This window comes from Heloderma suspectum, chromosome 2 (assembly GCF_057233095.1).
Source record: "Heloderma suspectum isolate Gila_16-S chromosome 2, 16-S_ref, whole genome shotgun sequence".
Taxonomy (NCBI): Eukaryota; Metazoa; Chordata; class Lepidosauria; order Squamata; family Helodermatidae; genus Heloderma; species Heloderma suspectum.
The window spans coordinates 336,051,844-336,340,201 of NC_139459.1; the positions used below are offsets into that span (position 1 = coordinate 336,051,844).

The window sequence follows — 288,358 nt, forward strand, 5'->3', positions numbered from 1 at the left end:
AAATGGTTGCTTCAGACACCAGGCAGCCTCTTTTCTTGTGCTCCGAGTTGTATTTGGGAATCAGGTCCACTATTTTTTTTTTTAAAAAAAAAACTGATGTTTTATTGGTTATCTTATTAATCTGTTCCTTAACCTACTGTTAGGCTTTTTTGTGTTGAAAGGCAGGATATAAATCTCTTGACAGATAGATAGATAGATAGATAGATAGATAGATAGATAGATAGATAGATAGATAGATGATAGATAGATGGATGGATGGATGGATGCCAAGGGATGTCACTGATCAAGCAGCATAGACAGAATATTTGGATTACCTCCTATCATCCCCTCAAATGCAGAACTTCATTAAAGACGTTAAGTTGTGGATCATCAGTGTTCCTGTACAAGCCCAAAATGTAACATGAATGGACAAAGGCAACAAGCAGTAAAGAAATGTGTGTGTGTGTGTCTGTGTGTGAGTGTGTGTGTGTGTGTATTCTCAGATTTTTGCATGTGCCTAGTTTAGCCAGACATAAGAAGCTGCCTTATACCAGATGAGGCTATGAGCTTTTCTACACAAGGCTGTTAATCAGCTGTTAATCTGCTGTATCTACTTTTGGTAGATACATCACAGAATTGAGACCAGAGCACTATATGAATAGCATTTCCTTTCCTGCTTTTCTGCTACATAACCTCTAGGTGGCACTGTGGCATAGCAGAAGAGCACAAATACACTAGAGCAAATTTTACTTTCTTTCACTTTTATAATTAAATGCTGCATTTTCCCTGCTCTAAAAAAACTCACTGAAAATGCTGGATAGACATAGAAGTGAAACTGGAGGGTCACAGTGTCATCTAAGGAATCCATAAATCCATAACCAACTGTGAGTAGGGTGTAAAAAAGCCCCGTTTATCCATCCAGCCCACCATTGTCTAGTCTTGCAGGAACTCTTCAGGGTCTCAGGCAAAGAAGGGTCTCTCCCCCCCCCCCAAATCAGCTGCTAACTCATCCAATCCTTTTTACACTGGAGATAGCCAGGGAGAGAACCTGGGACCTCCTGCCTGCAAAACATGTGCTCTACCACTAAGGGCCAAACTAAATCTTTTCCTAATCATGCATAATGCAGCTATTTGTGATAGTTTTAATTACTCCTGTGTAAATGCGTGCAGGCTTATGGCACTCCAGGAGGGATGGGGTTAATGCTCTCCCCCACCTCATTTCCCTTCAGGATGGTGGTGGTAAAAGGAAAAAATCTCAATTGACTCCAATTGAAACTGAATCTACATATAGCAGTTATACTGTTACACCATTATCATAACTATAGGTACATATGACACCAATGGGCACCAATAGTTATGATAATACAAGCTGCAGCTAGTACAGAACGCGGCGGCTCGCCTGATTAAAGGCAGCCGCCGGCGAGATCACATCACTCCAGTGCTGAAGGAGTTGCACTGGTTACCAGTTGTTTTCCGGGCCAAATTCAAGGTGTTGGTTTTGACCTTTAAAACCCTATATGGTTCCGGCCCAGCCTATCTTAAGGAGCGCCTCCAGCAACACCAGACAGGCCGCTTAACAAGATCAGCCTCGGATGGCCTTCTCTCTGTCCCATCAGCCAGGACAGCTAGACTGGTGGGGACGAGGGAGAGGGCCTTTTCTGTGGTGGTCCCCACTCTGTGGAACTCCCTCCCTAGGGAACTCCGTCATGCCCCCTCTTTAATGAGCTTCCGTCGTGCATTAAAAACGTGGTTGTTCAGGCAGGCATTTGGGGTGGGTTAGGGTATTTTAAAAAAAAAATTATGGTAGAATTTTATTGTTTAAAATTGTTTTATGGTGTGTTGTACATCGCCCAGAGTGGCTGGGTGACCAGCCAGATGGGCGATTAATAAATTTAATAATAATAATAATAATAATAATAATAATAATAATAATAATAATGGTATAACTACTATGGGTAGATTCAGCCCAAGTCTTTTTTCTTCTTGGGGTGGAATGGGGAGGGTGTGGGGGGAAGTTTTAAACCTTCTGCATGTGCCTAGTTTTACAGTTTAAACCTCTCTCCCACTCTTGGAATGCCATGGTCCCAATTGGAATCAGGGCCATGCATGCTTACACAGGAGTAAGTAAAACCATTATGCATCGCTACACTAGGCGTGAGAATGTTTACTTTGGCCCTGAGCTTTGGTCCAACCCCAATATAATACACACACAAGAAAAGTCTCAAATGCTGATCCAATGACTGCCATCTCTAAAAACCCAGTCTGCTGAAGACTCTAACCTTTGGCTTGCTTTTGAAATAGATACCCTTTTGATTGCTGGCTTGTTCAATATACTCACCATGCCACGTCTCCAGAGAGGCACATAAATGATTAACATAGTTGTGTCCATGACCGCTTTGACTTTTCAGTCAATGGAAGTGACCACCAAATCAATATTTGTTTGTTTTTAAGATTCAAGTGCCAGCTGGCCACAGTCTGATAATCTGGCTTAACTGTGTTGCACATCAAGGGGGCAAATAAAGTAGAACCTCTTTCTCCACTGCTGTTATGGACTCATGTGGCATCAGTCTCCCTACAAACTTCCTGAGATGTCCCTAGGGCAGCATATATAGCACCCTTCCCCAAACCAGCACCCTCCAGATGTTTTGGATGCTTCTTATGTCTAGTTCAACTCCCAATCTGCCCCAGCCAGCACAACCATTGGCCAGGAATTTGGGGAGTTGTAGTCTGAAACATCTGGAGGACACCACATTGCAGAAGGCTGACATATATGGCAGTAACCAATGGTATCATTCCACAAACGCAAACAGCGCTAGCGGATCTTCTCTTCTCTGAATCTTTCTACAGCACAAATGGTATCCCATTACGCTTGCGCAACAGTTTGTGCAAGCAATTGTGAAATACAGTGGGGAAAGGTTGATGGGAGTTGCAGCCCAACTGGAGGGCCACATGTTCCACAGCCCTGAAATAGAAGGAGACAAGTGGTAGCATTCAGTGGTAGTCCTATGTTGACCAGACCCACTAAAATGAATGAAACTTACAATAGTCACAACAAATTAGTCATGACTAATGTTAAGTTGTATTCATTTTAATGGCTCTACTCTATGTAGGACTAATGTTGGATACTGCCCAAGGATTTAATTGCACCTACTCTGTGCTCCTATGGTGAGAATTGTGCATTTTCCAAGATAACATCACATTCCACCCTAAATTGATCAACATATTGGAAAAAGGAAGGAATCCCCACCACCACTTCCACTGGATCAGGCTGAAAAATGATTAATCATTTACTCTATTTTGTTTGGCAACTCCTTCTATAACACATGGTAACTCCCATGTTTGGCTGAGTAATCAGATGCAAAGTGCTCAGTAGGTGTGTTTCTCTGTGCCCACTCACATCTGGGGAGACCTGTTTGAGCTGCTAGATCTAGGGAGAGTTAATTAACCACTGGTACGTGGAAAAGAAATCAGCTGTATTTGACCTCTTGAGCCCTAATTTAACTGATTAAGCAGCACCCACGATGCATGGTCTTGATCTGGATGAACTTCAGCTTGCAAACTTTTGACTCCAAATATTCTGGTACCTTAGGTGAGGCCAAGCGCAGGATGGACCCAGAGTAGAATGATCAATAGCACACTCATGCACACTCTGTAAAATGACACCTACCACCTTGATATGCTTTCATACCATTAGGTGTGCCAAGTGTCACGTGGCAGTGGCAGCAAGATTCAGGCATGCCCAGTACTTAATAAGTAGCTGATGTGAGTCTGGCACACAAGTGCTATTAAAAATTTTGAAACCAGGGGGATAACCCTTTCTTTAAAACCTTGGCCTTACCAACAAAAATCCAGGTAATTGGCCATGATCCCCAGAGGGCAGGACTAGATTTAGGGCACGATCCTATGGAGACAGTCTGCAGCCTCCAAAGTCGGAGGCTGCCAAGTATCCAATGAGGGCAGCTGGGGCATGGAGGCGACCTTTGCCTTCATGCTCCGGCCGCCCTGCATTTTTGGCTGGACTGATTATTTTCCCTGTCTAGCCACGGCTTCAGGGAGGAGGAGGGAAGGAGGCCACACAGTGCATAGGAAGCTGTGTAATGCGGCTTCCTCTGTCTCCTCCCCACCCCGCCCCCGGGATTGCCCCCTTTTCCTCATCTCCATGCTCCGTTTCCGAGTGCGGAGACATAGCCGGCGCAGAGAGAACTGTGCCGGCTATGAGGGGGTGGGAGCACAGTTTCTGGGAACCAAAGTTGGAGCCCTGGCTCTGACCTCAGTTCCCAGAAACCGAAAAACTCCATGGCCCTCTAGGCAGTGTCTAGTGGCCATAGGGTTGCTCCCTCCATGTGCTTAAGTTACAGTAATTTAGATTTTGGTTGAACATTAGGAGAATGTTCAAGAACTCCCTGTCCATGAGCTTATGTCATCTTCCTCTTTATCTGTTCTCCGTCAGCAAAGCATTTGCCTCTGTTGTTTAATGTTATTTGCTGACTGCTAGTTTTGGTTCTTTGAGTTTCTGTCTTTGCTGTTGCTTTTAGCCTGTTGAAAATATATTTTACTTACTGTTTTTATGTTTTTTATACTTTATAAGCTGCTTTTTTGGAGGGGAATGTGAGGTTTAAATTTCTTAAATAAAATAAGAACCACTCAGCAATGGAACCCGTTATCTAGAGAGCTAGCAGGCTCTCCATTCTTGGAGGTCTTCAAGCAGACTGGAGAGCCATCTGCTGGGATAGGCTGGTCACTTCTGAATGGCCAAAAAAGAGGAAATAAATCATCCCCCCCCCAAAAGGGCACCAATTCACATATAATTTATATATGCTGATTTATATGTATATATGCAATTATATGTATATATGACATTTTAGAATTTATTATACTTTAAATAGAAATACTGTGACCAGGTGACCCTGTGTGCCTTGTTCAGTCTGCTGCCCGGGTGCTAACAGTTGATGGGCAGCTTCAAAGCCCAGTTCTTCCTTCTGATGGCACTTTATCTTTAAACCGGACTTGGACCGGACAGCCCTTCCAAACAGAGGGCACATCAACCTTAGTTGAAGATGCTGTAGCTTTGGATGCCCTGCATTCAACAAAGGGGTTGACTAGACGTTCTACAAGGCCCGCCCTCAACTCTAGCCTTCTATGAAAGTATGAGAAATGTCCTACACCCACAAAAACAGGTGACCCTTGGCACCCCTACCCTCCCAGAGACCTCCATGAAGTTGAATCTGAACAAGTTTCATAACAGCTGAAAAAAATCCTGCAAGATGAGCTCTCTGCTATTTATATTACAAAACTATTCATCACTGTTTATTCCCTTGTTGAATCCCATTATTAAATGGCACTTGCTTCCACCTGCCTTCATCTGAATCCAGTGTTATGAAGACATAACTTTGCCCTCTTGTGAAATGGCTCAGGTTGCCCTGGTAGGAAAATGTTCTGAAGAAAAAAATATTTTTTTCCCTTGGTTTTTAATCACCATAAGGAGCCCAGTGCACTGTTTCCACCTTAGAAAGGGGGGATATAAATTCTCCTCAAAATAAATTGTGGAGGGAATGGGGCTCAGGACATGACCCGTTGTATGAGTACTCAGAAGTAAGCCCCATTGAGTTCAATGGGACTTACTCCCAGGTAAGTGCATAGATAGGATCACAGCCACCATCTCTCTTTTCGGAAAGACCAGGGGTGTGTTTCCACTTCACTTTGTTTGCAACTTTGTTGCGATGTTTCCCCAGCCGCATCTTCTCCTTTTCCTCTTGCCACAGTCCTTAAAGACCTGGTTTATCATCGCTGAAGCCTGGAGCTCTGTGCTGTTTCCACGGAGCTCTAATCAGATTATTTTCTTGATGGCTGGGTGGAGTCCAGGTTGGATCTGATTACCTCATCAGTGTTCCTGCCTCCTCCTCCTCTTGCCGATTCCCCCTCCCTCGCCCCCTTGTACTCTGCTCCAGTTAATGGCTGCCTCCCTACTCCCCACTGTTGTTGCTCTTCCCCCTTATTCTGGCTTCCCAACAACCCTGCGAGGTGGGCTAGAAGAAGAGATAGTGGCTGGCTGGCTTCCCAGTCGAAGGCACTTTTAATATCCATTGAAATCCTAACTGCCAAGCCTTTCTCCAGCGTGGCTGAGAAGGGAGATCCCAGGTAAATGCATTGAAGGAGATGCACTCCTATGCACGCCTACTCAGAAGCAAGCCACACAGATTTCAGTGGCACTTACTCCCAGGAAAGGAAAGTCATACAGTCAATGAGTTTACTCAGACGTAACACCCCAGTGTTACTAATAGCTACTAATAGTTACTAATAGTCACATAATAGTGACTATGTACTTTGCAGCCAAAGATGGAGAAGCTCTATAAAGTCAGTAAAAACAAGACCTGGAGCTGACTGTGGCTCAGATCATGCGCTTCTTGTTGCAAAATTTTGCCTTAAATGGAAGAACGTAGGGAAAACCACTAAACCATTCAGGTATGACCTAAATCATATCCCTTATGAATATACGGTGGAGGTGAGGAACAGATTTAAGGGATTAGACCTGATAGACAGAGTGCCTGAGGAACTATGGACAGAGGTTCATAACATTGTTCAGGAGGCAGCAACTCAATCCATCCCAAAGAAAAAGAAATACAAGACAGCAAAGTGGCTGTCTGATGAGGCTTTACAAGTAGCTGAGGAAAGAAGGGAAGCGAAAAGCGAAGGAGAAAGGGGAAGATATATCCAACTGAATGCAGAGTTCCAGGGAATAGCAAGGAGAGACAAGAAGGCCTTCTTAAATGAACAATGCAAAGAAATCGAGGGAAACAATAGGAATGGGAAAGACTAGAGATCTTTTCAAGAAAATCGGAGATCTCAAGGGAACGTTTTGTGCAAAGACGGGCATGATAAAGCACAAAGAAGGCAGGGACCTAACAGAAGCGGATGAGATATAGAAGAGGGGGAAAGAATACACAGAAGAACTATACAGGAAAGATCTGAACGTCCCTGTGATAACCATGATAGTGTGGTCACGGAACTTGAGCCGGACATCCTAGAGAGTGAAGTCAAGTGGGCCTTAGGAAGCATTAGTAACAACAAAGCTAGCGGAGATGACAGTATTCCAGCTGAACTATTTAAGATCCTAAAAGATGAGGCTGTTAAAGTGCTGCACTCAATGTGCCAACACATTTGGAACACTAAGCAATGGCCACAAGACTGGAAAAGGTCAGTTTACATTCCAGTTCCAAAGAAGGGCAATGCCAAGGAGTGTTCAAACTACCGTACAATTGCGCTCATTTCACATGCCAGCAAGGTGATGCTCAAAATCCTACAAGCTAGGCTTCAGCAGTATGTGAACTGAGAACTACCAGAAGTACAAGCGGGGATTTGAAGAGGCAGAGGAACTAGAGATCAAATCGCCAACAGTCGCTGGATCATGGAGAAAGCAAGAGAATTCCAGAAAAATGTCTATTTCTGCTTCATTGACTACGCTAAAGCCTTTGATTGTGTGGATCACAACAAACTGTGGGAAATTCTTAAAGAGATGGGACTACCAGACCACCTTACCTGTCTCCTGAGAAACTTGTACGAGGGACAAGAAGCAACAGTAAGAACCGGACATGGAACAACCGATTGGTTCAAAATTGGGAAAGGAGTACGACAAGGCTGCATATTGTCGCCCTGCTTATTTAACTTATATGCAGAGTACATCATGAGAAACGCTGGGTTGGATGAATCACAGGTCGGAGTTAAGATTGCCAGGAGAATTATCAACAACCTCAGATATGCAGACGATACCACCCTAATGGCAGAAAGCGAAGAGGATCTCAAGAGCCTCTTGTTGAGGGTGAAAGTGGAGAGTGCAAAAGCTGGTTTGAAACTCAACATTAAAAAAACGAAGATCATGGCATCTGGCCCCATCACTTCCTGGCATATAGAAGGAGAAGAAATGGAAGCAGTGACAGATTTTACTTTCTTGGGCTCCAAGATCACCGCAGATGGTGACTGTAGCCATGAAATTAAAAGACGCTTGCTCCTTGGGAGGAAAGCTATGGCAAACCTAGACAGCATAGTAAGAAGCAGAGACACCACCTTGCCGACAAAGGTCCATCTAATGAAAGCTATGGTTTTCCCAGTAGTAATGTATGGCTGTGAGAGCTGGACTATAAGGAAGGCTGAGCGCCGAAGAATTGATGCTTTCGAACTGTGGTGCTGGAGAAGACTCTTACTAGTCCCCTGGACTGCAAGGAGGTCAAATCAGTCCATCCTAAAGGAAATCAACCCTGAGTGCTCATTGGAAGGACAGATAATGAAGCTGAAGCTCCAATATTTTGGCCACCTAATGCGAAGAGAAAACTCCCTGGAAAAGACCCTGATGCTGGGAAAGACTGAAGGCCAAAGGAGAAGGGGACGGCAGAGGATGAGATGGCTAGATAGCATCACGGATGCAATGAATATGAACTTGAGCACGCTCCGGGAGAGAGCGCAGGACAGGAAGGCCTGGCGTGCTATGGTCCATGGGGTCACGAAGAGTCGGACACGACTGGACGACTGAACAACAGCAACACCCCTAGCACAAAGCGCTAGAGGGGAAATACACAGGGAGGAAATGGCGAACAGAGCCAGTGGACGATATACTAGTTCTGCAACTCTTCGTCTCTGCCTCCCTAACCCGACTTAAGAACTTAATGATTCGCCGTGAAGCCGCCTTGGCAGCTTCTCCGAAGGAAGGAACGGGCGCTCTTTCTGGAAAGCGGAAGCTCGTTCTGTTTCCAAACGCCTAGAGGAAGGCAGCAGCGACGCCCCCCTTCTGTCCTCTCAGTAGCACTGAGACAGGGAAAGCGCCATAGAGAAAAGGAGGGTGGCGAAGAGAGGAAGGCGCGGAAGCTGCTCGGGCCAGTCTGTCTGCGGAGACACGCTGGGATTCCTCATTGCGAAGGGCGGCCGGTAAGTCACCTTGTGCGCTCTGAACGAACGGTGCGTGGAACTGAGGCGGCAGCCCTTTACCTGGCTGTCTGGGTGTAAGGCCTACTGAACTCAACGGGCCTTACTTCTGAGCAGACATGCATGGGGTTGCGCTGGGAACGAGTCATCGGGACATTTCTCAGTTCGGTGACTTAGGGTGGAGAATTGCTTTCGCGCTTGAAAGAGAACAGATTCCTCACTACCGCCACCGCCACCACCAACACGACGTGGGGTTGTTCTTTTGTAAGGCCTTTCTACGAGATCAAGAATAGGGAAATCTGTGTGATGTGTTAGCCGCCCTCGCAGACCAAGATGTAGGACTTATGCTGCTTGTCGGCAAAGTTGTGCAATGAAAGAGACTTTTTCTTTAATCTGAGTCCGTATCACTGGTGTAAAAATGGCAAATCGCCCCTCGAAACTGATGGCATTTAACACGAAAAGTTTTATATCTCTTTGCACACACTGAGTGGTTTACTGTGCTGGAAAGGCGGCTTACACTTACATGGGAGTAAGTCCCATTATGCATAGCGGAACCTCTGATTAAACATGCCTAGGATTGCACCGCATGGCAGGTGTCATTTTGTGGTTGGTAAAATCCCACATAGGTCCTGGAGGAGACCCAGTGAAGTGAATGGGACTTAAGTTACTTATGACTAACTGAGGTCCCATTCATTTTAGTGGGCCTTCTCTAAGTTGGACCTATATTGGATTTTACCCTGTGATTCTAACTGCAATCCTGTATGCATTTACCTGAGAGTAAATCCCATTCAACACAGTGGAACGTACTTCTGAATAAACATGCAGAGGATTGTGCTGCCAGACTGCACCCCTGCATGCACTTACTTGTGAGTGAGTCCCATTGAACTCAGTGGAATGTACCTCTGAGAAAACTAGCACAGGGTTAAATCTAAGTTTTGTGTTTTTATGTGTTTGTAAAATTCCTCCAGTTTATTGTAACATGCTACGCTGATTTGGGATTGAGGGATGAAGATAAAATGTAAGCTTAGGTGTATTATCTGTGATATTCTGGTAATTTCTTTTGTTTTTCCTGGTTCTGTGCCTTAAAAAAATCATTTTAAGACCTGAATGTCCTTAACAGCTTAAGAACGTTGACTCTAAAGTAAACCCCATAGAGTTCAATGGGACTCACTTTCCAGGCTGTAATCCTATGTACACAGTTCTTTGTGAGTAAGCCTCATTGAGTAAGTGCATCTTACTTCTGAGTAAATGTGCTTGGTATTGGTCTGCACATTAGCAATCCTATGCCCATCTGTTTACTTGCTAGGCTGTAATCTTGTGCACATACTGGTTGTGACTGAGTCCCATTGAAGTAAGTGGGACTTTCTTCTGAATGAACATGCAGAGGATCAGGCTGCGTATGTGAAACTCATTTAGCAGAGAAGGCTAACGCACTGGTAGAGTGCTGAGAGTGTTGGACTAGGGCTGGGAAGACCCACGTTCAAATCCCCAGTCAGCTGTGAACCTCATTGGGTGACCCTGGGCCAGTCACTACCTTTCAGCCTAATCTAATTTAGGGTGCAATCCTATGCATGTAGGACTTTTTTTCTGTCTAAACAACTCCCAGCATTCCCCAGCCAGCCATGCTGCTCAGGAATGCTGGGAGTTGTAGGACTTTTTTCAGACTAAATAGGCATAGGATTGTGCTCTTAATTTAACTGACAGATCGTTGTGAGAATAAAACTGGTGGACCATGTATGCTATCTTGGTATTCTGAGAAGCTGAGGGCAATGAAACAACTGTGTCTACGATTAACTACGATTAACAACTGTGTCTACGATTAGCGCAAATGGCAGAAGACTCGGAACAAATACGATCGAACACAGATAAGAATCCACTTGCGATCTTATTCTGTGGCGGTGATAGCGGCGAAGAAATCCTACTTCTCTGCCACCATTGCATCTGCTCAGTGTCATCCAACAGAGCTCTTTCATTTCGCACCTCTCGGGTGTAGGCCTTGGGAACACAAGAACTCGAACCCTCAAAGGCCTGCTGTGAACAATTCGCCAGACACTTTGCAGATAAAATCACTCGTATTTGCGCTGACTTGCCATTGTGAGGCAAGGTGCTGGAGTGTGTGGTGGCCTCACAGCTCCAAGCCATTTTGGATGAAACCGATTACTTAGATCCATTCCAATCAGGTTTCAGGCCGCTTATGGGATGGAAACAGCCTTGGTCACCCTGGCTGATGACTTATGCCTTGGAATGGATGCAGGCAGAGCAACCCTGTTGGTTCTTCTGGACCTCTCAGCGGCTTTCAATACCATTGACCATGGTATCCTTCTGGATTGTTTATCTGGACTGGGCTTGGGAGGCACGGTTTTAAAGTGGTTCCAGTCCTTTCTGGAGGAGCGGTCTTAGAAGGTGGTGCTGGGGGACTTCTGTTCTATCCCATGGCCTGTGGGGTGCACCACAAGGCTCTATCTTGTCCCCCGTGCTTTTTAACATCTACATGAAACCGCTGTGGGAAGTCATCAGGAGGTTTGGTCTGAAATGTCATCAGAATGCAGATGATACTCAGCTCGTTTCCATCTGCACATCCCAGGGAGGCTGTGGAACTCTTGAACCAGTGTCTGGAGGCTGTTTTGGGATGGATGAGGGTGAACAAGCTGAAACTTAATCCAGACAAGACGGAGGTACTGAGGGTTGGGAAACCAACTACTTCGGATGGAGGTTTACAACTGGTCTTAGATGGGGTTGCACTCCCCCTGAAAGACCAAGTGTGCAGTCTGGGAGTCCTCCTGGACTCTGAGCTAATTGGGGAAGCCCAGGTGGCTGCGGTGTGCAGCTGCTTTTTACCTGCTTAGACTGGTACACCAACTGCGGCCCTATCTGGACAGAACAGACCTTGTCTCAGTTATCCACGCACTAGTGATGTCCAGGCTGGACTATTGTAATGCGCTCTATGTGGGGCTGCTTTTGAAGGCGGTTCGGCAACTCCAGCTTGTGCATAATGCAGCCGCCAGAGTATTGGTGGGGGTGAGGCGATTCGATCATATAATGCCTATACTGCACCAGCTGCACTGGTTACCGGTGCATTTCCAAGCCCAATTCAAAGTGCTGGTTTTGACCTTTAAAGCCTTAAACAGTTTGGGACCAAGTTACTTGAAGGACCGCCTACACCCATATCAGCCTGCCCGCACTTTAAAATCAGAAAGAGAGGCCCTTCTCATTTGCCCACCTGTGAAAGCAGTCAGGTGGGTGAACACATGTGAGAGGGCCTTCTCTGCAGTGGCCCCACATCTTTGGAACAAGCTGCCATCGGAGGTCCGCCATGCTCTGTCATTGCAGACTTTTAAGAAGGCCTTGAAAACTTATTATTTTACCTTGGCCTTCTCTTAATATGACTGGTACTGTTGCTGCTGTTAACATCATTGTTGTTTTTAATTGTTGTTTTTAATGTTGGCTTTTATTTTATTGTTTTTATCACTTTAATATTTTAACTGTTTGTATGTATATTATTGTTGTAAGCCACTTTGGGAGGGCTTCTGTCCTGAAAGACAGTCAAGAAATATTTTAAATAAAATAATAAATAATAAATATCTTGAGCTCGGAGGAGGAAAGGTAGGATATGAGATAAAGAAATAAGTACTCAGTCTTAGCTAGAAAGTGTTTTAACAAAGACCTTCCATTTAAAAAAATACCTTGAGATTTTGTAACTAAAGACTGTGTGAAAAAGGGGGGCGGATTTCTTGTGAGAACTGATTTGTGACAGTGTTGCTTGTAATTTATTATTATGCAAGAGGGTGCAGTCCTAAGTCCATAAGCACAGTACAAAGTCTGAGTTTTGCAATGCAATGCTAGGGAGTGGTATTGTAGTATTGTTGCCGAATAAATTTTTGTTTTTAAATGAAAACAGCCCTTTTATACAGGATAGATACCCCCAGTGGCTATTAGGCCAGAGTGCAATCCTATGCATGTTTAGACAGGAAAGAAATCCCACAACTCCCAGCATGCCCTAGCCAGCATGGCTGGCTGGGGTATGCTGGGAGTTGTAGGACTTTTTTCTGTCTAAACATGCATAGGATTGTGACCTAAATCTCTCTTCCCTGTGCAAGCAAGTCCCAATAAAAATCAACAGGGGCGGTGGGATTGTAAAAAAGCAGAGTATAAAACACTCAGTCTGTAAGCACGTTGAAAACAATGCACTCGAAGCCAAGATGGATTTGTCAAGAACAAATCCTGCCAGACAAATCTGATCTCATTTTTTGATCAGTTCACCTCCCTTATGGACTGTGGGAATGCTGTGGACATAACATAGCTCGACTTCAGCAAAGCTTTCAACAAAGTGCCCCATGATATCCTGATGAGCAAACTAGCTCAAAGTGGGCTAGATGAAACAACGACAACGATCAGGTGGATCTACAGTTGGCTACAGAATCGGACTCAGAGAGTGCTTATCAATGGGATCTTCTCAAACTGGGGAGAGGTGATGAGTGAGGTACCTCAGGGCTCAGTCCTGGGCTCAGTGCTCTTCAACATTTTTATTAATGGCTTGCATGAGGAGGTGCAGGGAATGCTGGTCAAATTTGCAGATGACACAAAATTGGGCGGGATAGCTAATACTCTGGAAGACAGAAACAAAATTCGAAGTGATCTTGATAGACTGGACTGCTGGGCAGAAAACAACGGAATGAAATTTAATAGGGATAAATGCCAAATTCTGCACCTAGGAAAAAGAAACCAAATGCACAGTTACAAGATGGGGGATACGTGGCTCAAAAACACTATCAGCGAGAAGGATCTTGGAATTGTTGTAGATCACAAGCTGGATATGAGCCAACAATGTGATGTGGCTGCAAAAAAGGTCAATGCTATTTTGGGCTGCATTAATAGAAGCATAACTTCCAAATCACATGAAGTACTAGTTCCCCTCTACTCAGCACTGATTAGGCCTCATCTTCAGTACTGTTGCCAGTTCTGGGCACTGCACTTTAAGAAGGATGCAGACAAGCTGGAGAGGGTTCAGAAGAGGGCAACAAAGATGATCAGGGGACTAGAAACAAAGCCCTATGAGGAGAGATTGAAAGAACTGGGCATGTTTAGCCTTGACAAGGGAAGACTGAGGGGAGATATGATAGCGCTCTTTAAGTACTTGAAAGGTTGTCACAGAGAGGAAGGCCAGGATCTCTTCTCGATCATCCCAGAATGCAGGACACGGAATAATGGGCTCAAGTGACAGGAAGCCAGATTCTGGCTGAACATCAGGAAAATGTTCCTGACTCTTAGAGCAATACGACAATGGAACCAATTACTTAGGGAGGCGGTGGGCTCTCCCACGCTGGAGGCATTCAAGATGAGGCTGGACAGCCATCTGTAGGGGATGCCTTGACTTGGATTCCTGCATTGAGCAGGGGATTGGACTCGATGGTCTTGTAGGCCCCTTCCAACCCTACTATTCTATGATCTTTAAGGGAGCAATCCTATCTGGATCAGCGGTTGCCTCCGAGCCTGGGGGCGACTGCCTACCCAGTGCAGGGCGGGAGGAGTGGTGAAGAGCAGATCTCCTCCTTGCTCCCCCTGCCCAGCTTTCCTTATATGGTTTTGGGATTACCAATATATGGGACTGTCTCCATGTTGATGGGAGGAGTGCCCCTCCTAGAACATCATTGAATACTAAAGTTAAATAGGGTATCAGCGTGTCCTTGTAAGTTTTATAAAAATTTGTAGTGAGTCCGTCTGGGCCTGGTGATTTTGCTTCCTTTAAATTTTTGATTACCTCATTGACCTCTTCATTTAGAATAGGAGAGTCCATCAGCCTTCTATCCTCCTCCCCTAACAGTGGCAAATTAATTGAATCTAAAAAAACCTGAATACGTCTTGGGGGAGACGAAGTGTCATATAATGACTTCTAAAAGTCTGCAAACTCCTTACAGATTTTTTGAGTATTATATATAAAACTTTGCTCTACATACTCTGCACTCTCTATCAAACCATAAGGACTTCATGGGCTTTGGTTGATTCCAATTTATGTCTGTTTTTTAAAAAGGTCTCATATTATCACATATATACTGGTATGCTTCCAACTAGACTTATGTTGGAGCCAAGAGATAAAATTATATTTCCTAATAATATACCTATAGTTGAGTTCTGGAAATGTTCAAGTTTGTTTACTTTTACTTTTTGCCATTTCAGTCTCCTCTCCCCCTGTATTTCCAGGTTCTGTGCTAACCACTGATCTGAACAAAACACTTTCCTCAGATTTAGCAGCTGTTTTCAGCACTATGGGGTGATGATCACTGTCTTCCCTCAGAATTAGTATTATACCAGAAAATAAATGAGCTCTTTCTCTAGTAACACAGACATAATCAAGCACATTGCCTGAGTGCTGAGAAAAGTAAGTAAAAGGTAAGGAGTACTATAGTCATTACTACCTACTATGTGCAATCCAAACATATATGTTAACCTAAGTAGGTTTGTTGTAGTTCAGTCGTGTCTGACTCTTCGTGACCGCATGGACCATAGCACGCCAGCTTTCTTGTCCTCCGCTCTTTCCCAGCGTGTGCTCAAATTCATATTCATTGCATCGGTGATGCTATCTAGCCATCTCATTCTCTGCCGTCCCCTTCTCCTTTTGCCTTCAATCTTTCCCAGCATCAGGGTCTTTTCCAGGGAGTTTTCTCTTCACATTAGCTGGCCAAAATATTTGAGCTTCAGCTTCAGTATCTGTCCTTCCAATGAGCACTCAGGGTTGATTTCCTTAGGATGGACTGATCTGACCTCCTTGCAGTCCAGGGGACTCGTAAGTCTTCTCCAGCACCACAGTTCGAAAGCATCAATTCTTCGGCGCTCAGCCTTCCTTATAGTCCAGCTCTCACAGCCATACGTTACTACTGGGAAAACCATAGCTTTGATTAGACGGACCTTTGTCGGCAAGGTGATGTCTCTGCTTCTTACTATGCTGTCTAGGTTGGCCATAGCTTTCCTCCCAAGGAGCAAGCGTCTTTTAATTTCATGGCTACAGTCACCGTCTGCGGTGATCTTGGAGCCCAAGAAAGTAAAATCTGTCACTGCTTCCATTTCTTCCCCTTCTATATGCCAGGAAGTGATGGGGCCAGATGCCATGATCTTCGTTTTTTTAATGTTGAGTTTCAAACCAGCTTTTGCACTCTTCTCTTTCATCCTCAACAAGAGGCTCTTTAGATCCTCTTCGCTTTCTGCCATTAGGGTGGTATCGTCTGCATATTGGAGGTTGTTGATAATTCTCCCGGCAATCTTAATTCCGACCTCTGATTCATCCAACCCGGTGTTTCTCATGATGTACTCTGCATATAAATTAAATAAGCAGGGCGACAATATACAGCCTTGTCGAACTCCTTTCCCAATTTTGAACCAATCGGTTGTTCCATGTCCGGTTCTTACTGTTTCTTCTTGTCCCTCGTACAGGTTTCTCAGGAGACAGGTAAGGTGGTCTGGTACTCCCATCTCTTTAAAAATTTTCCAGAGTTTGTTGTGATCCACACAATCAAAGGCTTTAGTGTAGTCAATGAAGCAGAAATAGACATTTTTCTGGAATTCTCTTGCTTTCTCCATGATCCAGCGAATGTTGGTGATTTGATCTCTAGTTCCTCTGCCTCTTCGAAACCCTGCTTGTACTTCCAGTAGTTCATGGTTCACATACTGCTGAAGCCTAGCTTGTAGGATTTTGAGCATAATCTTGCTGGCATGTGAAATGAGCGCAATTGTACGGTAGTTTGAACACTCCTTGGCATTGCCCTTCTTTGGAATTGGAATGTAAACTAACCTTTTCCAGTCTTGTGGCCACTGCTGAGTGTTCCAAATGTGTTGGCATATTGAGTGCAGCACTTTAACAGCATTATCTTTTAGGATTTTAAATAGCTCAGCTGGAATACTGTCATCTCCACTAGCTTTGTTGTTATAGTAATGCTTCCTAAGGCCCACTTGACTTCACTCTCTAGGATGTCCGGCTCAAGTTCCGTGACCGCACTATCCTGGCTATCAGGGACATTCAGATCTTTCCTGTATAGTTCTTCTTTGTATTCTTTCCACCTCTTCTTAATCTCATCTGCTTCTGTTAGGTCCCTGCCTTCTTTGTGCTTTATCATGCCCGTCTTTGCACAAAACGTTCCCTTGAGATCTCCGATTTTCTTGAAAAGATCTCTAATCTTTCCCATTCTGTTGTTTTCCTTGATTTCTTTGCATTGTTCATTTAAGAAGGCCTTCTTGTCCTTCCTTGCTATTCTCTGGAAATCTGCATTCAGTTGGTTATATCTTCGCCTTTCTCCCTTGCTTTTCGCTTCCCTTCTTTCCTCAGCTACTTGTAAAGCCTCATCAGACAGCCACTTGGCTTTCTTGCATTTCTTTTTCTATGGGATGGATTGAGTTGCTGCCTCCTGAACAATGTTATGAACCTCCGTCCATACTTTCTCAGGCACTCTGTCTATCAGGTCTAATCTCTTAAATCTATTCCTCACCTCCACTGTATATTCATAAGGAATATGATTTAGGTCCTACCTGAACGGTTTAGTGGTTTTCCCTGCGTTCTTCAATTTAAGCTGAAATTTTGCAAGAAGCAGCTCATGATCTGAGCCACAGTCAGCTCCAGGTCTTTTCTTTACTGACTGTATGGAGCTTCTCCATCTTTGGCTGCAAAGGACATAATCAATCTGATTTCGATATTGACCATCTGGTGATGTCCATGTGTAGAGTCGCCTCATTATTTATCTTTGTATCCCGGGATTTCCATTAATTTAGATCTTAAAAATCATCTTCCAGGATTCCACACTGCTCAGCTACTTTTATCGAGGATGTTCTATTCTGGCATTAAAATCACCCAACAATATAGGCAGGGCACTAGGGAACCTCTTACTCACCTCTTCCAATAGATGTTCCAAATGCAGCCAAACATCAGATGTATAGTATTGAGAAGATATTGGCAGTATATAAACATTTACCACGAATCCTATGCCATAAGCTTTACCACCAATATGTTCTTATCCGAGGCTGCTGCATCAACCAAACTGCCCTCCCATCCCAGACCTTCCTTGGCCAGGATGGCTAAACCACCCATAGCTCTACCGTTATCATTTAGTTTCTGAGCAGAGTTAACCCATGTTTTAAATCCTGGCACTACTGACTTATCCTTTTTTAAAAGCCATGTTTCATGCAATGCTAAAATTGAATATTTAGATAGAAATTAAATAACATTCTTATCATGATCTCTAGCCTTCCACTCTGCTATATTCCATGACACCTACAAGCTTATCATCAGGCTCATGGGTTTCGAGTGACCTCTTTAAAGAATTTACAGTTTTATTTATTTATTATATTTCTGTACCGCCCCATAGCCAAAGCTCTCTGGGTGGTTTACAAAAGATAAAGCATTAACATACAATATACAAAGTTTAAAAGCCATTTACATAAAAGCATACAGACCATATATACAAACAACATATAACTAAAAACAACTTTGAACTAAAAACAATTTAACAAAAAAAATCCAACAATAAAACACAGCTTAAAACAACATAGCTTAAAAACAGTATACCGGACTCAGAAAAAGAAACAAGAGTTCTAAAAAGAGAAGGCCTGCTGGAATAATAGAGTCTTTAACACCTGCTTAAAGACCTTCAATGAGTTAGCAGGCACATTTCAACTGGCAGGTCATTCCACAACTGAGGGGCAGCAAAGGAAATGGTCCTCTTGCGTGTGGCTGCCAGTCTCACATTAGGCAGCTGCAGCAGAGAGCCCTCAGAGGACCTTAGGTGGCAGACTGGGACGTAGGGGAGAAGGCGCTCCCTAAGGTACCTTGGACCTAGACCCCGTAAGGCTTTAAAGGTAAGAACCAGCACTTTATATTTTGCTCAGAAACAAATTGGCAGCCAGCGTAAAGATTTTAAAACCAGTGTAATATGGTCTCCACAGGATGCCCCAGAGACCAACCTGGCTGCCATATTTTGTACCAGTTACAGTTTCCGAGTTAAACATACAGACAGCTCCAAGTGCAACACATTACAGAAATCAAGCCTAGAGGCTACCAATGCATGCATCACTGTTACCAGGTCCACATATTCCAGGAATGGGCATAACTGGTAAATCAGCTGAAGTTGATAACAGGCACTTCTCACCGTTGCCTCCACCGGGGGTGCCAGGAGCAGGGTGGGGGTCAAGAAGCACCCCCAAGCTACGAACTTGCTCCTTCAGGGGGGGAGTGCAACCCCATTTAGAACTGGTTGACATATGTCAATACCTGAATTAGGACCCTAATTCAACTTCAGCTTGTTCTCCCTCATCCAGCCCATTACCAACTTCAGGCAGTCATTCAGAGGAGTCATACCTTCCTTGGATAAAGATGTTAAGGAGAAATAGATTTTGGTGTCATCATCATACTGATAACACCCAGCCCCAAACCTCCTGATGATCTCTCCCAGTGGTTTCATGTAGATAGTAAACAGCATCAGGGATAGAATGGAGCCCTGAGGGACTCTACAAAATAGTTCCTTTGTTGAGGAACAACTATCCCCGAGCAACACCACCTGGAACCATCCTGAGAGAATGGAACAGAACCACTGTAGAGCAGTGCCCCCAATCCCCAACTCCCTCAGGTGATCCAGAAGGATACCATGGTTGATGGTATTGATTGTCGCTGAGAGATCCAAAAGAATCAACAGGGATGCATTCCCCCTATCGATTCCCAGGCGAAGGTCATCCACCAAGGCCACCATGGCAGTCTCAACATGACAACCCTTTATTGGTGATAGCTGTATTTGGACATGTATTAAAGAACTCCAGCCATTGATTATAATAATGAATAGTGTCTTCCCAAATGATTGATTAGCATAATCTCAGGTGGAGCTCATTGATTTCAAGTCACAAACACACCCACCCAACCACTGCATAATATGATTACTCAGAAGTAAGTGCCACTGTGTTTAGTGTGGTTTGATCCCAGCAGGGAAGTGTGGCTAGGATTGTGCTGACAGCCTCCTAGAACCATCTTAAGAAAGCATCATTAATGTCTACAGATAATTTTTAAAAAAAAACATATTCCTTGTTAAGCATTGGAAGTCACATCAATAACTTCACAGTGTCGCTTCAGTGTTCCTTCAACATTCAAAATGACTACGCAGAATGTAAATAAGAATTTCCAAAATTCCACTGGACAAGATGTGAACCCAGACCTTGACACAGAACGAAAAAATGCCTCCTTCAGCGTAGAACGACTTACCAACATACTGGATGGAAGTGCTGAAAACACACAGATCAGGAGGAAAGTAGGTAAGTAGGCTGCTTTGAAGGAGATCATTTTTTAAATGACGATGTCAGATATTGTTCTGCTCCCCTACGTATGTCTCATTTGCCTGTTGACTACTCCTTCACAAAGATGCTGCATAAAAACATCTTTGTAGCTGAGTGATTCCCCTGGTTTTTGGCTGCAGAACCAAAGACAACCAAAGACCACAAGTTAAAGCTAGGCAAATTACATTCCATGCACTCTCCAGAACTTGGCTTGTGGGGCTATCAGTTTAAAGAAAAATAACTGCTAGTCCTCTTGATTAATGATAAAACATTGTCAAAAATGTGCAAGGATTCAGAACTCAAATAGAACCTTGGGCAGGGCCCTTGAGTGTCAGGGGAAGATTTTCTACATCCTGTATAGCTCTCATTTATTTATTTATTTACTTACTTACATACATACATTTATATCCCACCTTTTTTTGTCCTAAGGAACCCAAGGCAGCATACCTAATCCTCCTCCTCTCCATTTTATCCTCACAACAACAACCCTGTGAGGTAGGTTGGGCTGAGAGTCTGTGACTCGCCCAAAGTCACCCAGTGAGCTTCCATGGCCAAGTGGGGCCTAGAACCTGGATCTCCCAGCTCCCAGTCCAACACTCTAGCCACTACACGATACTGGCTCTCAACCATTCTCATGGGTCCTGTTACTGAGAATGGTGAGTAGTGGTAAAACACTTGCTTTCCATGCAGAAGATTCCAGGATCAATCCCCAGCATGTCCAGGTAGGGAGGGATGTATGGATTTTGTTAAATCTGTTCAGTCTGTGTTTCACAGATTGTCGGGGATCTTTCATTCTGTCATCTGCTCATTGATGGAATCAGATTTTATGCAGGAGAATTTCATTCCTGTTTGCAAATGTGCATTAGCACTAATGCGCGCTTGGACAAGTGCACATTTCTGCACACACACCCCACCCCACCCCAGTAAAAAACTGGTCTGCAAGCCTGTGGAATCCATGGAGCTTGGAAAAGGCCAATCCGCTGCAGAATCCACATGTCAGATTTATAGGAATTCAAACTCATTTGAATCATTGCAGATTTCTCTGACATTCCTACAGGCTGGGAAAGATTCTGGTCTGAAAACATGGAAAGTCGCTGCTAGTTGGCCTAGACCAGGGGTGGGGAACCTCAGGCCCAGGGGCCAAATCTACCCCTCCTGTAGTTCCAGTACAGCCCTACAGGGGTCCCCTTCATGACCACACACTGTTTCCTTGGCCCCACCCCCTTTCCCTCAACCATTGATCATTTGGTGGTTTCTCAGGTGCTGTTTTACCCCCTAAACTTAGAAAATTTAGCTTTCTAAACTTTTAGCTTTGCTGTTTTAAAATTGTATTTTAAACTCCTGCACTGCTGCTAGGTTTTATTGTGGTTGTATTGTTATATTGTGGTTTTAATGTTCTATATATTTTAAATTGTTTTACTGTGTGTTGTTTGGTTTTAATTTTTGTGACCCGCCCAGAGAGCTTCGGCTATTGGGCGGTATAGAAATGAAATAGATAGATAGATAGATAGATAGATAGATAGATAGTTGAAATGCATCTGCTATGGCTTAGTTACTGGCTGTAAGAGCTTTCAGCTAAAATATGCTAGTATTTTTGTGGGAAGTGTGGGTGCAACTCACCTAGCTTCAAGGAGCAAAGAGAAAGGCGGATGTGTCTGCATGGAAAGAGAATAGAAAGAGAGAGGACCTCCAAGCTTCCTAGACTATCCTCTGATCTGTACTGACCTTCCTTCCCATGGTAGACTGATAATCTTATGGTTGCTGACCTCACTTCCTACTTCCTTCTTCTTCATGCTCTTGCCTCTCAGAGAAGAGACATCTCTTTGGGTCTCCCATTGTCTTGAGTTGGGGACCCTCCTATACAATACGTATTTCCTGCAATAAATGCAATCTTCCTTATTCCTTTGACCCAGAGTCTCCAGTGTGATTTATTCAGGGTAAAGCGTGTTCCTTCCACTAGGATTTCACACAGCTCACCCTCTTCAAGTGTATTGCTGTTCTGCCAACATTTTTGTATTTTGGCCCCACCTCTTTTGCCTTTGGCTCCTCCTCCTCTTTGCTTTCAGCCCCACCCACCACTGGGATGCTGCTCTTGAGCGCTTTTCTGACACTGAATTCAGCCCTCAGGCTGAAAGAGGTTCGCAGCCCTGGTGTAGACAATACTGAGCTAAATGGACCAATGGTCTAACTCAGAGCTTTCTAGGTATGCTTAGCCAGCCCTTTTCTCCATCTCACCATGTAGAAAAATACCCTCCATTTTGGGAATATTGCTCTCTGGGCCCTGCTCTAGAGGACTGTGAAGTTCATTATTGACCAGGGCCTTAGGACTGGCAAAGAGCCCACTGCCACAATAGTGTTGTTGGTTCTTGTTGAGCATGGAGCACCAAAGAAAGTCAGAGGCACCATGCAGGATTTTTGATCTTTCACACATCACTTCTTTCAGGTTAAGGAGGCCCGCAGGTTGCTTGGCCCCTCAGGGGTCCCAAGCTAGCTCTTACCATCAAGTACGGATGTATAATAATAAAAGAGGATGTGTGTGTGTCTGTCTGTGTGCCAGCCAGACCATAGCGCCAAGTGTGAAACCAAGACACCTGAAATGTGGCACGCTTACTAAGGGGACCCTAGGGGTGTGCACCTTGGGGTTGTTTTGTTTTTAAAAGCACATTAATGAATTTAAATTAATTTAAATTTGTCCATGTGGTTGAAGTTTGCAGTATCATCTTCAGTCACTAGGTGGCAGATGTCCCTAAGCAGTGCATAGCTTTGCAGTCAACACAGCTTGAAGCCTGATCAAAGTAATTTGAGGACCAGAGTTATATGGCTATCCCTTCCTCCCTGCTTCTGAGGCAGCCTGCTCAGAGGAATGGAATGGACGGACCTCTTCTTCAGGTGGCTGTTGAGGTGCAGTGTGGCAGCAGCCATGCCTAGGGGTGCCAGTGGGCATGGCTTCACTCAGATGGGGTGAGCACAATGTGTGTACAGGTGTGTAAGTTTGCTTGAAGGCTTCACTGGAAGTCTCAGCAGAAAACAGCCAGAAGGTCCAGTTATTTAAAATGCTCCAGCGTATGATTTAATGCAGGAACTCTGTGAACAAACCTGAAATATAGGTTCTTCTGTAAATCCCTGGGTGAATGTCAGTATAACTACTACCCGGGTTCCCAATGGGTGATTCTTGTGCCGTGGCATGCTGAAAGAACTGATGCGTATTCCATAGATGCGGTACTCGAAAGTGACCCAGAATTTAACAGAGAAAACCAGTACTTCCTGAACCAGAATGAAAGATATGAAGGTGCTATCAGGAGGTCGGTTTACCTTGGAAAAAAGATGGCTAAAATGGGATGGGCCCGAGATGGACCTGAATGGAGACACAGCTACAGGTGAGCTGAAGAAGTACACACACACACACACATACACACACACTTCCAAAGGAGCAGATGTGTTATCCTATTGGAGCAAAACAACAAAGACTTTTGTGGCACCTTAAAGACTAATTCATTATGGCAAAACCTTATGCTGTAATAAATTTGTTAGTCCTTTGGGTGTCACGAGACTCTTTTGTTTTTGAAAAAAACAATAAAATGCTGTTCAATTGTATTGTCTATCTTAAAGCACCTGTTTTCAGCTGAACTCAGGCCTGGTTGGCCAGGTGACCGGCCAGATGGGCGATTAAGAAAATAAATACATACATAGATACATACATCTCAGTGAGACAACTTATTAGAATCAAGGCTTCCAAAGTGGAATATCTGACCTTGGAGAGGATGTGGGATATGTTGCAGAGTTGCCAGGTCCGGATTCTATAACTTTTCAGTGGAGTAAGGAACTTGTAGTCTCACTAGAAACCACACATGGTGAATGAGCATTGTATATTTTATAGTTCTTCCATTTAAAACTATGTCTAGGCCACCTTAAAGGTAAAACCACTGAATGAGTTCTTCCGTATGGAGAGCCACTTGCCCTGTCGATGGGAAGGCATTGCACAGCTGTTCCGTCTTTTCTTTCTTAATGTATTATCTGCAGTAATATAAAAGATGGAAGAAGTGATGGGAAAACATGGGAGGGTTCCAACGTTATCTGGGTAAAATTCCAGTAAAATTCCATGGATGAGGCAGAGCGATGGATCCATAAAAGCCTTGTCTAGAAGTACCCCATGTACCCTCACTGTGGGCAGTTCTTGAATGAAAGGATTTGGATTTAGAATCAAAGCCACAGGAAAAGAGGAGGTGTTTGTGGGGTAAGTTAAAGGGAGACTCAGGGGAGGGCAACCTCCAGCCCACAGGCCTGATCCAGCCCCAAGCCTCACCCTCTGGCCTAGAGGCTACCAGGGACTTTGTGAGGAGGCAGGGAGAGCAATCCCCTTACCTCTGACCTGTGACTGGAGATAACAAGGGGGGATTCACCTGCTTGATGCTCACCTTCCCAATGGAGGGTGACTGATGCACAGGGAAATCCCTTATCCCTGATCACAAGGAGATTTGGGGAGTGGTGGCTTTGCCTGCCCTGTGTCCAATCCCCAACGGGAGCAGGCAAAGGCAGGCGGAGCAGCATCACAGTGTGCGGGCCTTCCACGATGGGAGAAGTCCTGCACGCACTGAAGCTGGTTCTGGCTGATGCACGGAGAGGATCATCCCCCTAACACACCCACCAGGGACCAAATAATGTCATGTGTGTGGCCTCCCTCTTTGATGTTGGTAGTGGTGGGCGGGATGACTTGACCTCTTCGGTGTCATTCGGTCTGTGGAGGGCAGAATGCCCACCCCTGTTTTACATATGTTGTTGTTGTTGTTGTTCAGTCGTTCAGTCGTGTTCGACTCTTCGTGACCCCATGGACCATAGCACGCCAGGCCTTCCTGTCCTGCGCTCTCTCCTGGAGCGTGCTCAAGTCCATATTCATTGCACCGGTGATGCTATCTAGCCATCTCATCCTCTGCTGTCCCCTTCTCCTTTTGCCTTCAATCTTTCCCAGCATCAGGGTCTTTTCCAGTGACTCTTCTCTTTGCATTAGGTGGCCAAAATATTTGAGCTTCAGCTTCAGTATCTGTCCTTCCAATGAGCAGTCAGGGTTGATTTCTTTTAGGAATGACTGATTTCACCTCAGATCCTCTTTGCTTTCTGCCATTAGGGTGGTATTGTCTGTGTATCTGAAGTTGTTGATAATTCTCCTGGCAATCTTAATTCCAACCTGTGATTAATCCAACCCAGCGTTTCTCATGATGTACTCAGCATATAAGTTAAATAGGCAGGGCGACAATATACAGCCTTGTCGTACTCCTTTCCCAATTTTGAACCAATCTGTTGTTCCATGTCCGGTTCTTACTGTTGCTTCTTGACCCTCGTACAGGTTTCTCAGGAGACAGGTAAGGAGGTCTGGTACTCCCACCTCTTTCAGAATTTTCCACAGTTTGTTGTGATCCACACAATCAAAGGCTTTAGCGTAGTCAATGAAGCAGAAATAGACGTTTTTCTGGAATTCTCTTGCTTTCTCCATGATCCAGCGAATGTTGGCGATTTGATCTCTAGTTCCTCTGCCTCTTTGAAACCCAGTTTGTACTTCCGGTAGTTCTCGGTGCACATACTGCTGAAGCCTAGCTTGTAGGATTTTGAGCATCACCTTGCTGGCATGTGAAAGGAGCGCAATTGTACGGTAGTTTGAACACTCTTTGGCATTGCCCTTCTTTGGAATTGGAATGTAAACTGACCTTTTCCAGTCTTGTGGCCACTGTCGAGTGTTCCAAATATGTTGGCATATTGAGTGCAGCACTTTAACAGCATCATCTTTTCAGATCTTAAATAGTTCAGCTGGAATACTGTCATCTCCGCTAGCTTTGTTGTTAGTAATGCTTCCTAAGGCTCACTTGACTTCACTCTCTAGGATGTCCGGCTCAAGTTCAGTGACCGCACTATCATGGCTATCAGGGACATTCAGATCTTTCCTGTATAGTTCTTCTTTGTATTCTTTCCACCTCTTCTTAATCTCATCTGCTTCTGTTAGATCCCTGCCTTCTTTGTCCTTTATCATGCCCATCTTTGCACAAAATGTTCCCTTGAGATCTCCGATTTTCTTGAAGAGCTCTCTAGTCTTTCCCATTCTATTGTTTTCCTCGATTTCTTTGCATTGTTCATTTAAAAAGGCCTTCTTGTCTCTCCATGCTATTCTCTGGAAACCTGCATTCAGTTGGGTATATCTTCCCCTTTCTCCCTTGCTTTTCGCTTCCCTTCTTTCCTCAGCTACTTGTAAAGCCTCATCAGATAGCCACTTTGCTTTCTTTTTCTTTGGGATAGATTTAGTTGCCACCTCCTGAACAATGTTACGGACCTCCGTCCATAGTTCCTCAGGCACTCTGTCTATCAGGTCTAATCCCTTAAATCTGTTCCTCACCTGCACTGTATATTCATAAGGGATATGATTTAGGTCATACCTGAATGGTTTAGTGGTTTTCCCTACGTTCTTCAATTTAAGCCGAAATTTTGCAACAAGAAGCTCATGATCTGAGCCACAGTCAGCTCCAGGTCTTGTTTTTACTGACTGTATAGAGCTTCTCCATCTTTGGCTGCAAAGGACAGAATCAATCTGATTTCGATATTGACCATCTGGTGACGTCCATGTGTAGAGTCGCCTCTTGTGCTGTTGGAAAAGAGTGTTTGCTATGATCAGTATGTTCTCTTGGCAAAACTCTATGAGCCTTTGTCCTGCTTCATTTTGTACACCAAGGCCATGTTTGCCTGTTATTCCGGTGATTTCTTGACTTCCTACTTGAGCATTCCAATCCCCTATGATGAAGAGGACATCTTTTTTTGGTGTTAGTTCTAGAAGGTGTTGTAGGTCTTCATAGAACCCATCAACCTCAGCTTCTTCGGCCTCAGTGGTTGGGGCATAGACTTAAATTACTGTGATGTTGAATGGTTTGCCTTGGATTTGTACTGAGATCATTCTATCGTTTTTGAGATTGTACCCCAGTACTGCTTTTCCCACCCTTTTGTTGACTATGAGTGCTACTCCATTTCTTCTAAGGGATTCTTGCCCACAGTAGTAGATATGATGGTCACCTGAATTAAATTCGCCCATGCTTGTCCATTTTAGTTTGCTGATTCCCAAGATGTCGATGTTCAATCTTGCTATCTCATGTTTGACCACCTCCAGCTTACCTTGATTCATTGATCTTACATTCCAGGTTGCTAAACAATATTGTTCTTTACAGCATCGGATTTTCTTTTCAACACCAGACACATCCACAGCTGAGTGTCCTTTTGGCTTTGGCCCAGCCGCTTCACTCTTTCTGGCGCTACTAGGAAATTCCCTCTGCTCTTCCCCAGTAGTATATTGGACACCTTCCGACCTGAGGGGCTCATCTTCCGGCGTCATATCTTTTAGCCTTGTGATACGTCCATCGCGTTTTCTTGGCAAGAATACTGGAGTGGGTTGCCATTTCCTTCTCCGGTGGACCACATTTTGTCAGAACTCTCCGCCATGACCTGTCCGTCTTGGGTGGCCCTGCACGGCATAGCTTATGGCTTCACTGAGTTACGCAAGCCCCTTCGCCACAACTAGGCTAATTGGAACACTGCCCCCTTCCTGTAACTTGCAGATGAGGTTGCAATATTCCCAGCAACCATTGGGGTGGAGCACTGCTCAGTAACCGAGTACATACTTTATATGCACCTCCCTAGTTCAATCCCTGGCCAGTTAAAAGCATCAGGTAGAAGGTGATGTGGAAGGCCACTGCCTGAGACACTAGAGAGCCACTGGGATTTGGAGTAGACAACACTGGAGTAAGTGGACAAAGAGCTGATATAAGGCAGCTTCCTAAATACCTTTAAGTCTGCGGTGGGTGGCTCTCCAGATGTTTTGGTCTACAACTCTCGTCCGTCCATAGTCAGTGGTGAGGAATGACGAGAATTATAGGCCAAAACATCTGGAGGGTCGCAGTTGTCCACGTCTGCTCCAAGTCATGCAGAGTTCTGGAATCTTGTGCCTGAAGTTAACGTGGATGGCTCCATAGCCCACAACATAGCAGAGTAACCTTCCCCTACCTGGTGACCTCCAAATGTGTTGGATGACCACTCCCAGCATTCTTGACCACTGGCCATGCTGGCTGGGAATTATGGGAGTTGCAATCCAACACATCTCCAGGGCATCCAGTTAGAGAAGACTGCAGCAGAGTGTGACAGGCAGGTGCTTTCTTTGTAGATTTCTCCATCCTTACCCTTTCACTGTAACATTCACGTGCCGGTCAGTAGTACTCTGATACACTTCGCTTTTTTGTTTCTTTTCAATGATTTTGCTACACTTATCCCAAGTATAGTTGTGGGTGTTTGATCAACAGAGGTTGAAAAGCTGTCCAGTCTCTGCCATGTGTTATTAGCCATAGGGACATTGGCATGCCATGATCTGAGACAAACAGCCGGTATGCCTTGGTTGGATATCCCACATTTTGGGACCACATTTTGTCAGAACTCTCCACCATGACCTGCCCGTCTTGCGTGGCCCTGCATGGCATAGCTTATGGCTTCACTGAGTTACGTAAGCCCCTTTGCCACAACAAGGCAGTGATCCATGAAGGGGGTTTTACATATACACCAGCTCTATTGAACCTAGTCATACTGACTACTGAGTAGATAGATAGATATATGTCTATTGTGTCGATATGTCTATTGTGTTGTAAGGCTGCAGCCTAAACACACCTTAAGGGCGCACTCTTATGCATGTTTAGACAGAAAAAAGTCCTACAACTCCCAGCATGGCTGGCTGGGGAATGCTGGGAGTTGTAGGACTTTTTTCTGTCTAAACAAGGATAGGATTGCACCCTAAAGAAAGTAAGCCTGGGACTTACCTCTGACTAACATGTATAGATTGTGCTGAAAAACTTGTTCTCTGGATGGTTTTTAGGTATATTTGATTTCGTGTTAGGGTAATTTTCTTGAATGAATATCCAAGGAATTAAGGAGAAGGGCAGATACTGCTGTTGAAAAGAGTTGGCAAGGTTTGTAGCAGCATTTTGTAGCAATAGGGGTTGGGAACAGGAAGAAAAGGTAATGTTAGGGCATGTTAATGAGTTATTTCAAAATGTCCTTGTTTGTGGGTTATCAACAGTGGGTATTAATATTGTTAGGGACTAGGACAGTATTAGGAGAAATGGAGGTGTCAGTTTGGTATGCTAAAGTTAAATGCACAGCCGAACCTCCTTTGGAAAGGATTGTACCCCAGCAATTTTGCCCCCACCCCCACCCTTTGGCATCTTTGTATTTTTGCATGGACCATTTGTTGGGAGCCAGCATTGGGAACATAACATCATCTGTATATCCTTTTCCAGGGCTCTTGGGGCTGATTTGGCATTTGCCATACACCAGATCTTTATGAAGAGCATTTTGGGGCTGGGCACAGATGAACAGATCGCCAAGTGGATCCCCTTAGCAGAAAAGCTTTATATCCTAGGAACCTATGCCCAAACTGAACTGGGACATGGTAAGTTGCCTAGCCTGTCATAGCTCTTCTCATTGACTGAGAGCCCTTGCAGTGATCTCAGCCCTGGTCCTGAATCAGTGACAAGGAAGTCCAAAAGATAAACACTTCTAACTGCGATGTCTATGAGAGTGGACCTTGCTTGCAGAAAGAAGAAATTGGGACCAGTCCTGCAGAGAGCCCAACTGGGGATCTACTGAATCTACTATTGGTCTTGTAATGCTCTGCTTTGTTGTCCCCTTGCCTTTTTGTTGTGAAGGAACTTATCTTCAGGGCTTGGAGACAACAGCCACTTTTGATGTTGCAACCCAGGAATTTATTCTCAACACACCAAATCTATCTGCCATGAAGTGGTGGCCGGGAGACTGTAAGTAGCCAATGTGTTGATAGCCTTTTGTTTCATTTCTTGCTTGGATGGTTTCCCAGCTCCTTAAGATGTAGTTTAACTGAACGTTAGATGTGTCTAAGTGGAGCATTATAAATGGAATCACTCAGAGATCCAGAGATCATAGGGAGCTGGGATGACCAACAGTTGACCTCTTCAGGTCTGTTCCCAAGCCCTTGGGTCTCATCTTCCTCACCACCATCTGTAATGACAGCTGCAATGGTTAAAAAGAACTGCTGGTGTCAACTAAAGTCTGAAAATGCTAGTTAGCTTTTCAAATAAGTGGTGTCTTCTTTTATTCCCCTCCCTTGCCCCTTGCAGTGGGACGAACAGCAACTCACGTTATTGCTTTTGCTCAGCTTTACCTGAAAGGAAAGTGCTATGGCATGCATCCCTTCATACTGCAGATCCGCAGCCTACGAGATCATTCTCCGGTACCAGGTGACTTCCTCCTGAGGGTATTGAGAGGACACCATCTCATTCCTGGTGTTTCAGCTTGGCCTGAGTGGAGGACAAATCTGGCTTTCTATCTTGAGCTTATTGATACTTCTTGTTGTGTTAATAATACTTTGCAAAAACCACTTTGTGAGGTTCACCTGAAAAGCAGTACATAAGTACCATGTGAGGTGCTGAACAAAAATAAAAAGTCCACGTCCATCAGCTCACAATCTAAAGAACATGGCACAAAAGGACGGAAAGGTGAAAGTTTGCACAAGCTGGGAGAGAATGAATGAAAGAAAAATAATTAAAGAATACAATAATTAACCTAGGAATAAGAAGAAACAGAAGTCAAATAGTATAGTTCATTAAGGAGAAGAGGGGAGGAAAAACAGGAGTTGATAATTATTTCTTAAAGTTAGAGGAATAGGAATTCATTTGAATAATTGAAAGAGATAGTTCCATACATAAGGAGACACAAGACGAAGCACAATGGAGTGGAGATTTACTGAGAAATTTCATTTTTGGTGAAAGGAAAGACAGAGGGGAATAGAGTGAAAGTAAGAAAGATAAATATGAAGGCACAATATCATTAAAAATTAAGCCTGCAATTATACACCCACTTACCTGGGAGTAAGCCACAGTGAACTCAATGGGATTTACTTCTAGGTAGACAGGTATAGGATTGCACTGTAAGAGAAGGAACCCTGCCTAAAGCATCTTGGTTGTCAAAAAGAGTCCTCCAACTGACTTGTCTCACCATCAGTAATGGGCAGCCAGACAAAATAGTGGTCTCAAGTGATCCCCAGCTTTTCTTTCTGCTTCGTAAGTTGCATCCATTGAAACCATTCCAACACCCAGGTTCCATACCATTTTCTTTAATGAACTTGGATCTGACACCCTTAATTCAACACAGCAAAGCATGGAGGTCAAAGATATGAGGGTACATTGTAGGCAGTAACAGAGTGCAGATATGGAAACTTAAGTCACTTTAACCTTTTGTTGTTTGCTTGTTTTGTTCCTTAGGAATAACGGTTGGGGATATTGGTCCCAAAATGAGCTTTGACAATATCGACAATGGCTTTCTGATTATGAAGAATGTTCGGGTACCAAGGGAAAACATGCTGGCCAGATTCTCTCAGGTACACCTGGCACAGACAAGCAGATAGGTTTATCAGGTTTTAGTTGCAGAACAGCAAGGGCCTCTAGTGATTTTCATATCCATGGAATTTCATATGAAATCTGTTCCCTGGTAGAGAATTTTGACAAAATGGGCAGGATTCAACAGGGGGCCTTCCATGCGTGGCCAGCCAGCTGGTCCTGGTGTGCACACGGCCTGTCCAGGAATGAGCATTTCAGCTCATTTCAGGGTTTCCCCCGAAAGTACTACATCGCGGCTGCCAACAGTAGCGGCATTCCACGCATGGAAGGCCCGCATTGGAACCTGCCCAATGTTGGGAACCTTCATGAGCTTTCTTCCTTTTATTTAAAATGAAAGTGAGAGACTAGACCTCATGGTTGTGGAAAAACATTTGAAATCCTGCTAGCAAAATCTGGGAAAGATTCAAATGCTCAAGATTTTGAGCCCTGGAAGCCCTGTGTCTCATTCTCTAGTCACGTTCCCTTGTTTGCAAATTGTTACTGCCTGTAATCTACTCTCATACCTTTGCCCTCCATGCGTCACTATTCCTTCCCCCTCAAATAAAAACATAATCCTAGCGTTTACAAAACCCCGGTATATCGGCTTCAGAATAAATAAATTACTCTGTTGTATGCAAATAAAAAGGGGCCGCGGTGGCTTAGTGGTGAAGATGCTGAACTGCAGACTGGAAGGTCGGCAGGTCAGCAGTTCGAGACCAGAGTGCTGCGTGACGGAGTGAGCTCCCGTCTTCAGTCCCAGCTTCTGCCAGCCTAGCAGTTCAAAAGCAAGAAATTGCAAGTAGATAAATAGGTACCGCCTCGGCGGGAAAGGTAACAGCGTTCTGTGCACCTCAGTGTTCAGTCATGCCGGCCACATGACCACGGAAGTGTCTTCGGACAGCGCTGGCTCTTCGGCTTAGAAACGGGGATGAGCACCGCACCCTAGAGTCGGACACGACTGGTTGGGGACACCTTTACCTTTACCTTTACCTTTTTATACAAATAATAGACCAACACACAAATGTTGTTTACTTGCATGTTTAATTCTTTTGGTGTAATACATTATGAATCCTCCCACCCCTAGGATTGATTCATGCTATGTTTTCTACTCAAAGTATTACTCCTGTGAATGGTTCCTGAGCCCAAGATAATGTAATGTGTACTGGCAAGTTGCTTCCCTGTGAACTGTGCACTGCAGAGAGAGGGTGTGTTTGAAATTAAAACTGTACATTTTTATGAGTACCCAGATATAGAACTGCTTAGGGAAGCAATGCCTAGACTGGGAAACTTTGTACTATAGACTGTGATTCAGACTGAATGCCAACACCCTTAGGGTGCAGTCCTATGCACGTTTAGACAGAAGAAAGTCCTACAACTCTCAGCATTCCCCAGCCAGCTATGGTATGCTGGCTGGGGAATGCTGGGAGTTTGGGACTTTCTTCTGTCTAAACATGCATAGGATTGCACCTTAAAGCCTACCTACGGATGAAGCAGTTTACTTGTATTTGCTTCCCAAGCATTGCCTTTATTGGAAATGTTGAATGTTTCTTGCTCACGGTCATTCACTGAAACAGGCAAGTCAGCAACAAATTCCATAGGTTTAATTCAGAGGATTTTGTTCTCTCATGCACTTCCATTCCCACCCCCCATTATATTTCATAAATTCTAGGTTCTGCCAGATGGCCAGTATGTGAAACAAGGATCTGAGAAGATTAACTACTTGACTATGATTGTGGTCCGTGTGAGCATACTTCAGGATGAAGTTGTCATCACTCTGATGAAGGCCTGCACCATTGCCATCCGATATTCTGTGGTGCGCAGGCAGTCTGAGTTAAAGCCTGGGTACGATATTAAAAAAGGGACTGGTTCCAGTCAGGGATACAAAATAACTCCTCTGTTGCTATTTTTTTATCATTCCTTTCCTACTTTCACACAAGCTCTCCTTGGTGTTTCTGCCAATTCTTTTTCTCTTAAGAATATATGAACATAAGAAGAGCCATGCTGGATCAGACCAAGGGTCCATATAGCAGCATTCTGTTCACACAGTGGCCAACCAGCTGTCGACCATGGACCCACAAGCAGGACACAAGTGCAACAGCACCCTCCTGCCCATGTTCCCCAGCAACTGGTGTACATAGGCTCACTGCCTCTGGTACTGGAGGTAGCATATAGTCATCAGGACTAGTAGCCATTGATAGCCTTCTCCTCCAGCAATTTGTCTAACCCCCTTTTAGAGCCATCCAAATTGGTGGCCATCACTACATCCTTTGGTAGCGAATTCCATAGTTTAACTATGTGCTCTTCCCCCTATTAGACTATAAAGTGAAGCAGATAGGTCGGTCCCATTGAGGAGGCAGTGAGTGTTGATGATGGGCCCTCCCTGGAGCAGGAAGACCTCCAAGAGTAGTTCAGAATAGGAGATTCTTTCTTGAGTAGCTAATTTCTGCAATATATTCTTCCTCCTCCTTGATTGCTGATATCTGGCTTGGTTTAAGGTTGGCTCAGATTTTGTTTCTGATCATGAGGGACACAAATACTGAAAAGATCCTGGGTTCTCTGCATTGTTTTGGTTTGTAGCTGCGATTGTGATACAGGTTTTTAGTACTGTCTATGCCAGATGTTTGATTGCTGGTGTTGATTGTTTTTATGAATTTTGCTATTTTATTGCTGTATCAGTTTTTATTATATGGGATTTTATTGCTTTAAGCAGCCTTGGGAGGGTCCTGCCCTGAAAGGTGGCCTAGAAATACTTTAAATGAATAAGGCTGCGTTGGCAAGCGATTGCCATTTGTCTTCAATAACCAATGATATTTCCTTCCCTCAGTGAGCAAGAGGCAAAGATTCTTGACTATCAGACTCAGCAACAGAAGCTGCTACCTCAGCTTGCAACTGCCTATGCCTTTTATTTCGTTTGCCAGTATATGCAGGACGTGTTTAACAGGGGCTATGCTGATATTAAAGAAGGAAAATTTGACTTGCTTCCAGAGGTAATGTGAAGGAGAAAAACACTTTATCTTCAGCCTTTAGAAAACAGGATAAGAATTATCACTCATCTTAGGTGGGGGCAATAGATCACTGACAGTGCAATCCCATACATGTTTACCCAGTTCAGCAGAGCTTACTCCCAGGTAATTGTGAATTAGATTGCAGCCTGAGCTATGTTTGTGCTACTCCTGAGCTCTCATTAGAATCCAGAAAAATCGGGGCAGGCCCAAGATATTTTGCCGCCAGAGGTAAAGGACAGTGGCCCTGTTTGCACGACGCACCAACCCATGATGGATGGTTGGACACGTGCTGGGGGTTGACAGCAATTGGACGCACCGCCCACAGGGCATTGGTTGTTTCCCACACCCTTCCCCCTTGGGCCTCCAGCCAGCTCCACTTGGCATCCCAGGGACTTGCCGGCAAAAGCTGTCCTGTCTGCCACCAGGCCCCTGCCCCTGTTCCAATCATGATCACGGTCAGAGCCCTTTTTTTCCAGTGCCCCTTTCCCCTTGCCAGCACCAGACCCTCCAAAAAGCACTTTGGAGGGCCTGCTGCTGCCCCTCTGACTTCCGCCAAGCCTCACTGTCCTCCTGACCGCGATCGTGCTCAGAGCCCCTTTTTAAAAAAACGTTTTTCTTCTTTTGTGCAAAAAACGGGGCTGGAAAAAGTTGTGGGGTTTTTTTTTGCCTTTTCCCAGCCCTGTTTTATGTGTGCAAATGCCCCCTTTATTATGTCTTTATTTGTTTATTTATTTAATTTATTTCGGTCATTCGCAGTTGCGCACTTGTGCAACTGTGGATATCCAAAAATATTGGGGCTGCCTTGGCTGCTCCCTTGTATGTCAGACACACAAGGGAGCACTCAAGGATACGCTGCAGCAAGGCTGTTTTGAAAGCCCTGCACAGTCGACAGGTGGGGAAATGGGGTGTGAATCACCCCCTAGCAAGGGTGTCCCCAGGGTTCAATGCATTGCCTTGAAACTTGGGGGTGCCTTGCTAGGAATCCCGACATGCTGGAATCCCCTGCACCTGTTTTTAAGGCTGCCCAAGGTGCCACATGATTCCCGCCCCCCAAGATCATGGTAACTGCTTCTATTCTGACAGCTGTCAAAATAGGAGCAGTTACACCCTTTGGGGTAGGGAAATGGGGTGGTGTCCCTTTTTATGGAAACAGGATGCTCAGGACTTGGTGAGGGGTGGACTAGAAGAAGGAGATCTGCAGGGGCCAGGGTGGGACATTAAATCCCTGGGGTCCTTGGCTAATTGGCTAATCTTCAGCACTTTGAGAGATGGGGAAAGTGCTCAAGATCCCCTGGTTAGCTGAGTGGCCCATCCAGTTTAAATGCTTGCCCCACCAATGTGGGTGCCCCTTCTACTCCACCCCACCCTGAATCAGCAGGACACCCTTTTCATAGAAAAGGGCATCCCCCCCCCTTTTTCACTCTTGTTCTCTTAGCCACATGGGATTTTGACAGCTGTCAGTAAACTGTCAAAATCCAGCTTGGCTAGTGGAAAGGCCGGGAAGGGGGGAACTGGGTGGATCATCTTGGAAAAAACTCTCTATGGCAAAGAGAGTCTTTTCCAAGTCGATCCACTCATTCCCACCCGCCTCCCCTTCACCTAGCAGATTCAGACATGCAGAAAAGCCATGTGGAACATTCCTTTGGGACTGTACCACTTCATACTCTGGGTGGAAGTGATATGTCTTACTGCTATCCCCCACTTTTTAAAAATCTAAATCTCACTAGATGTGGAAAGCTTGACTGAAACCCTTTGCCTTGAGGTGCTACTTCTTTACGTGCAGAGGTATTTGAAACTGCAGTCCAGAGTGGTTCAATTTCAGGACTGTAATAGGAGCTTTGTCCCTGTTTGATCTTTTAATCTAACTTCTCTGCACAGCTATGGCTTTGGTGTATAGTCATATATTGGCTTATTTTGCAACCGCAAACCACAAGTTTTCTAACAACTGGGCATGATCCAGTTAATGTTAAGCGTGTTTAAATCTCATCGATGTCCTGTATGGATGCTGCTGATCGTATTTAGCTTGAACAATAACACAATGATACTTAGCCTTAAAAAATAAAAGAAATTCTTACTGATTTCAGTGGGAGAGTGAAGCATGTGTTTGACTCTCTCCCATAGGAATCATGGGATTTGAACCAGCCACAGTTAAGCACTGAATATATGTATCTTGTAACCTATCCCAAGACCTCAGGGCAGATAATACCACCACAGACATAAAAAATGGTCCATGAATATAAGATATTTAGGAGAGTAGTAGGAAATAATATAAACCTACATACATTTACATTTTGCTGATGCAGAGAAGCTGTACCAGTTAGAGACCATTGTAAGCTTTTTTGATACCTTCTCAGATTCTTCACCTTGCTCACAGAAATGCTGAAATGTCCTTATGCAACACCAATCTTTCTGCCTTATTTGCAGCTTCATGCACTTGCTTCAGGTATTAAAGTGATAGTTACAGACTACTGTTCAGCCGGAGTGGAGGTGTGTCGGAGAGCCTGTGGGGGACATGGGTATTCTCTTCTCAGTGGCCTGCCTTCCTTATACACAAGACTGGTTGCCTCTTGCACTTATGAGGGGGAAAACACTGTTCTTCTTCTGCAGACAGCCAGGTAAGCTCCCTGAAAATGCATTCTAGCCCAGCCTCTGCAGTCTCACCAATGCCATTTAAAGGTATCAGGAGCTTTTCCAGAATACATTTCACAAACACTTCTCCAATTCTTTATTGTTGCTGTTGTTGGTGCTGGTGGTGTCAACAGAGAGAATATGTACTTCTACTGATTATCAAGTGGAATGCTTAAGACTTCTAAATTCTGCAGTGGGAAACTTCACATTCAACTACTAGAATAAACTGGCATGTGTTGCATTTGCGTCTTTGTTTATGTGTTCACAGTCATTCATTTAGAGCAGTGAAGCATCTGATGCTGGTGCACCAAGCTGGAATCATGGCACAGAATGTTCAGGAACATTCCAACTGCTCACGCGCTAAAACTGTCAGAATATTTGCAGTGTAGCTTCTGTGAAGGAAAGCTGTCAGTTTAGCTGAAACGTGAAAGCTCTTGCAGGCTTGAGGAACATAAAGATAGCATTTTTTTCTTTTTATTGTTGTGGCTGGAGAATGAAATAAGGATTAAGGAAAGATAGTGGTGTGGCAGTAGGTGTGAGAGGAGGTGGAAGACAAAAATCAAGATCGTGCACTGCTCAAGTACCACTGCAACCCTTTTCTCTCTTGCAGAAATTGGCCATAAATATTCTGGTTTCTCCACAACAAGGACTAGAAACCTCCCCCTTTTAAACACCAAAATACAGGTGCTGACGATTCTGCATTAGAGTACTATACTGTTGTCATAGCCATGCAGGTTCTGGAATATCTGTTCACCATCTCTGCTGCCAATTAGTTATCCAGTTTTCCAGTTGTCTACAGCTCTGTTCAGGGGCTACGTCCGAACAGTGTATATGAAAATGTATGAGGGGCAGGGGGGTATGCACATTGGTGCCACCCCAAATGTTCCTGTGTGAGCCGGCCCCACCCCTTAAGCCCCCAACCTTCCTCTGTTGGGGGAGATCCTTTGAATCATAGAATCATAGAATAGTAGGGTTGGAAGGGGCCTATAAGGCCACTGAGTCCAACCCTCTGCTCAATGCAGGAATCCAAGTCAAATCCCTGACAGATGGCTGTCCAGCTTCATCTTGAATGACTCCAGTATGGGAGAGCCCACTACCACCCTAGGTAATTGCTTCCATTGTCGTATTGCTCTGACAGTCAGGAAGTTTCTCCTAATGTTCAGCCGGAATCTGGATTCCTGTCACTTGAGCCCATGATTCCGTGTCCTGCACTCTGGGATGATCGAGAAGAGATCCTGGCCTTCCTGTCTGTGACAGCCTTTCAAGTACTTGAAGAGCGCTATCATATCTCCCCTCAGTCTTCTCTTCTCAAGGCTAAACATGTCCAGTTCTTTCAATCTCTCCTCATAGGGCTTTGTTTCCAGTCCCCTGATCATCCTTGTTGCCTTCCTCTGAACCCTCTCCAGCTTGTCTGCATTCTTCTTAAAGTGTAGTGCCCAGAACTGGACACATTACTCAAGATGAGGCCTAACCAATGTTGAGTAGAGGGGAGCTAGTACTTCCCGGGATTTGGAAGCGGTTCCACTCAAGTTTGCTTTTTTCTCCTTCTTGCACAATACTAGAACCTAATGGGGTCATCTCATGAAGCTGATTGGTGGGAGATTCAGGACAGAAAAAAGGAAGGACTTCTCCACACAGCGCATAGTCAAACTATGGAATGATGGCCACCAATCTGGATGGCTTTAAAAGGGGGTTAGGCAAACTCCTGGAGGAGAAGGCTATCAATGGCTACTAGTCCTGATGGCATTATGCTATCTCCAGTATCAGAGGCAGAATGTCTATGAACGCCAGTTGCTGGGGAACATGGGTGGGAGAATGCTGTTGCACTTGTGTCCTGCTTGTGGGTTTCCTGTGGGCAGCTGGCCGGCCACTGTGTGAACAGAATGCTGGACTAAATGGACCTTAGTCTGATCCAGCACGGCTCTTCTTACGTTCTTATGAATGTGAATAGAAGCCTTTGTTTGATCTGGAACCCTGATAAAGCAGGATTCCTGATCACATGGAGGCCTCTACTTGTGTTCAGGTGACATGAGAAGAAGCCCCCTTCAAACCTCTCTGCTCAACATGGGGAGGTCAGGCCCTGAGGAAGTGGGGGTGGGGACATTGGGAGGGGGCTCACGTGCACTGCCTCCTGCCCCTTACACACATCGATATACCCTGTTAGACACAATGCATTTTTATGTGGCGTTCCTACATTTTACCACTGGAAAAAAATGTTTAAAACCAAAATGTATGGGTCAGAGAAAGATTTGTGGCTAGGGATGTGTCTCACTCTTCTTTTTCTTTGCCCTTAGGTTTCTGATAAAATGCTATGGGATGGCACAGGGTGGCCTCCCTGTTGCTTCATCGGTTGCCTACTTGTCTTCTGAAAGCTTTGGAAAATGCCGAGCTCAGGAAAAGGGAGATTTCCTAAATCCTGATGTTTACACTGATGCTTATAGGCAAAGAACTTTCAGGTGGGCATCAAACCACTGGAGCCCAGTATTTTACTTGTGTGCATTTGTGTGTGTGTTTGGCTTTATAGCAGGGGTGTTGAGCATCTTTCAGCCTGAGGGGCAGCTTCAATCTCCAAGAAGCTCTTGAGGGGCGCATTCCGGACATGAGGGGGTGGGGTCTGCCTTTTAGGAATGCTTGGCTCAGACCATTAAAGCATTATGGATTAAACGCAGCCCCTCAAATTGAATCTAGAAGGCAGGGGTAGCAGACCTGTTGCCTGGGGGCCAAATCCAGCCTTCCAGGGCCCACCAGATGCCCATACCTCCTGCCCCTCGCCCCAGCTACTGAGCGTTTGGTGGTTTCCTGGTTTTGTGACATCCCCCCACCCCATGCTAACACGTTGAGATGCCTCCCTGAAGGCTGTTACTGCCAGCAAAAGCTTTACGCTAAAATATGCTGGCATTTTTTATATCTGGGCCCCCACCCACCACTGGAATGTGGTCCCCCCCGCCCCGAGCTTCTCCGAAACTGAATTTGGCCCTTGGGCTGAAAGAGGTTCCTCACCTCTGCTGGAAGGCAGTGGGGAGCCAGTGCAAATACCACAGCGTGGACATAGCATGCTCTTGGTGATCTAGCCCTGGAGGAAAACTTGAGAGCCAGGGTGACATGGTGGCTGGAGTGCTCAGTTTGGGTGTGAGAAACCCTTGTTCAGCTCCCTGCTTGGCTATGAAGTATATGGTTGGTTATGGGTAAGTCGCTGTTTGTCAGCCTAACCTGGCTTAAACGTCGTGGTTTTCCTCATCACCTTGAAGGAAGAGCAGGATATTGCAACACATTATAAATTTAGCATGAGCTGATGTTTCTAAACAGCCCTCAAGAACAGTCCCATAGAAAGCTTATTTATTACAGTTTGTGTATAAGTTGCGGCTGGTTCTGTGGACATCGATGTGTAGATAGGGCCTGGGCTACACATTTGGGAGAATGAGGTGGTAGAGTTCTGAGGCGGTAGGAGGGACTGTACCACTTTGGACTGCAGGGCACTTTTTAAAAATGTTCCTCACATGTTGTTCTTTTTAAATCCTTGCAAGTAGAATAGTAGTACATTTGGAAGGAAGTTTTAACATAGTCTTTTCTCTGATGCATTAGTGTTCCGTTTTGTTTTTACATTGTGTTCAGAAGTGCTATCTCCCACCCACAATGATGCAGGCCAGGATTCTACCATCTCATTCTGCTTCATGTATGCATAGATCAGGCCTTTGTTTCTGCCATTAAGGGTATATACTTGGATTTTTTAAAGGAACTTAATTTACAAATATGAACTTGAGCACACTCCGCGAGAGAGCGGAGGACAGGAAGGCCTGGCGTGCTATGGTCCATGGGGTCACGAAGAGTCGGACACGACTGAACGACTGAACAACAAGATGAACCTGTGGTGCAGAGTGGTAGGCGGCAGTATTGCAACTGAACGACTGAACAACAACAATTTACAAATATTTGCAACATGTTTTGAAAATCTGTAATATTCCTTTTCATCCCTGCCTCCAGGATTGTAAGGAATGCAGCGATCAAGCTTCAGACGCTGGTTCAGTCAGGAATAGCACAATATGAAGCATGGAACAGGTGCTCCATCCAACTGGCGCAGGCTGCTCTGGTTAGTAACCTTTTTGTAGCTTCATCCTGACTGGCTCTTCTGCCCGTGATTCAGCGAGCCTGCCTCCGCAGTTGTGTTCAGCAAACAAAGCCAAGGAAATATAGGTCATGTTGCATTCACTCAGATCCTATTTTTAAAAGCCATGTTTTGTCTAAGAACAACAATTGGGAAACATGATATTGATGTGTAAGGAATTCCTTTTAAGTAATCTTATTCTGTAAACTTGTATTTTCATGAGACCTCAACAGAATTTGTTGTGCTAATCCATGGCACTAGGCCAACCACATGCTTCATTTAAAAAATTATTCTAGTTTTGCAAATTATGGGCCTTCTTGGAAGGAGTTAGGGTGAAGATGATGGGCAATAGAAAGAACTGCTCAGACCACTGAGAATTTATTTGGGGGTTGTTGAAGTGGGACCTCAGAGCAATACCACTAACACAGAACCTAGGCCCTTCCTTAAACTTTTTTTTCTAGTGCTGTGTCTAGCTTAGGGTGCAAAACCTCAGGCCTAGGGCCCAAATCCAGCCTGGCTGAGGTCCCAGTCTGGGCCTCTAGAGTTCCCAAGAGGGCCACCCCTTTCCCCCAACCACCAGTCATTTGATGGTTTCCTGCCTTTTGCAGGTTTCCCCACTATCCTAAAAGGCTGAAATAAGAACATAAGAAGAGCCATGCTGGATCAGACCAAGGGTCCATCTAGTCCAAATTTCTGTTCACACAGTGGCCAAAAAGCTGTCAGCCAGGGACCCACAAGCAGGGCATGAGCACAACAGCACCCTCCCGCCCATGCACCCCAGCAACTGGTGTACATGGGCTCACTGCCTCTGGTACTGGAGGTAGCACATAGCCATCAGGACTAGTAACCATTGATAGCCTTTTCCCCCAGGAATTTGGTTATCCAAATTGGTGGTCGTCACTACATCTGTGGTAGCGATTTCCAGTTTAACTATGCGCTGTGTGAAGACGTACTTCCACTGATCAGCTTCATAAGATGACCCCAGGTTCTACTATTTTAAGAGGGGAAAAAATGTGTCCCTATCCACATTCCCCACACCATGCATAATTTTGTAGACCCCTATCATGTCTCCCCTTACCCTCCTTTTTTCCAAGCTAAACAATCCCAACTATTGTAACCTTCTCTCACAGGGGAGATGCTCCAGCCCCTTGATCATTTTAGTTGCCCTTTTCTGCATGTTTTCCTGCCCCAAAATATCTTTTTTTAGGTGGGGTGTCCAGAACTGTACACAATATTCCAAGTGTGGCCACACCACAGATTTTTATAGGGGCAGTTTATATGCTGCCCCTATAAACATCTGTGGTGTGGCCACACTTGGAATACTGTGTACAGTTCTGGACACCCCACCTAAAAAAGATATATATATAACATTTATATCCCGCCTTTTTTCCTCCTTAAGGAACCCAAGGCAGCATACATAATCATCTTCCTCCTCCATTTTTAATTTTTGTGAACCGCCCAGAGAGCTTCGGCTATTGGGTGGTATAGAAATAAAATGATAAATAAATAAATAAATAAGTTATACTCACAACAACCACCCTGTGAGGTGCGTTGGGCTGAGAGTCTGTGACTGGCCCAAAGTCACCCAGTGAGCTTCCATGGCCTAGTGGGGACTAGAACCCAGATCTCCCAGCTCTCAGTCCAAACTCTAGCCACTACACCACACTGGCATATTGGCAGTTTTATTCTCAATTCCTTTTCTAATTATGCCTAGCATGGGTTTGCCTTTTTTACAGCAGCCGCACACTGGGTTGACATCTTCATTGAGCTGTCCACTACACCCCCAAGATCTCTTTCCTGGTCAGTCACTGCTAGCTCAGATCCCATCAGGCTATACTTAAAGTTGGGATTTTTTGCTCCAATGTGCATCACTTTACACTTGCGTACATTGAACCACATTTGCCATTTAGATGACCATTCTCCCAGTTTGGAGAGATCATTTGGAGCTCCTCACAATCTGTTTTTGTTTTAACCATCGTAAATAATTTGGTGTCATCGGCAAGCTTGGCCACTTCACTGCTCACTCCTGATTCCAGATCATTTAAATACCTCTCTTAAAGCTTGGTTGCTGGCAGTAAGAGCTAGGGATATATGGATTGTACAAAATCAGTTCTGTCTGCATTCTGCAGATTGTCAGGCACCTTTCATTCCATCATCTGCTCATCAACGGAATCATATTTTTTTTCCATTTCCAAATCTGCAAATTTGCACTTGCAAAAATGCGCAAAATCCCCGCCAGTATGCATTTTCACACTTCAGCCTATGGGGGAAATGCACATTTTCAGCCGGGTTTTTTTTTAATTTTGCGTATTTTTCTGTTACTAAATTTGCGCAAAATTCTAGAAACCTAGGCATCTGCCTGACTAGGGGAAAGCTGCTCCACTGTGGAATCTGCAGTTCGAATTCATTAAAATCCAAACTTATTTGATTCTATTGCGGATTTCTCCGACATCCCTAGTAGGAACTTTAAACAAAAATATGCTCGTCTTTTTGACATTTTTGGCCTCCCCCTTTGCTTTCAATTTCTCCCCTTTTTGCCTTCAGCCCCACCCACCCACTGGGCCCAAGAGCATCTCCAAACTGGATTTCGGCCCTCAGCCTGAAAGGCTTTCTGCACCCCTGGTCTACCTGCTGTTTTAATTTTCCACATTGCCCCAGAGGAATACTACATATAGGGCATTGTGGGAACTTAAAATGGTGGCTAAACCCAGAAGCTCAGTGCTGTTTGGAGTACTGCTGCCTGCCAGGGCCCACCAATGGAGGAGAGGGGATGATTTGCCTGTGGCCCCCTCAAACCAGGAGCTAGCTTTGGTCCAGAGCCAGAGTAAGGGAGTGGAGGTATAGGTAAAGGAGCCCGGAACCTGTTAACTTCTGTTCTCAGATTTTGCCTAGCTGTGGAAACGTGTTTTTCAGAAGCAGCCACCAGGCTCCCCTCCTTCTCCCCCACATGCTGCCTTCACTACACCCATTCTGAATACCTGTAAAGGGCCAGAGAGCTACTGTACAGACAGGCTTATGGGATATGCACCTGGCTGTTAACTTTTTCAGGCTCACAGCCACTACACTGTGGTGGAAAAATTTGTCCAGGCGCTGGAGAATTACAGGAAAGAGGCTGCCATCCAGAGGATCCTTAAACATCTCTGTGACCTCTTCGCACTGCACGGGATTTTATCTAATATGGGAGATTTTATGCAGGACGGATACCTTTCTACAAAGCAGACTGACATGGTGACTGAGTCGTACCTGGATCTCCTGGCTGTCATTCGGTGAGGTGATTCTCTTCTCCTGCCAAGGGCGGAATGCATTTTGCTCCATGTTTGTGTCATCCTGCCGTTCATAAATAGCTAGCAAATTGCCTGTCATTAGGATGGGTGAAGCAGAGGGCCTCGATGTTGCAGGGAGGCCTGGAGGAGGCACAGATGTCTCATTTATGCACTGCACAAAGCTTCTTTATTTATTTTTATTTTATTTATTTATTTATTAAATTTATTAATCGCCCATCTGGTCGGTCACCCAGCCACTCTGGGTGATGTACAACAATAAAAACAGTTTATACAATAAAATTCAACATTAAAAACATCACATTTCTAAAATTACCCTAGCCCACCCCAAATGCCTGCCTGAACAACCATGTTTTTAATGCATGGTGGAAGCTCATTAAAGAGGGGGCATGGCGGAGTTCCCTAGGGAGGGAGTTCCACAGAGTGGGGGCCACCGCAGAGAAGGCCCCCTCCCTTGTCCTCACCAGCCTAGCTGTCCTGGCTGATGGGACAGAGAGAAGGCCATCCGAGGCTGATCTTGTTGAGCGGCCTATCTGGTGTTGCTGGAGGCGCTCCTTGAGATAGGCTGGGCCAGAACCATGTAGGGTTTTAAAGGTCAAAACCAACATCTTGAATTTGGCCCGGAAAACAACTGGTAGCCAGTGCAGCTCCTTTAGCACTGGATTGATGTGATCTCGCCGGCAGCTGCCTTTAATCAGGTGAGCCACTGTGTGCAGCTGCACCAGCTGCAGCTTCCGAGCCGTCTTCAAGGGTAACCCCATGTAAAGTGCATTACAGTAGTCTAGACGAGAGGAGACCAGGGCATGTACTACCGATGGGAGTAGATGGTCGGGAAGGTAGGGGCGCAGCCGCTGTATCAGATGGAGTTGGTACAGCCCTGTCTGGCTCACGGCTGACACCTGAGCCTCCATGGACAGCTGGGAGTCTTCAGATGACCCCCAAGCTGCGCACCTGGTCTTTCAAGGGTAACCGTACCCCATTCAGCACCAGGTCAACATCCCCCAACCTCCTCTTGTCTCTCACCAAAAGTGCCTCGGTCTTGTCAGGGTTCAGCTTCAGCTTGTTCCTTCCCATCCGGTCACTCACCGTCTCCAGACATTTGGACAGGGATTCTACAGTCAACCTCGGTGAAGATTTGAATGAGAGGTAGAGCTGCGTGTTATCCACATACTGATGACACCGCAACCCAAAGCTCCTGATGATAGCCTCCAGCGGCTTCACATAGATGTTAAACAGCATCAGGGAGAGGATGGAATGCTGTGGCACCCCACAAGTGAGTGGCCACGGGTCCGAAACCTCCTCTCCCAGTGCTACTGTCTGGTACCGGCTGGAGAGGAAGGACCGGAACCACCATAATACGGTGTCTCCAGTGCCCAACCCCTCCAGGCAGTCCGGGAGGGTAACGTGGTCAGCAGTATCAAAAGCCGCTGAGAGGTCGAGGAGAACAAGGAAGGAGCATTCGCCCCTATCCAGAGCCTTCCACATATCATCCACCAAGGCAACCAAGGCCGTTTCTGTCCTATGCCCAGGCCTGAAGCCCGACTGAAATGGATCTAGATAATCAGCTTCTTCCAAGTGTGCCTTCAACTGCATCGCCACCACCCGCTCAATTACCTTGCCCAAAAAAGGCAGATTCGAGACTGGGCGAAAGATGTTCAGAACTTGAGGATCGAAGGAGGGCTTTTTAAAAAGCAGTCTTATCACTGCCTCCTTGAGGGGTGATGGCATTAGGGATGGCAGAGAATTCCGCCACAGATCTCGGTGAGGCTGAATGCCAGTGCATTCGGCCCCCCGAACTCCGTGGTGGAACGGCCTGCTGCCCCCCTACGGATCTCCCCCCCCCGGACGAGACTTACCTGGGGCAGATCTTCCGGGCGGCGGCGGCTCCAGCAGCAGCTTCGGCGGCGGCTGGTCTTCTGACCGGCTGCCGCCACAACCATTTGCAGTCTTGTAAAAAAAACCAAACACACGATGTGATAGGCTACGTAAAGATTTACGTAGCCTATCATGGCTGGGTTAAAAACAAACAAACAAACCCACGTACGCAAATGGCGGCTACAGCCGCCGCCATTTGCGTTCCTTATTTTTGGCCCTCTTAGTCTACGTAAATATTTATGTAGACTATGACAGCGAAAATAAAGGGGAATGCAAATAGCGCAGCGGGCGCTATTTGCGTCCCTTTTTGATTCGCCGTTTTAGCCTACGTAAATATTTACGTTGGCTAAAACGGTGAATCAAAAAGGGACGCAAATAGCGCCCGCTACGCTATTTGCGTTCCCCTTTATTTTCGCCATCATAGTCTACATAAATATTTACGTAGATTAAGACGGCCAAAAATAAGGAACGCAAATGGCGGCGGCCGTAGCCGTTGCCATTTGCGTACGCAGGTTGTTGGTTTTTTTCCCCCCAGAGCCCTCTGCGGCCGGAAGTCCGGCTGCGGACGGCTCTGGCCTGGCTGGGCCTGGCCAGCTGCTCCGTGGAGCTGCTGCGGAGCACAGCCGACCGTGGAGGATTCCGGCGGGGAGGAACGGATCACCTCCCCCCCCTTCGAGGATTCCGGGGGGAGGGACGGAATGCCTCCCCCCCCACCATCAACATAATCCGCGGAAAGGTAAGTGACTTTTGTACATCCCTAGATGGCATCACTCCCTCAAGGGAGGTGTTCACCACCACCCTGATCCCCTCACCCAGCCTCTCTCTGCAGCTCATAATGAACCAAGATGGGCAAGGATCAAGTAAGCAGGTAGTCGGCCTTACAGATGAAAGCACCTTGTCCACTTCATCAGAAGGAAGAAGCTGGAACCGATCCCATAAAACCGATGTGCCACAGACCACCTCCTGCTCACTAACTGTATCCACAGCTCACGGAAGAACACTCCTAATCCGATCAATTTTATCTGCAAAGTGCCTTGCCAAGGCCTCACAGGAGGCCTTAGAATGCTCCAGCGGTTCTGGAGCAACTGGACTGACCAGGCTCTGGACCACTTGGAACAGCCTCCTGGGATAGCACTCTGCAGACGTGATAGAGGCAGCATAATATCCCTTTTTTGCTGTCTTCACCGCCACGTGATAGGCTGAAGATACAGCTCTAGCCCGTGTCTGATCGCCTTTGGAGCGAGACTTCCGCCACCGGCGCGCTAGCCGTCTCACCTCTTGTTTCAGAGCTCGTAATTGTGGATTGAACCATGGTGCAGTCTGAGCCCCGTTCAGGGGAGAGGGCGTTTCGGAGCCACCCGATCTAATGCTCCAGTGATTGCGGCATTCCAGCCACCCACCAGGGTCTTGACCGAGTGACCGTTGGCATGCTCCAGAGAATCCCCAAGTGCATTCAGGAATCCATTCGGATCCATAAGACACCTGGGGCGGACCATTTTAATGGGTCCTCCACCCCTGCAGAGGGGTTGTGGAACCTAGAAGTCCAACGTCACCAGATAGTGATCTGACCATGACAAGGGGGTGGTGGATATACCCCCGACTTCCAGATCACTCCCCGCTTCTCCAGAAACAAACACAAGGTCTAGTGCATGACCGGCTACATGGGTGGGCCCAGTTGGAATATGGTGCAGCTCCCAGGAAGCCATGGTCTCCATGAAGTCCCGAGGTGCCCCTGTGAGGACGGCCCCTGAATGTACGTTGAAGTCCCCCAACACCAACAAGTTAGGGGACTGCACACGCACATCAGAGACCACCTCAAGCACCTCGGCCAGGGAGTCAGTCGTGCAGCGGGGTGGACGGTACACGAGCAGAATCCCCAGACTGCCCCTCGGGCCCAACCTCCAGTACATGCACTCAGCAACCTTGGTCTCCCGGAGAGGGGGTCTGGTGAAGACCAAGGACTCTTGATAGATAACAGCCGCTCCCCGTCCCCGATCCCCAGCTCTCAGCTGCTGTGCATATGAAAATCCGGCTGGACACGTGGCCGCAAGAATTGGAGAAGCGGCCTCAGCCAGCCAGGTCTCCGTAATACATGTCAGGTCTGCACCCTCATCCAGGATCATGTCATGGATGAGGGAGGTTTTCTGGGTAACAGACCTGGCATGTCTTTGCATGTCCTCCTTGGGAGATACGGAACTCATCAAAAACCAGGGCCTGGTGACAGCAGTATCCTCAAGTGCACCATAAATGTGGATGTCAGAGTGGTGCTAACTCTCCCCTTTCTACTCCCAAAACAAGCTTTGCCCCAGACATTTCTGTAGCACTCTAGTTCAGCCTTCTCCAACCTGGTGCCTTCCAGATGTGTTGGACTGCCATGCTGGCTGGGAATTATGGGAGTCCAACACACTTGGAAGGCACCAGGTTGGGGAAGGATGCTCTACCTGAAGAGTACACTAAGCTGTCTTCTCTAACGGGCAGTGGTTCTCCAAGCCAGGAAGATGCCTTTTGCCAGGTCAGACCATTGTTCCATCAAGCCCAGTATTGCTTACTCTGACTTGCAGTAGCACTTAGAGGTCTCAGGCAGAGATCTTTCCCATCACCTGCAATCTGATCCTTTTAACTGGAGATGCCAGGGGTTGAAACTGGGACCTTTAGCATGTAACCTAATGCTCCACTTTTGATCTGTGGTCCTTCCCAAAGGTTTCAGGTAAGGGTCTTTTTCAACTATGCTACCGGAGAAGATTGCTTTTCTGGAGGTGCTGGGGCTGGAACCTGGGACCTTCTGCCTGCAAATTCTCCCACTGAGCTATGATCATAGAATCATAGAATAGTAGGGTTGGAAGGGGCCTACAAGGCCATCGAGTCCAACCCCCTGCTCAATGCAGGAATCCAAGTCAGAGCATCCCTGACAGATGGCTGTCCAACCTTGTCTTGAACGCCTCCAGTGTGGGAGAGCCCACCATCTCCCTAGGTAATTGGTTCCATTGTCGTATGGCTCTAACAGTCAGGAAGTTCTTCCTGATGTTCAGCCGGAATCTGTCTTCCTGTAACTTGAGCCCATTATTCCGTGTCCTGCACTCTGGGATGATCAAGAAGAGATCCTGGCCTTCCTCTCTGTGACAACCTTTCGAGTACTTGAAGAGTGCTATCATATCTCCCCTCAGTCTTCTCTTCTGAGGGCTAAACATGCCCAGTTCTTTCAGTCTCATAGGATCATAGAATCATAAGACTAGTAGGGCTGTAAGGGGCCTATAGGACCATCGGGTCCAACCCCCCGCTCAGTGCAGGAATCCAAGTCAGCGCATCCCTGACAGATGGCTGTCCAGTCTCGTCTTGAATGCCTCCGGTGTGGGAGAGCCCACCACCTCCCTAGGTCATTGGTTCCATTGTCGTATGGCTCTAACAGTCAGGAAGTTTTTCCTGATGTTCAGCTGGAATCTGGCTTCCTGTCCCTTCAGCCCAGTATTCCATGCACCAAAACATACAGCCCACACCTCATCACCACTTAAAACCCTAAAGCAGTTTTGACTTATTGCATGAGGGAGGGAGCCGTTCTCCTTTGCATTTGCTGCATAGCTGCTGTGCCCTGAGGCTCTGAGCCACCTTAGCAGAAGAGCAGTGATATTTAACACCAGCCAGCCACGTATTGCTTCAGTTGTCTTCTCTCCCCCTTGTGACTACTTAACCATGTTGTTGTTGTTCAGTCGTTAAGTTGTGCCCGACTCTTCGTGACCCCATGGACCATAGCACGCCAGGCCTTCCTGTCCTCCGCTCTCTCCTGGAGTGTGCCTAAGTTCATATTCATTGCATCGGTGATGCTATCTAGCCATCTCATCCTCCGCCGTCCCCTTCTCCTTTTGCCTTCAATCTTTCCCAGCATCAGGGTCTTTTCCAGGGAGTTTTCTCTTTGCATTAGGTGGCCAAAATATTTGAGCTTCAGCTTCAGTATCTGTCCTTCCAATGAGCACTCAGGGTTGATTTCCTTCAGGATCGACTGATTTGACCTCCTTGCAGTCCAGGGGACTCGTAAGAGTCTTCTCTAGCACCACAGTTCGAATTAAGTTTGAATTAATCAGTTTGAATCAGTTTGAATTAAGACAGTCCTGGAGGCAAAGTGCAGGTAGTGAGTTCAATCAGACTTATAGTTTTCAAACTTGAGCCTCCCTCTGATAATATGTGAAAAAAGGCCAGTTCCATGTTGGAGATCATTAGAAAAGGAATTGAAAACAAACCTAATATTATACTGCCCTTAGATCTATGTTTTGACCACCCTTGGAATACTGTGAACAGTTGTGGTCACTGCATCTTAAAAAGGATATTGCAAGCACTGGAAAAGGCGCAGAAAAGGGCAACCAAATGATCAAGAGGCAGGAACAACTCCCTCATGAGGAAAGGCTACAATTTGGGAAGCTTTTTAGCTTTGAAAAAAGCCAGTAAGGGGGGAGTGAATAAATGTATGCATGGTGTGAAGAAAATAGATAGGGAGTTTTTCTTCTTCTCTAATAATTCTAGAACTTGGGGTCATCCAGTGAAGCTGAAGGGTGAGAGATTCAGAAAAAAGGACGACTTCACACTGCACATAGTTAACCTATGGAATACCTCACCTCAAGATGTAGTGATGGCTGCCAACTTGGATAGGTTTAAAAGCGGATGAGCAAATTCATGGAAGAGAAGGATAACGATGGTTACTAGTCATGATGGCTCTATGCTACCTCCAGTATTAGGAGCTGTATGCCAGTTGCTGGGGAACATGAGCAAGAGGGTGCTGTTGCACTCATGTCCTGCTTGTGGGCTTCCCAAGGGGCATCTGCTTGGCTACCATACAGACAGAACGATCCAGCATGGCTCTTCTTATGTTCTTACTTGTAGGATTGCTGCAGGGCTTCCTGGCGCAATAAGACAGAGACCATATCTCAGTGGCAGAGCACATGTTTAGCATGCAAACCAGAGAAAGTATCACCTTCAAGCCACAGCATCTCAGTTTGAAGGCTCTCTTTGAAGGAAGGTTTGAAGGGTAAGAAAGACCTTGTCTGGGATCTTGGAGAATCCCTGCCAGCCAGAGCAGAAATTACCAGTCTGGATAGACCAAGGATCCAACTCAGTATGAGCATTTCTTGAGCATTTTAAGATAGAGGAAGCATCGGAAAGATTCTTTGTGACACCTTTGGGGAAAGATAAGCAGCCCCTGAGGAAGGAAAGCCCTTTCCGAAACATGGCGCGCATAATCAAAGCTTTTTCAGTCACCTGAGATGATGATGATTAATATCCTGCCTTTTCCCCAGTACTGGGACTCAAGGCAGCTAATATTTCCTCTTCTGTTTTGGGACTGATGCAGTATGAGCCAGCTCGCTCTGCTCGTACAGGTTCTTAGCTTCAACACCACTATTTATACTTTAAAATGACACTTCAACCTTTTGGTCAGTTCCATGCTTACATGACGTCTCCTGTGGCTTATAAAAACCTTGGCTGTTTTTAATAAAAGCAGGCATTCAAGCAGTGTTTTTCATCCTCCTGGCTCTGGTATTTTGAAAAGCATGGAAGACGTGACCTCTCCCGTTCTTGATGGAAGTGCCTACATCAGCACCACTGAGTCATTTTAATTCAGAATCGACTGCGTAGGCTTTTTAAAAAGCCAGAAATATTAATTTTAACGCTTTATCAAATCCCTTCCAGTAAAGAGGATGAATGTGGTGTTGTGACAGCCCCATGAAGCATAAAGGCATTAAAAGATAAAACTATTATTTGCATGCCATTTAAAATATCTTCAGGGGTTTTGTTGATGCACTGAAATTGAAAGGGACAAACCATCTCTACATGGCATCAGATAAAACTACGTTTGCAGAGCACAAAAAGGCAACCTAGGTCCAATAGTTTTCTGGGTTACAGAGCTATAAACAGTTTGGGCCCCACACACCATCATAACCACTTTCTTGTTTTTATGTCTTACCGCTACCCCTGAAGGTCAACTGAGTACTTCTCTTCCCTCCTCCCCCTGCCACTTTCCATCTATGCAACAAGTTCAGCGTATTCTGCAATCCTGTGATTGCTCCTGTAAGCATGGAATTGGATACTGGGCACTGATGTTTGCGATTTGCTTGATTTCTTTAAACCAAGTTTCTAGCCCTTCAGGCCTCAAAGACAGACTTGATAGATTTTGTGGGCAGTGCATAGTGAAGTCTCAGAGGGGGATTGCTAAGCAGGATTTCCAGTGCCAGACGAGGGCGGGGGTCCAGTGCCCTGAGCACCTTGCCCCTCCCCATAGTTAGCAGAACCAGAATAAAGTATGCAAAATGTATAAAGTGTGTGTTTAATTCATGTAATTAATACACATTGCAGAGCTCAGGGTGGGGTTGATGCAGAATTTGAATTGCCATGGACAGTTTTGATATGTGTTTTATTTAACCTAAGGGCACAAGGAGGCACCATCCACAGTTATAGCTGTTTCACTCTGCCTAGCCTCTGCTGTAGGGCAACCTTTCTGATAAGTGGTTTTCCCCCAGAATAGATATGGGGCTCCTTCACACGGAGCTTTTATCCTGCGATTGAAATTGCTCCTTCAAGGAAGTTTGCCTGCTCTTTACATGACACCATGACCCTCCTGCACTAAATGCCCTTTGTTCCGTTTTTAAATAGATCACAGATGAGCTATCAAATTACCCTGTTGTGTTCCGCTTCAGTTTCCTCCGTGAAAAGAGTAAAAGTAGCAAGAAGAGGAGCAAGATCAATGAAAGAGAATGGAAGACTCAGATATGGGGAGAAGGAGGGGGAAGGGGAGGGGGGAAAGGAAGCACATGTAAAAGGAGTCAGTTGTGATCCTGCATTTAAAACGGGAGCAGAAAGCCCCGTTTTAAATGCAGGATTTTAGGCTGGTGTAGAGATGCCCATGGGGTGCTTCCGGATGAGGCTTTTAGGGAGCCAGTCACCTACCTTGTTCACAGAATAAGGCAGAGGGGGCAGACGACCAAGTCTTCAATTTGTAGCCCTCTCATGTTTTCCCACTGCTTCTTCCATCTTTTTTCTTACCAGAAAGAAATCTGTTAAGAGTGCAATCCTATGCATGTTTAGACAGAAAAAATGGCTGCAACTCCCAGCATGCCCCAGCCAGCCATGCTGGGAGTTGTAGGCATTTTTTCTGATTAAAACAAGCATAGGATTGCACCTTAAGGAATTAAAGATGGAATCGCTGCACAATGCTTTCTGACTGCTAGTGCTAGGAGCCCTCCATCTGGAAGCACTGTGTTGCCACAGAGCAATGGAGAAGCTGCCCCACCCCCCGAACAACATGGCTTTGAAGCTGAGAAGGCTTTAGCCCCGGAGAAAGGAATGCTGATGGCCCTGTTGCTGCAATAACTACTACTAAGGTGAGGAAGCACCAGTAGGGCTTCAACTATTGTAAATCCAGCCAGATCAGAGCCTTTTCTCTGAAAAGACACGACCTCACTAATTTCATAAAAACCCTTGAGCTGAAAAGTGTCTGAAAAACACATCTTTCATATCTAAGTCTGAGGACGGATTTACTTGTGCAATCCAAGCACAGACTGATTATCCAGTCATGAGTTGGGAGTGGCTAAAAAGCGGTAAGTACAACTTCCTGCTCAAACACCCACTGATTTCCCCTCCCTTTAACACTTCTGGCTTACAGTTCATTCATAATGTCTTTTCATTTAGATGACTGTAATGTGCTTTACATGGGACTACCCTTAAAGACTGTCTGGAAACTTTAGCTGGTGCAAAATGTGAACGAGAAGAAAAGAAAGAAAACATCTCCCGTTTGGCTGACTCGGAGTTTTTCTAGATGAGGCTGTTAATCTGTGTATCTGCTTTCTGTTTCGTCGCTGAATTGAGATCCAAGCTGTACATGAAGAGTGTTTCCTTTCCTGCTTTTCCACTACATAACCTCTAAGTGGCACTGTGATGTAGCAGAATAGTGCAAATACACAAGAGGGAACCACACTTTCTTTCACATTCATAATTAAATGCCACGTTTTCCCTACTATAAAAAAAACTCACCCAAAGTGCTAGTTAGATAGAGAAACTAAACTGGAGGGTCACGACATCATCTAAAGAACCCTTAAACAACTGTGTGTAGGGAATGACAAGCGCACAATAAATGCCTTGTGTAGAAAAGCCTTGCACTGACTGCCAATCTGCTTCCATCCTGTCCACTTCAAGATCCTGGCGCTTGCTTCTAAAGCCCTAAATGTTCCAAGTCCCATATATACCTAACGGGACACCTTCCACATATACTTCTTTGAGAATTTCTTAGCTGATGAGGACCATCAGTTCTGCATCCCTTCTTTCTGTGGTAAGATCTTTTATGGTATAGAGTGAGTCTTTCTCTATAGCAGCCACTACCCCCATGGGAGATACGTTTCTCTTTCTCTCTCCTCTCCCACTTCATACATCTTTCACCACTAGTTGAATTCCCCACCCCCCCGCCTGCAATTTATGCAACTTCTTACAGACTGATGCTGCTTATGAACTATGTTTTGAGCTTTATGTTTCTAAATGGATGCTGCTGCGTGTTTTTATACTAATGCCTATATTAGGGGGGTTTATTTGGATTTTATGGGTTTACGTCACATTAATTACTCAGAGTAGAAAGTGTGACTGACAAATTGCAACTCGTAAAATAAAATGTTTCCTTTCCTCTTTCAGGAGAGATGCTGTGCCATTAGTGGATGCATTTGACTTCTCTGATGCAATTTTAAACTCAGCCATCGGAAGCTACGACGGTCATGCCTATCAGCGGCTTTATGAGTGGGCCAAGAAGTCACCAACCAATCATCAGGTGAGAACAGCACATGCCAAAATCAGTGTTTATTTTTAAAAGGAGGATGGGGCAAAGCTACCAGTGCTTCTGTTTAACAGGAGTTAATTGCCAACACAATGCTAGACAAGGGCAGGGTCTGCTTTTCACACTGAGCAGAAACAAAATGAACTGTGTAAAGCACATGTATTTGTTTAACCTGCATATTATCCAAGTTAGCGTTCCTTGGTGCATAATCTGGGTTGGCTAAGGGTAGAATTTTGAATTTTTGTGATTATTTTAGCCCAAAGTGTACACTACCTGGGACGTGAGAAATGGTAGATAGGATGGACCAAGGAACGAAGAACAAAATGTGCAGAAAATGTGAGTTTGATATAGGACAAACTTTGTTTTTCTTTTTTTCTTGGTGTGTGGGGGAGAGAGATTTGAAGGAAAGTCACTAGATAGGCAGAGATAGTGGCAGCCGTTCAGACATAGGGAGTGGGCTGGCATCAGCACAATGGGTGAAAAAAACAACACAGACAGCTGGGGTACAGAGAGATGGGGGCAGTAATGTTGAACCCATGGTCTTATAACAGCCACCCTCTTTAGATGGTAATGTGCATGTATTCATTACTTCAAAATATGGAAAGCCAGTCCTATTTACTGTGTTTGGAGATATTCCTCTTCATTCTGCTGTGAGTGGGTCCCTAGACCTGTGCCCTAACGTCCTGCCCTAACATCACCACCAGATGGGAGTTGAGACCCAGCTGTATACAGAGATGAATATATTCCACAGTGCTGTGTAACCATGGTTGGGGGGATGTCCCCAATTTGGTATTGGTGACATTTATTTTTTAGGAAATAAAAATGGCAGCAGAGATGGGCTTGAAAGTATGTGGGCAGCATCTGATACTCTGCAAAGCCACAGTAGGAGTTTGGTAGGATTTCTAGCAGTCAGCAGGGAAAGCTTCAGTTCTCCGCACAGTTCCTCGTTTTTCCCCCACAAGTAGCAAAAACAGAATGAATCAAATCAAAGGGATGCCAGAGTGGGTGCGGCTCCCTTGTCTGCTGTTTTAGATAGCTACAAGGGATGAGGGAATATGACTTATCTAAAATTAGGGGGCATAATAGGGTGGGGCTTGTGGGTTCCAGTAAGTCCCCACTTCTCCACTCTGCCCCAGTAATTTGAGAACGGAGAATAAATTGTGCAAAATAAGCAAGCGTCTATCCATCTTCTTAATTGCCATTATGCACAGGCCTCTAGCCAGCTTTTCTTGCTGCAGCAGAAATCAATAACTTCTGTAAAAACAAATGCATGTATGTCACTCTCTCATATTTCATATATTATTAGTGAAATCATATATCTATGATAGAGATATTGAACATATGTATTGTCTCCCTATCAAAGAAAGATGACACAGCACAGAGCCCTGCTTGTTTATATGGCTCAGGGGCTCAGCACTGAGGTAGGAAGCAACTCTGTTCCAATGCCGGACCATAAGAAGAGATCTGACGTGATCATAATGGCAGGAAGGGAAGATGATTGGAGAGGAGACATACCAGGATAGAAGGCAAACAAGGAAGAGGTTGCAGTAGTCTAGCCAAGGGAGCCCAGCTTAGATGAGAGCTTTGCCAGCAACTGCAGAAATGGCAGATCTTGGAGATAGAAGCATCGGGACTTGGCAACGACCGAAGTGAGGGACAGAGGCTTTGGGTAGACAGGCCCTGAACCAGGATTGCAGCAGGAGACTCTGCGTATACCGCTGCATTAGCATGTTTCCTTCCTCACCATCTAACAGCTTATCAGTATTCTGAACTTGCAACCTTTGTCCCCTTCTCTGCCATGTAATCCACACTGTAAGGGCTGATCATTAGGTGATATGCATAGGTTACAGGAAAACTGCACACATACCTTGATTCCTGTGCACATGTCCCCATTTCCCCCCCTCCTACAGTACATGATTGCACATGTGACAAGTGAGACCCACCAGCCAAACCCTGGTTTTACTGCAGTGCTCTTTTTGGAGCAGGATAAGGGCCAGCGAACTCTCTCTCTACCATGTGTGCAGTCCGATACTAAGCCGACACTGAAGAGAAACTGTAGAATTTTTGCCGTCTTAGTCTACGTAAATCTTGACGTAGACTAAGACGTGCCAAAATAAGGAATGCAAATGGCGGCGGCCATGGCCGCCATTTGCGTACGTGCGGTTGGTTTTTTTTAAGTCAGAAGTGATAGGCTACGTAAACATTTACATAGCCTATCATGGCTGACTGCAGGGACGCAAACGGCGGCGGCTACGGCCGTCGCCATTTGTGTCCCTGCTAGCCAGCGGCCGGATGTCCGGCTGCTGGCGGAGCTGGCTGGCGGAGCTGGCCGGCGGCTCCGCAGAATCCCTACAGAGCAGAGCCGGCCGGCCAGGATTCCGGGGGAAGGGACGGAACGCCTCCCCCCCACCATCAACATAATCTGCGAACAGGTAAGTGACTTTCGTACATCCCTAGAATTAGGACATCGTTGTACGTTGAGCCATTGACCATCCACATACCTGACGCTGCATTTCCCCTTCTGTCTCCCAACAGGGGAACCGGGTCTTCGAGATGTATTTGAAACCACTTGTCCAGAATGCCCTGTCAAAGCTCTGAAAGAGGAAAAGGGAGCATTGGCAGCTGCTTTTCCTCCTGCCCTCAAAGCAAGGCTGCTATTTATCAGTAATACAGCTCATAAAATGTAATCACAGACTGCATTTGAGTCTTGCCCATCAAGCCATTCTGCTGAGTTGTTCTGGCAAGCGGAAGGCAGTTAGCTAACTCCAGCAAGGGGGGTGGGGGGGTGGGAAGGCAGAGTCCTTTAATCTTCACCAAATAGACCAAATTTTATGTTCCCTTACTGTTCACAGCAGCACTTGCTAGTACTATACGTTCAGTCCAATGCCCTGGAATTGCTGCTGGATCCATCCACCAGTCCTGTTAGGACCAGGGCAGCAGTCGTATATGGGTCCCCATAGCAAGTTTTGTGGTGGCACAATTGCCATTGGGGTGCTAGAGAAGGGATTTACTACAGTTGTTCCCAGGGCTGGCCCCAGTTTTGAGTGGGCTCCCTCCTCCACTGGCGGGCCTCCACCATCTTAATTTCCTAAAATGCTCCTAACGTAGCATCATACTGGAGCATTGTGGGAAATTTAAATAGCAGACACTTTAATTTCCCACAATACCCTGGAATGCTGCTATGTTGAGGGCACTGTAAGGAATTAGAGGAATTCCTTTACTTAAGGAATTAATTGAATTAAGGAATTCAATTTAATTGAATTCCTTAGTTAAGGAATTAATTAGAGGAATTCCTTTAGTCAAGGAATTAAATTAAGGAATTTAATGCCCTGCACCTGGGCTGATGGTGCAGCCCAGGGCAAGCATCCGTGCTTGCTGGGTTGGTTGGAGCAGCGGGGCCCTAACAGCTGCCCAAGCTTGCTCGGTGCTGACACTAGGCCTGGCTCTTCTACAGTTAACAACATCCTAACGGCTGAGGGGATGATATAGATCTCACAAGGGGTGGGGGAAACTGTGTCTATATTACCAGGATACATTCAGCAATTGCCACATATATTTTTTTCAACACTCAAGCAGTGCCTAATATTCTAAGACATCTCAGTGGTTTCCTGCTTGGAAATTGCACTCATTTTAGGATCTTCTGCACTGTTGTAGCCAGATTTTGGGTTGAGCTGTAAGTATTGTATGATGCTGCTAGTTTTTAGTGCCTTCATGTAAATATATCTACTATCCAAGTGCCTAATATGTAAAAACGGTAAGAGGCCTTAAAAAACCACCACACCCTTACAAATATAATAGTAAGTTTTTAAAGCCTACCTTGCAGCCTTAAGCTCAGGATCTCAGTGGTGATTTGAATGCTATGAGCATAGCAATCCCATAGGGAGAAAGAGAGTCTGTGATGGAGGAATACCATTATGGGGGATCAAGAACGGGAGAAGTGACATACCTCAGAGGTATGAGTTCATACTTCATTACCTCAACCAACCAAACCCCTGCTCAGTTTAAAACATTGGCCATGCTGGCTGGGAATGATGGGAGCTGGAGTTTAACACATCTAGAGGGCACCAGGTTGGGGAAGGCTGGGATAAAGTGTTGAACTAGCACTGGGGAGGCTTGGGTTCAAATCTACACTCAGCCATGACACTCACCGGGGTAATTCTTGGGCAATTACTATCTCTCAGCCTAAGCTATCTCTTGGGTTGTTGCAAGGATAAAGTGCAGCCAGGGGGCGGGGCAGAGGGAGTCAGAGGGAGGACACTGTATATGCTACATGAAATCACGGAGGAAGGGCAGAATAAGAATATAATACCTAAAGAACAGCTTTCCTAGGGCCACCTAATGAGTTTGTCAGGGTGGAAGTTGAATAGGGGATTTGTCTGCTCACAAGTTGGACAGACAAATCAAGCAGGGAGTTGGACTTGATGGTCTTATAGGTCTGTTCCAACCCTACTATTCTATGATTCTAAGTTGCTACCCTATATCCATCCATAAATCACTGTGATGTAGCTCTATGTATCCCTAAATGAGCTTTTTAAAAGAAAACAGTCAAGTATAATTAAAACTTCTGTTGTATGGTTTCTTTTTTCTCCAAGGGGTGATGGGTTTATATTCAAGGCAAAATATATTCATTTTAAAATGGTGATGCTTAACTTTTTGACTCCACCAAACAGTTATAAACATTGCTATTAAAATTATACTGTGTCCTCCTTATTACATAACATTAGTTATTTTAGATGGGGGTCCCTGCAGCTATGAAGGACTGTGGGGTTTTGTAGATGGAGGGGAAAAGTTTTAGAAGACAGAACCAGGATTTTTTGTTGTTGGTTTCCTCAACAGTCCCTAACTGGATTGAATATTGTGAATAATGATTTAAATGGATCTTGGATGAAACCTATCAGGTGCTCCTGTATACTGTTTAAACATATTTGGTTTTCAATTTTACAGAACTCTTTCCTCTTAAAGAATTCTATGTCACTGTTTTGTATCCTACCTTCTGAGGCCATGCCCTCATTTTGGAGACTGAAGCTGCACACTTACCTAGGAATGAGTCCCATTGAACTCAGTGGGCTTACTTCTGGGTAGACATCTATACAACTGCACTGTGAGAAGTATGCTTAGGATTTTGATAAAAAGCTAGTCATGCCAAGTCAGTCATCAATACACTTACTTACTTACCACATTCACCTCACAAAATTAATAAGAAACAGGTATTTACATGAAGGAGATGGTGCGGAGGGGTGTGTGGAATGCTTCATTTTGGCAGTGAAACACATCACAACTTTCTGCCATTATTTATTCAGCCTTTACTACTACTGGCATGAAGTCTAGAAACGTTTTTAAGCTGAAGAGGGGTATCTTAGGATTCTGACAAGATCCCATGGACCACAAAAAGAACATGTTCAGCTGTATACTGTTGAATTTTAATTCAAACCATGTACAAGGGAATGGAATACAAGTCCTGCCAGACGAATCTGATCTCATTTTTTGATCAAGTAACCTCCCTTATGGACTGTGGGAATGCTGTAGACATCATATACCTCGACTTCAGCAAAGCTTTCGACAAAGTGCCCCATGATATCCTGATGAGCAAACTAGCTCAAAGTGGGCTAGATGAAACAACGATCCAGTGGATCCACAGTTGGCTGCGGAATCGGACTCAAAGTGTGCTTATCAATGGGACCTTCTCAAACTGGGGAGAGGTAACGAGCGGGGTACCGCAGGGCTCAGTCCTGGGCCCAATGCTCTTCAACATTTTTATTAATGACTTGGAGGAGGAGGTGCAGGGAATGCTGATCAGATTTGCAGATGACACCAAATTGGGCGGGATAGCTAATACTTTGGAAGACAGAAAGAGAATTCAAAGTGATCTTGATAGGCTGGAGCGCTAGGCAGAAAACATCAGAATGACATTTAATGGAGGTAAATGCCAAGTTCTGCACCTAGGAAAAAGAAACCAAATGAACAGTTACGAGATGGGGGATATATGGCTCAACAACACTACAAGCGAGAAGGATCTTGGAATTGTTGTCGATCACAAGCTGAATATGAGCCAACAATGTCATGTGGCTGCAAAAAAGGTCAATGCTCTTTTGGGCTGCATTAATAGAAGTATAGCTTCCAAATCCCGGGAAGTACTAGTTCCCCTCTACTCAGCACTGGTTAGGCCTCATCTGGAGTACTGTGTCCAGTTCTGGGCACCACACTTTAAGAAGGATGCAGACAAACTGGAGAGGGTTCAGAGGAGGGCAACAAAGATGATCAGGGGACTGGAAACAAAGCCCTATGAAGAGAGACTGAAAGAACTGGGCATGTTTAGCCTTGAGAAGAGAAGACTGAGGGGAGATATGATCGCGCTCTTCAAGTACTTGAAAGGTTGTCACAGAGAGGAAGGCCAGGATCTCTTCTCGATCATCCCAGAATGCAGGACACGGAATAATGGGCTCAAGTGACAGGAAGCCAGATTCCAGCTGAACATCAGGAAAAACTTCCTGACTGTTAGAGCAATATGACAATGGAACCAATGATCTAGGGAGGTGGTGGGCTCTCCCACACTGGAGGCGTTCAAGACGAGGCTGGACAGCTATCTGTCAGGGATGCTCTGACTTGGATTCCTACATTGAGCAGGGGGTTGGACTCGATGGCCTTATAGGCCCCTTCCAACCCTACTATTCTATGATTCTATGAATATACTAAAGACTGCTATAAACTTCAGACAATAACCATATTAGGCAGGTGAAACCACTTCCCACAACAGATTTACCATGCCACCTGCAACTCTCAAACTTTTCAGCATTAGCATTTTTTTACCCCAAAACTGACACAGGCAACGCCCCCCCCCCCCCCCCCCGGCTCAAGTGTTCCTTGCTGCCAGAGGCATATGCTCCATTCCTTATAATGTCAGTAAGAGCAAAAGCAAGATTTTTAATTAAACTTTCCAGGGTTATGAGAGCCTTATTAGTGTTTCAACAATTATTCTTCTCAAAAAGGTTAGCATAAAACCAATATCTGCATATCATGTTCCAGCAAGCACTTTCTGTGCAAGCTGGAAAACATGAGGCACAGATGACCTTAAAGGCTTTTTAATTAGTATGAAATATTACAATTTCTCCCCGTTTCTTTTCCTCATGTATTCTACTGTATACAGAACACTAAGCTACATTTCCGTTACTACAAATCCCCATATTTTAAGTTATTATAAATTATTTTAGGCTGCCTAAGAGTGGAACCCTCTCAAGGCAGTGTACAGGATAAAACAGTACTAAACAACAATGTGGTGCAATTGTATACATCTAAACGGAGGAGATGCTAAGTTTTTGAAATGGGTTAACACACAAGCTCCCCGGGCAGGACTATCTTTAGGTTTTTATTGTTCTCTGGGCAAGAGATCTGCAGCGAACCATGCCCCAGAGAAGCAAATAATCTGACACACGCGCACACACACACAGCAAGAGCACACCCTTCACTTACGTCTACAGTCCTTAACCCACCTTTGTCACTAGTCTCCCAAACTCCAGTAAAGAAGAGGAATCATGCTAGAACGGAAGTGACTCAAGTGACCTGCTCTTCTAGGAGAGGCATGCTGTGTGGTTGCAACAAAACTGCGCCATGCTGTGATCCCTACGCTGGCCTGGCATCACACACAGTGTGGTCATGCAACTTCTGGGGCCCCAGAGGGTTGACTGTAGCTGCCATCAGCATCAAATTTATTCATCTATTTTTAATGTAAGGGCCCAGCCCTGAGCATAGAACCTGCAGCAGCCACTCTCTTCTTTCCAGCAATGTCTTTGAGTCCCACCCAGGGTGTAGCATACTTCTGCAACAATGCATCACAGCCCAGAGACATTGTGAGGAAATGAAGGTGCATTGTGAGGGAATGAAACACTGCCTGGCCCTTCTCTGCTCAGCACTGGGCCTTGGAAGAAAAAGTGCTGCTTCCTGTCCTGACCAGCCGGTAAGCTTGCTGGGAGCCCACTGCCAGCGTGGTGTTCTCAGAGGGGGGCCACCCTCAGTATTGGGCACCAGCTATGCACTTTTCTTGCTGGCATCGCAAGCTTCATGAGAGCAACAGGGAAATGAACTAGGGATTGCACCAGACTGGGACTCAGCTTGGGGAGTTCATGGGTGCCCAACAACTGCCCAACCTCTCCGCATGTTGTCACCAGCCATGCTCTCCCTGGAGCATATGTATTTAAATAACTAAAATGCACTGTGCATAGAGAGTGCTTAAATTTGTATTTGCCCTTCTCATTTGAGTTTCTCTGCACCTATGAAAAACAGAAATGTGATTACTTTTTATAGCAGCAGTGGCCAACTTTGGTATTCTTGGAGAACCCTGTATTCTCCAAACCCTGGTCAAGATGCCAGAAGTGTATAGTCCGCTCTGTCCAGGGCCATCAGATTCAAGAAGAGTTTGTATCTATTAGCAGTAGTGGCTTAACTGAAGCGGGGCTCAAGTGCTCGGACAGTATGGGGTCATATATTGGAAGGGGTGGAGCCAAGAAACAACTACGGTTTCAAGAAAGATCTCGATGATGCAGGTTCACAGTGACGTTTTTGCTTTTCCAGAATGCTGGCCACCCTTATTCTAAGGGAAGACTAAGATCTCCAGAACCCTATTCATCTTGCACAACCTAGCTGCCATTTACAATTTAGAGTCCCAAACCCTGATGAAGTTCATTGCGACCTTATCATTATTTCACTTGCTTTGAAAATTCCAGCCATTGATTTAAAAATGAATAATTTCCTTGGTGTTTTTTCCCCCAGAGAAGCTGCTTCAATTTCTCTTATTATTCTAGGAAATGTAGGAGTAAGCTTATTAAGAGAGCAAAAACAAAAGTTTACAAATATATTTTCATATTTCATGTTTTTATTAGCTTCTTGCTGGCAAGCATTACACTTGGGAATAATATTGCACCAGGCATTAAAAAATAAAAGGGTTCTACCACAGGGATGTTTTTGCATTCAGAATCCAATATAAATACTTCTAATTGTATTTTCAGAGCTGCAGATAATATTTGGTTGCTTGATTTATAATGCATAGAAGAAAACAGTCATCGTAACGGTAAAATACCAGACTTTTGAAAATAAAACCAGGGGCAGAGGTTGCTCTTGGAGGATTCTTGGTAGCTAAATTATTATAATACTGTTTGCTTACTGATTTAGCGAAACTAAGTTAGATTACATGATGGTAGCTTTTCCTCTCTACCGACACCTGAACAATTCTGGCTACAGTCCAGAAGGAACTTACTGCTACACAAACTCCTGTTGCACTGTTTCCATTCCTTTCAGCGTGGCTTGAGCAGGAGATGTACATGCTGGACTGGACCTTCCATTTTGTTCCCAATGGTTTGTTACAGCACCAGATGGATTAAACACAGTTTAAACCAGGAGGTGATTTTTAGCACTTTACACTGCATTGTGTAAACACCACAGAAAAAGTTGTCCTAATGTAGTTATTCTGCATTTTTTCTAAGGATGTCTTCTTGCTTCACCCTTTGTTTTTGTTTTAAAAGTGTCTTGACAGTTTGAGCAGGCACATGCATACGTTTCTTACAAGACAAAAGACAAGAGGCCAGAGTATGTCCATTCTCCAGTCCTTAAGAACCAAATAATAAATATCCATATCAAAATAAAAATAAAGGGAGCCTGCAATGTTGTTTAAGTCAAAGCCAGACTCTGATCTCCAATACGTTGTTCTGAGAAGCTGCTACTTCGCTTCTGGAGAGTAAACCAAAGACAGGGAAGGAAGGGGAAATCAGTCATCCGTCTTCCGTGCCAGTCTACAGAAAGTCCAATTGTGTTCGACTGTATTTTCATTGGCTCGTTCACTCATGTGGTGGACCCTCGTGTTTCGGATGGTGAAGCCTTGCTTTGTGATGTACTCCATCAGATGGACTCTGAGAGAGACTTCTTGGTGGTAATCGCATGGCCCAAATGTAAAAGAAACTTGACAGTCTCTAGTGTCCATCATATGCTTATTCCATTTAGTAAAATGGTTGGAAATGCCTTCCAGCAATGAATGGACCTTGGTCGTGATGGTTAGCTGTGTTATGATCACTGCCACCGGGTTGGAGTATTTCGAAAGCTTGCGTGTGCTGGAAAGCTCCACTACCTCCTCAAAGGTATCCATGGGATACAAAGGTTTGGGGTCATTAAGACACTGTATTAAAGGTTCGATCTGATAAAAATCTGCTTCTTTTCGAAGCAGATCAAATTCCTTGAAGTCCAAAGGCAGAGTCAGCTCTGATGTCCGTAAAAAGTTGAGAACATACCGGAAAAGTGGTCCATCCCGGTCAATGAAGTAATTGCCCTGAGAGTCTCTGGCAGTGGGGAAGTCGCCCCTGAACATGGCCCCCAGCATCGAATCAGGATACCTCGTGAGTGTGGTGAGCGATGTTGTATACAAGTGTCCACCCACATTCAGAGTGACTGGTTCAGTCATCTTGAGGGAGGAAAAAGAAAAGTTTTCAGAGCTCTTTCAAACTAATGTACGAACATGTCATAAATATTTCAAACTCCATAACTCACTATAAGAAAACCTCCAGCGCGTACAAAAATTGAAACAGGAACTGCAATTTCCCCTGTGTGGCTTAATATATGGCATTATTATCGAGAACACATAGAATAAATAAGCAGAACAACACTTAATCTACCTTTACATTTTGTCTTCAAATTACTTATTTGGACTGGAACACAACTTCTCCATCCTCAATATAGCCTTGTAATTAGCTGCTCCCTTACAGTTGTGTTCAGTCGTTCAGTCGTGTCCGACTCTTCGTGACCCCATGGACCATAGCACGCCAGGCCTTCCTGTCCTGCGCTCTCTCCCGGAGCGTGCTCAACTTGAGCTCCCTTACAGATCAAGTAACAATTACCTAAAGATGACCAAATGCAGCCCCGTATTTGGAGGTGCAACTTACAACTCACTGCACAGGCTCTGTATCTAGTTCACACTTGACCAGGCATTTCCTTTTGAGATCACAGTGCAATACTGTGCATGCACAATTCTGGCTCACAGGTCAATATGCTGTGAGATGGAGGCAGTGCTTCAAATGTGGGGGTGCCTTCTCCCATTTTACTGAGGCCCACCTGCACACAAGTGCCCCCTTCCTGTCCATATAGAGGGGGTGAGCACCTAGATAAGGTGATGGGTGAATGCCTCAGTCCTTATTCACAACGCTCTGTTAAGAAATGCAAAAATCACTTGCTGTATTTTACTTTAGCAGGGGCCAATTCTTGTGGCAAGGGTACCACGAGTCAAATTCAAAGTATAAGAGATAGCTACTTGATGCACTCTGCAAAATCTAGGCAAGTGCTGTGGTGCTCTAAGCCCATTGAGCTGGGAGCAGGCAGCAGACCCATACAGGATGCAAGCAGGTATTTATTTATTTATTTATTGCATTTATATCCCGCCTTTTTTCCTCTTTCAAGGAACCCAAGGCAGCTTACATTCTCCTCCTCCTCCTCCTCCTCTCCATTTTATCCTCACAACAACAACCCTGTGAGGTAGGTTGGGCTGAGAGTCTGTGACGGGCCCAAAGTCACCCAGTGAGCTTCCGTGGCCGAGTGGGGCCTAGAACCCGGATCTCCCAGCTCCCAGTCCAGCACTCTCACCACTACACTACGCTGGCTCTCAGGAACACAGACTTGCCAGGCCTCCAAGGTCTGCCACAAACCACTGCTCCCTGTGTCACTTGTGGCACACATGCTACAGGTTGGCCACTTAAGAGTTTAAGGTGCCCCTGGAGACTGCTTTAAATTGCTCCAGGTAGCATTTCTTACCAAATGAGGGACCATTTATGTGCATTAGCTCACTAGGCACACAGTGAGTTTTTCTCCACACCTTTTCTTTTTTTGGTGGTAATGGGGGTCGGGGGACATCTAGGACATATGGGGTTGAGTCCAGGATATGTCTTCTGAGAGAGGAAAAGCTCTGCCTGTGGAAAACCCCTCTGCTCAATTTTTTGGGATCCCTGCTTTCCCCCACAAAAAAGCAAAGAGCCTCCCATTGCTGCCACCTTCATTTCCCATGAATGCCTCTGGGCTTCATGATGGAACTTAGAGACATTCTTAGGAAATGAAGATGAGAGAGGGAGAGAGGATGGATGGGTGTGTTTCTGTGCATGTGTGCGAGAGAGAGAGAGAGAGAGAGAAAAACAGAAACAGAAAGTGATGGGGGAATGAGTTGGCTGGCAGAGGATGCAGGGAGAACATAAGAAGTGCCATGCTGGATCAGACCAAGGGTTGATCCAGTCCAGCACTCTGTTCACACAGTGGCCAACCAGCTGTCAACCACAGACCCACAAGCAGGGCATGAGAGCAACAGTGCCCTCCCACCCATGTTCCCCAGCAACTGGTGTACATACGCTCACTGCTTCTGGTACTGGAGGTAACACATAGCCATCAAGACTAGAGAGGAAAAGATTTTGCCCTCTGTGAAATAGGTTTCTGTTCACACTGAAAGCTGTGGGTTCAAAGGCTTTGTTTAGTGAGTTGTTGCTCACAACACATGCTCAGACGCATCTCTGCCTTGTATAAGTCATTTGGGCAGATTACTTGTTCTTTGTGACTCGCTATGCCTCTCACGCCAGACATTTTGTGTTGGTGCCCACAACTGTTTCTCAGTTGGCCAAATGTGCCCCAAAAGTTTGCCTGCCCCTGCTATATGGGTATTAACGAAAAGAGACTGGAATAAATGCAAAAACCACAGCACGTCTTTTAGCGCCTTAAAGACTAACAAACCTATTGTAGGGCAAGTTTTCTTTTTATGAGCCCACTTCATCAGATGCATGAACCAGGGCCCCACAACCAGCATAAACACCAGGCCCCCTCAGTTCCCCTTGCCCTAATTGATAAAGGAAATTAACTGGCCAAGTCTGGCTGTAGCTCTCTAGTCAGTTAATGCATGTACCTACGGAGTATTTCTAAATACAGCATGTGTATTAGGCCAGGTACCTGGGAAAAGAGCACAGAAGGTCAGATTTACACACACGTGTGGATACACACACACACCCTGGGAAAACTGACCATGCTCCCACAGCCCAACTGGAATACTTACTATATACCCCCAGTCTCCATTATCCATCTGTTCCAATGTGCGATCTACGCGAGTCTGGATTTATTTGAAGTCTTTTCAAAGGCTATACAATTCACCACTTATTCCTCCCTGGAAAAAAAAAGGGGTGGTGGGAGGGAGAGGCATAGCAGACTATGAGCACTTACAAGGAGAAGAACAACAAGAAGCAAGCAATGTTTCTACCCATCAAAAGGCAGGCTCTCTGCCAGAAGTCTGAGTCTTGAATTCCATCTACAAAGCAATTCAAGTACAACAGCCTACAAAAGAATACCTTCCCTCTACTGACCTTCCTGCATCCTTTACAGCTTCGCAGAGGAGCTGTGCCTCACAGGGAAAATGGTAATTGTTCTGTACGCTGTCTGCGTGTATTAAATAATGAGCAGCTGGTCTCTGAAGATGACTCTTACTCTGAAGATGTCACATACATTTATTTGGGCAAAAGAAGCCAGTTTTGAAATGCTGCCCAGTACTGCCAGACACATGTGAAGGATCTCCCCCCCCCCCGGGGGGGGGTTGTGTGTGTATGTATATGACCTGGATATACATCCGTATTGATGAGACAAAACCTATTCCATTTAATTGATGCTTGTGCTTCCTGTACAGGTGGAAATTTGTAAAACTCAAGTTCACCTAAGCAAGGAAATGGAAAATAAGCCAATAGTTTTACAATTTGTGCGAGAATCAAGATGCACTAGCTGTCATGGCAATAAATACACCATGCAATTGGCTGGAGAGATAACAGAATGCAAAACTATCCAGAAATCTTCGAATGCTTCGTGGGAAGCAGCAAGGTCCAGCAGTGAGTACCGACTTAAACCAGGATGGTGTGTTAAACCACCACTTCATGCTACTCACTGGATAGCCATGGGCACATCATTGCTCCAGGTTCTCCCTCAGTAAGTCACCCTACGTTTTGCTTCATATTGACTGGAAATGACCCTCTTGCTTGTCTATACTTCTTAAGACCCAAATGAAACGGGGGGAACAGAAATGAAAAAAGAAAGAAAAGACAGAAACCACCTGAGTGCTGGCCATGCATATGCTTTTAAATTGATTTCTAGCCATTAAAAAAAATATATTGACATCTACTTTTAACAGTATTCTTACCCAGAGAGTGATTTAAAACCTATTCAACTGTTTCAAACTTCTCCCCCCACCCCGCCCCAATGCTCCATCTCAACTGCAGGCATATCTACACCACAAACAATTAGTGACTCCATTGTTCCCTCATCCAACAGAATTCTGGGTAGGTAGGTATACTGAAGTTTATGGCATAGCAATAGCAAATACGTATTGGTTGGGTGCGCAGGATCAGAGGGGGAAACAACCCATACTGAGTAGTTTCCCCCACCCCCGCGCATACCACTTGTGTACCCGGAATTTCTTTAATTACCCATGCCTCGTTACGGGTTGTTGTGCTGTCCAAACGTGGCGTGTGTCACAGTGGGAGTGGCTCCTACCCCACCCCACAACCCCTAATGCAAGCCATGAGTTGTGGGGTGGGGTAGGAGCCATCCCCGCCACGCCACATGCATGGGTTTGGACGACAGAACAACCTGCAACACGGCGCAGGTAATTAAGGGAATGCTGGGCATGCATGGGGACAGGGGAAACAACCCATACTGCACTGATCATGCGAACCCAGCCATTGCACCACATTGTATGCAACTCTGGCAGCTGTAGATCTCTGAAGAGGACTAAAGATCTCCAACAGAGGATTCCCAGAACCCTCAGCAGACTACAACCCCCAGAACTATTTGGGTAGGTGGAATGGCATCATGACAGTTAAACTGGTATAAAACTTTTTAAAGTTTGCACTGTAGATGTACTGCACATGTCACTAAACTAGATGGTGTTTGCTCATGTAGAAGAGATTACCTTCTATCTCCCCTCCCCCAAATTAGAGGCAAGTATTTTCCTCTGACTGATGAACAACAGGAACATCAAATTATGAGTCCCACAAGAATTTGATATTAAAAAGGATCAACATTTTTGAGTCAGGTCTAATCAGATATAGACCACTGCTAAACAAGCTCTCTTCCTGCAGTATTCCTGTTCTCTATTCATCCAGCAAAGAAAGAAAAAATCACAAAGGTTTTTCCTAGCAATTTAGTAACTTCAGTAACTATGGGTGATTCAAAACCGAAAAAGAATTTGCTCTTTAGTTTGAGTAGACAGCAAACTGGGATCTCTGTCACTACTGAGGAAGAATGCGGCTTCCAGTATAATCGTACAATATAATAGGGCTTTCTCTTGTCAGCAAGGCACTAGGAAAAAAACAGCAGCTCATCCACAGCACGCTATGTCTCTCACAATGATAGAACTAACTATAAACCAGTCCAAATGGCGACCCACATTTCCACAGCAAAGCATGAATCCTCCACAATACAAAGGATCAGATCAATGCAAACTGAATACTTAATTAGAAACAGCACTCCTGCTGCCATCTTCTCTAGAAAATTCCTCTATTTAGTTGCAAAAATATTACTTTCCAGACTTGAAAAATCTTGCTCAATATCCCTTCTAGAGAAATCATTAGCAGAGGGAGACAGAAAATGGGAGCAGCTAAAACCACAAAATGGCAGCCAGGCTTTGCCCACACAGTGTGATGCATTCACATCATACAATAATCGTTGATTCTACCTACCTACTATTTAAAACACTCAAAGCAGTGTCACCAGTAGAATCTTTTTTTAATAAGAATATAATTTAAAATAAATATTTTCTACTGGTATTTTCTACATTTGTAGAAAATGTAGAAATTTGTAGAAAACATTTGTAGAAATTTCTACATTTGTATTTCTACATTTCTATATATGTCAGCCCTGCTGCTTGCAATGTCATGTCAAGGCCAGGCTCCAATCTAGAGTTGCACAGAGTTTCATAGGAAGCTGCCTTATAGTGGCTGCGTTCGGACGATCATGGGGGTGAAAGAAGCCATCGTGGCTTCCTCCTCCACAACTGTGGTTTGTGTAACTACCCATGATGCAGTGCGGGTTCCCATGACATTTGAACCTGGTGCAGTGGGGGTGGCTTCTTACTAACGCCACAACCCCTACTGCAACCCCTACTACAAGCCAAGGCTTGTAGCATGGGTAAGAAGCCACTGCTGCCACGCACCACACCAAGTTTGGACAACATGGCAACCCACACTGCATTGTGGGTAATTATGCAAATTGCAGTTGCATGCACAACATGTGCAGGAGCGGAGGAAGAAACCACAATGGTTTCTTTCACACCCGCAATCATCCGAATCCGGACACTGAGTCAGAACATTGGCCCACCTAACCCAGTATTGTTGACACTAACTGGCAGCAATGCCTCTCCAGAGTTTCCGGCAGGCTTCTCCCCCAGCCCTACCTGGATTTACCAAAGACTGAACCTGGGACCTCCTGCATGCAAGGCATGTGCTCTACCACTGCCCAAGGCCCCTGCCAACTCACATTTGGTGTGAGTTCTCCAACCCAGAGACCCAAAGATCTGTTGCTTGAGCTGGAGGGGTTGAACCAAAGCAAGAACTTGGGTTGAAGTGCAGTAGGCAGATGGAATGAATCAGCTGACCAGCAAAGGCCAAACACTATGTTCCTTGTGTTTAGAGCAGGCCAGCCGGAATATCTGGAAGTGTTATAATGCTGCCAAATGCAGACGTTAATGCAGCATTCCCTAACCTGGTGGCCTCCAGATGTGTTTTACAGCTCCCATCACCCCCAGCTAGCATACCCAATGGGAGTTGGAGTACCACACATCTGGAGGGAACCAAGTTGGGGAACGGCTGGGTTAATGGCACAACCCCTAATTCCCTTTGGTGCCTTAAGAGGGCTCGGAGGCCTGAGCACACACAGGCCTAATTCTCATCAAGCTGGTAAAGCAGAGTTAGGGCTGCACCACTTCAGGTGGGGGCTGACATAATTGATTTTTTTTAATTAAAAAGTTCCTCCACACAGACAATTAGCTCATCAAGGAAAAGGCTAAGGTAGGAGTCTTTACTCTGACATACAGTTTTCTGAGTGGAAGACAGAGCTTTCGATCACACTATGCCCCACCCAATGGTGAGCATGCGTCAGGCAACACAGGTGGAGCTACGGACCGGCCTCCATGGTGCAGTCTTGGCTGAAGCTTCTTTTAAAAACGAACAGCTACCTCCCCATTGGCAAATAATGAGATGTGTTTTCAGCTATTTGTAACCACAAAACAATAGACGTACAATGGCCCTGAACACAAAAGATAGCCAAATGAATGCATTTATGTCAACAAAAAAGAACAGCATTGGGTACTTCCTCTAGACAGGTTTTTCAGGAGCAGGCCCTTTACGCCTGTACCATAAATGCAGTGGTGCGCTCACACAGGGGAAATAAACTACGGTGGCTTATTCCCACCCCAAGCATGTGCTGGTCGTGTGTGCGGGGGGGGGGGGGATTAGCATAATTACCCTCAGCAGCACAGTTTGTTGTTTCGTGCAAACCTGGCCAGAACCCTACAACAGCCCATAGGCTCCGGATTCACATGATACAAGCTGTGCTGCTGAGGGTAATTATGCTAATCCCCCCATGGCTTCTTCCTCCTGTGCGATCATGCGAACCTGGTCACTGTTCATACATACAACAGTATACAATCCTCCCCACCCACCAAAATGAAGTTCTCAGGAGGAGCCTCAGTTCTTCCCTGTGCAATACCATTCTCTCATTATTTCTCCTCAGTGTTTTGTAGACTACAAGTGCCTCCATTCACTGAAATACACTTCTCAATATAGAAATAGTCATCTTCTGGAGGACAGAGGCACTTTTAATTTATACATAGTGCTCAAATCACAGAGCCTCCTACTTTTTGCGACAGCCCACTGAGGTACTGTTTTTAGAAAGCAACTGGGGTGGGTTAAAAATTAGTTTAAATTGTTAAAAACCCACCTAAAAAGGGGCATTGTAGAGGTAGAAAAAGTGCAGAAAATGATGGGCTGGAACAACTCCCTTATGAGGAAAGGTTATACCTGTGACTGTCTAGCTTAGAAAAGAGGCAACTAAGGGGAGACATGATAGAGGTGTACAAAATTATGCATGGTGTGGAGAAAGTAGATAGGGAGACATTTTTCTCCCTCTTTCCCATGGTCATCCCATGAAGCTAATTGGTGGGAGATTCAGGACAGGTAAAAGGAAGGACTTCTTCACATAGCGCATAGTCAAACTATGGAATTCACTACGACAAGACGTAGTGACGGTCACCAACTTGGATGGCTTTAAAAGAATTGGACAAATTCCTGGAGGAGAAGGATATCGAAGTCTACCAGTTCTGATGGCTATATGCTACCTCCAATATCAAAGGCAGTACGCCTATGTGCACCAGTTACTGGGGAACATGGGCAGAAGGGTGCTATTGCACCCATGTTCTGCTTGTGGGTTTCCCATGGGTAGCTGGCTGGCCACTGTGCAAACAGAACACTGGACGAGATGGACCGTGGTCTGATCCAGCATGGCTTTTCTTATGTTCTTAAAATTGGGAGAGCCAGTGGATGGGATTAATGAATTTAATTAAGAAGCCCCTATCTCTCCCCCTCCCCCTAATTCAACCACTGATTGAATTCAACCACTAATACACCCTTGTCTTTAAAATTTAAAATACCTTTAAGTATGTGTTCCAATTCTTTCCTCATTAGGTCCCCTCTTTGAGAACAGAAAAAGCAACTTAAATGTTTAAGCTTTATCCAAAACAACAGCTTTTGAGAACATGACTTATGTCAAAACAACCAACCCTGGAATGCGAAATCCAACTTTTAAATAAATTCACTACAGACAAAGGTTTACTGTGCGCAACAGTACAAGATAAAAAGGGTTCCCACTGGAGATGATCACAGGATTTCATAGAAATAAATGTTTCAGGCATTCCACCCCCTTCCAGTCTTGGATGTCCAGCAACATTTCTTGCTTGAAAGGAAGAGAAATAAGGCAGTACGCACCAATCAGCTTGGTTTCGCTGACCAATTTCCATTACCTTTAATATCACCAAAGTCCTTAAAAGATGGATAAATCATTACTCCTTGGGGAAAAAAAATATTTACATCTTCCAGTCTCCTCCATGGCATAAGAGACAGCATTTGATCACAAGGTTGCTGTGTAGCACCAGAATGAATAATTTATTGAAGCAATTAGTTCAGGCAAGCCTCTTCATACTCCCTTTACACTCGCACATGCTTGCTCACACACAGCATGAAAAAGAGATATGTACAATAGATGCCTCACTGATTTAGCGTAGGTTTCCAGAACTGCTAGCAATGCAGAAACCTAGATTTCAAATGCTAATGCTGAAAGCAAGACACACAGTAATGTGTAGTGACAGACTATTGCATCTCATACAATAGAACACCACCCAGGTTTTAACAAGCAGCCAACTCTGCTCAACGACTTTAGCCTGCAAATTCTAAGGCTGCTTTCCAAGAGGGCACACACACTGATTTTTCTAGAATTTCCACTGAACAGAGCTCCCCCACCCTGCTCTACTGTAGGGCGTGTAGTTCCAGACAGGATGCAACCATCTTGAACAAAAACTTGCAAGAAATGTGGCATGTCACTTCCCAGAGCAGATGTGCAGGAACAGAGAAAGAACAGACTGGGGCTAAAACAGGCGCACATACCGAAGTAAAACATGTACCACAGGCATAGCTGGAAAGATCCCATGTGCCCCAAGATGCAGTACTGGCACCCAAAACATTTGACATCTTCCCCATCCCTTCCAGGTCTGCTGCCATTGAAGCTGGTGCTGGCTCTGGTATGTGTTTTCATTCTGGCACCTAGAACTGTGAAATGTTTTTTCCCCAGCCCTGAACTTGACAGTGCTGTCTACCTGCCTGCCTACCCACTTATCCCTGTCCTCCTCTCCATAGATTTTACCTACAAATGTTACACTGTTGATTGAAACTTACCTTGGATATGAAGGACCTCTTACTAAATCACCTTCACCTCGCTTGGCAAGCAAAAACAGACCGTCCTGTGGAATGGGAAGAACATCTACTATTTTACTACCCATAATAGCAAACTTGTAAACAAAGCCATACGAGTTCCTAGTCCTAATAGCATGCCTACCCACACTGATGCTGGTGCTGGTACCACTCCAGGTACAGTCAGAGAGGCGAAGGCGGGAAAAAAACTGGAAAATTTGAACAAAAAACCCTCCTGTTTTCCCCCTATTTTCTCCAAGAACTATTCCCCCTGCCCCCCCCTGAAAAATTTGAAAAACTGAAAAAATTGAAGTTTGGGATTATTAAATATTTTCTTTTAGAATTAATGTGTTTATATACTGTTACCCAGCCTTTATTCCCAGCAAATTATTTCTAAAAACTATGTAATAAGACATTTAGAAGACTAGAGATGTAAAATGTCTGGAAATAATGAAGCCATGGGGAAAAATGTTTTTTAATCTTCTCTGTAAGATTCTCAGCATAGTTATTTCTTCCATTCCTTGTTACAATTATTGATCTAATGTAGACATTTAGGGATGCTCCAAGTCATGCTCAGTTTCTCAGCATGTGAATGGAATTGCCATATCATAATATGGAAGAAAATGTGCAATTCTTGACAGTTTGGGTTTTGTTCTACAGAGTCCTGTGTTTTGGGGCTTGTTCTGGTTAGATGCTGTAGCAGTCAATTAATGTAGTTGTAATCTAAAACCCACACATGAAAAAAAATCCACTGTAAATTATCCTGCCATGGTCACCAGTTGCTATGGAATACCATGTGGATTATCCCACCTATGTTTCTTTTTTATTTTTTAATCACCTTTGACACTTGGGTCTATAGAATTCACAGCCACAGTTTTAAATAAAGTTCTCACTTATACCTCACAACTAGGGAATACTGTCTCAGATATAAAACCTTTTAACTGCTACCAGTTGAATAAATCCTCTCTACCTAAAAGAAACTCAGTAGCCTCGTTCCTCTGGCATAGGCACAGGATTGACACTACCACTAGAGACAACCTTTCAAAATGAACAAAAAATAAGATGTTCATTAACAGAAATTATTTTACAAAAGCGAATAAGATGTCTCTCTTCAAATAATACATTGACATTGCTTAAATGTTCTTAAATATGGTTGTTTACCATTCCTAAGTGGAGTCTTTCCCAGCTAAATAAAATCTCAGTAGCTTTTCCTTCAGATCAGATTTCCCTAAGCTCCACCCCACAAACAGGAACAGTTTTAGGAATTTCCCTAAACTACCTTACATACAGGAACAGATGTTATATACCAGTCTTCCTCTGTGTCCAGTTCTATCTGTTTCTTTGATGATTCAGATGTTTCAGGGACAACCTGCTGAAGTTCCCTCTTATCAGACATTAAATAGGAACCTAAAATACGTTATGTAAAACTTGGATTGCTCATAAAATTATCATGTTTTGGTATCTTAAATTTAGAAGTACTGTTTATTCAGACAATAATTACAAATCTACTAACTAAGGGCGCAGTCCTATCTTGATAGTCTTTGGAGGCTGCCAAGTATTGAACCGCCCAGAGAGCTTCGGCTATTGGGCGGTATAGAAATGAAATAAATAAAATAAATATCCAATGCAGGGCAGCCAGAGCATGGAGGCGATCCTTGCCTCCGTGCTCCGGCCACCCTGCATTTTCCCTAGATAGGCAATTTTGCCAGTCTAGGCATTGCTTCAGGGAGGGGGAGGGGAGGAGGCCAAGATGCGCATAGGAAGCTGCATAAAGCAGCTTCTGTGGTCTCCTCCCCTTCCCTGGGACCATCCCCTTTTCGCCATCTCCACACTCTGTTTCCAAGTGCAAAGACATAGCCAATGTGGAGAGAATCGTGCTGGCTAAGGAGGGATGGGGGAACACAGCTTCTGAGCTCCGAGGTCAAAGCCCTGGTTCTGATCTTGAATCTCAGAAACCGAAATATCCTATGTCCTCCAGACGCTGTCTAGGGGACGTAGGATTGCGCCCATAGGATTGCACTCATGAAACACACTTCATTGGAAAGTTCTTGACATATAGATTCCATGAGCAACAACGGTTTTCACTATAATTCAAAGTCGGGAGTTTCTTTAGGAACATCAATTTCTTTATTTATATTTCTTTATTTAAAACATTTCTTGGCCACCTTTCAGGACAGAAGCCCTCCCAAGGCAGCTTACAGCAATAAAATACATAAAGCTGAAAAAAAAGAAGAATTAGGCTATCTTCTATAACAATGTACTATAAAGTTTTATTTTTAATATCAAAAAATGTCAAGTATAATTAAACAATTGCAAATTGGAGGAAAATGGAATATGAACACAAAAAAAGTCTCTGTATACCATTATAAACACAAGTTCAAGACAAAATACAATGATATGCCAGTAACATATGGCCTATAAACATATCATGAAGGGATTAAGAGACACCTACAGTTAAAAGTAATCCAGTCAAAGTTTAGTTATTGATCAGAAAGGAAGTCTCCAGTTGTTAAATTTAACAAAAAAAATTCATATATTCCATGCATTACTAACATGCTTAGACATCAAATGCTTACCAGTAACAGTAACTGGTAGGCGAACTGCAAGGCTAAGTGCACCTAACATCACCACGCTAATTCTACCCCTCCAGCCCCTAAAAAAGAAGCTTTACAACCCTGCCTAGATGCTGCCACACTCACCTCAGGAAGCCTGCATATGCAGGTGATCCATTGGCCTTTTGACGACAGCAAAGCTCTGGCTGGCCTTGCACTAGTCAGTTATCTCAAACCAGCCCAGGCATAGGATACAGACTGTGCCTATCGGCATGTGTCCTACAACCAATATTGACAAATCTGATGTCAGCAATTTTGTCAAGGTTTGCGAACAATGTAACGCCTTGCTTTTCAAGCCAGTTCCCCAATCATCTGGCCTTTGCCATGAGCATCAACAAGAGCCAGGGATGGACTGTGGACCAAGCTGGCATTTATCTGCCTACACCTGTCTTCTGCTATGGCCAACCCTATGTTGCCATGAGTCATGTGCGTTCATAGGCAAAACTCCAGAGTCAAGTTGTCGATGGACCAGAGCAAGGACGTTACAGTGGCCGCCCTAGAGTTTACACCAGGAACACTGTATTTAAGGAAGTTTTGTAAAGATAAAAGATGTAACACTTTGAATGTTTCAATAAATGCAGTTAGTTAAGTTAAAGTATTCATTAGATTTGCTTTTTCTCCACAACCTGTGTTTGTGAGTAACCAACTGGTATAATGATAATTTAATGAGCAAACCAAGTTCTACATAATAAAACCTTAGGAACATAAAGGCTGCTTTAATTATTTTATGTTCCTAAAGCAGCCTTCCTTGACCTGGTGCCCTCCAGATATTTTGGACTACAAAGACCAGCATTCCTGACAATTAGCCATACTGCCTGAGGCTGATGGGAGCTGGAGTCCAAAATATCTGGAGGGGACCAGGTTGGGGAAGGGTGTCCTAAGACAACAAAGTGATTTTAGATCTGTAAAAAGGGCTAAAAATAAGTATTGCTTATTTTTCAATTCTTCCCAAAAATGTCTGTTTCTTTTAAACTGCCCCACTCCCACTTGAAAAAAACTTTTTTCCCCCATGGTTTCAATTTCCAGAAATTTTACATCTCTAGCTACAGTTCAATATGACTAAGGCTACAATCCTATTCCAACTTACCTGGGAGTAAACTCCACTGTACTCAGTGGGGATGTACTTCTAACTATAGGACTGCACTGTTAAGTCCCATTAACCTCAACTACCTTGTTTCATTATTTCTAATAAGACATAGTCACAACTAACTTTAGTTGGATCAGGGCCAACAACATTTGTTCCATCTATATATCAGACTTCAAAAATTATTTGAAGAAAGTTCCTAAAAATGCAATTCTGTTGCTTAGGAATTTGAAATAATTGTCTAGTATTGATAATAATATTAACAGAATAATATTAGGAATCTAATATATGAGGGGTGAAAAAAAAAATCCCTGAGGCATCTGGGCTTCTAAAATGGGATTCTTTTATCTAAGAATTTAAATACATTCTCAGGACTTCATAGAATCATAGAATAGTAGGGTTGGAAGGGGCTTACAAGGCCACTGAGTCCAACCCCCTGGTCAATGCAGGAATCCAAGTCAGAGCATCCCTGACAAATGGCTGTCCAGCCTCGCAAGCTGTCATGTTTGTATGCTGGTTTCTAGGAATCTAAAAGGGTGTGTTGCCTGGTGTTCAAATGAACAAGGTGGAGGAAACACAGTTAAGCTTATAAATGAGTTTATACCTCTGAAGTGATCCTACAAAGTAATATCCATGTGGTTTCATTACAGAAGGCCCAGCTTGTGTAAATATCAGTTAATGATTCATACACCACTGTGTAATCTTTCAAGAGAATAATGGATCCAAGCCTGGAAAAACACTACTGGGCAGATGTTCTACTACAGGGGTGGGCAGAAAGTAGATCTTCAGCTGTTTTAGACTTCAACTCCCAGCATTCTCTGACCATTGGCCATGCTGGCAGGGGCTTCTGGGAGTTAAAATCTAAAACATCTGGAGGGCACTACGTTAGGGAAAGCTGGTCTACTAGCAATCAGAGCTATGAAGGAAATAGTGAATTGCCTTAGACTGACCTGGTTTGCATGACACGACAGCCCACTATGGCTGAATTTAGCCATGGGGGCTGTTACACTGGGCATCGGCAGGCTTGCCATGTCATGTGAACCCAAGTGGCAGGAATTGTTTGAGGATTACACAACCCTCCAATAACCCTAAAAATAAGCCACTGATTATTTGAGGATTGTCTGACCCTGCCACCTGGGTTCACACGACATGACAAGCAACAGCAAGCCACCCACCCGGCACCATGCGATAGCCCCTGTGGGTAAATTAAGCCATGGTGGTCTGTTGTGTCATGCAAACCAGGTCACTGAGGCAGACCACTGGCCCAGTTTCAGTCTGTTTCCCACCTCCCAGCTGAGCAGAGCAGAGGAAGCTGCTCCAGCTGGTCTAGAGACTATAGAAGTAAGCAAGCTCCCAGAGAGCGAGCAATCAGAGCAAGCGAACAGGGAGAGCAAATAGGAGTTGGCCAGGAGAAGTGCAGTGGAAGAGGAGACAAAAGAGACAAGGGCAAAGAGGTAAGTGGACTGCAGGAAGCCCAGAAGGCTGTCCTTTTCCTTCTGCATGGCTGTGAGCTTACCAGGTGCTCCTGAGGGCTCGAACTGAATTGAGGGGGGTGGCCTAAGTACTCCCAGCAGCTGTGTGGGTTGGAAGTTTCAGTCTGTTTCCCGCCTCCCAGCAGTGCAGAGGAAGCTGCTCCAGCTGGTCTAGGGACTATAGAAGTAAGCAAGCTCCCAGAGAGCGAGCAAGCAAACAGGGAGAGCAAACAGGAGTTGGCCAGGGGAGCTCGGCAGGGGAGGTCAAGGGGGAGGCCCCTAATGGGTGTGTTTTTTTTTTTTTCCACTTCTTTTCATTTTTTAAAATTCCTTTTTCTTGTAACACACATTTCCATACCAGTGGGCCAGTGTTTTTAACCTCCAGTGAATAGAGGACCAGGCACAGGCCACTCTAGAACAATCAGAAAGCTAGACACAAAAAGGGAATAGAGGCTATGGAAGGAAAAGACTCTCCAGTGGTGGTGAACTGCAACGTTTGTGCCATGTTTGTTTTCTTGCCTGAGATCAACATGGCCTACATGTGCAACAAGTGCAAGTTGATCACGCTGTTGGAAGAAAAAGTAAAAGGACTGGAGCGGCGAGTGTCAACCCTCCAGGGGATAAGAGAACATGAAGAGTTCTTGGACAGAACAGTGGAACTACAGCAGCAAAGTGAAGGAAGCTAGAAGAGCAATAGCAAGCTGAGGCACAAGAGGAAAATGCTGAGGTGAGGATAAAGTAGAGGATACTCCATAGAAAACGGTGACAGGAGCAGAAGAACTAGACGCCACTCTGCATCAGTGGAGGCAGTGGAGTTATGGAACCATTTCCAGGTACTTGAGGATGAGACTGGAGGACAGCCTGCAGAGGAAGAATTACAGGGGAACCTGCATCACAGCAAGCAAGAGGCTGAAGGTCAGTCAAGCAGAGGCGATGAAATCAAGGCCTACAACAACAGGAAGAGAAGAGTAGTCACAATGGGAGACTCCCTGCTGCGCGGGACCGAAACCCAAGTATGTTGTGAAGACCCGTGGACTTGCCAGGTATGCTGTCTCCCAGGAGGATGGATTAGAGACGTGACTGAAGGGCTGCCTGCACTCATAAAGCCCACTGACAGCTATCCCTTTCTTCTCATCCATGTGGGAACAAATGATACCGCCAAGCAGAGCTACGAAGAAATCACGTCAGACTTTGAAGCTTTGGGAAGGAAACTCAAGAACTTTGGGGCCCAGATAGTTTTGACTGGCTGCAAAGGTGGTGCCGGCATGAAAGATTTGGATTCTGGGACCACGGGCTATACTTCCTGGAAGATGGACTGTTGGGCAAGGGATGGGTTGCACCTCACAAGGGCTGGGAGAATGTGTTTGGCCACAGCATGAAGAACTTCATCAGCAGGGCTTTAAACTGAATCCTACAGGGGAGGGAGACGTAAAGTTGGGGGTAACAATGGAGGAAGGCTCATGCACCACAACAGAGAGAACAGCTCTAATAGCGCCCAATGATAGTCTTCAAAAACACGTAGGAAGAAAGCCAGACTATAAAGCACATGGTCTTCAATGTCTATACACTAATGCCCAGAGTATGGGAAACAAACAGAACGAACTTGAACTCTTAATACAGGAGGGAAATTATGACTTGACAGGTGTAACTGAAACTTGGTGGGATGACTCCCATGACTGGAATACAGCAATTGAAGGATATAACTTGTTCAAAAAGAACAGAAGGAACAGAAAGGGAGGTGGAGGTGCACTATATGTTAAAAATACGTATCTCTGCACAGAAATACAGGAGGATGAGCTTGGTAGCCCCATCGAGAGCATCTGGGATAAAATAAATGGAGCAAAGAATAAAAGGAACCTGGTGGTCGGAGTCTACTACCGGCCACCCAATCAAGGAGAAGACGAGAATGACACTTTTGAAAAGCAAATTCCCAAGGTTTCAAGGAAGCATGATGTTGTAGTAATGGGGGACTTCAATTTCCCCAATATTTGTTGGGAGACAAATTCTGCAAAACATGGCCCCTCCAAGAGATTCCTGACTTGTGTTGCTGATAATTTCCTCCTATAGAAAGTAGAGGAAGGAACTAGAGGATCGGCTATCCTTGACTTGATCCTAACCAAGAGAGATGACTTAGTGGATAAAGTAGCAGTTACAGGAACTCTGGGGGAAAGTGACCATGTTGTACTTGAGTTCTTGGTTCTAAGGGAAGCAAAAGCTTAGTGTAGCCAAACGTGTACTCTGGATTTTAGGAAAGCCAATTTTAATAAACTTAGAACAATGATAAGTAAGGTCCCATGGCAAGTGACTCTAATGAAAAAAGGAGTCCAAGATGGGTGGGAGCTTTTAAAAAAGGAAATTCTAAAGGCACAATTACAAACAATTCCAACAAGAAAAAAGGCGGAAGACAACGGAAGAAGCCAATGTGGCTTCACAAAAAGCTTAGGGATGACCTGAAAACTAAAAAGGACACATATAGGAAGTGGAAGAAAGGAGAAGCTACAAAGGAAGAGTACAGGCAGGTAGCACAGAATTGCAGGGATGGCGACAGGAAGGCTAAAGCTGAGAATGAGCTGAGGTTAGTGAGGGATGCTAAAAGCAACAAAATGGCTTTCTTCGGATATGTGCATAGTACAAGACAGAGGAAAGAAATGGTGGTTCAACTATTAAATAAGGATGGCAAAACGATAACAGATGACAAGGAAAAGGCAGAAGTGCTCAATTCCTACTTGGGCTCAGTCTTCTCCCAAAAGAGGGTCTATGACTCCCCCAGCAAAGGCGAAGTACAGGCTGAAGGGACAGGATTGCAGCTTGAGATAGATAGGCATATGGTCAGGGAAAACCTAATTACTTCAAATGAGTTCAAATCTCCAGGGCCAGATGAACTGCATCCTAGAGTAATAAAGGAACTGGCAGAAGAGCTCTTAGAACCACTGTCTATTATCTTTGAGAAACCATGGAGGATAGGTGAAGTGCCAGATGATTGGAGGAGGGCTAATGTTGTCCCTATATATGCCCCAACCACAGATGCTGAAGAAGCAGAAGTAGATCAGTTCTATGAGGATCTGCAGCACCTACTGGATAGTACGCCAAAAAAGATGTTATTTTCATTACAGGAGACTGGAATGCTAAGGTGGGTAGTCAAACGACACCTGGAATTACAGGCAAGCATGGTCTGGGAGAACAAAATGAAGCAGGACATAGGCTGATAGAATTTTGCCAAGACAACTCACTGTGCATAACAAACACTCTCTTCCAACAACCTAAGGGACGACTTTATACATGGACTTCACCAGACAGTCGACACCGAAATCAGATTGACTACATCCTTTGTAGCCAAAGGTGGTGGACATCTATGCAGTTGGTAAAGACAAGACCTGGAGCTGATTGTAGTTCAGATCATGAACTTCTTATTGCACAATTTAGAATCAGACTCAAGAGAATAGGGAAGACCCACAGATCAGTTAGATATGAGCTCACGAATATTCCTCATGAATATGCAGAGGAGGTGAAGATTAGATTTAAGGGACTAAATTTAGTAGATAGGGTCCCAGAAGAACTATGGACAGAAGTTCGCAACATTGTTCAGGAGGCGGCAACAAAAAACGTCCCAAAGAAAAAGAAAACTAAGAAGGCAAGATGGCTGTTTGCTGAGACACTGGAAGCAGCCCAAGAAAGAAGGAAAGCAAAAGGCAACAGTGATAGGGGGAGATATGCCCAATTAAATGCACAATTCCAGAGGTTAGCCAGAAGAGATAAGGAATTATTTTTAAACAAGCAATGCGCGGAAGCAGAAGAAGATAATAGAATAGGAAGGACAAGAGACCTCTTCCAGAAAATTAGAAACATCGGACATAAATTCCGGGCAAAAATGGGTATGATCAAAAACAAAGATGGCAAGAACCTAACAGAAGCAGAAGAGATCAAGAAAAGGTGGCAAGAATATATGGAAGATCTGTATAGGAAGGATAATAATATCGGGGATAGACTTGACGGTGTGGTCAGTGAGCTAGAGCCAGACATCCTGAAGAGTGAGGTTGATGGCCTTAAGAAGCATTGCTAATAACAAGGCAGCAGGAGATGACGGTATCCCAGCCTAACTGTTTAAAATCTTGCAAGATGATGCTGTCAAGGTGATGCATGCCATATGCCAGCAAATTTGGAAAACACAAGAATGGCCACCAGATTGGAAAAAATCAACTTATATCCCTTACCAAAAAAGGGAAGCACCAAAGAATGTTCAAACTATCAAACAGTGGCACTTATTTCACATGCCAGTAAGGTAATGCTCAAGATCTTGCAAGGTAGACTCCAGCAATTCATGCAACGAGAATTGCCAGATGTACAAGCTGGGTTTAGAAAAGGCAGAGGAACTAGAGACCAAATTGCCAATATCCGCTGGATAATGGAGAAAGCCAGGGAGTTTCAGAAAAACATCTATTTCTGTTTCATTGACTATTCTAAAGCCTTTGACTGTGTGGATCATCACAAATTGTGGCAAGTTCTTGGTGGTATGGGGATACCAAGTCATCTTGTCTGCCTCCTGAGGAATCTGTATAACGACCAAGTAGCAACGGTAAGAACAGACCACGGAACAACTGACTGGTTTAATTTGGGAAAGGAGTACGGCAGGGTTGTATACTCTCACCCTACCTATTCAACCTGTATGCAGAACACATCATGCGACGTGCTGGGCTTGATGAAGCCAAGGCTGCAGTTAAAATCACTGGAAGAAACATTAACAATCTCAGATGTGCAGATGATACCACTTTGATGGCTGAAAGCGAGGAGGAGCTGAGGAACCTCATGACGAAGGTGAAAGAAGAAAGTGCAAAAGCTGGGTTGCAGTTAAACCTCAAAATACCCAAGATTATGGCAACCAGCTGAATTGATAACTGGCAAATAGAGAGAGAAAACGTGGAGGCAGTGACAGACTTTGTCTTTCTAGTCGCAAAGATTACTGCAGACGCTGACTGCAGCCAGGAAATCAGAAGACGTTTACTTCTTGGGAGGACAGCTATGACAAATCTTGATAAAATAGTGAAGTGCAGAGACATCACACTGACAACAAAGGTCCACATAGTTAAAGCAATGGTATTCCCCGTAGTAACCTATGGCTGTGAGAGCTGGACCATAAGGAAGGCTGAGCGAAGGAAGATAGATGCTTTTGAACTGTGGTGCTGGAGGAAAATGCTGAGAGTGCCTTGGATTGCAAGAAGATCAAACCAGTCCATACTCCAGGAAATAAAGCCAGACTGCTCACTTGAGGGAATGATATGAAAGGCAAAACTGAAGTACTTTGGCCACATAATGAGAAGACAGGATACCCTGGAGAAGATGCTGATGCTAGGGAAAGTGGAAGGCAAAAGGAAGAGGGGCCGACCAAGGGCAAGATGGATGGATGATATTCTGGAGGCGACGGACTCGACCTTGGGGGAGCTGGGGGTGGCGACGGCCAACAGGAAGCTCTGGCGTGGGCTGGTCCATGAAGTCACGAAGAGTCAGAAGCGACTGACCGAATAAACAACAACAACAATGTTGTCCCTATCTTCAAAAAGGGCACAAAGGAGGAACTTGGGAACTACAGACCAGTCAGTCTGACATCAATCCCTGGGAAAATTCTGGAGCAGATTATAAAGCAATCCATCTGGAAGCACCTTGAAAAAAAATGCAGTGATTACTCAAAGCCAACATGGACTTGTCAAGAACAGACTAATCTGATCTCACTTTTTGATCAGGTAACCTCCCTTGTGGACTGTGGGAATGCTGTGGACATAATATACCTCGATTTCAGCAAAGCTTTCAACAAAGTGCCCCATGATATCTTGATGAGCAAACTAGCTCAAAGTGGGCTAGATGAAACAACGATCCGGTGGATCCACAGTTGGCTACAGGATCGGACTCAAAGAATGCTTATCAATGGGATCTTCTCAAACTGGGGAGAGGTAACGAGTGGGGTACCGCAGGGCTCAGTCCTGGGCCCAGTGCTCTTCAACATTTGTATGAATGACTTGGAGGAGGAGATGCACGGAATGCTGATCAAATTTGCAGATGACACAAAATTGGATGGGATAGCTAATACTTTGGAAGACAGAAACCAAATTCAAAGTGATCTGGATAGACTGGAGCGCTGGGCAGAAAACAACAGAATGACATTTAATAGGGAGAAATGCCAAGTTCTGCACCTAGGAAAAAGAAACCAAAGGCACAGTTACAAGATGGGGAATACTTGGCTCAACAATACTACAAGCGAGAAGGATCTTGGAATTGTTGTCGATCACAAGCTGAATATGAGCCAACAATGTCATGTGGCTGCAAAAACCGCCAATGCTATTTTGGGCTGCATTAATAGAAGCATAGCTTCCAAATCCTGGGAAGTACTAGTTCTCTTCTACTCAGCACTGGTTAGGCTTCATCTGTGGCCAGTTCTGGGCACCACATTTTAAGAAGGATGCACACAAACTGGAGAGGGTTCAGAGGAGGGCAACTAAGATGATCAGGGGACAGGAAACAAAGAGAGACTGAAAGAACTGGGCATGTTTAGCCCTCAGAAGAGAAGATATATATAAAAACAGATGGAGCATGTGTCCTAGCTCCAAGGAGAACCACAGCGCCATCTGTGCTGAATTTCTCCATTTCTTAAACACGTGCAGAATTTGGCATAAGCATTTTAAAAGAAATAAATTTTCAGTGGGGGACAACTTATAAGAACCAAGCTAGTATAAGAAGCCAGAAAACATTCCAAATGCAATGACAATGCAATTAATATTCATTCTTAACAATGAGCAGACTTTAAACCTCAATGACTCGCCACTCAGCTATTTAGCACTATTCTAGTAACTGCCATGTTTCAGCAAGGATTCTCAACCTGATGCACATCATGGTAAACTACAATCTCATCCATATGTATGCAATAATAGATACAGGGGAAGCACTCTAGAATTCTGCTACATGACTTTGAGCGGGCACACCATAGCACCTTCCATCTACTAGGACAGGAATGGGAAGAAGCAGATCACAGCCAACTGATGAACTACTGGTCAATTTATTGTGGACCATCTAGTCCTTGCTAGTTCCTCGGATTTGTGCAATGAATGAGAGACTAACAGAGCAATCCTATGCTCAAGATCCACCAGGTGAGGGGTCATATAGGATAGAGCAGAAGCCCAGCTATGCCGGCAGATTGCAAGATGTGCCGCTCTCGTGACAGATACACCGGTGAAACGTTCTACTGGCACATTTTAGAGAGGAATTTCAGATGTGCTGGCTCTCTGACCTATGTATTGTGCACTATGGATTTAACTGGCATTATCTTGACACCTTGGCTCAAGAAACCATTTTGGTGCTGGAAGGCATAGCCTGAAAAGCTGCCAAGAACATCAAGGCTCTGAACCACTGCAGAACATATTTGTTTCCTTGGTGATTGGATTGCGGAGGGTTGTTCCAAACATGCACATGCCTGCCAGGTTGCCATACCACCACACAGCCAACTAACCTATGAGGGTACCTTTGAATTAGCCAATAAATCACCCGAGGAGGGAGGAGAAATAGCTCAATCCTGAAATGCTTCCACCTCCCAGGCAGGTCAGCAAGGTCAAGCACTACCTTGATGACACCTTTTGTTTTGAATATTGTATTATGCTGCTCTGTATACCTAGCTAGATGTGAATTAATCAAGGGGCAAGAAACCTTCCTGAGATTCTTTTTTTATTCCCCAGAACTAAACTATTGTTCCCTTTGTTTTGAAACCTCTAACTGCTTTGGCTTTCAGGTAGCCATTGTTCATTCTTTCTGCTTCAGCATCCCTGATGTTGGTGTATCTCAGTTCTGAGAAGAACCTAAGGTCAGACTGCTTTCAATATAATTCCCTCCTGACTCTTTCCTAACACTACTCTGTTCTGCTCCAGTGCCTATCCTATGTTTCCAGGGCCAGGGTTTCCCTTGTACTTTCCAACTGAATCACCTTATTGCTGCATTTGCCCAGAGAGATCAGTTAGCTTGTACACCCAGAGAGAGAGCGCGCTGTACCAACCCTGGTAAAATACCAATTGAGTCCCAAAGCTGGGTTTCCCATGTGTAGGAACACAGTTTGACTTGCATGCCACACAGGCGCTTTGTAATCTCTAGCTGAGTTGTCAGCTTTTGAGTCTAGAGATGTAAAATTTCCAGAAATGTTGAAGCCATGGGGAAAAAACAGGCTTTCCCCTGTTTTTTTGCAGGAGAAAAATAGACATTTGGGGGGAAATTGAGAAATAAACAATACTTATTTTTTAAGTACTCTTCACAGATGTAAAGTCACTTTGTTGCTTTAGGGCAGTCTTCCCCAACCCCGGTGCCCTCCAGACTTCAGCCCTCCATTTTGGACTTCAGCTCCTATCAGCCTCAGGCAGGCTGGACAAGGATCAGGAATGCTGGCCACTGTAGTCCAAAACATCTGTAGAGTACCAGGTTGAGGAAAGCTGCTTTAGGAATGTAAAGCAGCCTTTATGTTCCCAAAGTTGATTTATGTATAATATAGACTGCTCATAAATTATTACATTTGAAAACTTTAAAAAGTGAACTCAGTAAATTTGTAATTATTGCCTGAATAAACAATACTTTTAAAATTTAATATATCAAACATGATTGATTTTATGAGCAAATCAAGTTATACATAACATCTTTTAGATTCCTAGTTTAATCTAGGGAACTTCAGCAAGTAGTCCCTGAAACATGTGAATCATCCCAGAAACCAGAAGAAGCCGGAGGAACTGCTCTACTGGAGCAGAGTAAGACAGGCCCAGAAACACAGGACTCTTTAGAACAAAACCCAAACCGTCAAGAATGTACAGTTTCTTCCATATTATGATATAGTGACTCCATTCACATGTTTGGAAATTGAGCATGTCTTGGAGTATCCCAAAATATCTATCAGTAAAAGATACATTTGGATCAGTGATTTTAATAAGAAATGAAAGAAATAACTATGTTGAGAATCTTACAGAGAGGATTAAAACATTTCCCACCATGGTTTTATTATTTCCAGACATTTTCCATCTCTAGTTTTTCTATAAAAGTTTTCTTATTACATAATTTTTAGAAATCATTTTGGGGGGAGTAGAGGGTTGGTAACAATGTATAAACACCTTGTCTAAATTCTAAAAGACAATATTTTATCATCCAAAACTGTTCAATTTTTCAAAAAAACAAAACAAAAACGGTTCTTGGAAAAACTGTTTCCTCCCCAAAAATTTTCCATTTTTTTCCCAGGCCTTCACATCTCTAGTTGAGTCCAAGAGGAGCAGTCAACATGCAGTCTCTGAAATGTATTGGGAAGTCTAAGGAGAAGCCCTAATGAAAATTGTAGTGGCTCCAGGGTCCCTAAAAACTGCATAACCTCCATTCAGTACCTGCATTCTCACCCATCCAGAAGCCATTAATTTGGCTGTTTAAGGAGTGCCTTAAGTGGCTTGAGGCTTATACCACATTTTTGAACTTCACACTAATTTAACAGCCCGAGGGAAAAACAGCTGGGAGCATCCTGGTTGCTGCTGCTGGTCATCAGATGAGCCTTCCTCAGCATTTTCCTAAGTTTTTTGCAACCAAACAGGAGTGAAGTCCTTTGGGTTCCCCTTCCTCTTAAGTCAGGTAATTACTGCTGCTCCTACTCTATTTCCTTTCCTCCTAAATCTGTCCATTCCCATGGCCAACATGATCACCAGTACCCAAGCCCCCTTGGTCGCACAGCCTTCCAATCCCCTCACTCTGCCATTTCAATTGAGCCACCTTCCCCTCCTTATCTGGTAAATGCTAATATCCCCAGTCTTGTTTTTATCCATCTTTTCTAGTTAAGTCTATTAGGTCCATGTACTACTGGGTTCCCCTTCATGAATCACTGCCTTGTTGTGGCGAAGGGGCTTGCATAACTCAGTGAACCCATAAGCTATGCTGTGCAGGGCCACCCAAGACGGACAGGTCATGGCAGAGAGTTCTGACAAAATGTGGTCCACTGGGAAGGAAATGGCAACCAACTCCAGTATTCTTGCCAAGAAAAACCCATGGAACGTATCACAAGGCTAAAAGATATGATGCCAGAAGATGAGACCCTCAGGTCGGAAGGTGTCCAATATACTACTGGGGAAGAGCAGAGGGTATTTCCAAGTAGCCAGAAAGAGTGAAGTGGCTGGGCCAAAGCCGAAAGGACACTCAGCTGTGGATGTGTCTGGTGGTGAAAAGAAAATCCAATGCTGTAAAGAACAATATTGTTTAGGAACCTGGAACGTAAGATCAATGAATCAAGGTAAGCTGGAGGTGGTCAAACATGAGATGGCAAGATTGAACATCAACTTCTTGGGAATCAGCGAACTAAAATGGGCAAATTTAATTCAGGTGACCATTATATCTACTACGGTGGGCAAGAATCCTTTAGAAGAAATGGAGTAGCACTCACAATCAACAAAAGGGTGAGAAAAGCAGTACTGGGGTACAATTTTAAAAACGATAGAATGATCTCAGTACGAATCCAAGGCAAACCATTCAACATCACAGTAATTCAAGTCTATGCCCCAACCACTGAGGCCGAAGAAGCTGAGGTTGATCGGTTCTATGAAGACCTACAACATCTCCTAGAACTAACACCAAAAAAAGATGTCCTCTTCATCATAGGGGATTGGAATGCTAAAGTAGGAAGTCAAGAAATCACCAGGATAACAGGCAAGCATGGCCTTGGTGTACAAAATGAAGCAGGACAAAGGCTCATAGAGTTTTGCCAAGAGAACACGCTGATCATAGCAAACACTCTTTTCCAACAGCACAAGAGGCGACTCTACACATGGACATCACCAGAGGTCAATATCGAAATCAGATTGATTATGTCCTTTGCAGTCAAAGATGGAGAAGCTCTATACAGTCAGTCAAAACAAGACCTGGAGCTGACTGTGGCTCAGATCATGAGCTTCTTGTTGCAAAATTTTGGCTTAAATTGAAGAACGTAGGGAAAACCACTAAACCATTCAGGTATGACCTCAATCATATCCCTGATGAATATACAGTGGAGGTGAGGAATAGATTTCAGGGATTAGACCTGATAGACAGAGTGCCTGAGGAACTATGGACGGAGGTCCGTAACATTGTTCAGGAGGCAGCAACTCAATCCATCCCAAAGAAAAAGAAATGCAAGAAAGCCAAGTGGCTGTCTCATGAAGCTTTACAAGTAGCAGAAGAAAGAAGGGAAGCGAAAAGCAAGGGGGAAAGGGGAAGATATATCCAACTGAATGCAGAGTTCCAGAGAATAGCAAGGAGAGACAAGAAGGCCTTCTTAAATGAACAATGCAAAGAAATCGAAGAAAACAACAGAACGGGAAAGACTACAGATCTCTTCAAGAAAATCGGAGATCTCAAGGGAACGTTTTGTGCAAAGACGGGCATGATAATGGACAAAGAAGGCAGGGACCTAACAGAAGCAGATGAGATTAAGAAGAGGTGGAAAGAATACACAGAAGAACTATACAGGAAAGATCTGAATGTCCCTGATAGCCATGATAGTGCGGTCATGGAACTTGAGCCGGACATCCTAGATAGTGAAGTCAAGTGGGCCTTAGGAAGCATTACTAACAACAAAGCTAGCGGAGATGACAGTATCGGAGACAACCTCAGATACGCAGATGATACCACCCTAATGGCAGAAAGCAAAGAGGATCTAAAGAGCCTCTGGTTGAGGGTGAAAGTGAAGAGCGCAAAAGCTGGTTAGAAACTCAACATTAAAAAAACGAAGATCATGGCATCTGCCATGATAGAAGGGGAAGAAATGGAAGCAGTGACAGATTTTATTTTCTGGGGCTCCAAGATCACCGCAGACAGTGACTGTAGCCATGAAATTAAAAGTCGCTTGCTCCTTGGGAGGAAAGCTATGGCCAACCTAGACAGCAGAGTAAGAAGCAGAGACATCACCTTGCCGACAAAGGTCCATCTAATCAAAGCTATGGTTTTCCCAGTAGTAAAGTATGGTTGTGAGAGCTGGACTATATGGAAGGCTAAGCGCCGAAGAATTGATGCTTTCGAACTGTGGTGCTGGAGAAGACTCTTACGAGTCCCCTGGACTGCAAGGAGGTCAAATCAGTCAATCCTAAAGGAAATCAACCCTGAGTGCTCATTGGAAGGACAGATACTGAAGCTGAAGCTCAAATATTTTGGCCAGCTAATGCGAAGAGAAAACTCTCTGGAAAAGACCCTGATGCTGGGAAAGACTGAAGGCAAAAGGAGAAGGGGACGGCAGAGGACGAGATGGCTAGATAGCATCGCTAATGTAATGAATATGGACTTGAGCACGCTCCGGGGGAGAGCGCAGGACAGGAAGGCCTGGCGTGCTATGGTCCATGGGGTCACGAAGAGTCGGACACGACTGAACAACAACAACAACTACTGGGTTGGTATACTAACCAAGCCATTTTTCATTTTTGAACCAGGAAAAAGGGAAGCAACTTACACACAAAAAGGAACCACTTTGCCCAGAACACTTCTTGGAACTTGAACACATTGGTCATATTTCTCTGTCTAGAATCCTAACAGGAACTTCACCTTGGGATTCCAGACACAAATACCCAAGAGCAACTCCCACTCCTCTCCAAATGGGAGTGTGAGGACAAAGCACCCCACATAGCAAGGGAAGAGGGCAATACTTGCTGCAAATAGGAGAGCCAGTGTGGTGTAGTGACTAGAGTGTTGGACTGGGAGCCAGGAGATCTGGGTTCTAGTCCCCACGCGGCCATGGAAGCTCACTGGGTGACCTTGGGCCCGTCACAGATTCTCAGCCCAACCTACCTCACAAGGTTGTTGTTGTGAGGACAAAATAGAGGGGAGGATTATGTACGCCACCTTGGGTTACTTGAGGAGGAAAACAAGTGGGATATAAATGTAATAAATATATAAATAAAATATAAATGCTGTGACTGTCTCTAATGTCTCCCTCTGTCCTTCCCCTTTGCTATATGTGAATACTGTGTCTTGTCTGAACTGTATTGCTCTAATTCTCTCTCCCCTAACACCGGGTAGCAGCATCTCCCACACACAGAAGGGGCACTCACCCTGACATGCAAGTAAGCTCTCTGTTGGTAGGCACTCCACTCCAACCACTGCCACTCCTGGTCAAACATTCAAGGACACTTTTGCCCTGCAGGATTGCAGCCCAGATGCATGGAGCAGAACAAGCTGTCACCACACACAGAGTTCCACTGCAAGCACGAAAGTGGAAGCATACTCACAGTCACTGTAGTCTTCCTCTCTGACATACAAGCACCTAGATGGTACTACTCCTTTCCTTGTGCTCCTTCACAAACATCTACTCTGAATTTAGATCCAGGGGCTGTCTGTTCCAGCTGCTCATTATTCTGGCTGCTGCTCCTTACTCCCTCTGTCTCTCTCCCTTTGTTCTCCCAGAGGTAGAGGATCCAACCCCATTCCATGCAGACCATGAGGAAGGTCCATCTGATGACCAACAGCAGCAACCAGGATGCTCCCAGCTGTTCTTCCCTGGGGCTGTTAGCCTATTTATTACAGGCAAGCTTCTGCTCCACTGCAAGCTTCATGCACTTTACGTGGGGCTGCCCTTGAAGACGACTCAGAAGTTGCAGCTAGTGCAAAATGCAGCAGCTAGACTGCTGACTGGACCTCCTCATAAAAACCATATAACACTGGCTTTAAAAGAAGTGCACTGACTGCCAATACGTTCTGGTCAGAATTCAAGGTTTGGGTGATGACACTTAAAGCCCTAAGTGGCTTGGGACCTCGATATTTGTGGGAGCGCCTCTCCCTATATATGCCTGCCCGAGAACTGAGATCTGTTAGAGGGGCCCTCCTCTGCATCCCACCAGTACAAGACATACACCATGGTGGGCCGTGGGAGAGGGCCTTCTCTGCTGTCGCACTCCAGTTGTGGAATGCCCTCCCCTTGGGGGCCTGATTGGCGCAGACATTGGTCTCGTTTTGGCGCCAAGTAAAAACATGGCTTTTTACCAAAGCCTTTGAGGGCTAAATGCATTCCCTAGCACATTATTTTAACTGTTTTATTGTTTTAGATTTTAGCTGGTATTAGCTTGTTTAATAGTTTAATATGTTTTAGGTGCTGAAACTATTTATTGTTTTATACTGTTTAAATTGATTTTATCTGTAAAATCAGAGATCTTAATGATATAGGGCTAGATAGACATGCTTTAATAAACAAAATAAACAAACAAATGAATGAATGATAGACAGTTATACAACGGGTGATGGTGAGCCTACCCTGCAGCTGGAATTCTACGGGATATGACACCTGCTGCCCTACTATCTGTTGAGCCACTCCCCAAGCACAGGAGCCCTGTTGAAGTGATTGCTTAGCAACCCCATCCATGTCTCTTTCCCTTTCAGATCTCTTCCATCCCATGCTGTTCAATAAAGGCTATGATTTTGCCACATTGTGTTTTTGCTGCTGTAGATAGGAACCCAACTTCCATCATTATGCACCCATGAAAGAGAGTGCCTCTTTGGTGGCGGTGATGGCAGAATACCATCCTGAGGGAGGAATGACAGGTGCCCACATTATATTCCTTTCAGCGCCAGTTCAAAACGTTTTTATTTGCCCAGGTATTTTAAAGTGGTCATATTATTTTAGCTGGTTCAATAGTACTCATGTATTGCCTCTTGATTTCACTGTGAAGATGTTGGTTTTTTATTGTTATTTTAATACCATATAAAGTGGGATTTTTAAAATGCATACTGCCCTTAAATCTATTTTTGGATGAAGGTGCAGACTAGATATTGTTAAAACAAATAAATCTCTTACCAACACCCTAGTGCAGCTTTCCCCAACCTGATTCCCTCCAGAATTATGGGACTACAACTCCCATAATTCCCAGCTAGCATGGCCAATGGCCATGGGAGTTGTGCCCTCCAAATGTGTGTGAGTACCAGGTTGGGGAAGGTTACCCTGCTAAGATCTGGCTTCAACAGTCCTTGGCAATATCCTGCAATCTGCAGCATGATTACAACACTGTAGATCCACTGAAATGAATGAAGGACATGAAGTCTCAGTGCCTTGTGGACAGCACTTTGTATCTCCCAAATGCTATCTGTATATTTAATTATTTTAGAATATTTGTATACCACTTCCCATTTTAAAAAGCCCAAAGCAATTTACAGCAAATGATAAAACAGTACATAATTTTAAAAGCACCAGAACACTAAGACAAGTTAAAGGTTGGGAAAAGCCAGGGTAAACAACTAAGTTTTTAACAATCGTTGAAAGCACATGAATGTTGGTGCCTGACATATTGTAAAGGGAAGATCATTGCAGAGGGAAGATGCCACCACAGAGAATGCCTGTTGCCATGTTGCTACCAGATGGGGCTTTGAAAGGCCTCCCCTGAAGATTGTAGTGGTCTAGTGGGTTGGGGAACCTTTCAGGTAACCTGCTCCTAAGTTGTTTAGGGCTTTATATGTCAATAATAATAATACCTTGAACCTGGCTCAAATAGTCAGAGTTACTTCAGTGGCTAGGCAGAAAATCCACCCACTATCTAATGCAGCAGGTACCTTTCCATCATGCACTAGATGTACGGACTTTCAAAAGATATGAAGAGGCCTGTCTAGAATATGCAGAGGTGTTGCTGGCCATTTATGCATGTGCAGACAAGACTTTCTAACATCTTGAGAACAGAGCTTATTCACATCCATTTGCTACTTGCTGGGTTCCCAAAGACCATCTAACCATCCTTGTCAGTACGTGTTTGTGTACCCTTGCCCATGACCCCCCCCCTCCAAACTCTAAAGGTGGATGCTTACAGAACATTCACTCATAAAGCTCACTGAACTGGTTGATGCTTTGTAGTTCCATCCATTTTATTTTTATTGATCTGCTCTGGGAACCTTTTCAGCTGAAGAGAGGGGTAAAACTGCTTTAAATAAATAAAACTTCTTTGGAAATTGTACCATGAACCACAGCATGATGTGATGTGATTACCTTTCACATGCACAAATGTCCACAGGTGTTCTGTTTAGAACTCTAGATCAACCAGCAACACTGATCCTCCTTATATAATCACCACCAGCTGAAACCCTGGGAGGTCAGCTGCACTACACAAAACTACTCCAGTGCTGAAATGATCCATGGAGTATTCATTATACAGAAGTCACACTAAGGCTTCCTACCATGTGAATCTGCCAACCAAACCAAGAACTTCATTACAGGCCTTGCCCCAAGGGCCCCTACTAATAGTAACTGGGGACAGAACTTTCTGTGTAGTGGAACCCTGTTTGTGGAATATCTATTTATTTGGCACCATCTCCCCTATCATTCTGATGACAAGTTAAAACAATTTTATTTGCCTGGGCTTTCATAGGATAAGCGTGATGATGATTCTGCTGTTATTGCGGTTTTGCTGGCATTGTTCTTAGCTTATGGTTTTCTGAATTTTATTGTGGGAGCAGGGCCATTCCATCAGCTCTGCTGAAAGACGAGCTTCACTGGGCTCCTCCATCAAGATGCAGCACAGGGAGAAATGGGACTGCAAGGCTACTCCATCAGCTTTGCAGTGAAATCAGCTCTGTTGGGCTCTTCCTCTCCCTTAAATTGTAGTTTATAAGTAACTTTAAGAACTGGGGCCCCAGTTTATTTCCCCCCAACCCTCTTCCTTCACCATCCCTTTTTTCCTTTTGTTTTGTGCTTTTCAGAGTGCAAGCCTGCAGATAGCGACTATCTTGTTTGTTAATGATGTCATTCAAGCCACTCTGGGAACCTTTTCAGATGAAGGGTAGGGCAAAATCCTTTAAATAAATCGTTATTTACTGTCTGTTTGTGAGCTGCTTTGAGAATCACTGAATGGAGATGCTTTTTTTTTTTTTTTTTAAAGCATACCTGCAGACATTTGGACATTAATATGGAAAATAATGTGCAAATTGAAATCATTTGGTTGTAACTGTTCTTTCATATCCCTTCACAGTTTAATATGGCATGGGCTACTTTGACTGAGAGGTGATTAACTGAGGATGTCGACCTCTTCAGATCCCCACGGTTCTATGGCCAAAAGACATTCTCTCTCTCTCTATATATATATATATATATATGTAAAGATCCGTGAATGGAACATTTTGGGATGTATAGCTTCTTCTGTATTGTGGACAGTGGAGAGTAGCTGCAGTGATGGAGTAGCTGCACTTGCTAAAATTCTCCTTGAAGGCACAGCCAGCGATGGTCCCACATGCAATCTGGTAGTCCCATGGAACTTTCCACCCATGACTGAATTTTGAATTGCAAATGGTTTGAGGAATTACTTCTACAACACTCAGCCCAAGCAACAGTTGGCAATTTTCTAAACAGTATGAAACCATCCACATGTTCTAACAGAGCACTAGGACTGCACACCAGGAGACACCTGCTTCGAATCCAAATGTAGCCATGCATGAGCCTTGGGGAAGTGTTTCAGCCTCAGTCCATTTATTAGCTGGGAGTAATAAAGGTTGCTTTAACTTGAAAGAACACCACCAAGGCACAAATGGGACTGGGGCTTCTGTATCAAAACCATAAAATCAGTAGAGGATGATATGCGAACAGCTGCACTCAGGGATACAAAATGCTGTCCTAGTCCATATGTATGGAACATACTGTGAAGTAATGCCTGGGATTCCACATGTGTGGCCTTATTGCTGAAAGCAAACTCCAGTTTTACCATTAGACAGAGCGAGACAGCCCAGCTCAGGCAGCAGGTTTTATGGTTCTATAAGGGTAGCAAATTGTCTGTTACTTAGTTTATTAATATATTTTACTACTATAATGGGTGCCATTTGGATTTTCTGACATAAGCATCAAGGTATCTTGGTCTGTTTCTGCTTGGAAGAGGTATTTTGCTATAGCAGAACCCCTTGTGGAAGTCTGTTTCCACGTGCCAAGAGGGTAAACTGGCTCAGATTTGGTTTGGATTTCCGTCTATATGGAACAAAATGTTCAAGCTAAACCAAATTCCGATGTCCAACAATGACTTGATTACTATCATAAAGATTATTCTCAAATCATTTTCAAAACATCCTGACTTTATAAAGGTTGTTGCACATGTTTACACAATCAAGCCAATGGCAGAACAAGATTACAGAACTGAAAGTGAAATATATGTAAATTTGCTGCACTGGATCTTAAGTGGTTTCTCTGCAAGAATGAAAATATTAAGACACATTTTGGCAGAACCAACAAAAGGCCAACTGACAAACCCTAGTAAAAAAAAACCCCTCCCCACTCTTCAACCCAGCAAGGACCCCCTTCACAGCCATTTCTCAATATCACAACCTCGAGAAAAGCCCTATGGCAACACAGAGGGCTGCTACCCACTCACGAAAGGATTGCACCATCCAAATTGACTTGAAAAGGAAAAGAACACAGGCACTGTTCTTCTACATACTCTCCCTCCCACCAGGTCCTGACTATGCATCCCTACGAAGTCACACATCATGAATTCTAGCTTCCTACAAAAAAATCCCTTCTTTCTTCCTCACCAAAGAAAAAGACCCAGGCATTGTGGCAACTCACACTTGTTAATGAAAGCAGGTATTCTGGCAATAATTATCCTGCAGAAACACACACACACACACACACACACACACCGAACTTCAGGTATATGACACCTTAACCCTAAGCAGGTTTGTTCAGAAGTAATGTTTGCTCAATGGGACTTATTTCCAGGTAGGTAAGCTTGGGATTGCAGCTTTAATGATACTCCTTTGCTAATGAGAAAAAAAAAAGTCCAGTATTCAGACTCCATGCCATACAATCATTAGCATGGATAAGTATCCCCTAGGAATAACAGAATATTTGATGCTCCTGAGGCAACGAATAATTGTTAAATGATCAAGTATATGTCCCTACACGAGTCCTCCTTACTAAAAAAACCGAAAAAAGCCAAGCATCCTGACAGTACAAATTATCCTTAAAAAAAAACACCAGGCGTCCTGAAAAGAAACCCAGGCGTCCTGACTGCATTCCTTCCCCTCCCTTTCCTCCTGAGAAGGAACCCAGGTATCCAGTCTGCAACATCCTTTTTCTTTTTATTGCATTCTATCCCTTCCTCAAAAGAACCCAGGTGTCCTAGCTCTCCTTCCCTTTATCTCCTGAAAAAGAACCTAGGCTGCATATCCTATCCGTCCCTTAAAAAGACCCAGGCGTCCTGAGCCCCCCCGCCCCACCCCCGGAACCCAGGCGTCCTAAGTACACACGCATCTTCCTCACCATCCTCCGTTTGACTGACTCAGAGGAGGCCACCTAGCTTGGCCCCCCTCCCGCCATTTTAAGCCCCAGCCTCCGCTACTCACTGAGGAACAGCCACTGTTCGGGAAGCTCCCTCCGTGTACGTGCGTGTCTTTTGCTCTCTCGCGCGCGCGCTCCTTGCTACTCTTGGGCTGAGGAGAGGCCGGTGGCGGAGACAACCGAGCGTGAATCCGACGGCGTCTCGAACTCCTCCCCGGCGCCGCCTCCAGAGCCTGCCCTGCTCCCATAGGCCTGGTGGGGACGGCCGTGCTAGGGAAAGGCTGGGAGGGAAGCAGAGAAAAGAAGGAGTCGGGCGATGGAGCTTCTCGTCTGGGGCCTCAGAAAACCGGTGAGGCCCGGTGCATTTCGCGTCCCGGGTCTTGCAAGGCCTAGGCTGGAGCGGAGTCCTCGCGCCGGCCAATCCTTGACAATTGAGAAAGACTAGTAAAAACGTCCCTTGCTTGCGGATGCCAAACAGGAGAAGTGTGTTTGGATCATAAGTACATTTAGTCGGAAGTAAGTTCCATCGAGTTCCAGTGGGATTTACTTCCAGGTAAGGGAAGTATGCATATAGGATTGCAGCCTTAGAAGAAGGTGAAAACCAAGAGCCTAAAATTGGCTCAAGTCTCAAACTTAACGTACATTCTGCTCCCCCTACACACACAGCTCTCCCCCCCACCCCACTTTTTAAAAAAGCTGATGGATAGGCTATACAGCTTGTCTGAAAGCCTCAAGCACTGTTACTGATCAAGAAAACCCATTAATCACATATTAAAATGCGGCATTGTTAGATGCAGCTTCACTGCTGCTCATTACAATCCCTGATCTGGCCAATGCCTGTCAGGGTGGCATTCCAGAGAATGTATATCCCAAAGTATATATGCAATCGCATAGAAATAGCAATCTCGAGTGCTGCAATCTTATGTAGCCAAAACAGCACCATCCGTGAACAAGAGGGAGGTGTCAACAGACTTTGGGGAGCCCTAAGGTTTGAAGTAAAAATTAGGGCTATGCACCGCCTCAGTGCCAGATCTGAATCCCAAAGCAAATCAGGGTGCCTCTGGGGTGTTTCAGTGCGATCCAAAGCAAATCAGACCAGCACTGAAGTGCTCTAAAGTGAAGTGCCTTGGTCCACCTCAGAGATTCAGAGCTCTTCTGATAGCTTCTAAAGCCCAGGCAGCCTCTCTCCAAAATATATTAACTTGAGGAAGATCAGGGAGGGGGAGAGGAGACAGAGGCACCAAAAGTATCAATTTGAGACTGAACGACTAAACAACAACAACACCTGGAGGGGCAGAAGACCGGGGGGGGGGGGGAGAGAGGGAGCTTTGGCGAATGGCAACTCTAGTAGCCAAATTAGGGCTGAATATAACCCAGCACCCCTTCATAGATCACTGCCTTGTTGTGGCAAAGGGGCTTGCGTAACTTAGTGAAGCCATAAGCTATGCTGTGCAGGGCCACCCAAGATGGACAGGTCATGGTAGAGAGTTCTGACAAAATGTGGTCCACTGGAGAAGGAAATGGCAACCCACTCCAGTATTCTTGCCAATAAAACCCCATGGAACGTATCACAAGGCTAAAAGATATGACGCTGGAAGATGAGCCCCTCAGGCCGGAAGGTGTCCAATATACTACTGGGGAAGAGCAGAGGGAATTTCCAAGTAGCCAGAAAGAGTGATGCGGCTGGGCCAAAGCCAAAAGGACACTCAGCTGCGGATGTGTCTGGTGGTGAAAAGAAAGTCCAATGCTGTAAAGAACAATATTGTTTAGGGACCTGGAATGTAAGATCAATGAATCAAGGTAAGCTGGAGGTGGTCAAACATGAGATGGCAAGATTGAACATCAACTTCTTGGGAATCAGCGAACTAAAATGGACAAACATGGGCAAATTTAATTCAGGTGACCATTATATCTACTACGGTGGGCAAGAATCCTTTAGAAGAAATGGAGTAGCACTCATAATCAACAAAAGGGTGAGAAAAGCAGTACTGGGGTACAATCTTAAAAACGACAGAATGATCTCAGTACGAATTTAAGGCAAACCATTCAACATCACAGTAATTCAAGTCTACGCTCCAACCACTGAGGCCGAGGAAGCTGAGGTTGATCGGTTCTATGAAGACCTACAACACCTTCTAGAACTAACACCAAAAAAAATGTCCTCTTCATCATAGGGGATTGGAGTGCTAAAGTAGGAAGTCAAGAAATCACCGGGATAACAGGCAAGCATGGCCTTGGTGTACAAAATGAAGCAGGACAAAAGCTAATAGAGTTTTGCCAAGAGAACACGCTGATCATAGCAAACACTCTTTTCCAACAGCACAAGAGGCGACTCTACACATGGACATCACCAGATGGTCAATATCGAAATCAGATTGATTATGTCCTTTGCAGCCAAAGATGGAGATGCTCTATACAGTCAGTAAAAACAAGACCTGCAGCTGACCGGCTCAGATCATGAGCTGCTTATTGCAAAATTTTGGCTTAAATTGAAGAACATACGGAAAACCACTAAACCATTCAGGTATGACCTAAATCATATCCCTTATTAATATACAGTGGAGGTGAGGAATAGATTTCAGGGATTAGACCTGATAGACAGAGTGCCTGAGAAACTATGGACGGAGGTCCGTAACATTGTTCAGGAGGCAGCAACGAAATCCATCCCAAAGAAAAAGAAATGCAAGAAAGCCAAGTGGCTGTCTGATGAGGCTTTACAAGTAGCTGAAGAAAGAAGAGAAGCGAAAAGCAAGGGAGAAAGGGGAAGATATATCCAACTGAATGCAGAGTTCCAGAGAAGAGGAAGGAGAGACAAGAAGGCCTTCTTAAATGAACAATGCAAAGAAATCGAGGAAAACAATAGAAAGGGAAAGACTAGAGATCTCTTCAAGAAAATTGGAGATCTCAAGGGAACGTTTTGTGCAAAGACGGGCATGATAGAGGACAAAGAAGGCAGGGACCTAACAGAAGCAGATGAGATTAAGAAGAGGTGGAAAGAATACACAGAAGAACTATACAGGAAAGATCTGAATGTCCCTGATAGCTATGATAGTGCGGTCATGGAACTTGAGCCGGACATCCTCATGACTGAAGTCAAGTGGGCCTTAGGAAGCATTACTAATAACAAAGCTAGCGGAGATGACAGTATTTCAGCTGAGCTATTTAAGATCCTAAAAGATGAGGCTGTTAAAGGCTGCACTCAATATGCCAACGAATTTGGAACACTCAGCAATGGCCACAAGACTGGAAAAGGTCAGTTTACATTCCAGTTCCAAAGAAGAGCAATGCCAAAGAGTGTTCAAACTACTGTACAGTTGCGCTCATTTCACATGCCAGCAAGGTTATGCTCCAAATCCTACAAGCTAGGCTTCAGCAGTATGTGAACCAAGAACTACTGGAAGTACAAGCTGGGTTTTGAAGAGGCAGAAGAACTAGAGATCAAATCGCCAACATTCGCTGGATCTTGGAGAAAGCAAGAAAATTCCAGAAAAACGTCTATTTCTGCTTCATTGACTACGCTAAAGCCTTTGATTGTGTGGATCACAACAAACTGTGGCAAATAAATTCTTAAAGAGATGGGAGTACCAGACCACCCTACCTGTCTCCTGAGAAACCTGTAGGAGGGTCAAGAAGCAACAGTAAGAACCAGGCATGGAACAACTTATTGGTTCAAAATTGGGAAAGGAGTATGACAAGCTGTATATTGTTGCCCTGCTTCTTTAATTTATATGCAGAGTACATCATGAGAAACGCCGGGTTGGATGAATCACAGGTCGGAATTAAGACTGCCGGGAGAATTAACAACCTCAGGTACGCAGATGATACCACCCTAATGGCAGAAAGTGAAGAGGATCTCAAGAGCCTCTTGTTGAGGGTGAAAGTGGAGAGTGCAAAAGCTGGTTAGAAACTCAACATTACAAAAACTAAGATCATGGCATCTGGCCCCATCACTTCCTGGCATATAGAAGGGGAAGAAATGGAAGCAGTGACAGATTTTATTTTCTTGGGCTCCAAGATCACCACAGACGGTGACTGTAGCCATGAAATTAAAAGACGCTTGCTCCGTGGGAGGAAAGATATGGCAAACCTAGACAGCATAGTAAGAAGCAGAAACATCACCTTGCTGACAAAGGTTCGTATAATCAAAGCTATGGTTTTTCCAGTAGCAACGTATGGCTGTGAGAGCTGGACTATAAGGAAGGCTGAGCGCCGAAGAATGGATGCTTTCAAACTGTGGTGCTGGAGAAGACTCTTACGAGTCCCCTGGACTGCAAGGAGGTCAAATCAGTCCATCCTAAAGGAAATCAACCCTGAGTGCTCATTGGAAGGACAGATACTGAAACTGAAGCTCAAATATTTTGGCCACCTAATGAGAAGAGAAAACTCCCTGGAAAAGACCCTGATGCTGGGAAAAATTGAAGGCAAAAGGAGAAGGGGACGGCAGAGGATGAGATGGCTAGATAGCATCACCGATGCAATGAATATGGACTTGAGCACACTCCAGGAGAGAGCGGATGACAGGAAGGCCTGGCGTGCTATGGTCCATGGGGTCACAAAGAGTCGGACACGACTGAACAACAACAATAACCCAGCAGTCTCAAATCAGTGAGGGGGGCGGGGGGAGATACTGGATATATTGGAGGAAAAAAGCCTCTGTTCATTGTGAGAGAGAGCTCTGAAGTTATTTGGCTAGATCTGTGGGGGGGGGGGGAATGCTGGGGAGTTGTAGGCCTTTTCTCTGTGTAAACATGCATAGGATTGTGCCCTAAGTTGATCAGACCTTAGAAATGCAGCAAATATTTACCACAGAGCAGTTGCACAAATCAACAATCTCTTAAATCCAAGATGGCAAACTGGCAGTCCACAGACTGGATGCCAACTTTATCTGGCCCCAGATTACCAAATTTAGTAGTACTAGGGGAGAGGGGTTATTTGCACTTCAAAGAAACCTACAGCAGAGATTAGGGGTAGTGACGTCCCCCTAAACACCACTTAGAGTGTAATCCTATGGCTGCTAGTCAGTGGCTAGATGGCCATAGGATAGGTCTCTTCCTGGGAACTGACCTCGGAGCTCCACTGAGGAGCCCCAGTGACAAAGCATCTCAGCCCCAGTGACAAAGCATCAGCAAACAAGCAAGTTGAGCAACAGGGTGAGGAAGCCAGGGCAGTGAACTCTCCCCTCCTTACTCTGTACTCACAGTAAGTAACTGTAAATAACTATAATTTCCCCACCTTCTTGTAGTAAACAACTAAGTTTTCCAGGGAACCCCCCCCCCAAAAAAAAAACAATTATGAAGATAGAAAGCTAGCAGCAGGGAGGGGGCTATCCAGTGTATTGCACCGAGTGCCACATGTATGACTACCTACCTGCTGGACAGAAGTCATGGTGTGTGCTCAGTGTGATGAATTCCTGGCTCTCAGGGAACAAGTGCATTCCCATGAGGCCAAAGTTGCTGACCTGGAGAAGTTAAGAGAGGTAGAGAGGTTGGTGGATGAAACCTTCAGGGACCCATTAGCTGTGCCCCACTCCCAGGGTGACAGCTCCTCTGCTGTCCTGGAGAATGCAGGTCTCAGGGAAGGAGAGCATCATTCTGAGGAATGATCCCTTAGGAGGGCCCCATCCCTCAGAAGATGAACAAATAACCTCTCGCGCCGAGGATGTGCCAGGCCTGTACAAGAGGAATAGACTCCACTTGAACCAAAATGGAATCAGACTGCTGGCGCTAAACATAAAAAGGGTGGCAGAGCAGCTTTTAAACTAAACCCTGGGGGAAAGCCGACAGGAGCTGGGAAGCATCTGGTTCGGATTAAATCATCCCTAAGGGATGAAGATGAAAACATTTTTGATTGCCCAAATGTAGAAGGAGGACTGAAGGAGGACAAGGAGATTTCAGAGAAGCTGAATGAATTATTTTCATCTGTCTTCACTGCAGAAGATATAGGACAGATACCTGTGCCTGAACTGTTGTTTTCAGGAAGGGAGCCTGAGGAACTGAGGCAAATAGTGGTGACAAAAGATGATGTTCTCAACCTTATTGATAAATTGAAAGCAAATAAATCATCGGGCCCACATGGTATCCATCCTAGAGTTCTCAAAGAACTCAAATATGAAATTGCTGATCTTGTAGCCCTCCACTCCTAACAGTTGCAGGTTCACAGTGAAGGTCTGAAGGTGAATTATAATTGTGTGCAATGAACACAAGAATGTTGGGAGTGGAGGGGGCGGAGCCAGCTTGTGTGGGTGGGGGATGTTGGGGTCGGGCCCAGGACATGTGCCCCCAGCAACCTACATGCTTGTGCCCTCATGCGTTCAGGGCATTGCGTCTTGGGGAACTAACATGACAGTCACCCGCCTGCCACTAGGTCAAGTGGAGGGCTAGCACTGACATACTTTGGACCATACATACTGTGCTGTCACCTGTTCAGGCTGAATGCCTAAATAAGGTTATGGTTGCTCAGGAGATACACACATATCTCTATATATGTTATGCTATAGAGTATTGTCCCAGCTAATTCCCACATTTCAGTTCTCCGTATATGCTGCAGGGTGGAAAATATGCCTATGTTGCTGTACTGTGGTGGTGGGCTTTTACATTCTAGAACTGAAACAACTACCAAAGAATACCCAAGCAAATTATCAGAGATCAAAATTTCTTGAAAAAATGAAAACTGATATTCTCATTTTTTTCTCTACTCCCAGTCATAGATATTGCTGATGATAGGGATGTTAAGGGAGGAAAGGATGCAAAAGTACTGAGTTTACCAAGTTGTTACTTAACATGATTGCCTAAAATCTTATCCATAAGACTTAAGCTGGACATATCAAAGCTGACATTTGAAAATGCATAACATTCAAAATTTCAGGTTCTGAGATGTTGCCGAAGTTCCAAATGATGTGCACTTTTGTTTCAGTCTATACATTTCTCTGCTGCTCAAACAGAAAACATTAAGGCTGTATGCCAGAATGTAGCTCTATATTTCAGCAGGATGTATTTTCATGACTGAGAAGCAACCCCAGCTCATTTAGACTCCAGTTACCCATTTTTACCCCTCTTAGCCCAGTGGGGATTGCTCAGTTACCTCCATGGATGGGGCACCCTCCCCGCCCCAGAACTGTGTAGTTCAAGACCATTTCAGTGCCTCTAATCCCCTGATTTGGCCAGGGCCTGGATGGGAAGCGCCCTGGAAACCCCATGTTCACCATCTTAACCTCCTGGGAGAAAAGACAGGGCATAAATAAATGAAAATGAATGAACAGAGTTGTTCAAAAATATTTTGTTGTGTTGTACTCCACCTCCCAGCAGCTCCAGCCAGCATGGTTAACAGCCAGTGATGGTGGGAGTTGTAGCCACAGGCCCCCCACCCTTAGCCTACAATATGTAAAACATGCATGAGGGATCACTAACCATTGAGTAGTTCTGTTGTCTTCAACCAGCTAATGACTTGTGGCCTTAATTCTGAGGCTGCAGTCCTATGCACCTGGGAATAAGTCTCATTGAGCTTAACGGGGCTTACCACTGAGTAGGCATGTACTAGATTGCACAAGGCCCCAATCCTTAAACATACCCACCTGCACGTTTTATCCAGCTCTTCCTCTTCCCCACCCATTTAGCCTTACAACAACCTTGCATGGTAGGGTGGGTTGAAAGATAATGACTGGTCCAAGATTATCCAGTAAGCTTCATGGGTGGAGGGTGAAGCTGGGTCTCCCTGTCCCTAGTATGAAATACTAACTGCTACATCGCACCAGTTCCACACTGATTTTTGAGTTCTAGATTTGTACTTCTGTGTGAATGTCATCCCAGTGCCAGGCTTACTGGATGCAACAGACAATTGGCTCCACCACATGAGCCATCGTTTTACTTCTGGCTTCACCCTGAACTACTATTTTGAACCTGGCCTGGTTGGTGGACCACAGGTTCTAGTAAAAACAGCAGCATAGATCCTGCAAGCCTGAGGTCTGCCCATGCCTGTTTTAGGCTGCTAGGAATGTTGTCATTTGCAAATAGACAACTGGGGACATCTGTGATTTCTGTTAATGTGTGGGTTATATTTAGCTATTCCTAACTTCTGAAAGGTCATTGAAATTTCTTCTTTGAGTATTATTTGTTTTCATAAATAGGCAGATTGCAATTGACTATTAGCTGTGCTAATGAGCCTACCTAGAACAATCTAATCATCAGCTATTTCTGTGCATCCTTTAAATTAGAGACTAAAAACGTTATTTTCAGCTGCCTTCTTCTGCTTTTCAAGTCATACTTCTAATTTCAGAAGATCAAAATGAAGTCACTGCTTCTTTCAATTGGATAACATGCAAATGGACACATTTCCAAGAATGACCCCAAAACTCAGATTGACCAGCTCAGTTATTTTAACTCATGGAATACTCATTGGGTCTCTTCAGTGTCTTTTACAGTAGAAGGCCTAGGCATTTAGCTTTAGTTCATGCTTTTCATCCATGTTTAAAAATGCAATAACTACCTTTCCGTTGTTTCCTGACGCTGTTGGTTTTCACCTTTTAGAGTTTCAGTTTACATTTAGTATAACAGTTTTGCTTGTAACATGATTTTTAATTTGTTAATGCTGTACTGCTCAGAACATTTTGGCATTTGAATATAGCTGGTACCAGTCCTGACATAGTCCCTGATGGAACTCTTCTAAGTTGATGCTCCTGCTAGAACTGGGGTGCATAAAGTATGGGCCACCCCAAGTCCTGTCTGGCAGCCAGAAAAAAGAAAATGCTGTAGGAACAGGCTTGAGGGTTTCTGCCATAAAAGTGTCATACCTAGAACATTCCTGGAACATCCTAGTAAGCAGTGATCAAAGGCTCCTGCCCACTTCCTTGGATACTCTAGGAATGGGGCTTCCATGGTATACAGCTTGTTTCTAGAGCATTTTTCCTTGTCCCTGAGGGTTTTTTTTTTTTAATGAAAATGTTCCATAACAGAGTGTGGGATGTCAGGATCCTTCAACAAGATAGTGGATTAGAAGAGAGAGAAGGGCTAGGAGCCAGGACTCCTGGGTGGTTTGAGAACTGAGGTTTTTTATTTTTTTTTCATTTCTATACCACCCAATAGCCGAAGCTCTCTGGGCGGTTCACAGAAACACTCTAGCAGGAGTGTTGGCTTTATCTGATCAAAATAGGTGCCAGATGTCTGAAACACTCATGGGCAGGAGTTGGATTTGGGTGTGTGGTGTGTGAATTGTATGCTCTATGTGAATGTGTTGTGCATGCATGTGCAGTCCCTGCCACCGCAGCAGATATGCGATGTGGCCTTCAGCACCAAAAAGGTGCTAGAAGGGAGACAGTTTTCACCAATTCCTTCTGAATTGTAAGAGGCCGCGAACCACTCGGAAAAGCTCCGCCGGACGACACTGAGAAGATGCAATGCTGGTGGAAAAGAACTGCCTCTTTGCCACCCTCACCGCCACAGAGTAGTCTCGATAGTGGGCTCTTACCTGTGTTCGGTCAGACTCAGCACAAGTTTTCCTCCACCTGCGTTCTAGCTGTCTCCCCTCTTGCTTCATTGCCCTCAGCTCAGGTGTATACCAAGGAGCTGGCCGGGCTCTGCTCAGAGGGAGAGGGCGCTTGGGTGCGATCATGTCAACCGCCCGAGTCATCTCTGCATTCCACAGAGCGACCTGGGCTTCGACAGGAGCACCAGCCATACCAGCAGGAAAATCCCCCAGAGCCCTCTGGAATCCATCGGAATCCATTAATCTCCGGGGGCGGACCATTTTAATAGGTCCCCCACCCTTGCAGAGGGGAAAGGCCTGCTCCAGAGGGCAGGAAGAGCATCTGGAACAGCATGGGTGGTGACACTGGGATCTGCAGGGGGCAAAGGGAAATCTGCAAAAAAACACAAAACCCTCCCTCCTTTCCCCCAGTTGTTCCCAGGATCTCAGTCTCTTCCACAAATAGAAGGAACCCTCCATTTGCAGAAGAGGAACTCTGAATCCTACCCAATGTGTACCCCTGGGTTTCTTGTACAAGTTACCCATTAAGCACCAAGACCAAGATGAAGTGTAATACTCTCACCCTGCTGAAAAGAAGTCAGTGACCCTTTATGCACATTTCTGGAAACAGGCGCATTGGAGTTTATAACTTTTTGCTTCTTTAATCTCTGCTGTTGTCCCTGAATTAAATTTGGCTGTGGAGAAAATGCTTTTTGCTTGAGCAGTTCAATAGCAATCGCTGTACAAGAACCTGGGAGTGGGACTGTTGAGCCAGTGCCCAACACATGTGCAAATAGACATACAAAACCCCCACAGCTGAATGCATTCTTCTGAACGATATGCTAGAGGTGTATAAATGATCCACTCTGGCAAATTCATTGGTGACACTGACTGCATCTCTGCAAAAGTTTGCAGCATGCCAGTGTGATTGGTGAGAAAGCCTTGTTTGGAATGGAGGTGCAGAATACTTAAAAGAAAACCACCATCAATATTCTCTGAGAATTGTGTACATTGGTAGGGATGAGCCAGGCATCTTTCTACATACGCTGTGAGTTTATGCCAAAGTTATGAATCCATGTTGCATACCCATGCAATTCCTTGTACTGCATGATAAATGGGCTGAATACATTTGCATCAACATTTGTGTTTGCACTGATCTCCAGGAAAGTTCTAGTCATTAGGAAGCCCTCAATGACAGTGTCAACTAACCAGTTTTTATTCAAGAAACTTCATGTCTTCTGCATTGATGTGGACTCCTTGTATAGCTGTATTTCTAAGGCATAGATAGCAGCTTTTGGTTTCTCATGGAATATGCTGGAATTTTTCCATTTATTTTCCTTGAAGTTTTTGAGGGGTAGTTGAAAAATGTGGGGGGCTTCTGGTTTAAAATCAAAGCCAAATGAAAATAATTAACCTTCCTTGCCAACAGCTTTATTTTCATTTCCCTCTTTTCCCTGCTATGAGGCATCAACTCTAGTATACCTATGCCTTAATAGAAGGGAACCTGATGCAGCTAATATGGATAGGTTGACCTATTGTCTTTCTTCCAAGTTTCTTTTCAATATGCTCATCCTGAATTTGTTTTAAGAATACATCACCTTTGATGTAGACTTTTTCCGACACACATCTGTGCTACCATTATGTGAGAGCATGCCCTGAAACTGTGGCAAAAACATGTTTCTCCTGGGAATAATTTTACTTCATATTCCTTCTCATGTAATCTTGTTAAGGAAACAATTTATCACATAATTCCATGTGGTCCAATGTGGCCTAGGAATTTTGTTGGTTTGAATAACTGGGAATCTGGTGTTCTGGACTGTTTCTCTGGAATACCCAACTGAATGCAGATTTCCAGAGAATAGCATGGAGAGACTAGAAGGCCTTCTTAAATGAACAATGCAAAGAAATTGAAGAAAACAATAGAATGGGAAAGACTAGAGATCTCTTCAAGAAAATTGGAGATCTCAAGGGAACGTTTTGTGCAAAGACGGGCATGATAAAGGACAAAGAAGGCAGGGACCTAACAGAAGCAGATGAGATTAAGAAGAGGGGGCAAGAATACACAGAAGAACTACACAGGAAAGATCTTAATGTCCCTGATAGCCATGATAGTGCGGTCATGGAACTTAAGCCAGACATCCTAGAGAGTGAAGTCAAGTGGGCCTTAGGAAGCATTACTAACAACAAAGCTAGCAGAGATGACAGTATTCCAGCTGAGCTATTTAAGATCCTAAAAGATGAGGCTGTTAAAGTGCTGCACTCAATATGCCAACAAATTTGGAACACTCAGCAATGGCCACAAGACTGGAAAAGGTCAGTTTACATTCCAGTTCCAAAGAAGGGCAATGCCAAAGAGTGTTCAAACTACTGTACAATTGCACTCATTTCACATGCCAGCAAGGTTATGCTCAAAATCCTACAAGCTAGGCTTCAGCAGTATGTGAACCAAGAACTACTGGAAGTACAAGCTGGGTTTCGAAGAGGCAGAGGAACTAGAGATCAAATCGCCAACATTCGCTGGATCATGGAGAAAGCAAGAGAATGCCAGAAAAACGTCTATTTCTGCTTCATTGACTATGCTAAAGCCTTTGATTGTGTGGATCACAACAAACTGTGGCAAATTCTTAAAGTGATGGGAGTACCAGACCACCTTACCTGTCTCCTGAGAAACCTGTACAAGGGTCAAGAAGCAACAGTAAGAACTGGACATGGAACAACCGAGTGGTTCAAAATTGGGAAAGGAGTACGACAAGGCTGTATATTTTCACCCTGCTTATTTAACTTATATGCAGAGTACATCATGAGAAACGCTGGATTGGATGAATCACAGGTCAGAATTAAGATTGCCGGGAGAATTATCAACAACCTCAGATATGCAGACGATACAGCCCTAATGGCAGAAAGTGAAGAGGATCTCAAGAGCCTCTTGTTGAGGGTGAAAGTGGAGAGTGCAAAAGCTGGTTTGGAACTCAACATTAAAAAAACAAGGATCATGGCATCTGGCCCCATCACTTCCTGGCATATAGAAGGGGAAGAAATGGAAGCAGTGACAGATGTTATTTTCTTGGGCTCCAAGATCACCGCAGACGGTGACTGTAGCCATGAATTTAAAAGACGCTTGCTCCTTGAGAGGAAAGCTATGGCAAACCTAGAGAGCATAGTGAGAAGCAGAGACATCACCTTCCCGGCAAAGTTTCGTATAATCAAAGCTATGGTTTTCCCAGTAGCAATGTATGGCTGTGAGAGCTGGACTATAAGGAAGGCTGAGTGCTGAAGAATTGATGCTTTCGAACTGTGGTGCTGGAGAAGACTCTTATGAGTCCCCTGGACTGCAAGGAGGTCAAATCAGTCAATCCTAAAGGAAATCAACCCTGAGTGCTCATTGGAAGGACAGATACTGAAGCTCAAATATTTTGGCCACCTAATGCGAAGAGAAAACTCTCTGGAAAAGACCCTGATGCTGGGAAAGACTGAAGGCAAAAGGAGAAGGGGATGGCAGAGGATGAGATGGCTAGATAGCATCACCAATGCACTGAATATGGACTTGAGCACACACCGGGAGAGAGCGCAGGACAGGAAGGCCTGGCACGCTATGGTCCATGGGGTCACGAAGAGTCGGACACGACTGAACAACAACAACAAAACAATGATAGAAAATGGATTCTATGGAAATGGTAAGACTTAGACCATCATTCCCTTTGGGCGCAATCCTATGGCCGTTAGTCAGTGGCTAGATAGTCATAGGATAGATCGGTTCCTGGAGAACCAACCCCTCCCCCCTGCCATCTCGTACCACCATGGATCGGCCCTGCGCTCGTAAGAGCAGCGCAGAGCTGTCAAAACGGGGCGTTCCCAGGGGCAGGGAGGTCAGAAATGCCAGTATGACACATCCTGTGTCATCCAGCTGCCTCTTCCTGCGTTCGGAGATCCTGTGGCTAGACAGCTGAAATTGGCTGTCTAGCTGCGAAAGCTATGCAGGTGGAGCAAGGAGGAGATCCGCTCCTCTCCACTCCTTCCACCCAGCACTGGATAGGCAGTCGCCCCTGGGTTCAGAGGCGACCGTTGATCCAGATAGGATTGCTCCCTCCGAGTTCTTTATGACTGGTTATTGGGTTGGCCAGTTTGGATGCTGGTATTCCACGTCATTTTTTCTGGAATACTTATTGCCCAGAATTGGTAGCAGGATGTGGATTCCCTGGAAATTTCCATGTAAGTGTTTGGGCTTAATAAAATTTTAATAATACACGGATTGTTCTCATTTGTATTTAGCACATCCCACCTTTTTTTTTTTTTTGCAAAAACAACGTAAACGTATTTTCTGATCCATTCCTTCTTGCTCCTAATGTGTTCTGGTGTGACGGGGTTAATAATACTGGATGGGTTTAAGTTCTAAAACGTTGTTCTGAAGTGTCCCTCCATCGTTGGCTTCAATTATATTTTAAAGAGCACGTTCCAGCCAGTTGTTTCGGTTTTCACGATGTCCTGCTATAAACACGCACACATTTACTGCTACAATCCCTTGAACTACACGGGAGCTAGCTTCCCGCCCAGCCCCCCAGCCGCTCTGAACCAGGTCACGCTGCCACTTGCTCATAGTTGCTGCGTGCGAGCAGGCAAAAGGGGCGGGCCCGGGCCCCCCGCAGCACCTCCATCCAAGAAGCAGGTGTCAGGTCTCGTGAATGCCTTGGCAATTACCGTGGCTGACGTGGGTGGGTAGAATTAGCGGCAACCTTTCATTTTCCGTGATGCGCGGCAAAGTCGAGCATACAAGCCCCAGCTAGACGCTGAAGCTCAAAAGAGCAACGCTGATGGAAATATCTGATCCAACCGGCTTTCCGTAATCGCCGCGCAGGGGCTGGATTGACCCGACCTTCGTTGAGTTTTGCACAAGCCTGACCAATGGCTGCGAGCTCTCCCAAATCTGGGCGGAAGTGAAGCAAGACGGCGCCAGGCGGATGGGGGCGAACGCCCATTATTCAAATCTCGCGAGAGTCGGCGGGCAACCCCGCCCTCCCTCGCTCGCCCTACTGGTTGCTAGGTAACGGTAGAGCACGGAGCGGGGAAGGGCAGGCGGCGTAAGGGTTACGCTGGGGCGCGCGCCGGGTTGAGGACAGATCTAAGATGGCGGCAGCGGCGGGGCCGCTCAGGGGCTTGGTGCGGTGCGAGCAGCGCGCGGGACTGAGGCGGTTCCTTCGGCTTCCGCAGCGGGGATTCCACCGCTCTGTGCCGTCCGCTGCTCAGGTACGGGTGCCCCTGGGGGCGCCGGAACCGAGACGCCCATTGGGGCAAGATTTAACAGCTCCTGCAAGCAGAGGCCGAGCTCTCTGGGAGCGGGGGCGTCGTGGGCGGAGAGAATGAGACCCCCGCCTCCTAGTTTGGCTTTTGAAATGCAAGATCCTCCCTCAAGTGTGCCTTGAGATCCCCACCTCTTAAAAGTCAGAAAAGGATTCTGCACATGCTCAGAGGCACTTCCTCTTTTACTGTTGCCACGCTTGTCTCGACGCCGGTTCTGTGGTTGGTATTATTCCGATAAGAAGCGACAGCTTACCTCTTACCTCAGGCTTACTCAACCCCTCGTTTGGTTTTCTTTATTTTAGACGGGCAGACTGGGCCATCTGCTTGTTTATGTAATTTTATTCTGTTTTTGCGCAGCGCCTAGCTGAATAGTGGCTTGTAGAGCAGGGTGCTGATATACAGATTCAGCTGGCTTTTAGCACTATGGAGAGCTTTACAGCGCAATCCTGAGTGTGCCTGCTCCGAAGTAAGACCTTTTAAGGTCAGTTAGATTTGCTCCGAGGTAAGCGTGTATAGGATTGCAGCCAAGTGACCCAAGTGTAAGGATAACTTTTTGGAGTCCTGTGCTGGAGGTGGAGAGGTGAGTGAGCAGCTTGGGTGCAGGTTTTGAACTAATGGCTAAGGGGGATAGAGAAATGCAGTGGGAGAACTGGCTTCCCCCAGTGTGATGAGGAAATGCTGTGTGTCCTCATGACATTTTATATTGCCATTTCCAGTTTGCATCATTGCTTGCTGATAATACGAATGCAATGTGCCCTTCCCCCACGTATATAAATATAAATTGTGGGTGCTGGAGAGTTCAGTATTTTACCACCCCTTAAATCATATTAGCATTGTGTAGAAAAAGATTGATGTCTATTAAGGGGCAATAAAGCCCACCAAGTTATCTCACTTATGAATTTCCTGCAGCTGTTGTGTACTGGTCACTCAGATTTGTGTTCAGATCTACCCATTGCTCAAGTTTCACTGGTGGGTGAGAGCTCTTCAGGAGAGGTTGGGACAGTAGAAATTTATGACAGCAACTAGTTCATGAGAGCAGAAGTATGTCTAATACCAATACCGTGGAAGCAAATATTTTGTAACACAGGTACAAAAAATACTCCCAGCTCATTTAGGCTCCAGTTACCAATTTTTACTCCTCTTAGTCCAGTGGGGATTGCTCAGCCCCCTCCATGGATGGGGCACCCTCCCCACCCCACAACTTTGTAGTTCAGGACCATTTCAGTGCCCCTAATCCCCTGATTTGGCCAGTGCCTGGAGAGGAAGCCCCCTGGAAACCCCGTGTTCACCATCTTAACCTCCTGGGAGAAAAGACAGGGTATAAATAAATGCAAACAAATGAACAGAGTTGTTCAAAAATGTTATTTTGTTGTGTTGTACTCCACCTCCCAGCAGCTCCAGCCAGCATGGCTAACAGCCAGTGATGATGGGAGTTGTAGTCCAATATCTGGAGAGCCACATGTCCCACACCCTTAGCCTACAATACGTAAAACATGCATGAGGGATCACTAACCATTGAGTAGTTCTGTTGTCTTCAACCAGCTAATGAGTTGTGGCCTTAAATCTGAGGCTGCAGTCCTATGCACCTGGGAATAAATCTCATTGAGCTTAACGGGGCTTACCACTGAGTAGGCATGTACTAGATTGCAAAAGGCCCCAATCCTTAAACATACCCACCTGCACGTTTTATCCAGCTCTTCCTCTTCCCTACCCATTTAGCCTTACAACAACCCTGCATGGTAGGGTGGGTTGAAAGATAATGACTGGTCCAAGATTATCCAGTAAGCTTCATGGGTGGAGGATGAAGCTGGGTCTCCCTGTCCCTAGTATGAAATACTAACTGCTACATCGCACCAGTTCCACACTGATTTTTGAGTTCTAGATTTGTACTTGTGTGTGCATGTCATCCCAGTGCCTGGCTTACTGGATGCAACAGGCAATTGGCTCCACCGCATGAGCCATCGTTTTACTTCTGGCTTCACCCTGAACTACTATTTTGAACCTGGCCTGGTTGGTGGACCACAGGTTCTAGTAAAAACAGCAGCATAGATCCTGCAAGCCTGAGGTCTGCCCATGCCTGTTTTAGGCTGCTAGGAATGTTGTCATTTGCAAATAGACAACTGGGGACATCTGTGATTTCTGTTAATGTGTGGGTTATATTTAGCTATTCCTAACTTCTGAAAGGTCATTGAAATTTCTTCTTTGAGTATTATTTGTTTTCATAAATAGGCAGATTGCAATTGACTATTAGCTGTGCTAATGAGCCTACCTAGAACAATCTAATCATCAGCTATTTCTGTGCATCCTTTAAATTAGAGACTAAAAACGTTACTTTCAGCTTCCTTCTTCTGCTTTTCAAGTCATACTTCTAATTTCAGAAGATCAAAATGAAGTCACTGCTTCTTTCAATTGGATAACATGCAAATGGACACATTTCCAAGAATGACCCCAAAACTCAGATTGACCAGCTCAGTTATTTTAACTCATGGAATACTCATTGGGACTCTTCAGTGTCTTTTACAGTAGAAGGCCTAGGCATTTAGCTTTAGTTCATGCTTTTCATCCATGTTTAAAAATGCAATAACTACCTTTCCGTTGTTTCCTGACGCTGTTGGTTTTCACCTTTTAGAGTTTCAGTTTACATTTAGTATAACAGTTTTGCTTGTAACATGATTTTTTAATTTGTTAATGCTGTATTGCTCAGAACATTTTGGCATTTGAATATAGCTGAATATACAGTGGAGGTGAGGAATAGATTTGAGGGATTAGACCTGATAGATAGAGTGCCTGAGGAACTATGGACGGAGGTCCGTAACATTGTTCAGGAGGCAGCAACGAAATCCATTCCAAAGAAAAAGAAATGCAAGAAAGCAAAGTGGCTGTCTGATGAGGCTTTACAAGTAGCTCACGAAAGAAGGGAAGCGAAAAGCAAGGGAGAAAGGGGAAGATATACCCAACTGAATGCAGAGTTCCAGAGAATAGCAAGGAGAGACAAGAAGGCCTTCTTAAATGAACAATGCAAAGAAATCGAGGAAAACAACAGAATGGGAAAGACTAGAGAGCTCTTCAAGAAAATTGGAGATCTCAAGGGAACGTTTTGTGCAAAGACGGGCATGATAAAGGACAAAGAAGGCAGGGACCTAACAGAAGCAGATGAGATTAAGAAGATGTGGCAAGAATACACAGAAGAACTATACAGGAAAGATCTGAATGTCCCTGATAGCCATGATAGTGCGGTCACTGAACTTGAGCCGGACATCCTAGAGAGTGAAGTCAAGTGGGCCTTAGGAAGCATTAGTAACAACAAAGCTAGCGGAGATGACAGTATTCCAGCCAAGCTATTTAAAATCCTAAAAGATGAGGCTGTTAAAGTGCTGCATTCAATATGCCAACAAATCTGGAACACTCAACAGTGGCCACAAGACTGGAAAAGGTCAGTTTACATTCCAATTCCAAAGAAGAGCAATGCCAAAGAGTGTTCAAACTACCGCACAATTGCGCTCATTTCACATGCCAGCAAGGTGATGCTCAAAATCCTACAAGCTAGGCTTCAGCAGTATGCGAACCGAGAACTACCGGAAGTACAAGCTGGGTTTCGAAGAGGCAGAGGAACTAGAGATCAAATCGCCAACATTTGCTGGATCATGGAGAAAGCAAGAGAATTCCAGAAAAACGTCTATTTCTGCTTCATTGACTACGCTAAAGCCTTTGATTGTGTGGATCACAACAAATTGTGGCAAATTCTTAAAGTGATGGGAGTACCAGACCACCTTACCTGTCTCCTGAGAAACCTGTACGAGGGTCAAGAAGCAACAGTAAGAACCGGACATGGAACAACCGATTGGTTCAAAATTGGGAAAGGAGTACGACAAGGCTGCATATTGTCACCCTGCTTATTTAACTTATATACAGAGTACATCATGAGAAATGCCGGGTTGGATGAATCAGAGGTCGGAATTAAGATTGCTGGGAGAATGATCAACAACCTCCGATATGCAGACGATACCACCCTAATGGCAGAAAGCGAAGAGGATCTCAAGAGCCTCTTGTTGAGGGTGAAAGAGGAGAGTGCAAAAGCTGGTTTGAAACTCAACATTAAAAAAACGAAGATCATGGCATCTGGCCCCATCACTTCCTGGCATATAGAAGGGGAAGAAATGGAAGCAGTGACAGATTTTACTTTCTTGGGCTCCAAGATCACCGCAGACGGTGACTGTAGCCATGAAATTAAAAGACGCTTGCTCCTGGGGAGGAAAGCTATGGCCAACCTAGACAGCATAGTAAGAAGCAGAGACATCACCTTGCCGACAAAGGTCCGTCTAATCAAAGCTATGGTTTTCCCAGTAGTAATGTATGGCTGTGAGAGCTGGACTATAAGGAAGGCTGAGCGCCGAAGAATTGATGCTTTTGAACTGTGGTGCTGGAGAAGACTCTTACGAGTCCCCTGGACTGCAAGGAGGTCAAATCAGTCCATCCTAAAGGAAATCAACCCTGAGTGCTCATTGGAAGGACAGATAATGAAGCTGAAGCTCCAATATTTTGGCCACCTAATGCGAAGAGAAAACTCCCTGGAAAAGACCCTGATGCTGGGAAAGACTGAAGGCAAAAGGAGAAGGGGACGGCAGAGGATGAGATGGCTAGATAGCATCACGGATGCAATGAATATGAACTTGAGCATGCTCCGGGAGAGAGCGCAGGACAGGAAGGCCTGGAGTGCTATGGTCCATGGGGTCACGAAGAGTCGGACATGACTGAACAACTGAACAACAACAACAGTCCTGACATAGTCCCTGATGGAAGTCTGCTAAGTTGATGCTCCTGCTAGAACTGGGGTGCATAAAGTATGGGCCACCCCAAGCCCTGTCTGGCAGTCAGAAAAAAGAAAACGCTGTAGGAACAAGCTTGAGGGTTTCTGCCATAAAAGTCTCATACCTAGAACATTCCTGGAACATCCTGGTGTTCAAAGTGCTCAAAGGCTCCTGCTGAGGGCTGTTTGGGCAAACAGGCCCAAAGGTTTTCTAAGGCGCCATCTGCAACTCGCACCCACTTCAGCTCAAGTTCAAGGAATAGTAATAGTAGCATAGTTCTTCTAAAGAGGGAACAGCATGCAACAAGCCATTCACCCAGTCACTGATTCTGCACAGGTAGTGCATGACCCACTCAGAACCAATCCTACCGTTCGACTGAGTGAAGCAGCCCTTCAGGTAGCAGATGGGGGAGGCAGCAGTGGCAGCCCCTTAGCTGTTCCTCCTGACCGCCGCAGCCATTCCCCTCTTTTGGAGGGCGGAGCTGTGTGTGTCACATGACTTGTCCTGCACCTCCTAAACTAGGAGGTGTGCTGGAGGACACCATTCCATTTCTAGTCTTGATGTCAGATTCAACTGCTGCTCGTCAGCTTTCGTGCATGAACGGCCTCTTGTCCTTTGACTCACGCAGCAGAAGGTCTTCGGCCAGTCCTGGACCCACTTGTGGATTGTGGGTTTTCCAGAACCGCTGGCCCTTTTGTGAAGCAGACTGAAGCAAATGATTCAAGTGGCGGATTAGGAGGGGCAGGGTGTCGTGGCCGGGCTTGTCTGCATGCTGCAGCTGCTTCTTGGTTTGGTCTGCCCCGCTGCTGTTGGTTGCTGTGATGTTTTGTGTTGGTGCTTGCCCACTCGTTCGCTGTAGCCTCTTGCATTGGCTTGCCTTGGCGGCGGCACCAACAACCACTGTGCCCCCTTTCTGGTTGGGTTGGCTCCTGCCCGCAACCACTTGCCTCAGCGGCAGTGCTGCCACTGGCACAAAACCCTCGCTCTTGGCCAATTTCCAATTAAAGTACCCTCTCTCCTAGATTACAGTGGGATTAAAGAGAATGGTTTGTGGATTTTGGCCTAAATATCTTTGTCATCAATAGGTGACTGTCCGTGATGCTTTAAACCAGGCTTTGGATGAGGAACTAGAGAGGGATGAGAAAGTTTTCCTGCTTGGTGAAGAAGTTGCTCAATATGATGGTGCATACAAGGTAAGAAGAATATCAGTGCAGTACTTAGAAGGGGATAATCTGTGCAGTACTTAAAACAGCATATTTAGCAACAACTTAAACCCTCTTTTTTAAATCTACAGATTAGCAGAGGACTTTGGAAGAAATATGGTGATAAGAGGATAATAGATACTCCTATATCAGAGGTATGAATTCGGAATCCATTTTAATTTTTCCAGTTTAGTATTTGATCTTAACCAATGATTGCCTGCAGATAAGGCCACCAATTTCCATGAAACCTATTTTCAGAACATTGGGGTTACAGTTCTAGTTATGTTTTGCTCTTTTTTCCCCTAGATGGGCTTTACTGGAATTGCTGTGGGTGCTGCCATGGTATGTACTAAGTGTGTGCATATAAAACATTTTAAATACATAATGTCATTAATTCAGCTTAAAAACAACTTGGAATGGTGGTAATGCACCAGATATCTATCTAGCTATCTGGTATCTATGAACATGGCACTTTACAAAGAATAATTATGGCAGGTCCCTATTCTGAGGGGCTTACAACCTAAAATAGACACAGAGAAACAATAGAAGAAAGGGGAAATAGAGGCTTGGGTAAGCAGGAGAAAAATATGTGAATCCTTCACATAATATTAACACAGGTACTTTGTTTTAACAGGCTGGTTTAAGACCTGTTTGTGAATTCATGACCTTCAACTTCTCCATGCAAGCTATTGATCAGATAATAAACTCAGCTGCCAAAACCTACTACATGTCGTCTGGTTTGGTACCTGTCCCCATTGTCTTCAGGGGTCCAAATGGAGCTTCAGCAGGAGTAGCAGCCCAGCATTCCCAGTGTTTTGCGGCCTGGTATGCACACTGCCCTGGACTGAAAGTAGTCAGCCCTTGGAGTGCGGAGGATGCAAAAGGGCTCCTTAAAGCATCGATCCGGGATGATAATCCAGGTGAACAAAGCCAAGAAATCTGTGTATGTGTGATGCTACAGTGCTAGCTTCTTCACTCATATCTGCATTAAAGACTTTCTGCAGTCACTGGCATTTCAGGTGCAAATCTAACTTGTGACATCTGTACTGTCTTACCTGTTCCCAATTTGGGTGAGAAGCTGGGGCAGAATCTGTCATTCCCCTCTAGAAAGAGGAAAACTTACTTTTTGCTATCCATTCACGAGTCAGAATGCAGAGTAAGTTACTTTGTTTGTGTTGATGCTCTGCTTTGTCTCCTGCTCCAGCTGATGAGTTAGGTTTCTTTTTGCTCATTTGTTTTTAGGTTTGGATTGTTTTAAATGTAAATTTGTTTATTGCCTTAGGAACCTTTATGAATGAAAGGTTGTCTATAAATAGAGCAAATGAACAACGTAATGCATGCTGTTCCTCTTTAGAAGAACCGTTCTGCTACTGCTGTTCCTTGAGCTGAAGTGGTTGTGAGTTGTAGATGGTGTCCTAGAAAGTCTTTGGGCCTGTTCACACGATCATGGAGGGGGAAATAAGCCATGGTGGCTTATTTCCCCTGCCACGTATGCCAGGAGGTATTTGCAACAGCCCTCAGGGACTGGGTGGCTTGTTAACCACAGCAACAAGTCGCCCTCACCAAGGTCCAAACAACACAGCAAGCTGTGCTGGTGAGAGTAATTATGGAAATCCCCCCAGCACGCACAGCAGGGAAAATAAGCCACCATGGCTTATTTCCCCCTCCATGATTGTGTGAACTCAGTCTTCAGCTGTGTACAGAAAAACCCGACATGTTATGGCCAGGATCCAAAGAGCCATGCAACTAGTTCCATGAACTCAAGTGAGCTTTGGAAATAGTTCACATTAACAGCAGCTTCCCATGCTGCCTGGCAAACTACTTTAGAAATTGAGGGGAAGTTAGACTTGGATTAGGCTAGCACAAGCTGCTTATGTAAGGCTATGTATTTTTTTGGACCAGTTTATAACTGCAGGCCTGAACAAATGTACTGACATTGCATAATTTCTTTTGAATTTTTTTTTTTGTATTAGGGCAGGATTAGAATTTTGAGGGGACTTGTTACGGGGTGGAGAGAAGGTACTTGATGGGACTTTGGAGGAAAACCTTCAGCTGGTGGAGATTTGGCATATGGGAAAGAGAACACATGTACAATGCCCATGGGGGGGGTGTTGGTTTATAAGAGCCAGTTCAGAAAGGCATCCTGTCTACTAAATTAGTCCTCTGACTTTGAAACTTGAGCGTGTGCTGCCTGAAATTTTTGAAGCACTCCACTGCTGCCCCAAGGGTTCAAAATCAGTAAAAACTAAAATGCTCAGCGTTTTGACAGAGTGAATATATAGTATGTTGTGCAGAATTTTAGATCCTTTGCTTATTTGAAAAGCTTCATTCCGGAAGGTAGCCATGCTTGCTTGTCTTTCCTTTTTTTTTAACGGAAAGCACTATTTGACTTAGACAACCTAGTCGCTCTTCTGAAGGAACAATAAGGAGTAAGTTATGACCATGTATTCTTTACTTCCTCCACCCCCTGAACTAGTCAGGAACTAGATTTCCAACTATTTATGCTATCAATTTATACTTTCATAAGCTCACATTCAATATAGGTCAGATCACTGAATACAACTCATACCTAATTCAGAGTGAGCTGCATTAAGTAAATCATCCATACACATGCTGCTAACTTACACTTGAATATTGCAAATCTGTGTGCACCGTGTAACTGAGGATTCCAAAATATTTACACATCTAAGGCATCCTCAGGGCTTTGAATAACATGCAGCCAGCCCTGCAAATCCACATTTCTGGGGCCAGCACAGGCTGCATCACCCAGTATGAATTCTTCCCTGGCATGTTTTACCTGCTTTATTAGGACCTCCCTTAGGCTTTTGGTTTAGCTTCATGGTACCAAATTGGGAAAGACTGTGATATGCCCTAAGAATCTTTGACTGCAAACATAGGATTATATCCCACTTAATTTCAGGGGCTTTACTCTAAGTTGGACTAACATTGGCTAGAACCCTTAATTCTTGTCGTTCACCACAGATCGGACAATTGGCATCAGCTGGATCAAATGTATACATGTTTTCTATTCTCTTTGTAGTTGTAATACTGGAAAATGAGTTGATGTATGGTGTGCCCTTTGAATTGTCTGAGGATGCCCTGTCAAAGGACTTCATTGTTCCTATTGGAAAGGCTAAGATAGAAAGGCAAGGTGAGCAAAACTAAATGTTTGCACTGAAGTAGTTCATTCTGTGTAGTGGTCTTCTAGACTGCATAGAAGAGAAACTCTTCTCTGTTACGTTACTCCTTTTTATCATTATTCAAGGTGAGCAGTCTGAAAATTTGGACATCCGTTGCTTTTGCTATCCAGAAATTGAGTTGGCTTTTGGAGGTGTGTGGGACAAGCCTTCCTTGGCTAGCTGTGTCTGATATGGAATCCCTCACATTACAGTTTCCTTGGCCTAGTAGTCATATACTTGGAGCTATATGAAAATGCTATTGTGTGTCATGCTCTGATCTTCATTTCTCTCTTTGTCGTCCCCCCTCCCCTTCTCAATTTTAGAAGCTTTCCTGAGAATTCTTTTAACTCGCTCTTGATGTGCAAGACTGTTTAGATACCTTGCACTCCTCAAGCTTGACAATAATAGAGCAATGAATGTTCTGACATTACTAGACACACTAAGTTACTAACTTACTCTACCATCCTTTAAGAGATGGTCAGTACATCTTCAATTAAAGAGTAAAAAAAAACTTTGGCAGGGTGGTGACTGCTAATGATCTTCTGCTTTTAAGAATTTGTGTGGGGGGAGGGGGGGAAGCTGAATTCTAGAGTTAATGTTGTAATTCTCAATCCTCACCAGCCTCTGTGTTTCAGGAACCCACATTACCTTAGTGTCTCACTCACGACCTGTTGGCCACTGTCTGGAAGCAGCTGCTGTCCTCGCCAAAGATGGGGTGGAGTGTGAGGTGTGTGTTGTGCCATGGGATTGTAATCCACAGTGAAAAAACCTCCTTAAGCACCTACTCCACACTAGCAAACTGATGCCTCGCAGTGTTCTATTGACTTCTAGTTCCTTAGCTTCCGGATGTACTTGGCAGCTTTCTTCAGTGGACTTCCAGTGCTGGGGTAACTTAGTCAGAGCCAACAGAAGGCTTGACAAGCATTGAGTTTCATTGGATCTCACATGAATGGGAAATAAGGGAGGAGGTGCTTTGCATTCAGAGTAATCCAAATACTGCTCTGGGCAAAGCTGAATTATCCGAGCTGTATAAATCATGTCAATTTTTTATGAGGCTGGCTGCAGCATTGATTCAGTCATCTCAATTGAACATATGAAGCTGCCCTATCCTGAGTCAGACCCTGGGCCCATGGCTGTAGATCTGACCAGCAGTGGATCTCCGAGGTGTCAGGCAGGGGTCCCTCTCAGCTCTGTTGCCTGAGGTCTTTTTAAACTGGACAAGGCAGGGAGTGAACCTGGATCTTTCTGCAACTGAAGCATGGGCTCTGTGTCAGGAATGCCTTGGCGGCCTCCCCCAGTAGATCCCAATAGCCAACTCAAGACACAGAGGAAGGGGAATTCTTTTCAAAGCTTTAATCCCATTATAGTTTAATGACTCTTTCAGATGCTAATCACCAGCGGCTAGAGCAAGGGACAGGAGCATGGCCTAAGCTTCAGGCAAGCAGTTGATCCCCGTTTGAAAGGGAGTCACTTGAAGACCCAGAACTTATGGGCTAGGGAGAGATCCTCCTTCTTTCCCTTGGGTCCATGGGAGGCGGCCGTTGCTTGTGCGCCAAACAGGCACTACGCCTCCTTTCCGCGCCCTCCATCGCTCGTTGCTCTTTACGTCTGCGTCGAGCATCTAAGAAGCCCCCTCCTGCACTCCCTCACTACCGGGGTCACTATCTATCTCTGGAATGCCGGCAGGAGGGATCTCTGCCAGGTGCTGAGCCTGTGAGGGATGAGCTGGCTCCACTCCCACAGATGGCTGTTGCTCCTCAGAATCAGAACTGCTCTGGGGCTCTCTGGGCTCTGTTTCCACCCTGACACTCTGTCCCTGAGCTATGAATTGATAAAACTTTTGATTTGACTATAAAGGTGTCAGTTAATTGGCCAGCGCATGTTTTTCGAAGTTATTTTTCATATCAAAACTACACATCATAGGTGCTATCTTTTCTCTCTCACTGAAGAGGAAATGCGTAGTAATGTATGGCTGTGAGAGCTGGACTATAAGGAAGGCTGAGCGCCGAAGAATTGATGCCCTCGAACTGTGGTGCTGGAGAAGACTCTTACGAGTCCCCTGGACTGCAAGGAGGTCAAATCAGTCAATCCTAAAGGAAATCAACCCTGAGTGCTCATTGGAAGGACAGATAGTGAAGCTGAAGCTCCAATATTTTGGCCGCCTAATGCGAAGAGAAAACTCCCTGAAAATGACCCTGATGCTGGGAAAGACTGAAGGCAAAAGGAGAAGGGGATGGCAGAGGATGAGATGGCTAGATAGCATCACTGATGCAATGAATATGGACTTGAGCACGCTCCGGGAAAGAGCGCAGGACAGGAAGGCCTGGCGTGCTATGGTCCATGGGGTCACGAAGAGTTGGAAACGACTGAACAACCAACATCTAAAAACTGGTCTTTTTTCCTTAAATGCTTGCAGTGTGTGTGTGTGTGTGTGTACACACACACACACACACACACACAATTTAATAGACCATTCAATTTAAAACTTGTATGATTGACAAAGATTAACTGGTGACAGCTCAACATTTTCAGCATTTGCTTATTTTGCATAATTTCTAGTAGTCATGTCAAGCTTTGCAAGGCATTAAGGTCTCACCCCTTCACTGCTAGATATCCTACTTAACCTCCCACCCACAAAATGACAAGCATACTTTCACAACCATAATAGCTAGACACTTGAGTTAGTCCTTTCAGATGAGATTCTCAGTGTGGAGTTCATATAAAAGTATGGAGTTCATATAAAAATTTGGATCCTGAGTTCCTTCTCCATTCGGGGCACGGGGGTTGATTTCCACCAACTCCCCTCCTCTGTCTGCAGTCTCCTGCACAATTTCCAGTTGATCTTTAGGCAGGGGAAAGTCCTGTTCCGTAAACTTTGTTCTGTTCATGAAGAGAAAGTTAGGATGCAAGCCTAGGGTCTGTGCTTGCTGTCTAGACTAGTCTGGAGTTAATTAGATGTAATCTGAAAATTATTCAAATCTCTCCTGCAGGTGGTAAACCTCCGTTCCATTAGGCCAATGGATATTGAAACCGTTGAGACTAGTGTTGTGAAGACAAATAATCTTGTAACAGTGGAAGGTGGCTGGCCGCAATTTGGGGTGGGAGCTGAAATCTGTGCCAGAATTATGGAAGGTATATGGGGGGTTTCATGTTGTATACTGCTAAAGTCAATTTGCTGGGAAGTTACAAATCAAAGTAAACTGTAATTACACTCCAGTAACTTTAGATCCTTGAAAGCAAAATTGCTCTGAGTCTTCCCCAGAGTATTTTTTTTTTTTTTACTCTGCCGTAACACAAGCTCATCCCATTTGCAGATGCAGCCTTCTCTGGTACTTAAAGGGAAGGAAATGTTTCCTTTATAGTAGTGGACTGCTGTAGAGTTGCCAGCCATACAAAACCCTACTGTACAATGTTCTTTAAAGCTAAGGGGGAGTTCAGCTGTTGCATTGTAAATGATAGGGGTGGTATTCCATAGGCTTTGAACCCAATAAATCACTTCTGTTCTCTGAGCCTGTTGCTACAGTGGAGCTCGGTAACATTTTTTCTTCCACTCGTCTCCCCCCATTGCTGAAAAGAGAAGTAGGTTACTTTCATGTGACCTGGAGCTGTTCTGCTTGGGTTCTTGATCTGTTGTCAGCTCTCTCTAGCATCTTCCCAGTTAGGGATACACCAGATGAGGCTGTAGTGTAGCAAGGGCTGACTGAAAGTTGAATTGTAATGTCTTGTTTTACTTTCAGGTCCTGCTTTCAACCACTTGGATGCCCCTGTTGTGCGTGTCACAGGTGCAGACGTTCCTATGCCTTATGCAAAGATTTTGGAGGAGAACTGCATACCTCAAGTAAAGGATATAATACTTGCTGTAAAGAAAACACTAAATATCTAGGTTGTGTATATATGTGTGGATGCTGTTCAAGAGTTTGTCTTTACAGTTATTATTTATGGAATGTATTGCAAAACATTGTATACAGAAATGTACCTTGTATAGCTAGCACATGGGCGTGTTGCGGGGGGTACGTGGAAGGAAGTGAGTGTAGAAACAGCTTGTTACAGGGCATATACTATCTCCCCTCCTTTTAAAGAAGAAAACACAAAGGGAGACTTTCAGCCCAAAATAATAATAATTGTAATCATCTAATGAGCTTTCATTGTTAAGATGAAGTGTTCTGTTTATTGTTGTACCTGAAATCAGGTTTGCTCTGATGGGCAGTCCTAGGTTATCAGAAATCGGCTTGTACTTATTTTGTAACTTACAAAGCTTGCAATAAAGGACATTAACACAAATAGTAAAAATGTGTCCTGTTTGAAGTCTAAAATATAAAGTAGCCTGCTAGGAATATTTTTGTTTTAAAAATTAGTATGGAAGTATTGTGTACAAGCCATGATGGAAATTGGGAGGTTCCCATCTGGCTTGCTCGTTTCCTTGGCACCCTTGGGTTTCCCCTCCTTCCTCCCACACTGCAAGGTGGCTTTTAAAAAGCTTCCATTAGTGCCAATGGTGCTCTTAAAAGCCTAGTTGCAGCATGAGGGAGTGATGCTGAGGAGGGAAGGGCAGAGCAGGACAGGGCTTCCCCAGCGTGGCAAACCCTTCCTCCATTGGCAGCAAGAGGCTTTTTAAAAAGCCTGCTTGCAGGATGGGAGGGGTGATGTGTGTGAGACTGTCTTTCTGTGAATGGTGTTCGGGCAATCACAGTGGGGCTGTTTGCCAACAGCATGGTGGCCCCACCCATTGCTGGTATACAGTCCCCAATGGGCGTGCTCTGAACCAATTTTGCCCTTAGGCTGAAAAAGGTTCCCTACACCTGCTGTAAAATGTGTCAATATAAAACACTTAGACCTGGATCACCACAGCCCACTGTGGCTTATTAGCCATAGCTGCAGCCGCTAGGTTGGTGATCTAGCGGTGGCCCCTGCCACCGCTTCTGATCTCGGAAGCTAAGCAGGGTCAGCCCTGGTTAGTACTTGGATGGGAGACCACCTGGGAATCAGGCTTCCTGCATTGAGCAGGAGGTTGGACTTGATGGTCTTGTAGGCCCCTTCCAACCCTATGATTCTCGTTACATGCGAATGTGGTGGGGCTGGCTTGTACACAACACACCGTTGCTGGGTCTGCAAGCAAAAAATGGCTATGATGTGCTCCCCCATGCCCTAAATATTCAAAATTGCAGCCACTGCCACAAAGAGAAGCCCCAGAGGGAAATTCACCCACAGTGGCTTCTCGTTATGTGTGAACTGAACCACTGGCTCAGCAGTTTGGCTGATGAGGCAGAAGGCTCCACAGGAACTGGAGTGGAGCCTACTTAAGCCTAACCCTGCTTCATGTCATCTACACCAGGGAAACAATGAAGATCACTTCCTCCCACCAAGCTTTTTCTGTTTTCCCTTCCCAGCTTCTGAGCTAAAGATGGTTGGGATACAGTTGATGTAACTGCAGTGGATCTCCTCCCCAAGTGGAATTTCAGAGCTTCAAGGCATTCGTAATTTCCACCTATAGTACCATAGAATGGTACTATTGAAGCATTAGTCTGCTGTATTCCCTTTTAGCACCAATGAAATTCTATTGACATTTATTTTAATAAAAATATGACTGAGTATATCACAGGTTACATGAACTCTTATACACAATGATATTCTCTGCATAGTAATAAACACTGATATATACTTGACTTTAAAAATGGATTACTAATAATCCTTAAAGTGCAGTTTAAGGGTTTGAACAAATCAGAAAAAGGACATTTGTCACAAAAACATTAAATTATGTAGCTTTTTTGTTAACTCCCAGTTCAAGAAAACATCTCACATTGATGATAAATTTGGTTTGATGGAAACGCCCTACAACTCCTGTGTAAGTGTAAAACAGCTCAATGCCAAGTTAATCCAAAGCCTCATTTCTTGAATCGTACTCTCTTCTTAAAAGTAGGCTGTGCCAGGTTAAGAACAGGTGTTTCAACAGAATAATCCATTGACCAACTCAGTCCTTTTCAGGAAGAGAAAGAACAAGACGTAAGTCTTTCACCAGTGTTATAACTTTCAGATTAAGTTAGCTATGCTAAAAATCACTTAATGTATCAAACATCAATGTGCCAGGGTTTGGATGTTCAGAAGCCCTTGGAAGCAGGTTTCAGGAAATGAACTGTCAGTGTTGAGCTATTTTTCTTTTTATTCTATTAGAAGAAATACTACCTATCGAAAACAAGATTCTGTAAAAGAGCAAGAATTCCTTTAAACTGGAATTGACACTTATCACCCTCCAAAATGGCAAAGCAACCCAACACAGTACTACTAATCGATTAAGAGATTGCTCTATGAAAGAAAAAGAAAAAAAGCTTGAAATGGTTCTAAACAGGCAGCTGTAAAACAAACCACCACCAGACAGTGGCTAAATCAAATTGTTACAAGATTTGTTCCTGGAACACAAGCAGAAAGTATATCCAAGCTGGGTTGCTGTAAACAGTTTCAGCTGATTTGGGGAGCGCTGTAGTCACAGGTTTCTGCTTTCTTCAAAGCTCCTTTCTGGAAATTCTGAATGGAACTGAGTAAGGCGCCCCGGCTTGTGCTGTTAACAGGCCGTGGGTCAGGCTGCATTGGCACATCCAAATTAGGAGGAGGGGGGGGAGCTGCTGGTGGCGGAGGTGGTGAAGGAATTGTTGAGGCACCTGATAAGAAGGAACATATGTAGTTAAGAGCTGAACTCCGTTTACCAATAATGCTACAAGGCAAAATGTCCACAGAAAATATGATTTCATTAACACTGTGAAAGTCATGCAACATAAAGCCAAAAAGATTGGTTATGATTTTTAAAAAATCAGAGCACAGGCATACTGAAGAAGGATGAGTGTACCGAAGAAAACAGCCAGTGTAGTCGCATTAAGAGCACCTGAACCTGTGTAACACAGATCACAAAGTGCTCTCTGGTAATCAAGTAAACTATAAATACAGACTGATGAAAGCTGGTGCCCACTTTTCATGTACAGCTTTATCTAAGGGGCACTTTACAGCAGGCTTTCCTACACAGGTGCAGGGAAACGTATATGCACCATATATGAATTAGATGCTAGCTGGTTCACAATCCGCAAAAGTCACAAAGATGATGTTCTACACTTTGCCCTACACGCATGCAGAAAACCCATGGGTGAAGCAGGTCTACATTAATTAGATCCTACCTCCCCAAATTACCCCTAACACACATACACTGAGTGCCTATCATAACTTCACAATCAATGTCTATAATTTGACACAGTGCTGTAACAGGGCCAAGAGAATTTCACAGCTACATTTCTCTCATTGTAAAATGGGGTTTAAGCCATATATTGGTGGCCACTGTGACAGCATCTGGTACTAAGAAGGCTAATATCTGAACCATGTGCTCCATTTTCAGTTTTAATCTACACTGAAACAAGCTTCAAGAGTGCTTCTGAAGATGGATTTATTTTAGAATGCACTGGCTGTAATAAACCTTTCCCTGTGCACCTGGAGATCTCCTCCCCTTTTTACTTCCTGTGATTATTGCCTTCTGATTTGTTTTTTCTAGCAGCATGCATAAACAGATGCACAGTGGCACTCTTTGGTAAGGAGGATAAAAAACAACACTTATCTTTGAAAGGGAATCAGCAGTAGTGACAAACTGTCCCAGCCCTTCACTGTTGTGTTCTCACAAGTACCTTTGCTTTTTCGAAGGACTCATTCACATTGGTGTCCCCTGAGCAGCATTCCCAAGTCTGTGAACCTTCCTATTTGCTTGAGACTATGGAGCACATCCATATAGGTCTGAGTAGCAAAAGATTCCAAGAGGAGGTTGACTTCTAATAGCTATAGGCACCCTACAGAGCTGAAATTAAGGAGTGGGACCCCACCACTTGGGGAAGACACTATTTGTGGAAAACTCATTTATTTCAAGTACAACATAAGCTTGGTGTTTCTATGATAGATAGACCAACTTACTGTATGAATTAGACATTAGTTGGATTGCCTTTATTTTCTCATGTCCGAAGTCATTCATCAAAGATAAGGATCACCCAGCTTGATTTTGACGAACATGAGAAAATAATGGTAGTCCGAGTAGACCACAGGTAGACAGAGCATCCTGCCAGCCAAGGTCCTTCCCCACAAAGCAGCTCTTCCTCCAGAATGGTTAGTCCCTAGGCAAGTCACCACACAGTGTATTCTGCCGGTCCTTGCACAAGATCAATTTACCGACATAGAGCCGCTTGCACATTTCACACTGTACGCTTGCACTACAACAGTCCCAAAACACCGAGACCAAATCCTGCCCAAAGGCTTGGCAGAGCTGCAGGCATTGATACAAGCATGAGAAGCAGCACTGTACCAAGATCCTCATCATCCCAGCTGCAGTAACTCTTTCCTCCTCGCACCACTTTTCAAAACACAGAACCCTGCCTGACACTTTCAATCTCAGGTCAGACCAGCTTAACTAGATAAAGCAAATTTGAACACCATCTTAACTTGGCATGAACATGCTGATGGGAGCAAGGGGTCTGGATTCAATTAACTTTTCTAGAAAGATGCCTTCAAAATGTTTATTCCTACAAGAATCTTCCTGAATGTCATGTTTTTGTTCATAGCCAATGTGATATGGAAAAACAAAGCTGAAGGAAAAAAAATGCACTGACTGGCAGAGAAAAGGATGAACAATGGATGGTCAGAACAGAACACGAAGAGAAACAGTAGCATGCCAGCAGCCAAACATGTTCAAGCAGCACTGCGTATTAAGCTACTTATCAAAAAACACATCCCAAACAAGCACATTTGTATTTCAACCATCCCTGAGATATCCAGAAAAGGCGGGTTGCAAAGACAAGTGAAATTCAACCAACCAACCAATCATGCGAAATAGGAAGTAAGGTAGAGAAGCTAAATATAGAGATAAAAGTCTAACAACAACTTAAAAATCAAGTGCGGATACAAGACTAGCTGTAAGATGCTAGGGACAAAAGCTCTAAAGAAAAAAGGGCTGAAGTTCAGTGCCAAGATATATTAGTAGGAACTAAAGTGATCACAGAGATCAAAATACCAACAATGTAATGAAAGGAAGCTTTCTACAAATAGAACTATACATTATCATCTCCCTCAGTAACTAGATATAGCCCTTAGTTTCTTACATTTGGGGGGTTGCTTTACTGAGCACACTTTTGTTATTCCAACTTTTTCCAGCTGGAGACTGGTCTTGAATGCCCTTTTCAGATAACAAATAAAAGTTTGGGGGGGGGAATCCAAACATTCCTCCAGTTAGTTGTGCCTGTTAACAGAAACATTCCTCCAGCTAGTGTGCCTGTTAAAAGAAAAACTGCAGCTTTCTGTTGCCGAGTTTACTCCTAGCTAATGTGTCCATTTCACTAGTGAATTCTTTGTGTGGAGTGTTGTTGCACCAGTGTCAAAAGCACCCATCATATCACAAACAGTGAATACCATTTCTCCCTCCCCACTACACACACAATTTTGTGACTTTGTTTCTAATAAACATATTTAAAGGTTAAATGGTCTTCCACATTACTAGTAAGACAAAAGGAGGACTCATGAAGTCCATTCAGAAACAGAAGTGCCAAATTCTAACAAGACCTTCTCTTCTCAGAAACAAGGTCATGCCATTTCGTGAACTTCTTGGGCAGTATCCATTGTGACACTTACCACTAACGAAAATAAATTGCGCAAATGACCTCTAGCACAACACCAATAGCATTTGCTGGCACAATGGGTTTTGCAGTTTATGCTAGAGTAGTAATAATTTACATTAGCGGTAGTATCATTGGGTATTACCCCTAGCTGGTTTTATGTTTAGTCCTTCAGAGGCTGTGCTCTCCCCCTCTTTTGCACAGGAACACACATATCCATCTCTCCCTTTAAAAAGGTGGAAAAACCCTGGCCACTCAGAGAAATGCTCCTCCCCAGGAACTACAACACTCATACAATACCAACAATAAACCATTCATGCTCACTGAAATCCCTGCTTGAAGTTAACTGTTGGAATTGCATAAATTTTCCTGCTCATGTGAATAGACTAATTGCTCAAGCTGTTAAATGTGAAGATGTTGCTACTTGTCTTTCTTTGTATTAAGCACCATTTCACCTGAAAAATAATTTTGGTCTGCAAAGAAGGGAAAACACACTTCTCTTCAAATGAATGCCCCAAAACTAACCGTTTGCCCAATCACAGAAGAATTTTTAAAAGTCAACAACACTAATTAGTAAAACTGCAAGCTTCAGTCAATTCAATCTAGATCAGAAGTAGGCAATCTTTGGGGCCTGTGGGAGCATTTGGAAATTTGTGAAACTGTCCTGGGCACAATCATAATAAAATGGCTGCCACCGGGGGCGGGGGGACATGGCTAGTCAAAAAGGACAAATAACCTGACCAATAAGATGGCAGCAGCTAGAGGCTCCCACTTCACTTGGAAGCAATCCCAGCTGCCAGTAAGAAAATATAAACTGTTTTTTTAAACGACAATTGGGCGGAGTAGGGTGTCTGGAACCACACTGGTGCCCACGGGCACCACATTGCCTACCACTGATCAAGATCAACTAAAGCTTTAAATTGCATATTAAATGTTCATTGTGATTAATTGATAGGGCTAAAACAGAAGGGCATTCTACCCAACAGTCACACTCCTCTTCCAATAAGATGAGAAAAGAACCCAAAGATTTTTTTTCCTCTACTAGTTTCTATCAAAAAATTAGCCGATATTTTGCTTCCTAGAAAAACAACTTGCCTCCTTATCTAGCAGTGTGAATTGCAGGCAACTGAAGCTAAAAGTATCCAGAGGAAACCAGTACTGATGTGTCCTTTCCCATCTGGATCTTAAGTACAACTAACTGGAGAATGCTGTGAGTTGTAGGCATTGTTTCTATCTGAACATGCATAGGACTGCACCCTAAGCCCTTTTAACTCTAGAGCATTACAGTAATACAGCATCTATGTATCTCTTTGACACTCCCTGCAATTACATGCAGGTGTTGGTAAATGTGGGGGTGGGGGTAGTCAGGTAGGCAGGAGAGGCACCCTTGCCATGAAAATTATGGTTGAAATAGCCCCTCCCTGCCCACTTCTCCCCAAAACTTGAAATGTGTGCAATGCACGCTTACGTCAAGCCATCAAGGAATAACCCCAGCAGTGAAAGGCAGCCCAAACGTGCCAGCCCTCATCCCATCAGGGTGAATTTGCTGGCTATGGGGAAGTGAGTGGCCCACCCTCAGGTGAGCTTTTGGGATACTATTAAAGAGCAACAAATTGTGTTTTTATCTCCCAACTGTTCTCCAAAGAGGTTAGAGCGGGGATGGGGAATGTGTGGCCCTCCAGATTATGATGGACTATCACTCCCATCATTCCTGACCTTTGGCCATGCTGGCTGAAGCTGATGGCAGTTGGAGTCCAATCTGAAAGGCCACAGGCTCCCCACCCCTGAGGTAGAGTGACAAACACCCTCAATTTATTACCACAACACCCCTGGAAGGTAGGACAGGCTAAGACAGGGGTGGGCAGAAGGTAGATCTCCAGATGTTTTGGACTTCAACTCCCAGAAGCTCCTGCCAGGATGGCCAATGGTCAGGGATGCTGGGAGTTGCAGTCCAAAACATCTGGAGATCTACTTTCTGTCCACTCCAGGGAGATAGTGACCAAGGTCACCACATGAACTGCATGGCTGGATGGGGATCTGAGCCTGAGTTTCCTTGGCCAAAGTCTGGCACTATCTACTATATTGCACTAGCTCTAAAATTTTGTTAATTTTGTTACTTACATTTTTACCACCATGGGGGGTACCATTTGGCTTTTATGCTTCAAGCACTCACCAAAATATCTTGGCTGTCTCTACTACCCATTCCCCCTTGTCTTTGTCATTTTGTGACTTTAGATTTTATTTGTTTCAATTTGGAATCACGAAAAACCTTATTTGGAGGCCTCCTTCCCCTGCAATTCTTTGATGATCTATTCTATATTCCTAATGGCTGGAAAAGAAAATATTATTTTCTAAACTGCTAATAGTGAGCAGTACTGTTACATATTAAAAATGGTCTTTGTTCAATATTCTCAAAAATCTATACTGTGGTTCAGAGAATATGAATATATTTTTAAAAATTAACGAGTTAAAAGCATGATTAGTCAGATAGCAATCGGCTGACAGCCCTACTATTTTATCAAGGAGTTAGACAAAGCCAAAAAGGGGTTGATTAAAATACTGTCTCCAAAAACAACTCTTTCAAGAATGGATTTAGTATCTTTAGTCATAGCAGGTACAACTTCGGCTCATTCAGAAAGGGGGCGGGGGAGGGGATGGCAACAGCAAAAAGTGTTTTAAAAGAAGCATATTTCACCAAAATAATTTGTGAGTAAAGGGCTTGTGATGTTTCCCCTCTCTATACTCTAAACATCTTTAAAGAGAGAGACATCAACATCAGATTACTTTACCGAGAATTCACGTTCAAAATGGCGCATGCTCTATTGAAGACAGCAGAAAGGAAACGGAGAGAGAGAGAGACAGGAAAAAAGAGCACAACAATCATTATTCTGATGTTAAAAGAGGAGTATTCAACAACAGTAAGGAGGAGAGAGATACAGACATCAGTAATTGAACACAGTTATAAACACAATGGTTAGACAAACTGGCCAGCAGGTATGTAGTTCTATGGCCCAAAATGAATTATCTGTAGATACAAACATCCAGACTGTGGCACATACAGTACAACAGCCTTGCCCTGCCCAACCTGGTGCCCTCCAAATGTGTTGCACTACAACCCTCATCACCCCAACCAACATGGCCAGGGATGATGGGAGTTGTAGTCCAACATGCCTGGAAGGCACCAGGCTGGTGAAGGCTACAATACAATCTTCATCACATACAAAACCATCCCATTTAAAGGATTGCAGTGAATGCACGAATCCACTCTAGCAACTTTCCAAAGTCTCAGACAAAGGTCTCTCTCCATCTTGCTATCATGGGAGGTGCTGAGGATTGAACCTGGGCCTCCTTCATGTGAAGCATGGAGTCTACCAACAAACTATGGACTCACAAATTCCAGTCATTGAGGGTAGTAGGAGCTTTTAATAAGGTGCCATTTAAATCCACAGTTCAGTCACTGTCGTCTAAGGCAGAGCAAGCTTTTAATGCATTTTCAAAATCCATTCATTTTGTATGGAAGATACCTCTTCCATACATACCTCTTTTGATCAAGTCACCTCCCTTGTAGACCGTGGGAATGCTGTAGACATCATATACCTCGACTTCAGCAAAGCTTTCGACAAAGTGCCCCATGATATCCTGATGAGCAAACTAGCTCAAAGTGGGCTAGATGAAACAACGATCATGTGGATCCACAGTTGGCTACAGAATCGGACTCAAAGAGTGCTTATCAATGGGACCTTCTCAAGCTGGGGAGAGGTAACGAGTGGGGTACCGCAGGGCTCAGTCCTGGGCCCAGTGCTCTTCAATATTTTTATTAATGACTTGGAGGAGGAGGTGCAGGGAATGCTGATCAAATTTGCAGATGACACAAAATTGGGAGGGATAGCTAATACTTTGGAAGACAGAAACAAAATTCAAAGTGATCTGGATAGACTGGAGTGCTGGGCAGAAAACAACAGAATGGCATTTAATAGGGACAAATGCCAAGTTCTGCACCTAGGAAAAAGAAACCAAATGCACAGTTACAAGATGGGGGATACGTGGCTCAACCACACTACGAGCGAGAAGGATCTTGGAATTGTCGTCGATCACAAGCTGAATATGAGCCAACAATGTGATGTGGCTGCAAAAAAGGCAAATGCTATTTTGGGCTGCATTCATAGAAGCATCGCTTCCAAATCCCGGGAAGTACTAGTTCCCCTCTACTCAGCACTGGTTAGGCCTCATCTGGAGTACTGTGTCCAGTTCTGGGCACCACACTTTAAGAAGGATGCAGACAAGCTGGAGAGGGTTCAAAGGAGGGCAACAAAGATGATCAGGGGACTGGAAACAAAGCCCTATGAAGAGAGACTGAAAGAACTGGGCATGTTTAGCCTTGAGAAGAGAAGACTGAGGGGAGATATGATAGCGCTCTTCAAGTACTTGAAAGGTTGTCACAGAGAAGAAGGCCAGGATCTCTTCTTGATCATCCCAGAGTGCAGGACACGGAATAATGGGCTCAAGTTACAGGAAGCCAGATTCCGACTGAACATCAGGAAAAACTTCCTGAGTGTCAGAGCAATACGGCAATGGAACCAATTACCTGGGGAGGTGGTGGGCTCTCCCACACTGGAGGCCTTCAAGACGAGGCTGGACAGCCATTTGTCAGGGATGCTCTGACTTGGATTCCTGCATTGAGCAGGGGGTTGGACTCGATGGCCTTGTAGGCCCCTTCCAACCCTACTATTCTATGATTCTATGATTCTAGAAAAACACAGACCTGGAGTGGTCCACTGCCCCTCAAGCTATGAGCACTGTGCTTCTACCTCAACACAGGTCAATTCTGTGAATACTGGGACAGAGTGGTCAGCTTGCCAATGAGCATGCCAAACGCACGGACGCTTCCTCTAGTCTAGTGCATTATTATTTCACTACCTTCAGCGACGTACTCCTTAGCCATCACTTTTCCTGACAGGAGAGTCTCTTTGAGGCTTCAGTCCTCAACATTACTAGGGAGTAAGCTTAACTGAACACAGTGGGACTTACATCTGAGTAGACATATATAGGATTGATCTGTAAGGAAAAGCAAACCCAACTGGTGTTATCTGTTAGAATAGTGTTTATTTGGAAAAGGTTATTTAAATGATTAAGAAAATACTGCAAGACACAATCAATTAGCTGAACCCCCACCCCCGAGTAATTATCCTATTATGGCTGTACGACTGTCTCTCTCCTCAGGACTGTACCAATTCATAACACAGGTGGGGAAATGGAATGTTTGAATGCCACACCACACCTGCAGTCTGAAGTGGTGTGGTCCCGGTTGGGTTAGAGGGAGAAGACTACATATGGTGCTTAAGAAGCGCTCCTTGTAAACTCGTTTATTAACAGAACTGAGGCCTGTTTTGTCCGATTCATCCTTGGGAAGGAACACCACACCGCTGTAATGAATCTGCCCTGAATGGAGAATAAGGGACTCTCATACATCCTAGGTAAAGAGAGCAGACCATCTGGAGAATCAGTCTGAAATATTTATAGCTGGTAAAAGGAAAAAAAGTATTCCCAGCTAATCCCAAACACTATACAGAAGGCTCCAGGTCCACATTTTATTCTCACAGAACACCCTGATATATTAATGGGGCCTGTTTATTAATTAGGAAGACAAAGGCTGACTAGAGCTTGAATGTTTGGGCTTTTACACTGCTAATGATGATACCCTAAGTCAGGTCCTCCCAGTAGTTCCAGTCCGGGGCCTACACGCTGCTCCCTGTTCCTCATCCCAAAGCCTACAGGGAATATTTGCTCGGAGCTACACATGGCTTGTGGATTGGGCTGGACAATCATATACGCAGCATCCACATGCATGCATGACTTCTTATCCCGCTAGTGATAGACACAGAAAGCTGCTTCCACACATGTGTTGTCTCAAGCAAAATCAGAATGTATCTATAATGGGAATATCTGAGAATTACAATATGTTAATTGTACTTCTAGCCCTTCCCATTACTAAGACCCAGGGAAGATTACAGTTTGGGGAAAAAATAGAACAAGTTTGGGGAAAAGATTACAGTTTAGGGAAAAAACTGCCTCTGTAAAGCAGTAGGAGATTTTGTTGATGTGGTTTACGTCATACTTCTTTGAGGTGCAACTTTTGAGCAATCAAATTGATGGGGGACGGAAATCCTGCCTCAACTGCAACCAAGCCATTATAGCTGCCATGTGGTAGCCAAGGGACAGTTTCCCCATGTGTCCTCCAGAGTCTCTTTCTACTTGGTGCTTTTGTTCAAAGCCACTTGAACCAATTATCTGCTTGCTTTGGGAGGAGAGGAAAAGCAAGACACGGGGAATAGCCCAAAGCTTTGCAACAATGGACAGGGAGAGCACAGCCCAACTAGGATCTTGCATGGTTTAATTGTATTTATTCTATATTAGAATTTCCACACCTACCAATAGATTTCAAGTTTATAAAGCAAGAGTACATATGCAGCCATTGCTAATCAGCGTCTGGTGATCTTGAGAATGAACTCTTGCTTAAGAATGTTAAGGGAGCAATCCTGTGGCCACTAGACACTGTCTAGAGGGCCACGGGATTGTTTGGTTTCTGGGAACTTGTCGATACAGCGCTCCCTGCCCCCTCCCTGCCAGCAGGTTCTCTCTGCGCTGCCTACATCTCTGTGCTCAGAAACGGAGCATGGAGATGGGGAACAGGGGGCCGTCCAGGAGGCAGGGAGGGGAGGAGACCACGGAAGCCATGTTATGCAGCTTCCTATTGGGTCTCCAGGCCCTTCCCTCCCCAAGCTGCGCCTAGATGAGCAAAAACGCTTGACTAGGCAAAGTGCAGGGTGGCCGGAGCCCAGAGGAGAAGATCCCCTCTGTGCTCCAGATGCCCTGCATAGGATAGTCAGCAGCCTCCGATTCAGAAGCTGGAGACTATCCGGATCGAACTGTGCCCTAACTGTCTTGCTGGATCAAGATAAGGCTCACCTAGTCTAGCATTCTTTGTAAGAATCCCAGCAATCAGCAAGTGCTCAGCTTATCAGCTTAGTGAAAAAGGCTAGTGGTCCACCAGTACGTCATGACCTACTGTCTACTCATCCCCGATGTAGAATGCTTCTGTAGAGAGAAATGTACAGTGCAACCCTATACATGTCTACTCAGAAGTAAGTCCTACTGAATTCAGTAGGGCTTACTCTGAAGTCCCAGTGTGCCTAGCATTTCAGCTTAAGTCATCAACTGAAATTCTAGCTGGGGGCGAGGGTAGCAAAGCAAGAGACACATGGTTGCTTCAAATGTATTTTGTCTTATTCTAAATTTTAGAATCTAAAGGACTATTCTTCCACTAAGCTAATTTGATATTTCTAAATAAGAAAAATGAATGGATTTTTGCACAGTCGAAAGGTAAGCTCACAGCCCAACCCCTGCCGCCCACATGTGGACAAACATACAAAACAAAACTAGATGTACTGAAGACCCGGAGCCATAGGAACTCACCATCATCTATATCGGCCACCAACTATATACATTAAGAAAAGCAGAGTTTAAAGGACTAATCTATCCACTGAAACAGAACCAGTCATTTCATTTTGAATGTTGATTGTGTAAGGTGTCATCCTTGTAGGATTTCCTCCCCAACCCTCAATTCCTTTGATGGAAGGTGGTCCAACGAAAATGACAGTGGGCTAGTTCACACAACACCATAGCCCATTGTGGATTATGGTGAAGCTGTGGCACGTGAATCCACCATTTTACATATCCAACCCGCACTTGAGGGGCTGTCATGTCATGCAACCCGGTGAGCATGGGTTATACAAAGCTTAACAAGCCTTGCATAACCCTAGAACAGACAAAGGGTTATGCCAGGGTTGTTTAACCCTGGCATAACCCATGCTCACCAGGTTCACACGCCATGACAACCCCCAAGCGAGCGTTGGATGAGCAAAGTGGCACCTGCAGTGCCTTGGCTCATCGTGGGTTAGCTGCACTGTGTCACTGGAGCCTGCTCACTGCAAATCATTACAAGGGCTGTTTTATTCACGCGCACAGTCTATGGGTGCTTCCAGATGAGGTGTTTATCATCCATTTGCTCTTCCTGATTCATGAAACTTTGTGAGGAAGGGAGATGGTGTCTTAGATTTGAAACCCTCTTGTATTTTTCCACTGCTTCCTCTTTTTTTCTTTCCACAAAGACCCATTGAGCGAAAGATGGAATAGCTGCCCATTGCCTTTTGATGGATAGCATCAGTGACCACCTGGATCTCCTGAGCCCCAGTCGTACACTGTAACCATTACACCACACTGGCTCTCTTTTAGCTCTAACTTCCTTTAACATCTACCTTGAAACACTTTGGGAACTGATACAGGCACCATTTGCATAAGATGCACTCCTCTGTTGAGAGCATGTACTGTTCCTGATAAAATGTATCACAATACAAAAAGCACACGGTGGGGAAAAATCTGGAGCTGGTTCTCCACTCACCACACAGAGGTTTCACCAATCAACTCTCGTGACTGCCTTTTGCTTTCCCCTAATGCCTTTGCCCATTCCGCTCAACACAAAGATGAGTGTACACAGTTGTGGACACCAGTGGTTAGAGGATGATATGTAGGCATCATGTCCCACAAAAGGTTCCCCTTCCAGAAAATGAGAAGGGTATAATAAGTAAGAAGGATGGGTGGAGACCATCCTGAACATCAGGAAAAACTTCCTGACTGCTAGAGCAATACAACAATGGAACCAATTACTTCGGGAGGTGGTGGGCTCTCCCACACTGGAGGCATTCAAGAGGAAGCTTGACAGCCTTCTGTCAGGGATGCTTTGGCTTAGATTCCTGCAGTGAGCAGGGGGTTGGACTCAATGGTCTTATAGGCCTCTTCCAACCCTACTATTCTATGAAACAGGGGATTAAGTGCCAGGGATGTACATCGACATGTTTTTGTGGTCATTATGCAACTGCAGCATTGGTTCTTTTCCCCAGCTGTGCATCTTCCCCAGAACACTACGGTGACAAGACACTGGACTAGTTCCTGAGGATGGCAAGAAGGTCAGTCTTCGGGCCCTGGCAAAAATCGAAAGGGCCCAATGCCTGAACACTGCCACCACTGTCACTTTGCATCAAGCCCCCGAGTAGGTTAGAGACAACGCAAGAAAATTCTCAGTTTGCATTCCCTGCCAATTCCATAATAAAGAAACCCCTCAAGGAGACCTTGACTAAAGCCTTCTAAAATCCTAGAGCTGGAGAGGGAAAAACCCTACTACCATACTGAAGGGAGAAAAGACGTACTAAACGGCCTCAGTTTACGCGCTTCTGTATCTACACAATAAGCAGCCACCTTCACAGGCTGGGCTTCCTTGCCTTCCTTGTGACTGCTTTCAAGATGACATTTCACACTATTGCTGAAACAGAAGAGACATGCATGTGTGTCCTGGGGAAGCTACGGGATGGAAACTGGGGTCATAAGATATGCTAATATATAGCATTTGACATTGAGTTTTAGAATCTTCAGAGTGCCTCACATACAGTACCTTTGTAATCTTTGCAACAATCCTGTACGCTACATCCTTATCGTTATTCCCATTCTGAAAAGAGGGGACAGAGAGTTTTGCCTGAGGCAATCTTGTGTCTTCATAGCAGATATGAGATTAGAACCAGAGACTTCCCAACTCATCGCTCAGTCTCCCAGCTATTACATTAAGCAACTATTTATCTATAGCCACCTGTTGACACTATGAGATGGAGCTGCTTCAAACCCTTTCCCTCTTGACTGAAATCAGTTCCCAGAACTAGTTCTTTTTCACAGTGATCCTTCAGTGGCATGTCAAACAACAGCTTTGTGTAACATTGACAGAGGAGTATTAATCCGAGTACACACGAAGACATTCTTGAACAAGAGCAGGGAGCATGGATGGAGTCCACACTGTGCTAAGTACTGCAAACATTGTTTGGTGAACCCAACACAGCGCTCATGGGTTATTAGGAAAGGTGGAGAGGCAGGCAGGGCTAAGACAGTGCAAACTATGAAGCAAGGTCTTATCAAATATAAACACAGAAGCTCATAAACAAGAAGGCTGAAATAGTTTCTTGCATTATCAAAAAGAAGCCCAGAACCTGAACTCTTTATTTGGTTACATGGCAAAAGCAAAAAGCCATCAAGATGGATTTTAAAACAAGCAATTTTGTTTCTTGTAAATGGCAAGACCGGTCTGCTTTCTGCTGAGCAACAAAACCAAGACAGAGGTGGGTTTGCAGCAGGTTGACTCTTTAACTCACCTGTTGTAGAAGGTGGAACAGGGGAGGAAGGCGATATCAGAGGTGAACTTGCCCCAGAACCTGCTGGATAAGAAACATTCACAATTGCTAAAAAGGCACAGTTTCAAAATCCACTTCCCTGCTTAACAAAAGACTCACTGGAATAAATGGCAAGTCTGCCAAAACAATCACAGGAAAAGGACTCTGGGCGAAAGTTTATGTTACGTTACATGCATTTTTGTATTTAATGTGGCTTTAAAATATAGCAGGTACAGTGGGGGAACAGTCAAGATCAGGACCGCAGCTGGGCGGAGGGGAGTTTAACCATTTCCCCCTCTGCCACAGTCCCAGTGAAAATCCTTCCCCCACCCAAAATAGCTCTTTGCATTGAGAGGAAAGCTTCCATTGGCACCAGTGGGAGTTTTCCTCACAATGCAAACTAGTAGTTTCGAGGGAGGGTTGTCAGGGAGGAAGAAGATTAATTTCCCCTTCCCCAATGCCACAGTCCTGATCTTCATTGTCCCCAACCATACCTGCTATTTTGGTTTGTTTGTTTTTCTAAAAACACAGTAAATACAAACATGCATTTAACATAACAGCTTGGCTCCCTATCTAAGAGCGCAGTGGGAAAAAAGGAAAACAAGACCGGAGTGATGGGTCAAGCAGTGCAATTTGCACGAGGGCAGCACTGTTCCTGCACGATTCCCCTATGTTGCCTGTGTCTGTGATACTTATGCTATCATAATGTGTACTGATGAATGGTAAATAGCTAGTGGAAGCATGCTCAAAGGGGAACTAAAATCCAGCAAGATATTTTACTGGTTGTACCCTCTGTTAAATATAGAGTGACTGGCAGGTGGGTTTTGCCAAGTCAGCAGATGTTGTCAGTGTTCATGGCCATAAACAAGCCTAATTTCCACTGGTGGGTCACCACCAAAAAGGTTTGGGAAGAACTGAATTATTGATTATACTAAACAACAACACACAGAAGGGCCGAACTAGGCAATACATGAGAGATGCATGAACAGCTGGTGTTTTAAAAACCAGTGGTGTTTATAAGAAGGTGAAATGCAACAGCAGAAGGCTATAGATTTGTGGTAGGTGGTACTTAAACCTCAAGCAGGAAAACTGCCCAAATCAGTTGCTATAAAGTAGAGATCAAACTTTGCATCACAAGGCCATGATGTTCATCATTTCAGCTTCTGGTCTCAGTGAACTAGCACTGGTTGGGTGTCATGACCAGGGCAAGTCTGCACCAGTCCTCATTCTCATAAGGAAAAAGTCTAACAAGGAAATCCTAAACACCACAATCACTCCCTTTTAGAAAGCCCAACCAGCTCACAACTTGATCTTGGGCAACCTTTAGACAGGAGTGACAGCAGTAATGCTCAGCATTTCATGTACAATTCAGAGAGATCACAGACCGCAGGAGAAAAAGCTTACTCCAGTGTCACATGTTGCAACAAGGCTCCTGTCTTGATATAGTTACCTGAATTGTTTGAGTTGCTGTATTTCATTGTTTGTTCTTCTCCACTCTCAAAGGCTGACCGTTTAGACTTCTTTAGGCATCAGACCCAGACACAAAAAAGAGAAGGTTAGCTAACTGCCATTTCATATATTTCCCTTCCTCTCATTTTCAATCTGATTTGACATTTTACATGTGTTAATCCTGTTAAAATTAGCACGAGCGACAAAATCTTGACTGCAGGGACTAGGCATGCTTATGCAGTGCTCTCAGTCTCCACAGTGAGAGGGTTTGGACGGTAAAAGAAGCCATTGTGGCTCCCTCACAGTGCGCGTTGTGCACGTCATTTGCATAATTACCCATGTGGCACCACGGGTTGCCGTGTCATCCAAATCAGGCATGTGGCGCGGTGGGGTTGTAGCACCCCGACTTGCAGTAGGGGTTGTAGGGTGGGTACGAAGCCACCCGTGCCGCGCCACACACTGGGTTTGGACAACACGGCAACCTACATTGCACCATGGGTAATTATGCAAATGACAGTCACACACACAACACACATGAGGGCGGGGTGAGAAGCCCAAATGGCTTCTTTACCCCTGCGATTGTCCAAACGCCCACTCCCTTTCTGAACAGTACAAATACCAGTTTCAGTGCTTAATTGCAGCTACAGCTCATCAGTATTGTTGCAACATGAAATCAGTTTCAAAGGGCATTCTTGAGATCTTCCTCTATCATAACGTAGCTAGGAATGTTCTTATTACCTCTCCACGCAGATGGAAGAGAAAAATATCCCTCTACATGTGCAGAACCTTTCCCTCACCTGTTTAAACCAGGCTTCTGCAATCTGGTGCCCATTAGATGCTTTGGACTTCAACTCCCATCAGCCCCAGCCAATTTGGCAAATGGTCAGGAATGCTGGGAGTTGTAGTCCAGAACATCTGGAGAGCACCAGGCTGGGGAACACTGCTTTAGGCTTTTTCATTCCCGGGGCGGGGGGACTAATTTTTGAAGGAAGAATTCCCCAAATTCCTTGGTGAATGAGTGGGATACAAGTGTGATGAACAACAACATAAACAGGCAGTTATTCACCTGTTTAAATACTCGATAAATAAATATAATAGGTTGCATCCAACAGCATCATTCTGCTAGCGCAAATGATGTTGTGCAAGCAAAAACTATGTACCGAACTATGCACAAGGGAAGAATCCAACTAAAGCTCCAATTGTGCAACTGCTTGCAGATCTTCAATTTACAAAGTGGTCTGGTAGTGCTTGTGCCTAGAGAGCTTCAGCTATTGGGCGGTATACAAATAAAATAAATAAAAATTATGCAATGTGAAGAAGCAGCAGAGCGCTTCTGGCACAGCAATTTCATCTGCTAACGGTGCACTGGATTTAGGCCAATGGAAACAAAAGTTTTAGCAGCCTATTTTATTCATCTTGTATCTCAATGCTGCTTACTTTTCGTGCCAAGATCTTCCTCCTTTTTTTCTCTTCCTCTGAACCATGATGAGACTGAGCTCTCGTCAGTCTTCTGTGCTGATGAATCTTTTAATGAAAGAAAAAAACAAGACTCACAACAAAGAAAATTACAGGTATTGACAGTTTAAAAAGAATCTTCAACATCTAACTCAAATCTCCTTTGGTGTTCTTCTTCCTGCAGTGGCCTTGGTAAATCATGTGCATTCCCTCTTCTTTAATATCTTCTTAGATACCTGAGAACTGTCAGTCATATGCTCCCATCACTGCTTCATTAAGCACAGGACTCCAACTGTGCAACAAGCCTCCTTATAAAGGCAATGGTTCTAAGATATTATTTGCGGTGCTTATTATTTGTTAGTAATATGGGGGTGAGGGGATTCAAAAGTTACCAGTTTCTGTTCTTCTGCTAGTCTCTTCTCTATGCAATCTTTAGCAGTCTTCAGTGCTTCTTTTAACTTAGTGGGAATCTGAGGAGTTAAAGGAAAGTTTCATAGCATGGTCATGGAACCTAATCTTTGTTGACATCCATGCAAACATCCTCTAAAAATCTGATGGAGCTTGGGGACCCCAGAAAGTGGTTTTCCCTTGCCCAAGAGTCAACCCTGCCCTCATTTATTCTAATTGGTGTAGATAGCATACTACAATTATTTTAGTTCCCAAGGCAGGTACAAGACAGCATCTCTGTCTACAAAGAGTAGAGACAACATGGTCTGAAGCAAGAGGAATAACTGGCAGCAGACTGAAGAACAGTTGAAATCTATGGAGGTCCATGAAAGATGACTCCACAAATGGTGGCTTTTGAGGAACAATTATGGGATGTCCTCCATCCCACAGCCCCATTGTTGTGGCAAATATTCCATTTATTTCCTTTTCAGGTATCCAGAAAACAGCAGTTTCTCCATCCTAACCCTTCCCTCATCATTTCCTGAGACATATGCTTTGCTAAGTCCCCAGAAGCTTGGGCACCCCTCTGCTTTGGTGGTTGCTTCATCCCATCAGGGCCTGGCCCCCAATCTATTTTCCCAGATCTATTCCACAGAGACCTGGGTGTCCACTGGAGCCAATAGAAGTTTTCTTCATCGGCTTAATTGCCATGCAGGGGGCGATTTTCATGGGGGATTGTAGCTGGATAGGGAAGGGTTAACTCTCCCTGACTTACATGCTGCAACACTCCCACAAAACATAGCACTCCATGGTAATTAAGCTGAGGGTTCCACTGATTTGGGATGGTCTGGATCAGGGGACAAATTAATTGAAGAACTTATTTTATTTGAGATTGTTTGGATGAGAAATTAATTGGCTGACTTTGCCTCCTATGAAATGTAAATAAATCCTGTATGCGTGCATATGCAGATTTGTGTCATATGGGCCTGGGTCCCGACCTTTTAGGTGCCTAGCAACACCCCTGCAAGTGCAGCCGGGCTCATCTCAATTCCCATTGTCTCCTCTCCCAGGGACTCATGGCAATGGCCACAACATGCCCAAGCCATTTGACAACCAAAGACCCAGACACATTCGTCCTCCATCATCTCTTCCTACTCTTCTCTCTGCCAGCTGGCCTTTAACTCAGGGGTAGGCAACTTGAGGTCATCCACATGGTATTGGACTGCAACTTCCTAGCCAGCACAGTCAGTAGCGAAGGATGATGGGAGTTGCAGGCCAACAACATCTGGAGTGCCATAAATTGCCCAACCCTGCTGTAAGTGGTGCAGCAAAAGCCCTGTCTCTTTGGTCCCTGCTCCACCCTCTTCCAGCAACAGTATCTTGTGACATGGAGTCCACAAACATCATCATAACCAGGGAAGGTCATTCACTATGCAGTCTCACAGGTGGGAATTAGCAAAGACTAGGAAAAATCTCCCCTTCATGGATCACTGCCTTGTTGTGGCGAAGGGGCTTGCGTAACTCAGTGAAGCCATAAGCTATGCCGTGCAGGGCCACCCAAGACGGACAGGTCATGGCAGAGAGTTCTGACAAAATGTGGTCCACTGGAGAAGGAAATGGCAACCCACTCCAGTATTCTTGCCAAGAAAACCCCATGGAACGTATCACAAGGCTAAAAGAGATGACGCCGGAAGATGAGCCCCTCAGGTCGGAAGGTGTCCAATATGCTACTGGGGAAGAGCAGAGGGTATTTCCAAGTAGCGCCAGAAAGAGTGAAGCGGCTGGGCCAAACCCGAAAGGACACTCAGCTGTGGATGTGTCTGGCGGTGAAAAGAAAATCCGATGCTGTAAAGAACAATACTGTTTAGGAACCTGGAATGTCAGATCAATGAATCAAGGTAAGCTGGAGGTGGTCAAACATGAGATGGCAAGATTGAACATCGACATCTTCGGAATCAGCGAACTAAAATGGACAGGCATGGGCGAATTTAATTCAGGTGACCATCATATCTACTATTGTGGCCAAGAATCCCTTAGAAGAAATGGAGTAGCACTCATAGTCAACAAAAGGGTGGGAAAAGCAGTACTGGGCTACAATCTTAAAAACGATAGAATGATCTCAGTACGAATCCAAGGCAAACCATTCAACATCACAGTAATTCAAGTCTATGCCCCAACCACTGATGCCGAAGAAGCTGAGGTTGATCGGTTCTATGAAGACCTACAACACCTTCTAGAACTAACACCAAAAAAAGATGTCCTCTTCATCATAGGGGATTGGAATGCCAAAGTAGGAAGTCAAGAAATCACCAGGATAACAGGCAGGCATGGCCTTGGTGTACAAAATGAAGCAGGACAAAAGCTAATAGAGTTTTGCCAAGAGAACATGCTGATCATAGCAAACACTCTTTTCCAACAGCACAAGAGGCGACTCTACACATGGACGTCACCAGATGGTCAATATCGAAATCAGATTGATTATGTCCTTTGCAGCCAAAGATGGAGAAGCTCCATACAGTCAGTAAAAACAAGACCTGGAGCTGACTGTGGCTCAGATCATGAGCTGCTTCTTGCAAAATTTCGGCTTAAATTGAAGAACGTCGGGAAAACCACTAAACCGTTCAGGTATGACCTAAATCATATCCCTGATGAATATACAGTGGAGGTGAGGAATAGATTTAAGAGATTAGACCTGATAGACAGAGTGCCTGAGGAACTATGGACGGAGGTCCATAACATTGTTCAGGAGGCAGCAACGAAATCCATCCCAAAGAAAAAGAAATGCAAGAAAGCCAAGTGGCTGTCTGATGAGGCTTTACAAGTAGCTGAGGAAAGAAGGGAAGTGAAAAGCAAGGGAGAAAGGGGAAGATATACCCAACTGAATGCAGAGTTCCAGAGAATAGCAAGGAGAGACAAGAAGGCCTTCTTAAATGAACAATGCAAAGAAATCGAGGAAAACAACAGAATGGGAAAGACTAGAGATCTCTTCAAGAAAATTGGAGATCTCAAGGGAACGTTTTGTGCAAAGACGGGATGATAAAGGACAAAGAAGGCAGGGACCTAACAGAAGCAGATGAGATTAAGAAGAGGTGGCAAGAATACACAGAAGAACTATACAGGAAAGATCTGAATGTCCCTGATAGCCATGAGAGTGCGGTCACGGAACTTGAGCCGGACATCCTAGAGAGTGAAGTCAAGTGGGCCTTAGGAAGCATTAGTAACAACAAAGCTAATGGAGATGACAGTATTCCAGCCGAGCTATTTAAAATCCTAAAAGATGATGCTGTTAAAGTGCTGCATTCAATATGCCAACAAATCTGGAACACTCAACAGTGGCCACAAGACTGGAAAAGGTCAGTTTACATTCCAATTCCAAAGAAGGGCAACGCCAAAGAATGTTCAAACTACCGCACAATTGCGCTCATTTCACATGCCAGCAAGGTGATGCTCAAAATCCTACAAGCTAGGCTTCAGCAGTATGCGAACCGAGAACTACCAGAAGTACAAGCTGGGTTTAGAAGAGGCAGAGGAACTAGGGATCAAATCGGCAACATTCGCTGGATCATGGAGAAAGCAAGAGAATTCCAGAAAAACGTCTATTTCTGCTTCATTGACTATGCTAAAGCCTTTGATTGTGTGGATCACAACAAACTGTGGCAAATTCTTAAAGTGATGGGAGTACCAGACCACCTTACCTGTCTCCTGAGAAACCTGTACGAGGGTCAAGAAGCAACAGTAAGAACCAGACATGGAACAACCGATTGGTTCAAAATTGGGAAAGGAGTAAGACAAGGCTGCATATTGTCACCCTGCTTATTTAACTTATATGCAGAGTACATCATGAGAAATGCCGGGTTGGATGAATCACAGGTCGGAATTAAGATTGCTGGGAGAATTATCAACAACCTCCGATATGCAGACAATACCACCCTAATGGCAGAAAGCGAAGAGGATCTCAAGAGCCTCTTGTTGAGGGTGAAAGAGGAGAGTGCAAAAGCTGGTTTGAAACTCAACATTAAAAAAACTAAGATCATGTCATCTGGCCCTATCACTTCCTGGCATATAGAAGGGGAAGAAATGGAAGCAGTGACAGATTTTACTTTCTTGGGCTCCAAGATCACCGCAGACGGTGACTGTAGCCATGAAATTAAAAGACGCTTGCTCCTTGGGAGGAAAGCTATGGCCAACCTAGACAGCATAGTAAGAAGCAGAGACATCACCTTGCCGACAAAGGTCCGTCTAATCAAAGCTATGGTTTTCCCAGTAGTAATGTATGGCTGTGAGAGCTGGACTATAAGGAAGGCTGAGCGCCAAAGAATTGATGCTTTCGAACTGTGGTGCTGGAGAAGACTCTTACGAGTCCCCTGGACTGCAAGGAGGTCAAATCAGTCCATCCTAAAGGAAATCAACCCTGACTGCTCATTGGAAGGACAGATAATGAAGCTGAAGCTCCAATATTTTGGCCACCTAATGCAAAGAGAAAACTCCCTGGAAAAGACCCTGATGCTGGGAAAGACTGAAGGCAAAAGGAGAAGGGGACGGCAGAGGATGAGATGGCTAGATAGCATCACGGATGCAATGAATATGAACCTGAGCACGCTCCAGGAGAGAGCGCAGGACAGGAAGGCCTGGCGTGCTATGGTCCATGGGGTCACGAATAGTCGGACACGACTGAACGACTGAACAACAAGGAAAAATCTATACCAGGCATTGGAAGAATCCTGGAAGAATGGCAGTAGAGTGCACCAGTTAGCACCGGGGCTTGTACAGAACATGGGGAGCAAAAAAAGAGAATAAAGGGCAAAGTAGTGGAGAACCTTGAATGGAAAGGGCAATAAGGAGGAGGTTGTAGTCATTTAATATGATTCAGCAAACCAAGCTATGTGGGAAATCATAGAATAGTAGGGTTGGAAGGGGCCTACAAGACCATCAAGTCCAACCCCCTGCTCAGTGCAGGAAGCCTGATTCCCAGGCGGTCTCCCATCCAAGTACGAACCAGGGCTGACCCTGCTTAGCTGCCGAGATGAATATTTTGTTTTGTTTCTGTAATCTCTGAAAAGGAATATTGTAATCTGAGATATTATGAAAAGCAATAAAAAAAGAGATGGGGGTTGCAGTAGTTTAATCGAGAAGCAGAAAAAGAAGGGACATTTTTAAAAATTGGGTGGGTAGGTATATTGACAATATATTATGACAATAATTCTTGGGAGATGCAAAGGTGCAGCAAGAATTGTCAGTTGTCTGAAGGGAGGGGGTGAGAGAGGAACAGGAGGAGATATGCATTAATATATGTTTGAAAGCCAACAGAACAGAGAATGAAAGGAGAGAGGAAGTTAGGTGGAGACTTGAGGAACTCTGACACAGACAGTAGTAGCAATACATTCAACAGGAAATCCACAGAAATAGAGCTAACACTACACAAGGCCTTCTGCCATTTGTAGAGATGGCAGTGTGTCAGTAACTAACTTTGAGAGGGGAAGAGGGAGGCTAGATAAAATATGCTATCAGAAGAAATTTGCCATCAATATCATTCAACTGTACCTTAAACTGTGTTTTTTCTGAATTTGTTAAAAGGACATCGCTGAATAGCCTGAAGAAGAAATAGAAAATATTTTTTCAAAAACTAGGCAGCAAGTATTGCCATATCTTGCCCTCTCTTACACTGCCCATAATTTGCACTTGGGCTTACAGTTCTCTTTTCATCTTAAGTGTTTTACACAAATTTGTAGGAATTGCAGATCTAGAAGTGCAGCTCCATACGGCAAGCCATTTGGGTGAATCACCAGTTTCAACCCAGATCTGCAATGGCATTGCTGAAATTGCTACAACTATGTGAGGTACCATGTGATGCCCAACCCACAAGGTTGCAGTTCAAGCAGCCACCCACATGGGCCTTAGCTGCAGTTGAACATTAGGCGGCCCACGTTGCCATGGAACCTAAAGCCAGTTATGAGAACGTCTAGGCACTGTGAACAAAGAGAAGGCTTCACTCTGCCAATGAGGACTTACGGCATTTGCAGGAGCCGGGAGGCTGTTGGCATTCCATTCTTCATGGCTTCAGGAGAAATAATGGATTCCAGTACGGTCACTAAAGTGGGGATTGGGGGGTTGCAGAGACAAATGGAGAAACTATGTTGAAGGGAGAACCACCACCATGCACAAGCAGATCTTGCAGCATCTTTTAAAAATCATTGGTATTGCCTTGACTGGAGGAGGAAGGATGGCACATTGCCTAGCAGAAAGAGGGGGAATGTTTAAGTAAGAGCTGTGGGTGTCACTCAGAAATTGTTTGGACATCCTGAGATGTCCACCTTACGATGAGAATCATTGCTCTAAAAAAAAAAACACTTGTTAAGCACAGGGGACCAGGGTGAAATAATTTTTCCATCCCATCTCTCTGTAACCTTGAGAATTAGACATTTACTTTTTTAAAAAGCACTCATCACAGATTCTAATCACGAGCTGTGGGCTGCATGGAAGAGACTCAGAAATATACAACGGCTGCATACCTCACCCCTGCTTTAAACAGTATGAGAACTGTCTAATCAGTTAAAAAAAACAGCTGGGGAAAGGCTTTAGGTTGTGTGTGGATAAGCCTGAAATCTGGATAAAAGAAACACCAATAATCCAAGTTTCTGTTTGAACTATGTTGCTCCAAGCAGTTCACTGACCTACAGAGGTGGATGGTGCAGGAGGGAAGCTATCCAGTGGAACAGAGTCTGGGGGTCTCCCATAGGTCATTTCATACAGCAAGTGACCAAAGCAATGCACGTCGACACCTTCTAAAGTCTACAAACAAGGAAGGGAAGTTAAAACAAACAAACAAATGCACTTGCTAGAATATCTGTCTGTCACATGACAGCATTTGCATCAATGTTTACTCACAGCATGTGCCAAAAAGTTGATAAAAGGTGTAGAATGAATAACTACTACTTTCTTGCATGTTTACATAATTAAGATGATAGACAAAATAATCCCAAATTTATGGAGGAGTGGAAAACTTCTATTGGATACTGGAAAAATAATTTATGGTATAGAAATTAATATAGACTCTTGATTTACTACTTCCTAAATTATTGGTGTAAAGGCAACTAGTATTTCATGATTTGTGCTATTTATCCTATTTTGTATTTAAGTTAATGATAAATGTATATATGTAGTATAATTCAGGTCTTTTGGTTGAGTAGCTAATATTTCTTAGATAATTTGATTGATATATTGATAAATAATTTAGTGTGCATATTATTTGTATTATATATTGTTATATTATATATTGTTTTCATTTATATTATACATGCAAATAAAATCTGAATGTGAAAAAAGGCTGCAATCCTGCACACTCTTATCTGGAAGTAAGACCTGTTGAACTCAACAGGACTTACTTCAAAGTAGACACGTATAGGATTTCACTGTGAGTGTAAGAAGATTCAAAAGTTTGAGGGATTTTGTTTAGGAGCAGACACAAAACAGTGCCGCCTCTGTTTGTGTTGCAAGTTCACGGTCAGAGAAAATTAAACAAAATGAAAATGTGTTTAAACAGCATGGCACAGTTTGTTCAAGCAGGCCTCCTACAACAGTACCATGCAATCAAAAAATGCCAACAGAGGCCAGTGCAGGATACTTAGCATATTCAGGACTACCAAGAAGGCAAGACTTCAATCAGTTAGGTTTAGCGTTATAATAGACAGACAGCCTTTCCAAATGAAAACAAAACAAACCTTACTTCCCATGGTTTTCTGTCAGTACTTTAGTCATTCTAGCAAGTATAAAGCACCAGTGGTTTAATGGGACTTCAATATGTAGAGATCACACATGAACAAAAATATTTGCCCCAACTTACATTAATTTTACGGAACTGCGTAAAATAGGACCGATAGAAGGATGGAAGCCCCAGCAATGAATTTTCTAAGTCCAGTAACCTGCACGTGTCTCCATCCAAAATTACATTGGATGCATGAAGATGGCCGTATGGGAATCCTCTCTCGTGCAAGAACTTTAAGACCTACGAGACCAAACAGGCAGAGATTTTCATTTGATTGAGAAAATGAAGTCCCCTGGTAAGATAAGAAAATAAGAATAGCCATGCTAGATCAGACCAAAGGTCCATCTCGCCCAGCATTCTGTTCACACAGTGACTAACCAGATGTCAGGACTGATTCTGAGCACAGGGAGATAGTTAGCAGCTCAGATTCAGAAGAGGAACAGCCAGAACCGGGGGATGCATTTTCCCAAGCCAGTTCAGATATGGATAGGCGTGCTTCTCAGGTTACTAACTACCAGATGGCCAGCCCTGAAGCGCCCCCCTTGCCCCCCTCTGTGAGAAGCCAGGAAGAGGAGGAGGAGGAGAGTGGGGGCTGTGACCTAAGAGATGCTAGACTACAGCGCAGAGCTAAGAAACGTCAGGGGCGGAGCCCAGATGGCCAACCGGGTTAGTGATGCATGAGAGGCGACGTAGGGAAGCATCACGGGAAGGGCAGGACACCCCTCCCTAAGTTAGTCTGGCCAGCAAGCCTCACTTCAAGCTGTAGGCAATTATCGGGTGTTCCCATTTGAATCCCCTGGAGGCATTCCTTCGTAGCCTGAGAGTCTTTGCATTTGTAATGAACCTGTTGATAATGAATTAAAGGTCTGAGACTGAAGCATCTCTTCTTGTGTGCGTGCATGAGGAAGGTGGGGACCCAAGGGAAACATGACACCAGCTGCCTGTGGGAAACCCACAAGGACATGGCTGCAATAGCACTTTCCCGATCATGTTTTCCAGCAGCTGGTGTACATAAGCATACTGCCTCTTATACTGGAGGCAGCATATAGCCATCAGGACTAGTAGCCATTGATAGCCTTATCCTCTTTTAAAGCTATCCAAATTGGTAGCCGTCACTATATCTTGTGGAAGTGAATTCCATAGTTTAACCATGTGCTGTGTGAAGAAGTACTTCCTTTTATTTGTCCTGAATCTCCCACCAATTAGCTTCATGGGATAACCCCAGGTTCTAGTATTATCAGACAGGGAGAAAAACCTCTCTCTATGCACTTTCTCTACACCATGCATAATTTTATATACTTCTGTCATGTCTCCCCTTACTTATCATTTTTCTAAACTAGACAGTCCCAGACATTTTAACCTTTCCTCATAGGGGAGTTGCTCCAGTCCCTTTATCATTTTAGTTGCCCCTTTCTGCACTTTTTCCAACTCTATAATATCCATTTTTTAGATGCGATCACCAGAACTGTACACAATATTACACGTGTGGTTGAGCAATAGATATGTATAAGGGCAGTATGATATTGGCAGTTTTATTTTCGATACCTTTCCTAATTATGCCTAACATGGAATTTGCCTTTTTTCACAGCAGCTGCACACTGGATTGACATTTTTATCGCGCTGTCCACCACAACCCCAAGATCTCTTTCTTGGTCAGTCACTGTTAGCTCAAATCTATAGGGCTTGTTGAATAATACATCCCTCCCATTCCACAAACTTCAGCATCAGGGCATCCATTAGATGGGTACAAGCCCTATTCTCACTCCTCTGCCCAACCACCTCCATGCTTGTGTTCTCAGTATCACTACAGCCCTTCCTTTCGCATTCAGATGTTACATGTCCATTTCCTCTCCTGTTGTCAATAATCTGTTTAGGCATCTTCCCTCCTTCCCTGGAAAGCCATCTCTGTCCCACAGGATGCACATCTGCATTTTGGAGTGTTTGATTTTGGCTACGGACCACATCTAGTACACTTCAGATAGCCTTAGACTTGCATCAACACACTACTACTTGCAACACAGAAAGTTGGCAAAGAGCTGGTTTGTGCCTGGAAATGTGTGCTCAACAGCAAGAATTCTTTTTCAACCTGGATACATTTTGCAGGAAAGATATGAAAGTAAGACACTAGATTCTTCTCCACCCACCCATGTGCATGCACCATTCTTGGATCATCTCTGGAAAATTCATTTGGATTTTGCATTCCAATGTAACATGTTTATCATGTAGGGAAGAATACTACAACCAAATTCGGCTCTGGATACATTTTCTGTTGCTGTTCAGATAAATCTGATCTTTGAGTGGATTGTCCATCTTAACTGTAAATGTAGTTAAGACTACAAAAAACAATTACCTCTAGTATTTGTCTGCCAAATGTTTTAATTTGCTGGAGTTCAAGACCCTGAATTTTCTTCGGGTTGCAGTACTTCTTCAGGAATGGATCTTTTGGTTTTGCCTTTAAAAAGGAACTGCTGTTATATTAATGTCAAATAATACAGAAGATACCACATAGACATGAAGTATTTGAATTTCAAAAAAGTTTCTTTAATATGTAGCTAAGACAAATATTAGAGTTGTCACTTGATTAAATAAATTTTAGTTGATTAATCATGTAAATTTTAGTCCAAGAGATTATATTTGCATATGAGTAAAACAAGTTCTGAAGCAAAAACACACACATAACTTTGTTTTTAGATGTGAGTGTTACACCAAGCTTCATCTTAGAACAAACACTCCCTCTTGCATAAGACAGAAGGGGGGAACACTTCATAAGATGGTTCTTATAAAAATCAGAAGGGAAGCACCAAAACAGGACAGAATGTGAAAATAACTTGTTCTCAAAGGAGCGAATGTAAAAATAATTATTAATGAACCTAACATGTTTCGGAACAAAGAGTTCCTTCCTCAGGTGCAATCTTAAAAACCCGAATTACAAACAGGCTAAGCCAGTTTCCAAAGATGGTGGCAATCTTTCTTACACTGTTCCAAGAAACTGGATTTGTACAATTATCCCTGATGAAGGCACTCTTTGTTCCAAAAGGCTTCATAATTTTTTAATGGTTCTTGCAGTTTTTATAAGTACTTAATTCATTCAAAACAATATTCATATATTAAAATTTGCTGCCCAATTCATAGGATAATGTTAGTCAATTCTAACTTTTTTGAATTGATCAAACATTGCAGACATAAAAATATATTCTGCCCCCATAAAAAGCATTCTCAAGTCCATGTTACTGTGCATAATAAAAATGTTATGCCTCAAGAGCATACTTATACTACCTTATATATCAGGTCTTTTAGTGTTCCTTTTTCATTGAAGGGTCTAATTACGAGTGCAGAAGATTCATTGGCTGTTGCAAAAGTGACTTTGTAAATATAAGGATGCTGTCAAAAGAAGAAAACATTTTATTAACAGCCTCATCCTGTACATATTTACTCGCACACACGCCCTGCCCCCGAGTTCAAGTGTGGGTGCATAGAATCATAGCCCAAGATACACATGCTAACTAGGTTTCACTACATCCCAAATTTTGCTCAATTCATCTAGCAGAATACAAAACCTTACCTACCCAAATTGTGTGTGCTGATTACAAACAAGGAAGCTTTATTCTCTGGGCCTAAAGCAGAAACCCCTTCAATTTGCTTTTAAATCAAGTGGGAGTTTGGAAGTGGAGAGGAAGAAGAGAATGAGAGAAGCATCATCCAGGGTCAAAGTACACACACAAATGCCACCAAAAAGACTGCTGTGTATCTAACTTACCTTATATTGGGATGCCATAGCATTTCCCCTCCCATTGGCGCCCAATGGTGTGGAGCCGGAAATGGGGAACCACAGAATGAAGATGCAAGGAGAGTTCTTCTAGACTTTATGTAGAGCAGCCTTCCCCAACTAGGTGCATTCCAGGTATTTGGGACTACAACACCCAGCACTCCTGACCATTGGCCATATGAGCAAGGGCTGATGGGAGTTGAAGTTCAAAATATCTGGAGGGCATCAAGTTGCAAAAGGCTTTAACCAGGTTTTTTAACCAAGGTTTTTTGCAGCCCTAGGAAAATTAAAATGTTGCACCCCTTTGTGTCTTAATATATAATGAACTTAACAATAATAGCACATTAAATGATCAAGGACTGACCAAGATATTATTTTCCCCACCTTCATTTCCTTTTTAAAAAGAATGACAGATTTTACTTCCTCCACTTCACAACCATGTTTACAACATGAGCAGATCCATGGAAATCAGAAGGCTCTCAGTTTTGTGCCTTGGAACTAGTGGGATGTTGCCCAATTAAGAGCTGCTCAGTTGCCTCTGTGTATCTCCTCCAACCCCATGGAACGTATCACAAGGCTAAAAGATATGACGCCGGCAGATGAGCACCTCAGGTCGGAAGGTGTCCAATATGCTACTGGGGAAGAGCAGAGGGTATTTCCAAGTAGCGCCAGAAAGAGTGAAGCGGCTGGGCCAAACCCGAAAGGACACTCAGCTGTGGATGTGTCTGGCGGTGAAAAGAAAATCCGATGCTGTAAAGAACAATACTGTTTAGGAACCTGGAATGTCAGATCAATGAATCAAGGTAAGCTGGAGGTGGTCAAACATGAGATGGCAAGATTGAACATCGACATCTTCGGAATCAGCGAACTAAAATGGACAGGCATGGGCGAATTTAATTCAGGTGACCATCATATCTACTATTGTGGGCAAGAATCCCTTAGAAGAAATGGAGTAGCACTCATAGTCAACAAAAGGGTGGGAAAAGCAGTACTGGACTACAGTCTTAAAAATGATAGAATGATCTCAGTACGAATCCAAGGCAAACCATTCAACATCACAGTAATTCAAGTCTATGCCCCAACCACTGAGGCCGAAGAAGCTGAGGTTGATCGGTTCTATGAAGACCTACAACACCTTCTAGAACTAACACCAAAAAAAGATGTCCTCTTCATCATAGGGGATTGGAATGCTAAAGTAGGAAGTCAAGAAATCACCAGGATAACAGGCAGGCATGGCCTTGGTGTACAAAATGAAGCAGGACAAAAGCTAATAGAGTTTTGCCAAGAGAACATGCTGATCATAGCAAACACTCTTTTCCAACAGCACAAGAGGAGACTCTACACATGGACGTCACCAGATGGTCAGTATCGAAATCAGATTGATTATGTCCTTTGCAGCCAAAGATGGAGAAGCTCCATACAGTCAGTAAAAACAAGACCTGGAGCTGACTGTGGCTCACATCATGAGCTGCTTCTTGCAAAATTTTGGCTTAAATTGAAGAACGTAGGGAAAACCACTAAACCGTTCAGGTATGACCTAAATCATATCCCTGATGAATATACAGTGGAGGTGAGGAATAGATTTCAGGGATTAGACCTGATAGACAGAGTGCCTGAGGAACTATGGACGGAGGTCCGTAACATTGTTCAGGAGGCAGCAACGAAATCCGTCCCAAAGAAAAAGAAATGCAAGAAAGCCAAGTGGCTGTCTGATGAGGCTTTACAAGTAGCTGAGGAAAGAAGGGAAGCGAAAAGCAAGGGAGAAAGGGGAAGATATACCCAACTGAATGCAGAGTTCCAGAGAATAGCAAGGAGAGACAAGAAGGCCTTCTTAAATGAACAATGCAAAGAAATCGAGGAAAACAACAGAATGGGAAAGACTAGAGAGCTCTTCAAGAAAATTGGAAATCTCAAGGGAACGTTTTGTGGAAAGACGGGCATGATCAAGGACAAAGAAGGCAGGGACCTAACAGAAGCAGATGAGATTAAGAAGAGGTGGCAAGAATACACAGAAGAACTATACAGGAAAGATCTGAATGTCCCTGATAGCCATGAGAGTGCGGTCACGGAACTTGAGCCGGACATCCTAGAGAGTGAAGTCAAGTGGGCCTTAGGAAGCATTAGTAACAACAAAGCTAGCGGAGATGACAGTATTCCAGCTGAGCTATTTAAAATCCTAAAAGATGATGCTGTTAAAGTGCTGCATTCAATATGCCAACAAATCTGGAACACTCAACAGTGGCCACAAGACTGGAAAAGGTCAGTTTACATTCCAATTCCAAAGAAGGGCAACGCCAAAGAGTGTTCAAACTACCGCACAATTGCGCTCATTTCACATGCCAGCAAGGTGATGCTCCAAATCCTACAAGCTAGGCTTCAGCAGTATGCGAACCGAGAACTACCGGAAGTACAAGCTGGGTTTCGTAGAGGCAGAGGAACTAGAGATCAAATCGCCAACATTCGCTGGATCATGGAGAAAGCAAGAGAATTCCAGAAAAAAGTCTATTTCTGCTTCATTGACTACGCTAAAGCCTTTGATTGTGTGGATCACAACAAACTGTGGCAAATTCTTAAAGTGATGGGAGTACCAGACCACCTTACCTGTCTCCTGAGAAACCTGTACGAGGGTCAAGAAGCAACAGTAAGAACCGGACATGGAACAACCGATTGGTTCAAAATTGGGAAAGGAGTACGACAAGGCTGCATATTGTCACCCTGCTTATTTAACTTATATGCAGAGTACATCATGAGAAATGCCGGGTTGGATGAATCACAGGTCGGAATTAAGATTGCCGGGAGAATTATTATTAATTATTACCTCCGATATGCAGACGATACCACCCTAATGGCAGAAAGCGAAGAGGATCTCAAGAGCCTCTTGTTGAGGGTGAAAGAGGAGAGTGCAAAAGCTGGTTTGAAACTCAACATTAAAAAAATGAAGATCATGTCATCTGGCCCCATCACTTCCTGGCATATAGAAGGGGAAGAAATGGAAGCAGTGACAGATTTTACTTTCTTGGGCTCCAAGATCACCGCAGACGGTGACTGTAGCCATGAAATTAAAAGACGCTTGCTCCGTGGGAGGAAAGCTATGGCAAACCTAGACAGCATAGTAAGAAGCAGAGACATCACCTTGCCGACAAAGGTCCGTCTAATCAAAGCTATGGTTTTCCCAGTAGTAATGTATGGCTGTGAGAGCTGGACTATAAGGAAGGCTGAGCGCCGAAGAATTGATGCTTTCGAACTGTGGTGCTGGAGAAGACTCTTACGAGTCCCCTGGACAGCAAGGAGGTCAAATCAGTCCATCCTAAAGGAAATCAACCCTGAGTGCTCATTGGAAGGACAGATAATGAAGCTGAAGCTCCAATATTTTGGCCACCTAATGCAAAGAGAAAACTCCCTGGAAAAGACCCTGATGCTGGGAAAGACTGAAGGCCAAAGGAGAAGGGGACGGCAGAGGATGAGATGGCTAGATAGCATCACGGATGCAATGAATATGAACTTGAGCACGCTCCGGGAGAGAGCGCAGGACAGGAAGGCCTGGCATGCTATGGTCCATGGGGTCACGAAGAGTCGGACACGACTGAACGACTGAACAACAACAACAACAACAATCCTTTGTTTCTAAACGGTATTTTGCAACGGGCAGTGTCTATTATTTGCATACCATATAAATTTAAATTGAACTATCCTTGCAGGGCCATCTGTGCCAATATTCCCATTAGCAGAGCTGCTTAACATGAACCTCAATGTGTCACCTTCCATTCCTCACACCTTTCCTACATATTGCAAATTAAGTGAGCCCAATCTTCATAATGAATACTTCAAATGATTACCATTAATCCATATAGGCTCGTCATGCTACACCAAAAGCCTCCCCCCTCAACCTTTCGCCAACCAGGTGCCCTTGGATCATCCCTGAATATTGACCATGCTGGCTGGGACTGATGGGAGTTGTCCAAAACATCTGGAGGCATCATATTGGGGAAGATCTTCCCCCTTAGTGGAGTCTTGGACTTGGGCAAAGGCCCTAGAATAGGATGGGAATCTCTTTCAGCCCAATGTCCAAATTCAATTTCGGAGAATCTCTCAGGGGTGACGTTTCAGTGGTGGGCAGGGCTGAAGGAAAAGGGCCCAAGATGAAAGGGGTGGGGCCCAAAATACAAAAAATACCAGCTTAAAGCTCTGACTGCCAATAACTCAGCCTTAGGAGAGGCATTTCAACCTTTTAGAATGGGGAAAAAGTGCACAAAAGTAGGGAAACCACCCAACAATCAATGACTGGGAGAAAGGGGGTGGGGCCAGGGGAAGGGGGCAAGGCCTTCTGGGGAACCCCGAAGGGCTGGATTAGGACCCCAAGAGAGCTGGATTTGGCTTCAGGCATAAGGTTCCCCACCCCTGGCCTAGATTCCCATCCTAACTGAGGCTGAACTAGACAGGGCAGGAGTCATCATGTGGCTGCTCCCAAAAACATATGCTTTCTGTCTTTTTACCTGCCCCCACCCCTGAAACAGCCAATAATAAAAAATGTATGATATAATGCCATTGCCATCAAAATTTCCCTATCACCCACTGCCCAAAGTGGCAACAAATGAAGTGGGGGCAAGGAAAGTCCCCGTACATCACTTGCTGAGCAAGGTTTGCTGAACATCTGTTGAACCAAACACAAGAGATTCTTTCACAAGATCAAGTTCACTGCATATCCCAGCACATCATAGGTCAAAAATAGTGGCTGTTTGTTGTTGAAACTGCTTGTGTGCTAAAGACCACACAGCCTGCCCAAAATAATGGGGTGGGGAGGGGGGGAATGACGGCCAAAACACGGCTGTATGTTTTAGACAAATTTATGCATAGCCGATTGCTCACATTTAAATGATTACCAAGCAGAGACATTTAGTTTTGTTTCAAAAGTGAACATTAAAAGCAATTCATCTGTGGCAAGTTTGAAATGTATTTGTTTATACCTACAGAGGAAATATCACTTTTATTACACTGTAAATAAGAAAAGGAAGGATGTACATAGATACTGCATATGTTGTTCAGGTTAAAATCAGCATGGCAGATAATCTGCTTGACTGGAGGACATATATACCCCCATGCAAATTAGTTCCTACTAATTATGTTTCTGCAAAGCTAGCCCCTCATCATTTTGTGTCATGTGTCTTCTCCACTAGAGATATGACATGTCCCAGCACCACACCCCTGTCTCTGCAGCCTCTCACATACACAATCACTCAGCTCTGTGGCACACACATCTTCACACCTATTACTAAGTAAGCATGTGCTTTAGAGGTGGAACTTTAAGCACAATGTTCTGGGGGGCGAGGGAGAATATCTCAAAGCTGCACAAGGCCCAAATAGGGCTATTCAAGGCTTGGAGAGCTATACATAATAGTATTAACAAGTATTACAGAGGATTGTCTTTTATTTTATTCTCAAGACACCCAGACTTCACCCAGAGAAAAAGAATAGGGGCAACAAGTAATACTTAACAGACAAACATGCACATAAACTGATTAATAAAATCAGTCTATAAAGCTTTAAACTCCACATTTCACTTTAGCCTAAGCCCCTAAAGAACAAGACTATGGCTTGATCCTATGCACACTTACTTGGGGAGTAAACTCCATTAAACACAGTGGGGCTTACTTCTGAGTAAACATGCGTTGAACTACAATGTATAATTTTTGAAAATATTTCCAAAACATGCTCAGAAGACACTCTTTAGCCAGTCATGATGGGAAGGAAGCTCCACAACTGTGAACACACCACCCTGAATGCCCTTGAAATCACAGCCTGATTCATGGATGGTAGTCTAAGAGACCGTATTTGAAATCAAGATGGGGTATTGTCAGCTTCTCACTATTGAACTCTGTGTGGTCTGGGGTTATGTAAATGAAAACGTATGGATGTGGTTTTAAAAAAACCCAATAATCTACTCACAGAACAAGAAGAAAGAAGTTTCACAGCACACTGAAGGTCTTTGTCGGACAAGTATTTGTCAGGGCCAAGGTCAGCCTGGAAATACAACAGTTGGTAAGTTATATACAAGATGTCAAAAACGTGTATTGTATTCTTTTAGCTTTTATGAATTTATATTCTATTTTATTATTTTAGTGTTAGGAATCTTCCAAGACAATGTCTTTTATTGGGCGGACGAGAATAGAGTGAATAAATAAACGTTGCTGAAGTTATTAAGTAACTACTTATGAGGGGCATTCAGAAATTGAAATACCATTTCATTCACTCCAGCTCCTGCATTTTCTGAAAAGTGCTTCTTTAACTTTACCTCCTTCCGTTCCCTTCCCTTCCCCCACCCCACCCCACCCCTCTCTCTCTCTCTCTCTCTTTTACACACACACACACACACACACACACACACACACACAGAGAGAGAGAGAGAGAAGGGAAAGGCACATCACCATCAATCAATTGCTCTCCAATTTCCACTAGATCACTGTGCATTGAGAAAACGATTCATGCTGCCACTGCCACTCCATACTCTCAGGTACCACTGCCTGAGAAATAAGAAGGTGGCAGCAGTCATGATACGAATCCCTTCCTTCCCACCCCCAGTAAGTGCAATGGGGGGTGGGGAATAATCTGTTTTGACATGTACACATCCTAACTGGCTCCAAAAGAGGATGTTTCTCTTGATGACCCCAGGTAGTGTGGAAATACGGCCTGTCTCCCACCCCACTCCAAGGAACAGCAACGGCACAGCGCTCGGGGCCAGACTGCTCTGTACGGGCTTTGCAGAGATCAGGGAGTCAGCTGCCACTCAGCATAGGCTGACCCAGCTGCTGTAGAAGGAGATGGAACCAGCCAGCACCTGTCCTCCGCTTCACCCGCCCAGCCTGCTCTTGCAGCTCACTGATATAAATGGAACCAAACGATGTCTCGCTACAGTCTCTTCTTCCCTCACTTCTCTTCTCATCTCTCTCATGTTACTTTTAGAGACCATCCACAGTATCAGGATCCACAGCATCATGCACGTGTGTGTGCATGTGCGTGTACTAAGCGCATTTGTTTTATCATTGTGTACCAAATTACTGATTCCATTACTCAAAGTCTTGGTTACAACACTATTCTAGCAATTCATAGACAGAAGGCTTGAGTGGGGAACAGGCTCTATATAGCACTACAGGTCTGGTCGTCAGGGATCAGTAGACTGTGCAAGTTACAGATTGTGTGAGGCTTGCAGAGATTACAGCTGTGGTCTATGCTGGTAGCCTTCTTTCCACATCTTCTGCTCTGCCAGTTCATGACATAACACTCCTATAGCACAGTAGCATCATCTAGGGATGGGGGAGAATTTCTCCCCGAAACTTCGGGGGGCCGAGTGCCAACGTATTCGGCCCCCCGAAGTAGTTTCAGGGAGAAATTCTCTGCCCCCCCGCCCCCCGCCGGGATGGGACTTACCTTTCCCGAATGTCGCTCCCGGTGGCGGGTTGCAGCAGCGGTTCGGCAGGGCTTCGACAGGGGCGGGGGCGGCAGCCGGTCTTTCGACTGGCTGCCGCCGCCGGCATTCCAAGAAAATTTAAAAAAAAAACACGCCCCCGTGATAGGCTACGTGACGATTAACGTAGCCTATCACGGCTGACTTTGCAGATCTAGCTGTGATAGGCTACGTAAATTGTCACATAGCCTATCACGGGGGCGTTGTGTTTTTTTTTAACTTTTTATTTCGCGGCCGGGCGAGGCGAGGCGCCTCCTCCCCGGCCTGAATTTCGGCCAGGCGAGGAGGGAAGCCTCCCCCCCCAGGCCTGAACTTCGGGGGGAGCAGCGGAGCGCCTCCCCCCCACCGCGAAGCAAGCTGCGAGACCAGGTAAGTGACTTTTGTGCACCCCTAATCATCACTTCAGACAACATAGGTAGAGCTTACTAAACATGATGTTATGTATAACCTAGGCCAAAAGAAAAGCCAAAGAAGATGCTGCTAACCCATGATGGCAATTCTGGAAAAGGAGACAAAACCCACAAAAAAAGAAAGAAAAGGAAACTTGCCCAGCTTAATGCTAGCCGCTCCTTTGGTTGATTTTTAATCTTCATTAAGAAATACTTCTTCCGTATCCTCCAGCCTAAAAAGAACAGCCATAGCCACAAAATCACTAAGAGTTTGTATTTTACTGTTGTAAGACACAAATAATTTTTGTTCTCTACACAAGCCGCATTCGGATAAATGGGTTGTCAAGGACGTGCCCAACATGATCCCAATACTCCTGCAGCTAGGTAGCATTTTGTAACCATTCAAATTAGTTCAAGAGTCTGTTCAAACATGGCCTTATCACCTTTGCTTCCTCAAATGAGCAAGAAATGGATTTCAGGATATCACCTGTACAAATGCAGTATGAATACAGGACAAAAGGTTTCCTTAAAATTAATGTTTCAGTCCTTTGTATTATAAGACAGTGCTTCTCAAACGTTCTGAAGCAGGACCAACATGTAAACTAACTCTACCTTTACAGCCCTATTTTCCCCTTCTAGAAGAGAATATGCAAGAATATCAAATCAGCAGCTAACACTGAACAAAAGCGTACATTTCATTTTTTATGTTAATACACAGTACGTAATGTAACAGAATTTAAGCATGACAGGTAGCAGGGGTGCAGAACTGTAGGCCCAGGAGCCAAATCCAACTTCCAGAGGTCCCAATCTGGCCCTCTGGGGTTCCCCAGAAGGCTCCACCCCCTTCCCCTCAACCACCTCATTTGGTGGTTTCCTGGGTTTGGTGCAGTTTTTTCCCCATTCTAAAAGGTTGAGATGACTCTTCTAAAGCTTAGTTACTGACAGGAAGTGCTTTCAGCTAAAATATGCCAGCATTTTTTATGTTTGGGCCCTGCCCCTTTTGCCTTTGGCCCCGCCCACCACTGGAATGCAGCCCTCAAGAGCTTCTCCAAAATAGAATTCAGCCCTTGGGCTGAAAGAGGTTCTGCACCCCTGACATATAGGAAGAGAGCTTGTGTCTTGTCTCTTAAAGATGCCTCAAAACAATAATGATGTGCTACTGGCCCAGTGAAAGAAAAAAAGGGTCCTGATTCTGCAACCCACTCAGAAACACATTGTGGCCCATACTCTGAGAGTCACTCATTTAAGAAAAGGTGCAAGTACTGAAGGGTCAAAGTTTAGCAGTAGGAACATGGTATGTGAAAAAGGCCCAGATTCAGTCTCGCATTTCCAGTTACAAGGTCCTTCACTAGAGGGCTAGAAAAGACCCCTGCCTGAGAGCCAAATTAGATGTGACGCGATTCTCCCACTCTGCAATTACATGAATGCTTATTTTTAGAAGTAAATAGAAGGCATGGGAGGGGGCACAGTCTAGATCAGGACATTGGCAGTGGGGGGAAACAGGGAGCATTAACTTTTTATCCCCTGCTGTCATCCCAGTCTGGATCAGGTCCATGCTTCTGCTATTTGAATTGGAAAGAAACATAGCATTGGCACAAATCAGACCACAGAAGGGGGCAAAGGTTTACAGCCCCCCTACCAGGGCCCTGACCAGGATCAGGCTACTCACACCTCCTATTTACTTTTTAAAAAACCATTCACACAATTACACGAATGGTGTCATGTTTAGTTTGGTCCCAAGACCTTGGAATTCTGTCACGTAGTACTGGGCTGGATATACCCATCGTCTATTTCTGAGGTTTGTGGCACGATCACTTTATGAAGCGAGCAAAACTTTTACCTATATCCTTTAATGGTTCCACCACTTCCCACTTTGGCTCCGACCGAAAGAACATTGAAACGTGCTGTAAGGCAAGCTCTGCAGAGATAATTTTGGGAAGGTTGTTATACACATATTAGTAAATGCCAGTGATCAAGCAAGTTTTCATATTGAAACACTTCACATGCAACAGGGCATCATAACCATTTTTCCAATGTAGTCAACACAGAAACTAGAAAGTGTATATATTGACCTGGTTCACACATAACATCAAGTCATGGGTTGTTTAAACCATGAACTGGTGGGGCTGGGCCAGAGTGAGTGCACTGCCTCCCTCCTGTTCACCATTTCTGTTTCGCATCAGATTTTATTTGATGTGAACAACCAAGAGTTCACCCCATGTCTGGGTTGTTTATGAAAGCCGATGCAAAGCGGAAGCGGCAAGTGGGCAGGAGGCAGCACAATTGCTCACTGCCACACGGCCCCAATTAACAATGGACCAAACCATTTATTGAAATCCCAAATATCTGTACCACAAGAATAAAGTAAATTTTGTATATGGATCTATAGCAGTTCCCAATTAAGCTATCTGCAGGTTTCTGTGAGGACAAAACACAACAAAGGCTGAAAGAGAAAACATTATTTAAGAAGAGGTATCCCTGGAAAAAAGGCAAGGTGCTTTTTCTCTTAAGTTAGTGAAATGCTGAAAGGAGGAACAACCATGCCAGCACCTCTCAACACCTATAGGTCCCTGTCAGCACTGATGGGTAAGGGGCCACTACAAACTGAAGCACAGGCACACCAGATATGCTGAAACAATACATTTAGGGCACAATCCTATGCATGTTTGGACAGAAAAAAGTCCTACCACTCCCAGCATTCCCCAGCCAGCCATGCTGCGCCCTTAATAGCCAATTTAAGAGCCAACCAGGTATGCTGAAATCTCTTAAAATGCTTTTAGTTTACAACGTTGTTGTTCAGGCAGGCATTTGGGGTGGGTTAGGGTATTTTTATAGAAGAGACAGAGGAACTAGAGATCAAATCGCCAACATTCGCTGCATCATGGAGAAAGCAAGAGAATTCCAGAAAAACGTCTCTTTCTGCTTCATTGACTACGCTAAAGCCTTTGATTGTGTGGATCACAACAAACTGTGGCAAATTCTTAAAGTGATGGGAGTACCAGACCACCTTACCTGTCTCCTGAGAAACTTGTACGAGGGTCAAGAAGCAACAGTAAGAACCAGACATGGAACAACCGATTGGTTCAAAATTGGGAAAGGAGTACGACAAGGCTGCATATTGTCACCCTGCTTATTTAACTTATATGCAGAGTACATCATGAGAAATGCCGGGTTGGATGAATCAGAGGTCGGAATTAAGATTGCTGGGAGAATTATCAACAACCTCCGATATGCAGACGATACCACCCTAATGGCAGAAAGCGAAGAGGATCTCAAGAGCCTCTTGTTGAGGGTGAAAGAGGAGAGTGCAAAAGCTGGTTTGAAACTCAACATTAAAAAAACGAAGATCATGGCATCTGGCCCCATCACTTCCTGGCATATAGAAGGGGAAGAAATGGAAGCAGTGACAGATTTTACTTTCTTGGGCTCCAAGATCACCGCAGACGGTGACTGTAGCCATGAAATTAAAAGACGCTTGCTCCTGGGGAGGAAAGCTATGGCCAACCTAGACAGCATAGTAAGAAGCAGAGACATCACCTTGCCGACAAAGGTCCGTCTAATCAAAGCTATGGTTTTCCCAGTAGTAATGTATGGCTGTGAGAGCTGGACTATAAGGAAGGCTGAGCGCCGAAGAATTGATGCTTTCGAACTGTGGTGCTGGAGAAGACTCTTACGAGTCCCCTGGACTGCAAGGAGGTCAAATCAGTCCATCCTCAAGGAAATCAACCCTGAGTGCTCATTGGAAGGACAGATAATGAAGCTGAAGCTCCAATATTTTGGCCACCTAATGCGAAGAGAAAACTCCCTGGAAAAGACCCTGATGCTGGGAAAGACTGAAGGCAAAAGGAGAAGGGGACGACAGAGGATGAGATGGCTAGATAGCATCACGGATGCAATGAATATGAACTTGAGCACGCTCCGGGAGAGAGCGCAAGACAGGAAGGCCTGGCGTGCTATGGTCCATGGGGTCACGAAGAGTCGGACACGACTGAACGACTGAACAACAACAAGGGTATTTTAGAAAATGTTTTTATTGTAGAATTTTATTGTTTTAAACTGTTTTTATTGTATGTTGTACATCGCCCAGAGTGGCTGGGTGACCAGCCAGATGGGCGATTAATAAATTTAATAATAAATAAATAAAAATAAATTAAGCCCACATAAAGGATACTCTGCATCATTCGACTGGAATATTTGCTTTTCATTAAGTTTCCTTTAGCACACATGCGCGCACGAGCACGCACACACAAATGGCTATGTGCCTAGATTACAGTTTAGTTATATAAAGATAAATATTCTATGAATCACCACTGAAGGATGCATCACAGCAGGCAGAGAAAAACCAGGAAATTCAAACATTAACAACAACATTCCACTCTTAGGTTACCCCACTGTGCTCAGGTGTTTCATCTCCAAGTGCACAGTGGGGGATAAGGCCTTGGACTGTGAAATGTTTAAGCAGAACAGCCTAACGAGGACACTGCAGCTATTGCTGCAGGCATTTCCATGAGCTGATGGATCCACTGCAGAACTGACAACTTTTCAGCTCGTTAGTTTCATATGCATAAAGGCCTTCTGCTCCAGTCTTAACACTGTCTCAAATAAAAAAGGTGGCAAAGCTGTGAAAACCTGGCTGATTAACTGAGAAATGCAAGACGCCCCTGGTACCTGGAGCTCCTTTGTGCCCACATAAGATGGGCAACATTTAAGTCACAAGATCTCAAGGAGGACTCCCGACAAGAGAACACTTCAGAAATCTCAACTAAAATTTCCCACCTTAAGAGGAGGCCCTTTCTGCTGAAGGAAACACTGTCTCAAGCAGTTCTTATACCACATTTGCTTCAGTGCAGGGGTGTTGAATCTCTTACAGACGAAGGGCTGAATTCAATTCTAGAGTGGCTCTCAGGGGCTGCATCCCAGTGGTGGATGGGGCCAAAGACAAAAGATGTGGGGCCAAAACGCCAGCATATTTTAGCTTAAAACTCTTCCTGCTAGTAACTATGCCTTAGGAGAGGCATTCACCCTTTCAGGATGAGGGAAAAACTGCACAAACACCAAGAAAGTGGTGGTTGAGGGAATGGAGCTGGGGCTTGGGAAAGGGGGCAAGACCAGACTGGGACCCCAGAAAAGGCTGGATTTGGCTGCCAGACCTGAGGTTCTGCACCCCTGTTTTAGTGCCAACCGAATCACTTGTGCTGGAGCTCTCTCCCACCCTCCAAACAGGTAGGTTGCATTTCTAATGTGCCAGATGGGGCAAGTATCCAGAGAAGGGAGCTATTTTTAATTTCATTCTGCGGTGAAGCAGTTATTTTGAAATTTACTGCACTGAGATCCACCACTGTAGATATTACAAGTTAATACAATAGTCTCAGTTGTTAAGACAGTCTTAGCTGTTCAGACCATGGGCTGGTTCGGACACAACACTAAACTATAGTTTAGTGTTACAAGTATGAGCCTAGCCTCCTCACCCCCATGCTCATGAACTCTACCTCCCCCTTCAGCATGGTTCTGATATCAGAAGTTTCCATTTCTGTTTTAGATTAACTGCAGCATGAATGTGCCATCTGAACCTGGTTAATAAAAACAAACCAACTTCAAACCATAGTTTATGGAAGCTGCCTTGTTTCCATTAGTCACTGGTTCAGCTTCTCCAGTGTCAAGTCACCACTTAGCTTAGCCTTAGACCAAACTACTCCAGAGCAATGGGGAAGCCTTTGATTTTGAATTCTGAAATCCATGGGCAAAATAATTGTATTAATATATTGGGCTTTTGAACCAAGACTGTGTTGGTGTAAATCAGGTGAGCACTCCAGGTATGACTAAGCCTGGATCCAGCTTCAGCTTCCCTGCACTCCTATATCCCATCTGCACAGATTTCAGTCAGAAATTATCTGTTTCAAGTGTCTGCACCATTAAGGAGGGAACTCCTTATGAGCCGGAGTGGAGATGGGGACAGGTAGCAGACTGATCCTCCAACCCCAAGAAGGCAGAGGATGCAGTCTCTCAACTCCCTTCCTCTTTAACTGTCCATTTATCTTCATGGACAAATCCTTCAGTAAAGACGTTTCAAAATCTTTTCCTTACCAGTGTAGTTTACAGAGTAGCTGTTCGGATCCAAAAATTTCTTTACTAGTTCACAGTTGGACAGTATATGATTGGAAGTAATTACATTGAGATAGTTCTGGAGTCCTTTCTGTCTTTCAGCTATGAATTCACGATCCATGTTTCCAATCAACTTTTTGGGAGGAAGAGGTAGGCTAAGAGCAGAAATCTTTAAAACAAAAATGTAAAATGGAAGAGGTAGAATGAAAGCTGTTAGTGCAAAGTATGTGAACTATGAGTTACTATAAAAATTCAGCTAAACAGTCACTTTGCAAAAATGGCTGCATTTGGATGTCAAGATAAACCATGTGATGAAGTGAACAGTGTCCAGGAAAGCCTAAGCCAGAATAAATGTTATCTTTAAGGTGCCACAAGACTCTTTGTTGTTTTTTGATAAACCGTGACTGAAACAGCAGAGTGCCTTGGGCTCATGCGTTTCACCTTCCTCTTCCTGCTAGCACAACCATGAGGAGACTGGAAGCTTTTCCTTTTTTGATCAACTGCCGTTTAGCATTACATCCGAACCCAAACTGTAGTTAACCCTAACTACCCTTTGCTGAAACAATCTTGCTTTTAACTAACCACAGTTAGGATTAACCTCAGTTTCTCAGGTTTGGACAAAAAGACAACCTGTGGTTAATAAAAATGGAAGGCAACGCTTCTGATCTCCTCCTTGTGGCTATGCCAGAGGAGGAGAAGGGAGAGTGGAGCATGCAAGCCCTAGGTTCACTGCCAAACCATTCAATGTCCAGACACAGCCATTGACACGTTACTTAAATTTGATCATTATATGCCCAGACAATCATACTTCAGCAAACTGGACTATGGACCCTAAGATATTGGATTAGTTATTTCAGAATACACTCTTAAGCATCACTGTTTACACCACAATAAGGGTGTTTAATAAAGGATGAATTTTTTAAACAGTGGAAAAGTTGTAAAAGGGTGGATTTTCACTCATCCAAAGTAAGGTCGCATGTGAAGTGGCATTAATTGCTCTGGCATGAACAGAGAATAATAAAGCAGATATTTTGTGAAGTATACACTTGTATATGTATCCTGTAGCAGCAATTTGTCATAAATACACAACATAAATGAAAATACCAAAAGATGCAAATCAATAAAACATTCAGACAGGATTTAGACAATAGTATGGAACTTTCACAATCCCAAAGTTATAAGCAAACCTTGTGTGCCTCTCAGCTGCTTCAACAAATGTGTCAACATATTTATGAAGACTTTTTTCTTCATTTAATGTGGTGAAGGCTGTTTACACTATGAAGTCTCTAGGCAGTTGCACCTTTATTTCTATTTTCTACACAGGGCAGCTTATGTGTGGACTTACTACATCAGATTTACATGCATCTGTGTGTGGGGTGGGGTGGGCTGGGCGGGGGGGGGAGAGGAAGGTTGTGAATATGGTGCTTGGCAGTATTCATGCAACTTTTGATGAGCTAAACATAATTCTTAAAAAGGACCACCCACTCCCATATGAACCTGCCTGATTGCTCAGCTCATCATCAGAGTCTCTCCTGACTCTTCAAACACTACATTGATAGTCATCAGGGACAGGACTTTTTCAGTAGTGACTCCCAAGTTATGGAATTCTTCCCCAAGAAGGTCTGTCTGCCACCATACCAATTCTCTTTCAGGAAACAGACTGAAACACTCCTGTTCCAAGCAGATATTGAGGATAGAGGCTAAATATTCTGTACTGATGAGGTTCAGTACAGACCCTGTCACTGTACAACTAAATCTTGTTATGATTTAGTATAAGGCTGGATTTCATAATTGTTTTTGTGTTTGACTGTTTTATGAATCTTTATTCTCATTCAGGGCTGCTTTTTTTTTTTAAGGTGGAACAAGGAGCTACTGAGGGATAGCAAGTAGTATACAGAGTCCTTGGCTAGTAAGAGGCCCCATCTACATGAGCCTTTTAGTCTGGGGCAGTTGTGAGTTGAGGTCCCTTGGGATAGATGACGCAGTCGCCACTTCGCAGCCATCTGTGGTTTTCTCCCAGAAACTGCGGATTTCTGAGGTGGCCTCTTGCTGTGATTTTTTTGGGTTGCTGCGGGTTTCCCCACGGTTGCGGGCCGTCTGTCCCTTCCCCGAACCAACTTTACATTTTGCAGTGGATGTGTTGTAGGCGTGTGTAGCCCTTGCGTTGCTCTGTGACGCCCCTTCACTCCCCCCATCCCTGATTAAAACTTCATAGTAATTGACTGGCTATGAAACAGCAGTTTCAAGACTGTACAAGGTTGCCGTAATAAGTATACTCTGGCTGCTTTGGGTCACCAGAACAAGCTATAGCCATTCAAGGCAACCAAAGAAGCATGATAAATTTATAACAAAACGTGTATAAAAGGAAGTAGGATGAAATGTGCAAACTATCATTCTGCACCCTATCAGGAAATTGCAAAAGCTTCCCCCAGTCTGACAGAATTTGACTCATGTCCTCCACGCTAAAAGCAAAGGGTCAAAGATCCTAGAACTCCCAGCACCAAGATGTAGTGCTTGGATGGAAAGTAATTCATTGGGTAGTAATTCAATTCTTCCATTACTACCCAATGTGAAAGAACATGGTGGAATAATTTCATTGCCAGCAGATATGCCAGCACTAATATTTATAATAGGGTAGAAGTGTCAAGTGCCTTTTTAAAAATTTCATCCGGTGTCTCCAAAATGCAAATGATTCAGGATTTTGTATAAGACACTTTAGTAGAAATAGCATTAAGTTTAAGTTGCTGGGAGTGTAAGGTGTTGAGGGGGTGGGGAAGAGTGGACAATTAATTCTTCTGAAAAACATTATCTTTTTTTTTTTTTTTAAGGAAAACAAATTATCAGTTAATACTGTGGAAACAGGAAGGAAGGTTCACAGCATTTGCAAATACAGCAAAATTGCATCTTCCTTCATCCGGGGGATGTTTTTCCAGAGAAACTGAACTTTCTAGAGAAACTGATTTCATCCAGTTCTCCTGCAAAGTGATTTATTATCCTTCTGCTTATGCGCATATCAGCGTCTAGCCCATTATACACCCACAGTAAATGTTCATTCATGTTTTAAATATACACTATGGTCTTAACAATTTTGAAGTAACAACATGAGAATTTCCATCCCTGTACGTTACCAACCGTAGGCCTTTTTCATGTAATATCCTAATCTAGGGACTGACTCTTACAAAGCACAGAACCAGAAGAAAATGGCGCATTTATGCAAGGAAGGGGAAGACAGTGAATCCCATTCCATTAATGACCACACAGAAAGTACTCACAAAGAATAAGCCAGTCTAGCTGTTTCACCTACTCAGTCTAGGTTTGGACAACAGTAGGATGGCTAATTTCCAGGCTGTGCATGTCAAGGGTGTGTCAGGAGGGACTGGGACATATGATTTCCATACCAGAGAAGACTCGTAGCCCTTGCTGCATGCTCCATGGAAGAACTTTGTTCATGCAGTACAAGCACAGAACATCATTGCAACATTGTGTTAAGCAATTTGGTTAGGGCTTTATCTAAAAAGTTATGCAGAACTAAAATTTAAGGTGGGCATGCAACTCAACACAGCTATTGTGAAAGAGCACATAAAATGATCCTCGAACTTGAGGGAAACTTAGGAAACACCCAGCATTAAACACAATGTTAAGAGAAATAATCTGTTTATGCCAATACAGAAAAAAACTATCAATTATTTCTGGTGTTTAAGTCCTTTAAATACCTTAAAGAGCAATGTTAATGGGGGTGGAGGAAAAAGCGAGATAATCGCATGGTGGATCTACTGCCATATCCAAAGCTAGCTGGCTCACTACAGCCACGGAGGAAATTGAGAGGAGACAGCTTTTCCTTACCTTCTTCCCCCGCCCCCCACCCCAGTTCTTTCTCTCCCATTACAATCAAGGGGGGGGGGGAATTAACTATTCCAGCTCCAGGCCTGGCATAGATTGGGGTACTTCTTAGGGTGTTGCCCAGGGAATGAGGGGGATTAGGATCCTGTGAATCAGCTCTGTTTGGGGCACAACTACCTTCAAAGCACCACAGGCAGAATGGTGGTAGCTGAGCTTCCCACCTCCACAAAGAAAACTATCTGTGGACTTCCCTGTCCACTGGGGGAAAGTGAGGTCTGCAGCATCGAATGGCCCATCAGCTGCCCTCCTTGGAAGCTTAGGATTGCTATCTTAATATGAGAGTTGTTTATTTTTACAACATTTCTGTGCTACCTATCAGCAAAATGTTGTCTGCACGGTTCACAAAGAAAAGTTCAAAATTATATCCTTCTCTGTGTATTCAGCACAGCACACAGAGAGAATAGGCACAGGGTAGAACAGTGCATTTGATCAGCATATATACTAGTGTCAGTGATTGAAGCCACATTAAAACAATTCTTCTACCATCTGTGTCTGATGGAGTGTGAGGAAGAGCAAAAGGAACTGTTGTGACCCACTGTAATGAAATTCTCCTTCCTCTGACTGCAAACCACTGAACAGTTATTTACCATATAACCCCTTCCTTGTATTTTCCCACGCACACTAAAAAGAAATCAATGTCCTGGGAGAGTACAAGTGCACAGTAATTGCAGTGTTTGAAAAGCGAAAGAACAGTACTCAATGACAGAGAAATACACCGCACAATAAACAGCATCAAAGTGCTTTGGTAATGGACAAAATGAGTGCACGCAATTCATTTCAGTGCTTAATTTTTAAAGGTCAATATAACTTTAGCTTTTGTAGGAGTGAAAGAAAAGAGATGCTTTAATCACAAAAGAGGAATCAAGTTAAATTATTACTGGATGTCAACATTTGCCATTCTCCTACATTCTGATTTCAGCCAAAAGTATAACCTAGTATGTTACTATTTTGAATTAGTTTTTCAAGTCTTTACTATTTTGCCCATAGATTTGAATATTTGTGCTTCCATTAATTAATATGCAAAAACTCCTTTAAAAAAAAGTATTATGAGTAGGGATGTTTTAGGAACTTGCAAATTTTGATACAAACCCTTTCGATGTGATCTGAAATTTAGCTATCCACCAGATTTCATGCTTCCTGAATGTTCTTGGCTCAAATAACATATCAAAATTCTTTTAAAATACTTCTTTGGGGAGAAATTATGTTTACAAATACATATTTAAATGCAAATTTCCAAGCAGTTTTTTTTTTACACACAGATTAATGCAGAGACTTATGAGAAACAGATTGATTCATCCAACCCTAATTCTGAATACAATTATGTATAAAAAGAAAAACCTCTTACCTGCAAACTATTATTCAGCAAATCAAAGTCACTGTATCGTCTTATAATCTGCAAGAGAATAAAGAATTAATACTGGTACAACATATTCTGATACAACTGTGCATGAACTACCTCAACCTATAACTCAGGCTCCAATAGCTTCAAAATTCTCCCATTGGCACAGGTGTTGTAGGAGGAAACCTATGACATCTAGGTACACTGATACAGAGACTTCAGGGGGAAGATAGGGAACAGCCAGCATCAAATCAGATGCAACACCTCCCAAGAGAGCTGAAGGAAAGACAAATCATTCTCTCTCTCGCACATTATCTCTCTGCTATGGTCCCCTATGCCAGCAAAAAATCACTTCAGTTTGATTCCACACTCATACACACCATGCTAAAATGCAGCTTACATATTTGATTAAGTTTTTAATTCTGTATTTCATTATAATAATCATTTTAGCCCCTTTTTATTGTTCACAACTTGGATATTTTATTGGAAGTAGAGCAATATATACATCTTGTAAAATAAATAAATAAATAGATGGAGCGAGTGAGTGAGCAAGTTTATGGACTTGTGCTTTCCCAGTGATATAACAAGTGATCATTCTTATGTCCGTCTTTATATCAAAATAAATTGTCATCTGCAAATGGGAATAAGTATCTAATTTTATTGTCTTTTCCATTTAAAAGATGTCTCCCTTTGGATATTACTAGTTTTCACTTTAGGAAAATCCTTCAGCCTTTCCAAGAATCTTTGCATCATGGTATTCAAGATCTCAAAAGGGCTCCGCACATTCCATAGTAATTGCGTCCAACTGTACATGCATCACTACATCAGCAATAACAAACATTTAGAGTGTGGACATGTGCTCTTAAATGCCCTCTGTTGAACACACCTCAGGAAGCCTCACCTCAGCCAGGCCTCCCCAGCTTGCACACATGGGTGCTTCAGGATGCACATCCAAAAGCACACACTATCAGTACACAAGCAGATTAAATGAGGAGAGGAAGTGAAAAGCCATACAACCAATAGTTTCAAGACTGGAAGGGAAAGGAGTGTTGTTCTTCTGAGCAACAAGTGTGAGGATCTTTCCTGGACTGAAAGAATCGTAAAATCCAGAGAGTTGGAGTGATCTTTTCATCCGTTCTCTCAGGATTCAAATTAAATTTAATTAATTAAAAGAAAACAAAACTAAGCTCTCACGTTTGGATAACCCGCTGGATTTGGGAGATGGGTTTCAATGTGCTAATCAGAGACCCAGTTCACACATAACAAGAAGCCACTGTGGGCGAACTTTCCTGTGGGGCTTCTCGTTGCAGTGGTGGCCACTCTTTTGAATATTCAGGGCGCAGCGGGGGCATGCCGTTGCTTCTCGTTATGTGCGAACCTGGTGAGGGTGGGTTGTTGGGGTGGTTGACATTCCACCACAACCTTAAAATAGCCCATGGGTTCTGGGTGGCCTGTCAACCACCCCAACAACCCACTCTCGCCAGGTTCGCACATAATGAGAAGCCACCATGGCTTGGATCAGCAACTGTGAGCCCACAGGCGTCACAACCCACCATGTCTAATAAGCCTTGTGCGCTGCAGTGATCCCAGGTGAGACAGAAAAGAAAAAAGAAATTGGCTTTTCTTTTTCTTTACTGATGTAAGGTGAGGGGGATGTTTTGCACGAACATCTCTTCACCTATACTGGGGCAGATTTTCCAGGTGAAAGCTGTGGTAATTGTTTTAAACAAAGGACCCTCTGAGGTGACAAAAGCACTTAAGTAGACTTGTCAGACATTTCCCTGTGTCTCTCTTGAGGCACATTAGTTGTCTTCTAATGTATAGGCACCTTGCTGGTCTTATTCTATGTGCTTGAGATGCACTCTGGTCAGTATTTCATAGGTTGAAATAGAGAGGGCTGTGATGAAATATTAATATGTGGGTCACAGGTGGTCCTATGGCAGGGAATTGGACTTGATGGCCTTTGAATTCCTTCAAAACGTAGGATCCCATTTACTAGCAGATCACAGAAAGAGACCTCCACACATATATAAAGTTTAATAGTAACAAACAAGATTCAGTACATTTGCATTTGGCCCGTTATTCCAGTCTCTGGGAGAAAGAAGAAATGTTACAATGCACTTTGGCTTCATTGGTCCTAATTGCCTTAGAGCCATCTAAAACCATCCTATAGTCTACTCTGAACCAACTTGGTAAGAGAGAGACAAGTCTGTATGCAGAAGAGAGTGTGTAGGAACAATCCACCAAATCCTGATGCTGTTGCACAGCCTCTTTCATTCAAAATGATTTGCACAGAAGCATCACACAGATTCTACTGAAATGAATGAAGATTGTACAGTAGCAGTACTTGCTGGAACCCAATAAACCTGGGCTGTCAAAGTGCAGGTGAAGGGGGCCTTTTGCTATGTTGCCTTTAAGCCAAAAAACAAATTATGATTTCTTAGTTTATGTTAATGTTTAAGTTACCTGCCAACTATTTTCCATGGAAATCCCTCTTTGCACACGAATGATGTATTCCTAGAAATGAGAGGGAAAACCCAGTTAGACATCAGAGACCACAACAGATCATTTGCAAGTTCAAACCTAACACAATTTTTAAGGTAATCTAAATTTGACTACAGGCTTTAAGACAACCATAGCCCATGAGCTTTGCCTTCTGACCTCTAAAATTCTTCCAAGGCCACACAGACTTCTACTTTTTGCTCCCTTCTATCTGCACTGGCTAATCAGCCCACTTGTTTCATTTCATCCCCAACCCTTTACTCTTTTATGCTTTCCTCTATGTCCTAATCCAAGTAAAGAGCCTCCCCTGCTCTAAATTCAGGGCAAACTGAAAAACCCAGGGTAGGTGTGGCATCAGAGATCTGGGGTGCTTCCAGATGGAGGGCTCCTAGCACTACTAATTAGAAAGCATTGTGCAGCTTTTGTATCTTATCTGCAGCAAGAGAAAGGACAGAAGCAGTGGGAAAACACAGAAAGGTTACAAGCTGAAAACGGCGACATCTAGACACCCCCCCCTAAAAATTCCATGAATGAGGCAGGTCAATAGTGCCATAAAAGCCTTATCTGAAAGTACCCCTGATATGTCAGGGGAACCCCCACAGAAATCCCCATACAGATGTCCCCTTGGGTTAGGCTCTGTCCAGATGACAGCTTTTCCCATGGTTTCTTAATGCTCTAGAGCTAAACCAGGGTACTTCAAGTAAAACATACCAACAAGCATGGGAATATTATGACAAGTTCCTATTTGGATTATGCCACTTGTACTGATCCTGCTTGACCCCAGTGTGGACTACCAACTATTAGCATGAGAACATAAAAGGAGCCACGCTGAAGCAGACCAAAGGCCTATCTAGTCCAGCATCCTGTTCATACAGTGGCCAACCAGATCCTCTAATGGGAAGCTCACTAGCAGGACATGAGTGCAATAGCTCCCTCCTGCTCATGTTCCCCAGCAACTGCTACACAGGGGTACACTGCCTCCAATACTGGGGGTAATACATAGGCAGCATGACTAGTAGCCATGATAGCCATTGAGGATGGATGGCCACAAGCCCTGTGTAACTTCCAAATGCCAGGTGAGCTGAATTAGTGTGCACAAACACTAAAAACTCCAAAAACACAAAATACCCAAACCTCCACCTAGTCTAGCCTTCCCTGACCTGGTGCCCTCCAGATGTTTTGGACTACAACTCCCAGCTTTCCTGAGCATTGACCATTCTGTCTGGGGCTGATAGGAGATGAAGTCCAAAATATCTGGATGATACCAGGTTGGAGAAGACTGAAGTTTATTGTCCTTTTGGAAGGAAACACATTATTTCTGCCTTCTATTCTAGAATATCCCCACTATCACTGTTATATAATTGTCTGTTAAGAGAACTCTACAAGCTTATCAGGTATTTAAGTGCTTAAAATGTACTAAGTAAACCATAAAATAATAATTTGTATCCTAACTAGCCATGAAGAGCAAAAGAAAGAAGAGTGCCCTCCAGAGAGCTAATTTGTAAGCTATTTCTATGAGTTATGGCCTCTTCCTAACTCCAAGGCATTCCAAGTACCCCCAGTTTCATCCATCTTTATTTCAGATTTTAAATGCTGATCTCTGGAGTATACGCAATACTTTAGAAAATAAATGCATGATTACTATTTATTTATTCTCATTTTTTTGGAGAAAATAAAGTCAGGTTGCCACAAACGTAGAGCAGCTTTAGCACATTATTACTCTACTGAATAAATGTACATCTTGAGGGTTCATTATAAGAGGTTTCAGTTATCAAAACAGTATCTGGAGTCCCAAAAATTACAGGCCTGCCCAATACAAGGCCTACTGACAAATGGCCTGCATTTTATCAACCGTTGAAGCCCCAAAGGGTCTGAATTTATTCCCATTGTGAGCATCACACAACCTATGAAATGGTAGAGAAACAGCCCACAAAGCACTCAGAGGGCTCGAGCGTTGTCTTCAGTATGGGTAAGTCTAGAGGACAAGCATAAAAATGGAGTACACATCTATGAGTTTACATTTCAGGAAGCTGCGATCGGCTACTGCTCCACAGCATGTATACAAACAGCGAAGGAGATACTTGGGCCATTGTCACATATGACAATGCATATGCCATCTTTATAAGTTTGCCTGCAAGGAACTGCTTTCCATATAACATATCAACCACTTTGATGGCTGAAAGCGAGGAGGAGCTGAGGAACCTCATGACGAAGGTGAAAGAAGAAAGTGCAAAAGCTGGGTTGCAGTTAAACCTCAAAATACCCAAGATTATGGCAACCAGCTGGATGGATAACTGGCAAATAGAGGGAGAAAATGTGGAGGCAACGACAGACTTTGTATTTCTAGGCGCAAAGATTACTGCAGACGCTGACTGCAGCCAGGAAATCAGAAGACGTTTACTTCTTGGGAGGACAGCAATGAGAAATCTTGATAAAACAGCGAAGAGCAGAGACATCACACTGACAACAAAGGTCCGCATAGTTCAAGAAATGGTATTCCCCATAGTAACCTATGGCTGCGAGAGCTGGACCATAAGGAAGGCTGAGCGAAGGAAGATAGATGCTTTTGAACTGTGGTGCTGGAGGAAAATGCTGAGAGTGCCTTGGACTGCAAGAAGATCAAACCAGTCCATACTCCAGGAAATAAAGGCAGACTGCTCACTTCAGGGCATGACATTAAAGGCAAAACTGAAGTACTTTGGCCACATAATGAGAAGACAGGACACTCTGGAAAAGATGCTGATGCTAGGGAAAGTGGAAGGCAAAAGGAAGAGGGGCCGACCAAGGGCAAGATGGATGGATGATATTCTGGAGGTGACGGACTCGACCTTGGGGGAGCTGGGGGTGGCGATGGCTGACAGGAAGCTCTGGCGTGGGCTGGTCCATGAAGTCACGAAGAGTCAGAAGCGACTGACCGAATAAACAACAACAAAAACCCCGGGCACTGAAGGGAAGCAGCTATCTAAATGTAATGTGTGCATGTGCCATTAGTTGACTAGGCCAAAAGCACACTCATCTTTATATCTCTTTCTTTCCCATCAAATGTTAGTACTAATTTGTAGTTAACTATCCAAAGAAAGATTTCAGGTTGTCATACACACTAAACAAAAGTAATGTACTACACTATGGCTGGGCCCACACAACACGCCAACCCACACTGAAGGTTCAGTATCAGTTGAATGTGGGTTGTGACTGAAACATGGGTTGTTGTTGAAACATGGGTTGTTGTGTGGTTTGAACCAGCCGTCCTAACAAACCATGGTTTGTTAACAAAAAACAACCCACGAAGAGAACCCATGATTTATTGTTGGGTTGTGAACTGTAGGTTGTTCATGGTTAACAAGCTGTCAGGGTGGACACTGAGCCCATGGAGTCCCAGAGTAGTTCTGATTCTGAGGAAGAGCAGTCGCTCCTGGGAGAGGAGCACGCTCCTCTTTCCCAGGGCCAACAGCTGACGGAGATTCCTCCCACCAGCATTCCTAGCTTAGAAAGCAGTCCAGGGAGTGACCAAGCGCAGATAGCAGACTTGATGGATGTGTGACGCCGACGCGGAGAGCGGCGCCAGATGGAGGGCGCGGAAAGGAGGCGTAGTGCCTGGTTGGCGCGCAAACAACGGCTGCGCCCAGAGCAAGGGAAAAGGGGAGGGACTCTCCCTAGTCCTTAAGTTCAGGGGTCTGCCAGTAATTCCCTTTCAAACGGGGACCAACTGTTCCGACTTAGGGCATAGGTACTGTGCTGCTCAGATCTAGTTGCAAACGGTATAGTTGTTAAGTTGTAAAAGAAGAATAAAGAATTAACCTACTGTCAGGCATGGCAGCTAAATGGGCTTCGGGGCTCCTGCTCGCTAATGACCCCCTGCTCGGGGACTATCAAGGTTTCATGACAGCCATGGCATGTTTTTTCGGTGACCCCCTGTGTACGCAGACGGCTTCTCGGGAGATTCGCCGCCTCCAGCAGGGCAAGGATTCAGTTTCCAGCTACGCGACAACCTTTCGCTTGCTGATGCAGGATTTACAGTGGAATGATGCCGTGCTAATGGCTCAGTTTTTGGATGGTTTGAACGATGAGATTTTGGATGAGTTGGCGCGCACGCCCAGCCCGCCTACTTTGGAGTATTTCATCCAGACCTGCCTTCAGATAGTCGGCTGGAGGGGCGCCGGCAGACCCGGCGGGGCGCCGGGGGCCGGGATTTCCCTCCCCCCATTCCCCCACGTTTCCTGCCTCCTCCCCCACCCCCCGCTCAGGCGCTGGGGGTGGAGGAGACCCCGATGCAGCTGGGAGCTACCCGAGCCTCGCTGCCGCCAGAGGAGTTTGAGCGCCAGCGTGCTGAGCGCCGATGTTTTCGATGTGGAAAGCTGGGGCATTTTGCCAAGACCTGCCGAGTGAAATCCACAGCTCCGCTGCCTCCTCCTCCTCTCCTTCCCCCTCCTCCTCCTCCTCCTCGTCCCCAGGCCTGACTAGACTGCCCCCCAAGCTTGTTGGGGGCCTCCAGTGTGGGGGTCAGTTCCCCACTGGGTGGGTGCTTTCCCCCACCCCCCACCCTCCCATCTGCTGTTGTATGTTCACCTCTGCTCGTCTCAGTGTGTGGGGGGGGTGGAGGCCCTAGCTTTAGTGGACTCGGGGGCTACGACCAGTTTCATGGATGAGACCTTCACCCTTTTCCACAAGGTTCCTACCTTGCCCCTTCTTGCCCCCTTGGCAGTGGAGACCATTGATGGGCGTCCTCTCTCTTCGGGCACGGTGACCCGGATTACAGTTCCGCACACTCTGCGCACCCAGTCCCACGTTGAGCAGATTCAGTTTCACTTAGCCAAGGTTCCCTTATACCCAATCGTGCTGGGTGTTTCCTGGCTGTCTAAGCACAACCCTCAGATTTCTTGGGGGCTTCGGCAAGTGGATTTTGTGTCTCCCTACTGCCGGGAGCATTGCCTCCCGGAGGAGGCGCCAGTCCCAGCCCAGGCCTTAACCCTTTCCTCCCCATCCTTGTCTGCTTCTGGCAGTCCTTCAGCGACCGTCATCCTCCCAGAGAAGTATGCAGCTTTTCGGGATGTGTTTGACAAGAAGGAGGCTGACCGGCTTCCCCCTCACCGCCCTTTTGACTGTGCCATTAACCTCATTCCGGGGGCGACCATCCCCGCTGGCCGGCTGTATCCGATGTTGGAGCCGGAACTTCGAGCTCTGCGGGAGTTTTTGGACACAAATCTCAAACGCAGTTTCATTCGCCCCTCCTCCTCCCCCGCCTGCGCTCCTACCTTCTTTGTGGCCAAGAGATCTGGAGAGCTCTTCCCGGTGCATGATTTCAGAAATCTAAATTCCGTTTCCATCCCTGACAAGTACCCCCTCCCCCTCATACCTGAGATGCTGGAGCGCCTGGGGCGAGCCAAGGTTTTCACAAAGTTGGACCTGCGTAACGCATACAATCTCATTCGCATCTGCATTCGAGGAGGATGAGTGGAAGACCTGTTTCGGGACCGAGTACGGAGCGTATGAATACCTAGTAACGCCTTTTGGGCTCGCCTGCGCCCCCCCCCACTTTTTCGCGTTTTATGAATGCGATCTTCAGGGACTATTTGGACACTTTCCTCATTGTTTATCTCGATGATTTACTTATATTTTCTGAGGACTCCGATGCCCATCAGCTCCATGTCTCTGCCGTACTCCAGCGCCTCCGCAAGAACCATCTTTATGCCAAGCTGGAGAAATGTGCGTTTGACCTAACCTCTTTGGACTTTCTTGGCTACGTTATTTCGCCTGACGGTATCAGGATGGATCCTGCAAAGGTCCAGGCTGTCCTCTCCTGGCAGGCTCCATCCACCAAGAAGGACTTGCAACGTTTTCTGGGTTTTGCTAATTTTTATAGAAAGTTCCTGCCCAGTTTTGCTCGGCTCACTTCTCCTCTCACGGACCTCCTTAAGGGCAAGAAATCTCCTTTTCATTGGACGGCATCTGCCCAACAGGCTTTCGAGGAACTTAAGAAGCTTTTCAGTTCTGAGCCGATCCTGTTATATCCCGACCCGAGGAAGCCTTTTGTAGTGCAAACTGATGCCTCTGACTTCGCGATGGGGGCGGTGCTCTTTCAGCCAGATCGGGAGGGCGGCGGGCGGCAACCCTGCGCCTACCACTCCAGAAAACTGCCCATGTCTGAGAGGAATTATACCATCTGGGAGAAGGAACTGTTGGCCATCAAGTCCGCTTTGGAGACCTGGCGTCATCTCCTGGAGGGGGCACAGCACCCAGTCGAAGTTAGAACCGACCATCGCAACCTCGAACATCTTCAGACAGCCCGTGCCTTAAATCAGCGGCAGATTAGGTGGTCGCTTTTTTTTTCTCGGTTCCACCTTAAGATTTGCCATGTGAAGGCCTCAGACAACCTACAAGCGGATGCTCTTTCTTGTAAGCCTGACCTCCAGCCAGGGAGTGAGGAAACTCCCCCCCCCTCTGATTCTTCCCCCCCAAGGCCTGGCGGCAGCTGCAGTGCCTCATTCTTGGGAGGAGCTCCTTCTCTCTGCACAGGCTCAGGATGCTTTTGTTCACACAAAAGTGGAGGAATTGGGGCTAGCCTCTGCCCCCTCCACTCTACCCCCTTCTCTTTGCGAGGTGGCCTGCTTTACCATTCCGGCCGGGTCTATGTGCCTTCTAGACCCCTCCGCGAGAAGGTCCTCCATCAGTGCCACAACTCCCCCACAGCTGGGCATTTTGGCGTCGCCAAGACCTTGCACGGAGTGACGAGAGATTTTTGGTGGCCTCGTGTGTGTCAGGACGTCAAGTCCTATGTCGCCTCCTGCCCAACCTGCCAACGGGCGAAGGCCCCCTCAGGCAAGCCCACAGGCTTGTTTCACCCCCTGCCTACCCCCTCAGGACCTTGGAAACTGCTCTCCCTTGACTTCATCACTGACTTGCCTCACTCACATGGTAAGACCACTATTCTGGTGGTGGTGGATTTGTTTTCTAAGATGGCCCATTTCATCCCCTGCTCTGGGTTGCCCACAGCCAGGGCGATGGCAGAGCTGTTCATGGCGCAGGCTTTCCGCCTCCACGGATGGCCCGAGGGTCTCGTTTCCAATAGGGGGGCCCAATTCACTCCCCATTTCTGGAGGGAGCTACTGGCGTTGCTCCATGTGACGCTCCGTCTTTCCTCCGCCCACCATCCACAGACGGACGGTCAGACCGAGCGCACCAATGCGACTCTGGAGCAATATCTGCGCTGTTATGTAAATTACCAGCAGGATGACTGGTTTTCCTTGCTGCCTCTCGCAGAATTTGCTTATAACAATGCCTGCCATGCTTCCACCCACCAAACTCCATTTTTTGCCAATTTTGGTTACCACCCCAAGGCCTTCCCCGTCCACCCTAGCTCCCTCTTCGGTGCCAGCGGCCCAGGACTTTTTAGAGGAGTTGCGAGCGGTACACCACCTCTTACGGGACTTCCTCGAGTAAGCCAAGACAGCCTACAAGGCCTCTGCAGACCGGCGGCGCCAGCCGGGTCCGTCTCTGCAACCGGGGGACTGGGTTTGGTTGTCCACCCAATACCTCCCCTCTCACTCGCCCGCAAGGAAGCTCGCGCCTCGCCGCACGGGGCCTTTCCAGATTACGGCCCAGATTAACCCTGTTGCTTTTCGCCTGGCTCTCCCACCCTCCATGAAGATCCATCCCATTTTTCATCAGTCCTTGCTGTCCCCCCTGGTTTCTGGCGACCCTCATTGCTCAGTCGGCTCCCCCCCGCCGCCAGTGCTGGTGGAGGGGGAGGAGGAGTTTGAGGTCACGGAGATTCTGGACTCCTGCCTTTCTCGTGGCCGCTGGCAATATCTGGTGGACTGGAAGGGGTACGGGCCTGATGAGCGATCCTGGGAACCCGCGGAAAATGTGCATGCTCTGTTGCTGCTGAGGTGCTTCCACCAGCTGTACCCCCACAAACCTGGGGCCCCAGGGGAGGAGCACGAGGGGAGGCCTCATGGGAGCGGGGATGATGTCAGGGTGGACACTGAGCCCATGGAGTCCCAGAGTAGTTCTGATTCTGAGGAAGAGCAGTCGCTCCTGGGAGAGGAGCGCGCTCCTCTTTCCCAGGGCCAACAGCTGATGGAGATTCCTCCCACCAGCATTCCTAGCTTAGAAAGCAGTCCAGGGAGTGACCGAGCGCAGATAGCAGACTTGGTGGATGTGCGATGCCGACGCAGAGAGCGGCGCCAGATGGAGGGCGCGGAAAGGAGGCGTAGTGCCCGGTTGGCGCGCAAACAACGGCTGTGCCCAGAGGATCCAAGGGAAAAGGGGAGGGACTCTCCCTAGTCCTTAAGTTCAGGGGTTTGCCAGCAATTCCCTTTCAAACGGGGACCAACTGTTCCGACTTAGGGCATAGGTACTGTGCTGCTCAGATCTAGTTGCAAACGGTATAGTTGTTAAGTTGTAAAAGAAGAATAAAGCTTCGAAAGGAATCCCTTTGTCTGTGTCTGGACTTGGCTACTGGATTAGACTGAGAGAGGCCTCCAAGGAGCCCTTGACACAAGCCATGGTTTGTTAGCATGCTTGGGTTCAGATGACACAAACTACATTTCAACAACAACCCAGGGTTCAACCCATACTCAGCCTTGAGTGTGGGTTGTCATGTTGTGTGAACCAGGTCATTGACTATACTCATTGGCCTGGTTCGCACATACTGCTTACCCATGGTATGGGGTTGTTGTAGTCTGGGTTGTCGCGATGTGCGAATGCAACCACACTAACAAACCATGGTTTGTTAATCATGACCAATCCAGAAAGAGAACCCATGGTTTGTTCTTGTGTTGTGAACTCTGTGCTTTTTAAACCATGGCTTGTTATGTGTGAGCCCAGAACTGTGGGTTGTTCATGGATTGTTTTGCCTGGCTACAAAGGTGGCAGGGAAGAGTTGTTAAAAAAAACCTGCTGCTCCACAGGCCAGTACTACACCACTGCAAAGGCTACAGGAAGGGAATCGGAAAAGGAGGATGGAAACAAACATCCCAGAAATTTAGAAAACAAATAATGGGTTATTCAGTTGTCTGCCACACAAACTGTGCGTAGGGCAACAAACCATGGCTTAAATACCAGGCCACTGACTACACATTCAGAAATTCTGCTAGAGAACTTTTCCATGACATCTACCACAGATCTTCACCCAGAACCTCCACCATGTGAAGATAGGATGAAAAAGACAATCCCCTGGACCATGCCAGCTCACTGGTGATAGAACCAAAGAGGCACTATCTTAAAGTATTGGCAGCCATCTGAGGCAGCCTCCTACAGTGGAAAGTCCCAGAGGAAGATAGTCTTATCAACTGCCTTGTTGATACCAACAGCAACGGTCTGTTTCATATCAGGTACAGCCAGAGGAGCCCACCCTCCCTCGAGTAGCCACCACTCCTGCAGCTGGTTAGAACCAGTTCCAGCTAGATCGCTTCCTGCTCAGCTTGCAAGGACAGGTCAGCCATAGAGACATGTCAACTACGCATGCTTAATGAAGTTCATGAATATTATGTGGCCCACCCCGCATAGCTAATGAGGTCATTATACTGAATGTATATAAGCTGTACCAAAAACATCTAGGGTGTGGTTCTCCTTTGTGGCGTTAGCCGCAAGAATCCACCCGAACAGCGCTGTTTGTCTCCTGCCAAATAAAATTGTGTTGGACTGAATCTCAGAGTTCTGTGCGTCTCTAAGGGGATATTGGCATACCCCTCCTAGAGGGAACGAACTTAAGCATAATTTGTGCAACACTGGTGAGTGCCAGACTGGATCTGGGAGACAAGCAACACCTGCCATGACTAAGTGCAGATGCAAAACCACTGAAATATGTTTAGGCTATGCAGCAATAATGCTCATCTGGTACATGCTACCCAAGAGACACTGGGATGTCCCAGCTCTCCACCTCAGTTATCCTCATCTGTGAAAGACAACTAAAGAAGGAACAAATTCACATGAGGCATGGTAAAAGCAAAACTTTTACAACTACTACAGACAACTTTGCAGATGGCATTATTAACTTTCTGTTGAAATTAGAAGGCATCTTTTCCATGAGTGGCCATTTCCCATACCATACTATTACTATATTGTAGGTTCTAAAGTTAAAGCAGGAACAAATTAACACATGGCTCCTCATCTGTCCACCAGTAACTATGAACAAGTTAGCAATGTACAGCCAGTGCATTTGAATAACATTATGGTTTAATTAGTGTGCCTTAATCATGACATTAAAAAAAACACCAAGCAGCTCATGCTGAACCTTGCACTGTGGGCACACACACACATTTCTTATCAATGACAGCTTTCTCTAGATCTCTGGTATTATGCGTTTTACTGTCTAGCACTGACAACATTTCTGTTATTACTGAAAAGGGTTTTTTTCTTGTCTTGTCTTGACATTGCATTGAAGATAAGAGCTCAGTTGATTTGTACTTGATTTATTGTTCCAATCTAATCTCAAGTTGATGGTTCACCTGTTTTAATTACAGCTCCCTGCCTTATTTAGAGAGTGATATTTTGTGTTGTCTGTGCAAATGGGTCCATTGACAGCAATAATTCATTCACAATAAACCAGCACTGCAAATAAATTCACACAATTTAATAGCATCCCAAAATAATGTTTCACTAGTCTGCTGCCTACACATAATCAGCTATCCATGTAGGTCCTAAAAGAGGGAAATGAATGAGTTCCTTTTTAGTTATTTTTATTACATTTCTATCTTCCTTTTTTCCCATAGAACTCAAGGTAGCATAATAGGGTTTCCAGGCAGTTTCGCTTCCAGGCACTGAGCAGGCCCAGACCTGCTTCACTTCAGTACTGTCATTGCATTATGGTCGTACAGTAGGAGCCATGTCCTAGAATGCTGAAGGAGGAGAAAGTATAGCTTATGGCTTGTAAATAGCAACTTGCTTGGTTACCTGTAGTAAGTAATAAACTCCTCCAGGTGAGCAGCCAGGCAAGCTTCAGAAAAAGAAACTTCCACATAGGTACGCCTGCACAAATGCAGTCATACATGCATAAACCTCATATCCCAGCCCATCCTATCTTTTCCTCCCCTTCATTCTTCCAGAGTCCAGACAGTATTTTGCTTCTTGTGATAGCCATGAAACCAGGAGGGTGTTCATCCTCCCTCCCGAAAAGCACTTGGTATCTTATCTTGTGATAAAGAAGGAACCATGTGCCAAGCTCATAAGGTGGAAGCAAGACTGGCACACGCTGGCACAAGTGAAACTCTATCTACTGGGGGCATAGCAGGGGTAGGCAACCTGGTGCCCTTCACAGGTTTTGGACTCCAGTTCCCATAAGCCCCAGCCATAATGGCCAATGGTTAGGGATTATGGGAGTTGTAGTAGTCCCCCCCCAAAAAAAAAATAATCTGGAGGGCATCAGTTTTCCTATCCCTGGTGTAGACTACGTAGTGTAACAGTTAATCCAGGTCTGATGCTGTTCCTTCTGCTAAGGAAAACTTCCTGAGATCATATCATTTCCTTGTGTTTTCTGGTTGTTGTTTTTTAAAATGCCTTATTGGAGGAGGGGGGAAATCTGATTTCATATCTCTATGCCCACACACTTAAGAAACACAATTTTATTCAACTAGCTATTAGTAGCTCTTTCAGAGCCACAATTTTCACACTTTAAAAATCAAGTATCAAGTGTCTACTGCTGAAAGCAAAGTAGTAAACTCCCTCCATGAAAGCAATGGGCTTCCAACCTTTGCTCAAGCTGGGTGTAGGAATGGCTAATAGAAGCTGGATGTTCAGCCAAAAGCCAACACTTCCTGTCTTTTTGGCAGACCCTCCAGAAAGAAAACCAGTTTTGGTCCACATATACACCAACTTTTGCAGTTTGCACTGTTCAACTCTGGAGAAGCAGAGGGGAAAAAATGTGGGGAGAGGTAGAAGACAAATGGGCAAGAAAAATCAGATGGGGTAGGCTAAAAATAATAAACAGAAATAAAAAGTAACTAATCCTGAGGCAGCATGTCATAAAGGGATCCTCTCAAGATAAGAGTTTCTCCAAGTAAAACCTGATGGGCAAACAGGAATTCTAGCACTAGTTAGGGATGGCAGAGAATTCCGCCATGGATCTCGGGGAGGCCGAATGCCAGTGCATTCGGCCCCCCGAAATCTGTGGCGGAACGGCCTGCCACCCCCCCACGGATCCCCCCCGGGACGAGACTTACCTGGGGTGGATCTTCCGGGCGGCGGCGGCGGCAGCTCCGGCGGCTGGTCTTCCGACTGGCTGCCGCTACCGCCATTTGCTGTTTTTTGTGGGGGTTTTTTACAGAGACGTGATAGGCTACGTAAGTTTTTACGTAGCCTAAAACGAGTGGGTAAAAAAAAAAGGCGTAAGCAAATGGCGGCGGCTACAGCCGCCATCATTTGCATTCCTTATTTTGGGCCGTCTTAGTCTACGTAAATATTTACGTTGACTAAGACGGCGAAAATAAGGGGAACGCAAATAGCATCCGCTACGCTATTTGTGTTCCCCTTATTTTCGCCATCTTAGTCTACGTAAATATTTACGTAGATTAAGATGGCAAAAATAAGGAATGCAAATGGCGGCGGCCATAGCCGCCGCCATTTGCGTACGCGGTTTTTGTTTTCCCCAGAGCCCTCCGCGGCTGGAAATCCAGCTGCGGACGGCTCTGGACTGGCTGGGCCTGGCCGGCTGCTCCGCGGAGCTGCCGCGGAGCACAGCCGGCCGCAGAGGATTCTGGGGGGAGGAACGGAGTGCCTCCCCCCCCATCGAGGATTCCGGGGGGAGGGACAGAACGCCTCCTCCCCCCCCCACCATCAACATAATCCGTGAAAGTTAAGTGACTTTCGTACATCCCTAGCACTAGTACAATACCATTGCAAGTGCCTATTCAGAATGCACACATAAGGCGGTTTAATGACACCACTGGGAGTTGAGCACTGTACTCTCCTGCCCCACTCTGAAAGTTAAGCTCTGCAGTATTCACAGACACCTCTGATGCCTCCCTGCTTCAGTGTGGACTCTGGCTGAAGTTCATTCAGAGATGTGTGTCAATAACCCCAAAGGAGCATTACTCCTGTGGGGTTTGACATTGATAACACTGATGTAACTATAGTGTAGAGAAGCAACACACGCCCGCATATGCTGTCTTTACACATAGGAAAATTATTAACCTACATAAGTAATCTTTCCCTCAAAACTCCAACAGAACTTAAAACACATGTAACCTGTGAAATCAGGAGGACTGAAGCACATGCAACTGATCACAGGATTGCACCGCTGGCTGCTCAAAGGAGCATGACGAATACCTCATTTTCAGCTCTGGATTAAATTGCATTTTTACTAGGTCTTTGTTTCCATGGTACAGACATATTATAGGTGAAAGCTCTTACTGCCAGCAACTAAGCCTTAGAAGAAGTATTTCAACCGTTTAGAATGGAGAAAAAGATGCACAGAAGCCAGGAAACCACCAAACAATACGTGGTTGAGGGGTATGGGGAGTCGCCCTTCTGGACAACCCCAGAGGGCTGGATTGGAATCCCTCCTGGGCAGGATTTGCAGCCCCACTGCAAGTTACAGGGCATACGCAGCCCCACCTATGCCTTAGGGTGGTTTTGTTCTAATCCACTTAGCAGCAGGGGAGCAGATAGCATAGCATAGGCCTGACTTAACAGCATATCCAGCTCCTTTCCTGGTATGCCATAAACTCTTGCTGCCTGTGCTGCCTGTGTCTCCTGCGCTGCACTTTGGCCACCCATGTATTAAACAGATGATGAATGGAGGTACCACAAAAGACGTCTGGCTTTAAAGAAATGGAGTGTTATCCTGGACTGTGTACTCCCCATCTCATGATGTCACCAAGGGCTACTTTAAAGATCAAGTAGGGCCGTTGTGCAACCCACGTGTAAATTGTGATTGTTCAAGTGCAACATGTATGCATTTTATGTGCTCAAGCTAGGATTTGTCAGCCAAATCTATATGCACTGGGAATCCACATGCAGCAAAATGCAAAAACCTACACATGGACTGCATGCTAATTTCTCTAAGCAAGTGCTTTGTATTCAGGAATGTGCAACATATAAGGCAAGCCTTGTGTTTTCCCGACCATATAACTATAGCAAGGAAAGAAAGATTTGCTCAGTGCTGACGTGTTCACACCAGACTATCCTAGCTTCCATATTTAAACTAAATTAAACAGAAGCAGGCTAATGAAATAGAAAAGCAGACACTAAGTATCCTTACCCCTTCATGGATCACTGCCTTGTTGTGGCGAAGGGGCTTGCGTAACTCAGTGAAGCCATAAGCTATGCCGTGCAGGGCCACCCAAGACGGACAGGTCATGGCAGAGAGTTCTGACAAAATGTGGTCCACTGGAGAAGGAAATGGCAACCCACTCCAGTATTCTTGCCAAGAAAACCCCATGGAAAGTATCACAAGGCTAAAAGATATGACGCCGGAAGATGAGCCCCTCAGGTCGGAAGGTGTCCAATATGCTACTGGGGAAGAGCAGAGGGTATTTCCAAGTAGCGCCAGAAAGAGTAAAGCGGCTGGGCCAAAGCCGAAAGGACACTCAGCTGTGGATGTGTCTGGTGGTGAAAAGAAAATCCGATGCTGTAAAGAACAATATTGTTTAGGAACCTGGAATGTCAGATCAATGAATCAAGGTAAGCTGGAGGTGGTCAAACATGAGATGGCAAGATTGAACATCGACATCTTGGGAATCAGCGAACTAAAATGGACAGGCATGGGCGAATTTAATTCAGGTGACCATCATATCTACTATTGTGGCCAAGAATCCCTTAGAAGAAATGGAGTAGCACTCATAGTCAACAAAAGGGTGGGAAAAGCAGTACTGGGCTACAATCTTAAAAACGATAGAATGATCTCAGTACGAATCCAAGGCAAACCATTCAACATCACAGTAATTCAAGTCTATGCCCCAACCACTGATGCCGAAGAAGCTGAGGTTGATGGGTTCTATGAAGACCTACAACACCTTCTAGAACTAACACCCAAAAAAGATGTCCTCTTCATCATAGGGGATTGGAATGCTAAAGTAGGAAGTCAAGAAATCACCGGGATAACAGGCAGGCATGGCCTTGGTGTACAAAATGAAGCAGGACAAAAGCTAATAGAGTTTTGCCAAGAGAACATGCTGATCATAGCAAACACTCTTTTCCAACAGCAAAAGAGGCGACTCTACACATGGACGTCACCAGATGGTCAATATCGAAATCAGATTGATTATGTCCTTTGCAGCCAAAGATGGAGAAGCTCCATACAGTAAGTAAAAACAAGACCTGGAGCTGACTGTGGCTCAGATCATGAGCTGCTTCTTGCAAAATTTCGGCTTAAATGGAAGAACGTAGGGAAAACCACTAAACCGTTCAGGTATGACCTAAATCATATCCCTGATGAATATACAGTGGAGGTGAGGAATAGATTTCAGGGATTAGACCTGATAGACAGAGTGCCTGAGGAACTATGGACGGAGGTCCGTAACATTGTTCAGGAGGCAGCAACGAAATCCATCCCAAAGAAAAAGAAATGCAAGAAAGCCAAGTGGCTGTCTGATGAGGCTTTACAAGTAGCTGAGGAAAGAAGGGAAGCGAAAAGCAAGGGAGAAAGGGGAAGATATACCCAACTGAATGCAGAGTTCCAGAGAATAGCAAGGAGAGACAAGAAGGCCTTCTTAAATGAACAATGCAAAGAAATCGAGGGAAACAACAGAATGGGAAAGACTAGAGATCTCTTCAAGAAAATTGGAGATCTCAAGGGAACGTTTTGTGCAAAGACGGGCATGATAAAGGACAAAGAAGGCAGGGACCTAACAGAAGCAGATGAGATTAAGAAGAGGTGGCAAGAATACACAGAAGAACTATACAGGAAAGATCTGAATGTCCCTGATAGACATGATAGTGTGGTCACTGAACTTGAGCCAGACATCCTAGAGAGTGAAGTCAAGTGGGCCTTAGGAAGCATTAGTAACAACAAAGCTAGCGGAGATGACAGTATTCCAGCCGAGCTATTTAAAATCCTAAAAGATGATGCTGTTAAAGTGCTGCATTCAATATGCCAACAAATCTGGAACACTCAACAGTGGCCACAAGACTGGAAAAGGTCAGTTTACATTCCAATTCCAAAGAAGGGCAACGCCAAAGAATGTTCAAACTACCGCACAATTGCGCTCATTTCACATGCCAGCAAGGTGATGCTCCAAATCCTACAAGCTAGGCTTCAGCAGTATGCGAACCGAGAACTACCGGAAGTACAAGCTGGGTTTAGAAGAGGCAGAGGAACTAGAGATCAAATCGCCAACATTCGCTGGATCATGGAGAAAGCAAGAGAATTCCAGAAAAAAGTCTATTTCTGCTTCATTGACTACGCTAAAGCCTTTGATTGTGTGGATCACAACAAACTGTGGCAAATTCTTAAAGTGATGGGAGTACCAGACCACCTTACCTGTCTCCTGAGAAACCTGTACGAGGGTCAAGAAGCAACAGTAAGAACCAGACATGGAACAACCGATTGGTTCAAAATTGGGAAAGGAGTACGACAAGGCTGCATATTGTCACCCTGCTTATTTAACTTATATGCAGAGTACATCATGAGAAATGCCGGGTTGGATGAATCACAGGTCGGAATTAAGATTGCCGGGAGAATTATCAACAACCTCCGATATGCAGACAATACCACCCTAATGGCAGAAAGCGAAGAGGATCTCAAGAGCCTCTTGTTGAGGGTGAAAGAGGAGAGTGCAAAAGCTGGTTTGAAACTCAACATTAAAAAAACGAAGATCATGGCATCTGGCCCCATCACTTCCTGGCATATAGAAGGGGAAGAAATGGAAGCAGTGACAGATTTTACTTTCTTGGGCTCCAAGATCACCGCAGACGGTGACTGTAGCCATGAAATTAAAAGACGCTTGCTCCTGGGGAGGAAAGCTATGGCCAACCTAGACAGCATAGTAAGAAGCAGAGACATCACCTTGCCGACAAAGGTCCGTCTAATCAAAGCTATGGTTTTCCCAGTAGTAATGTATGGCTGTGAGAGCTGGACTATAAGGAAGGCTGAGCGCCGAAGAATTGATGCTTTCGAACTGTGGTGCTGGAGAAGACTCTTACGAGTCCCCTGGACTGCAAGGAGGTCAAATCAGTCAATCCTAAAGGAAATCAACCCTGAGTGCTCATTGGAAGGACAGATAATGAAGCTGAAGCTCCAATATTTTGGCCACCTAATGCGAAGAGAAAACTCCCTGGAAAAGACCCTGATGCTGGGAAAGACTGAAGGCCAAAGGAGAAGGGGACGGCAGAGGATGAGATGGCTAGATAGCATCACGGATGCAATGAATATGAACTTGAGCACGCTCCGGGAGAGAGCGCAGGACAGGAAGGCCTGGCGTGCTATGGTCCATGGGGTCACGAAAAGTCGGACACGACTGAACGACTGAACAACAACAACAACAAAGTATCCTTAACCCACTGCAAATGTGACACTCCAAATAGCTTAATTAAATATTGATTGACTGATTGATTTCATATGATTTATATCCCACCCTTCCTCACAAAGAGCCTAAAGCAGCTAATAACCTATATAAAACACTGTACATCACATAAACATTAAAATCATGACTTTAAAATCACAAACATATAATAACATTCAATAAAATTGTCAACACAACCAATCAAAAAACAAACGGAGCACTTGCCTATACCACAAAAGCCTGCACAAATAAATAAGTCTTTAATTGGCATCTAAATGACAACAATGTGGGGGACAGTTCTACTGGGGATTGCACAGCCAGGGTACCACCACTGAAAAGGCCCTGCCACGTGTGGTATCCCCACAAACATAGCTTCCCAGGCTTAAATCCTGGCGTGATTGGTATTGAGGAAGGCAGTCCTTCAAGTACCTGAACCATTTAGGGCTTTGTACACAAGTAGTAACACCTTGAACTGAGCCTGGTAGCACACTGACAGTTAGTGAAGAAATTAAATATGAATTTAAGATGTAATCACTCTATGATCCCCTTCATTATTTCCATTGCAATCCTTGTTCAACCCAGTCTTGCCTATCTAATAATGATAGTTGCTTGTCATTTCTGCACTCTGTGTGACACCTGGCATGCCATAGGTACTCAGTACAATACATATTAGTATACATCGGATTATCATCATTTTGAGACCATAACCGGAGCTCCATGTTTGCTGTCTTACTAAAAAAAAGCATCTTGGAGTTCTGGTCCTAAATGACAAAACCAAATGGAAAATCTAAGTCATCTAGTAGAAGTATTACGTAAGCAACCCCCTTCAGTATATGGAAAACTGCAAGTATTGTTTCAGCACTGTGCTACACAACCAGAACCTGAAATTACTAAGACAGGAAGCACACATTGTCCCAGGTTCACATGTTTGAAGGACAGGACTCATATGTGTTCATCATCTATGCCACTGGTCTTCATATGGTGGGAAGGGCCTAGATTTGGGTTGTGTCCTAATCTAAAATGGGTCACACTGGCACCATTTTTTGTTTGTTTGTGTCAGGGTTGTTGAACCTCAAGTCTACAGGAGAAATCCGCCTCACCTGGGGTGTCAGTGCAGTCCTCCTGAGTTCCCCAGATGCCATGGTACTTCCCCCACCCTCTTTCCCCTGACTGCCCATCATTTGGTGGTTTCCCAGTTTTTGCACTTTTTTTACCCATTCTAAAGGGTACAGTTTAAATTGCCTCTCCTAAGATTTCATTACAGTAACAGGTTTAAACTAATATATGCTGGAATTTTTGGCCCTACCCCTTTGCCCTCATCCCAGGCCACCACTGGAATCCCTTTTCTGAAACTGAATTTGGCCCTCCGGCTGAAAGAGGTTTGACACCCTGGTTTACACGTTTTACTTTGTTTCTAAAAACAAGAGACAGATTCAGTGTGCTGGATAAAGATGAGACAGAAAGAGGAATGGAGGAGAAACAGGAAGGCTGAAGATTACTGATCTGTGCTATTACTATACCAGTGATGCAAAATAAAGGATTTGTAAATCTTAGTTCTAGTCTGGCCATAACCTTTTTAACTTGTTGGTAGGATCTGCCACTGGCATACAAGCCTGAGGCTTGTTTGTGGCTACACTGCCAAACCAGCTACAGGCCAGAGCCAATTTGTCAACCTGCCACTAAAGATGTGGGAAAATATTATGTTACTGAGAATGTTTGTGGTCCCAATAGGCCTCTGAATTCCAACTGCAAATGTAGAATTTGCCTCAGAACTACAGACTTTCCCAGTCCCTGTAAACTCCCAGTTAATCACACACACCATTTTACCACTAGGTTCCAGGCAGATGTTTGCAAGAGAAAATGCCTATCTGGAACACCATGGAGAGAAAGCAGCTCAGGGATGGGGATCTGGAGTAGAAAAACAGCTGGCAGGGGAAAGAGTTCAACATCCCTTTCAATTCCCTCTTCCCCCCCCCCCGCCACCCCAAAACATATACATACACACACATGCTTCTCCACTCAAAACAAAATCTTCCCCTACGCTGCTTTTCATTTTAAAAGGTCGCAGTCTCAGCTTTGTTTATACCTAGTTTGCCCCTAAGAATATTGTACTGGCCCACTAGGGAATTATTTATTTCTTACTTTCATTTATAACCTACTTTCTGGCCAAGAAAGGCCCCGAAACCAGTTTGGCTTACAATTAAAAGGATAAAATTCAAACAAGATAATACAATGAAGAGATAAAACCCAAAAGGACTGTGTAAATCACACAGTATTTGGGTGGGAAGCCTGCGTTTAAATACTTGTTAGTGGAAACCTAAGCCTGCCTCTCCCACTTTTTGTGCCAACCTCCAATGGAAAACCCATACAAACCAAGGCAGAATGACCACAAAACACTGAGTTGCCTTTATACCTTTTAGAACAAAAATAAATAGATCAGATATGCTTCAGCGGCCAATGCTACAATGCTTGTTTTAATTTTAACAAAGCAGGCTTATTTTGAAATCAAATAAACAACCCAGTCAAGTGGCTGGATGTAAACTGGTTTCAGTCAGTGGACATCAATGGGACTGCATCAGCTTAAAACTACATGTACTGGCTTCTCATTTGGGAATCAAACAACTAGATATATACAGAATATTCACCATGACAGCCAAAATTACTAAAGTGAAGTTATTACACCCAGTTAGTCCAATTTAACCCATTGATATACTGATTGCCTCGTGCGGCACAGAGAGCCTCGTGTGGCGCAGAGTGGTAGGCGGCAGTATTGCAACCGAAACTCTTCCCATGACATGAGTTCGATCCCAGCGGAAGCTGCGTCTCTGGTAGACGGCTCAGGTCGACTCAGCCTTCCATCCTTCCGGGGTCGGTAAAATGAGTACCCAGCTTGCTGGGGCAAAAGTAGTCACGACTGGGGAAGGCAATGGCAAACCACCCCGCTACAGTCTGCCATGAAAACGCCAGCGTAAGCGGCGTCCCTCTAGGGGTCAGGAATCACCCGGTGCTTGCACAGGAGGAATCTTTCCTTTCCTTAACTATAAATATATTGATTGGAGCGCTACTTGTGAAGCAAGATGCAAAGAAATTCCAACATCACCCACACCATTCTAGAAAACCATTTTTATGTACAGTCAGGGCCAGAAATATTGGAACAAGGATAACTGTTTTGGCAGTTGGCTTCTGTACACCACCACATTGAAGTTGAAAGGAAACACACCCAGATGGGAGTGAAATCAGGACTCTCAGCTGTAATTCAAGGGGTTGAACAAAAGTGGGGCACTAACCATTCAGGGAGTACAGTCAGTGGCATACATACACACCCATCGTTGGTGGCTCATAAGTAATGGAACAAACCAACATCATTTCAAACTTAAGGGTCGCCTTTAATACCCTGGATGAAAATCCTTTGCGGTCAATGACTACCTGAAGTCTGGAACCCATGGACATGACCAAATGCTGAGTTTCCTCCCTCGAGGTGCTTTGCCAGGCCTTTACTGCAGCTGCCTTCAGCTGCTGCTTGTTTGTGGGTCTTTCTGCCTTCAGTCTTCAGTAAGTGAAAAGCATGCTCTATCAGGTGAAGATCAGGTGACTGATGGAAGAACATCCCACTTCTTTGCCTTGAGAAACTCTTGGGTAGCTTTAGTGTATGTTTTGGGTCATTATCCATCTGCAGTATGAAGTGGCGTCCTATCAGTTTGGCAGCATTTGGCTGAATCTGAGCATAAAGTATAGTCCTATACACTTCAGAATTCATCCTGCTGCTTTTATCAGCAGTCAGGTCATCTATAAACACCAGTGACCCGGTTCCATTGGCAGCCATACGTGCCCATGCCATAACACTGCCTCCACCATGTTTGACAGATGATGTGGTATGCTTTGGATCATGAGCTGTTCCTTTCCTTCTCCATACTTTTCTCTTTCCATCATTCTGGTACAAGTTAATCTTGGTTTCATCAGTCCAAACAATCTTATTCCAGAACGGGGCAGGCTTTTTTAGGTGTTTGCTGGCAAAGGCTAACCTGGCCTGTCTGTTCTTGAGCGTTACCAGTGGTTTGCACCTTGTTGTGAAGCCTCTGTGTTTACATTCATAAAGCTGTCTCTTGACTGTAGGTGTTGACAATGACATGCCTACCTCCACAAGAGTGGTCTTGACCTGGTTAGATGTTATGAAAGGGTTCCTCTTCACCATGAGCAGAATTCTACGGTCATCCACTTCAGTTGTCTTCCGTGGTCTTCCAGGTCTTTTGCTGTTGCTGAGCTTGCCAGTTAATTCCTTCTTTTTCAGGATGTTCCAAACTGTTGTGTTGGCCACTCCCACTGTTTTTGCTATCTCTCTGATGGGTTTATTTTGTTTCTTCAGCCTAATGATGGCCTCCTTCACTCGCATGGACACCTCTTTGGACCTCATGTTGGGAGTTCCAGTGAACAGCTACCAAATGCAAATGTACCACTCAGAACCACCTCCAGGCCTTTTATCTGCTTGATTGGTCATGGGGTGCCCAGGAAACAGGCCACACCTGGCCATGCAGCTGCTTGTCAGCCATTCATTCCATTACTTATGAGCCCCCAATGATGGGTGGGTGTGTATGCCACTAGCTGTCCTTCCTGAATGGCTAGTGCCCCACTTTTGTCAACCCCCTTGAATTACAGCTGCAAGTCCTGACTTCGCTCCCATCTGGGTGTGTTTCCTTTCAACTTCAGTGTGGTGGTGTACAGAGGCCAACTGCCAAAACAGTTATCCTTGTTCCGATATTTCTGGCCCTGACTGTAGTTAAGATGTTGCGGGATATTTGGGGCATGAAAAATGGAGGGGAAGAAAGGGGATGTGGGCCAATACCCAATTTGCCAGAAAATGGTTTTCTGGGATTGTCAAATACGTGATACTTGCAAGTTAAGTCCACAAAAGTGATTAGGCCTCACACATTTTTGTTGCCCACACATTCCTGTGTTTGTCACTTGAGGAGCATTGACAGCCTGAAAGGAGAGAACACTCTCAGTTTAAAAAAGCATCCTGCCCCAAATATCTAGGGGCAATGGTTATTTGCTGCAGGCCAACAGACAAGTAGTTATTGACTAGGTTTAGACAACGTAACCCACACTCAAGTATTGAGCATGGGTTGACACTCTTGAGTGTCTGAACCCAGCTGCACTAATGAACCATGGTTAACCACAAACAACCCATGAAGAGAATCCATGGTTTGTTGTTGGGTTGTGAACTGTGGGTTGTTCGTGAACAGTGATATCAGAGGGAATTGAAATGCAAAACGAACAGGCAGTGATGATTACCTTAACAGTTGCCATTAATAAAATGCTGTTGTGTGATAACACAAACATCATTGCAATGGTGAGTCAATTAACATATGTAGTGATTTTTTAAAAAACCTTTGGGAAAATTGAAGTTCAACCAAGAGATTGCACTCTGTTTCTTATGGTTTCAATAAGGATAATGTGTGTGTTTTTATCACACTATGAATGGTGATCAGCTCTCCACTGCCATGATGTCTGTATTATCACCCAACAACGTTTTCTGAATGGCAAATGTTAAGGAAGTCGACACATCTGATGAAGTTAACAGTGTCATGAAATGTCATGATAAATTCATTAGTCTTTAGGGCACCACAGGACTGTGTTGCTAACTAACGTGGCTACCCCTCTGGACAGTGCAGATAGTGTTTCTGGTTTGCTTATGCAGTTCATATATTAGCTGTAAAGCCGTTTTTATGTACCTGACCATCACGGTTGTTGAGGTTGTAGCTCTCGCCCAAGGCAAAGGACACTAGAGACCAGCTGTTGAGCAATTTAGACATATAAACAATGAACAGGGATAAGTTCAAAACAGGTTTTATGTAACATGAAGCCTCTTATGCCCAAAATTCTCAGGCGATTAAAATAATAAAATTCAAACAAGGTAATACAATGAAGAGATAAAACCCAAAATGACTGTGTAAATCACAAAGTATTTGGGTGAGAAGCCTGCTTTTAAATGCTTGTTGTTAGTGGAAACCTAGGCCTGCCTCTCCCATTTTTTGTGCCAACCTCCAATGGAAAACCCATACAAACCAAGGCAGAATGAAGAGATCACAAAACTTTGAGTGTCTTTATACCTTTTAGAACAAAAGTAAATAGGTCAGATATGCTTCAGCAGCCAATGCTACATTGCTTGCTTTAATTTTAACAAGACAGGTTTATGTAGAAATCAAATAGACAACGCAGTCAGGCTACAGTGGCTGGATGTAAGCCAGTTTCACCCAGTGGACTTCAATGGGACTATATCAGCTAAAAACTACTTGTACTGGCTTCTCATTCTCTATTCAGGGTCAAGATCCTATAGTATCAGATCATATAAGACCTATTCCTTTAGTCAACCAGAGCTTTGTAATTTGTTATGGCAAATATAAGGCATGTAAGAGTTTATAAATACAAAAGATTCTCTCTCATAACAAGATTTAGTTTCTTTGGATGAGAAAGAAGTCATGCTGTAAATTTGCTTTATTTACAGCTATACAGGCAGAGCAAAGTGAAAGCAAAGAGACTCTTAAAACAGGCAACCCAACAGCTGATCATGCATAAGGTTTCCAAAAAGAACACCAGACTTCAAAAGTGCTTCATGTTTAACCAATCCACAAGTCTCTGTCTCTTCCAAAATGAAAAGGGCTGCCTTCTTTTCTCACACTAGGCACACACATTAGTCTCACCCACCCTGTATGTAAAAGGGCCCATTCAAGTAAATATCATCAGCCATTAGCTCCCACCAAGTCCTCCCTGTTTGCAAGCAATCAGCTTAATACAGGTCACCAAGCAGCAGTAACAATACAAAAATATTAAAGCAGTTTAAAACCAAACCTGTCCCATACAGTAAATCACTCTTGATAACAAGTTACATTTATTTTAACAAAAACTGTGCTACTGTAGCACTAGAACATTGAACCAGGCAACTTTTTTAAATTACTGCCTGCCACTTTTACCAGTGACCAACTTGAGTAGAAGAATCAGGCCCTAAGGCCAAAAAAAAGTATACATTTCCATGAATTCTTATCATGGTAAAATCCATCTATAACACAGTTACACACCGTTTAAGCATAACGCAGCATATGTACTTCATATGTTCACTGATCTCTGATCAATTCTGTCTTCAGGAAAAGCCATGCCACATCATTCTAGACTGTGAGTAATGCTTCTGAACATGAAGCTGGCTGGGGTTTTATTTTTAATTAATTTATTTTTTAGGCAGCCATTAACAGTAATGTTTGGCAACATACCTCTGAATACCAGGTGCTGCTCTGGACAACAACAACAAAAAAGTGGGGTGTGGGGGGAGCCGTTGCCTTCATGTCCTGCTGTGAGCTTCCCAGAAGCATTTGACTGGCCGCTGTTGTTAGCATAATGCTGGACTAGGTGAACCTTTTTTGGTTTGACCAGAAAGCTTTTTTATCCCCAAACCCAAGGATCCCCTCACACCACAGATGTTTCTCTTAGCTCTTTTGCCCCCTCCCCTCCCCAGCCCCAAACAGTCACACTACAGACTAGTGTCTCCAGCTGAGTCTCCAACATTAACTAACCTCATCGCCCTCAGATCCACTAACTCCACTTTCCTACTCCAAGAGGTTCCCTGCAATCCTACTCCCACACCTGAACATAGGAGCGCACACTAGTGCTCTATTTCTAACCAGGGCTCACTTCCGTTTGGAAACAAGACTCCCTTCTTGCCTGGAAACCCTTCCCCCAAATCCAGGATGTGTGGGGACTTTCTGTTACTCTAGTGTCAAAGACATACACTCTGTACCTGCTCAGGGGCAGTCCCAACTATTCAAATTTCAGATGCTCTAGAGTTTATTTGCAACGTTTTACCATGCCATTCCTCCATAGGAACGCATGGCAGCCAGTGTACGTGCCTGCCAACCCCACATTTTATGTTGACAACAACCTGTGAGGTAAGGTGGGCTGAAAGATAGGGGCTCCCCCAAAGCCGTCCAGTGAGCTTCGAGGCTGAGCAAAGGGCTGGACCCAAGCCCCCCCCCCGCCCCCAGTCTTTGTCTGACACTCTTGAGCACTACTCGCCACGCTGGGTTCATCCCTGGCATTAAAAGCAGACACCAGGGCTGACCCGCCGGCAAAAAATCAAGCCCCACTTTCCAACCGTTCCCCTCCTCGCCCACCTCAAGAGCTCCCAAGCCCACAGGATTCAGCCTTCCCTACCCTGGGGCCGTCCAGACGCCCTTCGCTCCCCAGCCAGCGCCTAGCGGGCTATAACTCACGGCCACGCTGGCCGGGGTGATGGGAGCTCTAGTCCACGCATCTGGGGGGCACCAGGCTGGGGGAGGCTACGCCGCGCCACCCCTGGAGCCCGCAGTAGCGGGGGGTGGAGGAGGACCTCCTGCCACGCCACCCCGACTGACAAGTCTCACCCCGGGCATTTTAAGCCCCCCCCGGAGACCCCCACGCCTCGCGGTCCCCCACACCGGAAAACACGCCAGCCAGCCCCGCCGCCGCCGCCCTACGGCCAGCGCCCCGCCCCTGCTCGGCACTTCCCGCGCAGCGCCCCATTCCCTGCCCGCAGCCCAGCCGGGCCCGGCCTGCCGCGGTGCCCCCTTCCTTCCTCCCGCGCTCCCTCCCTCCGCCGGCGCGGCTCCCGCCGCTGCCCCGCTCACGCACCGTGTGCGAATGCAGACTCTGGCTCGCCTCGATCCCCGCTGTCAGCGGCACCGTGTCGTCCAGCAGCACTTTCCCCGCCGCCGGCTTCTCCAGGAAGGCCATGCCGAGCGAGCGGGGGCAGGAGAAGCCCGGCGCCTCTCGCGGCGCCTCGCCCGGCGGCTCCCTCCAGCCCCGAGCTGAGGCGGCTGCTTCGGCTGCTGTCAACACGGGAGCAGCCAGGCAGGCGGCCCTCCTCTGGGTCTTAACGCCCGATAGGTCGCCGGCCTGCGCCCCCCCTCCCCCCTCAGCAGCCCCCTTTTGGCCACGGGGGGCGGCTCCGTGACTCCGGCCTGACCCGCTGCGCCGGGAGAAGGCAGGCTAGAGCGAGAGACTGCGTGCAGGACAAGGGGAGGAAGGGGAGGAAGGAGGGCTGGAAGAGCGCGGCGGGCGAGCACCCCGCCCGCCAGCCCCTCCCCTCCGCGTACTCCGCTCGCCACGACTGCGTGGTTTATGCGTGGTAGAGGACTTCTGTCATATGTATGTATGTATGCGTATATATATATATGTACACACACACACATACACATAAAAAGAAGTCTTGAGTACCTTAAAGACTAGGAAATTTATTATGGCATAAGCTTTCGCGTACAACAGGTCACTTCATCAGATGCATGAAGTATTATCCTCAGCAGGGAGAGGGGGGTGTGTGTGATCTCTCTCTCTCACGCACGCACATACACACGCACGCACGACACCCACGCCGGGCCCATGTGAAGTGGTCTTAAGAATGCCCTTATAAGCATGTGTTGAAAATTGGATTTGTGATTATGACAGGATATTAAAAAGATGTTTATAGGGGACCATGTCTATATTAATATGTACTGGGCACCATTGTGTGGAAAGGCACGATATACATTTAAATAAACAAACAGTTTACCTTAAGAATACACCCCATGCCATGAACACAAGATCACACCCTCGTATTCCATGTTAACTAGTAAATTAGAGGTCTCGTTTCAAAATAACATGGTCAAATCTGTTATTATCCCCTTTTCATAGCTTAACTCTTTTCTGCAAGTTGGAATGTTTCTAAAATGTACTTTATACCTCTCATACCGTTTTCAAAATGTGTGGGTGGATTCATTAAATCATTTTTTGTTCAAAGGCAGGCTCCCAATTGTATACTTCTCCTAGGAGTCAGTTCAACACAAATGCAAAAGATAAATGAAGCTGGCATTCTTCATGTTCTGGCTCCTAGTGGATGATCCTTTCCTAATCCAAGCCTGCTTTAAGTATGTGAAGAGGGAACAGAGTCCCATAGCACAACATTCCGTCCCATACTCAACTTGCTCTGGGCTGGAACCCTGGCATCTACTATGGGGAAGCCTACAGCCAAATCTTGTGTATATTTATGGAGAAGTAGTTCACACGGAGTATGGATAACACTGCAATCCTATGTAATAACACTTGGTTAACGCTGCAATCCTATGTAAGTTTACTCAGAAGTAATTCCTATTGTATTAATGGGGCTTACTCCCTGGTTACTAGGGCCTAGTAAATATTGTTGTGGGTTTGGGGTCAGTCTAAATTGTTGTTGTTCAGTCGTTAAGTCGTGTCCGCCAGGCCTTCCTGTCCTCCGCTCTCTCCTGGAGTGTGCTCAGGTTCATGTCAGTCTAAATTACCTGCCAGTAAAGGCAGAGATTACAAAGAGATTCAGGATCCCTCCCAACTCTAACCCTTGATTCTAAGATTTCAGTAAGTGGATGCCTGAGGCAACACCACTCAAAGGCCTGACAACAGTCAACTGAGCCAGTAACATTCTGTTGATATGCTTTAATGGGAGCTAGAATGGTCCAAAAAGAATAGGTGATTGGAGGGAGGAGGGAGGGAGATAACTCATCCTTTTGCCCAACTAGGCCAAGAGGAGGGGGTGAGTGAGGTCTGTGTATAGTTGCTACTATACTATAATAGGAAGTCAGTCTGCCCTGGAACCTGATCCGAAATGGAGGCAGAAAGCTAAGGACGCACTCTGCAGGAAATCCTATGGGATTATGGATTCCCCTAGACATCTGATGGCAAACAGTAATCTGTAGGAGTGTGATGGTCCGGACCCTCACCTTATGTTTAGCCTGTTGTTGTTGCTCAGTCGTAAATAAACCTTATATCATAGAAAAAACTAAGTTTTCTCCAGTCACCTCCTTCAAAGGCAACCGAACTCTGAGCAAGTGCTAGAATCCCTGAAACTTCTCACAGCTCAGAAGTGGGATGCCCACATGTAACAGTGGGTTTAAGAATATACGAAGAGCCATGCTGGATCAGACCAAGGTCCATCTAGTCTAGCATTCTGTTCACACAGTGGCCAACCAGCTGTTGACCAGGAACCCACAAGCAGGACATGGGTGCAACAGCACCCTCTTGCCCATGCTCTTGCAACTGGTGCACATAGGCTCACTGCTTCCTCTGGTACTGGAAATAGCACATAGTCATCAGGACTAGTAGCCATTGATAGCCTTTCCTCCAGGGAATTTAGAATTGCAGTCTAAATTGATTAGCATAAACAAGATAATGCCTTACATTTTTCTTAGAGCTTACAAGCAAAAGAGAACAAAGAATAAGCTTCCAAATATGGCCTAATGAAATATTTTGACACTTTGGCATTTAACGTATTGTTAGTGATGTGATTTCAATTAATTCTAACTACCTCTAAAAAAAATGAAGCTCTTTCAAGTCAGGGGCATGTCAGCCTGTACAAGCCTACATACCAAGTTCAAAACTAAGTGGTATTTTTTGTAAAGCAAATTAAAAAGTTATGTCAAAATTACACCACCACTACCAACTCCACTTCCTTTCACTGCTATTGCTAAATCTGAACTTCAGAGAAGAAGCTCCTGGAGCAGTTAATAACTTGGGCAATGTTCCCAGTGAAAGCTGGAAAAGCTGGGCAGTTGGAAATAGTGGTATGAAGAAACTCTGAAGAAATGAAGCTGAAGTGAAAAACTAGGGGAAAGGAAAGTGAAAGTGCAATATGTGCAATACTAACACCATGCCAGCAGTTGGCAAACTTAAGCCTGGACTGTTATACACAAGCCTTCCCCAACCTGGTGCCCTCCAGATGTTTTGGACTGCAATTGCCATAATCCCTGGAGCTGATGGGAGTTGTAGTCCAAAACATCAGGAGGGCACCAGATTGGGAAAGACTGTTACACACTTTAAACATGAAGAAATGGAGTGATCACACCAGTGAAACGCCACTGTTATTTTCATCTAATCCTTAACATGACTACTATGAACCCCTAAACAGCAATCCTAATACTTAACCTGACTGAGAGTAAATCACAATAAACTCAGTGCAGCTTACTGACTTCTTAGGAGATGCGTATAGCAAGGGTGAGGAACTTCAATTCCCATCAGCTGGGAGAGCCACAGATTCCCCATTCCTGAAGTATGGGTTTGCAGTAGCCCTATTGAGTCCTTATAAAAAGTGGTGAAACTCATCATGCAAGCATGAACAGAGTGATGCCAAGTAGCCCCACCCCTGACATCGCCTCATGTCGTAGCTTTGTCCATAGGTGTCCATGCATACAGCACAAATGCCTGCAGTGGGGAGGCCTTCATGCAGGGTTCCGAATTGCATGGAAGCCTATGCACAAAGGCATCTCTTCTGCAGACATATAGGTGAGGCTAAGATATGCTGTTAAGTTGGGGCAGAGCTACTCGACGTTCCTGCTTGCGTGGTGAGTTTCACCACTTTTTATAACAACTGAACAGGGCTACTGTAAGACCTGGTTCACACATAACACCAATTCCTGGGTTAAACAACCTAGGGACTGGCATAGTCATGCAGGAGCGAACAGGCGTGCTCCCTCCCGCCCACTCACCTGCTTTGGCTTCCTGAAACAACCCAGGAATGCCCTGTTCTGTTGTGATGTGTGAACCTGGCACCCTGGGTTGTTTAGGGTTAAACAACCCAGAGTTTTAACCCAACAGCAAACCATGGGTTAGAACTTTGGGTTGTTTTGTTTAACCCTAAATCCTAAGTTGTTTCAGAATGCGAAAGCAGGTAGGAGCCATTATGTTTGATCACGCATGCTCACAATCAACCCACGGTTTGTTAACAATGGACTGACTGATCATGTGAACCAGCCTAAATCCTAGCATTCTTCCCCTGTGAGATGGGCAGCCAGGCAATCACATTTGCCAAGCCTATCTAGAGCTAGGGGAAGAGAATATATGCACTGTTCCAACCAGTATACTGCTGCTACAAGCCTGACCATGGATGCAACACAAATGAAGTTTCACCCTCCCATTTTAGTGTCTTCTGTTAGGTCTCTGCCTTGGGGGACAGATGGAAGGGCCGTTGCTAAATGGGAGAGCATGTGATTTACATGCAGAAGGTCCCAGGTTTGGCCCCTGGCATTTCCAGGTAGTGTTAGGAAAGAATCCGTTGCTAAATGGGAGAGCATGTGATTTACATGCAGAAGGTCCCAGGTTTGGCCACTTGCTTCATCTCCTATACTTTTCCTGAACCTCTGTCTCTTATTACCTGCTCTTCCACTCCCATTTGACTTGACCCTCCACTAAACTTCAGTCGCAATCTTGCAAGGAAGTTTGCCCATCACCAACAGTCTTTTAACTGAAGGATCCCTCATAAGCTTCCAAGGAACTGCAGGATTCGCCAGAATACAGTCTGAAAACCACCAACCTAAATTCTGGAGATGTGATGTTTCTGCTTGCATTAGCCAGCCTCGCAATTTCTGCTAATTATGCCAAAAATATAACTCCTCGTGTGTCTGTTTGCAATGAGGTGAGGGTGGAAATGGACTTCACTGGATATGATAAAGCCTTCATGTGGTCTTTTTCCATTTAAGGTGTTGCATGCTGATCGCTTTACTGGCGTGCACCCTCTTAGAATCATAGCATTTTAGAGTTGGAAGGGACTTTAGAAGTCATGGGCCATGGCGCAGTGGTAGAGCATGTGCTTTGCATGCAGGAGGTCCCAGGTTCAATCCCCGGCATCTCCAGGTAGTGCTGGAAAAATTCCTGCTTTAAACCCTGGAGAGCTGCTGCCAGTGGGCTGTTCACACAGAACGAGTAGCCACCATGGGTGAATTTCCCTGCAGGGCTTCTCATTGCAGCACCAGCTGCCATTCTGAAAATTCAAGCCATGGCTGGGGCACACTGCAGCTTGTCATTATGTGCAAACCCAGTGAGGGTGGGTTGTTGGGATGGCTAAGAAGCCACCCACAACCCTAAAACAGGCTATGTTTGCATTTTCAAAACATGTAAAATGGCAAACCCCACGGGGAAATTCACCCACAGTGGCTTGCCATTATGTGCAAATCAAGCGTCAACAATACCAGTCTAGATAGACCAATAGTCTGACTTGGTATAAGGCAGCTTCCCATGTTCCTATGTCATCTAGTCCAGGGATGGGGAAACTGTGGCTTGCCAGATGTTGTTGGACTATAACCACCATCATCCCTGACTACTGACCATGATGGCTGGAGCTGATGGAGTTGGACTCCCACATCAAGTTCCCAACCCCTGATCTAGTCCAACCCCCCCCTTAATGCAGGCTCTGTACTGCAGGGTATAGCTACAGCATCCTTGACAGATGGCCATCCAGCCTCTGCTTAATAGTTCTAGCAAAGGAGAACCCACCATCTCACAAGACAGTCTGTCCAACTGTTGAACAGATCATATAGTTAGGAAGTTTCTCCTACTGTTTTGCCAAAACCTGCTTCCTTGCAATATCCATCCATTTGTTCTTGTTCTGCCCCCTGGAGCAAAAGAGAGCAAGTCTGCCTCCATCTTCTGCATGACAGCTCTTCAGATATTTGAAGCTGTCATATCTCTGCCAGGCTAAATATACCCATTGCTTTCAACCTTTCCCAATAGGACTCGGTTTCCAGCCCCTCACCATCTTAGTCTCCCTGCTCTGGTCATGCTCATCTGTCAACCGCCTTCTAAAATGTGGCATCCAGAACTGGACACAGTACTCCAGATGCGGCCTGAACAGCAGAGAATATAGTGGGACTGTGCCCAATTAAGATGTTATTAAGTTGTACCTACGGAGGTTGGGGTCATGTGCACAAGCCCCACCTCCAATGCCCCTTCATGTGCCAACTCCCCACATACCCCTTCCCAGGTTGAGTGGGAAGTTCTGAAGGGGAGTCTAAGCAAGTTTGCTGAGGGCACAATCCTTTGCAAGTTTAGACAGAAAAAATGCCTACAACTCCCAGCATGGCTGAGGCATGCTGGGAGTTGTAGGCCTTTTTTCTGTCTAAACTTGCAAAGGATTGCACCTTGAACTGGAAGGATTCGAAGTGCATTTATTTATGGGGAGGAGCCATAGCTCAGTGTGACAGAGCACATGCTTTGCATGCAGGCAGCCCCAGGTTCAATTCCTGGTGTCTCCAGATAGGGCTGGAGAAACCTATGCCTGAAACCGTGGAGAGCCACTGCCAGTCAGTGTTGATAGTAGTAGACCAGATGGAGGAACAGTCTGACTGAGGCAGCTTCCTATGTTCTCATCCCACTCTTCAGTCAAAAGGGTCCCAGAACAGCTTACAAGAACCAGTAATAATTAGGCAGTTCCTACCCTCAGGCTTAACATTTAAAGACACCAGCCACAAAGAAAGGGATTGGGAACATGGGGCGGGGCAGAGAAAGCATGATGGCAACGTTTTTGCCCAGATGAATGGGAATATTGTACCTGCTCTCTCCTGGACTCAATTGTACTCAGGTTTGCACAGCATCTATTGTCCTTCTGAGCTGACCTGTTCCTCTTTTCTTTCTTCTCTTAAACAGTTTCTCTTCTCCATTTGAGTTCAAGCTTAATCTGTTTCTTCTCCCATTCCCTCAGAGCAATAGGTTTCCTGAGACAGAGTTCTAGAGGTAGTTGGGAGAGGGAGGAGCCACCACTGGGCACTAGATGGTGTCGGCCCACCAAGCTGCGTCTGCTTCTTCAGTCAAATGCACTTAGAATACCTCTGCAGGCCTTCCCATTCGATGTGAGGAGGTTGGAAATGGAGCCAGCACGCACAATGACATCGGGGAGAGTAGCACACACAGCCCCATTCCCTCTCCACCGGTACAGTTTAATAACACCTGAATAGGGCTTATCACTTCACATGACCTGGATGGTGTACTTTCATTACTGTTAGTTCTATTAATATGTGAGAGTCTTTACCACGTTTACTCATATTATTGAGAGCTGCTCCACACATTACAGAAGAGACACGTTCAAGTTTCATTTTCCATGTGTCTCTGCAGTAAATACAAAACATGCGGAAAGAACTGAAGACACACAGTATGCAAGGCATCTTTGAGACATAGGTCTACTCTTGACATCTTGCGATATTTGCTACAGAGATGCAGCAGAAAAATGGGAATCCCCGTAAGAAGCAGCTCTCTCAAGTCAGTCTGAATTATTGCTCATTTGTACCATCACAACAGTGCTGCCTGGCTGTGCTCTAGGGAATCTTAAAAGCCCTTATAGATAGTATAGTCACTAGTGAACTCCCAACATCCCAAACATCAGATAATGAAGTCATTAAGACAATGCTCTCGCTGGGAGTGGGGTTGTTTCTCCCGGATGTACTTCTCTATATTAATCAAAGGTCATCTTAAGCAGCATCTGCCAGGACCCTGCCACTGAACTTGCTGGAAGTCAGGAGTGATGGAGTGAATTTAGAAGTGAATACAGAAAGCAATTCCTTTTTCTGTCATCAGAAAAAAAAAGTGGGGAGGGCAACTGTGATGGCGGTGAGGGAAACCAGGAGTAATAACCACCACGCCACTGATGTAGTTTCTTTCTGGAAGAGGGACAGCTGCTTTCTCAAGCCACAAACACAATTTGACGTTGCTTTGGAATAAATCTGCCGGATCTCCAAAGTACTCTCAGTTAGCAGGGCTGCCATTTTCTGATATGTTTTCCTGCTTTTTAACAAGATCTCTAAAGAGCTTCACAAGCAAGGCTGTAAGCCAGGGATACAGAATACGTAGTCTTACAGATGTTATTGGACTGCAACCACAGCTATGCTGGCTAGTGCCGATGGGAGTTGTGTGGCCCTTCAGATGTTGCTGGACTATGTTTCCCACCACTGGTCTCAACGGTTTCAGATTTTGGAGGTGGATGGTGGGCTTAACCATTTGCACTTCTCCACGTATCTGAAATGGTATTTGTGCTTATCTCACCACAAGGGGAGCTGCATCAGCTGACAGGCGGACACTTTGCATATCTCTCAAGAGGAGAAAGCACAAAAGATCTGCCTTGAACATTAAGGAAAAACTGTCTTGTACTTTTTGTTCCCCTCTGCATCTCTGACTAACCAAAGCTGCTTCTAAGCATGCAGCCACTACAGAAGACCTCAATAAATACCATTCCTGATGAACAAGAGAATCAACTGACTAACACATTACAAAGCTTCACATTCTTTTCAGCTTGGGAAAGGGAAACACACTTGTGTCAGTACAGACCACATGTTCTTTTCCTTCTCTCGCTTTCATTCACTCTTCTTTAAACACAGAAATCAAAGAGGTTATTCAGAAGTAAACAGGATGTAAGGAGTCCCATGCCACAAGTACGGTAACTTTAAAATGTACTTATTAAGATTGTCACACAATTTGACATGAATCTTTAAAATGTTCCGAAAAGTCAGAGGATCCACAATTCAATGAAACGTAACTTTTATTGGAATACAGTGATCTACTAAAACAACAAAGAGTCTTGTGACACCTTAAAGACTAAGGGCACAATCCTATGCATGTTTAGACAGAAAAAGCCTGGCTGGGGAATGCTGGGAATTGTAAGTCCTTTTTCCTTCTAAACATGCATAGGATTGCACCTTAACACATTTATTCTGGCATAAACTTTCGTGGACACTTGATTAGCCCTAGATAATAAACTAAGAACATAAGAAGAGCTGTGCTGGATCAGACCCAGGGTCCATCTAGTCCAGCATTGTTCACGCAGTGGCCAACCAGCTATTGACTGGGAACCCACAAGCAGGACACAAGTGCAACAGCACCCTCCCGTCCATGTTCCCCAGCAACTGGTGTACATAGGCATACTGCCTCAGATACTGGAGGTAGCACACAGCCATCACAACTAGTGGCCATTAATAGCCTTCTCCTCCAGGAATTTGTCCAACCCCCCTTTAAAGCCATCCAAATTGGTGACGTTCACTACATGTTGTGGTAGCAAATTCCATTGTTTAACTATGCGCTGTGTGAAGAAGTACTTCCTTTATCTCTCCTGAATCTCCCAGCTAAAGGAGAGGCAATACCTTTTATTGGACCACCTCTATGAAGCTGTTCGCACATAACAAGCCGTGGGTTAATTTCCCCACAGGGCTCAGTGGAGCATGCTGGCCACCTTTTTGAATATGCAAGCAGCAGTGACATACTTGTAGCTTGCCATCTTCTGTGAACCTGGCATTGTGACTTGTTTGAGTGGGAGACAACTCTCAAATAACCCTTAATAGGGATGCCCACAGGCACTCCACACAATACAACAGCCCCCACAGCTAAATTAAGCCATGGTTGGCCTGTCACGTCATGCAAACCGGGTCTCTATGTAGAACATATTTCTTGTCAAGTTAGAACAGTTGCTATGCATTATCGTCATTTAAATCTAAGATGACATAAAGACCAAATTAACTAGTAATGCAGATGTTTCAGTCACTTTGGGTAGCTCATGTTTTAACCACAGAGTTACCACAGCCCACCTCAAAAATTAACAAGTGAATTTAAGATCACCATTATCAATTTTAGTTCCACAACTTTTCAAAGTAGAGAATTTCAGATAGAATAATTGTGCTGAATGGAGTGGTGTCAAGGAAAGAAAATTGTTTCTTACCATAACAACTTTCTGCGCAAGCATATGATTCTAGAACTTATTTTTTCAATATGTCCTATCTTTATGAGTCAAGCCAAAATCTGTCAACCAGGAAACAAGGCCCCCTGGCCATCCTGCTTAATTAATGGATATAATTTCAATTTTAAGTACCTATAAATACTTTGGAAGGAACTAATTACACTACTCAGGGGAAGTGTAAATTAGAAATTCTTTCTGGAATTAACAAGCATTAGCATTTCAATTGCGAACAGGCTGTTGACAAGCAGCTCTGGTGTATGTCCAGCTAGCTCTTATGGGTCCAGGGACTGGAAGGCATAAAAGTCTGATCTCATTACCAGGATAGGTTTAGGTTTTAAAAAGAAAAAAAAGGTAGGATTGGAAATTTTGGACCAAGCTGTGGCTTAGTGGTAGAACCCACTCTCTGCATGTAGTTCCCAGGTTCAATCCCCAGCAGCATCTCTAAGTACAGCTAGAAAAACTCCTGCCTGAAACCCTGGAGAGCTGTTGCTGCCAGTCAGTGTCAACAGTACTGGGCTAGATGAACCAAAGAATTATCAACAACCTCAGATACTCAGATGGTACCACCCTAATGGCAGAAAGCGAAGAGGATCTCAAGAGCCTCTTGTTGAGGGTGAAAGAGGAGAGTGCAAAAGCTGGTTTGAAACTCAACATTACAAAAACGAGGATCATGGCATCTGGCCCCATCACTTCCTGGCATATAGAAGGGGAAGAAATGGAAGCAGTGACAGATTTTACTTTCTTGGGCTCCAAGATCACCGCAGACGGTGACTGTAGCCATGAAATTAAAAGACGCTTGCTCCTGGGGAGGAAAGCTATGGCAAACCTAGACAGCATAGTAAGAAGCAGAGACATCACCTTGCTGACAAAGGTCCATCTAATCAAAGCTATGGTTTTCCCAGTAGTAATGTATGGCTGTGAGAGCTGGACTATAAGGAAGGCTGAGCGCCGAAGAATTGATGCTTTCGAACTGTGGTGCTGGAGAAGACTCTTATGAGTCCCCTGGACTGCAAGGAGGTCAAATCAGTCAATCCTAAAGGAAATCAACCCTGAGTGCTCATTGGAAGGACAGATACTGAAGCTGAAGCTCAAATATTTTGGCCACCTAATGCGAAGAGAAAACTCCCTGGAAAAGACCCTGATGCTGGGAAAGACTGAAGGCAAAAGGAGAAGGGGATGGCAGAGAATGAGATGGCTAGATAGCATCACGGATGCAATGAATATGGACTTGAGCACACTCCGGGAGAGAGCGCAGGACAGGAAGGCCTGGCATGCTATGGTCCATGGGGTCACAAAGAGTCAGACATGACTGAACAACAAGATGAACCTGTGGCGCAGAGTGGTAGGAAGCAGTATTGCAACCAAAACTCTCCCCACGACCTGAGTTCGACCCCAGCGGAAGCTGGGTCCCAGGTAGCCGGCTCAGGTCGACTCAGCCTTCCATCCTTCCGAGGTTGGTAAAATAAGTACCCAGCTTGCTGGCGGAAAGGTAGTCACGACTGGGGAAGGCAATGGCAAACCACCCCGCTACAGTCTGCCATGAAAACGCCAGCACAAGCGGCGTCCCTCTAGGAGTCAGCTTTCCTTAACATTTCTAGACTGTTTGCTCACATGATTTGTTGAAAGGGGCTCCATGCTGAAGTTAGCAAAGGGGAGGGGAACTCTGTAGCTTGACCTGCACAAATAGGGTGATCCCAGGTCTCAAAGCTATCTTTCCCCATCACTTGTGTTTATTTTGGGCCATCTAAGAAGCCCTTAATGGTGGTTTTGGAGAAACAGCCCTTGCTAGAAAATCAAGAAGAGTGTACGGCAGCCTCCCTAACCTGGCACCCTTCAGAAGTGTTTGGACTACAATTCCTATAATCCACAGTCAGTGTGGCCACAAGTATAATAGTTGTAGTCCCAACACATCAGGAGGCTGCTAGGTTGGGGATGGCTGCTGTACAGGCTTGGACTGAGTACTTTACTCCTATGCAAAGCATCAGGAAATTCAAAGTAAAAACCCCCACCCCCACATAAGGCACAAGAGAGCTTATAAGAACGTGAGATGTGCTGAGATGTGCGCATATTGAAGAGGAAGAGGTATGTACTGACTGACTAATGCTCTGTTAATACTGGAGAATGACCTAGTCAGTTTTAAAATATGGTTAACTATGAGTTCACATACTGCATAATCTACTGTACTCCAGGATAGTGTGACAATCATTAGAATAAACTGCTTAAGGGGAAGGAAGAACTTGATGTACACAAAGAAGTTGTGTCTATCCACAGCACATTCCTAGTTACCAGCTGTTAGTGATTAACATCAAGGGATGGATCTCACCAATCTATCTCCCAGAGACATCTGGCTGGCTACACTGTTGAGAGTGCAGAGTTAGCAGGACCATTATGCAGAGTTAGCAGGACCCAATATGACTGCTCTTCAATGTTATCAAAGTATCTGGCCAGTGCATAAACTCAGGTTAAAAAGGTGTCCCCAACCAGTCGTGTCCAACTCTAGGGTGTGGTGCTCATCTCCATTTCTAAGCCGAAGAGCCAGCGCTGTCCGAAGACGCTTCCGTGGTAATGTGGCCGGCATGACTGAACACCGAGGTGCACGGAACGCTGTTACCTTTCCCGCCGCAGTGGTACCTATTTATCTACTTGCAATCTCTTGCTTTCGAACTGCTAGGTTGGCAGAAGCTGGGACTGAAGACGGGAGCTCACTCCGTCACACGGCACTCGGGTCTCGAACTGCTGTCCTGCTGACCTTCCGGTCTGCAGTTCAGCGTCTTAACCACTAAGCCACCGCAGCTAAGCACCTTCAAAGCACTTTACATTCTCTTCTCATTTATATCAGAACAGCAATCTTTTTGAGGCTTGTATTTTATCTTGCCAACAGCTCCTGGCCTGATAAAAGTGTTTTGTTGCAGTATAGGTTTTTAATCAGAGACCAATGCCAAAATGTTAAGATTAAACTGTTAGGATTATTCCAAATTACCAATACATTTGGATAACTAATTGATTTGGGGTTTCAGAAATTTTATGAAATGGAGTAAGACCACGTACAATAATTACAGATATAGATAAGCATTGTCCTTAAAAATCATTAAATATATGCCCATGCACACTATTCATGACCTCTGTTACAGAATACAATGCACCATAGGCTCAGGTTTGGGAATTTTGATCTTCTGGCACCATGACTTTAACAGTACCCTCCATAACAGTCTTGCCACTTTCTAAAACTGTACATGATACTGAAATATAAGCGAGACATCTCTTTAATTTCTTCACTTCTGCTGAAGCCACGATCTCTTCTCCTACATATAAAGGGGCTGGAAAATTAATTTCCTGAGAAAGAAAAACACAGCCATGGCCAGGCATTTTAGTACCCAGAACGGCCGATATAAGTCCGTTGATCAAAACACCATGTACAACTGTTCTTCCAAATCTTGTCCTCTTTGCATATTCTTCATCTAGATGTAATGGGTTTGTGTCCCCTGTTAACTCAGAAAAGGTAAAAACATCCTTCTGTGTAAATGCCTTAGTTAGTTCAGCCTTGTCTCCAACTTGTATGTGTAAAGGCTGAACACAGGACTGAATGAAGAATGGAATGATAACGTTTGGCTTTGCTGGAAATGTTTTCTGGAGTATTGCACAAACAACTCTGCATCTGGACAATGCCATCAGCATCTTGGACTGCTGTGGCTTTTCACAAGCCCTAGTCAGTTGTCTTTTTGGTGTATTTAATCTAGCACTAGCTCTCTGCTGTTCCCAGCTAATGCAAGAAGAAATGGAGAGGTCTAGGGAGAAAGAAAAAAAGTATTTTAAAATAAGAACAGGAAAGTTATTAGTAGCCAAATCAATGCCTTCTGCATAAAGCAACATTTCAAGCATCTGTGCGAACAGAATGGCTCATTTCCTTGGAGATGAAATTTAATAAATGTAAGCTTTGGAGGTGAAGGTAAAGGATAAGTGGATGAACTGAGACATTTCACTGAGGAGGAGAGAAAGAGCTCCCTCTTCTCTACACAGTGATGATGTAACCAACAGCAAGTTTCAAATGAAATTAGTTGCTAGTGATAGACTGCATCATCATTTGTATTCAGAAGAAGTCCAAGGCCAAAGAGGGTGGAAATTGTTTTCACAAAATATGACAAGATGACCCATCAGCAAAGTAGCACGTAGAGAATGGAGCACTTCCAGTGACCGGACTCTTAAGCTAGTTTGAGAAGCTTTATTTATTTGTTATTTAAATTTTTACCTCACTTTTCCACACTAGGCATCCAAATTTGGCTAACATTAAAACGTACGATTGCAATATGATAAAAACGCAGATTAAAAACATACAAGGTTGCATCCTGAAAGATGAACACAGAACACTCAAAAGGTCCTATTTTTCTAAACAACCCCAAACGTAAGACTATATGACCTGGTTCTCACAAAACAACAACCCACACTCAATCGATAGCCAAGGCTGATTGTGGGTTGTCACGTTGTGTGAACCCAGCCACTCTTAACCAACATGAGCACACTATGGTACAAAGACTTCTACCACCTGAAAGTCCCAGGGCAACAACCAAATCTATTAAAGAATGGGATTAGACTGGCCTTGAGCTTGGTCAACCAGTTGTAGTGTTAGACAACTGCAATTAACCAAACAGTGTAAAGCAGAATGCTAATTAATCAGCATTAAACCCTGCTCCACATAACATAATTGCCACATCCAGAACGCCAAATTTTAGTTACGTGGAACTATTAACGGAGGAAAATGAAAGCACGTATAGAATTTAAAATGAATTTTAATCATTTCACTATGAAAAAGCAATCAAAACATCAACCTATATGAGAAATTCCTTATTTGTGCTATTCATTGTAATCCGTATTTGATTTTTCCAAGAAATTGACAAAATAAATGTTCTAAATAAAATTTGCTATGCATGCACCACAAATAAATACAGAACAAACTCTGGAGTGAGCAGGTATCATATACACATCTTTAGGCTGCCATCCTATACCCATTTACTTTGGAGTAAGTCCTATTAAGTTAAAGGGGACTTCGGAGTAGACATACGTAATATTGCATAACTAGATAGTCTTGCAATCTACACTAGGCTGATTGCATAGTTTCTTAACTCTTACCTGTATGACCCTAAAAGAACACTTTCTGTTCTGGTAGGAACCAAGCAGTGTAAGAGCACTCCACAACTTCACCAGGCCACTGTACAATGACAGCATTAGTTACATTAATGAAAATGATAAAGTTCTCAAGTAAAACAGGAAACAGCATTACATAACAGATAAATTACAGGTAAATATTAAGATTCACTAAGAGATAAGATCTACAGGCCTGAGTTGTTGGAATTGTCCAAAATGCATTTCATGGTGGTGGGCCAGAACAAATTCAGTATTCTGTTTCTCTGAGGCTGCAGACCAAATACTGCCCTAATGCAACCATCTCTATTTCAAACATCTCTTTCAGTCTGTTAGAGACCACCTTGTACAGGATTCAAAAAATCCCAGGCAACTGGTTGACAGAAGTCTGACTCTTGCCTAGTAACTTGGCTTTTATTTATTGTTAGCATAGCGAAGGCCTGGTCCAAGTATTTGATGCTGGCATTTTTGAAACTGAAATATTTTCCTGCCCCTGACGCTGCAAGACCAGCAGAGCAATAATCTCCAAGAGAAAAGGCACATATCTATAGCACCATTAGGTGACACTCAAGTGGAAACAATGCTACATTTCAGCCAAGCTTGTGACAGCTTGTTTAAATACAAAGAGAATGCCTGTCATTCTAATTATTAGAGCATCTTGCTTTTATCCAATAGTGCTTGCCAAGAACACATATTCAAAGTTTCTTACGTATTAGGTACCCTAAGTATTGCGGACAAGGTTTTTTCCTCATATGTCAACACATCAACAGGCAGAGCGGCACCAACCTAAAATGAAATGTGCCATTGTTATTAAGAAGCACTTTAAATAATCTAATACAAACATAAATAAAATTCTCCTGGCAAGTTCAATTGTATTCCCCCTCATAAAGGTAATATGTCAGTATGGAAAGAGCTCTTATGAGCCTGATATTTAGATTAAGCTTAGTCGGGAAGGAACTGCATTTTTCAACACATTTCACTGCAAGCCCAAACAAGTAGAATATAAATGGAGAAGGGTGAGCAGATGGAGAAAGGGGATGGGCCAATTAAGTCTTTCTGAATACATATTTGCATTTTCTTCACTTCCTACCTCACCCCCCTCTACCACCACTGCAATATCCCAGCCTGTTAAAGCTGAGAGGAGCAACTGGAATAGCCCAGCTAAGGTGTATAGCAGTGGCAGCTTAATATTCCTTCTCTCCTGGATTTAAACAGCCGTGGCTAAGAGCACAGTGAGCTGCAGTTCTGCAGAAGCAATCTTTCCCCAATGCAGGGGATCCAGTTAAATAAGGGGCTCTTTAAATTATCCCACTCTCCTTGAGCATAGAAGTAAATCAGAAACTGAAAAGAATTCAAGGGTTTATCATTTCAAGATTACCAAATGGTCATCCACAGTCAACAACATACCTCTCCATGCAGCCGTTTCAGAGCAGAGATGATAAGTTGTTTGAACTCGACAGCATTGAGGCTAATGTCAGCTTCTTGGAACTCCCTAAAATTTATTTTAGTAGTAAGTCCTATTAGTAAACCCCACCTGTCATAAAAACAGTATGCTGCACAAAATCCTTCAGAGATGGAGAAGTACAAAAAGTTTGAACTTGAACTTACAAATGGATCTTCAGATAGTAGTATTCAGAAGCATTCTTGAAAACTATTCTTTCATAGGAAGCAGGCTTGAAACCCTTATTTTCATCACTAAATTCAGTCATTTTAGTAAGCTGACATCTAAAATGGAAAACAGCCTATCTTGACATATCACAAAGTCCTATACTCAAAATCACCAATTCCAAATGTGATCAAATGTCGAGCTTTCAAAAATGCATGCAAGAGAGTGTAGCTATGATGTTTAATATTAGATTTTCCACCCTTCAAGTTACTGGCAAAGGGAGTAATACTTCTCAAAGCATAAATTGGATCTCCCTTGGAAAGCATAAGCTTCTGAGCACTATACTGCAGACTTGCAAATGGCCACATGGCAGGTTGCCTGTGCCGAATAAGAATAATCTGTGAGAGACCAAGCAAGCTTTAGGGGCTAGAGGGGGACCACAACTCTCTGGCAGGATCCATCACTGGCATCTTCAGTTCAAAGGATCAGGTAGCAGAGGATGCAAGAAACTCATGCCTGAGACCCTGAAGACCTGCTGCTGATCAGAGTAGACAATACTGGGAATGACAGACAAATAGTCTGATGAGGTATAAGGGAGTTCCCTACACTGCTAAGCTTTGCAAAAATTTATCTTTTGTTTTCAGTCCACAAATGACTAACACAAGCATGTGTGAACAGGTGGGCCAATTACGCAGAATCAGATACAGATGAGAAGGATTCCTCAGTCTCATCTGTAATAGGGGAGATACCAATGTGGTGTAGTGGTTAGAGTGTTGGACTCAGACTCAGGAAGAAGAATGTAAGAGCTATGCTGGATCAGACCAAAGGTCCATCTAGTCCAGCATTCTGTTCACACAGCGGCCAACCAGCTGCCTGGGGGAAACCCACAAGCAGGATCTGAGCACTATAGCACCCTCCTGCCCATGTTGCTCAGCAACTGGTATACATCGGCATACTGGCTCTGATACTGGAAGCAGCATATAGCCATCAAGGCTAGTAGCCACTGATAGCCTTTTCCTCCATGAATTTGTCCAATTCCCTTTTCAAGCCATCCAAATTGGTGACCATCACTACATCTTGTGGTAGCGAATTCCAGTTTAACTATGCGCTGTATGAAGAAGTACTTCCTTGTATCTGTCCTGAATGTCCCACCAATCAGTTTCATGGGAGTTCTAGTATTATAAGGGAGAAAAATGACTCCCTAACCACATCATGTTTCTCCACATCATGTATAATTTTTTAAACCTCTATCAAGTCGCCCCTCACTCACCTTTTCTCTAAGCTACACAGTCTCAGATGTCGCAACCTTTCCTCATAGGGGAGGTGCTCCACCCCCTTGATCATTTTAACTGCCCTTTCCTGCACTTTTTCCAACTTTACAATATCCCTTTTTAGGTGCAGTGACCAAAACTGTACATAGTACTTGAAATGGGGTCACACAATAGATTTGAATAAGGGCAGCATATCAGCATTTTTATTCCTTTCTTAATAATGGCTAATATGGAATTTGCCTTTTTTCACAGCAGCCACACACTGAATCAACATTTTCATCGAGCTGTTCACCACAATTCCAAGATCTCTTTCTTGGTCAGTCACCACTAGGTTAGATCCTATCAGCTTATATGTGAAGTTGGGATTTTTTGCCCCAGTATACATCACTTTACACTTGCTTACATTAAACTGCATTTACCATTTTGATACTCATTCTTTCTACTTTGGAGAGATCCTTTCGGAGCTCTTTGCAACCACTTTGTATTTTAACCGCTCTAAATAATTTGGTCGCATTGGCAAAATTGGCCACTTCACTGCTTGCTCCTAATTCCAGTCATGTATGAACAAATTGAAAAGCATTAGTCCCAATACAGATCCCGGTGGGACCCCACTATTTACATCCCTCCATTGGAAGAATACAACATTTACTCCTACTCTCTGCTTTCTGTTCTTTAACCAGTTACCAATCCATATGAGAACCTCTCCTCTGATTCCATGACTTCCAAGTTTGCGTAAGAGTTTTGGGTGAGGGACTTTGTCAAAAGCCTTTTGGAAGTCCACGTAAACAGGTTCTAGTCACCATGAAGCTCAGTGAATTTGGGCCAGTCACTGACTCTCAGCCTAACCTACCTCACAGGGTTCTTGGAAGGATAAAATGGAGAGGAGGAGGAGGATCATGTACACCACCTTGAAAGAAGAGGTGGAATATAAATGTAACAAATAAAATATTGACTTACTTTATTATGCTTGAAAGAATTGCAACTAGAATAATGCATGTGAAGTACTTGGAAGACTTGAAAGCTCTAGCTTTACCCAACCTGGTGCCCTCCAGATGTTTTGGACACCTGGCTGTTGGTCAGGGATACTGGGAGTTGTAGTCCAAAACTTCTGGAGGGCACCAGGTTGGGGGAGGCTGCTCTACACTAGTGTTAAGTATTATTATTATGACATTAAAGCATAATCAGACAAGGACATAGACCACCATTCCTAATAAATATAATACAGAGGGCTGTGTGCTCCACCTTTAATCAACAATTCATAATAATCAATTTTCTATTTCTACAGAGCTTTTCCCCTAAGCAGCCTAAACCAAGGGCACAATTTCAGGGTGAAGGCCAAAGTTTAGTAAGGTCCAAGGTCTGACTTTTAGATACGTTCAAGATTAAGGGTGCAATGCTATGCATGTTCAGACAGAAAAAAGTCCTACAACTTCCAGCATTCCCCAGCCACCATGGCTGGCTGGGGAATGCTGGGAGTTGTAAGACTTTTTTCTGTCTAAACATGCGTAGCATAGCACCCTAAGATGCAAAATACCCACCAGGTCCAAAAGCTTGTAGGAGGTTTGAACCAGATAAGGGATGGGGACAGCAACCAAACCATTCTGCTCAGGAGATTTAAGGCTGCATTCCTATACTGACTTACCCAGGAGCAAGTCCCATTGCACTCAGTTGGACTTACTTCAGAGTAGACATTTATTTCATTTCTATACCGCTTAATAGCCGAAGCTCTCTGGGCGGTTCACCAAAAACTAAAACCACCAAGTACAACATAAAAACCAATTAAGGGCCCCTGAAGATGACCTCGGGCTCCCAGCAGGCACATACGGGAGGACATATGCATGGGCTTACACTCTAAGGGCGCAATCCTACGCGTGTTTAGACGGAGAAAAGGCCTACAGCTCCCAGCATTCCCCAGCCAGCCATGGCTGGCTGGGGAATGCTGGGAGCTGTAGGCCTTTTCTCCGTCTAAACACGCGTAGGATTGCGCCCTAAGTGACTTTCTCTCCCCTCACGAGCCCAGAACATGCCTGAGGGAGCCCAGCCCGCCGCCCTCACACGAAAGCACGGCGCACGACCTCCTCACACCCGCCTTACAACACCACTCCGCTCCACGTGGTTACCCGCACCGTCTTTCGCCCAGACGCCGAAGGAAACACCCCGGAAAGCACTTCCGGCAAGCGCACCAGCCAATTAGAGAGCCTCCCCCCTTTTTTGTCCAATGGCAGCACCAGTGGAGGTCAGCCGCCCAATGGGCTACCCGCGATGGGGTATTCAGCCACGCGATAGGCCAGGCGAGAAAAGGACCTGGGATCAGAGCCGCTCGGAGCCGGCCGCTAGTAGGCTGGAGCCCGGTTTCCCGGGAGGCGGCGTGTTTCTGTCCCCTCCCACGTGGGCCTTTGTGACGTCACTTCGAGCGCCACGCCGCCGCAGTTGCAATCGGGCTCGCCGGGAGCGCGCTTGTCGCTGCGTTGCCGTGGCGGCTGTGAACTGGGGAAGCGGGTCGGCGCTGGGGGCCCTGCGCTTGGCCAGGTGCTTCCTTGCCGTCGAGGCGGGATGATACAATGAGTTGAGCAGCCTGGTCTCGGCCCGCGCGCCTTTGCTCGGAGCAAATCCCCCTGTGTTCAAGGGGGCTGACTCAGCCCCCAAGGAAATGCGCATTGGATGGGTAGCCTTGCGAGCGCCGCAGTCCTGGGCACGTTGACTCGGAGACATGTCCCGCTGTGTTCAACGGGCCTCACTCCTTGGTACGTGTGTATGCGATTGCAGCCTTGCTCGGGAGCCCTACTGCCGTTTCCTTGCCTCTTCTCTGCTCCGCAGCTGATGTTAGTTCTCCATGTACATTGTACAAGATTGGGACAAGTCTTCCCGCTTCTTCCTTTATCAAAAACTCTGGTTCACGCTCGGAATGTATCTTCCGCCTTGACTACTGCAACATTTTTTGGTATGATGATGAATAATGTAGATATTTATATATCGCCTTCAAGAGCTATACCGCCCTCTCGCGTGAGACTGTGTCATTCTTCCCTTGTCGGTCCTCCAGCGCTATGCAGAACTCTGCTGCCAAAGTCATTCACCTCTCTGTTGTGATACTCTTTAGAAGAAACATCACCACATCTGAGACTGACCTGTGATGCCCATCCAGCCCACTTTGCAACACTTCTTTAATAAATTGACATTTAACAGGTGACTCCCTGCAAAAAGCACTGTCCTTTCAATAGCTTTTTGGACTACTTATGTATGATGTGCTATGCTTTCATTTTTTTAACGTTCAAAATGTTGTTTTTTGGACTCGTATCCCCCTAAGTTTTCCTTAGATCATGACCCACCTGGGGAACAGAACTGTTAACATTAAAAAATAGATGCAAGCTTCTCTTCACCATGGGATAGAGCAGGATATAAATCAAATATAAGAACATAAAGAGCCATACTGGTTCAGACCAAGGGTCCATCTAGTCCAGCATTCTGTTCACACACTGACCAGCCAGCTGCCCATGGGAAATCCACAAGCAAGACATGAGTGCAATAGCACCCTCCCACCCATGTTCCCCAACATTTGTTGTTGTTTATTTGGTCAGTCGCTTCCGACTCTTCGTGACTTCATGGACCAGCCCACGCCAGAGCTTCCTGTCGGCCGTCGCCACCCCCAGCTCCCCCAAGGTCGAGTCCGTCACCTCCAGAATATCATCCATCCATCTTGCCCTTGGTCGCCCCCTCTTCCTTTGGCCTTCCACTTTCCCTAGCATCAGCATCTTCTCCAGGGTATCCTGTCTTCTCATTATGTGGCCAAAGTACTTCAGTTTTGCCTTTAATATCATTCCCTCAAGTGAGCAGTCTGGCTTGATTTCCTGGAGTATGGACTGGTTTGATCTTCTTGCAGTCCAAGGCACTCTCAGAATTTTCCTCCAGCACCACAGTTCAAAAGCATCTATTTTCCTTTGCTCAGCTTTCCTTATGGTCCAGCTCTCGCAGCCATAGGTTACTACGGGAATACCATTGCTTTCATTATGCGGACCTTTGTTGTCAGTGTGATGTCTCTGCTCTTCACTATTTTATCAGGATTTGTCATTGCTGTCCTCCCAAGAAGTAAACGTCTTCTGATTTCCTGGCTGCAGTCAGCGTCTGCAGAAATCTTTGCACCTAGAAAGACAAAGTCTGTCACTGCCTCCACGTTTTCTCCCTCTATTTGCCAGTTATCAGTCAAGCTGGTTGCCATAATCTTGGCTTTTTTTTAGGTTTAACTGCAACCCAGCTTTTGCACTTTCTTCTTTCACCTTCATCATGAGGTTCCTCAGCTCCTCCTCGCTTTCAGCCATCAAAGTGGTATCATCTGCATATTGGAGATTGTTAATGTTTCTTCCAGTGATTTTAACTCCAGCCTTGGCTTCATCAAGCCCAGCACGTCGCATGATGTGTTCTGCATACAGGTTGAATAGGTAGGGTGAGAGTATACAACCCTGCCATAGTCCTTTCCCAATCTTAAACCAGTCCGTTGTTCCGTGGTCTGTTCTTACTGTTGCTACTTGGTCGTTATACAGATTCCTCAGGAGGCAGACAAGATGACTTGGTATCCCCATACCACCAAGAACTTGCCACAGTTTGTGATGATCCACACAGTCAAAGGCTTTAGAACAGTCAATAAAACAGAAGTAGATGTTTTTCTGAAACTCCCTGGCTTTCTCCATTATCCAGAGGATATTGGCAATTTGGTCTCTAGTTCCTCTGCCTTTTCTAAACCCAGCTTGTACATCTGGCAATTCTCATTCCATGAATTGCTGGAGTCTATCTTGCAAGATCTTGAGCATTACCTTACTGGCATGTGAAATAAGTGCCACCGTTCGATAGTTTGAACATTCTTTGGTGCTTCCCTTTTTTGGTATGGGGATATAAGTTGATCTTTTCCAATCTGTTGGCCATTCTTGTGTTTTCCAAATTTGCTGGCATATGGCATGCATCACCTTGACGGCATCATCTTGCAAGATTTTAAACAGTTCAGCTGGGATACCGTCATCTCCTGCTGCCTTGTTATTAGCAATGCTTCTTAAGGCCCATTCAACTTCACTCTTCAGGTTGTCTGGCTCTAGCTCACTAACCACACCATCAAATCTATCCCCGATATTATTATCCTTCCTATACAGATCTTCTGTATATTCTTGCCACCTTTTCTTGATCTCTTCTGCTTCTGTTAGGTCCTTGCCATCTTTGTTTTTGATCATACCCATTTTTGCCTGGAATTCATGTCCGATGTTTCTAATTTTCTGGAAGAGGTCTCTTGTCCTTCCTATTCTATTATCTTCTTCTGCTTCTGCGCATTGCTTGTTTAAAAATAATTCCTTATCTCTTCTGGCTAACCTCTGGAATTGTGCATTTAATTGGGCATATCTCCCCCTCTCACTGTTGCCTTTTGCTTTCCTTCTTTCTTGGGCTGCTTCCAGTGTCTCAGCAGACAGCCATCTTGCCTTCTTGGTTTTCTTTTTCTTTGGGACTTTTTTGTTGCCGCCTCCTGAACAATGTTGCAAACTTCTGTCCATAGTTCTTCCGGGACCCTATCTACTAAATCTAGTCCCTTAAATCTATTCTACACCTCCACTGCATATTCATGAGGAATATTTGTGAGCTCATATCTAACTGATCTGTGGGTCTTCCCTATTCTCTTGAGTCTGATTCTAAATTGTGCAATAAGAAGTTCGTGATCTGAACTACAATCAGCTCCAGGTCTTGTTTTTACCAACTGCATAGATGTCCGCCACCTTTGGCTGCGAAGGATATAGTCAATCTGATTTCGGTGTCGACCGTCTGGTGAAGTCCATGTATAAAGTCGTCTCTTAGGTTGTTGGAAGAAAGTGTTTGTTATGCACAGTGAGTTGTCTTGGCAAAATTCTATCAGCCTATGTCCTGCTTCATTTTGTTCTCCCAGACCATGCTTGCCTGTAATTCCAGGTGTCGTTTGACTACCCACCTTAGCATTCCAGTCTCCTATAATGAAAATAACATCTTTTTTTGGCGTACTATCCAGTAGGTGCTGCAGATCCTCATAGAACTGATCTACTTCTGCTTCTTCAGCATCTGTGGTTGGGGCGTATACTTGGATCACTGTGATGTTAAATGGCTTACCCTGAATTCGAATTGAGATTATTCTGTCATTTTTTGGATTGTATCCAAGCACTGCTTTAGCCACTTTATTATTAATTATGAAGGCTACTCCATTTCTTCTGTGGTCCTCTTGTCCACAGTAGTAGATCTGGTGGTCATTTGATGTGAAGTGGCCCATTCCATTCCATTTCAATTCACTGACACCCAAAATGTCTATATTTAATCTTGACATCTCCCCAATAACCACATCCAATTTGCCCTGGCTCATAGATCTTACATTCCAGGTTCCTATGGTGTGTTGATCTTTAGAACATCGGATTCGTCGTTCACCATCAGCACCATCGGCTGCTAGCCATCCTTTCGGCTTTGAACTAGCTGCGTCATCACATCTGGGGCTAGTTGAACTTATCCTCTGTTCCTCCCCAGTAGCATTTTGACCATCTTCCGACCTGGGAGTCCCATCTTCCGATGGTATACCGACATATCTCTGGTTGTACTGATCCATTTAGTTTTCATGGCAAGAATACTGGGGTGGGTTGCTGTTTCCTTCCCCAGGGATCGTATTTAGTCTGACCTCTCCGCCATGACCTTCCCGTCTTGGGTGTCCCTTCACGGTTTAGCTCATGACGTCATTGAGGTGCTCAAGCTCCAGCACCATGACAAGGTAACGATCTCCTTTGCTGAAGGTTCCCCAACATACTGACATTTTTCTCCCTCTCATAATACTAGAACCTGGGGTCATCCCATGAAGCTGATTGGTGGGAGACTCAGGCCAGTTAAAAGGACTTTTTCACGTCATGCAGTTAATCTATGGAATTTGATACCACAGGATGTAGTGATGGCCACCAGTTTGGAAGGCTTTAAAAGGGGTTGGAAAAATTTCTGGAGGAGAGGGCTACCAATGGCTACTAATCCTGATGGCTATGTACTACCCCCAGTATCAGAGGCAGTTCCCCAACATACTTGGAGGTTAGAAATCTGAATTTGATAAGGGAGCCAAAAGGGAAGCCAGTGAAGGGAAAGATTGAGAGATGACTGCGGAATAACAAGAAAGAAAACTGACACATGCATTTGCATTTAGGAAAGAGAAGAGAGGTGTAAAATGTAGCATTAGAAGACCAATAAAAATAACTTTCCAGGAATCAAGGCCGGAAATAAGGCCGCAGTAAGACAAGTTGCATGAAGGAAGGATGGAGTTCTTACAGTGCTAAGACAACAAACCCAATATGGCTTGGCAAGGGAATTTATTTGGTAGGAAAAAGAAAGCACAGAGTGGGTTGTAATGGCCTCTAGGCAGCAAGCAAGCAAGGCTGATGGAAGAATGAGAGAAGAACTTGTCCAAGGGAGATGGGGGTTTACCCATGGAGGATACAGTGGGCAAAGACCTGCATTAGCAGGTGCATAAAAAAGACCAGAACCAAAAGACAATTAGACACTGGCAGCCTACAGATAGTAGTTGATGCCAAAGGAGCCAGGGATATTGCCAAGTCAGAAAGCACTAAGAGGAGAGATGATCATCTGAAACAAGCCAGGAGGGGGCGCCAATAAACAGAAGAAAGGCAGATGCTGGGGACTGACAGGGACTCTGATTATTTAATTAACAAAAAACAGGGGTTGAGGAAATCATGGCATGAAAACCCAGGTGAGAATTCAAAAATATGGACTGGTGCCTTCCAGGTGTTTTGGATTACAACTCCCAGCATTCCTGACTATTGGCCATGCTAGTAGGGGCTTCTGGGAATAGAAGTTCAAAACATCCAACACTCTGACCACACTCTATCTTCTGCCCACTCCAGCGTTAAACTACTGGGAGTCAGAAACCCCTGCTGCCAAGCACCCAGAGATCTACCAGTAGATCCCAATCTATCTTCTGTCTATCCTGATCTACAGAAAATGGATCTTGCTAAAGTTATGTATACCCTGATGTTTCCATGCAGGCTAGTCTATGATAATGAACTCTATGTGTGGCTGCCTTTAAAGCTGGATAAGAAACTTCAACTAGTGACTAAAGGGTTGCCTACAGTCATAAAACCCACTGACAGGTATCCCTTTCCTCTCATCCATGTGGGAATAAAAGTTACTGCCAAACGGAGCTATGAAGCAATCATGTCAGACTTTGACGCTTTGGGAAGGAAACTCAAGAACTTTGGGGCCCAGATAGTATTCTCATCCATCCTTCCAGTAGTTAGAAGAGGGAAAGAAAGGGAAAGAAAAATACTCTGGGTGAATGACTGGCTACAAAGGTGGTGCCGACGAGAGAGATTTGGATTCTGGGACTACAGGCTATACTTCCTGGAAGATAGACTGTTGGCAAGGGATGGGCTGCCCCTCACAAGGGCTGAGAAGAATGTGTTTGGCCACAGCATGAACAACTTCATCAGCAGGGCTTTAAACTACAGGGGAGGGAGATGTAAAGTTGGGAGTAACAATGGAGGAAGGCTCATGCACCGCAATGGAGAGAACAGCTGTAATAGCGCCCAATAATAGTCTTCAAAAACATGTAGGAAGAAAGCCAGACTATGAAGCACATGGTCTTCGATGTCTAAATACTAATGCCCAGAGTATGGGAAACAAACAGAGAGAACTTGAACTCTTAATACAGGAGGGAAATCATGACTTGACAGGTGTAACTGAAACTTGGTGGGATGATTCCCATGACTGGAATACAGCAATTGAAGGATATAACTTGTACAAAAAGAACAGAAGGAACAGAAAGGTGGAGTTGCACTATATGTGAAAAATACTCTGCACAGAAATACAGGAGGATGAGCTTGGTAGCCCCATTGAGAGCATCTGGGTTAAAATAAATGGTGCAAAGAATAAAAGAAACATGGTGGTCGGAGTCTACTACCAGCCACCCAATCAAGGAGAAGACGAAGATGAAACTTTTGAAAAGCACATTGTCAGTGTTTCAAGGAAGCATGATGTAGATTCTCTTCACACCTGGCAGTTTGTTCCACTACAAACTGTTCCTTTTGATTCCTGATCCTTTCCAGGATTTAGACTGGCCCTGTATACAGGCATCTCTCATAGCACGTCCCTCTACATTATATCTTTTCATGGCTGGGCGGAGTGGCACAGAACAATTGGGACAGCAGGAGGCTGCTGGCTCCATGCCCCCTCCCCTCCCCTAATCATCAGTTCCTGTAACATGATTACAGTGTCACTACATCTGGATCCATCTATTGCACCAATTTGCATGAAAGCCAGGAATGTGCCTTATGCATTGTAGGGAAAAAATGAAGAAGAGCTTGAGCATCTCATCAAGCAAGGTGTGCAAGAACTGGTTACACAGACCCAGTGGGCTATGCCCATTGTGTCAGTATTAAAGCCTAATGGGAAGGTGAGACTGTGTGGGGATTACAAGTGCACTGTGAATAAGGCACTTAAGCAGCCTGCTATCAATAAGCTCCTTGCTGTTCTTGGTGGAGGGAAGGTCTTTGCAAAACTTGATCTGGCCCAAGCATATGAACGGTTGGTCATTGATAATTCTACAGTGGATACCAAAACAATAACTAAGCCACAGTGCCACCCCCACAGATAATAACAGTTAAAAACCAGAACAATGCTAAAAACAACAACACACGCACCTTTTGTAGCAGCATGGTGCAAAATTAAAACACCAAATCCCACCAAAGGTGGGCAATACACCTGAATTATTGAAGGTGCAGAGGGGAGATGAACAAGAAACAATTGACAATATGTCAATCATATTGCAATGCCTGGAGGATCTCTCTTTTGTGTGAACAGTACTGACTCCATTTTGAGACACAACCAAGAAGCCAGGCATCTTCATCCCCAGCCTCAGCAAAGGCACAGGAATGGGGTTGAGAGCAACATGCAAGACTAGATCAAGCAATTCAGTTTCTAATGGACTTCTTAAAATGCATTCCCCAAAAGCAAAGGTGGAGGTCAAAATTCAGCAAAACATGAATGTGCTAGAGAACAAGAGTGATATCTGGTAAGTTACCTAGTCTATCATATTACCTGCAATATGACCCCATTGTTGAACTCCAGCCTTGACACCTGTCTTTAAGACAGTCATTAAGATGCAAGTCATCTTTTGTTAAGTGAATAAGAGATAGTAAGTAGGACTTTTGTTTCCGGCAAGTACACCCATCATCCCTAAGCACCCTCTTCTGTTGTACAAGATGGGAGGCCAATTCAGTCTTTCTCCCATAGCAAGTAGCACCATTTCCAGCGCCTGCAGCGTCTGGCTCATCAGAGTTGTGATGTCGCTGCCTTTCTCTGAACTGTATAAGAAGCCTTAGGTTGGGGCAATCCCCGAGTCCCCCTCTTCCCTGAGGTGGGGTAGACATGTTGCTGAAATCACTGGATGCCTCACCCCTCCAGGGGTATGGTGCCACACTGCTGCTGAAATTAGGGATGGGCGGATTCCCTACCTGTTGGTCTGGGTGGGAATCCGCCTGCGGGGGGAGGCGATCTGTCCCTCCCCCTGGAATCCATCTGAGCCAGCTCTGCTCCGTGGCGATCCCATGGAGCCAGCCGCTGGCACCGCATCGCTGGTGATACGGCTGGCCTCATTGCCATGCTGTATCGCTGGCTGAGTGAGGGCTAACTCCAGATGCGTGAAAAACAGGGACGCAAATGGCGTAGTGGATGCCATTTGCGGCTACATTTAGGTTAATATAACAGCTTTATGGCCACAAATGGCTTACACTACACCATTTGTGTCCAGAGTTAGCCCTCACTCAGCCAGCGATATGGCATGGCAATGGCAGCCAGCCATATCGCCAGCGATGCAGAGCTGGCGGCTGGCTCCACGGGATTGCCGTGCAGAGGAGCTGGCTCAGACGGATTCCGGAGGGAGGCGGAGGTAAGTGCTCCGTTCCACCACGGACTCTGGAGGCCGGATTCTTTGGAATCCAGCCTCATTAGGGTCCGTGGCAGAATTCTCCACCATCCCTAGCTGAAATCACTCTGTCTCTCTCCTCCCAGAGGAAAGGCTCCATGCTGAAATCACTAATCTCCTTGCTTGCCAGAGCAAGGTGCCAAGAGTGGGTGCTTTGCCTCCCCTAGTCAAGGCTCTCTGCTTCCCTTCCTCTTCACTTGAGACCAGGAATTGCAACACACACTAGTTCCTGTCTGCAAGAAAGGGCTTCAGCCCAAGGAAAGGTATACTGCTTTTAGAGGTTCTTTGTAGAAATTGTAGCCTCCACCCCCTCTTTCCCTTCTCTCTCTCTCTCTCTCTCTGTGCTTCAAGCCTCGGGAAGACTCCTTCCCACAGTCTTGAAAACTACTTTTAGGCCTGGAGCTCAGCTTCGCCAAGAGTGCAGCTAATTTCCCCACCAAAGCATAACTTGGTGAAGGCTGGAGTATCCCCAATTAGTCCTAAGTATTAAATCCATTTGCTCAGCTAATTCCCCCAAAACTAGCTTGTGCATTTGAATCATTGTAAACCCTAATAAATGTGCCATCGTGGTGTCATCCCCTCCAACATTGTCCGAGTGTGAATCTCTTTGGGTAGGAATCTCCTTCTTAGCCATAGAGACTCTATTGCCAATGTCTAAAGATTCCTTATAAGTGGGTGTGTGAGTCTCATTAGAACATATACAAGGTTGTACATGGGTCTAACTAGAACACATCATGTAACACCATGCACACACTGTGGCTGAGGGACACACTGTGAGTGATATTTTGTATGTCTTCTCCCTTGACGAGTCCTGACACCAAACAAATCTCTGTATCACAAGCTCCATTCTTGCAGCATTTGCTGATGAGATAGATAAATAATATTGGCTTGACTTTGAGCAACCAGTCACTCGTTTACTCACAAAACATTTGCCAATAAAGGCTAATTAATGTGTTCATAAGCACTCTTGAAACTTGAAATGTGTTACAGCAGAATGACAGTTTATTTAGATAAGCTGTTGCTTTCTCTGCTCCTCCCAGACTGAGAGAGAAGTACATGTCCAGTAAACAATTTCATGTGTTTCGCAGTCATGTTTGTGCCAGTTAGTACAGAGCATTTTCAGTGGATAAGCAGCAAGTGCTTAACCCACGCTTGCAGTTCTCCTCTGTACATGCCAGTGTTGTTATTTTCCTTCCTTGCTGTTGGGTTTCTTCCAGGGGGAGGTTGGCAGGGGGAGAAATAGTAAAAATCAGCAGGAGGGTCATTTATAGCAGAGAAACAGCAGCCAGTAGCAGGCTTAAGGCACAATCATATGCATGTTAAGACAGAAAAAAATGATGGGAGTTTTAGGACTTTTTTCTGTCGAAACATGCATAGGATTGTGCCCTCAAACACCTTCTTTCCTGTCAATTCTTTCCTGCTGTTGTCTCTTCCAATACCCTCATTAGCTTTGAGAGACTATCACAAGAGTGGGATTCACACCACCGTTTCTTTTGTATTTTGTGTAGGGACACTGGAGAAATCTGAGACGGACTAAAATGAGTTCAGATTTCTAAGAATCTGACCTGTGGATTCTTCCTCAGGCTGCATGGAGTCTGTGGACTCTCAATTTTTTTTTTACTTTCCTGAAATTTACACAAATTTATTAGTAGGAAAATACGCAAGTTTCTGCTGAGACATATGCCATTCTGGAAAAAAATACACAAGGAAAAGTTTAATAGAATGGGGGACAATAAACTAAATGTTACGTGCCAACGTAAATTATGTAAATTTTGCTAACCCTCTTACAGAATTATTTGCATATTTTTCCACATACCAGAAAAAAAATCGAATCCTTCTATGAACAGACACCAGAACAAATGATACTGCAGAATCCATGAAACACACATGGGATGGATTTCACAAAATCCAGACATTCCTGGTTGTGTATAGTTCTGCCTGTTGAACCTGGGAGCCAGTATTTAAATACAATGCAAATAATACAAGGGAACAGGGGGGTGGAACAGAGCAACCCTATGCTCCAGTTTGCATAGGGAGATGCCAACATTGCTTTATTTTCTGCATCTGCCAAAGACATTTGTATTTAAACATACTTTTCCTGAATGACCAGCCACGGTTTCATTGTGTAACTTGATTTTAAATATTTTTATTCTTTTCTTCCTGGGGACCTTTTTTAGATATAGAGTAGCTTATAAATAAATACATATGGTCTAATTATGCTGGGATTGTGGGGAGATAGTCTGGCAGCAACCACCAAAAAATGGTGTATACACAACAGATCTCAGTCCTTGGGCAGGCATATATAGGGACAGGCGCTCCCTCAAATATCGAGGTCCCAAGCCACTTAGGGCTTTAAGCGTCCTCATTTTTGTGAACCGCCCAGAGATCTTCGGCTATTGGGCGGTATAGAAATGAAATAAATAAATAAGATCTCTCCCTCTACCCAGTTTCCCTGGAAAGACTGCCAGAGCCCACCAATCAAGGACTGTGCAAGTGACAACGCCCACACACAGAGGGAGCCAATGAACTTGGGATTACGGGTACTGGTGTAGTGGAACCAAGCTCACCCGGATGCAGCACCAGCACTTTTTTATTAGCAGGGATACTAACATCATCTGCCCCCCACCCTTCAGAATGTCATGGTCAGGAGCGCCCTTGCTGCCTTCTGAGTTACCACTGCTTGTGGCAGTGAATGCCACAGGTTAACCTGCCAGATGCAGGAATCCATTATGTAATCCCTCATGGAAACTGATCCTTTTCCCAGCCTAGATATTATGGAAGATAAGGGAGCCAAGTTCCTGGACCAACTGTAGCAATCTGGTCCCCCTTTATATATTTAACACATCTTTTAAATTGGTAACCTACTTCTTAAATTAAATTTAAATATTTTGCTGGAATTACACAGATGGACTTGGCATCTATTTAGGCTTTATATCATTAGTCTGTAAGTCAGGGGTGGGGAACCTCAACCCCGGGGGGGGGGGTGTCAAATCCTTGGGAGTACTCCTAGATCCATCCCTGTCACTAGACCCCTGGTGGACTCCGTGGCCTGGAGTACTTGGGGCCAGCTTTGGCTGATCCACCAGCTACAGCCTTTCCTGGACAGGGATAACCTAGCCACAGTAGTACATGCGCTGGTAACTTCCCGATTAGACTACTGCAGTGCATTTTACGTGGGGCTGCCCTTGAAGATGACTCAGCTAGTGTAAAATGCAGCAGCTAGACTGCTGACCGGAACACCTCATAAAAACCATATAACACCAGCATTAAAGGAATTGCACTGGCTGCCAATATGCTTCCAGTCAGAATTCATGGTTCTGGTGAGGACGCTTAAAGCCCTAAGCAGCTTGGGACCTTGATATTTGAGGGAGCGCCTGTCCCTATATATGCCTGCCCAAAGACTGAGATCTGCTGGAGGGGCCCTCCTCTACGTCCCACCAGTGCGAGACATGCACTATGGTGGGATGTGGGAGAGGGCCTTCTCTGCTGTGGCATCCCTGTTGTGGAATGCCCTCCTCTTGGAGGCCCAATTGGCATGTACATTGGTTTCATTTCAGCACCAAGTAAAAACATGGCTTTTTACCAAAGCCTTTGAGGGCTAACCCCTTTCCCCTAACCACTGATCATCTAGTGGTTTCCTGGCTTTTGTGCAGCTTCTTTCCCATTCGAAAACGCAGAGTTGCCTCTCCTTAGGCTTACCTATTGGCAGGGAGTGCTTTAAGCTACACTATGCCAGCACTTTTTGTTATTTTATTGGGGGTTTGCCCCCACCCTTTTTGTCTTTGGCCCTGCCCACCACTGGGGTGTGGCCCCTAAGAGTTTCTCCGAAAGGGAATTTGGCTCTCAGGCTGAAGGCAGTTCCCCACCCTTGCTCTAAGGCCGAGGTGTGGAACAAGTGGTCCTCCAGATGTTGTTGGACTGCAACTCCCATCAGCCCTAACCAGTAGAGCCAGTGGTGGGCAATTATGGGAAGTGCAGTTCAACATCTGGAGGGCCACAGGTTCCCCTCCCCTGCTCTAAGGGATATTCAATTAACAGTTTGCCCATTTGTTTTGATTATAATTATTCACCCTCCCTTCCTTACTATCTGATAATGCCTTCATGGGCAAACCGTTTACTTCCCTTGGATGACTGCTATTTTACTGCCGGGGACAGGGAAAGGCGCTTGTGGGATTTTCTGTTTCATGTGCCAAAATAACTTGGCCAGCCTTGCGTATACGGCGCCTTGATGTGGGTGGCTGGGGCAGCGCCACCACTTGCTGCTCCACCTCAGGCAGCAAAACATTTTGGGCCAGCCCTGTCTAGGGCACTGTCAGAGCCTGGCTACCTGGTTCCTCAGGCAATTCAACACAAGAAGCCTCTTCGCAGTCAGGCTTTTATTTCCATAGATTAGATCACACAGATACTCATTCCAAAGTCTTGCAAAACAGCTTGCAGCACCCAAACTCCGCAGCAGGAACAACTGGCTTCTTCACAGCAGAGACCCCTCAACTTGACTCCAAGAGGCCAATCTTAAGCTCAAGTCCTTTCAGTGTTGTGGTTCCCAGCAAAAGGTTGACATACATAAACTCAATACCTAATTATCATAAAGAAGAATTCATAGAGTGACCAAGAGAATTCAGACCTGGTAGATATCCAAGCATAAAAGACGTTGAGCTCCGCAAGGTCTCGCCAGCTAGGGCCTACTTTAAATACCAGAGTAGGCCTACTTAATGCCCCTCTTCTGACCACATTAGCCCATAAACGCAGAGAACACCACAGGAGGCATCACTGCTCCTGCCTCTAGATTTGACATCTCACCCTGGGCGACATACCCCAATCCCCCTTCCTCCTCAGAATCCTCTCATTCTCCAGTCTCAGGCACTATATCATGGATGTGACATGAAGCCTTATCTGGCAGTTGGACCAGTTCTGAAGTTACACTCCCCGTTGTCACATAATCAGTTGCAGAGACAGGCTGCGTCAGGTTCCCAGGCCTTGAGGTTTCCACTGCAATACTGGAGTCTAAAGCATCCCTCTCTGATTCAGAATCAAACCCAGACTCCTCACTGTTAAAGCCCCCTATGATGTTTGGGCCAGTCCCCACAGGCACACACTCAGTTCATATGGGACACTAGACAAGTTTATTTGGCCTTCTTGTAAACCCATGTGACCTGAGCCCTTGGCCCAGAAGACACCCAATACACCATTGGATCTGCACTTTGTAGAGCAAGACTGATGACTACCAACTAGCTATCTTTCAGAAAGGTTTGTCTATTGTTACTGATCTTTTCAATGAAGGCCTGATGAGCTTCAAAGCAAGCCCATATTCTAATGGAACATACTTAGAAGATCACAGCACTAGAGCACACAGTAGATTTTAAGGGTGCTTAGAAATTTTGGCAGGCCCATCTGCTTCATCATGATGACCTCCTGGAAGATCAGAAACAGAAAAACAACCAAGAGTCTTGTGTCACCTTGAAAACCAAGAAATTGATTCTGGCATGCACTATTGTGGACTATAGTCCACTTTGTCAGATGCAACAGAAACAGGAAGTGTGACTGCTTTTAAAAGAGCGGGGGCGGGGGGGATATTCATAGGCACCAAATGAAAATGTATCAATTAGGAGCTTTCCTAAATTCACACAATTCTGGCTTTAAATATGGGATTGTTTAAAGTGAATAATTTTATTTCCCCTCCTGACTCATCTACTTAGACATATCCAAAAGTTTGTTCTTATAAGGGTATGAAAGATAGAACCCCCTGATGATCTATGATCTACATTAATGAACGGTTTAATTTCCAGTAACAAGTGAATATAAAATCTGCCTGTTTAATGTAAACAGTAAAACACTAGGAAGTTGTTGTTGGACAATTATAGGAATAAGATCTTGAGCCAATTTCACCAGAAAAGTAGTCAGTTACCAGCATGGCCTAATTATTAGAGGTTATGATGTAGCGAAAGCAAGAAATCAGGCTGAACATAAACATCAATGCAGGGAAAAGTAACTATTTCTTGAGCAATCTTTGTAGACATCCACAAAACCATTTTCATTGTTCTTATCTTCAGATTAGAAGTTCAATATCCGAATTACTTGATTCTTGACTTATGCCAGTTTCTTATTCATGTCACAAACTGAACTGTAGAAGTCCAAGAGGAGCTCTGTGGTTTTCTTGGGCCAATCCAAGGGTATGAAGTGTCCACATTTCTCCAGCATATGTACTTGTGTATTCTGAATACCGTTGGCTAAAATTTCTGCCCCAGGTGGATCCAATACCTGAATAGCAAAGAATGGAAATACATTTTAAAGGCTGCAGAAAGTGCAAAGAGGGTGCTGAAGACAAGAATGAAGATTCAAAGCCGTCTGGGAAAAGATGTCTAGACCAATGTTCAATCTGAAGAGTGGAAGGAGTCTATTTTGCATTAAGGAGCACCTTGCAATTATAAACTCAGGCAGAAGGTTGAAACTACTCACATATTCTTGGTAACAGAGTCACAGATGTGTAATTCCTTACATTCTGGTACTGAAATTTACTCTTCTGAAAAAAGACTGACTGTACATGCAAAGCCTTAATTTTGAATACCTGGAATTTCAAAGGTGGGAAATCTAGAAAAATATTTTGTAATTTGGGGGACCTCTGCAGTCTGGCACCATAGAGGTATAACCAACAGTCTCTTGGGCCCACAATCTGTACCAACTAGGCCTTTCCAATTATCACTTTTTAGGAGAAACCATAGATAGTTGTTCCCCATTTGTTGCAGAATCCAGACATCTTCTCAGTTGTGAGAGAAGGATTCTGCTGTGGACTGTAAAAGATATATCATTGTTGAAAACAGCCCTGTTTTTAATTTTGTAAACATTTGTGCTAAAACAATGGAAAACTATTGTTTAACTATTTGTGGTATTTCATTGACTGTTTCTACAGTGAATCGTGCTTTAATTGAAAGTATCAACTTCCTAAATCATCAGTTAACTTTAAGAAAGTAACAAAATATATCGATTAAATTAAAACTATGGAGATCAGGAAAACAGCAATAAACGTCATGCCATATTAAAAAGAATATTGGATATGGCTGGATATTGGGTGCTTCCAGACAAAGCTGTTATTGTACAATTGCCCTGCCTCATTCATGGAATTTTGCAGAAGGACCAGATGATGTCATTGTCTTCCATTTGTAACCCTCCCATGTTTGTTGTTTTTTTGCAGTGCTTCTGCAATCCATTACACAGATAATCCATTAAGGAAGGAAAGAAAGAATAACTGCACAATGTCTTTTGATTAGTGGAGTGAGGAATCATCATTCTGGAATAACCCACTGTGCTGGACTTTTTTAGTTGCAAAATAGTTCAAACATAGTGCATTTTTGTATGAATTCACAAGTTCTTATTTAGCAAACATTTGACAAAGCCTGCTTCTAACTCCTCACTCTCTGTGTCCCTCCTGGTCTGTCTCTATATAGCTTTGCTAGCATTGCCCTTCTGCCTTTGCTCCATGTTAGTTTTCTGTCTGGGACACAGAGGTCACAACGCCCCCGCCCCCCCCAAGAAGAGGCAGGGTTACACTTTTAGATCCAACACTCCTTTAGGAAGTGAACTGCCACTGAAATAAAATATTTCCCCAAATTCATTTCCCCAAGATCTCTCACTTAGTAATTCCCATATCTATAGTAACTATATGAAAAGTATACCTACATGATCATTCTTTTCCCAGATGATTTGTGTGGGAGCTCTGATTTTGCTCATGTTGTCATGAAGGTTATATCTGGACCCCTCACGGCTGAAGTCTAAAAAATCTTACCAATAGAGAAGCAGATTTGCTATATAAAACTTCCATTCTCAGAGCCATGTGCCATATGATACCTCACCATTCCCAACCTCCTCCCACTCACCCTTGTTTCTCACACGAGGGAGCCCCTACTCAACAAAGGTCATTATCTTTCTTCTTGTCCCCCTCCCTCATGGGGGTATAGTCCATTTCTGGCCCATCCTGTTCACTCCTGTCCCATCACCTTTTTATTTTTATATATATACGTTTATAAACCATCTTTCCCAACCAAGTCCACCTAAGAGAGGTCTTTCCTACCCTCCACCCCCACTCACAAACTACTCTTCTTACACTAAACCTAAGGGGCCTACAGATAGGTTCCAGGGTCCAGATTCTCATTTTTCAAGCCTCATGTTATCCCATTTCCACATCAATTTTATTTTTTTTCTTAAAGTTCGCAGGAACATTTGTATGAATTTCCATGTGTATTTCGCCTAATATAAGTATTTGGGGATACAATATGTTGCCTAATATACACACTTTTGCAAGTAATTTTCTTGAGTATAATGTGTCTTTGTGTGTTATTTTCACTAATATATGTATTTTTGATTGGAGAATTGCATGTCAAAATTTGGAAAAGTGGAAACATCAAAGTATATCTATCTATCTAAAATCATTTCTAGGCCGCCTTTAATGGCAGAACCCTTTCAAGGCGGAATATCAGATAGAAACCATACAAAGTGCATACAAGCAAAAATCCATATTCTATAAAATCTATAAAACAGAGATGACCAATTAAAGTCAATAAAAACAAAACTTGCCAATAAAAGACAATGGCCCAAACTTAAGGGAAGGCCAGCGAAAGCAGGTGGGTCTTCAGAGCTTTCCTGAAGACCCACGAAGACAGGGACTGAAAACCCCTGATGGAAGTTGATTCAAGAAAGTCTTACATTTTCCAAATGTTTTCCACTTTTTAAAACAACTACCCCTCCCCAGGTTTGGGGGTGTATTTCAATCTGTACAAAAATCTGAGAATTTGTATATCTTGTTGAGATGGGCAGCTTGTCCCTGACCTCACTGCATTGAGGCTGCCATGAAAGAGCCCAGAATATGAGCAGAGGGGCTGGTAAAAGGTGTGGCTCTGTCTTCTAGCCTGCTCCCATCAATTCCTCCCCACCCTCCACTCTCTGTGGGTGAGAAACTACCCCACATCCTTCCATTCCCCAAAACTACACTGTAACTCAGTTTTGTTTCCAGACAGTAGCTGTGCTTGGTGTTGGTCACCCACACACATTCTCTTGACCCTTTGCTTCCAATGCTGTTAAGTATGACCATCTTTGCCTCTTTCCGTAATGTGTGGGGTACACTGGTCACTCTTAGACATGCAGACAGAAGCAGAGCATGACACTGGTCATGGAAGCATGGCTGATTTTTTTCAACTAGAGCAGAGATGAAACACGCTCAGATTCTCTGCAACAGGTAAACGTGAATCCATAACCTTAGCCATCTTTAATTGTTGAAACAAGCCATACCATTCTCAGTACTACACTTACATTTTTCATAAAATTTGTTGTCCTGTTCCCTCCGTTTGAGAAATCCTTTTATGAGCTAGGAAAAAGGAGTGCAAGGCAATTAGGGTCAGGGCATACACTGTATGGGTTTCTTATCTGGAACCAGTACACAGTGGCTAAGAGATATAAGCCGTATTTCATGAGTAGTACAGATGAATGGAGAAAGGGGAGCAGAACTATGGTTCTGCCCGCCTCCCGCCAATCACGCACAATGCTAGCCTCCCACCCTGAACATCTACACATTCAGCCCAAATGGCTGCAAAAGGGGCAAACTGACATCCAGCTCTACACATGTAGGTGCTCCACGTGCTGGGGACCCCTGTGTGGTTGAGAGCCCTGATTGCAGGAGGGCTTGTGTCGGGAGGGGGGGGATTTAACTCTTTCTCTCCAATCTCTCTCTGTGTGGGATCCCTATAACTCCCGGGCCAGGACAGCTCAGCATGGGAGATTCCCAATGAATAATTCTGTGGTCAATAAGCTATGCTTGGACCAGCATGTGGGATGACAGACACAACGGAAGAACAGCCGCGCTGGATCAGTCCAAATGCCAGTCCAGCATTCTGTTCCCACCATGGCCAATCTCACACACAGGATGGAGCAGAACAGCACGTTCCTGCTCATGTTCCCCAACAACTGGGATACACAGCCATACAGTGGCTAGTAGTCATTGATAGACTTCTCCACCATGCAAGTAGCACTGCTTTCTTCTTTGTACTTTCAAAACTGAAACAGAAGAGGGCTCACAGAAGACCCAAAATGTTGCTCCTGGATAATTCTTGATCAACATGGTGGGTCTTAATGGCAAGGGAGGAATGTGAGTTGTGAGTAATTGTGCAGAGGATCCTCCCCAAATATCTGGGACTGGAGGACTAAGGCTGCGACTCCAATATAAAACCTGGGAACAAGCTCCGCTGAACACAGAGGGACTTACCTCTGAGTGAACATGCACAGAATTGCACTGTAATTGTGGCTCACTGGATAGAATGCTGTGAGAGGCAAAAGCTCAGTTCCACAATCAGCCAGAGAAAGTGTTGGATGACCTTGAGTAAGTCACTCTTGGTCTAACCCAGCCTTCCTCAATCTGGTGCTCTCCAGATGTTTTGGACTTCAACTCCCATCAGCCCCCACCAGCATGTCAGGAACACTGGGAGTTGTAGTCCAAAACATCTGGAGAGCACCAGGTTGGGGGAGGCTGGTCTAACCCTAACTCACAAGATAAGCTCACATAAGAAACATAAAACACTCTGCATAATGACAGGAGCTACAGAAACTAGACATTGTGCTGATAAGAATAGTAAGGTTATGTTTTGGTCTGTTCCTTCTGACTTTATATTGCAATTTATTAATTGTGCAGAAGCATTATAGTCTTTGCAGTGCTGTTTTTCACCTGTAGGGGTATTCTCATTTGTCTGTATACACAGAGTTTGAACAGCAATTTTCCTTGCTGCATGTTCAGAGGAATGAGAGGGTTGTTGTTGGCAAGCCTGTGGCTTTTCTCCAGTTCCTTCAAGTGAGTGACACACTCATTATCCTTTGGATATCTCACACCTGAGGATTGGGAGAGAACACACAGGTTAAGAGGAGGTGAGGGACAGCCAAAAAACTCAGTTCTTGATTCTGCACCAAGTTCAGGCAAAGTGGGCATGGGGGTGAGTACCAATAGTTGCCAACTTTTTTTGCTGGAAGGGCTCCTCTACACAGCAGGGATGCCTGTTTTTGTTGTTGTTTGTTTGTTTGTTTTGCCATCACTTGATTGGTTTACCAAGAAAAGCTTCACCTTTTGGATGTCTGTTTGTCTCATGATTATTAAAATCACAGAAATCCTGCCCCTAAAATGCTGGTAACCTGATAACTGCAAGGAAAAGAGGAAGGTGGAGGGTAGTCATAATGGGACTGTGCTTACCTTTGATGTGTGAATATGTGAGAGAGGAACAGACAGACAGTCAGAGTGAAGAACTGGCCTCTGTCTGGGGGGCTTGCATACTTTAAACTAGCCTTCCTTCTTGTTAATTTGGAACCCTCATTAGGGATGTTGTGAGGATGGGACAAGAATCGAGTGGCGTAAAATGGTAGCTTAATATCATAATAATCATCCCCTTTCTGGTTCATCCCAGGCACCCCATGCTTCCATTACAAAACCTAGAGCAGGGGTGCACAACCCACAGCTCATGGGCCACATGTGGCCCTCAGCCACGCCTGTACATACAGCCTGCAGATCCATAGGGTCCCTGACCACTTTCCCCTGCAGCCCAGCTGATCAGCTACAGTGCTGGGGGGAGGGGGGCACGGAAGAAACGCTATTCCACTGCTGCTACTAGCAGGAGAAAACAGTGAGCTTGCTGGGGATCCCTGGGGATTGGGAGAGCCAACCCCCAGCTACCCCAACCTGCAAAATTGCTATTTCGCCACTGCAACTAGTGCCAGACTAACAGCAATTTCACTGGAGACTGCAGGGCCTGGGAGAAATAAAAGCTTGTGTGTGTGTGTGTGCGCATGGGAAGAGGAAGGTGATGTGCCTGTGTGAGAGGGGGAGGAAGGGGGGGCAGATACTCCTTGAGAACAAGGAAGAAGGGAAAAGAGGAGGGTACGCCCCTCTGGGGGGAAGAGGGGTCATCTGCCCCTATGAGAGGGGAAGGTTGTGTGTGTGTGTGTGCACACGCACATATATGTGCAGCCCCTAGCTCTCCCCATCTGACATTGGATGCAGCCCTGGGGTCCAAAAAAGTTGTGCACCCCTGACTTGGAGGCTGGGCCAAACTGTGTATGTAGGGTTAAAGCGTGTGTGAGTATGTGTATGGGAGAAAGAATGTATCTGTGCATGAGTCCTGTCTCTGTGCATGCGTGCACATGCATGCACACATGCAGCCCCCGTCTGACACCGGTTGTAGACCCGGGGCAGAAAAAGTTGTGCATCCCTGATGTAGAGACTGGACCAGACCTCCTGGCCTCTTTTTTTAGAGCTGAGCATCTTTAGGAGCCCCCTGGAAATAACTGCATTTAGACACTCACCGGCTGGACAAAAGAGGGACAAGGAGCACACGTCAGGTGGATAGAGAGCGGCATAAACCCCAGCGACCATTCCGCCCATGGAGATGCTGACCAGGTGGAAAAGTTTTCTGTTCAGACCAGTGCACTCGGCAAACTGAAACAAGGAGTGTGAATGAAAAGATGTTGTGCGCTGCCTGCTACAGCCTTAAGTACTAGTGCTGGGCATTTTCCAAGAAAGACTCTTCACCTCTGAAGCAACTGAGATTGGTATGGAGCGAGCTGGCAGCAATGAGACAAACTAGACTTTCCTGCAACATCCATTAAAGTGGAGGGGGTTCCCAGGATGGGTTGTGTGTAAACACTGCCAGGAAAGAGCATTGCAGGTCATGTGCAAACCATAGCGGGTCACTGGAAAGAATATTTCACTCTGTCATGTGATAGGCAGGATTTTTGCCACTGGACTTAGATGCAATGTCATGAAAAATCCGAATATTATGTAGACAGCTACATGGGGAACTTATGGAATTTCCTGACTTGGACGATTTTGAGAAATATTGTGCACAGGGTACTGTTTATGTATAGGTTATCAGATCTTTAGCCATGGTGTTGGGATTCAAAAGCCAAACTGAGGCCTATGTCTGTCTAGTTCTATGATTCAGACCTATTTCAGATCATCTCTGTGTTAGCCTGGCAACTAATAAAGGGGGGAAAGTTCAAACTGGAGGAGTTTGAAATACAAACTCCCCTAGTTCAAAAAACCTCACCCCAGTATGAATTGAGCCCAGATCCCTCGAATTTGTATTTGGCTTGCAAATATGCTCCTACTGCTGGCTAGTCCTCCCAGACAGTCCTCCACCATTTACGAGCAAAAGAACCCCAAACTTTTTAGATGGGGCAGGGGGTTACCAATGACCGGGAACGCTCACTACATATAGGGGCAGCCTTGCCAGGCTTCTTAACTGTCATATCCTGCTGGAGATCATGGGATTTTTAGGAGGCAGAGGAAACTACAAATCCAATGCTTCCCAGCAGGAAATTATGTTCTTGAGCACATGCATGAGTTTCATTCCCACTTTAGAAGAGGCTTCTATCTCCAGAAAACTGTCCCCATTCCAAAACTAGCTTTTCCTTGCAGAGGGAGGGGAAACTGGTAGACAAGGGTCACATGCAACTCTTTTTTTTTTTTAGCTTTCCATACAAGTGCTTGAAAGGTCTTGTTGTTGCCATGTTTCAAGTGCTCTCAAAGAAAGCTTGCAAAAAATAAATGTCAATCGAGGTGAGCCAAGCATAGTTTATCCATAGCTAACGGCCACTATAATGCACAGTGCAGACAAGTTATTGCAGAAATGGACAACTGGATGCCTGCTAATAGACCATTTACGACACTTCAGGTAATCACAGTCATGACAGCTGCTTCAGGATTCTCTGACCAAAAAAAGAGGAGTTCTTACTAAAACCACTCACTTCCAGTCTTTAGGATGATACACATCCAAGGACTTCTAAGTCCTATTCGGATGTTATCCCCCCATGTGATCAACATCCTGTGAACCGGAGAGTGGGGCCATACCAGCTGGCCCCGCATTGCATCTCCATCAACCCACCCTCTGCTGTCCATGCACTGGGGGAAGGTCTGAAAAGGGGAATGTCGTTTATGCCTGTAGCCGCCCCTCCCCCCACCCCATGGCTTTGCAAAGCCACTTCTTCATCTTGTGAGCCCTCTCCGTCACCGGTAAATCTTCTCTCCTTTCTAAAAAGTTAGGGGTTCCTTTTTCACTTGTGAAGGGCGAAGGACTGGCAGGAGGGCTAGCCAGCAGCAGGAGAGTTGTTGTTGGGGGTGGGGTCTGAAGAGGCGATCCTGCTCTATGCTTGTTGCCCCCACCCCACCCCCAGCAGTGATGCTGACACCTGTGCGATCATGGTTCCATTATCACAGGGGGAATCCTATCCCCATAGAGAAGGCTCCCCTTTGCAGATGTGCCCCCTAATGCATAGGTGGGGACACAGCAGCAGGGAGCTCCACTATCGAGGGCCAGCCCTACCATTAGGCAGAGTGAGGTGGCTACCTCAGGCAACAGATTCTGGGTGTTAGGAGAGGGTAGCAAATGGCTAGTTGTTATTGTATTTTTGCTGCCAGGGATGGGGAGAGGGGCTTGTGGGACTTTCTGCCTAATGTGCCAAAATAACATGACTGACTTTGGGTACTATGCACCTCAACATGGGTGGGGTAGGGGGACCATTTGCTGCTCCGCCTCAGTCAGCAAAATGGCTCACTATCCCACTTCACATAACTGCGATTGTGTGATTTTGACTGCCCAAGCAGGGCTCTAGAGCAGCCTTCCCTCAACTTGGCACCCTCCAGATGCTTTGGAATCCATCATCCCCAACCAGTACGGCCAATGGTCAGGGATGCCTGGATTTGAAGTCTAGAATACCTGGAAGGCCTCAGTTGGAGAAGGATGCTCTAAAGAAAGCACTTACCTGGTGTATCCTTTTAGCCTGATCAGTAGCCATGTAGCTGTCTCCGAGCAAACAAGTGGTTTCCCCATGCCCAGGCATGTCAACACAGATCAAGTGGATGTCCTTTGGCAAAGTCTGGGTGGGTGGGTGACAGGAGGGAGAAACACCAGGAATTATGCTTTCTGAATGCAATATGGGTTACCAAAGTTGTCTTTTCAAACACTTTCTATGCCTGCACCACTGCTTCCATCTACATGAGTTTAAAAAAATATTTGAGGGTGCAATCTGATGCATGTTAAGACAGAAATAAGTCCTACAACTCCCAGCATCCCCTAGCCTGCCATGCTAGCTGGGGCATGCTGGGAGTTGTAGGACTCCTTTCTATCTAAACATGCATAGGATTGCACCCTTAATGTTTTTAATTGTGATTGGGTGCACATCTTGCACATTTAAATCATTGTCATTAACACAGACCTCTTAACTTGTTGCTGATGATGTGATTTTACACTCACCCATAAAGAAAGAGCTCCAGGGTGACAGTGTGCAAATCTGACCCAATTAAAAACACACACACACTAAACCTACTCTCAAAATCAAATGACTACTGACATTAGTACATAGAGATAAATAATACAGAGAGATGGCACAACGCTCAAGGAACCCAAAACATGGCGACAACCAGGAAAAGAGTATTAAGAATTAAGAGCATAATCCCACCCCACGTTACATTACTATGGTATATTCTACCAAAGTTAAAATCTCATTTCAGAAATGGGTAAACTAATAAAGCAGAGACTTAGGCAGCAAGGCCCAAACACTGTAATTCCTGTACCATTGAGGAAGCTCATAGTCAGAAGACATACTGGGCTGATCTTTCCTATACTGCCACACTACCCATGTAATGGCCAGAGAAGGTATTGCAGCTCATCAACAGGCAGGCCATGTGACTTGAGGAGCCATTGGGGCCTGGCAGGCTCTACAGAACTGTTGTTCAGGCTTGTTTTCTTAGTCTGACAAACTTGGCAAAATGAATAGCCATGTGGACTCTGCCTCACTTCTCTGATATGGTGCCTGATCTCCAGCCTTTCCATGACCACATCTTCAGGTGATTGCAAAACGTTTACATGCAAACCCCCTAATAGGAGGAGGAGAAGTTGTCACAGATCCTTGGCAAAGCCACTTTGGGCTGAATGGCTGTTTACTCAAGAGGGATCCTGGAACAGCCCAAATAAGAGCTGTGCCAGACAAGACCAGGGCAATTTCCACATGATGTAAGCATGATGCATTGTGCCACTGAGAAGAATGGGAAAAGACCTCCTTTGTAAATTCAGGTGCATTTTATGGTGAGAACTTGAGCTTATGTTTCTGTGCTTTGCTTGATGATACGGTGCACAAATAAACTGTGACTTGTGAAGTGTAACAGTGGCATGCAGGTCTCTGTTTCTTTGGAATCCAAAGAACCTACGGAGGTACATAATTATTGTTCTAAGCATAAGGGCTAGAAAAGTGCTTCTGTAGTTAAATACGAGGCAGTCAGCCTTGGAAGGAGGTCCTTTAGAACAGTGGAGAAATATGGCTGTTGGGGAGGAGAGCAGGGCTGGTTAGCTGCTGAAGTTCATCTGTTCCTGCCCACTAGCACATCATCAATATTCTTTCGCAGCAACAGTAATGTTGGGTGTCTAACAGAAACAGACAGAAAGGAAACATACTAGAATTGACAATAGCCACATGTCCTTGCTGAGTGAGAACCCGTGAAGCATCAGGATGGACGGATCAAGGCCAGGCTTCCCCCGGGAGAAGTAGCAGAATTGGTAGCCTTCGTGCTCGGCGTATCTCACCTTTATACCATTTCTCCAATAAAAGTACCTAAAGGCAAAAATAATGTGAAGATAGACAACAAATAATCATGGCAGGTATTTGTGTGTTAGTTTTTACTTCTGTAGCACTTATAAATGACTGTGTTGCACTAGAACTCTGCTCCCTAACTAGTCAGCTCAGTATGGCCCTTGTTATTAGTAAACAAACACATTCTGGAATTCTCAAGTAACTTTCAGAAGTCATATATTCATTCATTACTCCAGCCTTCCCCAACCTGGCACCCTGCAGATGGGTTGAACTACAACAGCCATCATTGCCAGCCAGCACAGCCAATGCTAAGCTATGCAGTCTTCACCCATGGCTGAAGCTACACCTTCATTAATAACGTTTCGAGCACCGCCCTGTACCGCTCAATCCCGTAACGGTTTTTATTGTAACGGCACACACTGCCCCTTCTGCAACGTTATTGTTTTGTTGTTGTAACGGCATGGAAAGGCACACCACAGCATTTCTAGTATTTGAAACGCAAGCTTTAGGCTTCTCTGATTGCCACCATTGGTTGCTCCTTTACTCTTAACGTGGACAAGTCACCACCCCTTTTTCCCTCTCTTTTCACTGTCCTGCGCATGGCGCTCCTGCGCAGCCTAGTGGGTGTTCCATTCACAAAGTTCCTTTGTGAATTTCATGCTAGATCAGGTCGATTTCATTTCCCTCTTAACACCATGGGTCCTGCCAGCATCTTGAGTGGCCTCATCGAGAACACGGAACTCACTGTACTCCTTCTGAGTTTTATACGTGCTGCTCATTGGGCCTTGACTCTCACTGAGGCTCAGCGAGCAAACCGGAGACGATCTCGTCTGCTTGTGCTCAGATTTCTCAAGAGGCGATTTTTCAAGATTACTTTTCTGCCAGACTGCAAAGTAACCTGAACATGATGGCTGACTGTCTTGCCCATGTGAGAACGCCCTCAATCTTCCGCCATTACTAGGTTCGACCTTCAAGCAAGGATTGGCAGGAGAGCTTCGTTCTCAAGGTCTGGAATGATGCACACTGGATAGAGCACTTCGGGATGTCTCAAGGCACCCTATCTGGGATCGTGGCTGAGTTGACCCCTGCACTACAGAGGAAGCGCACAGCTATGCGAGTTCCGGTCAGTGTTGAGAAAAGGGTTGCTGTAACCATTTGGAAGCTGGCCAACCCTTGCTTCTACAAGAATGCCGTTGAACAGTTTGGGCTTGGAAGATCAACAGTCGCCGAGATTTTTGTGGAGCTTTGTCTGGCAATGGAACACATTCTCCTTCGACGTACAGTTTTCCTCGGAGACGCCAGGAAAGTAAGTGATTCATGCCGGTGTCCTTACTCCTTCTCCAGTGCAAAACCTGCCCCTGCTTGTGCGTTCTTATGTCTGGGTATGTCCTTCCCTGTGTGTGTGTGTCCATGCATGTGTGCATGTGAACATTCCCAAGTTATGTTCTTATTCGAGATTTGTTTCCTTTGAATTCTACCCAGAGCTAACTATTTCCTCATTTTATTTTCCCCCTTTCCACCCCACCCACAAACAACGGCGACACAACACAGATCATGGACGGATTTGAAGCCCTCGGGTTCCCTCATTGTCTTGCCGCAGTGGATGGCACATGTGTTTGTATCAAATTCCTGGTCCGGCAAGGAGGTGATTTCATAAATAGGAAGAACTACTACTCCATGCTTCTCCAAGGAAGAACACAGGGCTCCTGCAGAGGTAGAAAGTATAGAAACAGATAAGCATGACATACCTCAGAAAGAATGGGGATTCAGTGGGGCATTACTGAGCACAATTTAAATCATTAGTGGAAACTCACAGACAATGCAGCTATCAGGAGGGTCATAAGAACTTTGGATTTGCAAGCAATGAAGTGCAGGTACAGATACTGTATCCCAGAATTGCTTATTCACTTGAATAAATTTCATGGCCAACGCTTCCATGTTGTGTGCGTGGACCACAATTGGAGGCATGTAGTTGCTCCCTATAAATCTCTGTGAAAAATATCATAGGGGTGTTTATGGGGACGGGCATCAGCAATGCATTTAACGGGAATTGCAACTGGAAACAGTTCCAGGCAGGATCGAGCCAGACATACCTGAAACCCCAAGGAATATTTATGAATATTTCCAGACTATGTGGGTTCTATGTGGCTGCACCGGCGTCTGCAAATCTGCAGTGGCGGGGCCCCATTATCATGGCACCAATTGAAAGGACACCGTTTGGTTGCCCCGGGGTGGGTCTAGTTTCAGACATGTGCAAAATATGCTCTTCTAAAGTACCCTCCTTTTAACAGTAGGTATAAGGATGAACTTTCTGGTGGGTGCAAAGATGAGGGATGGATTGGTGGACGCATTGCATGCACTTTCATTCCATCATGTTTCTTGAAAAGCACTTTACATTGCCGGACCATAACCTCAGGCTTCTAAATAGCCTATAAGAAGAAATCCATTGCTAGTACTGCTTTGACACAGGCACCAGCTAATAGTGTAACATAAGGGATCGAGCATAGAAATGAGGCAATGGCCAAGGGGAAAATGGAACAGGGAGGATTTTTTTGCATATGCCCCTCCCTGGCGTTGGCCTTAAATTAACAAGCAACACAAAAAATAAAGTCCAGATTTTCAGTCAAGAAAGTGGCATTAGCACTGCATGGGAGAAAATGAAGAGTCAGAGTATCGCTAACATGGAAACACAAGGAAGGGATAATACAGCAAGGACACACGCCGAAACAGAAAATAAGTTTATGAAAGGAGAGAGAAGATACTTCGTATCAACCGGGTCAGGACAAGAAGGCATGCACCGACCCAATGGTTGTTACATTTGGATACATCGGGAAGCAGTGTTACATTCAAAGAACACACATTGTTGCACAGCGTTGGTGTTGGGAGAAGGAGAGGGAAGGTACAGGCTCTTGGAAAGGGAGTGACAACATCTAAAAAATGACTTACCATACTCGGAGTAACGCTTCGTGCAGCACAGCACGTCGAATATGCTGGAAGTGGAAGCGCTCCAACAGACCTGTGCGGATGGCGCTGACGGAAATTTTTTAAAAAGGACAGGATGCCGGGTGGTGAGTTGCAGGCTCAAAAATGGTGACAGCCACATGACTGAATAGCCGGAAAAATAGAACCCGCCGAAAAAGGATAAATCTTGCCCGCAACTCTGCTATTGGCTGTGCACTGAAATGCAGGCGGGGGAGAAGAGGGAAACACCAGGAATTAAAATGGAAGGAAAAGCCACATCGTGCCATATACGACGAGGACAAAACGACATAGGGGAAGCTATGCCGGAGGTTTTGTGACGGATGTCAACTCTTCCACAACGGAGTGAAAGGGAATAATGTGCCCATAAGGGTTAAGGAAACTGCTTGAAAGCAGCATATTTATGCTTGTGTAGCTTCGGCCTATGTCTATGTGCTTTATTAAATTGCCTTATGCCTTTACAATGGGAACTCTTTCGGTTATGTGTCTGAAATTGGTAGGTCTGACCCCTTGAAGGCATAGTAGAATGCCTGACAATTTCATGCCCATTGGATGGAAAACACAGATGTTACAGGCAGCAGAGTCTTCCATTTAAAGCAATAGGAAATGAGAACCAATGGAACTAACAAAAACAAATGTGATTTTAACGTATAACTAAGCAAATGAGCTGCAATTAACACAAATGAATGGGGAAATCAAATGAAACAAATGTTCTGACTTGGATTCCTGTACTGAGCAGGGGGTTGGACTCGATGGCCTTGTAGGCCCCTTCCAACCCTACTATTCTATGATTCTATGATTCTTCCATGCTCCTATTTAGAAGCCTCTTCAACATCGGAAGGCTAGCTAATCTCATGTGCCACCACCAGGAGAAAATTCCTTTCAAAAGAGAATAACAGGGGAAGGGGGGAAAAGAGGGGTAGCATTGAGTAAAACTCTGTAAACAAATCTATAAGCACAAAATTCTGCAGAATTTCCACCCACTCAACTGTAGCCTGCAGTATTGATCTGAACTGATCCAGGCATTAGATCATTTTGTGAAGCTGTAATATGTTTGCTGGTTGCAGAAAATGGCATATATTGTCTGAAGAGCTCCTATCCAGTTACTGGCTTGGCCCAGTCAAGCTTAGCTGGTTGTTTTAGGTTCTCCCATTGCCTGAGCTTCCTTAACTACATTTTGTTGACTGATTTACTGGATTCTGATCTTGCACCATGTTGTATTGCAAGAATCCCAAGACACCAACAATCAATTTTAAACTTCCCTTTCACATTTGCTCAGAAACTAGGGCTATGTTTCCATGACAATGGAAGGAGAAGCTAATGGAGGAGTACTTCCACAAGCAGATCCTCTGAAGCAGTAAAAATCACTTCACAGAACATACTTCACTGTGGGGGTGGGGTTTGGAGTGAACCATCTGACTGGCAGGTGCTGCTCAGCCAATAAGAGAGGCTTCCCCCCCCTCCTTTCCCCTGAAAGTCCAGATGCACCTCCATTTCAGGAGCAAGCCTCATTGCGCACAATGGGAGTTACTTCCAAGTAGACACACATATGCTTGTGCTGGGAAAGATGGGGTGGTGGGGAGAACACAAAGACAGAAACCAGCCCTCATTTTAAGCCGCAGGACCTCATTGACGACAATTGGAGTTACTTCTGAGGAGACAGCAAATGGGATATCTATAAGGGAGCTGCTAAGTACTTACTTCCTAAGGCAATGAATTGGAGCTCAAGATCGCGCTTCATCGCACTTAAGGAATTGGGCTTCAAAGTGTCAATTGAGGGGCTTCTCTGTAATTTCTGTGGGCATTCAGAGGGCAAGGGTCATTCAGCACAATGGGAGGAAACACCCCTTGACTGGGGTCATGGTGAAAGGCACACCCCTGGGCAGGGCTAGCATGCCCTAGCTAGATGTGGGGGTTGGGGCATACAACAACTATACTGGGGAGAACCTGACTTGAGGAAAAGAATCAGACTTTAAGAAGTCTCAGGAAATCCAGGTTTTTCCCTGATAAGCTCTAGGGTGGCTGCTGGATGACCACGATGTCATGTATCCCTAACAACCTCAACACGTAGCTGGCTCGTAGTAAATCGCTGGTGGAAACACCCCCCTAGGACTTCCAAAGTGGGGAGTGGGAAGTTTTTAGTGAAATATTTCAATTCCCATGAAATGGGCCCTAATTTTTGGCATTCTGATTTTCAGCATACACTTTTCTGAGGTACATGGTTTTTAATCTACCGGAAAGCCACAGTCTTAACCACACTTATTAGATCAGCCTTACCAAACTTGGTGCCCTCCAGATGTGTTGGACTACAGCTCCCATCACCCTCAGCCAGTGTGGCCACATCTGGTTTCTGCCAGATTGAGGAAGGGTGTACTAAAGAAGTGGCTCCGATGAACTTTGGGGTGGGGGACTTACTTCTGAGTAAACATGCCTAGGTTTGTGCAGAAAAAGCACATGTTAATAACTTTAAGACGTGGCTTTATATGGGCATGGCTTGAGCCTCCTGACAAGAAGGCCTGGCATAAGGTGCCAGGTGTGGGCTCAGTCTGGGAAAACTAGTAGCAGAATCCAGATACATTAATCTCTGTGCCCTCCACGACAGGAGGGTTGCTGTGGCGTTCTGTGTCCCTAGGTTTGGAGTACAAAAAAAGGTATCGGTTATGTGGCAGATGATCTGTGTCTTATTTTTGCTGAAATGGGATGTTTCTCCATGTTGCTGTTTTAAGTTTAATATAGGGGTCCTCCATCCTTTTGGACCCATGGGCTCATTTGGGAATTTGAGACCATGCTGTGGGCACCTCCACAAAATGCCTAAAAAGTAGAACACTGGTTTGGTGTCTACCTGTGGATCTTAGGCTGCATCTTATTCAGCAAAAACTTCTGTTTTGTGTGTATTGGACACCGCAACATCTCTTTAATAAGGGTTTCTCTAAGTTGACTAGTTGCTGGTGGTGGAATACAGCTAATGCTTCTTTTAAACATATGTTTTGTCAATGTCCAATAGTTGCTTCATTTGGGGAGGAGGTTATTACACAGATACATTACGTACTGGAAGAGTCTTTAATATTAACTGATATACACGCTCTTTTAAATTATTTACCTGCTACATGGAAATTAACCACTCATCAGTGTAAAGTGGATTCTCTGCACCCTTTTGACAGCTAAAAGACAGATATTACAACATTGGAAGAATAAACACTCATCTCCTGTAATACAATGAACTGAGGACCTTACAACGCTTTCAGTATTTGAACAGGTGGCCTATAGACGCCACCTTCAAATGGATACTTATTTGGATATTTGGTCCGCTTTTGTTGAATTGTGCAATTGCTACAAAGATGTATACATGTCATTGCTATGGATATACACAAATCCATGTACATATATTAAAAACCTGGGGAAAATAAATAAATAAAGTTTTGTAGGTGCCCGTGAGCATGTGTTGGGGAACCCTGGTTTGACATATTTCAAGAGTGCTTTATCTTTTATGTTGTTTCGATAATATGGTTTAAAATGCATACCAGTTTAGTTAACTTGTAATCTGGTCTGTGGAGACGATTTGTCTAGGAAAGTTGGAAATAAATACTTAAAATAAAAGTAAATCAGGAAGGGAGAGAGTGGTGAGGAGAGCCTGGATGTCTCCTGGCAACAGTTACTAAGGAGATTAGGGTGTTGGGGGAGAGAGGCAGGTAAACTATAGAAACTGAGCAGCTGGGGAGAAGACAAATGGAGGTGAGCCGGCAATTTTGCTCCCCTACTTCTTGGAGTTTTTTATAGAGTTTTCTCCAACCCACCAATCTTTGTAATCGTTTGCAGTTAGGACATTTTATTTGTGACCAGTAAGTGGCAAAGACAAGGCCTTTTTTGTCCTTGCCACACCAACAATTCCAGCAGCAGCTCCACCTCCTCTTAGGTCTTGCGCTAAGGAAGAAGGTGCTAAACAAACGCCACCTTGCATGGTCTGGAACCTGGCTGACCACCAGCTTGTTTTAGGGTCAAACTGCATTAATTGCATAGCATGCAGCTAAGGTTGAGGGGTTTTTTTACTCTAGAGTAAGTGTGCATGCCCCAATTTAGATAAGGCCCACCATGCACCGGGAGGAGAGGATTAAACCTTCCTGCCGCCTTTTTCTTCCCAAAATCTCCCCCTCCCCCAGCGTGGAGATTTTAGTAAGAAAATGCGGGGGGAGGTTTAATCCTTCCCCTCTCCCAGGGCATGGGGGGCCCACCCTGAACTGGGAGCATGTGTGCTTTAGAGAGAGAGAGAGAGAAATCAGGCTCAGCTACAGGCTACACAAAAAATGTAAGGTGGAGTGTGATCCTCACGTCATCTTCCTCTGGTCCTTCGGATACCGGTCAGCCTCTTCTGGAACTTGACCACTCACCTGGTTGGACCACACTATTTGTCTCTGGCCCACAACTGGGCCCTGGCACCTGGCAGTCTTTCCAGAAATCTTACCATATAAGTAGTGTAAGCAACACTGAAGGCCACAGGAAATAGATGGTGACAAATGTAATCAATAAGAGGCCTATGAAGATGCCTGTATGCATCAGAAATATATTGAGTAAAGTGAAGTCCATGCTGGCCAGTTATATTCTTTGCCACCTGAATATAACAAAAGCAACAAGTTAATAACAAACAAACAAGGAATAGACAATAGTAGACTGGAGTAAAGCCATGTTTCAAGAATAAAGGGAAAGAAGTTAATTTTATTACATTTATTTACAGTCTTTCTGCCAAGACACCCAAGGTGATTTACAGTTTAAAAAACTAAAATATAATGAATAGATATTTGGCCAAAAAGCAGAGTTGTGCCAGCCAATGGAAGGTCTCTTCAGAAGCTGGTAGCATAAGCTGCCTGGCTGGGGTTTTCCTCTTCTGCCTCCCCTTAGGGTTCAAAGATCTTCGAGCAGCCAGGGAAAATGGAGAGGGGAGTTACCTCAACAGCTTTTTCGGGCCTAAAATAGTCCTTTGGGAGTCTGTTTATGGGCCTCCTGTGTCATGTCTAGTTTTGTCTTTAACTGACAAGATTATGTAGGCATAGGGTGGATGGAGACTATGATTTATAATAATGTATGTTACATTGATAAATATTGTTATATTGGAAGGGCTTTTATAACCCAATGACTTCTGTTGCTAAATCAGTTCACTCTGTGCTAGAGGAAAATTGCCAATATTCTCCAATAAATTAATTACATTCTCCAAGGGCCACTATAAGCCCAGAGGACCTACTCCTACAGGAAGTTACCCGCTGTGTCCTGTATGGTTTGCTGCTCTATCTTTCTCTCCTTCCAGTTAGCATCGGCTAGAGCAGGTAATTCAGTCAGATCTCTGCATAGGTAGGTTAAACTATTATCCTGAGGCTGATTCACATACTATAGTTTGTTGGGTACATCTTACTGAATAACAGCCTGTGTACTCACTTAAATGTGAAATGGCATATGGCTCTTTTTAAAAAATCACATGTAAGTATGCATATACCTGACTGGGGGGGAAAGACATGTAAAGCCTTAAAAGTTTTAGTGGGCACATGCTCTGTGTGTCCCATGTGATAATTATTGATGTGAATACCCAGACTTAAAAAAAAAAACAGCACAATCCTACACATGTCTATTCAGAAGTAAGGCATAAGAACATAAGAAGAGACCTGCTAGATTAGACCAAAGGTCCATCTAGTCCAGCATTCTGTTCACACAGTGACCAACCAGCTGCCCATGGGAAACCCACAAGCAGGACATGAGTGCAACAGCACCCTTTTGCCAAAGTAAGTGAATATAGGATTACAGCCTAAGGCCAACTGAACTCCATAAGATTTACTCCTGAGTAAACATGTGTAGGAATGCACTGTAAAAGTCTTAGCAATTTGGCCTTATATTAGTCTAAATTAGAATCAAAGGGCAGTATCCAATGGTGTCATTCCAAAACTTAAAACAGCGCTAGCAGAGCTCTGCCAAATATTTCTATTGTGCAACTGGTTGTACATTATACTTGCACAACCCATTGTGCAAATGGTTGTACAATGGGTTGCACAAGCATAATGCCCAACTGGTTGCACAACAGGTTGTACAAGTGTAACGCAGAACCACTTGCACAACTGTGCTTGTGCAAATGTAACTGTAGTTGGATTCTCCCCTTGCACATAGTTTGGAACCTACTATCTGCTAGTGCAATGTCATTTACACTAACGGAATGACACAGATGGATACTGCCCATTCTTACCTATATTTATTTTTTGACGTGTATACTTAACTTTTTTTTAAAGTGTGCATCTTGAAATGAAATCATGATTACCACTTGTTCAGTATTTATAATCCCCTGTATCATTTGGGTCAACTTGCAAGAAAACAGATTTGAATACATTGGGTAGAGAATAGGATTGCCAACACTGGAATGATAAGTTTCCTTTAAAAGAAACAGAGAAATTCAATGGTCAAAAAACCAGCTGGTTTAAGACCAAAGTTAAGGCTATCTCATGTTGGCTCAAGCTCCAGAAACCAAGAGATTGGAAGCTCAAGCTGATGCCTTAACAGATGTGCCCCAGATCAGTAATGATGTTGTGCAATGTCACAAATTGTGCTTGCTCACAACTTACCCTCCACACTTTTCCTTGGTCTTTCAGGCCCAAATCCAGATGGGAAGATGGAGTGCCTGGAACTGAGATGGGAGACCCATTCCTGCCCCATCCAGCTCATTTCTATTCCCTGAACAGGTGTGTCTATGACTCACCTGACCAAAGTCTTCTTCACACAGAGCTTTTATCCTGCGATTGGGATTGGTTACTCAAGGAAGTTTGTGGCTCCTTTAGATGACGTTGTGAACCTCCAGGGCGTCTCCTGCACTAAATGACCTTTATTCTATTTTTTAAAAGATTGGAGATAATGCACTATCAAATTATAGCGCTTGAGTTCCGCTTGAGTTTTCTCCATGAAAAAAGAAAAGCCACAATAAGAGCTAGACCAATGGAACATATGGAAGACTCAGATTAGGGGGGAAAGGACGGGGGGAAGGAGGGAGGAAGCATGTGTAAACGGAGTCTGTCATGATCCTGCATTTAAAACAGAAGCAGAAAGCCCCATTTTAAATGTGGGATTTTAGGCTGGTGTAGAGATGCTCCAAGAGAGAAAACAGTGGCTGTATGGACAGACCCCACTCAGCAACAGATGTGTAAATCCCAGCTGAGTGTTCTGGGCCTCAAGAAGTAATTGATATGGGTTGTGGTCCCTGAAACACTCCTCAAGCTAAGTAACACAAAGTGGAACCACAAAATATATCTTTATTGCTCAAACACTATTAAAGAATTGCAAAATTACATTGATACTTTGTGAAAGAACCAGCAAAGATGCCCCACATTCTTCTAGGCCTGTATTACCTTATGACGTATTTGAGCCATAGTTCATTGCTAGAGGAATCCTCCCATGAGTGATCTTATCACTTATGGCAAACTAGGGCCTACGTTATGGGGAAGGGCTATGCCTCCGTGGTAGAACCCAGGTTCAATTCCTGACATCTCCAGGGGGCTTTCTTCATGAGCGACTTGGTGTGAAGTTACAGCAATCTGAGGTGATTTGCAACAGATGATATCATCACCAATCTGCTGTCAACCAGCTGCTTCCCTCTTGAAAAAATGCATTGTCTGAAACTCCTTTTACCCCGCCTTTTTTTTTTTTTTACAGCAGCTCCCTGGTGGTGTTGCCACAGTCTGCCATGTCCCTCCTGCATTAAATCCTGGGCATGCCTCTGTGACCTGGCAGTGATGTGGTCAAGGGGGTGGGATGCCGCATTCCCTCTTGTTTCCCCAATAGAAGTAATTTTTCCCATATCCCCCCCTTCTGTGCATGTTTACTCGTAAGTATGAAATAAATCTCACTCCCCTGCAGTGAATCTTTAACAGATCTCAGTGCATATGGAGCCATGGTAATTCGCTAATGCATTTAAGGGGTAAAGGCAAACTTTAGTAACTCGCCCTAATGTGCTCTTTTGGTTCTTCATGAAATCACTAAATTGATACTGTGCTTCTTTGATGTTCTGCAGGCTCTCCGTTGTTAGTCTCAGTAGCAGGAACTTCTCATCTCATTGCGAGCAGAGGAAAGGAGAAAAGGGGGATAGAAAGGGGGGTTGGAAGCAATAATTCTATGGTAGAGTGCTGGAATGGGGTGAAATTGGTGGGCTGGGTTGGTCTCGGGGGGGCCTTCAGATGCTGCACTCCAGAATCAGGGATTTTGGCCTCTCAAGACAAAAGTGCACACATTGGGGAAAGGGGGGGGGGAGAGATAATGTAGTAGCAGGAGGGAGCCTTCAGAATTGCAAATTAGTTGCTCTCCATTCATAATAACGTGATAGCAGGGCGGAGCCTGGATGGTGGGGCAAACAAGCCTCTCTCATTGGTTGAGCAGCCCCTGCCAGGTTGATGACTTTCCATTCTACTCCCCCAACCAAACCTGGAAGTATGTGTCAGGAGCGCCCTAGCTGCCTCTTGCAGTCCCCACCAATAGCCAACTCAGGACACAGACGACGAGGATTCTTTCCGAGACTTTATTCCTTTATTCCTTTATTACTCTTTCAGCTACTAATCACTAGTGACAAAGCAAGGAACAGCACTGGGGAAAGATAGCAGAGTAGCCTAAGGTCCAGGTAAGGCAGTTGGTCCCCGTTTAAAGGAGAACCACGGGAAGACCCTGAACTTATGGGCTAGGGAGAGATCCTCCCTCTTTCCCTTGGGTCCTCAGGACGCGACCGTTGTTTGTGCGCCAAACGAGCGCTACGCCTCCTTTCTGCGCCCTCCATCTGTCGTCGCTCCCTGCGTCTGTGCCAAGCGTCCAGCAAGCCCCTCTCCAGTGCTCTCTCACTGCCAGGGTCACTATCTATCCCAGGAATGCTGGCAGGAGGAATCTCTTCCAGCTGCTGTGCCTGTGAGGGATGAGCGCGCTCCTCTCCCACGGATTGCTGTTCCTCCTCAGAATCAGAACTGCTCTGGGGCTCTATTGGCTCAGTTTCCACCCTGACAGTATGTTCCTTTCAAGCACTGTGTCGCCCGTGAAAACCAGATTTTAAAGGTACTGTACACTTGGCTTTTCTTGCTTCATGTCCCCCTGACAGACCAAAGCTGATTCCATGAAAATCCAGGTAATCCTCCCATAAGCTTTTCATTCTGTTGTCGTTAGTTCCCCCCCAGGCATGAAGGAGTAGGAAAGACCTCTATCTGAAACCCTGGAAAGACACTGCCAGTCAGTGTAGACAATATTAAACTAGATGGTCCAACGGCCAGAGTTGATGTAAGGCAGCTCCTTATGTTCCTAGACATGCAGGAGGAGACCCAAAAAGGGCTTTTAAAAAACAGCAACTGAGATACTGTTGTGGATGTGGAGGGTTGTGAATTTGTACTGAGCAGTGGGGTGGGGTTGTTTAAAGATTTCCCGGTGTGCGATTTTAAAAACCAGCCCCCCATGCTGCTGTCCCACCCATGTGGGAAAGAGATGGGGTTCTGTTCCTAGATGTGGCTCCTCTGTCACACCTTCACTTTCTTCTCAGCTGAGCTCTGATACTGGAAAGGACATCAGCAGGCAGGAGAGTACTTGGGTTGTGGGGCAGGGGAGCAGCTGCAGGGTGGTAAGCTGTTAAAATTGGATGCCCGGCCCCCCTCTTTATGCGTGATTGACGTAGTTCCACAATTATGATAAATATATCACCACCTTTCCTCTCCCATGTCATTTGGGCCTCAGTTCATTCTTAAAACCTATGGGAGAAGGCGGCCTTTCAGATAGCCCAGTCCAAAGCCGTATGCGGCTTTATAAGTCATAATGCGCACTTTGAATTATTTATTTATTTATTTATTTATTTCCCTACATTTCTATACTGCCCAATAACTGAAGCTCTCAGGGCAATTCACAACAATTAAAACCATAAAATACAGTACAAAAGCTTAGAACTACAGTATAAAATAAGAATAAGAACTAAAATAAAACTTAGCAGCAATGGAAATATTTAAAATACAGTAACAGATCTAAAACAGAGCCAGTGTGGTATATTGGTGAGAGTGTTGGACTGGAAGCCAGGAGCCAGGAGAATCGGGTTCTAGTCCCCACTTGGCCATGGAAACTCACTGGGTGACTTTGAGCCAGTCACAGACTCACAGCCCAACCTACCTCACAGGGCTGTTGTTGTGAGGATAAAATGGAGGAGGAGGAGGAGGAGGAGAATGTAAGCCACCTTGGGTTCCTTGCAAGAGGAAAAAAAGGCGGGATAGAAATGCAATAAATAAATAAATAAATAAATAAGGAAGGAAGGAAGGAAGGAAGGAAGGAAGGAAGGAAGGAAAGAAAGAAAGAAAGAAAGAAAGAAAGAAAGAAAGAAAGAAAGAAAGAAAGAAAGAAACTGAAAGGCTAAAATGCCCAGGAAAATAAAGAGGTCTTTACCTGGCGCCAAAAAGAGCACAATGGAGACACCAGGTGAGCCTCTCTGAGAAGCTCATTCCACAGTCAGAGTGCCACAATAGAAAAGGCCCTCTTCGTAGCTACCCACCTCACTTCCTTTGGCAGGGGCTCCCAGGGAAGGGCTGCTGAGGGTGATCTTAGGGTCTGGGTAGGTATACATGGGAGGAGACAGTCCTTCAGGTAACCTGGCCCCAAGCTGTTTAGGGCTTCGAGTGTTAATACCAGCACTTTGAATTGGGCCTGGAAATGGACTGGCAACCAGTGCAGATGGATTGTGCCCAGAAACTGACCAGTAGCCAGTGAAGTTGTTGTAACAAGAGAGTCAAGTGATATCTGTACCTGGCCCTGGTCAACCATCTGGATGCAGCATTCTGGACTAGTTGAAGTTTCCGAACAGTTTTCAAAGGTTCATAAAAACCTCCATCTCTCTCACCAGGAAACCACTCCCCCTTGGAGCAGGCCTTGAGGGGCTGCACCTGACGTTGGGCCATAGAGACAGATTGGGGATGCTGCTGGTGTACCGCCCACCCTGCCGCCCAGCAGCCTCCCTGACCGAGCTGGCAGAGGTGGTCTCAAGTGTGGTGTTGGAGGAACCCAGGACGGTAATTCTGTGTGACTTCAATTCCCATGCTGAGGCTGTCTCTGGAGCTCCAGCTCAGGACTTCATGGCCTCCATGACAACCATGGGGCTCTCTCAGTTTGTCATTGGCCCAATACATGAAGCAGGGCATACCCTTGACTTGGTTTTTGCTCCAAGCTGTGAGATGAATAATCTGAAAATGGGGTGGGTGGGTTTCCAAGTAACCCCACTGCCAAGGTCAGATCATTTCCTGGTGGGATTTGAACTCATGGCATTACTTCCCTCCTGCAGGGGTGGGGGACCCATTCAGGTCCCCCACCCCAGGAGACTAATGGAATCTGGTGGATTTCTGAATGCTCTTGGGGATTTCCCAGTGGAGAAAGCTGGTGATCCAGCTGAGGCCCTAGCCGCACTGTGGAGCAGTGAGAAGTGGAGGGCCATCAACTCGATTGCTCCTAATTGCCCTCTCCGGTGCTGTGGAACCCGTTCTGTTCTCTGGTATGCTGGGGAGCTACAGGCAATGAAACAGGCCAGATGTCAGCTAGAGCGCAAATGGCTCAAGTCTCGAAGCAAAGATGACCAAACACGCTCTAGAGCACATAATCGTGACTATTGTGTGGCGCTGTGGGCAGCAAAGAAGGCTTACTTTGCCTCCATTGCATCCTCAAGTAGCTATCCAACAGAGCTCTTTTGGATGGTCTGGGGGCTGTTAACACTCTCCCCAGTGAATGTGGCCCTGGTCCCCTCAAGGACCCGCTGTGACCTTTTTGTATCACACTTTGAAGACAAAATTGCTTGTCTCCACAGCAAACTTGATTCTGTTGTTAGTGCAGTTCCAGTCAAGGTGTCTTACGCCACATCTGCCCAATTTTGTGGGATCATTTTCAGTTCTTGCAGCCTGATGAAGTGGACAAGGTGTTTGCAGCAACGTGACCGACCACGTGCCCTGTCAATCCTTGCCCTTCCTGGCTAATAAAAGCTAGTTGAGGGGGTATGACTGGATGTGTCCAGGGTGTGGTGAATGCTTCCCTTTGGGAAGGGGTGGTCTCTGCTGTCCTTAAGGAGGTAGTAGTATGATCACTCCTGAAGAAACTCACTATTAGACAACTACCGCCCAGTTGCAAATACCCCCTTTTTAGGGAAGCTTCTAGAGAGGGTAGTGGTGGAACTAAGGGCACTCTTGGATGATACTGATTGTCTAGACCCATTTCAATCTGGGTTTCATCCTGGTTACACCCTGATGGATGACCTTTATCAAGAGAGGGACAGGGGGAGTGCAACCGCTGTTAATTCTACCCTATGTCTCATTGGCTTTTGATACCATTGACCATGGTATCCTCCTGGATTGACTCTGTGGAATGGGTATCAGAAGCACTGTGTTACAGTGGTTCCGGTCCTACCTGCAGGGCTGATTTCAGACAGTAACATTGGATGACCATTTCTCAGCCTCTTGGCAGTTGAGCTATGGAGTTCCGCAGGGTACCATCTTGTCCTCAATGTTATTTATCATTTATATGAAGTTGCTGGGAGCAGTCATTAGGGGATTTGGGGCCAAGTGCCATCAGTATGCTAATGACACACCGCTGTATCTCCCTGTGACATCTGAATCAGGAGAGGCTATGCAAGTCCTGAATCAGTGCCTAAACTCAGTAATGGGCTGGATGAGGGCAAATAAACTGAAGCTGAATCCTGGCAAGATGGAAGCCCTGTGGGTGAGTGGTTCCTGAGTCCGGGAGATAGGTGTGTTGCCTGCTCTGGATGGGGTTGCACTCCCTCTGAAAGATCAGGTCTGTAGTTTGGGGGTACTCCTAGACCCATCATTGTCGCTGGAAGCCCAAGTGGACATGGCGGCTCGGAGTGCCTTTTACCAGCTTCGGCAGGTTCACCAACTATGGCCTGTCCTGGACAGGGATAGCTTGGCTACAGTGGTACAGGCACTAGTAACCTCAAGACTGGATGTGTGGCTGCCCTTAAGGCTGCTCTGAAAGCTGGAGCTAGTGCAGAATGTAGCAGCTCGGCTGTTGTCAGGAACTGCCCTTTTCCATCATGTAACTCCTTTGCTGAGGGAACTGCACTGGCTGCCTATTCGCTACTGGGCCAGGTTTAAAGTTTTGGTACTAGTGTACAAAGCCCTAAACAACTTGAGAGCAGGATACCTGAGAGAGTGCCTTCTCCCTTACCAACCTGCCTGGTTACTGAGGTCATTGGAGGCCTTGCTCCTGGTGGTTCCATATGGACCTATGGCCCAACTGGAGTCCACCAGGAGAACAGCCTTCAGCGTGGTGGCCCCCTTTCTTTGGAATTCCCTGCCCCTGGAGGTCAAGCAGGCACCAACACTGCATTGTTTCCAGCGCCTCCTAAGAACAGCACTGTTTCAGGAGGCATTCTTTAATTGACCAGTTTCAGTTTTTATTGGCATTGTGTGTGTTTTTTCAGTATAATTTTAATGTGGTGTTTTAATCTTTTTATTCTTTTATTGCTTTATTTCTTGTGTTCACCACTCCAAAATCTGTTATAGATATGGAGTGGTATATAAATATTGTAAACAAACAAACAAACAAAGGCAGTCCCATGTAGATCAAGTTACAATAGTCCAAATGGGGTGTAACTAAGGTGTGTGTTACCATGGCCTGGTCAGATATCTCCAGGAACAGGCACATTCAGGGCACTAGCACTAGCTGTGCAAACACACTCCTGGACACCACTGAAATCTGGGCATCCAGTTTCAAGGCGGAGACAAGGAGTACACCCAAACTGCAAGGTCTGGTTCTTTGAATATTTGTTGTCGCGCTTTATCTGTCAACTAATGTTGGGGCTAGCATCTCTGTAGTTAGCTAGCTAGTCTCCATTCTTTTTTCTCAATATAGTTAAATACTAGCTGTTCTCACTCAGGTAAAGCTTCATTTTAAAAGAGAATCAAAGTTTCTTACCTGTAACGATTGCTGCTCTTTGACTGATGCCACATAGAGTAACCTGCATGGTTGACTGCCTTACTTATATATGTTGACATGGTAGGGACTCCTTATTAGCAACTGACCAAACGTCATGACTAGAGTCTCTCTAATTGATAATATATGATTATTTCTGTGACTGGGAACAATGATGTTTCAACCGACCTGCTCATTAAGGCCTTGAGCACATGAACAAATACATATACAATTTGCACACATAACAGCAGGCAGTCCTCTGAACAGGGATGTAGCGACAGGGAGGCAAAGAAGGGCGGTGCTTCCCCAAATGTTGATTTTTGTATCCCCATATGACATTTTCTTTCAGTCATCACATTCCTAACATTTTAGTAGCTTATAACCTCAGCTTAGGCATCCAAAGAGATGGGATGGGGCAAAGTTAATTGGTCATATGAAAGAGGTTTGCGCACAGATAACATATACAGGAGACAAACGTGTGATTACAGGGTTGCCAACTCTTCAGGTTTGACCTGGAGTCTTCAGCACTCAACTTCAATCTCCAGGGGTCTCCTGAGGTCAATCGTGGAGAACTGATAGGCCACCACTGCTGTGCTAGTGCTAACTGGGCACGCATGCAAGGTGCTCTTGTCCGGGTATATCACTCGTCAGCTGAGCCTTTAAGAAAAGGCTACAGCTACAGCGGGGTGTTGATTGCCCCGGTTGTGGGCCAGGGCAGTGGAGAAGCAAGCCCGGGGAAAGTGGTTACATCTGAGGGCTAAGCAGGAAGGTTCAGAGGATATGGCGGGGGGGGGGGAGACATGGAAACCAGTCCTGGGTAAACATTGCAAAATGGAATTAGGAGACTAGAACGGGTGCCAAGACAGCCCAAGGAGGGACCAAGAGAAGGAGCTGGATGCTCAGCCAGTCTCCAAACTTTGGGGATAGATTCATTCCCCCAATGAATCTGTTTTCCTAGTAATTTCCCTTACAAACTAAGGGGAATACTTTAAACTGGGGGGAGGAGCAGTGGTGGAGAGATACACAGGAATGATTTCAAGCCCGAGAGCAGTTCCTGATCTCTGTGGTGAAGTCTGCAGCAGCTGCTGAGGCAAGAGAAGGCCTCTCTAGACCACACTGGGCATACCATTTTTCTTTTTTAAAATTTAAAAAGATTTGAACCATGATAATGTGGTGGTAAAGGACGTTCAGACACTGGCACAGTAAAAAAGATATTTTGTGTGGTTTAATGATGAATAGTGTTAGGAAGAGGCATCCAAAAATTAGCTTTGCGAAGTCAACACAGTTACAGCAGAATGCACTCTATGCCACCAAGACGTTTCAATTAAATATGAGGGAAGAAAAGCAGTGAAAAGACATGCAGAAGGCATAAAACACAAGGAATTAAAGAATCAGCAGAAAAGAACACCACAAATAATTTTTTCTGGTCCATCCCAAGAAACTGGTGACAGTATCTGAAGTGGGGCAGGTTTAACACAGTCTTTCCCACCATTAAAGTTATGCAAGCAAAGACTTCAAACAAAATGTTTCCAAGAACTTTGCCCAATTCTGAAATTGCAAAAAAATTGAAAAATCCTTGTGGACAGACAAAAGGAACCAGCATAACAGAAAAGAATTAGCACCAAAATTACTAGAACTTATGTTTAAAGATTTGGATGGTGCACAGTTTTTTCCAGTTGTATCTGATACCCCCAACAAGAGAGAGGGAATTAAGCATGGCTTCCTTGATTTTTACAATGACGAGACAAGTAAGGCAATTGTGACATGGATCTCCAACATTCTACAGGAGAATGGTCTCAGCATTAACAGAGTGTCAACTTATGTGCCTGACAATGTCTGTGTAAGTTTTGGAACGCACAGGTTAATATATCAGAAATTAAATGGCTGAATGACCCCCTGATATGAGTGGGATACAAATATATAATCTGCAATTGCCTCAAACATAGGATGAAGGCTTTGAGTTATTATGTCAAAGAGGGGTGGACACCTTGTGGCCCTCCAGATGTTTTGATACAACTTCCCTCACCTCCCGTCACTGGCTGTGCTGGCCAGGGCTGATGGGTATTGTGGACCAAAACATCTGGAGGGCCACAAGTTGCCCTCCCCTGATGTAGAAACACTTATCCTCAAAGTAGTTTTCCTCCTTGGTCAAGAAGGTAGAGTCTCTTATGTCCTTTTTTGAGTTTGTAGAAATGGAATATTAGATGTGCTTCAGCATAAACCAACAAGGCGGCTGTCACTTCTACCTTCTGTTGAACACATACTGAAATATTGGGTGGCACTGAGGACATACTTCTTCTTGGAGGGGGGCATTAAACCTTTTAAAAAAACAAATGTCAGTGCTCTAACTTCACTATGATGTGAAATGGGCAGATGAGAGACCTATTACAGTATTGAGATTGACAAGCTATGATGATCATTCTCCTCTGTGCAGGTGATGGACCAAGATGGTCAACCCTGGAGGCTTGTGGAATCTAATGGCTTCCTGGATGTTCTTGGAGACATTCCTGTTGACATGATTGGCATTCCTCTCAGAGCCCTTGTCTTGCTGTGGAATGCTTAGATGATTCAGGCTGTTGATACAATCTTTTGTAAGGGTTCTCTCCCACAGTGCAAAACATCCTGATTTACCAGAGATTTATGAGTGATGAAGAAGGTTGGGAGATGACAAAGTGCCCCATGACATTCGGCAAGGCATTTGGTGAAGTGCTCGATGATATTCTGATTAGCAAGCTAGTTAAGTGTGGACTGGAAGGCACTACTGCTAGGTAGATCCACAGCTGGTGGAGAACCATACCCAAAGAGTGCTTCTCAACGGCTACTCATCAAACCGGAGGGAGGCGTTGAGTACGGTGCCGTAGGGTTTGGTCCTGGGCCCTGTAATCATCAGCATTAATAACTTGAAGGAAGATGTGGGGGGATTGCTTATCAGATTTGCAGATGACATAAAATTGGGTGGCATAGCGAATAATTTAAGAGGACAGAAAAAAATTCAAAATGATATTGATAGGTTAGAAAACTGGGCAGAAAATAACAGAATGAAATTTTAACAGAGACAAGTGCAAAGTTCTTCATTTAGGAAAGAGAAATCAAATGTATAGGTATAAGATACCTGGCTTGACAGTAGTAAGTGTGAAAATGATCTTGGAATTGTAGTAGATCACAAGCTGAATATGAGTAGACAGTGTGATACAGCTGCAAAAAAGGCAAAGGCAATTTTAGGTTGCATCAATAGAAGTATAGCTTCTAAATCATGGGAAGTAATAGTTCCACTCTGTCCTGGGGGCAATCTACATTACAACTTTAAACTGGTTTCAAACCTGGTTTTAGTGATTACGGCTACCAAATACAGGAATTCTGGGAATTGTAGCTCTAGGAAGAGGGGCCACTTGGGCAGCGGACAGGGGTCTCTAGCAAAGAATTCTCAGTACCCTCATGAAACTGCAGGATCCTTTTAGATAAACCAGTTTGAAACCAGTTTAAAGTTGTAATGTAGATTGGCTCCTGGTCAGACTTCACTTTAAATACTGTGTCCAGTTCTGGACATCACTCTTTAAGAGGGATTTGGATAAATTGGAACAAGTTCAGAAAAGGGCAACAAAGATTATCAGGGGACTAGAAACTAAGTCATACTAGGAAAGGTTGAAGGAACTGGTTATGTTTAGCTTTGAGAAGAGAAAACTGAGGAGATATGGTTTGTTGTTGTTGTTGTTCAGTCGTTAAGTTGTGTCCGACTCTTCGTGACCCCATGGACCATAGCACGCCAGGCCTTCCTGTCCTCCGCGCTCTCCCGGAGTGTGCTCAAGTTCATATTCATTGCATCGGTGATGCTATCTAGCCATCTCATCCTCTGCCATCCCCTTCTCCTTTTGCCTTCAATCTTTCCCAGCATCAGAGTCTTTTCCAGGGAGTTTTCTCTTTGCATTAGGTGGCCAAAATATTTGAGCTTCAGCTTCAGTATCTGTCCTTCCAATGAGCACTCAGGGTTGATTTCCTTTAGGATTGACTGATTTGACCTCCTTGCAGTCCAGGGGACGCCTAAGAGTCTTCTCCAGCACCACAGTTCAAAAGCATCAGTTCTTCTGCACTCAGCCTTCCTTATAGTCCAGCTCTCACAGCCATATGTGGCTACTGGGAAAACCATAGCTTTGATTATATGGACCTTTGTCGGCAAGGTGATGTCTCTGCTTCTTACTATGCTGTCTAGGTTTGCCATAGCTTTCCTCCCAAGGAGCAAGCGTCTTTTAATTTCATGGCTACAGTCACTGTCTGCGGTGATCTTGGAGCCCAAGAAAGTAAAATCTGTCACTGCTTCCATTTCTTCCTCTTCTATATGCCAGGAAGTGATGGGGCCAGATGCCAGGATCTTAGTTTTTTTAATGTTGAGTTTCAAACCAGCTTTTGCACTCTCCACTTTCACCCTCAACAAGAGGCTCTTTAGAGCCTCTTCGCTTTCTGCCATTAGGGTGGTATCATCTGCATATCTGAGGTTGTTGATAATTCTCCTGGCAATCTTAATTCCGACCTGTGATTCATCCAACCCAGCGTTTCTCATGATGTACTCTGCATATAAATTAAATAAGCAGGTCGACAATATACAGCCTTGTCATACTCCTTTCCCAATTTTGAACCAATCGGTTGTACCATGTCTGGTTCTTACTGTTGCTTCTTGACCCTCGTACAGGTTTCTCAGGAGACAGGTAAGGTGGTCTGGTACTCCCATCTCTTTAAAAATTTGCCACAGTTTGTTGTGATCCACACAATCAAAGGCTTTAGCTTAGTCAATGAAGCAGAAATAGACATTTTTCTGGAATTCTCTTGCTTTCTCCATGATCCAGCAAATGTTGGCGATTTGATCTCTAGTTCCTCTGCCTCTTCGAAACCCAGCTTGTACTTCCGGTAGTTCTCGGTTCGCATACTGCTGAAGCCTAGCTTGTAGGATTTGGAGCATCACCTTGCTGGCATGTGAAATGAGCGCAATTGTACTGTAGTTTGAACACTCTTTGGCATTGCCCTTCTTTGGAATTGGAATGTAAACTGACCTTTTCCAGTCTTGTGGCCACTGTTGAGTGTTCCAAATTTGCTGGCATATTGAGTGCAGCACTTTAACAGCATCATCTTTTAGGATTTTAAATAGCTCAGCTGGAAGACTGTCATCTCCGCTAGCTTTGTTGTTAGTAATGCTTCTGAAGGCCCACTTGACTTCACTCTCTAGGATGTCCGGCTCAAGTTCAGTAACCGCACTATCATGGCTATCAGGGACATTCAGATCTTTCCTGTATAGTTCTTCTGTGTATTCTTTCCACCTCTTCTTAATCTCATCTGCTTCTGTTAGGTGCCTGCCTTCTTTGTCCTTTATCATGCCCATCTTTGCACAAAACATTCCCTTGATATCTCTGATTTTCTTGAAAAGATCTCTAGTCTTTCCCATTCTATTGTTTCCCTCGATTTCTTTGCATTGTTCATTTAAGAAGGCCTTCTTGTCTCTCCTTGCTGTTCTCTGGAGCTCTGCATTCAGTTAGATATATCTTCCCCTTTCTCCCTTGCTTTTCGCTTCCCTTCTTTCTTCAGCTACTTGTAAAGCCTCATCAGACAGCCACTTTGCTTTCTTGCATTTCTTTTTCTTTGGGATGGATTTAATTGCTGCCTCCTGAACAATGTTACAGACCTCTGTCCATAGTTCTTCAGGCACTCTGTCTATCAGGTCTAATCCCTTAAATCTATTCCTCACCTCCACTGTATATTCATAAGGGATATGATTTAGGTCATACCTGCATGGTTTAGTGGTTTTCCCTACGTTCTTCCATTTAAGCCGAAATTTTGCAAGAAGCAGCTCATGATGTGAGCCACAGTCAGCTCCAGGTCTTGTTTTGACTGACTGTATGGAGCTTCTCCATCTTTGGCTGCAAAGGACATAATCAATCTGATTTTGATATTGACCGTTTGGTGATGTCCATGTGTAGAGTCATCTCTTGCGCTGTTGGAAAAGAGTGTTTGCTATGATCAGCGTGTTCTCTTGGCAAAACTCTATTAGCCTTTGTCCTGCTTCATTTTGTACACCAAGGCCATGCTTGCCTGTTATCCCAGTGATTTCTTGACTTCCTACTTTAGCATTCCAATCCCCTATGATGAAAAGGACATCTTTTTTTGGTGTTAGTTCTAGAAGGTGTTGTAGGTCTTCATAGAACTGATCAACCTCAGCTTCTTCGGCCTCAGTGGTTGGGGCATAGACTTGAATTACTGTGATGTTGAATGGTTTGCCTTGGATTCGTACTGAGATCATTCTATCGTTTTTGAGATTTTACCCCAGTACTGCTTTTCCCACCCTTTGGTTGACTATGAGTGCTGATGTCAGGGTGGAAACTGAGCCCATAGAACCCCAGAGCAGTTCTGATTCTAAGGAGGAACAGCAATCCGTGGGAGAGGAGCCCGCTCATCCCTCACAGGCACAGCAGCTGGCAGAGATTCCTCCTGCCAGCATTCCTGAGATAGACAGTGACCCTGGCAGTGAGAGAGTGCGGGAGGGGGGCTTGCTAGACACTCGACGCAGATGCAGGGAGCGACAAGTGATGGAGGGCGCGGAAAGGAGGCATAGCGCCCGTTTGGCGTGCAAGCAACGGTCGACTCCTGTGGACCCAAGGGAAAGAGGGAGGAACTCTCCCTAGCCCATAAGTTCAGGGTCTGCAAGTGATTCTCCTTCAAACGGGGACCAACTGCCTAACCCGGAGCATAGGCTACTCTGCTGTTCATTGCTTAGTTGCTGGTGATTAGCATCTGAAAGAGTCATTAAGTTGTAAAAAGATTAAAGCCTTGAAAAGAATCCTTTTGTCTGTGTCTTGAGTTGGCTATTGGAGTGTACTGGAAGAGGCCACTAGGGTGCTCCTGACAGCTACTCCATTTCTTCTAAGGGATTCTTGCCCACAGTAGTAGATATGATGGTCACCTGAATTAAATTCGCCCATGCCTGTCCATTTTAGTTCGCTGGTTCCCAAGATGTCGATGTTCAATCTTGCCATCTCATGTTTGACCACCTCCAGCTTACCTTGATTCATTGATCTTACATTCCAGGTTCCTAAACAATATTGTTCTTTATAGCTTCGGACTTTCTTTTCACCACCAGATACATCCACAGCTGAGTGTCCTTTCGGCTTTGGCCCAGCCGCTTCACTCTTTCTGGCGCTACTTGGAAATTCCCTCTGCTCTTCCCCAGTAATATATTGGACACCTTCCGACCTGAGGGGCTCATCTTCCGGCGTCATATCTTTTAGCCTTGTGATACGTTCCATGGGTTTTTCTTGGCAAGAATATTGGAGTGGGTTCCATTTCTTTCTCCAGTGGACCACATTTTGTCAGAACTCTCCACCATGACTCTGTCCCTCACGGCATAGCTCATGGCTTCACTGAGTTACGCAAGCCCCTTCGCCACAACAAGGCAGTGATCCATGAAGGGGAGAGATATGGTAGTGCTTTTCAAATACCTAAAGGGTTGTCACACAGAATAGGGCCCCAACCTGTTCATAGGACATGAAACAACAGGCTTAAATTACAGGAAGGGAGATTTCGGTTGGACATTAGGAAAAACTTTAGGTCAGAGCAGTCAGAGAATGGAACTTCTTATGCCCATAAATGGGAGAAATTTTCTGCTTTTGCTGCCACTACTGGTGTTGATCCCATTCATTGTTCTATTCAACACGTGTTACAATTTTTGTTATCGTTACATGAGAAGGGTCTCGAGTTCTTCTCAATCAAGTTTATTTGGCATCAGCATCTGCATCACATGCTTCAACGGAGGGTTCTTCTGTTTTTTTCCTCACCTTTTTACTCGACAGTGTCTTCTTGGGGCAAGAAACCTTAGGCCGCTGGTTAAAGTTCCACTGCTGCACTGGAGTTTGTCAGTGGTCCTCCAAGCTTGACAACTACACCATTTGCGCCTATGGCAACAATTGAGTTGCACCTCTTGTCATGGAAGGTTGTGTCCCTGGTGGCTGTGACTTTGGCCCATCATGCTAGCCAACTGGCAGCCCTTTGTAGGGATGCTTCTTATTTGGTTTTCCACAGGGACAACGTGGTGCTTTGGCCAGATGTCCAATTCCTACCAAAAGTAGTCTCAGAGTTTTATGTTAGCCAGGACAGTGGGCATCTATACACCAGCCTAAAATCCTGCATTTGAAACGTGGCTTTCTGCTTCCGTCTTAAATGCAGGATCACAACGACTCCCCCTTTCACCCGCTTCCTTTCCCCCCCTCCCTTTTCCCCCTCCTTCTCTCCGTATCTGAGTCTTCCATTATCTTTCATTGATCTCGCTCCTCTTCTGGTCGCTTTTCCTCTTTTCACAGAGGGAACTCTAGCGGAACACAACGGGGTAACCTAAGGCAGAATCCAATGGGGTGCTTATGCCCCTGCCAGTTCTCTTCTGCCCTGCCAATTCCATTGTGCAAATGGCCCCCACTGGTCACACAATGGCAATTTAGCATTTCTGGGGCAACTCAAAATGAGCAGAAATTCTTGTTCCTGGAAGCAAGCAGGGCAGCAGAGCTCTCATAAGGGAGCTCTGCTGACCTGCCTTCTTCCAGAAATGAGCATTTCAGCTTATTTTGGCAGTACCCTTAGGAAGTGCTAAATCTCCCTTGCATAAGCAGAGCGTCCCACTTGCACAACATAATCAGTGATTGGCTTCATAACACAGCTTCTGGTTCCTGGCTCACCTCAGACTGCGGCCCATGGCCAGCTGACAGTGACACTGGGAGGTTGCACATTTCAGAGCAATTGTATATTTTATGTCAAACCCAAATGAGATATCATGGCTGGAAGTGGAAATGGCTAGAGTAGTGTACAGATTGGGAGTGCTGGACCAGGGTAAGGGAGGTCCAGCCTCAAATCCTCACTCAGCCAAAGGCTCAGTAGGTGACTTTGGGCTCGTAGTCACCATAGCACAGAATAACCTATTTCACAGGATTATTGTAACAATAAATTGAGCGGAGCACACACACACACACACCATTTTTATTTAAACTTCTATCCCATATCTTCAAATATAAGAGCTCCTATGGTGGCTAACCGTGTGTACCGTTCTGAGTTCCTTGGAAGAAGGGCTGGACAAAACATAAGTAATTAAGGGAGCAATCCTACCTAGATAGGCGGCCGCCTCCGAACTTGGAGGCAACTGCCTATCCAAAGCAAGGCAGGAAAAGCATGGGGGGATCGTTCCCTCTGCGCTTCTCCTGCCCTGCTTTTTCTGCCAGACAGCCAATTTCAGCTGTCTAGCCACAGGGGGCGGGGGGGAGCGGGAGAGGAGGCTGCATGTACGACACATACGATGTGTTGTACATGCAGATCCACTCTCCCCAGCCTGGAACCCCCCCCCCTTTCCAGCCGCTCCATGCTCCTCTTCTGAGCGTGGAGGACAGGGCTTCTCTGTGCTGACCCCTGAGGCAGCACAGACATGGGGGGAGGTCGGTTTTCCGGGAACTGACCTTGCAGCATGGGCTCCTAGGTCGGTTCCTGGAAAACAGCATATCCTATGGCCATCTAGCCACTGTCTAGCGATAGGATTGCTCCCTAATAATATAATTAATAAAGTGTGGTAGGATGCCCTAAAGGTAAAAGGTAAAGGTGTCCCCAACCAGTCGTGTCCGACTCTAGGGTGCGGTGCTCATCCCCGTTTCTAAGCCGAAGAGCCAGCGCTGTCCGAAGACGCTTCCGTGGTCATGTGGCCGGCATGACTGAACACCGAGGTGCACGGAACGCTGTTACCTTTCCCGCCGAGGCGGTACCTATTTATCTACTTGCAGTTTCTTGCTTTCGAACTGCTAGGTTGGCAGGAGCTGGGACTGAAGACGGGAGCTCACTCCGTCACGCGGCACCCGGGTCTCCAACTGCTGACCTGCCGACCTTCCGGTCTGCAGTTCAGCGTCTTAACCACTAAGCCACCGCGGCCCTACAGACAACTTAAACTTTCTGCTTGAAGGCCAAACTACATAAGCAATTGCATGAATGGGTGTCTTTTTAAAAGCACATTGCAGGAATGCGGAGCCTGATCTAGAATGAGTCTCTGGTGAGGGGCTTAGGGGTCTTTAACCCTTAGCCCCCACCGCGGTCCTGATCTGGATTGGGTTTCCTATGCCTGTAATTTGTATGGGGGGGGAGGGACTCCCACTGGAGCAAGTAGGAACATTTTGTCTAATTCAAATAGCAGGCACAGCATGCCCTATCCAGATTGGGATCTTAGTGGGGGACAGTGGGTTAAATCCCCCCTGTGCCAGGAGAGAACGGTATCTCTGATGAATCTTGACGCCAGAATGCCACTAAGGGATGAGCTAGACATGATGGGCCATCAGTCACGTGTCCACAACATTCACATAAATGGCACTTTAATAGATTTTCTTCCTGGCACTCCAGTTTTAATATTTGTATGCAGCCTAACTCTTTTGAATAGCTCTTCATCAGGAAAAGAATATAGCTGGATTTGGGTGTTTTTTTTTAAAGATGGTAATAAAGGTCTAGTCTAATTTATATTTATATACTACGTTTTCCATAAATGTCACCAAGGCAATACAAAAACAGTAGTACATAAAGACAATAAATCCATATAAAAACATTAAAACCACTATATGGTCACCTGGACAGCTTTCTAATCTATTTGATTAACTCAGAATCTCTTTCTCATTTTTATTTGCATTATAACCATAGGATGTTATTTCTCTCTCTTTTTTTCATTCGTTTCTGCCCGAGTTTCATTATCCTTTGAGAAGTTATTTTGAAACCTATACAGACTGAGGCTATGTTTCCACCAGTGATTTACTCCAACCCGGCTGCACAAGGATGTCTCTGTGTTTCCATGACATTGTGGCCATTCAGCACCAGCCCCACATTTTAACATGGAAAAACGGCTTATTCTGAGACTGGTTATAGTCTGACTTTTCCAGCTTACTTCAGCTCCATTATGGACCTGTTTCCACAACCGCACTGGGTTCAGTATCATAGTCCTGCCCATGGGGTGTGTAGCTCAGCCTTTGTGGGTGTGTCGCTCTGACCTCAGTGACCCAGCCCTTTCCCTCCCTGTTTTCTGGAAGTTTCATCGCCGTTTTGGAGCAGGATGCCGAGGGACCAACTTTTAAAACTTCACTGAAAATAAGCACTAGAACACAGCCCATGACCCCAGTCAAGGGGTGTTTTCTCCCATTGTGCTGAATGAGGCTTGCCCTCTCAGTGACCACAGAAATAACAGAGAAGCCCCTCAGTCGACACAGCACATATCAAAGCCCAGTTCCTTAAATGTGATTAAGTGCAATCTCAAGGCTCTGGACCATTGCCTTAGGATGTGACTCCTTCACAGCTTCCATATAGAAATCCTGTGTGTTACAATTGGGGGCTGGTTTCTGTCTCCTTCCCAAAAGAAACCCATTAGTGTCTACTCAGAAGTAACTCCCATTGTGGTCGATGAGGCTTGCCTTTGAATGCTCATATCAGAACTTACGGAGATTCCCCCTCAAGTGAAACAGCACACTTTAAAGCCCAGTTCCTTAAGTGCAATTAAGCGATCAAGCAACCAAGCAGGATTATGGGGCTCCGATGAATTGCCTTAGGAAGAAAGTACTTCACAGCTTTATTATAGATATCCTGTGGGTTACAATGGGGGCTGGTTTCTGTCTTTCTGTTTATTGCTGTCTTTCCCACAACAAACCCATTACTGTCTCATCAGAAGTAACTCCCACTGTGGTCAATGAGGTACTCTGGGTTAAAATGGGGCTGGTTTCCCTCTTTGTGTTCTCCTCCCCCCCTTTCCTAGCACAAGCATATGTGTGTCTACTCGGAAGTAACTCCCATTGTGCTCAATAAGGCTTGCTCCTGAAATGCAGGTGCATCTGGACTTTCAGGGGAAAGGAGAAACAGAGGAGAGGGGGAAAGCCTCTCTTCACAGCAAAGCTGAATTCCTTTTAAAATATCCAGTACTCCTCCATTAGCTTCTCCTTCTGTTGTCCTGGAAACATGGCCGAGGAGGCGGGAACACTGATGAGGTAATCAGACCCAACCCAGACTCCACTCAGACTCCACCCAGCCATCAAGAAAATAATTTGATTAGAGCTCAGTGGAAATAGCACAGAGCCCCAGGCTACAGCGATGATAAGCCTGGTCTTTAAGGGCTATGGAAACAGGAAAAGGAGAAGATGTGATTGGGGAAACATCACAACAAAGTTGCAAACAAAGTGAAGCCGATAGCGTGGAAGCATGCTCTATCACTGTATTTTTAAGGGGGGGTTACCCTTAATGGTGGCATATAAATATTTTAAATAAATTAAATACCACAAAATGTTTGTAAAAATGTAAATTTGTCTGGTTAATGAATGTCTTTAATCAGATCTCTACATCTAGTCTACAAAATCATATGTGCCTAGAAAAGCATGCCTTCTGATCAAGATCAGTATTCCAACAAGTTCTGTTTTCTCTATAAGAACCTGTTTCTCACCCCCATGCTCACACACACTAAACAATTTGTTACCCCAAATATTTTGCACTGATATAAAGCTAAGTGATAGCTCCTGTGATAAGATGAATTACAGCAGCAGCAGCATCTGGCAAATATAATGAACAAGACATTTTTCTCTTATATTTATTTATTTATTTAAAAATATTTATAGAATACTTACTATCTAAGATCTCAAAGGGGTTTATAAGCAAGTAAAAAAAAAGTAAACATCATAATAAATACAAATTAAACATCAAAAACACTGAGCAGATGATAGGATTGAGTGTTTAGGGATCCAGCATACATACTATGCTGAAATCAGCTAAGTGGCAAAGGAAGAGTAGTGCACGGCATACAAATTACTGTATATAATGCTGATCATTTATATTGTCTCAACATGTTTTTCTGCCTACCCACCCACATATTTAAAATGTACACACATACACTCACACACACACACTTCAGCAAGTTCTCTGCTACTTCTGACATAAAACTTGATTGATCGATTGATCGATTCATTCATTCATTCAAAGCATTTCTGTTCTGCTCTTCAGTCAAAAGATTCCCACAGCAGCATACAAGAATCAACAATCAGACAGTCCCTGTCCGCAGTCTCACATGGGAGACATTAGGAAAGAGAATGGTGGCGGTGGGGTGGGGAGGGCAAACATGATGGTGTTGCTTGATTCAGTTGCCCACAATTGTTGGTGACCACATCCTGAACCTGGGTGGAGGAGGCTGCAAACAAGTTCTTCGGGTATGTGTAGGTGTTGATTGTTCTGCCTTTCATATCTGGAGCTCTTTGGAAACTGAAGGAATACTCTGGAGCCTGGTTGGTAATCATTTCCCTTCTGCTGCCACCCTGAAACCACCGGAGGTTCTATGACTAAATAGTTAGGGACCATGACTACTATATCCTTGAAGCCTTGCAGATGTGTCTTGTATATGGCGATATCGTCTGAGTGATTTTGTGGGTATGTTTTTGTTATAGTGATATATGGGTGCTGCTATTTCTGACAGAATTTGAAAAAAAATGCTTTGGTGACAGGGAAAGGTGTACATAGTGGCTATATGATAAGGTGTATGCCATGGCAATCTCTGACTTCAGGAGCCTGGAATATTTCTGGGGGTGGTGGTGGTATTTGATTCATAATGGCATTCATTCTGATTAATACGGCCCTCATTCATTTTGTTACCTATTTGTTCAATTTGCATCGCTTTCATTATCTATTTATTAACATGGTATTTGTTTCATTGTTCACATTAAAGTTCTATGTTTTTCCTCTGTGTTTTAGAGGTGGGGTTGTGGGGAGGCAGCGGCAGCATCACAGCTGACCTCTGTGCCCATGGTTTTTTTCTAGGTTGCCTAGGAACAATGCAATGTTCAGGGCATTCTAGGAGTAAAAAGGCACCTACCAGAATGGCCCAAACCAAAGGCAGTTGGGCCAGAGCAAAAAGAAGGTGTCATCAAGGAATGATGTTCTGTTTTTTTATGTTTTTCCAAACTTACATTTCCCTTTCCCTTTTATTTCCTTAACTTCCACTTTATTTCACAGCTGTCCTCTTTAATTTCCACATTATTTCACATTGTATGTTTCATTTATTCATTTTCTTATCACGTGGCGGTGAAGGCAGCAAAAAAGGAATATTATGCTGCCTCCATCGTGTCTGCAGAGTGCTGTCCCAAGAGGCTGTTCCAAGTGGTCTGGAGCCTGGTCGGTCCTGTGGCTCCGGAACCACTGGAGCATTCTAAGGCCTCCTGTGAGGCCTTGGCAAGGCACTTTGCAGATAAAATTGATCAGATTAGGTGTGTTACTCTGCGCGCTGTGGATACAGTTAGCGAGCAAGAGGTGGCCTGTGGCAAACTGGTTTTGTGGGATCGGTTCCAGCTTCTTCCTCCTGATGAAGTGGACAAGGTGCTTTCATCTGTAAGGCCAACCACCTGCTTACTTGATCCTTGCCCATCTTGGCTCATTATGGGCTGCAGAGAGAGACTGGGTGAGGGGATCAGGGTGGTGGTGAACACCTCCCTTGAGGAGGGAGTGATGCTATCAGCCCTCAAGGAGTCAGTGATAAGACCGCTCTTAAAGAAGCCCTCCTTGGATCCCCAAGTTCTGAACAACTTTCGCCCAGTCTCAAATCTGCCATTTTTGGGCAAGGTGATTGAGCGGGTGGTGGCGATGCAGTTGAAGGCACACTTGGAAGAAACTGATTCTCTAGACCCATTTCAGTCGGGCTTCAGACTTGGGCATGGGACAGAAACGGCCTTGGTCGCCTTGGTAGATGATATGAGGAAGGCTCTGGATAGGGGTGAATGCTCCTTCCTTGTTCTCCTCGACCTCTCAGCGGCTTTTGATACCGTTGACCACGGTATCCTCCTGGACCGCCTGGAGGGGTTGGGCATTGGAGACAGTGTATTGCGGTGGTTCCGGTCCTTCCTCTCCGGCAGATACCAGAGGGTAGCACTGGGAGAGGAGGTTTCGGACCCGTGGCCACTCACTTGTGGGGTGCCACAGGGTTCCATCCTCTCCCCGATGCTATTTAACATCTATGTGAAGCCGCTGGGGGCTATCATCAGGAGGTTTGGGGTGCAGTGTCATCAATATGAGGATGACACGCAGCTCTACCTCTCATTCAAATCTTCACCAAGGTTGGCCGTAGAATCCCTGTCCAAATGTCTGGAGACAGTGAGTGGCTGGATGGGGAGAAATAGGCTAAAGCTGAACCCTGACAAGACCGAGGTACTTTTGGTGGGAGACAAGAGGAGGCTAGGGGATGTTGACCTGGTGTTGAATGGGGTATGGCTACCCTTGAAAGACCAGGTCCGCAGCCTGGGGGTCATTTTGGACTCCCAGCTGTCCATGGAGGCTCAGGTGTCAGCTGTGAGCCGGACAGCGCTGTATCAACTCCATCTGATATGGCGGCTGCGCCCCTTCCTTCCCGACCATCTGTTCCCATCGGTAGTACATGCCCTGGTCTCCTCTTGTTTAGACTACTGTAATGCGCTCTACATGGGGTTACCCTTGAAGACGGTTCGGAAGCTGCAGCTGGTACAGAATGCAGCGGCTCGCCTGATTAAAGGCAGCCGCCGGCGAGATCACATCACTCCAGTGCTGAAGGAGTTGCACTGGTTACCAGTTGTTTTCCGGGCCAAATTCAAAGTGTTGGTTTTGACCTTTAAAACCCTATATGGTTCCGGCCCAGCCTATCTTAAGGAGCGCCTCCAGCAGCGCCAGACAGGCCGCTTAACAAGATCAGCCTCGGATGGCCTTCTCTCTGTCCCATCAGCCAGGACAGCTAGACTGGTGGGGACGAGGGAGAGGGCCTTTTCTGTAGTGGCCCCCACTCTGTGGAACTCCCTCCCTAGGGAACTCCGTCATGCCCCCTCTTTAATGAGCTTCCGTCGTGCATTAAAAACGTGGCTGTTCAGGCAGGCATTTGGGGTGGGTTAGGGTATTTTAGAAAATGTTTTTATTGTAGAATTTTATTGTTTTATTGTATGTTGTACATCGCCCAGAGTGGCTGGGTGACCAGCCAGATGGGCGATTAATAAATTAAATAATAATAATAAATAATAATAAATAATGAATAAATGAAACATACTATGTAAAGTAATTCTTAATTATTACTTAATTTCTTAATTTCCTGTTTCTTTCAGCCCATTTCTGGTATAGAATGTTGGGGCCTATAGCATTCTTCAGTTCTAGATCTGTGAATTGTGCTCTTTTCTCTGTATTGTAGATATTGGATAGTTATAGGGCATTTCTGATTGATATATCAATCGGTTGATTTCAGACATTTATATCCCACCTTTTTATCAGAACACAGCAATATTATCAAGCAGGCATGGGTCAACTCACAAGAGGATTCCTCTAGCAATACAGTAAAGCTCAGATGCTTCATAAGGCAATACAGGATGAAGACATGTGGGTCATCTTTGCTGGTAGCAAGGAAAGGTGTGGGTGCACAGAATATAAGTTGTAAACAAACATACTTTGTGACATGGCACAACATCATTACTGATCTCAGGGCACATCAATTAGCTTCTAATTTCTTGGCTTTGTTGTTTGTTGTTTATTCGGTCAGTCGCTTCCGACTCTTCGTGACTTCATGGACCAGCCCACGCCAGAGCTTCCTGTCGGCCGTCGCCACCCCCAGCTCCCCCAAGGTCAAGTCCGTCACCTCCAGAATATCATCCATCCACCTTGCCCTTGGTTGGCCCCTCTTCCTTTTGCCTTCCACTTTCCCTAGCATCAGCATCTTCTCCAGGGTATCCTGTCTTCTCATTATGTGGCCAAAGTACTTCAGTTTTGCCTTTCATATCATTCCCTCAAGTGAGCAGTCTGGCTTTATTTCCTGGAGTATGGACTGGTTTGATCTTCTTGCAGTCCAAGGCACTCTCAGAATTTTCCTCCAGCACCACAGTTCAAAAGCATCTATCTTCCTTCGCTCAGCCTTCCTTATGTTCCAGCTCTCACAGTCATAGGTTACTATGGGGAATACCATTGCTTGAACTATGCGGACCTTTGTTGCCACTGTGATGTCTCTGCTCTTAACTATTTTATCAAGATTTGTCATTGCTCTCCTCCCAAGAAGTCAACGTCTTCTGATTTCCTGGCTGCAGTCAGCCTCTGCAGTAATCTTTGCGCCTAGAAAGACAAAGTCTGTCACTGCCTCCATGTTTTCTCCCTCTATTTGCCAGTGATCAATCCAGCTGGTTGCCATAATCTTGGTTTTTTTGAGGTTTAACTGCAACCCAGCTTTTGCACTTTCTTCTTTCACCTTCGTCATGAGGTTCCTCAGCTCCTCCTCGCTTTCAGCCATCAAAGTGGTATCATCTGCATATCGGAGATTGTTAATGTTTCTTCCAGCGATTTTAACTCCAGCCTTATTTATTTATTTATTTATTATTTAATTTATTAATCGCCCATCTGGCTGGTCACCCAGCCACTCTGGGCGATGTACAACATACAATAAAACAATAAAATTCTACAATAAAAACACTTTCTAAAATACCCTAACCCACCCCAAATGCCTGCCTGAACAACCACGTTTTTAATGCACGACGGAAGCTCATTAAAGGGGGGGCATGACGGAGTTCCCTAGGGAGGGAGTTCCACAGAGTGGGGGCCACTACAGAAAAGGCCCTTCATCAAGCCCAGTACGTCACATGATGTGTTCTGCATACAGGTTGAATAGGTAGGGTGAGAGTATACAACCCTGCCGTACTCCTTTCCCAATCTTAAACCAGTCCGTTGTTCCGTGGTCTGTTCTTACTGTTGCTACTTGGTCGTTATACAGATTCCTCAGGAGGCGGACAAGATGACTTGGTATCCCCATACCACCAAGAACTTGCCACAATTTGTGATGATCCACACAGTCAAAGGCTTTAGAACAGTCAATAAAACAGAAATAGATGTTTTTCTGAAACTCCCTGGCTTTCTCCATTATCCAGCGGATATTGGCAATTTGGTCTCTAGTTCCTCTGCCTTTTCTAAACCCAGCTTGTACATCTGGCAATTCTCATTCCATGGATTGCTGGAGTCTACCTTGCAAGATCTTGAGCATTACCTTACTGGCATGTGAAAGGAGTGCCACTGTTCGATAGTTGGAACATTCTTTGGTGCTTCCCTTTTTTGGTATGGGGATATAAATTGTTTTTTTCCAATCTGTTGGCCATTCTTCTGTTTTCCAAATTTGCTGGCATATGGCATGCATCACCTTGACAGCATCATCTTGCAAGATTTTAAACAGTTCAGCTGGGATACCATCATCTCCTGCTGCTTTGTTATTAGCAATGCTTCTTAAGGCCCATTCAACCTCACTCTTCAGGATGTCTGGCTCTAGCTCACTGACCACACCATCAAATCTATCCCCGATATTATTATCCTTCCTATACAGATCTTCCGTATATTCTTGCCACCTTTTCTTGATCTCTTCTACTTCTATTAGGTCCTTGCCATCTTTGTTTTTGATCATACCCATTTTTGCCTGGAATTTACCTTCAATGTTTCTGATTTTCTGGAAGAGGTCTCTTGTCCTTCCTATTCTATTATCTTCTTCCGCTTCTGCGCATTGCTTGTTGAAAAATAATTCCTTCTCTCTTCTGGCTAACCTCTGGAATTTTGCATTTAATTGGGCATATCTCCCCCTATCACTGTTGCCTTTTGCTTTCCTTCTTTCTTGAGCTGCTTCCAGTGTCTCAGCAGACAGCCATCTTGCCTTCTTGGTTTTCTTTTTCTTTGGGATGTTTTTTGTTGCCGCCTCCTGAACAATGTTGCGAACTTCTGTCCGTAGTTCTTCCAGGACCCTATCTACTAAATCTAGTCCCTTAAATCTATTCTTCACCTCCGCTGCATATTCATGAGGAATATTCGTGAGCTTATATCTAACTGATCTGTGGGTCTTCCCTATTCTCTTTAGTCTGATTCTAAATTGTGCAATAAGAAGTTCATGATCTGAACTACAATCAGCTCCAGGTCTTGTTTTTACCAACTGCATAGATGTCCGCTACCTTTGGCTACAAAGGATGTAGTCAATCTGATTTCGGTGTTGACCGTCTGGTGAAGTCCATGTATAAAGTTGTCTCTTAGGTTGTTGGAAGAGAGTGTTTGTTATGCACAGTGAGTTGTCTTGGCAAAATTCTATCAGCCTATGTCCTGCTTCATTTTGTTCTCCCAGACCATGCTTGCCTGTAATTCCAGGTGTCGTTTGACTACCCACCTTAGTTTTCCAGTCTCCTGTAATGAAAATAACATCTTTTGTTGGTGTACTATCCAGTAGGTGCTGCAGATCCTCATAGAACTGATCTCCTTCTGCTTCTTTAGCATCTGTGGTTGGGGTGTATATTTGGATCACTGTGATGTTAAATGGCTTACCCTGAATTCGAATTGAGATCATTCTGTCATTTTTTGGATTGTATCCAAGCACTGCTTTAGCCACTTTATTATTAATTATGAAGGCTACTCCATTTCTTCTGTGGTCCTCTTGTCCACAGTAGTAGATCTGGTGGTCATTTGATGTGAAGTGGCCCATTCCAGTCCATTTCAGTTCACTGACACCCAAAATGTCTATATTTAATCTTGTCATCTCCCCAATAACCACATCCAATTTGCCCTGGCTCATAGATCTTAACATAAGTTCCTATGGTGTGTTGATCTTTAGAACATCGGATTTGTCGTTCACCACCAGCACCATCAGCTGCTAGCCGTCCTTTCGGCTTTGAGCTAGCTGTGCCATCACATCTGGGGCTAGTTGAACTTATCCTCTGTTCCTCCCCAGTAGCATTTTGACCATATTCTGACCTGGGAGTCCCATCTTCCAATGGTATACTGACATATCTCTGGTTCTACTGATCCATTTAGTTTTCATGGCAAGAATACTGGG

At 44.8% G+C, this 288,358-nt stretch overlaps 7 protein-coding genes across 38 annotated transcripts; 2 read left to right on the forward strand and 5 right to left on the reverse strand.

Moving 5' to 3' along the window:
* The first annotated feature begins 8,794 nt into the window (after positions 1 to 8,794).
* Positions 8,795 to 61,278, forward strand: ACOX2 (acyl-CoA oxidase 2). 3 transcript variants are annotated; one of them, XM_084840526.1, is made up of 15 exons: positions 8,795 to 8,895; positions 19,951 to 20,169; positions 23,405 to 23,567; positions 29,502 to 29,653; positions 29,910 to 30,017; positions 30,357 to 30,476; positions 31,500 to 31,615; positions 33,283 to 33,455; positions 34,438 to 34,600; positions 37,043 to 37,233; positions 39,541 to 39,702; positions 41,228 to 41,333; positions 44,397 to 44,614; positions 55,163 to 55,295; positions 57,837 to 61,278. In XM_084840526.1, exons 2-15 carry the CDS (start codon positions 20,010 to 20,012, stop codon positions 57,897 to 57,899), a joined length of 2,028 nt encoding a protein of 675 aa, XP_084696652.1. In that variant the 5' UTR covers positions 8,795 to 8,895; positions 19,951 to 20,009; the 3' UTR covers positions 57,900 to 61,278. The 3 variants fall into 3 exon arrangements, with proteins under 3 accessions (XP_084696652.1, XP_084696650.1, XP_084696651.1); XM_084840524.1 differs by having other exon boundaries at positions 19,980 to 20,169; XM_084840525.1 differs by having other exon boundaries at positions 19,991 to 20,169.
* On the reverse strand, positions 50,493 to 105,137 carry KCTD6 (potassium channel tetramerization domain containing 6). Of its 5 annotated transcripts, XR_014788581.1 has the most exons (5): positions 99,775 to 99,834; positions 75,287 to 75,351; positions 68,359 to 68,466; positions 64,549 to 65,742; positions 50,493 to 57,895 (listed from the first exon to the last, which is right to left on the reverse strand). XR_014788581.1 is itself a non-coding variant. In XM_084840527.1 (4 exons), the coding sequence occupies exons 3-4, from the start codon at positions 68,383 to 68,385 to the stop codon at positions 65,056 to 65,058; spliced, it is 714 nt and encodes a 237-aa protein (XP_084696653.1). In that variant the 5' UTR covers positions 68,386 to 68,466; positions 75,287 to 75,351; positions 99,775 to 99,834; the 3' UTR covers positions 62,169 to 65,055. The 5 variants fall into 5 exon arrangements, 4 of the variants coding, with proteins under 4 accessions (XP_084696653.1, XP_084696654.1, XP_084696655.1 ...); XM_084840527.1 differs by lacking the exon at positions 50,493 to 57,895 and having other exon boundaries at positions 62,169 to 65,742; XM_084840528.1 differs by lacking the exons at positions 50,493 to 57,895; positions 99,775 to 99,834 and adding an exon at positions 78,001 to 78,587 and having other exon boundaries at positions 62,169 to 65,742.
* Positions 105,138 to 114,277: 9,140 nt separating this feature from the next.
* On the forward strand, positions 114,278 to 127,939 carry PDHB (pyruvate dehydrogenase E1 subunit beta). Its single transcript, XM_084840541.1, has 9 exons — positions 114,278 to 114,406; positions 120,354 to 120,461; positions 120,563 to 120,625; positions 120,777 to 120,812; positions 121,105 to 121,390; positions 123,511 to 123,621; positions 124,285 to 124,376; positions 126,640 to 126,781; positions 127,387 to 127,939. The coding sequence occupies exons 1-9, from the start codon at positions 114,287 to 114,289 to the stop codon at positions 127,530 to 127,532; spliced, it is 1,104 nt and encodes a 367-aa protein (XP_084696667.1). The 5' UTR covers positions 114,278 to 114,286; the 3' UTR covers positions 127,533 to 127,939.
* A 1,262-nt stretch (positions 127,940 to 129,201) lies between these two features.
* PXK (PX domain containing serine/threonine kinase like) lies at positions 129,202 to 206,319 on the reverse strand. Of its 9 annotated transcripts, XM_084840540.1 has the most exons (20): positions 206,147 to 206,319; positions 180,018 to 180,068; positions 177,551 to 177,605; positions 176,400 to 176,459; positions 175,721 to 175,728; positions 172,295 to 172,481; positions 168,051 to 168,128; positions 166,370 to 166,443; positions 164,306 to 164,380; positions 157,873 to 157,977; positions 156,947 to 157,048; positions 154,675 to 154,836; positions 153,506 to 153,623; positions 152,844 to 152,922; positions 152,376 to 152,424; positions 146,840 to 146,917; positions 146,430 to 146,516; positions 144,994 to 145,063; positions 143,526 to 143,588; positions 129,202 to 130,302 (listed from the first exon to the last, which is right to left on the reverse strand). In XM_084840540.1, exons 1-20 carry the CDS (start codon positions 206,246 to 206,248, stop codon positions 130,103 to 130,105), a joined length of 1,803 nt encoding a protein of 600 aa, XP_084696666.1. In that variant the 5' UTR covers positions 206,249 to 206,319; the 3' UTR covers positions 129,202 to 130,102. The 9 variants fall into 9 exon arrangements, with proteins under 9 accessions (XP_084696666.1, XP_084696661.1, XP_084696660.1 ...); XM_084840535.1 differs by lacking the exons at positions 175,721 to 175,728; positions 176,400 to 176,459 and adding an exon at positions 203,221 to 203,281 and having other exon boundaries at positions 143,526 to 143,585; positions 177,558 to 177,605; XM_084840534.1 differs by lacking the exons at positions 175,721 to 175,728; positions 176,400 to 176,459 and adding an exon at positions 203,221 to 203,281 and having other exon boundaries at positions 177,558 to 177,605.
* A 12,540-nt stretch (positions 206,320 to 218,859) lies between these two features.
* On the reverse strand, positions 218,860 to 226,429 carry RPP14 (ribonuclease P/MRP subunit p14). 18 transcript variants are annotated; one of them, XM_084840549.1, is made up of 7 exons: positions 226,145 to 226,184; positions 224,869 to 224,925; positions 222,750 to 222,866; positions 222,549 to 222,633; positions 221,851 to 221,927; positions 221,130 to 221,208; positions 218,860 to 219,790 (listed from the first exon to the last, which is right to left on the reverse strand). In XM_084840549.1, the coding sequence occupies exons 3-7, from the start codon at positions 222,848 to 222,850 to the stop codon at positions 219,734 to 219,736; spliced, it is 399 nt and encodes a 132-aa protein (XP_084696675.1). In that variant the 5' UTR covers positions 222,851 to 222,866; positions 224,869 to 224,925; positions 226,145 to 226,184; the 3' UTR covers positions 218,860 to 219,733. The 18 variants fall into 18 exon arrangements, with proteins under 18 accessions (XP_084696675.1, XP_084696679.1, XP_084696677.1 ...); XM_084840553.1 differs by having other exon boundaries at positions 226,139 to 226,167; XM_084840551.1 differs by having other exon boundaries at positions 226,108 to 226,167.
* Positions 219,156 to 219,680, reverse strand: HTD2 (hydroxyacyl-thioester dehydratase type 2). Its single transcript, XM_084840543.1, has one exon. The coding sequence runs from the start codon at positions 219,678 to 219,680 to the stop codon at positions 219,156 to 219,158; it is 525 nt and encodes a 174-aa protein (XP_084696669.1).
* Positions 226,430 to 240,776: 14,347 nt separating the features above from the next.
* LOC146355069 (monoacylglycerol lipase ABHD6-like) lies at positions 240,777 to 259,149 on the reverse strand. Its single transcript, XM_084832513.1, has 8 exons — positions 259,028 to 259,149; positions 251,454 to 251,610; positions 249,766 to 249,879; positions 247,309 to 247,441; positions 245,687 to 245,847; positions 244,282 to 244,336; positions 242,656 to 242,756; positions 240,777 to 241,239 (listed from the first exon to the last, which is right to left on the reverse strand). Exons 1-8 carry the CDS (start codon positions 259,147 to 259,149, stop codon positions 241,069 to 241,071), a joined length of 1,014 nt encoding a protein of 337 aa, XP_084688639.1. The 3' UTR covers positions 240,777 to 241,068.
* Between the last annotated feature and the right edge of the window lie 29,209 nt (positions 259,150 to 288,358).

Coding starts and splice junctions, on each gene's coding strand:
- ACOX2 (XM_084840526.1), top strand. CDS start 20,010: ATGACTACGCAGAATGTAAATAAGAATTTCCAAAATTCCACTGGACAA. Junction 29,654..29,909: donor CCAAACTGAACTGGGACATG/GTAAGTTGCCTA, acceptor TTTGTTGTGAAG/GAACTTATCTTCAGGGCTTG. Junction 30,018..30,356: donor GAAGTGGTGGCCGGGAGACT/GTAAGTAGCCAA, acceptor TGCCCCTTGCAG/TGGGACGAACAGCAACTCAC.
- KCTD6 (XM_084840529.1), bottom strand. CDS start 68,385: ATGGATAATGGAGACTGGGGGTATATA. Junction 65,743..68,358: donor ATGGAGACTGGGGGTATATA/GTAAGTATTCCA, acceptor TCCTCCCTCAAG/ATGACTGAACCAGTCACTCT.
- PDHB (XM_084840541.1), top strand. CDS start 114,287: ATGGCGGCAGCGGCGGGGCCGCTCAGGGGCTTGGTGCGGTGCGAGCAG. Junction 114,407..120,353: donor CTGTGCCGTCCGCTGCTCAG/GTACGGGTGCCC, acceptor TGTCATCAATAG/GTGACTGTCCGTGATGCTTT. Junction 121,391..123,510: donor GATCCGGGATGATAATCCAG/GTGAACAAAGCC, acceptor TTCTCTTTGTAG/TTGTAATACTGGAAAATGAG.
- PXK (XM_084840540.1), bottom strand. CDS start 206,248: ATGGCCTTCCTGGAGAAGCCGGCGGCGGGGAAAGTGCTGCTGGACGAC. Junction 154,837..156,946: donor TTGGCAGACAAATACTAGAG/GTAATTGTTTTT, acceptor TTGGTCTCGTAG/GTCTTAAAGTTCTTGCACGA. Junction 146,517..146,839: donor TAGCAGAAGAACAGAAACTG/GTAACTTTTGAA, acceptor TTTCATTAAAAG/ATTCATCAGCACAGAAGACT.
- HTD2 (XM_084840543.1), bottom strand. CDS start 219,680: ATGCTGATGGCATTGTCCAGATGCAGAGTTGTTTGTGCAATACTCCAG.
- RPP14 (XM_084840554.1), bottom strand. CDS start 222,850: ATGACTGAATTTAGTGATGAAAATAAGGGTTTCAAGCCTGCTTCCTAT. Junction 221,928..222,548: donor TGAAACGGCTGCATGGAGAG/GTATGTTGTTGA, acceptor ATTTCATTTTAG/GTTGGTGCCGCTCTGCCTGT. Junction 221,209..221,850: donor ATACTTAGGGTACCTAATAC/GTAAGAAACTTT, acceptor GTCATTGTACAG/TGGCCTGGTGAAGTTGTGGA.
- LOC146355069 (XM_084832513.1), bottom strand. CDS start 259,149: ATGGACTTCACTTTACTCAATATATTTCTGATGCATACAGGCATCTTC. Junction 245,848..247,308: donor GTCCCTCTTTTGTCCAGCCG/GTGAGTGTCTAA, acceptor CCCAATCCTCAG/GTGTGAGATATCCAAAGGAT. Junction 244,337..245,686: donor AAATGAGAATACCCCTACAG/GTGAAAAACAGC, acceptor CCTTTTTCCTAG/CTCATAAAAGGATTTCTCAA.